This window comes from Carcharodon carcharias, chromosome 22 (assembly GCF_017639515.1).
Source record: "Carcharodon carcharias isolate sCarCar2 chromosome 22, sCarCar2.pri, whole genome shotgun sequence".
In the NCBI taxonomy this organism is placed as follows: Eukaryota; Metazoa; Chordata; class Chondrichthyes; order Lamniformes; family Lamnidae; genus Carcharodon; species Carcharodon carcharias.
In genome coordinates, this window is record NC_054488.1 from 66,353,518 (window position 1) to 66,641,875 (window position 288,358).

At 48.3% G+C, this 288,358-nt stretch overlaps 3 protein-coding genes across 7 annotated transcripts in view; 1 reads left to right on the forward strand and 2 right to left on the reverse strand.

The window, feature by feature from the left end:
* Positions 1–28,337: 28,337 nt before the first annotated feature.
* LOC121293693 (rab11 family-interacting protein 4-like) lies at positions 28,338–150,608 on the forward strand. The gene is made up of 6 exons (XM_041216863.1): positions 28,338–28,439; positions 138,353–138,490; positions 142,087–142,245; positions 143,167–143,310; positions 145,161–145,278; positions 150,380–150,608. Exons 1-5 carry the CDS (start codon positions 28,338–28,340, stop codon positions 145,275–145,277), a joined length of 660 nt encoding a protein of 219 aa, XP_041072797.1. The 3' UTR covers position 145,278; positions 150,380–150,608.
* Positions 150,609–159,446: 8,838 nt separating this feature from the next.
* Positions 159,447–193,235, reverse strand: utp6 (UTP6 small subunit processome component). 2 transcript variants are annotated; one of them, XM_041216582.1, is made up of 16 exons: positions 193,111–193,235; positions 191,366–191,450; positions 190,666–190,707; positions 190,482–190,574; positions 186,690–186,737; positions 186,444–186,516; positions 181,761–181,879; positions 180,573–180,650; positions 179,962–180,043; positions 179,405–179,489; positions 172,789–172,967; positions 172,337–172,416; positions 172,126–172,203; positions 163,655–163,834; positions 159,721–159,801; positions 159,447–159,638 (listed from the first exon to the last, which is right to left on the reverse strand). In XM_041216582.1, exons 1-16 carry the CDS (start codon positions 193,200–193,202, stop codon positions 159,525–159,527), a joined length of 1,509 nt encoding a protein of 502 aa, XP_041072516.1. In that variant the 5' UTR covers positions 193,203–193,235; the 3' UTR covers positions 159,447–159,524. The 2 variants fall into 2 exon arrangements, with proteins under 2 accessions (XP_041072516.1, XP_041072517.1); XM_041216583.1 differs by having other exon boundaries at positions 159,451–159,638; positions 186,453–186,516.
* Positions 193,236–214,634: 21,399 nt separating this feature from the next.
* rnf157 (ring finger protein 157) overlaps positions 214,635–288,358 on the reverse strand; it is a 789,927-nt gene continuing 716,203 nt past the window's right edge. For 2 of the 4 annotated variants that reach the window (XM_041217436.1, XM_041217435.1), the window contains exon 19: positions 214,635–215,033. In XM_041217436.1, coding sequence (XP_041073370.1) covers positions 214,924–215,033 — 110 coding nt within the window. In that variant the 3' untranslated portion in view covers positions 214,635–214,923. The remainder of the gene's footprint in view (positions 215,034–288,358) is intronic. The other 2 variants (XM_041217438.1, XM_041217437.1) reach the window with 2 other exon arrangements.

Consider the following 288,358-nt stretch of genomic DNA (forward strand, 5'->3'; position numbering starts at 1 on the left):
CTCTCTCTCCCCCTCCCCTGAAGGTGCTGACTCTCTCTCCCCCTCCCCTGAAGGTGCTGACTCTCTCTCTCTCCCCTGAAGGTGCTGACTCTCTCTCTCCAACTCCCCTGAAGGTGCTGACTCTCTCTCCCCCTCCCCTGAAGGTGCTGACTATCTCTCCCCCTCCCCTGAAGGTGCTGACTCTCTTCTCCCTCCCCTGAAGGTGCTGACTCTCTCTCCCCCTCCCCCTCCCCTGAAGGTGCTGACTCTCTCTCTCTCCCCTCCCCTGAAGGTGCTGACTCTCTCTCCCTCTCCCTGAAGGTGCTGACTCTCTCTCCCCTCCCCTGAAGGTGCTGACTCTCTCTCCCCCTCCCCTGAGGTGCTGACTCTCTCTCCCCCTCCCCTGAAGGTGCTGACTCTCTCTCTCTCCCCCTCCCCTGAAGTGCTGACTCTCTCTCTCTCCCCCTCCCCTGAAGGTCCTGACTCTCTCTCCCCCTCCCCTGAAGGTGCTGACTCTCTCTCCCCTCCCCTGAAGGTGCTGACTCTCTCTCTCTCCCCCTCCCCTGAAGGGCTGCTCTCTCTCTCTCCCCTCCCCTGAAGGTGCTGACTCTCTCTCTCCCCCTCCCCTGAAGGTGCTGACTCTCTCTCTCCCCTCCCCTGAAGGTGCTGACTCTCTCTCCCCCTCCCTGAAGGTGCTGACTCTCTCTCTCCCCCTCCCCTGAAGGTGCTGACTCTCTCTCCCCCTCCCTGAAGGTGCTGACTCTCTCTCTCCCCCTCCCCTGAAGGTGCTGACTCTCTCTCTCCCCCTCCCCTGAAGGTGCTGACTCTCTCTCTCTCCCTCCCCTGAAGGTGCTGACTCTCTCTCTCTCCCCCCCCCTGAAGGTGACTTCTCTCTCTCCCCCTCCCTGAAGGTGCTGACTCTCTCTCTCCCCCTCCCCTGAGGTGCTGACTCTCTCTCCCTCCTCTGAAGGTGCAGACTCTCTCTCCCCCTCCCCTGAAGGTGCTGACTCTCTCTCGCTCTCTCTCTACCCCTCCCCTGAAGGTGCTGACTCTCTCTCTCTCCCCCTCCCCTGAGGTGCTGACTCTCTCTCTCTCCCCCTCCCTCAATGTGCTGACTCTCTCTCTCTCCCCCTCCCCTGAAGGTGCTGACTCTCTCTCTCTCTCCCCCTCCCCTGAAGGTGCTGACTCTCTCTCTCCACCTCCCCTGAAGGTGCTGACTCTCTCTCTCTCTCTCCCCTTCCACTGAAGGTGCTGACTCTCTCTCTCCACCTCCGCTGAAGGTGTGACTCTCTCTCCCCTCCCCTGAAGGTGCTGACTCTCTCTCTCCCTCCCCTGAAGGTGCTGACTCTCTCTCCCCCTCCCCTGAAGGTGCTGACTCTCTCTCTCCCCCTCCCCTGAAGGTGCTGACTCTCTCTCCCCCTCCCTGAAGTGCTGACTCTCTCTCTCTCCCCCTCCCCTGAAGGTGCTGACTCTCTCTCCCCCTCCCCTGAAGGTGTGACTCTCTCTCCCCTCCCCTGAAGGTGCTGACTCTCTCTCTCTCCCTCCCCTGAAGGTGCTGACTCTCTCTCTCTCCCCTCCCCTGAAGGTGCTGACTCTTCTCCCCCTCCCCTGAAGGTGCTGACTCTCTCTCTCCCCCCTCCCCTGAAGGTGCTGACTCTCTCTCCCCCTCCCCTGAAGGTGCTGACTCTCTCTCTCCCCCTCCCTGAAGGTGCTGACTCTCTCTCCCCTCCCCTGAAGGTGCTGACTCTCTCTCCCCCTCCCCTGATGTGCTGACTCTCTCTCTCTCCCCCTCCCTGAAGGTGCTGACTCTCTTCCCCCTCCCCTGAAGGTGTGATCTCTCTCTCTCCCCCTCCCTGAAGGTGCTGACTCTCTCTCCCCCTCCCCTGAAGGTGCTGACTCTCTCTCTCCCCCTCCCCTGAAGGTGCTGACTCTCTCTCCCCCTCCCTGAAGGTGCTGACTCTCTCTCCCCTCCCCTGAAGGTGCTGACTCTCTCTCCCCTCCCTGAAGGTGCTGACTCTCTCTCCCCCTCCCTGAAGGTGCTGACTCTCTCTCCCCCTCCCCTGAAGGTGCTGACTCTCTCTCTCTCCCCCTCCCCTGAAGGTGCTGACTCTCTCTCCCCTCCCTGAAGGTGCTGACTCTCTCTCCCCCTCCCTGAAGGTGCTGACTCTCTCTCTCTCCCCCCTCCCCTGAAGGTGATGTCTCTCTCTCCCCCTCCCTGAAGGTGCTGACTCTCTCTCTCTCCCCCTCCCCTGAAGGTGCTGACTCTCTCTCCCCCTCCCCTGAAGGTGCTGACTCTCTCTCTCTCCCCTCCCCTGAAGGTGCTGACTCTCTCTCCCCCTCCCTGAAGGTGCTGACTCTCTCTCTCTCCCCCTCCTGAAGGTGCTGACTCTCTCTCTCTCCCCCTCCCTGAAGGTGCTGCTCTCTCTCTCTCCCCCTCCCTGAAGGTGCTGACTCTCTCTCTCTCCCCCTCCCCTGAAGGTGCTGACTCTCTCTCTCTCCCCCTCCCCTGAAGGTGCTGACTCTCTCTCCCCCTCCCCTGAAGGTGCTGTCTCTCTCTCTCTCCCCCCCCCTGAAGGTGCTGACTCTCTCTCCCCCTCCCCTGAAGGTGCTGACTCTCTCTCTCTCCCCTCCCCTGAAGGTGCTGACTCTCTCTCCCCCTCCCCTGAAGGTGTGCTGACTCTCTCTCCCCCTCCCCTGAAGGTGCTGACTCTCTCTCCCCTCCCTGAAGTGTGCTGACTCTCTCTCCCCCTCCCCTGAAGGTGCTGACTCTCTCTCTCTCCCCCTCCCCTGAAGGTGCTGACTCTCTCTCTCTCCCCCTCCCCTGAAGGTGCTGACTCTCTCTCTCTCCCCCTCCCCTGAAGGTGCTGACTCTCTCTCCCCCTCCCCTGAATGTGCTGACTCTCTCTCTCTCCCCCTCCCCTGAAGGTGCTGACTCTCTCTCCCCTCCCCTGAAGGTGCTGACTCTCTCTCCCCCTCCCTGAAGGTGCTGACTCTCTCTCCCCTCCCCTGAAGGTGCTGACTCTCTCTCCCCTCCCCTGAAGGTGCTGACTCTCTCTCTCCCCCTCCCCTGAAGGTGCTGACTCTCTCTCTCTCCCCCTCCCCTGAAGGTGCTGACTCTCTCTCCCCTCCCCTGAAGGTGCTGACTCTCTCTCTCCCCCTCCCTGAAGGTGCTGACTCTTCTCTCTCCCCTCCCCTGAAGGTGCTGACTCTCTCTCTCTCCCCTCCCCTGAAGGTGCTGACTCTCTCTCCCCTCCCCTGAAGGTGCTGACTCTCTCTCCCCCTCCCCTGAAGGTGCTGACTCTCTCTCCCCCTCCCCTGAGGTGCTGACTCTCTCTCCCCCCCCCTGAAGGTGCTGACTCTCTCTCCCCTCCCCTGAAGGTGGTGTGACTCTCTCTCCCCCTCCCCTGAAGGTGCTGACTCTCTTCCCCCTCCCCTGAAGGTGCTGACTCTCTCTCTCTCCCCCTCCCCTGAAGGTGCTGACTCTCTCTCTCTCCCCCTCCCTGAAGGTGCTGACTCTCTCTCCCCCTCCCCTGAAGGTGCTGACTCTCTCTCCCCCTCCCCTGAAGGTGCTGACTCTCTCTCTCTCCCCCTCCCCTGAAGGTGCTGACTCTCTCTCTCTCCCCCTCCCTGAAGGTGCTGACTCTCTCTCTCCCCTCCCCTGAAGGTGCTGACTCTCTCTCTCTCCCCTCCCTGAAGGTGCTGACTCTCTCTCTCCCCTCCCCTGAAGGTGCTGACTCTCTCTCTCTCCCCTGAAGGTGCTGACTCTCTCTCTCCCCCTCCCCGAAGGTGCTGACTCCTCTCCCCCTCCCCTGAAGGTGCTGACTCTCTCTCTCTCCCCCTCCCCTGAAAGTGCTGACTCTCTCTCTCTCCCCTCCCCTGAAGGTGCTGATTCTCTCTACCCCACCCTGAAGGTGCTGACTCGCTCTCCCCCTCCCCTGAAGGTGCCGACTTTCTCTCCCCCTCCCCTGAAGGTGCTGACTCTCTTCTCCCTCCCCTGAAGGTGCTGACTCTCTCTCCCCCTCCCCTGAAGGTGTGCTGACTCTCTCTCCCCCTCCCCTGAAGGTGCTGACTCTCTCTCTCTCCCCCTCCCCTGAAGGTGCTGACTCTCTCTCTCTCCCCCTCCCTGAAGGTGCTGACTCTCTCTCCCCTCCCCTGAAGGTGCTGACTCTCTCTCTCTCCCCTCCCCTGAAGGTGCTGACTCTCTCTCTCCCTCCCCTGAAGGTGCTGACTCTCTCTCCCCCTCCCCTGAAGGTGCTGACTCTCTCTCCCCCTCCCTGAAGGTGCTGACTCTTCTCTCTCCCCCTCCCCTGAAGGTGCTGACTCTCTCTCTCCCCCTCCCCTGAAGGTGCTGACTCTCTCTCCCCTCCCCTGAAGGTGCTGACTCTCTCTCCCCTCCCTGAAGGTGCTGACTCTCTCTCTCTCCCCCTCCCTGAAGGTGCTGACTCTCTCTCCCCCTACCCTGAAGGTGCTGACTCTCTCTCTTCCCCTCCCCTGAAGGTGCTGACTCTCTTCCCCCTCCCCTGAAGGTGCTGACTCTCTCTCTCTCCCCTCCCTGAAGGTGCTGACTCTCTCTCCCCCTCCCTGAAGGTGCTGACTCTCTCTCTCTCCCCCTCCCCTGAAGGAGCTGACTCTCTCTCTCTCCCCCCCCCTGAAGGTGCTGACTCTCTCTCTCTCCCCTCCCCTGAAGGTGCTGACTCTCTCTTCTCCCCCTCCCCTGAAGGTGCTGACTCTCTCTCCCCCTCCCCTGAAGGTGCTGACTCTCCCTCTCTCTCTCTCTGTCTCTCCCCCTCCCCTGAAAGTGCTGACTCTCTCTCTCTCCCCTCCCCTGAAGGTGCTGATTCTCTCTACCCCACCCTGAAGGTGCTGACTCGCTCTCTCTCCCCCTCCCCTGAAGGTGCTGACTCTCTCTCCCCCTCCCCTGAAGGTGCTGACTCTCTCTCCCCCTCCCCTGAAGGTGCTGACTCTCTCTCTCTCCCCTCCTGAAGGTGCTGACTCTCTCTCTCCCCCCTCCTGAAGGTGCTGACTCTCTCTCCCCCTCCCCTGAAGGTGCTGACTCTCTCTCTCCCCCTCCCCTGAAGGTGCTGACTCTCTCTCTCTCCCCCTCCCCTGAAGGTGCTGACTCTCTCTCTCTCCCCCTCCCCTGAAGGTGCTGACTCTCTCTCTCCCCCTCCTGAAGGTGCTGACTCTCTCTCCCCCTCCCTGAAGGTGCTGACTCTCTCTCCCCCTCCCCTGAAGGTGCTGACTCTCTCTCCCCCTCCCCTGAAGGTGCTGACTCTCTCTCCCTCCCCTGAAGGTGCTGACTCTCTCTCTCTCCCCCTCCCCTGAAGGTGCTGACTCTCTCTCTCTCCCCCTCCCTGAAGGTGCTGACTCTCTCTCCCCCTCCCCTGAAGGTGCTGACTCTCTCTCCCCCTCCCCTCCCTGAAGGTGCTGACTCTCTCTCTCCCCCCCCCTGAAGGTGCTGACTCTCTCTCCCCCTCCCCTGAAGGTGCTGACTCTCTCTCCCCCTCCCCTGAAGGTGCTGACTCTCTCTCTCTCCCCCTCCCCTGAAGGTGCTGACTCTCTCTCTCTCCCCCTCCCCTGAAGGTGCTGACTCTCTCTCCCCCTCCCCCTGAAGGTGCTGACTCTCTCTCCCTCCCCTGAAGGTGCTGACTCTCTCTCCCCCTCCCCTGAAGGTGCTGACTCTCTCTCTCTCCCCCTCCCCTGAAGGTGCTGACTCTCTCTCCCTCCCCTGAAGGTGCTGACTCTCTCTCCCTCCCCTGAAGGTGCTGACTCTCTCTCCCCCTCCCCTGAAGGTGCTGACTCTCTCTCTTCTCCCCCTCCCCTGAAGGTGCTGACTCTCTCTCCCTCCCCTGAAGGTGCTGACTCTCTCTCCCCCTCCCTGAAGGTGCTGACTCTCTCTCCCCCTCCCTGAAGGTGCTGACTCTCTCTCCCCCTCCCCTGAAGGTGCTGACTCTCTCTCTCTCCCCCTCCCCTGAAGGTGCTGACTCTCTCTCTCTCCCCCTCCCCTGAAGGTGCTGACTCTCTCTCCCCCTCCCCTGAAGGTGCTGACTCTCTCTCCCCCTCCCCTGAAGGTGCTGACTCTCTCTCCCCCTCCCCTGAAGGTGCTGACTCTCTCTCTCTCCCTCCCCTGAAGGTGCTGACTCTCTCTCCCCCTCCCCTGAAGGTGCTGACTCTCTCTCTCTCCCCCTCCCCTGAAGGTGCTGACTCTCTCTCTCTCTCCCCTGAAGGTGCTGACTCTCTCTCCCCTCCCTGAAGGTGCTGACTCTCTCTCCCCTCCCCTGAAGGTGCTGACTCTCTCTCCCCTCCCCTGAAGGTGCTGACTCTCTCTCCCCCTCCCCTGAAGGTGCTGACTCTCTCTCCCCCTCCCCTGAAGGTGCTGACTCTCTCTCTCCCCTCCCCTGAAGGTGCTGACTCTCTCTCCCCTTCCTCTGAAGTTGCTGACTCTCCCTCTCTCCCCTCCCCTGAAGGTGCTGACTCTCTCTCTCTCCCCCTCCCCTGAAGGTGCTGACTCTCTCTCCCCCTCCCCTGAAGGTGCTGACTCTCTCTCTCTCCCCTCCCTGAAGGTGCTGACTCTCTCTCCTCTCCCTGAAGGTGCTGACTCTCTCTCTCTCCCCTCCCCTGAAGGTGCTGACTCTCTCTCCCCCTCCCCTGAAGGTGCTGACTCTCTCTCCCCCTCCCCTGAAGGTGCTGACTCTCTCTCTCTCCCCTCCCCTGAAGGTGCTGACTCTCTCTCCCCCTCCCCTGAAGGTGCTGACTCTCTCTCTCCTCTCCCTGAAGGTGCTGACTCTCTCTCTCCCCCCTGAAGGTGCTGACTCTCTCTCTCTCCCCCTCCCCTGAAGGTGCTGACTCTCTCTCCTCCTCCCCTGAAGGTGCTGACTCTCTCTCCCCCTCCCCTGAAGGTGCTGACTCTCTCTCCCCCTCCCCTGAAGGTGCTGACTCTCTCTCCCCCTCCCCTGAAGGTGCTGAGTATCTCTCCCCACCCCCGAAGGTGCTGACTCTCTCTCCCCCTCCCCTGAAGGTGCTGACTCTCTCTCCCCCTCCCCTGAAGGTGCTGACTCTCTCTCTCTCCCCCTCCCTGAAGGTGCTGACTCTCTCTCCCCCTCCCCTGAAGGTGCTGACTCTCTCTCTCTCCCCCTCCCCTGAAGGTGCTGACTCTCTCTCCCCTTCCCCTGAAGGTGCTGACTCTCTCTCTCTCCCCCTCCCCTGAAGGTGCTGACTCTCTCTCTCTCTCCCCTGAAGGTGCTGACTCTCTCACCCCTCCCACTCCCCTGAAGGTGCTGACTCTCTCTCTCTCCCCCTCCCCTGAAGGTGCTGACTCTCTCTCTCTCCCCCTCCCCTGAAGGTGCTGACTCTCTCTCTCCCCTCCCCTGAAGGTGCTGACTCTCTCTCTCTCCCCTTCCCTGAAGGTGCTGACTCTCTCTCTCCCCCTCCCCTGAAGGTGCTGACTCTCTCTCTCCCCCTCCCCTGAAGGTGCTGACTCTCTCTCTCTCCTCCCTCCCCTGAAGGTGCTGACTCTCTCTCTCTCCCCCTCCCCTGAAGGTGCTGACTCTCTCTCTCTCCCCTGAAGGTGCTGACTCTCTCTCCCCCTCCCTGAAGGTGCTGACTCTCTCTCTCTCCCCCTCCCCTGAAGGTGCTGACTCTCTCTCCCCCTCCCCTGAAGGTGCTGACTCTCTCTCCCCCTCCCCTGAAGGTGCTGACTCTCTCTCTCTCTCCCCTGAAGGTGCTGACTCTCTCTCCCCCTCCCCTGAAGGTGCTGACTCTCTCTCCCCCTCCCCTGAAGGTGCTGACTCTCTCTCTCCCCCTCCCCTGAAGGTGCTGACTCTCTCTCCCCCTCCCCTGAAGGTGCTGACTCTCTCTCTCTCCTCCCCTGAAGGTGCTGACTCTCTCTCCCCCTCCCCTGAAGTGCTGCTGACTCTCTCTCCCCCTCCCCTGAAGGTGCTGACTCTCTCTCCCCCTCCCCTGAAGGTGCTGACTCTCTCTCTCTCCCCCTCCCCTGAAGGTGCTGACTCTCTCTCCCCTCCCCTGAAGGTGCTGACTCTCTCTCCCCCTCCCCTGAAGGTGCTGACTCTCTCTCTCTCCCCCTCCCCTGAAGGTGCTGACTCTCTCTCCCCCTCCCCTGAAGGTGCTGACTCTCTCTCCCCCTCCCCTGAAGGTGCTGACTCTCTCTCCCCCTCCCCTGAAGGTGCTGACTCTCTCTCCCCCTCCCCTGAAGGTGCTGACTCTCTCCCCCTCCCCTGAAGGTGCTGACTCTCTCTCCCCCTCCCCTGAAGGTGCTGACTCTCTCTCCCCCTCCCCTGAAGGTGCTGACTCTCTCTCCCCCTCCCCTGAAGGTGCTGACTCTCTCTCCCCCTCCCCTGAAGGTGCTGACTCTCTCTCTCTCCCCCCTCCCCTGAAGGTGCTGACTCTCTCTCTCTCCCCCCTCCCCTGAAGGTGCTGACTCTGTCTCTCGCCCTCTGCTGAAGGTGCTGACTCTCTCTCCCTCTCCCCCTCCCCTGAAGGTGCTGACTCTCTCTCCCCCTCCCCTGAAGGTGCTGACTCTCTCTCCCCCTCCCCTGAAGGTGCTGACTCTCTCTCTCTCCCCCTCCCCTGAAGGTGCTGACTCTCTCTCTCTCCCCCTCCCCTGAAGGTGCTGACTCTCTCTCTCTCCCCCTCCCCTGAAGGTGCTGACTCTCTCTCTCTCCCCCTCCCCTGAAGGTGCTGACTCTCTCTCCCCCTCCCCTGAAGGTGCTGAGTCTCTCTCTCTCCCCCTCCCCTGAAGGTGCTGTGTCTCTCTCCCCCTCCCCTGAAGGTGCTGACTCTCTCTCCCCCTCCCCTGAAGGTGCTGACTCTCTCTCCCCCTCCCCTGAAGGTGCTGACTCTCTCTCTCTCCCCCTCCCCTGAAGGTGCTGACTCTCTCTCTCCCCCTCCCCTGAAGGTGCTGACTCTCTCTCTCTCCCCCTCCCCTGAAGGTGCTGACTCTCTCTCTCTCCCCCTCCCCTGAAGGTGCTGACTCTCTCTCCCCCTCCGCTGAAGGTGCTGACTCTCTCTCTCTCCCCCTCCCCTGAAGGTGCTGACTCTCTCTCCCCCTCCCCTGAAGGTGCTGACTCTCTCTCCCCCTCCCCTGAAGGTGCTGACTCTCTCTCCCGCTCCCCTGAAAGTGCTGACTCTCTCTCCCCCTCCTCTAAAGGTGCTGACTCTCTCTCCCCCTCCCCTGAAGGTGCTGACTCTCTCTCTCTCCCCCTCCCTGAAGGTGCTGACTCTCTCTCTCTCCCCCTCCCCTGAAGGTGCTGACTCTCTCTCCCCCTCCCCTGAAGGTGCTGACTCTCTCTCCCCTCCCCTGAAGGTGGTGACTCTCTCTCTCTCCCCCTCCCCTGAAGGTGCTGACTCTCTCTCTCTCCCCCTCCCCTGAAGGTGCTGACTCTCTCTCCCCCTCCCCTGAAGGTGCTGACTCTCTCTCCCCCTCCCCTGAAGGTGCTGACTCTCTCTCCCCCTCCCCTGAAGGTGCTGACTCTCTCTCCCCCTCCCCTGAAGGTGCTGACTCTCTCTCCCCCTCCCCTGAAGGTGCTGACTCTCTCTCCCCCTCCCCTGAAGGTGCTGACTCTCTCCCTCCCCTGAAGGTGCTGACTCTCTCCCCCCTCCCCTGAAGGTGCTGACTCTCTCTCACCCTCCCCTGAAGGTGCTGACTCTCTCTCACCCTCCCCTGAATGTGCTGACTCTCCACCCCCACCACTGAAGGTGCTGACTCTCTCTCTCTCCCCCTCCCCTGAAGGTGCTGACTGTCTCTCCCCCTCCCCTGAAGGTGCTGACTCTCTCTCTCTCTCTCTCCCCCTCCCCTGAAGGTGCTGACTCTCTCTCTCTCCCCCTCCCCTGAAGGTGCTGACTCTCTCTCCCCCTCCCCTGAAGGTGCTGACTCTCTCTCCCCCTCCCCTGAAGGTGCTGACTCTCTCTCCCCCTCCCCTGAAGGTGCTGACTCTCTCTCCCCCTCCCCTGAAGGTGCTGACTCTCTCTCTCTCCCCTCCCCTGAAGGTGCTGACTCTCTCTCCCCCTCCCCTGAAGGTGCTGACTCTCTCTCCCCCTCCCCTGAAGGTGCTGACTCTCTCTCCCCCTCCCCTGAAGGTGCTGACTCTCTCTCCCCCTCCCCTGAAGGTGCTGACTCTCTCTCCCCCTCCCCTGAAGGTGCTGACTCTCTCTCCCCCTCCCCTGAAGGTGCTGACTCTCTCTCTCTCCCCCTCCCCTGAAGGTGCTGACTCTCTCTCCCCCTCCCCTGAAGGTGCTGACTCTCTCTCCCCCCTCCCCTGAAGGTGCTGACTCTCTCTCTCTCCCCCTCCCCTGAAGGTGCTGACTCTCTCTCCCCCCTCCCCTGAAGGTGCTGACTCTCTCTCCCCCTCCCCTGAAGGTGCTGACTCTCTCTCCCCCTCCCCTGAAGGTGCTGACTCTCTCTCCCCCTCCCCTGAAGGTGCTGACTCTCTCTCTCTCTCCCCCTCCCCTGAAGGTGCTGACTCTCTCTCCCCCTCCCCTGAAGGTGCTGACTCTCTCTCCCCCTCCCCTGAAGGTGCTGACTCTCTCTCTCTCCCCCTCCCCTGAAGGTGCTGACTCTCTCTCCCCCTCCCCTGAAGGTGCTGACTCTCTCTCCCCCTCCCCTGAAGGTGCTGACTCTCTCTCCCCCTCCCCTGAAGGTGCTGACTCTCTCTCTCTCCCCCTCCCCTGAAGGTGCTGACTCTCTCTCCCCCTCCCCTGAAGGTGCTGACTCTCTCTCCCCCTCCCCTGAAGGTGCTGACTCTCTCTCCCCCTCCCCTGAAGGTGCTGACTCTCTCTCCCCCTCCCCTGAAGGTTCTGACTCTCTCTCTCTCCCCCTCCCCTGAAGGTGCTGACTCTCTCTCTCCCTCCCCTGAAGGTGCTGACTCTCTCTCTCTCCCCCTCCCCTGAAGGTGCTGACTCTCTCTCTCCCCCTCCCCTGAAGGTGCTGACTCTCTCTCCCCCTCCCCTGAAGGTGCTGACTCTCTCTCGCCCTCCCCTGAAGGTGCTGACTCGCTCTCCCCCTCCCCTGAAGGTGCTGACTCTCTCTCCCCCTCCCCTGAAGGTGCTGACTCTCTCTCCCCCTCCCCCTCCCCTGAAGGTGCTGACTCTCTCTCTCTCCCCCTCCCCTGAAGGTGCTGACTCTCTCTCTCTCCCCCTCCCCTGAAGGTGCTGACTCTCTCTCCCCCTCCCCTGAAGGTGCTGACTCTCTCTCCCCCTCCCCTGAAGGTGCTGACTCTCTCTCCCCCTCCCCCTCCCCTGAAGGTGCTGACTCTCTCTCTCTCTCCCCTGAAGGTGCTGACTCTCTCTCCCCCTCCCCTGAAGGTGCTGACTCTCTCTCCCCCTCCCCTGAAGGTGCTGACTCTCTCTCCCCCTCCCCCTCCCCTGAAGGTGCTGACTCTCTCTCTCTCTCCCCTGAAGGTGCTGACTCTCTCTCCCCCTCCCCCTCCCCTGAAGGTGCTGACTCTCTCTCTCTCCCCCTCCCCTGAAGGTGCTGACTCTCTCTCTCTCCCCCTCCCCTGAAGGTGCTGACTCTCTCTCCCCCTCCCCTGAAGGTGCTGACTCTCTCTCCCCCTCCCCTGAAGGTGCTGACTCTCTCTCCCCCTCCCCTGAAGGTGCTGACTCTCTCTCCCCCTCCCCTGAAGGTGCTGACTCTCTCTCCCCCTCCCCTGAAGGTGCTGACTCTCTCTCCCCCTCCCCCTCCCCTGAAGGTGCTGACTCTCTCTCCCCCTCCCCTGAAGGTGCTGACTCTCTCTCCCCCTCCCCTGAAGGTGCTGACTCTCTCTCCCCCTCCCCTGAAGGTGCTGACTCTCTCTCTCTCCCCCTCCCCTGAAGGTGCTGACTCTCTCTCTCTCTCTCTCCCCTGAAGGTGCTGACTCTCTCTCACTCCCCCTCCCCTGAAGGTGCTGACTCTCTCTCCCCCTCCCCTGAAGGTGCTGAATCTCTCTCCCCCTCCCCTGAAGGTGCTGACTCTCTCTCCCCCTCCCCTGAAGGTGCTGACTCTCTCTCCCCCTCCCCTGAAGGTGCTGACTCTCTCTCTCTCCCCCTCCCCTGAAGGTGCTGACTCTCTCTCCCCCTCCCCTGAAGGTGCTGACTCTCTCTCTCTCCCCCTCCCCTGAAGGTGCTGACTCTCTCTCCCCCTCCCCCTCCCCTGAAGGTGCTGACTCTCTCTCCCCCTCCCCTGAAGGTGCTGACTCTCTCTCTCTCTCCCCCTCCCCTGAAGGTGCTGACTCTCTCTCCCCCTCCCCTGAAGGTGCTGACTCTCTCTCTCTCCCCCTCCCCTGAAGGTGCTGACTCTCTCTCCCCCTCCCCTGAAGGTGCTGACTCTCTCTCTCTCTCCCCTGAAGGTGCTGACTCTCTCGCCCCCTCCCCCGAAGGTGCTGACTCTCTCTCCCCCTCCCCTGAAGGTGCTGACTCTCTCTCCCCCTCCCCTGAAGGTGCTGACTCTCTCTCTCTCCCCCTCCCCTGAAGGTGCTGACTCTCTCTCCCCCCTCCCCTGAAGGTGCTGACTCTCTCTCCCCCTCCCCTGAAGGTGCTGACTCTCTCTCCCCCTCCCCTGAAGGTGCTGACTCTCTCTCCCCCTCCCCTGAAGGTGCTGACTCTCTCTCCCCCTCCCCTGAAGGTGCTGACTCTCTCTCCCCCTCCCCTGAAGGTGCTGACTCTCTCTCTCTCCCCTCCCCTGAAGGTGCTGACTCTCTCTCTCTCCCCCTCCCCTGAAGGTGCTGACTCTCTCTCTCTCCCCCTCCCCTGAAGGTGCTGACTCTCTCTCTCTCCCCTTCCCCTGAAGGTGCTGACTCTCTCTCTCCCTCCCCTGAAGGTGCTGACTCTCTCTCCCCCTCCCCTGAAGGTGCTGACTCTCTCTCCCCCTCCCCTGAAGGTGCTGACTCTCTCTCTCCCTCCCCTGAAGGTGCTGACTCTCTCTCTCTCCCCCTCCCCTGAAGGTGCTGACTCTCTCTCCCCCTCCCCTGAAGGTGCTGACTCTCTCTCTCTCCCCCTCCCCTGAAGGTGCTGACTCTCTCTCTCTCCCCCTCCCCTGAAGGTGCTGACTCTCTCTCTCTCCCCCTCCCCTGAAGGTGCTGACTCTCTCTCTCTCCCCCTCCCCTGAAGGTGCTGACTCTCTCTCCCCCTCCCCTGAAGGTGCTGACTCTCTCTCCCCCTCCCCTGAAGGTGCTGACTCTCTCTCCCCCTCCCCTGAAGGTGCTGACTCTCTCACCCCCTCCCCTGAAGGTGCTGACTCTCTCTCCCCCTCCCCTGAAGGTGCTGACTCTCTCTCCCCCTCCCCTGAAAGGCGGTGACTCTCTCTCCCCCTCCCCTGAAGGTGCTGACTCTCTCTCTCTCCCCCTCCCCTGAAGGTGCTGACTCTCTCTCCCCCTCCCCTGAAGGTGCTGACTCTCTCTCCCCCTCCCCTGAAGGTGCTGACTCTCTCTCCCCCTCCCCTGAAGGTGCTGACTCTGTCTCCCCCTCCCCTGAAGGTGCTGACTCTGTCTCCCCCTCCCCTGAAGGTGCTGACTCTCTCTCTCCCTCCCCTGAAGGTGCTGACTCTCTCTCCCCCTCCCCTGTAGGTGCTGACTCTCTCTCCCCCTCCCCTGAAGGTGCTGAATCTCTCTCCCCCTCCCCTGTAGGTGCTGACTCTCTCTCCCCCTCCCCTGAAGGTGCTGACTCTCTCTCCCCCTCCCCTGAAGGTGCTGACTCTCTCTCCCCCTCCCCTGAAGGTGCTGACTCTCTCTCTCTCCACTGAAGGTGCTGACTCTCTCTCCCCCTCCCCTGAAGGTGCTGACTCTCTCTCCCCCTCCCCTGAAGGTGCTGACTCTCTCTCCCCCTCCCTGAAGGTGCTGACTCTCTCTCCCCCTCCCCTGAAGGTGCTGACTCTCTCTCCCCCTCCCCTGAAGGTGCTGACTCTCTCTCTCTCCCCCTCCCCTGAAGGTGCTGACTCTCTCTCTCTCCCCCTCCCCTGAAGGTGCTGACTCTCTCTCTCTCCCCTCCCCTGAAGATGCTGACTCTCTCTCTCTCCCCCTCCCCTGAAGGTGCTGACTCTCTCTCTGTCCCCCTCCCCTGAAGGTGCTGACTCTCTCTCTCTCCCCCTCCCCTGAAGGTGCTGACTCTCTCTCTGTCCCCCTCCCCTGAAGGTGCTGACTCTCTCTCCCTCCCCTGAAGGTGCTGACTCTCTCTCTGTCCCCCTCCCCTGAAGGTGCTGACTCTCTCTCTCTCCCCCTCCCCTGAAGGTGCTGACTCTCTCTCTCCCTCCCCTGAAGGTGCTGACTCTCTCTCTCTCCCCCTCCCCTGAAGGTGCTGACTCTCTCTCCCCCTCCCCTGAAGGTGCTGACTCTCTCCCCCTCCCCTGAAGGTGCTGACTCTCTCTCCCCCTCCCCTGAAGGTGCTGACTCTCTCTCCCCCTCCCCTGAAGGTGCTGACTCTCTCTCTCTCCCCCTCCCCTGAAGGTGCTGACTCTCTCTCCCCCTCCCCTGAAGGTGCTGACTCTCTCTCGACCTCCCCTGAAGGTGCTGACTCTCTCTCTCTCCCCCTCCCCTGAAGGTGCTGACTCTCTCTCCCCCTCCCCTGAAGGTGCTGACTCTCTCTCGACCTCCCCTGAAGGTGCTGACTCGCTCTCCCCCTCCCCTGAAGGTGCTGACTCTCTCTCCCCCTCCCCTGAAGGTGCTGACTCTCTCTCCCCCTCCCCTGAAGGTGCTGACTCTCTCTCCCCCTCCCCTGAAGGTGCTGACTCTCTCTCTCTCTCCCCTGAAGGTGCTGACTCTCTCTCCCCCTCCCCCTCCCCTGAAGGTGCTGACTCTCTCTCCCCCTCCCCCTCCCCTGAAGGTGCTGACTCTCTCTCCCCCTCCACTGAAGGTGCTGACTCTCTCTCCCCCTCCCCTGAAGGTGGTGACTCTCTCTCTCTCCCCCTCCCCTGAAGGTGCTGACTCTCTCTCTCTCCCCCTCCCCTGAAGGTGCTGACTCTCTCTCCCCCTCCCCTGAAGGTGCTGACTCTCTCTCCCCCTCCCCTGAAGGTGCTGACTTGCTTTCCCCATCCACTGAAGGTGCTGAGTATCTCTCCCCACCCCCGAAGGTGCTGACTCTCTCTCCCCCTCCCCTGAACGTGCTGACTCTCTCTCCCCCTCCCCTGAAGGTGCTGACTCTCTCTCCCCCTCCCCTGAAGGTGCTGACTCTCTCTCTCTCCCCTCCCCTGAAGGTGCTGACTCTCTCTCCCCCTCCCCTGAAGGTGCTGACTCTCTCTCCCCCTCCCCTGAAGGTGCTGACTCTCTCTCCCCCTCCCCTGAAGGTGCTGACTCTCTCTCCCCCTCCCCTGAAGGTGCTGACTCTCTCTCCCCCTCCCCTGAAGGTGCTGACTCTCTCTCCCCCTCCCCTGAAAGTGGTGACTCTCTCTCCCCCTCCCCTGAAGGTGCTGACTCTCTCTCTCTCCCCCTCCCCTGAAGGTGCTGACTCTCTCTCCCCCCTCCCTGAAGGTGCTGACTCTCTCTCCCCCTCCCCTGAAGGTGCTGACTCTCTCTCCCCCTCCCCTGAAGGTGCTGACTCTGTCTCCCCTTCCCCTGAAGGTGCTGACTCTCTCTCCCCCTCCCCTGAAGGTGCTGACTCTCTCTCCCCCTCCCCTGAAGGTGCTGACTCTCTCTCTCTCCCCCCTCCCTGAAGGTGCTGACTCTCTCTCCCCCTCCCCTGAAGGTGCTGACTCTCTCTCTCTCCCCCTCCCCTGAAGGTGCTGACTCTCTCTCTCTCCACTGAAGGTGCTGACTCTCTCTCCCCCTCCCCTGAAGGTGCTGACTCTCTCTCCCCCTCCCCTGAAGGTGCTGACTCTCTCTCCCCCTCCCCTGAAGGTGCTGACTCTCTCTCCCCCTCCCCTGAAGGTGCTGACTCTCTCTCCCCCTCCCCTGAAGGTGCTGACTCTCTCTCCCCCTCCCCTGAAGGTGCTGACTCTCTCTCCCCCTCCCCTGAAGATGCTGACTCTCTCTCTCTCCCCCTCCCCTGAAGGTGCTGACTCTCTCTCTCTCCCCCTCCCCTGAAGGTGCTGACTCTCTCTCTCTCCCCCTCCCCTGAAGGTGCTGACTCTCTCTCTGTCCCCCTCCCTGAAGGTGCTGACTCTCTCTCCCCCTCCCCCTCCCCTGAAGGTGCTGACTCTCTCTCCCCCTCCCCTGAAGGTGCTGACTCTCTCTCCCCCTCCCCTGAAGGTGCTGACTCTCTCCCCCTCCCCTGAAGGTGCTGACTCTCTCTCCCCCTCCCCTGAAGGTGCTGACTCTCTCTCCCCCTCCCTGAAGGCGCTGACTCTCTCTCCCCCTCCCCTGAATGTGCTGACTCTCTCTCCCCCTCCCCTGAATGTGCTGACTCTCTCTCTCCCCCTCCCCTGAAGGTGCTGACTCTCTCTCTCTCCCCCTCCCCTGAAGGTGCTGACTCTCTCTCTCTCCCCCTCCCCTGAAGGTGCTGACTCTCTCTCCCCCTCCCCTGAAGGTGCTGACTCTCTCTCCCCCTCCCCTGAAGGTGCTGACTCTCTCTCTCTCCCCCTCCCCTGAAGGTGCTGACTCTCTCTCCCCCTCCCCTGAAGGTGCTGACTCTCTCTCTCTCCCCCTCCCCTGAAGGTGCTGACTCTCTCTCCCCCTCCCCTGAAGGTGCTGACTCTCTCTCTGTCCCCCTCCCCTGAAGGTGCTGACTCTCTCTCCCCCTCCCCCTCCCCTGAAGGTGCTGACTCTCTCTCCCCCTCCCCTGAAGGTGCTGACTCTCTCCCCCTCCCCTGAAGGTGCTGACTCTCTCTCCCCCTCCCCTGAAGGTGCTGACTCTCTCTCCCCCTCCCCTGAAGGTGCTGACTCTCTCTCTCTCCCCCTCCCCTGAAGGTGCTGACTCTCTCTCTCTCCCCCTCCCCTGAAGGTGCTGACTCTCTCTCTCTCCCCCTCCCCTGAAGGTGCTGACTCTCTCTCCCCCTCCCCTGAAGGTGCTGACTCTCTCTCCCCCTCCCCCTCCCCTGAAGGTGCTGACTCTCTCTCCCCCTCCCCTGAAGGTGCTGACTCTCTCTGCCCCTCCCCTGAAGGTGCTGACTCTCTCTCTCCCTCCCCTGAAGGTGCTGACTCTCTCTCTCTCTCCCCCTCCCCTGAAGGTGCTGACTCTCTCTCCCCCTCCCCTGAAGGTGCTGACTCTCTCTGCCCCTCCCCTGAAGGTGCTGACTCTCTCTCCCCCTCCCCTGAAGTTGCTGACTCTCTCTCTCTCCCCCTCCCCTGAAGGTGCTGACTCTCTCTCCCCCTCCCCTGAAGGTGCTGACTCTCTCTCCCCCTCCCCTGAAGGTGCTGACTCTCTCTCCCCCTCCCCTGAAGGTGCTGACTCTCTCTCGCCCTCCCCTGAAGGTGCTGACTCGCTCTCCCCCTCCCCTGAAGGTGCTGACTCTCTCTCCCCCTCCCCTGAAGGTGCTGACTCTCTCTCCCCCTCCCCTGAAGGTGCTGACTCTCTCTCCCCCTCCCCCTCCCCTGAAGGTGCTGACTCTCTCTCCCCCTCCCCTGAAGGTGCTGACTCTCTCTCTCTCTCCCCTGAAGGTGCTGACTCTCTCTCCCCCTCCCCCTCCCCTGAAGGTGCTGACTCTCTCTCTCTCCCCCTCCCCTGAAGGTGCTGACTCTCTCTCTCTCCCCCTCCCCTGAAGGTGCTGACTCTCTCTCCCCCTCCCCTGAAGGTGCTGACTCTCTCTCCCCTCCCCTGAAGGTGCTGATTCTCTCTACCCCACCCTGAAGGTGCTGACTCGCTCTCCCCCTCCCCTGAAGGTGCCGACTTTCTCTCCCCCTCCCCTGAAGGTGCTGACTCTCTCTCCCCCTCCCCTGAAGGTGCTGACTCTCTCTCCCCCTCCCCTGAAGGTGCTGACTCTCTCTCCCCCTCCCCTGAAGGTGCTGACTCTCTCTCCCCCTTCCCTGAAGGTGCTGACTCTCTCTCCCCCTTCCCTGAAGGTGCTGACTCTCTCTCCCCCTCCCCTGAAGGTGCTGACTCTCTCTCCCCCTTCCCTGAAGGTGCTGACTCTCTCTCTCTCCCCCTCCCCTGAAGGTGCTGACACTCTCCCCCTCCCCTGAAGGTGCTGACTCTCTCTCCCCCTCCCCTGAAGGTGCTGACTCTCTCTCCCCCTTCCCTGAAGGTGCTGACTCTCTCTCTCTCCCCCTCCCCTGAAGGTGCTGACACTCTCCCCCTCCCCTGAAGGTGCTGACACTCTCCCCCTCCCCTGAAGGTGCTGACTCTCTCTCCCCCTCCCCTGAAGGTGCTGACTCTCTCTCCCCCTCCCCTCCCCTGAAGGTGCTGACTCTCTCTCCCCCTCCCCTGAAGGTGCTGACTCTCTCTCCCCCTCCCCTGAAGGTGCTGACTCTCTCTCCCCCTCCCCTGAAGGTGCTGACTCTCTCTCTCTCCCCCTCCCCTGAAGGTGCTGACTCTCTCTCTCTCCCCCTCCCCTGAAGGTGCTGACTCTCTCTCCCCCTCCCCTGAAGGTGCTGACTCTCTCTCCCCCTCCCCTGAAGGTGCTGACTCTCTCTCTCTCCCCCTCCCCTGAAGGTGCTAACTCTCTCTCTCTCTCTCTCCCCTGAAGGTGCTGACTCTCTCTCTCTCCCCCTCCCCTGAAGGTGCTGACTCTCTCTCTCCCTCCCCTGAAGGTGCTGACTCTCTCTCCCCCTCCCCTGAAGGTGCTGACTCTCTCTCCCCCTCCCCTGAAGGTGCTGACTCTCTCTCTCTCTCCCCCTCCCCTGAAGGTGCTGACTCTCTCTCCCCCTCCCCTGAAGGTGCTGACTCTCTCTCTCTCCCCCTCCCCTGAAGGTGCTGACTCTCTCTCCCCCTCCCCTGAAGGTGCTGACTCTCTCTCTCTCTCCCCTGAAGGTGCTGACTCTCTCTCCCCCTCCCCTGAAGGTGCTGACTCTCTCTCTCTCCCCCTCCGGTGAAGGTGCTGACTCTCTCTCCCCCTCCCCTGAAGGTGCTGACTCTCTCTCCCCCTCCCCTGAAGGTGCTGACTCTCTCTCTCTCCCCCTCCCCTGAAGGTGCTGACTCTCTCTCCCCCTCCCCTGAATGTGCTGACTCTCTCTCCCCCTCCCCTGAAGGTGCTGACTCTCTCTCCCCCTCCCCTGAAGGTGCTGACTCTCTCTCCCCCTCCCCTGAAGGTGCTGACTCTCTCTCCCCCTCCCCTGAAGGTGTTGACTCTCTCTCCCCCTCCCCTGAAGGTGCTGACTCTCTCTCTCTCCCCCTCCCCTGAAGGTGCTGACTCTCTCTCTCTCCCCCTCCCCTGAAGGTGCTGACTCTCTCTCTCTCCCCCTCCCCTGAAGGTGCTGACTCTCTCTCTCCCTCCCCTGAAGGTGCTGACTCTCTCTCCCCCTCCCCTGAAGGTGCTGACTCTCTCTCCCCCTCCCCTGAAGGTGCTGACTCTCTCTCTCCCTCCCCTGAAGGTGCTGACTCTCTCTCTCTCCCCCTCCCCTGAAGGTGCTGACTCTCTCTCCCCCTCTCCTGAAGGTGCTGACTCTCTCTCTCTCCCCCTCCCCTGAAGGTGCTGACTCTCTCTCTCTCCCCCTCCCCTGAAGGTGCTGACTCTCTCTCCCCCTCCCCTGAAGGTGCTGACTCTCTCTCTCTCCCCCTCCCCTGAAGTTGCTGACTCTCTCTCTCTCCCCCTCCCCTGAAGGTGCTGACTCTCTCTCTCTCCCCCTCCCCTGAAGTTGCTGACTCTCTCTCTCTCCCCCTCCCCTGAAGGTGCTGACTCTCTCTCCCCCTCCGCTGAAGGTGCTGACTCTCTCTCCCCCTCCCCTGAAGGTGCTGACTGTCTCTCCCCCTCCCCTGAAGGTGCTGACTCTCTCTCCCCCTCCCCTGAAGGTGCTGACTCTCTCTCTCTCCCCCTCCCCTGAAGGTGCTGACTCTCTCTCTCTCTCTCAGCCCCTCCCCTGAAGGTGCTGACTCTCTCACTCTCTCCCCCTCCCTCAAGGTGCTGACTCTCTCTCTCCACCTCCGCTGAAGGTGCTGAGGCTCTCTCTCTCGCCCTCTGCTGAAGGTGCTGACTCTCTCTCACCATCCTCTGAAGGTGCAGACTCTCTCTCCCCCTCCCCTGAAGGTGCTGACTCTCTCTCCCCCTCCCCTGAAGGTGCTGACTCTCTCTCTCTCCCCCTCCCCTGAAGGTGCTGACTCTCTCTCCCCCTCCCCTGAAGGTGCTGACTCTCTCTCCCCCTCCCCTGAAAGTGGTGACTCTCTCTCCCCCTCCCCTGAAGGTGCTGACTCTCTCTCCCCCTCCCCTGAAGGTGCTGACTCTCTCTCTCTCCCCCTCCCCTGAAGGTGCTGACTCTCTCTCTCTCCCCTCCCCTGAAGGTGCTGACTCTCTCTCCCCCTCCCCTGAAGGTGCTGACTCTCTCTCCCCCTCCCCTGAAGGTGGTGACTCTCTCTCTCTCCCCCTCCCCTGAAGGTGCTGACTCTCTCTCTCTCCCCCTCCCCTGAAGGTGCTGACTCTCTCTCCGCACCCCTGAAGGTGCTGACTCTCTCTCCCCCTCCCCTGAAGGTGCTGACTCTCTCTCCCCCTCCCCTGAAGGTGCTGACTCTCTCTCCCCCTCCCCTGAAGGTGCTGACTCTCTCTCCCCCTCCCCTGAAGGTGCTGACTCTCTCTCCCCCTCCCCTGAAAGTGGTGACTCTCTCTCCCCCTCCCCTGAAGGTGCTGACTCTCTCTCTCTCCCCCTCCCCTGAAGGTGCTGACTCTCTCTCCCCCTCCCCTGAAGGTGCTGACTCTCTCTCCCCCTCCCCTGAAGGTGCTGACTCTCTCTCCCCCTCCCCTGAAGGTGCTGACTCTCTCTCCCCCTCCCCTGAAGGTGCTGACTCTCTCTCTCTCCACTGAAGGTGCTGACTCTCTCTCCCCCTCCCCTGAAGGTGCTGACTCTCTCTCTCTCCCCCTCCCCTGAAGGTGCTGACTCTCTCTCCCCCTCCCCTGAAGGTGCTGACTCTCTCTCCTCCTCCCCTGAAGGTGCTGACTCTCTCTCTCCCTCCCCTGAAGGTGCTGACTCTCTCTCCCCCTCCCCTGAAGGTGCTGACTCTCTCTCCCCCTCCCCTGAAGGTGCTGACTCTCTCTCCCCCTCCCCTGAAGGTGCTGACTCTCTCTCTCTCCCCCTCCCCTGAAGGTGCTGACTCTCTCTCTCTCCCCCTCCCCTGAAGGTGCTGACTCTCTCTCCCCCTCCCCTGAAGGTGCTGACTCTCTCTCCCCCTCCCCTGAAGGTGCTGACTCTCTCTCCCCCTCCCCTGAAGGTGCTGTCTCTCTCTCTCTCCCCCTCCCCTGAAGGTGCTGACTCTCTCTCCCCCTCCCCTGAAGGTGCTGACTCTGTCTCCCCCTCCCCTGAAGGTGCTGACTCTCTCTCCCCCTCCCCTGAAGGTGCTGACTCTCTCTCTCTCCACTGAAGGTGCTGACTCTCTCTCCCCCTCCCCTGAAGGTGCTGACTCTCTCTCCCCCTCCCCTGAAGGTGCTGACTCTCTCTCCTCCTCCCCTGAAGGTGCTGACTCTCTCTCCCCCTCCCCTGAAGGTGCTGACTCTCTCTCCCCCTCCCCTGAAGGTGCTGACTCTCTCTCCCCCTCCCCTGAAGGTGCTGACTCTCTCTCCCCCTCCCCTGAAGGTGCTGACTCTCTCTCTCTCCCCCTCCCCTGAAGGTGCTGACTCTCTCTCCCCCTCCCCTGAAGGTGCTGACTCTCTGTCCCCCTCCCCTGAAGGTGCTGACTCTCTCTCTCTCTCCCTCCACTGAAGGTGCTGACTCTCTCTCTCTCCCCCTCCCCTGAAGGTGCTGACTCTCTCTCTGTCCCCCTCCCCTGAAGGTGCTGACTCTCTCTCTCTCCCCCTCCCCTGAAGGTGCTGACTCTCTCTCTCTCCCCCTCCCCTGAAGGTGCTGACTCTCTCTCCCCCTCCCCTGAAGGTGCTGACTCTCTCTCTCTCCCCCTCCCCTGAAGGTGCTGACTCTCTCTCCCCCTCCCCTGAAGGTGCTGACTCTCTCTCCCTCCACTGAAGGTGCTGACTCTCTCTCTCTCCCCCTCCCCTGAAGGTGCTGACTCTCTCTCCCCCTCCCCTGAAGGTGCTGACTCTCTGTCCCCCTCCCCTGAAGGTGCTGACTCTCTCTCTCCCTCCCCTGAAGGTGCTGACTCTCTCTCCCCCTCCCCTGAAGGTGCTGACTCTCTCCCGCCCTCCCCTGAAGGTGCTGACTCGCTCTCCCCCTCCCCTGAAGGTGCTGACTCTCTCTCCCCCTCCCCTGAAGGTGCTGACTCTCTCTCCCCCTCCCCTGAAGGTGCTGACTCTCTCTCCCCCTCCCCCTCCCCTGAAGGTGCTGACTCTCTCTCTCTCTCCCCTGAAGGTGCTGACTCTCTCTCCCCCTCCCCCTCCCCTGAAGGTGCTGACTCTCTCTCCCCCTCCCCCTCCCCTGAAGGTGCTGACTCTCTCTCCCCCTCCCCTGAAGGTGCTGACTCTCTCTCCCCCTCCCCTGAAGGTGCTGATTCTCTCTCCCCCTCCCCTGAAGGTGCTGACTCTCTCTCCCCCTCCCCTGAAGGTGCTGACTCTCTCTCCCCCTCCCCTGAAGGTGCTGACTCTCTCTCCCCCTCCCCTGAAGGTGCTGACTCTCTCTCCCCCTCCCCTGAAGGTGCTGACTCTCTCTCTCTCCCCCTCCCCTGAAGCTGCTGACTCTCTCTCCCCCTCCCCTGAAGGTGCTGACTCTCTCTCCCCCTCCCCTGAAGGTGCTGACTCTCTCTCTCTCCCCTCCCCTGAAGGTGCTGACTGTCTCTCTCTCCCCTGAAGGTGCTGACTCTCTCTCCCCCTCCCCTGAAGGTGCTGACTCTCTCTCTCTCTCCCCTGAAGGTGCTGACTCTCTCTCCCCCTCCCCTGAAGGTGATGACTCTCTCTCCCCCTCCCCTGAAGGTGCTGACTCTCTCTCTCTCCCCCTCCCCTGAAGGTGCTGACTCTCTCTCTCTCTCTCTCCCCTGAAGGTGCTGACTCTCTCTCTCTCCCCCTCCCCTGAAGGTGCTGACTGTCTCCCTCTCCCCCTCCCCTGAAGGTGCTGACTATCTCTCTCCCCCTCCCCTGAAGGTGCTGACTCTCTCTCTCTCCCCCTCCCCTGAAGGTGCTGAATCTCTCTCCCCCTCCCCTGAAGGTGCTGACTCTCTCTCTCTCCCCCTCCCCTGAAGGTGCTGACTCTCTCTCCCCCTCCCCTGAAGGTGCTGACTCTCTCTCTCTCCCCCTCCCCTGAAGGTGCTGACTCTCTCTCCCCCTCCCCTGAAGGTGCTGACTCTCTCTCTCTCCCCCTCCCCTGAAGGTGCTGACTCTCTCTCTCTCCCCCTCCCCTGAAGGTGCTGACTCTCTCTCCCCCTCCCGTGAAGGTGCTGACTCTCTCTCTCTCCCCCTCCCCTGAAGGTGTTGACTCTCTCTCTCTCCCCTGAAGGTGCTGACTCTCTCTCCCCCTCCCCTGAAGGTGCTGACTCTCTCTCTCTCCCCCTCCCCTGAAGGTGCTGACTCTCTCTCTCTCCCCTTCCCCTGAAGGTGCTGACTCTCTCTCCCCCTCCCCCTCCCCTGAAGGTGCTGACTCTCTCTCTCCCTCCCCTGAAGGTGCTGACTCTCTCTCCCCCTCCCCTGAAGGTGCTGACTCTCTCTCCCCCTCCCCTGAAGGTGCTGACTCTCTCTCTCTCCCCCTCCCCTGAAGGTGCTGACTCTCTCTCCCCCTCCCCTGAAGGTGCTGACTCTCTCTCCCCCTCCCCTGAAGGTGCTGACTCTCTCTCTCTCCCCCTCCCCTGAAGGTGCTGACTCTCTCTCTCTCACCCCCTCCCCTGAAGGTGCTGACTCTCTCTCCCCCTCCCCTGAAGGTGCTGACTCTCTCTCTCTCCCCCTCCCCTGAAGGTGCTGACTATCTCTCTCTCCCCCTCCCCTGAAGTTGCTGACTCTCTCTCTCTCCCCCTCCCCTGAAGGTGCTGACTCTCTCTCCCCCTCCCCTGAAGGTGCTGACTCTCTCTCCCCCTCCCCTGAAGGTGCTGACTCTCTCCCCCTCCCCTGAAGGTGCTGACTCTCTCTCCCCCTCCCCTGAAGGTGCTGACTCTCTCTCCCCCTCCCCTGAAGGTGCTGACTCTCTCTCCCCCTCCCCTGAAGGTGCTGACTCTCTCTCCCCCTCCCCTGAAGGTGCTGACTCTCTCTCCCCTCCCCTGAAGGTGCTGACTCTCTCTCTCTCCCCCTCCCCTGAAGGTGCTGACTCTCTCTCCCCCTCCCCTGAAGGTGCTGACTCTCTCTCTCTCCCCCTCCCCTGAAGGTGCTGACTCTCTCTCCCCCTCCCCTGAAGGTGCTGACTCTCTCTCTCTCCCCCTCCCCTGAAGGTGCTGACTCTCTCTCTCTCCCCCTCCCCTGAAGGTGCTGACTCTCTCTCTCTCCCCCTCCCCTGAAGGTGCTGACTCTCTCTCCCCCTCCCCTGAAGGTGCTGACTCTCTCTCTCTCCCCATCCCCGAAGGTGCTGACTCTCTCTCCCCCCTCCCCTGAAGGTGCTGACTCTCTCTCCCCCTCCCCTGAAGGTGCTGACTCTCTCCCCCTCCCCTGAAGGTGCTGACTCTCTCTCCCCCTCCCCTGAAGGTGCTGACTCTCTCTCCCCCTCCCCCTCCCCTGAAGGTGCTGACTCTCTCTCTCCCTCCCCTGAAGGTGCTGACTCTCTCTCCCCCTCCCCTGAAGGTGCTGACTCTCTCTCTCTCCCACTCCCCTGAAGGTGCTGACTCTCTCTCCCCCTCCCCTGAAGGTGCTGACTCTCTCTCCCCCTCCCCTGAAGGTGCTGACTCTCTCTCTCCCTCCCCTGAAGATGCTGACTCTCTCTCTCTCCCCCTCCCCTGAAGGTGCTGACTCTCTCTCTCTCCCCTGAAGGTGCTGACTCTCTCTCCCCCTCCCCTGAAGGTGCTGACTCTCTCTCCCCCTCCCCTGAAGGTGCTGACTCTCTCTCCCCCTCCCCTGAAGGTGCTGACTCTCTCTCCCCCTCCCCTGAAGGTGCTGACTCTCTCTCTCTCCCCCTCCCCTGAAGGTGCTGACTCTCTCTCTCTCCCCTGAAGGTGCTGACTCTCTCTCCCCCTCCCCTGAAGGTGCTGACTCTCTCTCCCCCTCCCCTGAAGGTGCTGACTCTCTCTCTCCCCCTCCCCTGAAGGTGCTGACTCTCTCTCTCTCCCCCTCCCCTGAAGGTGCTGACTCTCTCTCTCTCCCCTGAAGGTGCTGACTCTCTCTCCCCCTCCCCTGAAGGTGCTGACTCTCTCTCTCTCCCCCTCCCCTGAAGGTGCTGACTCTCTCTCTCTCCCCCTCCCCTGAAGGTGCTGACTCTCTCTCCCCCTCCCCTGAAGGTGCTGACTCTCTCTCCCCCTCCCCTGAAGGTGCTGACTCTCTCTCTCTCCCCCTCCCCTGAAGGTGCTGACTCTCTCTCTCTCCCCCTCCCCTGAAGGTGCTGACTCTCTCTCCCCCTCCCCTGAAGGTGCTGACTCTCTCTCTCTCCCCCTCCCCTGAAGGTGCTGACTCTCTCTCCCCCTCCCCTGAAGGTGCTGACTCTCTCTCTCCCCCTCCCCTGAAGGTGCTGACTCTCTCTCCCCCTCCCCTGAAGGTGTTGACTCTCTCTCTCTCCCCCTCCCCTGAAGGTGCTGACTCTCTCTCTCTCCCCCTCCCCTGAAGGTGCTGACTCTCTCTCCCCCTCCCCTGAAGGTGCTGACTCTCTCTCCCCCTCCCCTGAAGGTGCTGACTCTCTCTCCCCTTCCCCTGAAGGTGCTGACTCTCTCTCTCTCCCCATCCCCTGAAGGTGCTGACTCTCTCTCCCCCTCCCCTGAAGGTGCTGACTCTCTCTCCCCCTCCCCTGAAGGTGCTGACTCTCTCTCTCTCCCCCTCCCCTGAAGGTGCTGACTCTCTCTCCCCCTCCCCTGAAGGTGCTGACTCTCTCTCTCTCCCCCTCCCCTGAAGGTGCTGACTCTCTCTCCCCCTCCCCTGAAGGTGCTGACTCTCTCTCCCTCCCCTGAAGGTGCTGACTCTCTCTCCCCATCCCCTGAAGGTGCTGACTCTCTCTCCCCCTCCCCTGAAGGTGCTGACTCTCTCTCCCCCTCCCCTGAAGGTGCTGACTCTCTCTCTCTCCCCCTCCCCTGAAGGTGCTGACTCTCTCTCCCCCTCCCCTGAAGGTGCTGACTCTCTCTCCCCCTCCCCTGAAGGTGCTGACTCTCTCTCTCTCCCCCTCCCCTGAAGGTGCTGACTCTCTCTCTCTCCCCCTCCCCTGAAGGTGCTGACTCTCTCTCCCCCTCCCCTGAAGGTGCTGACTCTCTCTCCCCCTCCCCTGAAGGTGCTGACTCTCTCTCCCCCTCCCCTGAAGTTGCTGACTCTCTCTCTCTCCCCCTCCCCTGAAGGTGCTGACTCTCTCTCTCTCCCCCTCCCCTGAAGTTGCTGACTCTCTCTCTCTCCCCCTCCCCTGAAGGTGCTGACTCTCTCTCTCTCCCCCTCCCCTGAAGGTGCTGACTCTCTCTCCCCCTCCCCTGAAGTTGCTGACTCTCTCTCTCTCCCCCTCCCCTGAAGGTGCTGACTCTCTCTCTCTCCCCCTCCCCTGAAGGTGCTGACTCTCTCTCCCCCTCCCCTGAAGGTGCTGACTCTCTCTCCCCCTCCCCTGAAGGTGCTGACTCTCTCTCTCTCCCCCTCCCCTGAAGGTGCTGACTCTCTCTCTCTCCCCCTCCCCTGAAGGTGCTGACTCTCTCTCCCCCTCCCCCTCCCCTGAAGGTGCTGACTCTCTCTCTCTCCCCCTCCCCTGAAGGTGCTGACTCTCTCTCCCCCTCCCCTGAAGGTGCTGACTCTCTCTCCCCCTCCCCTGAAGGTGCTGACTCTCTCTCCCCCTCCCCTGAAGGTGCTGACTCTCTCTCTCTCCCCCTCCCCTGAAGGTGCTGACTCTCTCTCTCTCCCCCTCCCCTGAAGGTGCTGACTCTCTCTCCCCCTCCCCTGAAGGTGCTGACTCTCTCTCTCTCCCCCTCCCCTGAAGGTGCTGACTCTCTCTCTCTCCCCCTCCCCGGAAGGTGCTGACTCTCTCTCCCCCTCCCCTGAAGGTGCTGACTCTCTCTCCCCCTCCCCTGAAGGTGCTGACTCTCTCTCTCTCCCCCTCCCCTGAAGGTGCTGACTCTCTCTCCCCCTCCCCTGAAGGTGCTGACTCTCTCTCTCTCCCCCTCCCCTGAAGGTGCAGACTCTCTCTCTCTCTCCCCTGAAGGTGCTGACTCTCTCTCTCTCCCCCTCCCCTGAAGGTGCTGACTCTCTCTCTCTCCCCCTCCCCTGAAGGTGCTGACTCTCTCTCTCTCCCCTGAAGGTGCTGACTCTCTCTCTCTCCCCCTCCCCTGAAGGTGCTGACTCTCTCTCTCTCCCCCTCCCCTGAAGGTGCTGACTCTCTCTCCCCCTCCCCTGAAGGTGCTGACTCTCTCTCCCCCTCCCCTGAAGGTGCTGACTCTCTCTCTCTCCCCTGAAGGTGCTGACTCTCTCCCCCTCCCCTGAAGGTGCTGACTCTCTCTCTCTCCCCCTCCCCTGAAGGTGCTGACTCTCTCTCCCCCTCCCCTGAAGGTGCTGACTCTCTCTCCCCCTCCCCTGAAGGTGCTGACTCTCTCTCTCTCCCCCTCCCCTGAAGGTGCTGACTCTCTCTCTCTCCCCCTCTCCTGAAGGTGCTAACTCTCTCTCTCTCCCCCTCCCCTGAAGGTGCTGACTCTCTCTCTCTCCCCCTCCCCTGAAGGTGCTGACTCTCTCTCCCCCTCCCCTGAAGGTGCTGACTCTCTCTCCCCCTCCCCTGAAGGTGCTGACTCTCTCTCCCCCTCCCCTGAAGGTGCTGACTCTCTCTCTCCCCCTCCCCTGAAGGTGCTGACTCTCTCTCCCCCTCCCCTGAAGGTGCTGACTCTCTCTCCCCCTCCCCTGAAGGTGCTGACTCTCTCTCCCCCTCCCCTGAAGGTGCTGACTCTCTCTCTCTCCCCCTCCCCTGAAGGTGCTGACTCTCTCTCCCCCTCCCCTGAAGGTGCTGACTCGCTCTCCCCCTCCCCTGAAGGTGCTGACTCTCTCTCCCCCTCCCCTGAAGGTGCTGACTCTCTCTCCCCCTCCCCTGAAGGTGCTGACTCTCTCTCTCTCCCCCTCCCCTGAAGGTGCTGACTCTCTCTCTCTCCCCCTCCCCTGAAGGTGCTGACTCTCTCTCTCTCCCCCTCCCCTGAAGGTGCTGACTCTCTCTCTCTCCCTCCCCTGAAGGTGCTGAATCTCCATCCCCCTCCCCTGAAGGTGCTGACTCTCTCTCTCTCTCTCCCTCCCCTGAAGGTGCTGAATCTCCCTCCCCCTCCCCTGAAGGTGCTGTCCCACATCCCCCGCTTCCTCCTCCCCCAGCCCAGGAGCGGGCTCTCTCTGTGTTGCTCTGAGCTGCAGTGTTATTATGGGATGTTTCCTCCACAGGGCCCAGCAGCTGGAAGAAGAATCGAACGATCTGAAAAACACAGCGAGTCAGTTAAAGAGCCAGACAGAGAAACTGGACGAGGTGAGAGTGAGGGTTTGTTCGAGGGGGAGGGGAGGGCATTGGCTGTAGGGGGAGAGGGAAGGTGGCGGCAAGGAGTGCATGTGGTGGTCCGGTTGGGGTGTAGTGTTGGGGGAGGGGGTCTTTAGCTGTGCTCATGATGTTAGGGTGGAGAGCAAAGCTATTTCAGGGGGTTATTGTTTGTTATTATAAAGAAAAGATTCACAAATCCCAATCTGTGTAGAATTACACAGCACAGGGGGATGACATTCACCCATCGGATCTGTGCTGGCAGACTGAGAGCGTTCTGCAGCTTTTCGGATATTTCTCCAATTCCCCATTTTCGAAGTTCCGGTTCAATCTGTTTCCAACGCCCTCTTTGGCAGCGCCTTCCAGATCACGACAACTCGCTGTATAAACATATTCTCAACTCCCCGGCTTTCCTTTGACCAGTCAGCAGCCTGGGTCCCTCTCTTACCAACACTCCTGACAGTGGAAACAGCTTCTCCCAATCTGCTCTGTCAGAAATACAGACAGATTGATCTGAGCCACAGAATCACCCTGCTCCCTACACACTGACTGTGATTCCACAGAATCTCACTGCTCCCTACACACTGACTGTGATTCCACAGAATCTCACTGCTCCCTACACACTGACTGTGATTCCACAGAATCTCACTGCTCCGTACACACTGACTGTGATTCCACAGAATCTCACTGCTCCGTACACACTGACTGTGATTCCACAGAATCTCACTGCTCCCTACACACTGACTGTGATTCCACAGAATCTCACTGCTCCGTACACACTGACTGTGATTCCACAGAATCTCACTGCTCCGTACACACTGACTGTGATTCCACAGAATCTCACTGCTCCGTACACACTGACTGTGATTCCACAGAATCTCACTGCTCCGTACACACTGACTGTGATTCCACAGAATCTCACTGCTCCGTACACACTGACTGTGATTCCACAGAATCTCACTGCTCCGTACACACTGACTGTGATTCCACAGAATCTCACTGCTCCCTACACACTGACTGTGATTCCACAGAATCTCACTGCTCCGTACACACTGACTGTGATTCCACAGAATCTCACTGCTCCGTACACACTGACTGTGATTCCACAGAATCTCACTGCTCCGTACACACTGACTGTGATTCCACAGAATCTCACTGCTCCGTACACACTGACTGTGATTCCACAGAATCTCACTGCTCCGTACACACTGACTGTGATTCCACAGAATCTCCCTGCTCCGTACACACTGACTGTGATTCCACAGAATCTCACTGCTCCGTACACACTGACTGTGATTCCACAGAATCTCACTGCTCCGTACACACTGACTGTGATTCCACAGAATCTCACTGCTCCGTACACACTGACTGTGATTCCACAGAATCTCACTGCTCCGTACACACTGACTGTGATTCCACAGAATCTCACTGCTCCGTACACACTGACTGTGATTCCACAGAATCTCACTGCTCCGTACACACTGACTGTGATTCCACAGAATCTCACTGCTCCGTACACACTGACTGTGATTCCACAGAATCTCACTGCTCCGTACACACTGACTGTGATTCCACAGAATCTCACTGCTCTGTACCCACTGACTGTGATTCCACAGAATCTCACTGAATTCTACACACTGACTGTGATTCCACAGAATCTCACTGATCCTACACACTGACTGTGATTCCACAGAATCTCACTGCTCCCTACACACTGACTGTGATTCCACAGAATCTCACTGCTCCCTACACACTGACTGTGATTCCACAGAATCTCACTGCTCCCTACACACTGACTGTGATTCCACAGAATCTCACTGCTCCGTACACACTGACTGTGATTCCACAGAATCTCACTGCTCCGTACACACTGACTGTGATTCCACAGAATCTCACTGCTCCGTACACACTGACTGTGATTCCACAGAATCTCACTGCTCCGTACACACTGACTGTGATTCCACAGAATCTCACTGCTCCGTACACACTGACTGTGATTCCACAGAATCTCACTGCTCCGTACACACTGACTGTGATTCCACAGAATCTCACTGCTCCGTACACACTGACTGTGATTCCACAGAATCTCACTGCTCCGTACACACTGACTGTGATTCCACAGAATCTCACTGCTCCGTACACACTGACTGTGATTCCACAGAATCTCACTGCTCCTTAAACAATGTCTGTGATTCCACAGAATCTCACTGCTCCGTACACACTGACTGTGATTCCACAGAATCTCACTGCTCCGTACACACTGACTGTGATTCCACAGAATCTCACTGCTCCGTACACACTGACTGTGATTCCACAGAATCTCACTGCTCCGTACACACTGACTGTGATTCCACAGAATCTCACTGCTCCGTACACACTGACTGTGATTCCACAGAATCTCACTGCTCCCTACACACTGACTGTGATTCCACAGAATCTCACTGCTCCCTACACACTGACTGTGATTCCACAGAATCTCACTGCTCCTTACACACTGACTGTGATTCCACAGAATCTCACTGCTCCGTACACACTGACTGTGATTCCACAGAATCTCACTGCTCCGTACACACTGACTGTGATTCCACAGAATCTCACTGCTCCGTACACACTGACTGTGATTCCACAGAATCTCACTGCTCCGTACACACTGACTGTGATTCCACAGAATCTCACTGCTCCGTACACACTGACTGTGATTCCACAGAATCTCACTGCTCCCTACACACTGACTGTGATTCCACAGAATCTCACTGCTCCGTACACACTGACTGTGATTCCACAGAATCTCACTGCTCCGTACACACTGACTGTGATTCCACAGAATCTCACTGCTCCGTACACACTGACTGTGATTCCACAGAATCTCACTGCTCCGTACACACTGACTGTGATTCCACAGAATCTCACTGCTCCGTACACACTGACTGTGATTCCACAGAATCTCACTGCTCCGTACACACTGACTGTGATTCCACAGAATCTCACTGCTCCGTACACACTGACTGTGATTCCACAGAATCTCACTGCTCCGTACACACTGACTGTGATTCCACAGAATCTCACTGCTCCGTACACACTGACTGTGATTCCACAGAATCTCACTGCTCCGTACACACTGACTGTGATTCCACAGAATCTCACTGCTCCGTACACACTGACTGTGATTCCACAGAATCTCACTGCTCCGTACACACTGACTGTGATTCCACAGAATCTCACTGCTCCGTACACACTGACTGTGATTCCACAGAATCTCACTGCTCCGTACACACTGACTGTGATTCCACAGAATCTCACTGCTCCGTACACACTGACTGTGATTCCACAGAATCTCACTGCTCCGTACACACTGACTGTGATTCCACAGAATCTCACTGCTCCGTACACACTGACTGTGATTCCACAGAATCTCACTGCTCCGTACACACTGACTGTGATTCCACAGAATCTCACTGCTCCGTACACACTGACTGTGATTCCACAGAATCTCACTGCTCCGTACACACTGACTGTGATTCCACAGAATCTCACTGCTCCGTACACACTGACTGTGATTCCACAGAATCTCACTGCTCCGTACACACTGACTGTGATTCCACAGAATCTCACTGCTCCGTACACACTGACTGTGATTCCACAGAATCTCACTGCTCCGTACACACTGACTGTGATTCCACAGAATCTCACTGCTCCGTACACACTGACTGTGATTCCACAGAATCTCACTGCTCCGTACACACTGACTGTGATTCCACAGAATCTCACTGCTCCGTACACACTGACTGTGATTCCACAGAATCTCACTGCTCCGTACACACTGACTGTGATTCCACAGAATCTCACTGCTCCGTACACACTGACTGTGATTCCACAGAATCTCACTGCTCCGTACACACTGACTGTGATTCCACAGAATCTCACTGCTCCGTACACACTGACTGTGATTCCACAGAATCTCACTGCTCCGTACACACTGACTGTGATTCCACAGAATCTCACTGCTCCGTACACACTGACTGTGATTCCACAGAATCTCACTGCTCCTACACACTGACTGTGATTCCACAGAATCTCACTGCTCCCTACACACTGACTGTGATTCCACAGAATCTCACTGCTCCGTACACACTGACTGTGATTCCACAGAATCTCACTGCTCCCTACACACTGACTGTGATTCCACAGAATCTCACTGCTCCCTACACACTGACTGTGATTCCACAGAATCTCACTGCTCCGTACACACTGACTGTGATTCCACAGAATCTCACTGCTCCGTACACACTGACTGTGATTCCACAGAATCTCACTGCTCCGTACACACTGACTGTGATTCCACAGAATCTCACTGCTCCGTACACACTGACTGTGATTCCACAGAATCTCACTGCTCCGTACACACTGACTGTGATTCCACAGAATCTCACTGCTCCGTACACACTGACTGTGATTCCACAGAATCTCACTGCTCCGTACACACTGACTGTGATTCCACAGAATCTCACTGCTCCGTACACACTGACTGTGATTCCACAGAATCTCACTGCTCCGTACACACTGACTGTGATTCCACAGAATCTCACTGCTCCGTACACACTGACTGTGATTCCACAGAATCTCACTGCTCCGTACACACTGACTGTGATTCCACAGAATCTCACTGCTCCGTACACACTGACTGTGATTCCACAGAATCTCACTGCTCCGTACACACTGACTGTGATTCCACAGAATCTCACTGCTCCGTACACACTGACTGTGATTCCACAGAATCTCACTGCTCCGTACACACTGACTGTGATTCCACAGAATCTCACTGCTCCGTACACACTGACTGTGATTCCACAGAATCTCACTGCTCCGTACACACTGACTGTGATTCCACAGAATCTCACTGCTCCGTACACACTGACTGTGATTCCACAGAATCTCACTGCTCCCTACACACTGACTGTGATTCCACAGAATCTCACTGCTCCCTACACACTGACTGTGATTCCACAGAATCTCACTGCTCCGTACACACTGACTGTGATTCCACAGAATCTCACTGCTCCCTACACACTGACTGTGATTCCACAGAATCTCACTGCTCCGTACACACTGACTGTGATTCCACAGAATCTCACTGCTCCGTACACACTGACTGTGATTCCACAGAATCTCACTGCTCCGTACACACTGACTGTGATTCCACAGAATCTCACTGCTCCGTACACACTGACTGTGATTCCACAGAATCTCACTGCTCCGTACACACTGACTGTGATTCCACAGAATCTCACTGCTCCGTACACACTGACTGTGATTCCACAGAATCTCACTGCTCCGTACACACTGACTGTGATTCCACAGAATCTCACTGCTCCGTACACACTGACTGTGATTCCACAGAATCTCACTGCTCCGTACACACTGACTGTGATTCCACAGAATCTCACTGCTCCGTACACACTGACTGTGATTCCACAGAATCTCACTGCTCCGTACACACTGACTGTGATTCCACAGAATCTCACTGCTCCGTACACACTGACTGTGATTCCACAGAATCTCACTGCTCCGTACACACTGACTGTGATTCCACAGAATCTTACTGCTCCGTACACACTGACTGTGATTCCACAGAATCTCACTGCTCCGTACACACTGACTGTGATTCCACAGAATCTCACTGCTCCATACACACTGACTGTGATTCCACAGAATCTCACTGCTCCGTACACACTGACTGTGATTCCACAGAATCTCACTGCTCCGTACACACTGACTGTGATTCCACAGAATCTCACTGCTCCGTACACACTGACTGTGATTCCACAGAATCTCACTGCTCCCTACACACTGACTGTGATTCCACAGAATCTCACTGCTCCGTACACACTGACTGTGATTCCACAGAATCTCACTGCTCCGTACACACTGACTGTGATTCCACAGAATCTCACTGCTCCGTACACACTGACTGTGATTCCACAGAATCTCACTGCTCCGTACACACTGACTGTGATTCCACAGAATCTCACTGCTCCGTACACACTGACTGTGATTCCACAGAATCTCACTGCTCCCTACACACTGACTGTGATTCCACAGAATCTCACTGCTCCGTACACACTGACTGTGATTCCACAGAATCTCACTGCTCTGTACACACTGACTGTGATTCTACAGAATCTCACTGCACCCTACACACTGACTGTGATTCCACAGAATCTCACTGCTCCCTACACACTGACTGTGACTCCACAGAATCTCACTGCTCCCTACACACTGACTGTGATTCCACAGAATCTCACTGCTCCCTACACACTGACAGTGATTCCACAGAATCTCACTGCTCCGTACACACTGACTGTGATTCCACAGAATCTCACTGCTCCGTACACACTGACTGTGATTCCACAGAATCTCACTGCTCCCTACACACTGACTGTGATTCCACAGAATCTCACTGCTCCGTACACACTGACTGTGATTCCACAGAATCTCCCTGCTCCGTACACACTGACTGTGATTCCACAGAATCTCCCTGCTCCGTACACACTGACTGTGATTCCACAGAATCTCACTGCTCCGTACACACTGACTGTGATTCCACAGAATCTCACTGCTCCGTACACACTGACTGTGATTCCACAGAATCTCACTGCTCCGTACACACTGACTGTGATTCCACAGAATCTCACTGCTCCGTACACACTGACTGTGATTCCACAGAATCTCACTGCTCCGTACACACTGACTGTGATTCCACAGAATCTCACTGCTCCGTACACACTGACTGTGATTCCACAGAATCTCACTGCTCTGTACACACTGACTGTGATTCCACAGAATCTCACTGACTCTACACACTGACTGTGATTCCACAGAATCTCACTGACTCCTACACACTGACTGTGATTCCACAGAATCTCACTGCAACCTACACACTGACTGTGATTCCACAGAATCTCACTGCTCCCTACACACTGACTGTGATTCCACAGAATCTCACTGCTCCCTACACACTGACTGTGATTCCACAGAATCTCACTGCTCCGTACACACTGACTGTGATTCCACAGAATCTCACTGCTCCGTACACACTGACTGTGATTCCACAGAATCTCACTGCTCCGTACACACTGACTGTGATTCCACAGAATCTCACTGCTCCGTACACACTGACTGTGATTCCACAGAATCTCACTGCTCCGTACACACTGACTGTGATTCCACAGAATCTCACTGCTCCGTACACACTGACTGTGATTCCACAGAATCTCACTGCTCCGTACACACTGACTGTGATTCCACAGAATCTCACTGCTCCGTACACACTGACTGTGATTCCACAGAATCTCACTGCTCCGTACACACTGACTGTGATTCCACAGAATCTCACTGCTCCGTACACACTGACTGTGATTCCACAGAATCTCACTGCTCCGTACACACTGACTGTGATTCCACAGAATCTCACTGCTCCGTACACACTGACTGTGATTCCACAGAATCTCACTGCTCCGTACACACTGACTGTGATTCCACAGAATCTCACTGCTCCCTACACACTGACTGTGATTCCACAGAATCTCACTGCTCCCTACACACTGACTGTGATTCCACAGAATCTCACTGCTCCGTACACACTGACTGTGATTCCACAGAATCTCACTGCTCCGTACACACTGACTGTGATTCCACAGAATCTCACTGCTCCGTACACACTGACTGTGATTCCACAGAATCTCACTGCTCCGTACACACTGACTGTGATTCCACAGAATCTCACTGCTCCCGTACACACTGACTGTGATTCCACAGAATCTCACTGCTCCGTACACACTGACTGTGATTCCACAGAATCTCACTGCTCCGTACACACTGACTGTGATTCCACAGAATCTCACTGCTCCGTACACACTGACTGTGATTCCACAGAATCTCACTGCTCCGTACACACTGACTGTGATTCCACAGAATCTCACTGCTCCGTACACACTGACTGTGATTCCACAGAATCTCACTGCTCCGTACACACTGACTGTGATTCCACAGAATCTCACTGCTCCGTACACACTGACTGTGATTCCACAGAATCTCACTGCTCCGTACACACTGACTGTGATTCCACAGAATCTCACTGCTCCGTACACACTGACTGTGATTCCACAGAATCTCACTGCTCCGTACACACTGACTGTGATTCCACAGAATCTCACTGCTCCGTACACACTGACTGTGATTCCACAGAATCTCACTGCTCCGTACACACTGACTGTGATTCCACAGAATCTCACTGCTCCGTACACACTGACTGTGATTCCACAGAATCTCACTGCTCCGTACACACTGACTGTGATTCCACAGAATCTCACTGCTCCGTACACACTGACTGTGATTCCACAGAATCTCACTGCTCCGTACACACTGACTGTGATTCCACAGAATCTCACTGCTCCGTACACACTGACTGTGATTCCACAGAATCTCACTGCTCCGTACACACTGACTGTGATTCCACAGAATCTCACTGCTCCGTACACACTGACTGTGATTCCACAGAATCTCACTGCTCCGTACACACTGACTGTGATTCCACAGAATCTCACTGCTCCGTACACACTGACTGTGATTCCACAGAATCTCACTGCTCCGTACACACTGACTGTGATTCCACAGAATCTCACTGCTCCGTACACACTGACTGTGATTCCACAGAATCTCACTGCTCCGTACACACTGACTGTGATTCCACAGAATCTCACTGCTCCGTACACACTGACTGTGATTCCACAGAATCTCACTGCTCCGTACACACTGACTGTGATTCCACAGAATCTCACTGCTCCGTACACACTGACTGTGATTCCACAGAATCTCACTGCTCCGTACACACTGACTGTGATTCCACAGAATCTCACTGCTCCGTACACACTGACTGTGATTCCACAGAATCTCACTGCTCCGTACACACTGACTGTGATTCCACAGAATCTCACTGCTCCGTACACACTGACTGTGATTCCACAGAATCTCACTGCTCCGTACACACTGACTGTGATTCCACAGAATCTCACTGCTCCGTACACACTGACTGTGATTCCACAGAATCTCACTGCTCCGTACACACTGACTGTGATTCCACAGAATCTCACTGCTCCGTACACACTGACTGTGATTCCACAGAATCTCACTGCTCCGTACACACTGACTGTGATTCCACAGAATCTCACTGCTCCGTACACACTGACTGTGATTCCACAGAATCTCACTGCTCCGTACACACTGACTGTGATTCCACAGAATCTCACTGCTCCGTACACACTGACTGTGATTCCACAGAATCTCACTGCTCCGTACACACTGACTGTGATTCCACAGAATCTCACTGCTCCGTACACACTGACTGTGATTCCACAGAATCTCACTGCTCCGTACACACTGACTGTGATTCCACAGAATCTCACTGCTCCGTACACACTGACTGTGATTCCACAGAATCTCACTGCTCCGTACACACTGACTGTGATTCCACAGAATCTCACTGCTCCGTACACACTGACTGTGATTCCACAGAATCTCACTGCTCCGTACACACTGACTGTGATTCCACAGAATCTCACTGCTCCCTACACACTGACTGTGATTCCACAGAATCTCACTGCTCCGTACACACTGACTGTGATTCCACAGAATCTCACTGCTCCGTACACACTGACTGTGATTCCACAGAATCTCACTGCTCCGTACACACTGACTGTGATTCCACAGAATCTCACTGCTCCGTACACACTGACTGTGATTCCACAGAATCTCACTGCTCCGTACACACTGACTGTGATTCCACAGAATCTCACTGCTCCGTACACACTGACTGTGATTCCACAGAATCTCACTGCTCCGTACACACTGACTGTGATTCCACAGAATCTCACTGCTCCGTACACACTGACTGTGATTCCACAGAATCTCACTGCTCCGTACACACTGACTGTGATTCCACAGAATCTCACTGCTCCGTACACACTGACTGTGATTCCACAGAATCTCACTGCTCCGTACACACTGACTGTGATTCCACAGAATCTCACTGCTCCGTACACACTGACTGTGATTCCACAGAATCTCACTGCTCCGTACACACTGACTGTGATTCCACAGAATCTCACTGCTCCGTACACACTGACTGTGATTCCACAGAATCTCACTGCTCCGTACACACTGACTGTGATTCCACAGAATCTCACTGCTCCGTACACACTGACTGTGATTCCACAGAATCTCACTGCTCCGTACACACTGACTGTGATTCCACAGAATCTCACTGCTCCGTACACACTGACTGTGATTCCACAGAATCTCACTGCTCCGTACACACTGACTGTGATTCCACAGAATCTCACTGCTCCGTACACACTGACTGTGATTCCACAGAATCTCACTGCTCCGTACACACTGACTGTGATTCCACAGAATCTCACTGCTCCGTACACACTGACTGTGATTCCACAGAATCTCACTGCTCCGTACACACTGACTGTGATTCCACAGAATCTCACTGCTCCGTACACACTGACTGTGATTCCACAGAATCTCACTGCTCCGTACACACTGACTGTGATTCCACAGAATCTCACTGCTCCGTACACACTGACTGTGATTCCACAGAATCTCACTGCTCCCTACACACTGACTGTGATTCCACAGAATCTCACTGCTCCGTACACACTGACTGTGATTCCACAGAATCTCACTGCTCCGTACACACTGACTGTGATTCCACAGAATCTCACTGCTCCGTACACACTGACTGTGATTCCACAGAATCTCACTGCTCCGTACACACTGACTGTGATTCCACAGAATCTCACTGCTCCGTACACACTGACTGTGATTCCACAGAATCTCACTGCTCCGTACACACTGACTGTGATTCCACAGAATCTCACTGCTCCGTACACACTGACTGTGATTCCACAGAATCTCACTGCTCCGTACACACTGACTGTGATTCCACAGAATCTCACTGCTCCGTACACACTGACTGTGATTCCACAGAATCTCACTGCTCCGTACACACTGACTGTGATTCCACAGAATCTCACTGCTCCGTACACACTGACTGTGATTCCACAGAATCTCACTGCTCCGTACACACTGACTGTGATTCCACAGAATCTCACTGCTCCGTACACACTGACTGTGATTCCACAGAATCTCACTGCTCCGTACACACTGACTGTGATTCCACAGAATCTCACTGCTCCGTACACACTGACTGTGATTCCACAGAATCTCACTGCTCCGTACACACTGACTGTGATTCCACAGAATCTCACTGCTCCGTACACACTGACTGTGATTCCACAGAATCTCACTGCTCCGTACACACTGACTGTGATTCCACAGAATCTCACTGCTCCGTACACACTGACTGTGATTCCACAGAATCTCACTGCTCCGTACACACTGACTGTGATTCCACAGAATCTCACTGCTCCGTACACACTGACTGTGATTCCACAGAATCTCACTGCTCCGTACACACTGACTGTGATTCCACAGAATCTCACTGCTCCGTACACACTGACTGTGATTCCACAGAATCTCACTGCTCCGTACACACTGACTGTGATTCCACAGAATCTCACTGCTCCGTACACACTGACTGTGATTCCACAGAATCTCACTGCTCCGTACACACTGACTGTGATTCCACAGAATCTCACTGCTCCGTACACACTGACTGTGATTCCACAGAATCTCACTGCTCCGTACACACTGACTGTGATTCCACAGAATCTCACTGCTCCGTACACACTGACTGTGATTCCACAGAATCTCACTGCTCCGTACACACTGACTGTGATTCCACAGAATCTCACTGCTCCGTACACACTGACTGTGATTCCACAGAATCTCACTGCTCCGTACACACTGACTGTGATTCCACAGAATCTCACTGCTCCGTACACACTGACTGTGATTCCACAGAATCTCACTGCTCCGTACACACTGACTGTGATTCCACAGAATCTCACTGCTCCGTACACACTGACTGTGATTCCACAGAATCTCACTGCTCCGTACACACTGACTGTGATTCCACAGAATCTCACTGCTCCGTACACACTGACTGTGATTCCACAGAATCTCACTGCTCCGTACACACTGACTGTGATTCCACAGAATCTCACTGCTCCGTACACACTGACTGTGATTCCACAGAATCTCACTGCTCCCTACACACTGACTGTGATTCCACAGAATCTCACTGCTCCGTACACACTGACTGTGATTCCACAGAATCTCACTGCTCCGTACACACTGACTGTGATTCCACAGAATCTCACTGCTCCGTACACACTGACTGTGATTCCACAGAATCTCACTGCTCCGTACACACTGACTGTGATTCCACAGAATCTCACTGCTCCGTACACACTGACTGTGATTCCACAGAATCTCACTGCTCCCTACACACTGACTGTGATTCCACAGAATCTCACTGCTCCGTACACACTGACTGTGATTCCACAGAATCTCACTGCTCCGTACACACTGACTGTGATTCCACAGAATCTCACTGCTCCGTACACACTGACTGTGATTCCACAGAATCTCACTGCTCCGTACACACTGACTGTGATTCCACAGAATCTCACTGCTCCGTACACACTGACTGTGATTCCACAGAATCTCACTGCTCCGTACACACTGACTGTGATTCCACAGAATCTCACTGCTCCGTACACACTGACTGTGATTCCACAGAATCTCACTGCTCCGTACACACTGACTGTGATTCCACAGAATCTCACTGCTCCGTACACACTGACTGTGATTCCACAGAATCTCACTGCTCCGTACACACTGACTGTGATTCCACAGAATCTCACTGCTCCGTACACACTGACTGTGATTCCACAGAATCTCACTGCTCCGTACACACTGACTGTGATTCCACAGAATCTCACTGCTCCCTACACACTGACTGTGATTCCACAGAATCTCACTGCTCCGTACACACTGACTGTGATTCCACAGAATCTCACTGCTCCGTACACACTGACTGTGATTCCACAGAATCTCACTGCTCCGTACACACTGACTGTGATTCCACAGAATCTCACTGCTCCGTACACACTGACTGTGATTCCACAGAATCTCACTGCTCCGTACACACTGACTGTGATTCCACAGAATCTCACTGCTCCGTACACACTGACTGTGATTCCACAGAATCTCACTGCTCCGTACACACTGACTGTGATTCCACAGAATCTCACTGCTCCGTACACACTGACTGTGATTCCACAGAATCTCACTGCTCCGTACACACTGACTGTGATTCCACAGAATCTCACTGCTCCGTACACACTGACTGTGATTCCACAGAATCTCACTGCTCCGTACACACTGACTGTGATTCCACAGAATCTCACTGCTCCGTACACACTGACTGTGATTCCACAGAATCTCACTGCTCCGTACACACTGACTGTGATTCCACAGAATCTCACTGCTCCGTACACACTGACTGTGATTCCACAGAATCTCACTGCTCCGTACACACTGACTGTGATTCCACAGAATCTCACTGCTCCGTACACACTGACTGTGATTCCACAGAATCTCACTGCTCCCTACACACTGACTGTGATTCCACAGAATCTCACTGCTCCGTACACACTGACTGTGATTCCACAGAATCTCACTGCTCCGTACACACTGACTGTGATTCCACAGAATCTCACTGCTCCGTACACACTGACTGTGATTCCACAGAATCTCACTGCTCCGTACACACTGACTGTGATTCCACAGAATCTCACTGCTCCGTACACACTGACTGTGATTCCACAGAATCTCACTGCTCCGTACACACTGACTGTGATTCCACAGAATCTCACTGCTCCGTACACACTGACTGTGATTCCACAGAATCTCACTGCTCCGTACACACTGACTGTGATTCCACAGAATCTCACTGCTCCGTACACACTGACTGTGATTCCACAGAATCTCACTGCTCCGTACACACTGACTGTGATTCCACAGAATCTCACTGCTCCGTACACACTGACTGTGATTCCACAGAATCTCACTGCTCCGTACACACTGACTGTGATTCCACAGAATCTCACTGCTCCGTACACACTGACTGTGATTCCACAGAATCTCACTGCTCCGTACACACTGACTGTGATTCCACAGAATCTCACTGCTCCGTACACACTGACTGTGATTCCACAGAATCTCACTGCTCCGTACACACTGACTGTGATTCCACAGAATCTCACTGCTCCGTACACACTGACTGTGATTCCACAGAATCTCACTGCTCCGTACACACTGACTGTGATTCCACAGAATCTCACTGCTCCGTACACACTGACTGTGATTCCACAGAATCTCACTGCTCCGTACACACTGACTGTGATTCCACAGAATCTCACTGCTCCGTACACACTGACTGTGATTCCACAGAATCTCACTGCTCCGTACACACTGACTGTGATTCCACAGAATCTCACTGCTCCGTACACACTGACTGTGATTCCACAGAATCTCACTGCTCCGTACACACTGACTGTGATTCCACAGAATCTCACTGCTCCGTACACACTGACTGTGATTCCACAGAATCTCACTGCTCCGTACACACTGACTGTGATTCCACAGAATCTCACTGCTCCGTACACACTGACTGTGATTCCACAGAATCTCACTGCTCCGTACACACTGACTGTGATTCCACAGAATCTCACTGCTCCGTACACACTGACTGTGATTCCACAGAATCTCACTGCTCCGTACACACTGACTGTGATTCCACAGAATCTCACTGCTCCGTACACACTGACTGTGATTCCACAGAATCTCACTGCTCCGTACACACTGACTGTGATTCCACAGAATCTCACTGCTCCGTACACACTGACTGTGATTCCACAGAATCTCACTGCTCCGTACACACTGACTGTGATTCCACAGAATCTCACTGCTCCGTACACACTGACTGTGATTCCACAGAATCTCACTGCTCCGTACACACTGACTGTGATTCCACAGAATCTCACTGCTCCGTACACACTGACTGTGATTCCACAGAATCTCACTGCTCCGTACACACTGACTGTGATTCCACAGAATCTCACTGCTCCGTACACACTGACTGTGATTCCACAGAATCTCACTGCTCCGTACACACTGACTGTGATTCCACAGAATCTCACTGCTCCGTACACACTGACTGTGATTCCACAGAATCTCACTGCTCCGTACACACTGACTGTGATTCCACAGAATCTCACTGCTCCGTACACACTGACTGTGATTCCACAGAATCTCACTGCTCCGTACACACTGACTGTGATTCCACAGAATCTCACTGCTCCGTACACACTGACTGTGATTCCACAGAATCTCACTGCTCCGTACACACTGACTGTGATTCCACAGAATCTCACTGCTCCCTACACACTGACTGTGATTCCACAGAATCTCACTGCTCCGTACACACTGACTGTGATTCCACAGAATCTCACTGCTCCGTACACACTGACTGTGATTCCACAGAATCTCACTGCTCCGTACACACTGACTGTGATTCCACAGAATCTCACTGCTCCGTACACACTGACTGTGATTCCACAGAATCTCACTGCTCCGTACACACTGACTGTGATTCCACAGAATCTCACTGCTCCGTACACACTGACTGTGATTCCACAGAATCTCACTGCTCCGTACACACTGACTGTGATTCCACAGAATCTCACTGCTCCGTACACACTGACTGTGATTCCACAGAATCTCACTGCTCCGTACACACTGACTGTGATTCCACAGAATCTCACTGCTCCGTACACACTGACTGTGATTCCACAGAATCTCACTGCTCCGTACACACTGACTGTGATTCCACAGAATCTCACTGCTCCGTACACACTGACTGTGATTCCACAGAATCTCACTGCTCCGTACACACTGACTGTGATTCCACAGAATCTCACTGCTCCGTACACACTGACTGTGATTCCACAGAATCTCACTGCTCCGTACACACTGACTGTGATTCCACAGAATCTCACTGCTCCGTACACACTGACTGTGATTCCACAGAATCTCACTGCTCCGTACACACTGACTGTGATTCCACAGAATCTCACTGCTCCGTACACACTGACTGTGATTCCACAGAATCTCACTGCTCCGTACACACTGACTGTGATTCCACAGAATCTCACTGCTCCGTACACACTGACTGTGATTCCACAGAATCTCACTGCTCCGTACACACTGACTGTGATTCCACAGAATCTCACTGCTCCGTACACACTGACTGTGATTCCACAGAATCTCACTGCTCCGTACACACTGACTGTGATTCCACAGAATCTCACTGCTCCGTACACACTGACTGTGATTCCACAGAATCTCACTGCTCCGTACACACTGACTGTGATTCCACAGAATCTCACTGCTCCGTACACACTGACTGTGATTCCACAGAATCTCACTGCTCCGTACACACTGACTGTGATTCCACAGAATCTCACTGCTCCGTACACACTGACTGTGATTCCACAGAATCTCACTGCTCCGTACACACTGACTGTGATTCCACAGAATCTCACTGCTCCGTACACACTGACTGTGATTCCACAGAATCTCACTGCTCCGTACACACTGACTGTGATTCCACAGAATCTCACTGCTCCGTACACACTGACTGTGATTCCACAGAATCTCACTGCTCCGTACACACTGACTGTGATTCCACAGAATCTCACTGCTCCGTACACACTGACTGTGATTCCACAGAATCTCACTGCTCCGTACACACTGACTGTGATTCCACAGAATCTCACTGCTCCGTACACACTGACTGTGATTCCACAGAATCTCACTGCTCCGTACACACTGACTGTGATTCCACAGAATCTCACTGCTCCGTACACACTGACTGTGATTCCACAGAATCTCACTGCTCCGTACACACTGACTGTGATTCCACAGAATCTCACTGCTCCGTACACACTGACTGTGATTCCACAGAATCTCACTGCTCCGTACACACTGACTGTGATTCCACAGAATCTCACTGCTCCGTACACACTGACTGTGATTCCACAGAATCTCACTGCTCCGTACACACTGACTGTGATTCCACAGAATCTCACTGCTCCGTACACACTGACTGTGATTCCACAGAATCTCACTGCTCCGTACACACTGACTGTGATTCCACAGAATCTCACTGCTCCGTACACACTGACTGTGATTCCACAGAATCTCACTGCTCCGTACACACTGACTGTGATTCCACAGAATCTCACTGCTCCGTACACACTGACTGTGATTCCACAGAATCTCACTGCTCCGTACACACTGACTGTGATTCCACAGAATCTCACTGCTCCGTACACACTGACTGTGATTCCACAGAATCTCACTGCTCCGTACACACTGACTGTGATTCCACAGAATCTCACTGCTCCGTACACACTGACTGTGATTCCACAGAATCTCACTGCTCCGTACACACTGACTGTGATTCCACAGAATCTCACTGCTCCGTACACACTGACTGTGATTCCACAGAATCTCACTGCTCCGTACACACTGACTGTGATTCCACAGAATCTCACTGCTCCGTACACACTGACTGTGATTCCACAGAATCTCACTGCTCCGTACACACTGACTGTGATTCCACAGAATCTCACTGCTCCGTACACACTGACTGTGATTCCACAGAATCTCACTGCTCCGTACACACTGACTGTGATTCCACAGAATCTCACTGCTCCGTACACACTGACTGTGATTCCACAGAATCTCACTGCTCCGTACACACTGACTGTGATTCCACAGAATCTCACTGCTCCGTACACACTGACTGTGATTCCACAGAATCTCACTGCTCCGTACACACTGACTGTGATTCCACAGAATCTCACTGCTCCGTACACACTGACTGTGATTCCACAGAATCTCACTGCTCCGTACACACTGACTGTGATTCCACAGAATCTCACTGCTCCGTACACACTGACTGTGATTCCACAGAATCTCACTGCTCCGTACACACTGACTGTGATTCCACAGAATCTCACTGCTCCGTACACACTGACTGTGATTCCACAGAATCTCACTGCTCCGTACACACTGACTGTGATTCCACAGAATCTCACTGCTCCGTACACACTGACTGTGATTCCACAGAATCTCACTGCTCCGTACACACTGACTGTGATTCCACAGAATCTCACTGCTCCGTACACACTGACTGTGATTCCACAGAATCTCACTGCTCCGTACACACTGACTGTGATTCCACAGAATCTCACTGCTCCGTACACACTGACTGTGATTCCACAGAATCTCACTGCTCCGTACACACTGACTGTGATTCCACAGAATCTCACTGCTCCGTACACACTGACTGTGATTCCACAGAATCTCACTGCTCCGTACACACTGACTGTGATTCCACAGAATCTCACTGCTCCGTACACACTGACTGTGATTCCACAGAATCTCACTGCTCCGTACACACTGACTGTGATTCCACAGAATCTCACTGCTCCGTACACACTGACTGTGATTCCACAGAATCTCACTGCTCCGTACACACTGACTGTGATTCCACAGAATCTCACTGCTCCGTACACACTGACTGTGATTCCACAGAATCTCACTGCTCCGTACACACTGACTGTGATTCCACAGAATCTCACTGCTCCGTACACACTGACTGTGATTCCACAGAATCTCACTGCTCCTACACACTGACTGTGATTCCACAGAATCTCACTGCTCCGTACACACTGACTGTGATTCCACAGAATCTCACTGCTCCGTACACACTGACTGTGATTCCACAGAATCTCACTGCTCCGTACACACTGACTGTGATTCCACAGAATCTCACTGCTCCGTACACACTGACTGTGATTCCACAGAATCTCACTGCTCCGTACACACTGACTGTGATTCCACAGAATCTCACTGCTCCGTACACACTGACTGTGATTCCACAGAATCTCACTGCTCCGTACACACTGACTGTGATTCCACAGAATCTCACTGCTCCGTACACACTGACTGTGATTCCACAGAATCTCACTGCTCCGTACACACTGACTGTGATTCCACAGAATCTCACTGCTCCGTACACACTGACTGTGATTCCACAGAATCTCACTGCTCCGTACACACTGACTGTGATTCCACAGAATCTCACTGCTCCGTACACACTGACTGTGATTCCACAGAATCTCACTGCTCCGTACACACTGACTGTGATTCCACAGAATCTCACTGCTCCGTACACACTGACTGTGATTCCACAGAATCTCACTGCTCCGTACACACTGACTGTGATTCCACAGAATCTCACTGCTCCGTACACACTGACTGTGATTCCACAGAATCTCACTGCTCCGTACACACTGACTGTGATTCCACAGAATCTCACTGCTCCGTACACACTGACTGTGATTCCACAGAATCTCACTGCTCCGTACACACTGACTGTGATTCCACAGAATCTCACTGCTCCTACACACTGACTGTGATTCCACAGAATCTCACTGCTCCTACACACTGACTGTGATTCCACAGAATCTCACTGCTCCGTACACACTGACTGTGATTCCACAGAATCTCACTGCTCCCGTACACACTGACTGTGATTCCACAGAATCTCACTGCTCCGTACACACTGACTGTGATTCCACAGAATCTCACTGCTCCGTACACACTGACTGTGATTCCACAGAATCTCACTGCTCCGTACACACTGACTGTGATTCCACAGAATCTCACTGCTCCGTACACACTGACTGTGATTCCACAGAATCTCACTGCTCCGTACACACTGACTGTGATTCCACAGAATCTCACTGCTCCGTACACACTGACTGTGATTCCACAGAATCTCACTGCTCCGTACACACTGACTGTGATTCCACAGAATCTCACTGCTCCGTACACACTGACTGTGATTCCACAGAATCTCACTGCTCCCTACACACTGACTGTGATTCCACAGAATCTCACTGCTCCGTACACACTGACTGTGATTCCACAGAATCTCACTGCTCCGTACACACTGACTGTGATTCCACAGAATCTCACTGCTCCGTACACACTGACTGTGATTCCACAGAATCTCACTGCTCCGTACACACTGACTGTGATTCCACAGAATCTCACTGCTCCGTACACACTGACTGTGATTCCACAGAATCTCACTGCTCCGTACACACTGACTGTGATTCCACAGAATCTCACTGCTCCGTACACACTGACTGTGATTCCACAGAATCTCACTGCTCCGTACACACTGACTGTGATTCCACAGAATCTCACTGCTCCCTACACACTGACTGTGATTCCACAGAATCTCACTGCTCCGTACACACTGACTGTGATTCCACAGAATCTCACTGCTCCGTACACACTGACTGTGATTCCACAGAATCTCACTGCTCCGTACACACTGACTGTGATTCCACAGAATCTCACTGCTCCGTACACACTGACTGTGATTCCACAGAATCTCACTGCTCCGTACACACTGACTGTGATTCCACAGAATCTCACTGCTCCGTACACACTGACTGTGATTCCACAGAATCTCACTGCTCCGTACACACTGACTGTGATTCCACAGAATCTCACTGCTCCGTACACACTGACTGTGATTCCACAGAATCTCACTGCTCCGTACACACTGACTGTGATTCCACAGAATCTCACTGCTCCGTACACACTGACTGTGATTCCACAGAATCTCACTGCTCCGTACACACTGACTGTGATTCCACAGAATCTCACTGCTCCGTACACACTGACTGTGATTCCACAGAATCTCACTGCTCCGTACACACTGACTGTGATTCCACAGAATCTCACTGCTCCGTACACACTGACTGTGATTCCACAGAATCTCACTGCTCCGTACACACTGACTGTGATTCCACAGAATCTCACTGCTCCGTACACACTGACTGTGATTCCACAGAATCTCACTGCTCCGTACACACTGACTGTGATTCCACAGAATCTCACTGCTCCGTACACACTGACTGTGATTCCACAGAATCTCACTGCTCCGTACACACTGACTGTGATTCCACAGAATCTCACTGCTCCGTACACACTGACTGTGATTCCACAGAATCTCACTGCTCCGTACACACTGACTGTGATTCCACAGAATCTCACTGCTCCGTACACACTGACTGTGATTCCACAGAATCTCACTGCTCTACACACTGACTGTGATTCCACAGAATCTCACTGCTCCGTACACACTGACTGTGATTCCACAGAATCTCACTGCTCCGTACACACTGACTGTGATTCCACAGAATCTCACTGCTCCGTACACACTGACTGTGATTCCACAGAATCTCACTGCTCCGTACACACTGACTGTGATTCCACAGAATCTCACTGCTCCGTACACACTGACTGTGATTCCACAGAATCTCACTGCTCCGTACACACTGACTGTGATTCCACAGAATCTCACTGCTCCGTACACACTGACTGTGATTCCACAGAATCTCACTGCTCCGTACACACTGACTGTGATTCCACAGAATCTCACTGCTCCGTACACACTGACTGTGATTCCACAGAATCTCACTGCTCCGTACACACTGACTGTGATTCCACAGAATCTCACTGCTCCGTACACACTGACTGTGATTCCACAGAATCTCACTGCTCCGTACACACTGACTGTGATTCCACAGAATCTCACTGCTCCGTACACACTGACTGTGATTCCACAGAATCTCACTGCTCCGTACACACTGACTGTGATTCCACAGAATCTCACTGCTCCGTACACACTGACTGTGATTCCACAGAATCTCACTGCTCCGTACACACTGACTGTGATTCCACAGAATCTCACTGCTCCGTACACACTGACTGTGATTCCACAGAATCTCACTGCTCCGTACACACTGACTGTGATTCCACAGAATCTCACTGCTCCGTACACACTGACTGTGATTCCACAGAATCTCACTGCTCCGTACACACTGACTGTGATTCCACAGAATCTCACTGCTCCGTACACACTGACTGTGATTCCACAGAATCTCACTGCTCCGTACACACTGACTGTGATTCCACAGAATCTCACTGCTCCGTACACACTGACTGTGATTCCACAGAATCTCACTGCTCCGTACACACTGACTGTGATTCCACAGAATCTCACTGCTCCGTACACACTGACTGTGATTCCACAGAATCTCACTGCTCCGTACACACTGACTGTGATTCCACAGAATCTCACTGCTCCGTACACACTGACTGTGATTCCACAGAATCTCACTGCTCCGTACACACTGACTGTGATTCCACAGAATCTCACTGCTCCGTACACACTGACTGTGATTCCACAGAATCTCACTGCTCCGTACACACTGACTGTGATTCCACAGAATCTCACTGCTCCGTACACACTGACTGTGATTCCACAGAATCTCACTGCTCCGTACACACTGACTGTGATTCCACAGAATCTCACTGCTCCGTACACACTGACTGTGATTCCACAGAATCTCACTGCTCCGTACACACTGACTGTGATTCCACAGAATCTCACTGCTCCGTACACACTGACTGTGATTCCACAGAATCTCACTGCTCCGTACACACTGACTGTGATTCCACAGAATCTCACTGCTCCGTACACACTGACTGTGATTCCACAGAATCTCACTGCTCCGTACACACTGACTGTGATTCCACAGAATCTCACTGCTCCGTACACACTGACTGTGATTCCACAGAATCTCACTGCTCCGTACACACTGACTGTGATTCCACAGAATCTCACTGCTCCGTACACACTGACTGTGATTCCACAGAATCTCACTGCTCCGTACACACTGACTGTGATTCCACAGAATCTCACTGCTCCGTACACACTGACTGTGATTCCACAGAATCTCACTGCTCCGTACACACTGACTGTGATTCCACAGAATCTCACTGCTCCGTACACACTGACTGTGATTCCACAGAATCTCACTGCTCCGTACACACTGACTGTGATTCCACAGAATCTCACTGCTCCGTACACACTGACTGTGATTCCACAGAATCTCACTGCTCCGTACACACTGACTGTGATTCCACAGAATCTCACTGCTCCGTACACACTGACTGTGATTCCACAGAATCTCACTGCTCCGTACACACTGACTGTGATTCCACAGAATCTCACTGCTCCGTACACACTGACTGTGATTCCACAGAATCTCACTGCTCCGTACACACTGACTGTGATTCCACAGAATCTCACTGCTCCGTACACACTGACTGTGATTCCACAGAATCTCACTGCTCCGTACACACTGACTGTGATTCCACAGAATCTCACTGCTCCGTACACACTGACTGTGATTCCACAGAATCTCACTGCTCCGTACACACTGACTGTGATTCCACAGAATCTCACTGCTCCCTACACACTGACTGTGATTCCACAGAATCTCACTGCTCCGTACACACTGACTGTGATTCCACAGAATCTCACTGCTCCGTACACACTGACTGTGATTCCACAGAATCTCACTGCTCCGTACACACTGACTGTGATTCCACAGAATCTCACTGCTCCGTACACACTGACTGTGATTCCACAGAATCTCACTGCTCCGTACACACTGACTGTGATTCCACAGAATCTCACTGCTCCGTACACACTGACTGTGATTCCACAGAATCTCACTGCTCCGTACACACTGACTGTGATTCCACAGAATCTCACTGCTCCGTACACACTGACTGTGATTCCACAGAATCTCACTGCTCCGTACACACTGACTGTGATTCCACAGAATCTCACTGCTCCGTACACACTGACTGTGATTCCACAGAATCTCACTGCTCCGTACACACTGACTGTGATTCCACAGAATCTCACTGCTCCGTACACACTGACTGTGATTCCACAGAATCTCACTGCTCCGTACACACTGACTGTGATTCCACAGAATCTCACTGCTCCGTACACACTGACTGTGATTCCACAGAATCTCACTGCTCCGTACACACTGACTGTGATTCCACAGAATCTCACTGCTCCGTACACACTGACTGTGATTCCACAGAATCTCACTGCTCCGTACACACTGACTGTGATTCCACAGAATCTCACTGCTCCGTACACACTGACTGTGATTCCACAGAATCTCACTGCTCCGTACACACTGACTGTGATTCCACAGAATCTCACTGCTCCGTACACACTGACTGTGATTCCACAGAATCTCACTGCTCCGTACACACTGACTGTGATTCCACAGAATCTCACTGCTCCGTACACACTGACTGTGATTCCACAGAATCTCACTGCTCCGTACACACTGACTGTGATTCCACAGAATCTCACTGCTCCGTACACACTGACTGTGATTCCACAGAATCTCACTGCTCCGTACACACTGACTGTGATTCCACAGAATCTCACTGCTCCGTACACACTGACTGTGATTCCACAGAATCTCACTGCTCCGTACACACTGACTGTGATTCCACAGAATCTCACTGCTCCGTACACACTGACTGTGATTCCACAGAATCTCACTGCTCCGTACACACTGACTGTGATTCCACAGAATCTCACTGCTCTACACACTGACTGTGATTCCACAGAATCTCACTGCTCCGTACACACTGACTGTGATTCCACAGAATCTCACTGCTCCGTACACACTGACTGTGATTCCACAGAATCTCACTGCTCCGTACACACTGACTGTGATTCCACAGAATCTCACTGCTCCGTACACACTGACTGTGATTCCACAGAATCTCACTGCTCCGTACACACTGACTGTGATTCCACAGAATCTCACTGCTCCGTACACACTGACTGTGATTCCACAGAATCTCACTGCTCCGTACACACTGACTGTGATTCCACAGAATCTCACTGCTCCGTACACACTGACTGTGATTCCACAGAATCTCACTGCTCCGTACACACTGACTGTGATTCCACAGAATCTCACTGCTCCGTACACACTGACTGTGATTCCACAGAATCTCACTGCTCCGTACACACTGACTGTGATTCCACAGAATCTCACTGCTCCGTACACACTGACTGTGATTCCACAGAATCTCACTGCTCCGTACACACTGACTGTGATTCCACAGAATCTCACTGCTCCGTACACACTGACTGTGATTCCACAGAATCTCACTGCTCCGTACACACTGACTGTGATTCCACAGAATCTCACTGCTCCGTACACACTGACTGTGATTCCACAGAATCTCACTGCTCCGTACACACTGACTGTGATTCCACAGAATCTCACTGCTCCGTACACACTGACTGTGATTCCACAGAATCTCACTGCTCCGTACACACTGACTGTGATTCCACAGAATCTCACTGCTCCGTACACACTGACTGTGATTCCACAGAATCTCACTGCTCCGTACACACTGACTGTGATTCCACAGAATCTCACTGCTCCGTACACACTGACTGTGATTCCACAGAATCTCACTGCTCCGTACACACTGACTGTGATTCCACAGAATCTCACTGCTCCGTACACACTGACTGTGATTCCACAGAATCTCACTGCTCCGTACACACTGACTGTGATTCCACAGAATCTCACTGCTCCGTACACACTGACTGTGATTCCACAGAATCTCACTGCTCCGTACACACTGACTGTGATTCCACAGAATCTCACTGCTCCGTACACACTGACTGTGATTCCACAGAATCTCACTGCTCCGTACACACTGACTGTGATTCCACAGAATCTCACTGCTCCGTACACACTGACTGTGATTCCACAGAATCTCACTGCTCCGTACACACTGACTGTGATTCCACAGAATCTCACTGCTCCGTACACACTGACTGTGATTCCACAGAATCTCACTGCTCCGTACACACTGACTGTGATTCCACAGAATCTCACTGCTCCGTACACACTGACTGTGATTCCACAGAATCTCACTGCTCCGTACACACTGACTGTGATTCCACAGAATCTCACTGCTCCGTACACACTGACTGTGATTCCACAGAATCTCACTGCTCCGTACACACTGACTGTGATTCCACAGAATCTCACTGCTCCGTACACACTGACTGTGATTCCACAGAATCTCACTGCTCCGTACACACTGACTGTGATTCCACAGAATCTCACTGCTCCGTACACACTGACTGTGATTCCACAGAATCTCACTGCTCCGTACACACTGACTGTGATTCCACAGAATCTCACTGCTCCGTACACACTGACTGTGATTCCACAGAATCTCACTGCTCCGTACACACTGACTGTGATTCCACAGAATCTCACTGCTCCGTACACACTGACTGTGATTCCACAGAATCTCACTGCTCCGTACACACTGACTGTGATTCCACAGAATCTCACTGCTCCGTACACACTGACTGTGATTCCACAGAATCTCACTGCTCCGTACACACTGACTGTGATTCCACAGAATCTCACTGCTCCGTACACACTGACTGTGATTCCACAGAATCTCACTGCTCCGTACACACTGACTGTGATTCCACAGAATCTCACTGCTCCGTACACACTGACTGTGATTCCACAGAATCTCACTGCTCCGTACACACTGACTGTGATTCCACAGAATCTCACTGCTCCGTACACACTGACTGTGATTCCACAGAATCTCACTGCTCCGTACACACTGACTGTGATTCCACAGAATCTCACTGCTCCGTACACACTGACTGTGATTCCACAGAATCTCACTGCTCCGTACACACTGACTGTGATTCCACAGAATCTCACTGCTCCGTACACACTGACTGTGATTCCACAGAATCTCACTGCTCCGTACACACTGACTGTGATTCCACAGAATCTCACTGCTCCGTACACACTGACTGTGATTCCACAGAATCTCACTGCTCCGTACACACTGACTGTGATTCCACAGAATCTCACTGCTCCGTACACACTGACTGTGATTCCACAGAATCTCACTGCTCCGTACACACTGACTGTGATTCCACAGAATCTCACTGCTCCGTACACACTGACTGTGATTCCACAGAATCTCACTGCTCCGTACACACTGACTGTGATTCCACAGAATCTCACTGCTCCGTACACACTGACTGTGATTCCACAGAATCTCACTGCTCCGTACACACTGACTGTGATTCCACAGAATCTCACTGCTCCGTACACACTGACTGTGATTCCACAGAATCTCACTGCTCCGTACACACTGACTGTGATTCCACAGAATCTCACTGCTCCGTACACACTGACTGTGATTCCACAGAATCTCACTGCTCCGTACACACTGACTGTGATTCCACAGAATCTCACTGCTCCGTACACACTGACTGTGATTCCACAGAATCTCACTGCTCCGTACACACTGACTGTGATTCCACAGAATCTCACTGCTCCGTACACACTGACTGTGATTCCACAGAATCTCACTGCTCCGTACACACTGACTGTGATTCCACAGAATCTCACTGCTCCGTACACACTGACTGTGATTCCACAGAATCTCACTGCTCCGTACACACTGACTGTGATTCCACAGAATCTCACTGCTCCGTACACACTGACTGTGATTCCACAGAATCTCACTGCTCCGTACACACTGACTGTGATTCCACAGAATCTCACTGCTCCGTACACACTGACTGTGATTCCACAGAATCTCACTGCTCCGTACACACTGACTGTGATTCCACAGAATCTCACTGCTCCGTACACACTGACTGTGATTCCACAGAATCTCACTGCTCCGTACACACTGACTGTGATTCCACAGAATCTCACTGCTCCGTACACACTGACTGTGATTCCACAGAATCTCACTGCTCCGTACACACTGACTGTGATTCCACAGAATCTCACTGCTCCGTACACACTGACTGTGATTCCACAGAATCTCACTGCTCCGTACACACTGACTGTGATTCCACAGAATCTCACTGCTCCGTACACACTGACTGTGATTCCACAGAATCTCACTGCTCCGTACACACTGACTGTGATTCCACAGAATCTCACTGCTCCGTACACACTGACTGTGATTCCACAGAATCTCACTGCTCCGTACACACTGACTGTGATTCCACAGAATCTCACTGCTCCGTACACACTGACTGTGATTCCACAGAATCTCACTGCTCCGTACACACTGACTGTGATTCCACAGAATCTCACTGCTCCGTACACACTGACTGTGATTCCACAGAATCTCACTGCTCCGTACACACTGACTGTGATTCCACAGAATCTCACTGCTCCGTACACACTGACTGTGATTCCACAGAATCTCACTGCTCCGTACACACTGACTGTGATTCCACAGAATCTCACTGCTCCGTACACACTGACTGTGATTCCACAGAATCTCACTGCTCCGTACACACTGACTGTGATTCCACAGAATCTCACTGCTCCGTACACACTGACTGTGATTCCACAGAATCTCACTGCTCCGTACACACTGACTGTGATTCCACAGAATCTCACTGCTCCGTACACACTGACTGTGATTCCACAGAATCTCACTGCTCCGTACACACTGACTGTGATTCCACAGAATCTCACTGCTCCGTACACACTGACTGTGATTCCACAGAATCTCACTGCTCCGTACACACTGACTGTGATTCCACAGAATCTCACTGCTCCGTACACACTGACTGTGATTCCACAGAATCTCACTGCTCCGTACACACTGACTGTGATTCCACAGAATCTCACTGCTCCGTACACACTGACTGTGATTCCACAGAATCTCACTGCTCCGTACACACTGACTGTGATTCCACAGAATCTCACTGCTCCGTACACACTGACTGTGATTCCACAGAATCTCACTGCTCCGTACACACTGACTGTGATTCCACAGAATCTCACTGCTCCGTACACACTGACTGTGATTCCACAGAATCTCACTGCTCCGTACACACTGACTGTGATTCCACAGAATCTCACTGCTCCGTACACACTGACTGTGATTCCACAGAATCTCACTGCTCCGTACACACTGACTGTGATTCCACAGAATCTCACTGCTCCGTACACACTGACTGTGATTCCACAGAATCTCACTGCTCCGTACACACTGACTGTGATTCCACAGAATCTCACTGCTCCGTACACACTGACTGTGATTCCACAGAATCTCACTGCTCCGTACACACTGACTGTGATTCCACAGAATCTCACTGCTCCGTACACACTGACTGTGATTCCACAGAATCTCACTGCTCCGTACACACTGACTGTGATTCCACAGAATCTCACTGCTCCGTACACACTGACTGTGATTCCACAGAATCTCACTGCTCCGTACACACTGACTGTGATTCCACAGAATCTCACTGCTCCGTACACACTGACTGTGATTCCACAGAATCTCACTGCTCCGTACACACTGACTGTGATTCCACAGAATCTCACTGCTCCGTACACACTGACTGTGATTCCACAGAATCTCACTGCTCCGTACACACTGACTGTGATTCCACAGAATCTCACTGCTCCGTACACACTGACTGTGATTCCACAGAATCTCACTGCTCCGTACACACTGACTGTGATTCCACAGAATCTCACTGCTCCGTACACACTGACTGTGATTCCACAGAATCTCACTGCTCCGTACACACTGACTGTGATTCCACAGAATCTCACTGCTCCGTACACACTGACTGTGATTCCACAGAATCTCACTGCTCCGTACACACTGACTGTGATTCCACAGAATCTCACTGCTCCGTACACACTGACTGTGATTCCACAGAATCTCACTGCTCCGTACACACTGACTGTGATTCCACAGAATCTCACTGCTCCGTACACACTGACTGTGATTCCACAGAATCTCACTGCTCCGTACACACTGACTGTGATTCCACAGAATCTCACTGCTCCGTACACACTGACTGTGATTCCACAGAATCTCACTGCTCCGTACACACTGACTGTGATTCCACAGAATCTCACTGCTCCGTACACACTGACTGTGATTCCACAGAATCTCACTGCTCCGTACACACTGACTGTGATTCCACAGAATCTCACTGCTCCGTACACACTGACTGTGATTCCACAGAATCTCACTGCTCCGTACACACTGACTGTGATTCCACAGAATCTCACTGCTCCGTACACACTGACTGTGATTCCACAGAATCTCACTGCTCCGTACACACTGACTGTGATTCCACAGAATCTCACTGCTCCGTACACACTGACTGTGATTCCACAGAATCTCACTGCTCCGTACACACTGACTGTGATTCCACAGAATCTCACTGCTCCGTACACACTGACTGTGATTCCACAGAATCTCACTGCTCCGTACACACTGACTGTGATTCCACAGAATCTCACTGCTCCGTACACACTGACTGTGATTCCACAGAATCTCACTGCTCCGTACACACTGACTGTGATTCCACAGAATCTCACTGCTCCGTACACACTGACTGTGATTCCACAGAATCTCACTGCTCCGTACACACTGACTGTGATTCCACAGAATCTCACTGCTCCGTACACACTGACTGTGATTCCACAGAATCTCACTGCTCCGTACACACTGACTGTGATTCCACAGAATCTCACTGCTCCGTACACACTGACTGTGATTCCACAGAATCTCACTGCTCCGTACACACTGACTGTGATTCCACAGAATCTCACTGCTCCGTACACACTGACTGTGATTCCACAGAATCTCACTGCTCCGTACACACTGACTGTGATTCCACAGAATCTCACTGCTCCGTACACACTGACTGTGATTCCACAGAATCTCACTGCTCCGTACACACTGACTGTGATTCCACAGAATCTCACTGCTCCGTACACACTGACTGTGATTCCACAGAATCTCACTGCTCCGTACACACTGACTGTGATTCCACAGAATCTCACTGCTCCGTACACACTGACTGTGATTCCACAGAATCTCACTGCTCCGTACACACTGACTGTGATTCCACAGAATCTCACTGCTCCGTACACACTGACTGTGATTCCACAGAATCTCACTGCTCCGTACACACTGACTGTGATTCCACAGAATCTCACTGCTCCGTACACACTGACTGTGATTCCACAGAATCTCACTGCTCCGTACACACTGACTGTGATTCCACAGAATCTCACTGCTCCGTACACACTGACTGTGATTCCACAGAATCTCACTGCTCCGTACACACTGACTGTGATTCCACAGAATCTCACTGCTCCGTACACACTGACTGTGATTCCACAGAATCTCACTGCTCCGTACACACTGACTGTGATTCCACAGAATCTCACTGCTCCGTACACACTGACTGTGATTCCACAGAATCTCACTGCTCCGTACACACTGACTGTGATTCCACAGAATCTCACTGCTCCGTACACACTGACTGTGATTCCACAGAATCTCACTGCTCCGTACACACTGACTGTGATTCCACAGAATCTCACTGCTCCGTACACACTGACTGTGATTCCACAGAATCTCACTGCTCCGTACACACTGACTGTGATTCCACAGAATCTCACTGCTCCGTACACACTGACTGTGATTCCACAGAATCTCACTGCTCCGTACACACTGACTGTGATTCCACAGAATCTCACTGCTCCGTACACACTGACTGTGATTCCACAGAATCTCACTGCTCCGTACACACTGACTGTGATTCCACAGAATCTCACTGCTCCGTACACACTGACTGTGATTCCACAGAATCTCACTGCTCCGTACACACTGACTGTGATTCCACAGAATCTCACTGCTCCGTACACACTGACTGTGATTCCACAGAATCTCACTGCTCCGTACACACTGACTGTGATTCCACAGAATCTCACTGCTCCGTACACACTGACTGTGATTCCACAGAATCTCACTGCTCCGTACACACTGACTGTGATTCCACAGAATCTCACTGCTCCGTACACACTGACTGTGATTCCACAGAATCTCACTGCTCCGTACACACTGACTGTGATTCCACAGAATCTCACTGCTCCGTACACACTGACTGTGATTCCACAGAATCTCACTGCTCCGTACACACTGACTGTGATTCCACAGAATCTCACTGCTCCGTACACACTGACTGTGATTCCACAGAATCTCACTGCTCCGTACACACTGACTGTGATTCCACAGAATCTCACTGCTCCGTACACACTGACTGTGATTCCACAGAATCTCACTGCTCCGTACACACTGACTGTGATTCCACAGAATCTCACTGCTCCGTACACACTGACTGTGATTCCACAGAATCTCACTGCTCCGTACACACTGACTGTGATTCCACAGAATCTCACTGCTCCGTACACACTGACTGTGATTCCACAGAATCTCACTGCTCCGTACACACTGACTGTGATTCCACAGAATCTCACTGCTCCGTACACACTGACTGTGATTCCACAGAATCTCACTGCTCCGTACACACTGACTGTGATTCCACAGAATCTCACTGCTCCGTACACACTGACTGTGATTCCACAGAATCTCACTGCTCCGTACACACTGACTGTGATTCCACAGAATCTCACTGCTCCGTACACACTGACTGTGATTCCACAGAATCTCACTGCTCCGTACACACTGACTGTGATTCCACAGAATCTCACTGCTCCGTACACACTGACTGTGATTCCACAGAATCTCACTGCTCCGTACACACTGACTGTGATTCCACAGAATCTCACTGCTCCGTACACACTGACTGTGATTCCACAGAATCTCACTGCTCCGTACACACTGACTGTGATTCCACAGAATCTCACTGCTCCGTACACACTGACTGTGATTCCACAGAATCTCACTGCTCCGTACACACTGACTGTGATTCCACAGAATCTCACTGCTCCGTACACACTGACTGTGATTCCACAGAATCTCACTGCTCCGTACACACTGACTGTGATTCCACAGAATCTCACTGCTCCGTACACACTGACTGTGATTCCACAGAATCTCACTGCTCCGTACACACTGACTGTGATTCCACAGAATCTCACTGCTCCGTACACACTGACTGTGATTCCACAGAATCTCACTGCTCCGTACACACTGACTGTGATTCCACAGAATCTCACTGCTCCGTACACACTGACTGTGATTCCACAGAATCTCACTGCTCCGTACACACTGACTGTGATTCCACAGAATCTCACTGCTCCGTACACACTGACTGTGATTCCACAGAATCTCACTGCTCCGTACACACTGACTGTGATTCCACAGAATCTCACTGCTCCGTACACACTGACTGTGATTCCACAGAATCTCACTGCTCCGTACACACTGACTGTGATTCCACAGAATCTCACTGCTCCGTACACACTGACTGTGATTCCACAGAATCTCACTGCTCCGTACACACTGACTGTGATTCCACAGAATCTCACTGCTCCGTACACACTGACTGTGATTCCACAGAATCTCACTGCTCCGTACACACTGACTGTGATTCCACAGAATCTCACTGCTCCGTACACACTGACTGTGATTCCACAGAATCTCACTGCTCCGTACACACTGACTGTGATTCCACAGAATCTCACTGCTCCGTACACACTGACTGTGATTCCACAGAATCTCACTGCTCCGTACACACTGACTGTGATTCCACAGAATCTCACTGCTCCGTACACACTGACTGTGATTCCACAGAATCTCACTGCTCCGTACACACTGACTGTGATTCCACAGAATCTCACTGCTCCGTACACACTGACTGTGATTCCACAGAATCTCACTGCTCCGTACACACTGACTGTGATTCCACAGAATCTCACTGCTCCGTACACACTGACTGTGATTCCACAGAATCTCACTGCTCCGTACACACTGACTGTGATTCCACAGAATCTCACTGCTCCGTACACACTGACTGTGATTCCACAGAATCTCACTGCTCCGTACACACTGACTGTGATTCCACAGAATCTCACTGCTCCGTACACACTGACTGTGATTCCACAGAATCTCACTGCTCCGTACACACTGACTGTGATTCCACAGAATCTCACTGCTCCGTACACACTGACTGTGATTCCACAGAATCTCACTGCTCCGTACACACTGACTGTGATTCCACAGAATCTCACTGCTCCGTACACACTGACTGTGATTCCACAGAATCTCACTGCTCCGTACACACTGACTGTGATTCCACAGAATCTCACTGCTCCGTACACACTGACTGTGATTCCACAGAATCTCACTGCTCCGTACACACTGACTGTGATTCCACAGAATCTCACTGCTCCGTACACACTGACTGTGATTCCACAGAATCTCACTGCTCCGTACACACTGACTGTGATTCCACAGAATCTCACTGCTCCGTACACACTGACTGTGATTCCACAGAATCTCACTGCTCCGTACACACTGACTGTGATTCCACAGAATCTCACTGCTCCGTACACACTGACTGTGATTCCACAGAATCTCACTGCTCCGTACACACTGACTGTGATTCCACAGAATCTCACTGCTCCGTACACACTGACTGTGATTCCACAGAATCTCACTGCTCCGTACACACTGACTGTGATTCCACAGAATCTCACTGCTCCGTACACACTGACTGTGATTCCACAGAATCTCACTGCTCCGTACACACTGACTGTGATTCCACAGAATCTCACTGCTCCGTACACACTGACTGTGATTCCACAGAATCTCACTGCTCCGTACACACTGACTGTGATTCCACAGAATCTCACTGCTCCGTACACACTGACTGTGATTCCACAGAATCTCACTGCTCCGTACACACTGACTGTGATTCCACAGAATCTCACTGCTCCGTACACACTGACTGTGATTCCACAGAATCTCACTGCTCCGTACACACTGACTGTGATTCCACAGAATCTCACTGCTCCGTACACACTGACTGTGATTCCACAGAATCTCACTGCTCCGTACACACTGACTGTGATTCCACAGAATCTCACTGCTCCGTACACACTGACTGTGATTCCACAGAATCTCACTGCTCCGTACACACTGACTGTGATTCCACAGAATCTCACTGCTCCGTACACACTGACTGTGATTCCACAGAATCTCACTGCTCCGTACACACTGACTGTGATTCCACAGAATCTCACTGCTCCGTACACACTGACTGTGATTCCACAGAATCTCACTGCTCCGTACACACTGACTGTGATTCCACAGAATCTCACTGCTCCGTACACACTGACTGTGATTCCACAGAATCTCACTGCTCCGTACACACTGACTGTGATTCCACAGAATCTCACTGCTCCGTACACACTGACTGTGATTCCACAGAATCTCACTGCTCCGTACACACTGACTGTGATTCCACAGAATCTCACTGCTCCGTACACACTGACTGTGATTCCACAGAATCTCACTGCTCCGTACACACTGACTGTGATTCCACAGAATCTCACTGCTCCGTACACACTGACTGTGATTCCACAGAATCTCACTGCTCCGTACACACTGACTGTGATTCCACAGAATCTCACTGCTCCGTACACACTGACTGTGATTCCACAGAATCTCACTGCTCCGTACACACTGACTGTGATTCCACAGAATCTCACTGCTCCGTACACACTGACTGTGATTCCACAGAATCTCACTGCTCCGTACACACTGACTGTGATTCCACAGAATCTCACTGCTCCGTACACACTGACTGTGATTCCACAGAATCTCACTGCTCCGTACACACTGACTGTGATTCCACAGAATCTCACTGCTCCGTACACACTGACTGTGATTCCACAGAATCTCACTGCTCCGTACACACTGACTGTGATTCCACAGAATCTCACTGCTCCGTACACACTGACTGTGATTCCACAGAATCTCACTGCTCCGTACACACTGACTGTGATTCCACAGAATCTCACTGCTCCGTACACACTGACTGTGATTCCACAGAATCTCACTGCTCCGTACACACTGACTGTGATTCCACAGAATCTCACTGCTCCGTACACACTGACTGTGATTCCACAGAATCTCACTGCTCCGTACACACTGACTGTGATTCCACAGAATCTCACTGCTCCGTACACACTGACTGTGATTCCACAGAATCTCACTGCTCCGTACACACTGACTGTGATTCCACAGAATCTCACTGCTCCGTACACACTGACTGTGATTCCACAGAATCTCACTGCTCCGTACACACTGACTGTGATTCCACAGAATCTCACTGCTCCGTACACACTGACTGTGATTCCACAGAATCTCACTGCTCCGTACACACTGACTGTGATTCCACAGAATCTCACTGCTCCGTACACACTGACTGTGATTCCACAGAATCTCACTGCTCCGTACACACTGACTGTGATTCCACAGAATCTCACTGCTCCGTACACACTGACTGTGATTCCACAGAATCTCACTGCTCCGTACACACTGACTGTGATTCCACAGAATCTCACTGCTCCGTACACACTGACTGTGATTCCACAGAATCTCACTGCTCCGTACACACTGACTGTGATTCCACAGAATCTCACTGCTCCGTACACACTGACTGTGATTCCACAGAATCTCACTGCTCCGTACACACTGACTGTGATTCCACAGAATCTCACTGCTCCGTACACACTGACTGTGATTCCACAGAATCTCACTGCTCCGTACACACTGACTGTGATTCCACAGAATCTCACTGCTCCGTACACACTGACTGTGATTCCACAGAATCTCACTGCTCCGTACACACTGACTGTGATTCCACAGAATCTCACTGCTCCGTACACACTGACTGTGATTCCACAGAATCTCACTGCTCCGTACACACTGACTGTGATTCCACAGAATCTCACTGCTCCGTACACACTGACTGTGATTCCACAGAATCTCACTGCTCCGTACACACTGACTGTGATTCCACAGAATCTCACTGCTCCGTACACACTGACTGTGATTCCACAGAATCTCACTGCTCCGTACACACTGACTGTGATTCCACAGAATCTCACTGCTCCGTACACACTGACTGTGATTCCACAGAATCTCACTGCTCCGTACACACTGACTGTGATTCCACAGAATCTCACTGCTCCGTACACACTGACTGTGATTCCACAGAATCTCACTGCTCCGTACACACTGACTGTGATTCCACAGAATCTCACTGCTCCGTACACACTGACTGTGATTCCACAGAATCTCACTGCTCCGTACACACTGACTGTGATTCCACAGAATCTCACTGCTCCGTACACACTGACTGTGATTCCACAGAATCTCACTGCTCCGTACACACTGACTGTGATTCCACAGAATCTCACTGCTCCGTACACACTGACTGTGATTCCACAGAATCTCACTGCTCCGTACACACTGACTGTGATTCCACAGAATCTCACTGCTCCGTACACACTGACTGTGATTCCACAGAATCTCACTGCTCCGTACACACTGACTGTGATTCCACAGAATCTCACTGCTCCGTACACACTGACTGTGATTCCACAGAATCTCACTGCTCCGTACACACTGACTGTGATTCCACAGAATCTCACTGCTCCGTACACACTGACTGTGATTCCACAGAATCTCACTGCTCCGTACACACTGACTGTGATTCCACAGAATCTCACTGCTCCGTACACACTGACTGTGATTCCACAGAATCTCACTGCTCCGTACACACTGACTGTGATTCCACAGAATCTCACTGCTCCGTACACACTGACTGTGATTCCACAGAATCTCACTGCTCCGTACACACTGACTGTGATTCCACAGAATCTCACTGCTCCGTACACACTGACTGTGATTCCACAGAATCTCACTGCTCCGTACACACTGACTGTGATTCCACAGAATCTCACTGCTCCGTACACACTGACTGTGATTCCACAGAATCTCACTGCTCCGTACACACTGACTGTGATTCCACAGAATCTCACTGCTCCGTACACACTGACTGTGATTCCACAGAATCTCACTGCTCCGTACACACTGACTGTGATTCCACAGAATCTCACTGCTCCGTACACACTGACTGTGATTCCACAGAATCTCACTGCTCCGTACACACTGACTGTGATTCCACAGAATCTCACTGCTCCGTACACACTGACTGTGATTCCACAGAATCTCACTGCTCCGTACACACTGACTGTGATTCCACAGAATCTCACTGCTCCGTACACACTGACTGTGATTCCACAGAATCTCACTGCTCCGTACACACTGACTGTGATTCCACAGAATCTCACTGCTCCGTACACACTGACTGTGATTCCACAGAATCTCACTGCTCCGTACACACTGACTGTGATTCCACAGAATCTCACTGCTCCGTACACACTGACTGTGATTCCACAGAATCTCACTGCTCCGTACACACTGACTGTGATTCCACAGAATCTCACTGCTCCGTACACACTGACTGTGATTCCACAGAATCTCACTGCTCCGTACACACTGACTGTGATTCCACAGAATCTCACTGCTCCGTACACACTGACTGTGATTCCACAGAATCTCACTGCTCCGTACACACTGACTGTGATTCCACAGAATCTCACTGCTCCGTACACACTGACTGTGATTCCACAGAATCTCACTGCTCCGTACACACTGACTGTGATTCCACAGAATCTCACTGCTCCGTACACACTGACTGTGATTCCACAGAATCTCACTGCTCCGTACACACTGACTGTGATTCCACAGAATCTCACTGCTCCGTACACACTGACTGTGATTCCACAGAATCTCACTGCTCCGTACACACTGACTGTGATTCCACAGAATCTCACTGCTCCGTACACACTGACTGTGATTCCACAGAATCTCACTGCTCCGTACACACTGACTGTGATTCCACAGAATCTCACTGCTCCGTACACACTGACTGTGATTCCACAGAATCTCACTGCTCCGTACACACTGACTGTGATTCCACAGAATCTCACTGCTCCGTACACACTGACTGTGATTCCACAGAATCTCACTGCTCCGTACACACTGACTGTGATTCCACAGAATCTCACTGCTCCGTACACACTGACTGTGATTCCACAGAATCTCACTGCTCCGTACACACTGACTGTGATTCCACAGAATCTCACTGCTCCGTACACACTGACTGTGATTCCACAGAATCTCACTGCTCCGTACACACTGACTGTGATTCCACAGAATCTCACTGCTCCGTACACACTGACTGTGATTCCACAGAATCTCACTGCTCCGTACACACTGACTGTGATTCCACAGAATCTCACTGCTCCGTACACACTGACTGTGATTCCACAGAATCTCACTGCTCCGTACACACTGACTGTGATTCCACAGAATCTCACTGCTCCGTACACACTGACTGTGATTCCACAGAATCTCACTGCTCCGTACACACTGACTGTGATTCCACAGAATCTCACTGCTCCGTACACACTGACTGTGATTCCACAGAATCTCACTGCTCCGTACACACTGACTGTGATTCCACAGAATCTCACTGCTCCGTACACACTGACTGTGATTCCACAGAATCTCACTGCTCCGTACACACTGACTGTGATTCCACAGAATCTCACTGCTCCGTACACACTGACTGTGATTCCACAGAATCTCACTGCTCCGTACACACTGACTGTGATTCCACAGAATCTCACTGCTCCGTACACACTGACTGTGATTCCACAGAATCTCACTGCTCCGTACACACTGACTGTGATTCCACAGAATCTCACTGCTCCGTACACACTGACTGTGATTCCACAGAATCTCACTGCTCCGTACACACTGACTGTGATTCCACAGAATCTCACTGCTCCGTACACACTGACTGTGATTCCACAGAATCTCACTGCTCCGTACACACTGACTGTGATTCCACAGAATCTCACTGCTCCGTACACACTGACTGTGATTCCACAGAATCTCACTGCTCCGTACACACTGACTGTGATTCCACAGAATCTCACTGCTCCGTACACACTGACTGTGATTCCACAGAATCTCACTGCTCCGTACACACTGACTGTGATTCCACAGAATCTCACTGCTCCGTACACACTGACTGTGATTCCACAGAATCTCACTGCTCCGTACACACTGACTGTGATTCCACAGAATCTCACTGCTCCGTACACACTGACTGTGATTCCACAGAATCTCACTGCTCCGTACACACTGACTGTGATTCCACAGAATCTCACTGCTCCGTACACACTGACTGTGATTCCACAGAATCTCACTGCTCCGTACACACTGACTGTGATTCCACAGAATCTCACTGCTCCGTACACACTGACTGTGATTCCACAGAATCTCACTGCTCCGTACACACTGACTGTGATTCCACAGAATCTCACTGCTCCGTACACACTGACTGTGATTCCACAGAATCTCACTGCTCCGTACACACTGACTGTGATTCCACAGAATCTCACTGCTCCGTACACACTGACTGTGATTCCACAGAATCTCACTGCTCCGTACACACTGACTGTGATTCCACAGAATCTCACTGCTCCGTACACACTGACTGTGATTCCACAGAATCTCACTGCTCCGTACACACTGACTGTGATTCCACAGAATCTCACTGCTCCGTACACACTGACTGTGATTCCACAGAATCTCACTGCTCCGTACACACTGACTGTGATTCCACAGAATCTCACTGCTCCGTACACACTGACTGTGATTCCACAGAATCTCACTGCTCCGTACACACTGACTGTGATTCCACAGAATCTCACTGCTCCGTACACACTGACTGTGATTCCACAGAATCTCACTGCTCCGTACACACTGACTGTGATTCCACAGAATCTCACTGCTCCGTACACACTGACTGTGATTCCACAGAATCTCACTGCTCCGTACACACTGACTGTGATTCCACAGAATCTCACTGCTCCGTACACACTGACTGTGATTCCACAGAATCTCACTGCTCCGTACACACTGACTGTGATTCCACAGAATCTCACTGCTCCGTACACACTGACTGTGATTCCACAGAATCTCACTGCTCCGTACACACTGACTGTGATTCCACAGAATCTCACTGCTCCGTACACACTGACTGTGATTCCACAGAATCTCACTGCTCCGTACACACTGACTGTGATTCCACAGAATCTCACTGCTCCGTACACACTGACTGTGATTCCACAGAATCTCACTGCTCCGTACACACTGACTGTGATTCCACAGAATCTCACTGCTCCGTACACACTGACTGTGATTCCACAGAATCTCACTGCTCCGTACACACTGACTGTGATTCCACAGAATCTCACTGCTCCGTACACACTGACTGTGATTCCACAGAATCTCACTGCTCCGTACACACTGACTGTGATTCCACAGAATCTCACTGCTCCGTACACACTGACTGTGATTCCACAGAATCTCACTGCTCCGTACACACTGACTGTGATTCCACAGAATCTCACTGCTCCGTACACACTGACTGTGATTCCACAGAATCTCACTGCTCCGTACACACTGACTGTGATTCCACAGAATCTCACTGCTCCGTACACACTGACTGTGATTCCACAGAATCTCACTGCTCCGTACACACTGACTGTGATTCCACAGAATCTCACTGCTCCGTACACACTGACTGTGATTCCACAGAATCTCACTGCTCCGTACACACTGACTGTGATTCCACAGAATCTCACTGCTCCGTACACACTGACTGTGATTCCACAGAATCTCACTGCTCCGTACACACTGACTGTGATTCCACAGAATCTCACTGCTCCGTACACACTGACTGTGATTCCACAGAATCTCACTGCTCCGTACACACTGACTGTGATTCCACAGAATCTCACTGCTCCGTACACACTGACTGTGATTCCACAGAATCTCACTGCTCCGTACACACTGACTGTGATTCCACAGAATCTCACTGCTCCGTACACACTGACTGTGATTCCACAGAATCTCACTGCTCCGTACACACTGACTGTGATTCCACAGAATCTCACTGCTCCGTACACACTGACTGTGATTCCACAGAATCTCACTGCTCCGTACACACTGACTGTGATTCCACAGAATCTCACTGCTCCGTACACACTGACTGTGATTCCACAGAATCTCACTGCTCCGTACACACTGACTGTGATTCCACAGAATCTCACTGCTCCGTACACACTGACTGTGATTCCACAGAATCTCACTGCTCCGTACACACTGACTGTGATTCCACAGAATCTCACTGCTCCGTACACACTGACTGTGATTCCACAGAATCTCACTGCTCCGTACACACTGACTGTGATTCCACAGAATCTCACTGCTCCGTACACACTGACTGTGATTCCACAGAATCTCACTGCTCCGTACACACTGACTGTGATTCCACAGAATCTCACTGCTCCGTACACACTGACTGTGATTCCACAGAATCTCACTGCTCCGTACACACTGACTGTGATTCCACAGAATCTCACTGCTCCGTACACACTGACTGTGATTCCACAGAATCTCACTGCTCCGTACACACTGACTGTGATTCCACAGAATCTCACTGCTCCGTACACACTGACTGTGATTCCACAGAATCTCACTGCTCCGTACACACTGACTGTGATTCCACAGAATCTCACTGCTCCGTACACACTGACTGTGATTCCACAGAATCTCACTGCTCCGTACACACTGACTGTGATTCCACAGAATCTCACTGCTCCGTACACACTGACTGTGATTCCACAGAATCTCACTGCTCCGTACACACTGACTGTGATTCCACAGAATCTCACTGCTCCGTACACACTGACTGTGATTCCACAGAATCTCACTGCTCCGTACACACTGACTGTGATTCCACAGAATCTCACTGCTCCGTACACACTGACTGTGATTCCACAGAATCTCACTGCTCCGTACACACTGACTGTGATTCCACAGAATCTCACTGCTCCGTACACACTGACTGTGATTCCACAGAATCTCACTGCTCCGTACACACTGACTGTGATTCCACAGAATCTCACTGCTCCGTACACACTGACTGTGATTCCACAGAATCTCACTGCTCCGTACACACTGACTGTGATTCCACAGAATCTCACTGCTCCGTACACACTGACTGTGATTCCACAGAATCTCACTGCTCCGTACACACTGACTGTGATTCCACAGAATCTCACTGCTCCGTACACACTGACTGTGATTCCACAGAATCTCACTGCTCCGTACACACTGACTGTGATTCCACAGAATCTCACTGCTCCGTACACACTGACTGTGATTCCACAGAATCTCACTGCTCCGTACACACTGACTGTGATTCCACAGAATCTCACTGCTCCGTACACACTGACTGTGATTCCACAGAATCTCACTGCTCCGTACACACTGACTGTGATTCCACAGAATCTCACTGCTCCGTACACACTGACTGTGATTCCACAGAATCTCACTGCTCCGTACACACTGACTGTGATTCCACAGAATCTCACTGCTCCGTACACACTGACTGTGATTCCACAGAATCTCACTGCTCCGTACACACTGACTGTGATTCCACAGAATCTCACTGCTCCGTACACACTGACTGTGATTCCACAGAATCTCACTGCTCCGTACACACTGACTGTGATTCCACAGAATCTCACTGCTCCGTACACACTGACTGTGATTCCACAGAATCTCACTGCTCCGTACACACTGACTGTGATTCCACAGAATCTCACTGCTCCGTACACACTGACTGTGATTCCACAGAATCTCACTGCTCCGTACACACTGACTGTGATTCCACAGAATCTCACTGCTCCGTACACACTGACTGTGATTCCACAGAATCTCACTGCTCCGTACACACTGACTGTGATTCCACAGAATCTCACTGCTCCGTACACACTGACTGTGATTCCACAGAATCTCACTGCTCCGTACACACTGACTGTGATTCCACAGAATCTCACTGCTCCGTACACACTGACTGTGATTCCACAGAATCTCACTGCTCCGTACACACTGACTGTGATTCCACAGAATCTCACTGCTCCGTACACACTGACTGTGATTCCACAGAATCTCACTGCTCCGTACACACTGACTGTGATTCCACAGAATCTCACTGCTCCGTACACACTGACTGTGATTCCACAGAATCTCACTGCTCCGTACACACTGACTGTGATTCCACAGAATCTCACTGCTCCGTACACACTGACTGTGATTCCACAGAATCTCACTGCTCCGTACACACTGACTGTGATTCCACAGAATCTCACTGCTCCGTACACACTGACTGTGATTCCACAGAATCTCACTGCTCCGTACACACTGACTGTGATTCCACAGAATCTCACTGCTCCGTACACACTGACTGTGATTCCACAGAATCTCACTGCTCCGTACACACTGACTGTGATTCCACAGAATCTCACTGCTCCGTACACACTGACTGTGATTCCACAGAATCTCACTGCTCCGTACACACTGACTGTGATTCCACAGAATCTCACTGCTCCGTACACACTGACTGTGATTCCACAGAATCTCACTGCTCCGTACACACTGACTGTGATTCCACAGAATCTCACTGCTCCGTACACACTGACTGTGATTCCACAGAATCTCACTGCTCCGTACACACTGACTGTGATTCCACAGAATCTCACTGCTCCGTACACACTGACTGTGATTCCACAGAATCTCACTGCTCCGTACACACTGACTGTGATTCCACAGAATCTCACTGCTCCGTACACACTGACTGTGATTCCACAGAATCTCACTGCTCCGTACACACTGACTGTGATTCCACAGAATCTCACTGCTCCGTACACACTGACTGTGATTCCACAGAATCTCACTGCTCCGTACACACTGACTGTGATTCCACAGAATCTCACTGCTCCGTACACACTGACTGTGATTCCACAGAATCTCACTGCTCCGTACACACTGACTGTGATTCCACAGAATCTCACTGCTCCGTACACACTGACTGTGATTCCACAGAATCTCACTGCTCCGTACACACTGACTGTGATTCCACAGAATCTCACTGCTCCGTACACACTGACTGTGATTCCACAGAATCTCACTGCTCCGTACACACTGACTGTGATTCCACAGAATCTCACTGCTCCGTACACACTGACTGTGATTCCACAGAATCTCACTGCTCCGTACACACTGACTGTGATTCCACAGAATCTCACTGCTCCGTACACACTGACTGTGATTCCACAGAATCTCACTGCTCCGTACACACTGACTGTGATTCCACAGAATCTCACTGCTCCGTACACACTGACTGTGATTCCACAGAATCTCACTGCTCCGTACACACTGACTGTGATTCCACAGAATCTCACTGCTCCGTACACACTGACTGTGATTCCACAGAATCTCACTGCTCCGTACACACTGACTGTGATTCCACAGAATCTCACTGCTCCGTACACACTGACTGTGATTCCACAGAATCTCACTGCTCCGTACACACTGACTGTGATTCCACAGAATCTCACTGCTCCGTACACACTGACTGTGATTCCACAGAATCTCACTGCTCCGTACACACTGACTGTGATTCCACAGAATCTCACTGCTCCGTACACACTGACTGTGATTCCACAGAATCTCACTGCTCCGTACACACTGACTGTGATTCCACAGAATCTCACTGCTCCGTACACACTGACTGTGATTCCACAGAATCTCACTGCTCCGTACACACTGACTGTGATTCCACAGAATCTCACTGCTCCGTACACACTGACTGTGATTCCACAGAATCTCACTGCTCCGTACACACTGACTGTGATTCCACAGAATCTCACTGCTCCGTACACACTGACTGTGATTCCACAGAATCTCACTGCTCCGTACACACTGACTGTGATTCCACAGAATCTCACTGCTCCGTACACACTGACTGTGATTCCACAGAATCTCACTGCTCCGTACACACTGACTGTGATTCCACAGAATCTCACTGCTCCGTACACACTGACTGTGATTCCACAGAATCTCACTGCTCCGTACACACTGACTGTGATTCCACAGAATCTCACTGCTCCGTACACACTGACTGTGATTCCACAGAATCTCACTGCTCCGTACACACTGACTGTGATTCCACAGAATCTCACTGCTCCGTACACACTGACTGTGATTCCACAGAATCTCACTGCTCCGTACACACTGACTGTGATTCCACAGAATCTCACTGCTCCGTACACACTGACTGTGATTCCACAGAATCTCACTGCTCCGTACACACTGACTGTGATTCCACAGAATCTCACTGCTCCGTACACACTGACTGTGATTCCACAGAATCTCACTGCTCCGTACACACTGACTGTGATTCCACAGAATCTCACTGCTCCGTACACACTGACTGTGATTCCACAGAATCTCACTGCTCCGTACACACTGACTGTGATTCCACAGAATCTCACTGCTCCGTACACACTGACTGTGATTCCACAGAATCTCACTGCTCCGTACACACTGACTGTGATTCCACAGAATCTCACTGCTCCGTACACACTGACTGTGATTCCACAGAATCTCACTGCTCCGTACACACTGACTGTGATTCCACAGAATCTCACTGCTCCGTACACACTGACTGTGATTCCACAGAATCTCACTGCTCCGTACACACTGACTGTGATTCCACAGAATCTCACTGCTCCGTACACACTGACTGTGATTCCACAGAATCTCACTGCTCCGTACACACTGACTGTGATTCCACAGAATCTCACTGCTCCGTACACACTGACTGTGATTCCACAGAATCTCACTGCTCCGTACACACTGACTGTGATTCCACAGAATCTCACTGCTCCGTACACACTGACTGTGATTCCACAGAATCTCACTGCTCCGTACACACTGACTGTGATTCCACAGAATCTCACTGCTCCGTACACACTGACTGTGATTCCACAGAATCTCACTGCTCCGTACACACTGACTGTGATTCCACAGAATCTCACTGCTCCGTACACACTGACTGTGATTCCACAGAATCTCACTGCTCCGTACACACTGACTGTGATTCCACAGAATCTCACTGCTCCGTACACACTGACTGTGATTCCACAGAATCTCACTGCTCCGTACACACTGACTGTGATTCCACAGAATCTCACTGCTCCGTACACACTGACTGTGATTCCACAGAATCTCACTGCTCCGTACACACTGACTGTGATTCCACAGAATCTCACTGCTCCGTACACACTGACTGTGATTCCACAGAATCTCACTGCTCCGTACACACTGACTGTGATTCCACAGAATCTCACTGCTCCGTACACACTGACTGTGATTCCACAGAATCTCACTGCTCCGTACACACTGACTGTGATTCCACAGAATCTCACTGCTCCGTACACACTGACTGTGATTCCACAGAATCTCACTGCTCCGTACACACTGACTGTGATTCCACAGAATCTCACTGCTCCGTACACACTGACTGTGATTCCACAGAATCTCACTGCTCCGTACACACTGACTGTGATTCCACAGAATCTCACTGCTCCGTACACACTGACTGTGATTCCACAGAATCTCACTGCTCCGTACACACTGACTGTGATTCCACAGAATCTCACTGCTCCGTACACACTGACTGTGATTCCACAGAATCTCACTGCTCCGTACACACTGACTGTGATTCCACAGAATCTCACTGCTCCGTACACACTGACTGTGATTCCACAGAATCTCACTGCTCCGTACACACTGACTGTGATTCCACAGAATCTCACTGCTCCGTACACACTGACTGTGATTCCACAGAATCTCACTGCTCCGTACACACTGACTGTGATTCCACAGAATCTCACTGCTCCGTACACACTGACTGTGATTCCACAGAATCTCACTGCTCCGTACACACTGACTGTGATTCCACAGAATCTCACTGCTCCGTACACACTGACTGTGATTCCACAGAATCTCACTGCTCCGTACACACTGACTGTGATTCCACAGAATCTCACTGCTCCGTACACACTGACTGTGATTCCACAGAATCTCACTGCTCCGTACACACTGACTGTGATTCCACAGAATCTCACTGCTCCGTACACACTGACTGTGATTCCACAGAATCTCACTGCTCCGTACACACTGACTGTGATTCCACAGAATCTCACTGCTCCGTACACACTGACTGTGATTCCACAGAATCTCACTGCTCCGTACACACTGACTGTGATTCCACAGAATCTCACTGCTCCGTACACACTGACTGTGATTCCACAGAATCTCACTGCTCCGTACACACTGACTGTGATTCCACAGAATCTCACTGCTCCGTACACACTGACTGTGATTCCACAGAATCTCACTGCTCCGTACACACTGACTGTGATTCCACAGAATCTCACTGCTCCGTACACACTGACTGTGATTCCACAGAATCTCACTGCTCCGTACACACTGACTGTGATTCCACAGAATCTCACTGCTCCGTACACACTGACTGTGATTCCACAGAATCTCACTGCTCCGTACACACTGACTGTGATTCCACAGAATCTCACTGCTCCGTACACACTGACTGTGATTCCACAGAATCTCACTGCTCCGTACACACTGACTGTGATTCCACAGAATCTCACTGCTCCGTACACACTGACTGTGATTCCACAGAATCTCACTGCTCCGTACACACTGACTGTGATTCCACAGAATCTCACTGCTCCGTACACACTGACTGTGATTCCACAGAATCTCACTGCTCCGTACACACTGACTGTGATTCCACAGAATCTCACTGCTCCGTACACACTGACTGTGATTCCACAGAATCTCACTGCTCCGTACACACTGACTGTGATTCCACAGAATCTCACTGCTCCGTACACACTGACTGTGATTCCACAGAATCTCACTGCTCCGTACACACTGACTGTGATTCCACAGAATCTCACTGCTCCGTACACACTGACTGTGATTCCACAGAATCTCACTGCTCCGTACACACTGACTGTGATTCCACAGAATCTCACTGCTCCGTACACACTGACTGTGATTCCACAGAATCTCACTGCTCCGTACACACTGACTGTGATTCCACAGAATCTCACTGCTCCGTACACACTGACTGTGATTCCACAGAATCTCACTGCTCCGTACACACTGACTGTGATTCCACAGAATCTCACTGCTCCGTACACACTGACTGTGATTCCACAGAATCTCACTGCTCCGTACACACTGACTGTGATTCCACAGAATCTCACTGCTCCGTACACACTGACTGTGATTCCACAGAATCTCACTGCTCCGTACACACTGACTGTGATTCCACAGAATCTCACTGCTCCGTACACACTGACTGTGATTCCACAGAATCTCACTGCTCCGTACACACTGACTGTGATTCCACAGAATCTCACTGCTCCGTACACACTGACTGTGATTCCACAGAATCTCACTGCTCCGTACACACTGACTGTGATTCCACAGAATCTCACTGCTCCGTACACACTGACTGTGATTCCACAGAATCTCACTGCTCCGTACACACTGACTGTGATTCCACAGAATCTCACTGCTCCGTACACACTGACTGTGATTCCACAGAATCTCACTGCTCCGTACACACTGACTGTGATTCCACAGAATCTCACTGCTCCGTACACACTGACTGTGATTCCACAGAATCTCACTGCTCCGTACACACTGACTGTGATTCCACAGAATCTCACTGCTCCGTACACACTGACTGTGATTCCACAGAATCTCACTGCTCCGTACACACTGACTGTGATTCCACAGAATCTCACTGCTCCGTACACACTGACTGTGATTCCACAGAATCTCACTGCTCCGTACACACTGACTGTGATTCCACAGAATCTCACTGCTCCGTACACACTGACTGTGATTCCACAGAATCTCACTGCTCCGTACACACTGACTGTGATTCCACAGAATCTCACTGCTCCGTACACACTGACTGTGATTCCACAGAATCTCACTGCTCCGTACACACTGACTGTGATTCCACAGAATCTCACTGCTCCGTACACACTGACTGTGATTCCACAGAATCTCACTGCTCCGTACACACTGACTGTGATTCCACAGAATCTCACTGCTCCGTACACACTGACTGTGATTCCACAGAATCTCACTGCTCCGTACACACTGACTGTGATTCCACAGAATCTCACTGCTCCGTACACACTGACTGTGATTCCACAGAATCTCACTGCTCCGTACACACTGACTGTGATTCCACAGAATCTCACTGCTCCGTACACACTGACTGTGATTCCACAGAATCTCACTGCTCCGTACACACTGACTGTGATTCCACAGAATCTCACTGCTCCGTACACACTGACTGTGATTCCACAGAATCTCACTGCTCCGTACACACTGACTGTGATTCCACAGAATCTCACTGCTCCGTACACACTGACTGTGATTCCACAGAATCTCACTGCTCCGTACACACTGACTGTGATTCCACAGAATCTCACTGCTCCGTACACACTGACTGTGATTCCACAGAATCTCACTGCTCCGTACACACTGACTGTGATTCCACAGAATCTCACTGCTCCGTACACACTGACTGTGATTCCACAGAATCTCACTGCTCCGTACACACTGACTGTGATTCCACAGAATCTCACTGCTCCGTACACACTGACTGTGATTCCACAGAATCTCACTGCTCCGTACACACTGACTGTGATTCCACAGAATCTCACTGCTCCGTACACACTGACTGTGATTCCACAGAATCTCACTGCTCCGTACACACTGACTGTGATTCCACAGAATCTCACTGCTCCGTACACACTGACTGTGATTCCACAGAATCTCACTGCTCCGTACACACTGACTGTGATTCCACAGAATCTCACTGCTCCGTACACACTGACTGTGATTCCACAGAATCTCACTGCTCCGTACACACTGACTGTGATTCCACAGAATCTCACTGCTCCGTACACACTGACTGTGATTCCACAGAATCTCACTGCTCCGTACACACTGACTGTGATTCCACAGAATCTCACTGCTCCGTACACACTGACTGTGATTCCACAGAATCTCACTGCTCCGTACACACTGACTGTGATTCCACAGAATCTCACTGCTCCGTACACACTGACTGTGATTCCACAGAATCTCACTGCTCCGTACACACTGACTGTGATTCCACAGAATCTCACTGCTCCGTACACACTGACTGTGATTCCACAGAATCTCACTGCTCCGTACACACTGACTGTGATTCCACAGAATCTCACTGCTCCGTACACACTGACTGTGATTCCACAGAATCTCACTGCTCCGTACACACTGACTGTGATTCCACAGAATCTCACTGCTCCGTACACACTGACTGTGATTCCACAGAATCTCACTGCTCCGTACACACTGACTGTGATTCCACAGAATCTCACTGCTCCGTACACACTGACTGTGATTCCACAGAATCTCACTGCTCCGTACACACTGACTGTGATTCCACAGAATCTCACTGCTCCGTACACACTGACTGTGATTCCACAGAATCTCACTGCTCCGTACACACTGACTGTGATTCCACAGAATCTCACTGCTCCGTACACACTGACTGTGATTCCACAGAATCTCACTGCTCCGTACACACTGACTGTGATTCCACAGAATCTCACTGCTCCGTACACACTGACTGTGATTCCACAGAATCTCACTGCTCCGTACACACTGACTGTGATTCCACAGAATCTCACTGCTCCGTACACACTGACTGTGATTCCACAGAATCTCACTGCTCCGTACACACTGACTGTGATTCCACAGAATCTCACTGCTCCGTACACACTGACTGTGATTCCACAGAATCTCACTGCTCCGTACACACTGACTGTGATTCCACAGAATCTCACTGCTCCGTACACACTGACTGTGATTCCACAGAATCTCACTGCTCCGTACACACTGACTGTGATTCCACAGAATCTCACTGCTCCGTACACACTGACTGTGATTCCACAGAATCTCACTGCTCCGTACACACTGACTGTGATTCCACAGAATCTCACTGCTCCGTACACACTGACTGTGATTCCACAGAATCTCACTGCTCCGTACACACTGACTGTGATTCCACAGAATCTCACTGCTCCGTACACACTGACTGTGATTCCACAGAATCTCACTGCTCCGTACACACTGACTGTGATTCCACAGAATCTCACTGCTCCGTACACACTGACTGTGATTCCACAGAATCTCACTGCTCCGTACACACTGACTGTGATTCCACAGAATCTCACTGCTCCGTACACACTGACTGTGATTCCACAGAATCTCACTGCTCCGTACACACTGACTGTGATTCCACAGAATCTCACTGCTCCGTACACACTGACTGTGATTCCACAGAATCTCACTGCTCCGTACACACTGACTGTGATTCCACAGAATCTCACTGCTCCGTACACACTGACTGTGATTCCACAGAATCTCACTGCTCCGTACACACTGACTGTGATTCCACAGAATCTCACTGCTCCGTACACACTGACTGTGATTCCACAGAATCTCACTGCTCCGTACACACTGACTGTGATTCCACAGAATCTCACTGCTCCGTACACACTGACTGTGATTCCACAGAATCTCACTGCTCCGTACACACTGACTGTGATTCCACAGAATCTCACTGCTCCGTACACACTGACTGTGATTCCACAGAATCTCACTGCTCCGTACACACTGACTGTGATTCCACAGAATCTCACTGCTCCGTACACACTGACTGTGATTCCACAGAATCTCACTGCTCCGTACACACTGACTGTGATTCCACAGAATCTCACTGCTCCGTACACACTGACTGTGATTCCACAGAATCTCACTGCTCCGTACACACTGACTGTGATTCCACAGAATCTCACTGCTCCGTACACACTGACTGTGATTCCACAGAATCTCACTGCTCCGTACACACTGACTGTGATTCCACAGAATCTCACTGCTCCGTACACACTGACTGTGATTCCACAGAATCTCACTGCTCCGTACACACTGACTGTGATTCCACAGAATCTCACTGCTCCGTACACACTGACTGTGATTCCACAGAATCTCACTGCTCCGTACACACTGACTGTGATTCCACAGAATCTCACTGCTCCGTACACACTGACTGTGATTCCACAGAATCTCACTGCTCCGTACACACTGACTGTGATTCCACAGAATCTCACTGCTCCGTACACACTGACTGTGATTCCACAGAATCTCACTGCTCCGTACACACTGACTGTGATTCCACAGAATCTCACTGCTCCGTACACACTGACTGTGATTCCACAGAATCTCACTGCTCCGTACACACTGACTGTGATTCCACAGAATCTCACTGCTCCGTACACACTGACTGTGATTCCACAGAATCTCACTGCTCCGTACACACTGACTGTGATTCCACAGAATCTCACTGCTCCGTACACACTGACTGTGATTCCACAGAATCTCACTGCTCCGTACACACTGACTGTGATTCCACAGAATCTCACTGCTCCGTACACACTGACTGTGATTCCACAGAATCTCACTGCTCCGTACACACTGACTGTGATTCCACAGAATCTCACTGCTCCGTACACACTGACTGTGATTCCACAGAATCTCACTGCTCCGTACACACTGACTGTGATTCCACAGAATCTCACTGCTCCGTACACACTGACTGTGATTCCACAGAATCTCACTGCTCCGTACACACTGACTGTGATTCCACAGAATCTCACTGCTCCGTACACACTGACTGTGATTCCACAGAATCTCACTGCTCCGTACACACTGACTGTGATTCCACAGAATCTCACTGCTCCGTACACACTGACTGTGATTCCACAGAATCTCACTGCTCCGTACACACTGACTGTGATTCCACAGAATCTCACTGCTCCGTACACACTGACTGTGATTCCACAGAATCTCACTGCTCCGTACACACTGACTGTGATTCCACAGAATCTCACTGCTCCGTACACACTGACTGTGATTCCACAGAATCTCACTGCTCCGTACACACTGACTGTGATTCCACAGAATCTCACTGCTCCGTACACACTGACTGTGATTCCACAGAATCTCACTGCTCCGTACACACTGACTGTGATTCCACAGAATCTCACTGCTCCGTACACACTGACTGTGATTCCACAGAATCTCACTGCTCCGTACACACTGACTGTGATTCCACAGAATCTCACTGCTCCGTACACACTGACTGTGATTCCACAGAATCTCACTGCTCCGTACACACTGACTGTGATTCCACAGAATCTCACTGCTCCGTACACACTGACTGTGATTCCACAGAATCTCACTGCTCCGTACACACTGACTGTGATTCCACAGAATCTCACTGCTCCGTACACACTGACTGTGATTCCACAGAATCTCACTGCTCCGTACACACTGACTGTGATTCCACAGAATCTCACTGCTCCGTACACACTGACTGTGATTCCACAGAATCTCACTGCTCCGTACACACTGACTGTGATTCCACAGAATCTCACTGCTCCGTACACACTGACTGTGATTCCACAGAATCTCACTGCTCCGTACACACTGACTGTGATTCCACAGAATCTCACTGCTCCGTACACACTGACTGTGATTCCACAGAATCTCACTGCTCCGTACACACTGACTGTGATTCCACAGAATCTCACTGCTCCGTACACACTGACTGTGATTCCACAGAATCTCACTGCTCCGTACACACTGACTGTGATTCCACAGAATCTCACTGCTCCGTACACACTGACTGTGATTCCACAGAATCTCACTGCTCCGTACACACTGACTGTGATTCCACAGAATCTCACTGCTCCGTACACACTGACTGTGATTCCACAGAATCTCACTGCTCCGTACACACTGACTGTGATTCCACAGAATCTCACTGCTCCGTACACACTGACTGTGATTCCACAGAATCTCACTGCTCCGTACACACTGACTGTGATTCCACAGAATCTCACTGCTCCGTACACACTGACTGTGATTCCACAGAATCTCACTGCTCCGTACACACTGACTGTGATTCCACAGAATCTCACTGCTCCGTACACACTGACTGTGATTCCACAGAATCTCACTGCTCCGTACACACTGACTGTGATTCCACAGAATCTCACTGCTCCGTACACACTGACTGTGATTCCACAGAATCTCACTGCTCCGTACACACTGACTGTGATTCCACAGAATCTCACTGCTCCGTACACACTGACTGTGATTCCACAGAATCTCACTGCTCCGTACACACTGACTGTGATTCCACAGAATCTCACTGCTCCGTACACACTGACTGTGATTCCACAGAATCTCACTGCTCCGTACACACTGACTGTGATTCCACAGAATCTCACTGCTCCGTACACACTGACTGTGATTCCACAGAATCTCACTGCTCCGTACACACTGACTGTGATTCCACAGAATCTCACTGCTCCGTACACACTGACTGTGATTCCACAGAATCTCACTGCTCCGTACACACTGACTGTGATTCCACAGAATCTCACTGCTCCGTACACACTGACTGTGATTCCACAGAATCTCACTGCTCCGTACACACTGACTGTGATTCCACAGAATCTCACTGCTCCGTACACACTGACTGTGATTCCACAGAATCTCACTGCTCCGTACACACTGACTGTGATTCCACAGAATCTCACTGCTCCGTACACACTGACTGTGATTCCACAGAATCTCACTGCTCCGTACACACTGACTGTGATTCCACAGAATCTCACTGCTCCGTACACACTGACTGTGATTCCACAGAATCTCACTGCTCCGTACACACTGACTGTGATTCCACAGAATCTCACTGCTCCGTACACACTGACTGTGATTCCACAGAATCTCACTGCTCCGTACACACTGACTGTGATTCCACAGAATCTCACTGCTCCGTACACACTGACTGTGATTCCACAGAATCTCACTGCTCCGTACACACTGACTGTGATTCCACAGAATCTCACTGCTCCGTACACACTGACTGTGATTCCACAGAATCTCACTGCTCCGTACACACTGACTGTGATTCCACAGAATCTCACTGCTCCGTACACACTGACTGTGATTCCACAGAATCTCACTGCTCCGTACACACTGACTGTGATTCCACAGAATCTCACTGCTCCGTACACACTGACTGTGATTCCACAGAATCTCACTGCTCCGTACACACTGACTGTGATTCCACAGAATCTCACTGCTCCGTACACACTGACTGTGATTCCACAGAATCTCACTGCTCCGTACACACTGACTGTGATTCCACAGAATCTCACTGCTCCGTACACACTGACTGTGATTCCACAGAATCTCACTGCTCCGTACACACTGACTGTGATTCCACAGAATCTCACTGCTCCGTACACACTGACTGTGATTCCACAGAATCTCACTGCTCCGTACACACTGACTGTGATTCCACAGAATCTCACTGCTCCGTACACACTGACTGTGATTCCACAGAATCTCACTGCTCCGTACACACTGACTGTGATTCCACAGAATCTCACTGCTCCGTACACACTGACTGTGATTCCACAGAATCTCACTGCTCCGTACACACTGACTGTGATTCCACAGAATCTCACTGCTCCGTACACACTGACTGTGATTCCACAGAATCTCACTGCTCCGTACACACTGACTGTGATTCCACAGAATCTCACTGCTCCGTACACACTGACTGTGATTCCACAGAATCTCACTGCTCCGTACACACTGACTGTGATTCCACAGAATCTCACTGCTCCGTACACACTGACTGTGATTCCACAGAATCTCACTGCTCCGTACACACTGACTGTGATTCCACAGAATCTCACTGCTCCGTACACACTGACTGTGATTCCACAGAATCTCACTGCTCCGTACACACTGACTGTGATTCCACAGAATCTCACTGCTCCGTACACACTGACTGTGATTCCACAGAATCTCACTGCTCCGTACACACTGACTGTGATTCCACAGAATCTCACTGCTCCGTACACACTGACTGTGATTCCACAGAATCTCACTGCTCCGTACACACTGACTGTGATTCCACAGAATCTCACTGCTCCGTACACACTGACTGTGATTCCACAGAATCTCACTGCTCCGTACACACTGACTGTGATTCCACAGAATCTCACTGCTCCGTACACACTGACTGTGATTCCACAGAATCTCACTGCTCCGTACACACTGACTGTGATTCCACAGAATCTCACTGCTCCGTACACACTGACTGTGATTCCACAGAATCTCACTGCTCCGTACACACTGACTGTGATTCCACAGAATCTCACTGCTCCGTACACACTGACTGTGATTCCACAGAATCTCACTGCTCCGTACACACTGACTGTGATTCCACAGAATCTCACTGCTCCGTACACACTGACTGTGATTCCACAGAATCTCACTGCTCCGTACACACTGACTGTGATTCCACAGAATCTCACTGCTCCGTACACACTGACTGTGATTCCACAGAATCTCACTGCTCCGTACACACTGACTGTGATTCCACAGAATCTCACTGCTCCGTACACACTGACTGTGATTCCACAGAATCTCACTGCTCCGTACACACTGACTGTGATTCCACAGAATCTCACTGCTCCGTACACACTGACTGTGATTCCACAGAATCTCACTGCTCCGTACACACTGACTGTGATTCCACAGAATCTCACTGCTCCGTACACACTGACTGTGATTCCACAGAATCTCACTGCTCCGTACACACTGACTGTGATTCCACAGAATCTCACTGCTCCGTACACACTGACTGTGATTCCACAGAATCTCACTGCTCCGTACACACTGACTGTGATTCCACAGAATCTCACTGCTCCGTACACACTGACTGTGATTCCACAGAATCTCACTGCTCCGTACACACTGACTGTGATTCCACAGAATCTCACTGCTCCGTACACACTGACTGTGATTCCACAGAATCTCACTGCTCCGTACACACTGACTGTGATTCCACAGAATCTCACTGCTCCGTACACACTGACTGTGATTCCACAGAATCTCACTGCTCCGTACACACTGACTGTGATTCCACAGAATCTCACTGCTCCGTACACACTGACTGTGATTCCACAGAATCTCACTGCTCCGTACACACTGACTGTGATTCCACAGAATCTCACTGCTCCGTACACACTGACTGTGATTCCACAGAATCTCACTGCTCCGTACACACTGACTGTGATTCCACAGAATCTCACTGCTCCGTACACACTGACTGTGATTCCACAGAATCTCACTGCTCCGTACACACTGACTGTGATTCCACAGAATCTCACTGCTCCGTACACACTGACTGTGATTCCACAGAATCTCACTGCTCCGTACACACTGACTGTGATTCCACAGAATCTCACTGCTCCGTACACACTGACTGTGATTCCACAGAATCTCACTGCTCCGTACACACTGACTGTGATTCCACAGAATCTCACTGCTCCGTACACACTGACTGTGATTCCACAGAATCTCACTGCTCCGTACACACTGACTGTGATTCCACAGAATCTCACTGCTCCGTACACACTGACTGTGATTCCACAGAATCTCACTGCTCCGTACACACTGACTGTGATTCCACAGAATCTCACTGCTCCGTACACACTGACTGTGATTCCACAGAATCTCACTGCTCCGTACACACTGACTGTGATTCCACAGAATCTCACTGCTCCGTACACACTGACTGTGATTCCACAGAATCTCACTGCTCCGTACACACTGACTGTGATTCCACAGAATCTCACTGCTCCGTACACACTGACTGTGATTCCACAGAATCTCACTGCTCCGTACACACTGACTGTGATTCCACAGAATCTCACTGCTCCGTACACACTGACTGTGATTCCACAGAATCTCACTGCTCCGTACACACTGACTGTGATTCCACAGAATCTCACTGCTCCGTACACACTGACTGTGATTCCACAGAATCTCACTGCTCCGTACACACTGACTGTGATTCCACAGAATCTCACTGCTCCGTACACACTGACTGTGATTCCACAGAATCTCACTGCTCCGTACACACTGACTGTGATTCCACAGAATCTCACTGCTCCGTACACACTGACTGTGATTCCACAGAATCTCACTGCTCCGTACACACTGACTGTGATTCCACAGAATCTCACTGCTCCGTACACACTGACTGTGATTCCACAGAATCTCACTGCTCCGTACACACTGACTGTGATTCCACAGAATCTCACTGCTCCGTACACACTGACTGTGATTCCACAGAATCTCACTGCTCCGTACACACTGACTGTGATTCCACAGAATCTCACTGCTCCGTACACACTGACTGTGATTCCACAGAATCTCACTGCTCCGTACACACTGACTGTGATTCCACAGAATCTCACTGCTCCGTACACACTGACTGTGATTCCACAGAATCTCACTGCTCCGTACACACTGACTGTGATTCCACAGAATCTCACTGCTCCGTACACACTGACTGTGATTCCACAGAATCTCACTGCTCCGTACACACTGACTGTGATTCCACAGAATCTCACTGCTCCGTACACACTGACTGTGATTCCACAGAATCTCACTGCTCCGTACACACTGACTGTGATTCCACAGAATCTCACTGCTCCGTACACACTGACTGTGATTCCACAGAATCTCACTGCTCCGTACACACTGACTGTGATTCCACAGAATCTCACTGCTCCGTACACACTGACTGTGATTCCACAGAATCTCACTGCTCCGTACACACTGACTGTGATTCCACAGAATCTCACTGCTCCGTACACACTGACTGTGATTCCACAGAATCTCACTGCTCCGTACACACTGACTGTGATTCCACAGAATCTCACTGCTCCGTACACACTGACTGTGATTCCACAGAATCTCACTGCTCCGTACACACTGACTGTGATTCCACAGAATCTCACTGCTCCGTACACACTGACTGTGATTCCACAGAATCTCACTGCTCCGTACACACTGACTGTGATTCCACAGAATCTCACTGCTCCGTACACACTGACTGTGATTCCACAGAATCTCACTGCTCCGTACACACTGACTGTGATTCCACAGAATCTCACTGCTCCGTACACACTGACTGTGATTCCACAGAATCTCACTGCTCCGTACACACTGACTGTGATTCCACAGAATCTCACTGCTCCGTACACACTGACTGTGATTCCACAGAATCTCACTGCTCCGTACACACTGACTGTGATTCCACAGAATCTCACTGCTCCGTACACACTGACTGTGATTCCACAGAATCTCACTGCTCCGTACACACTGACTGTGATTCCACAGAATCTCACTGCTCCGTACACACTGACTGTGATTCCACAGAATCTCACTGCTCCGTACACACTGACTGTGATTCCACAGAATCTCACTGCTCCGTACACACTGACTGTGATTCCACAGAATCTCACTGCTCCGTACACACTGACTGTGATTCCACAGAATCTCACTGCTCCGTACACACTGACTGTGATTCCACAGAATCTCACTGCTCCGTACACACTGACTGTGATTCCACAGAATCTCACTGCTCCGTACACACTGACTGTGATTCCACAGAATCTCACTGCTCCGTACACACTGACTGTGATTCCACAGAATCTCACTGCTCCGTACACACTGACTGTGATTCCACAGAATCTCACTGCTCCGTACACACTGACTGTGATTCCACAGAATCTCACTGCTCCGTACACACTGACTGTGATTCCACAGAATCTCACTGCTCCGTACACACTGACTGTGATTCCACAGAATCTCACTGCTCCGTACACACTGACTGTGATTCCACAGAATCTCACTGCTCCGTACACACTGACTGTGATTCCACAGAATCTCACTGCTCCGTACACACTGACTGTGATTCCACAGAATCTCACTGCTCCGTACACACTGACTGTGATTCCACAGAATCTCACTGCTCCGTACACACTGACTGTGATTCCACAGAATCTCACTGCTCCGTACACACTGACTGTGATTCCACAGAATCTCACTGCTCCGTACACACTGACTGTGATTCCACAGAATCTCACTGCTCCGTACACACTGACTGTGATTCCACAGAATCTCACTGCTCCGTACACACTGACTGTGATTCCACAGAATCTCACTGCTCCGTACACACTGACTGTGATTCCACAGAATCTCACTGCTCCGTACACACTGACTGTGATTCCACAGAATCTCACTGCTCCGTACACACTGACTGTGATTCCACAGAATCTCACTGCTCCGTACACACTGACTGTGATTCCACAGAATCTCACTGCTCCGTACACACTGACTGTGATTCCACAGAATCTCACTGCTCCGTACACACTGACTGTGATTCCACAGAATCTCACTGCTCCGTACACACTGACTGTGATTCCACAGAATCTCACTGCTCCGTACACACTGACTGTGATTCCACAGAATCTCACTGCTCCGTACACACTGACTGTGATTCCACAGAATCTCACTGCTCCGTACACACTGACTGTGATTCCACAGAATCTCACTGCTCCGTACACACTGACTGTGATTCCACAGAATCTCACTGCTCCGTACACACTGACTGTGATTCCACAGAATCTCACTGCTCCGTACACACTGACTGTGATTCCACAGAATCTCACTGCTCCGTACACACTGACTGTGATTCCACAGAATCTCACTGCTCCGTACACACTGACTGTGATTCCACAGAATCTCACTGCTCCGTACACACTGACTGTGATTCCACAGAATCTCACTGCTCCGTACACACTGACTGTGATTCCACAGAATCTCACTGCTCCGTACACACTGACTGTGATTCCACAGAATCTCACTGCTCCGTACACACTGACTGTGATTCCACAGAATCTCACTGCTCCGTACACACTGACTGTGATTCCACAGAATCTCACTGCTCCGTACACACTGACTGTGATTCCACAGAATCTCACTGCTCCGTACACACTGACTGTGATTCCACAGAATCTCACTGCTCCGTACACACTGACTGTGATTCCACAGAATCTCACTGCTCCGTACACACTGACTGTGATTCCACAGAATCTCACTGCTCCGTACACACTGACTGTGATTCCACAGAATCTCACTGCTCCGTACACACTGACTGTGATTCCACAGAATCTCACTGCTCCGTACACACTGACTGTGATTCCACAGAATCTCACTGCTCCGTACACACTGACTGTGATTCCACAGAATCTCACTGCTCCGTACACACTGACTGTGATTCCACAGAATCTCACTGCTCCGTACACACTGACTGTGATTCCACAGAATCTCACTGCTCCGTACACACTGACTGTGATTCCACAGAATCTCACTGCTCCGTACACACTGACTGTGATTCCACAGAATCTCACTGCTCCGTACACACTGACTGTGATTCCACAGAATCTCACTGCTCCGTACACACTGACTGTGATTCCACAGAATCTCACTGCTCCGTACACACTGACTGTGATTCCACAGAATCTCACTGCTCCGTACACACTGACTGTGATTCCACAGAATCTCACTGCTCCGTACACACTGACTGTGATTCCACAGAATCTCACTGCTCCGTACACACTGACTGTGATTCCACAGAATCTCACTGCTCCGTACACACTGACTGTGATTCCACAGAATCTCACTGCTCCGTACACACTGACTGTGATTCCACAGAATCTCACTGCTCCGTACACACTGACTGTGATTCCACAGAATCTCACTGCTCCGTACACACTGACTGTGATTCCACAGAATCTCACTGCTCCGTACACACTGACTGTGATTCCACAGAATCTCACTGCTCCGTACACACTGACTGTGATTCCACAGAATCTCACTGCTCCGTACACACTGACTGTGATTCCACAGAATCTCACTGCTCCGTACACACTGACTGTGATTCCACAGAATCTCACTGCTCCGTACACACTGACTGTGATTCCACAGAATCTCACTGCTCCGTACACACTGACTGTGATTCCACAGAATCTCACTGCTCCGTACACACTGACTGTGATTCCACAGAATCTCACTGCTCCGTACACACTGACTGTGATTCCACAGAATCTCACTGCTCCGTACACACTGACTGTGATTCCACAGAATCTCACTGCTCCGTACACACTGACTGTGATTCCACAGAATCTCACTGCTCCGTACACACTGACTGTGATTCCACAGAATCTCACTGCTCCGTACACACTGACTGTGATTCCACAGAATCTCACTGCTCCGTACACACTGACTGTGATTCCACAGAATCTCACTGCTCCGTACACACTGACTGTGATTCCACAGAATCTCACTGCTCCGTACACACTGACTGTGATTCCACAGAATCTCACTGCTCCGTACACACTGACTGTGATTCCACAGAATCTCACTGCTCCGTACACACTGACTGTGATTCCACAGAATCTCACTGCTCCGTACACACTGACTGTGATTCCACAGAATCTCACTGCTCCGTACACACTGACTGTGATTCCACAGAATCTCACTGCTCCGTACACACTGACTGTGATTCCACAGAATCTCACTGCTCCGTACACACTGACTGTGATTCCACAGAATCTCACTGCTCCGTACACACTGACTGTGATTCCACAGAATCTCACTGCTCCGTACACACTGACTGTGATTCCACAGAATCTCACTGCTCCGTACACACTGACTGTGATTCCACAGAATCTCACTGCTCCGTACACACTGACTGTGATTCCACAGAATCTCACTGCTCCGTACACACTGACTGTGATTCCACAGAATCTCACTGCTCCGTACACACTGACTGTGATTCCACAGAATCTCACTGCTCCGTACACACTGACTGTGATTCCACAGAATCTCACTGCTCCGTACACACTGACTGTGATTCCACAGAATCTCACTGCTCCGTACACACTGACTGTGATTCCACAGAATCTCACTGCTCCGTACACACTGACTGTGATTCCACAGAATCTCACTGCTCCGTACACACTGACTGTGATTCCACAGAATCTCACTGCTCCCTACACACTGACTGTGATTCCACAGAATCTCACTGCTCCGTACACACTGACTGTGATTCCACAGAATCTCACTGCTCCGTACACACTGACTGTGATTCCACAGAATCTCACTGCTCCGTACACACTGACTGTGATTCCACAGAATCTCACTGCTCCGTACACACTGACTGTGATTCCACAGAATCTCACTGCTCCGTACACACTGACTGTGATTCCACAGAATCTCACTGCTCCCTACACACTGACTGTGATTCCACAGAATCTCACTGCTCCGTACACACTGACTGTGATTCCACAGAATCTCACTGCTCCGTACACACTGACTGTGATTCCACAGAATCTCACTGCTCCGTACACACTGACTGTGATTCCACAGAATCTCACTGCTCCGTACACACTGACTGTGATTCCACAGAATCTCACTGCTCCGTACACACTGACTGTGATTCCACAGAATCTCACTGCTCCGTACACACTGACTGTGATTCCACAGAATCTCACTGCTCCGTACACACTGACTGTGATTCCACAGAATCTCACTGCTCCCTACACACTGACTGTGATTCCACAGAATCTCACTGCTCCGTACACACTGACTGTGATTCCACAGAATCTCACTGCTCCGTACACACTGACTGTGATTCCACAGAATCTCACTGCTCCGTACACACTGACTGTGATTCCACAGAATCTCACTGCTCCGTACACACTGACTGTGATTCCACAGAATCTCACTGCTCCGTACACACTGACTGTGATTCCACAGAATCTCACTGCTCCGTACACACTGACTGTGATTCCACAGAATCTCACTGCTCCGTACACACTGACTGTGATTCCACAGAATCTCACTGCTCCGTACACACTGACTGTGATTCCACAGAATCTCACTGCTCCTACACACTGACTGTGATTCCACAGAATCTCACTGCTCCGTACACACTGACTGTGATTCCACAGAATCTCACTGCTCCGTACACACTGACTGTGATTCCACAGAATCTCACTGCTCCGTACACACTGACTGTGATTCCACAGAATCTCACTGCTCCGTACACACTGACTGTGATTCCACAGAATCTCACTGCTCCGTACACACTGACTGTGATTCCACAGAATCTCACTGCTCCGTACACACTGACTGTGATTCCACAGAATCTCACTGCTCCGTACACACTGACTGTGATTCCACAGAATCTCACTGCTCCGTACACACTGACTGTGATTCCACAGAATCTCACTGCTCCGTACACACTGACTGTGATTCCACAGAATCTCACTGCTCCGTACACACTGACTGTGATTCCACAGAATCTCACTGCTCCGTACACACTGACTGTGATTCCACAGAATCTCACTGCTCCGTACACACTGACTGTGATTCCACAGAATCTCACTGCTCCGTACACACTGACTGTGATTCCACAGAATCTCACTGCTCCGTACACACTGACTGTGATTCCACAGAATCTCACTGCTCCCTACACACTGACTGTGATTCCACAGAATCTCACTGCTCCGTACACACTGACTGTGATTCCACAGAATCTCACTGCTCCGTACACACTGACTGTGATTCCACAGAATCTCACTGCTCCGTACACACTGACTGTGATTCCACAGAATCTCACTGCTCCGTACACACTGACTGTGATTCCACAGAATCTCACTGCTCCGTACACACTGACTGTGATTCCACAGAATCTCACTGCTCCGTACACACTGACTGTGATTCCACAGAATCTCACTGCTCCGTACACACTGACTGTGATTCCACAGAATCTCACTGCTCCGTACACACTGACTGTGATTCCACAGAATCTCACTGCTCCGTACACACTGACTGTGATTCCACAGAATCTCACTGCTCCGTACACACTGACTGTGATTCCACAGAATCTCACTGCTCCGTACACACTGACTGTGATTCCACAGAATCTCACTGCTCCGTACACACTGACTGTGATTCCACAGAATCTCACTGCTCCTACACACTGACTGTGATTCCACAGAATCTCACTGCTCCGTACACACTGACTGTGATTCCACAGAATCTCACTGCTCCGTACACACTGACTGTGATTCCACAGAATCTCACTGCTCCGTACACACTGACTGTGATTCCACAGAATCTCACTGCTCCTACACACTGACTGTGATTCCACAGAATCTCACTGCTCCTACACACTGACTGTGATTCCACAGAATCTCACTGCTCCGTACACACTGACTGTGATTCCACAGAATCTCACTGCTCCGTACACACTGACTGTGATTCCACAGAATCTCACTGCTCCGTACACACTGACTGTGATTCCACAGAATCTCACTGCTCCGTACACACTGACTGTGATTCCACAGAATCTCACTGCTCCGTACACACTGACTGTGATTCCACAGAATCTCACTGCTCCGTACACACTGACTGTGATTCCACAGAATCTCACTGCTCCGTACACACTGACTGTGATTCCACAGAATCTCACTGCTCCGTACACACTGACTGTGATTCCACAGAATCTCACTGCTCCGTACACACTGACTGTGATTCCACAGAATCTCACTGCTCCGTACACACTGACTGTGATTCCACAGAATCTCACTGCTCCGTACACACTGACTGTGATTCCACAGAATCTCACTGCTCCCTACACACTGACTGTGATTCCACAGAATCTCACTGCTCCGTACACACTGACTGTGATTCCACAGAATCTCACTGCTCCTACACACTGACTGTGATTCCACAGAATCTCACTGCTCCGTACACACTGACTGTGATTCCACAGAATCTCACTGCTCCGTACACACTGACTGTGATTCCACAGAATCTCACTGCTCCGTACACACTGACTGTGATTCCACAGAATCTCACTGCTCCCTACACACTGACTGTGATTCCACAGAATCTCACTGCTCCGTACACACTGACTGTGATTCCACAGAATCTCACTGCTCCGTACACACTGACTGTGATTCCACAGAATCTCACTGCTCCGTACACACTGACTGTGATTCCACAGAATCTCACTGCTCCGTACACACTGACTGTGATTCCACAGAATCTCACTGCTCCGTACACACTGACTGTGATTCCACAGAATCTCACTGCTCCGTACACACTGACTGTGATTCCACAGAATCTCACTGCTCCGTACACACTGACTGTGATTCCACAGAATCTCACTGCTCCCTACACACTGACTGTGATTCCACAGAATCTCACTGCTCCGTACACACTGACTGTGATTCCACAGAATCTCACTGCTCCCTACACACTGACTGTGATTCCACAGAATCTCACTGCTCCGTACACACTGACTGTGATTCCACAGAATCTCACTGCTCCGTACACACTGACTGTGATTCCACAGAATCTCCCTGCTCCGTACACACTGACTGTGATTCCACAGAATCTCACTGCTCCGTACACACTGACTGTGATTCCACAGAATCTCACTGCTCCGTACACACTGACTGTGATTCCACAGAATCTCACTGCTCCGTACACACTGACTGTGATTCCACAGAATCTCACTGCTCCGTACACACTGACTGTGATTCCACAGAATCTCACTGCTCCGTACACACTGACTGTGATTCCACAGAATCTCACTGCTCCGTACACACTGACTGTGATTCCACAGAATCTCACTGCTCCGTACACACTGACTGTGATTCCACAGAATCTCACTGCTCCGTACACACTGACTGTGATTCCACAGAATCTCACTGCTCCGTACACACTGACTGTGATTCCACAGAATCTCACTGCTCCGTACACACTGACTGTGATTCCACAGAATCTCACTGCTCCCTACACACTGACTGTGATTCCACAGAATCTCACTGCTCCGTACACACTGACTGTGATTCCACAGAATCTCACTGCTCCGTACACACTGACTGTGATTCCACAGAATCTCACTGCTCCGTACACACTGACTGTGATTCCACAGAATCTCACTGCTCCGTACACACTGACTGTGATTCCACAGAATCTCACTGCTCCGTACACACTGACTGTGATTCCACAGAATCTCACTGCTCCGTACACACTGACTGTGATTCCACAGAATCTCACTGCTCCGTACACACTGACTGTGATTCCACAGAATCTCACTGCTCCGTACACACTGACTGTGATTCCACAGAATCTCACTGCTCCGTACACACTGACTGTGATTCCACAGAATCTCACTGCTCCGTACACACTGACTGTGATTCCACAGAATCTCACTGCTCCGTACACACTGACTGTGATTCCACAGAATCTCACTGCTCCGTACACACTGACTGTGATTCCACAGAATCTCACTGCTCCGTACACACTGACTGTGATTCCACAGAATCTCACTGCTCCGTACACACTGACTGTGATTCCACAGAATCTCACTGCTCCGTACACACTGACTGTGATTCCACAGAATCTCACTGCTCCTACACACTGACTGTGATTCCACAGAATCTCACTGCTCCGTACACACTGACTGTGATTCCACAGAATCTCACTGCTCCGTACACACTGACTGTGATTCCACAGAATCTCACTGCTCCGTACACACTGACTGTGATTCCACAGAATCTCACTGCTCCGTACACACTGACTGTGATTCCACAGAATCTCACTGCTCCCTACACACTGACTGTGATTCCACAGAATCTCACTGCTCCGTACACACTGACTGTGATTCCACAGAATCTCACTGCTCCGTACACACTGACTGTGATTCCACAGAATCTCACTGCTCCGTACACACTGACTGTGATTCCACAGAATCTCACTGCTCCGTACACACTGACTGTGATTCCACAGAATCTCACTGCTCCGTACACACTGACTGTGATTCCACAGAATCTCACTGCTCCGTACACACTGACTGTGATTCCACAGAATCTCACTGCTCCGTACACACTGACTGTGATTCCACAGAATCTCACTGCTCCGTACACACTGACTGTGATTCCACAGAATCTCACTGCTCCCTACACACTGACTGTGATTCCACAGAATCTCACTGCTCCGTACACACTGACTGTGATTCCACAGAATCTCACTGCTCCTACACACTGACTGTGATTCCACAGAATCTCACTGCTCCGTACACACTGACTGTGATTCCACAGAATCTCACTGCTCCGTACACACTGACTGTGATTCCACAGAATCTCACTGCTCCGTACACACTGACTGTGATTCCACAGAATCTCACTGCTCCTACACACTGACTGTGATTCCACAGAATCTCACTGCTCCGTACACACTGACTGTGATTCCACAGAATCTCACTGCTCCTACACACTGACTGTGATTCCACAGAATCTCACTGCTCCGTACACACTGACTGTGATTCCACAGAATCTCACTGCTCCGTACACACTGACTGTGATTCCACAGAATCTCACTGCTCCGTACACACTGACTGTGATTCCACAGAATCTCACTGCTCCGTACACACTGACTGTGATTCCACAGAATCTCACTGCTCCGTACACACTGACTGTGATTCCACAGAATCTCACTGCTCCCTACACACTGACTGTGATTCCACAGAATCTCACTGCTCCGTACACACTGACTGTGATTCCACAGAATCTCACTGCTCCGTACACACTGACTGTGATTCCACAGAATCTCACTGCTCCGTACACACTGACTGTGATTCCACAGAATCTCACTGCTCCGTACACACTGACTGTGATTCCACAGAATCTCACTGCTCCGTACACACTGACTGTGATTCCACAGAATCTCACTGCTCCGTACACACTGACTGTGATTCCACAGAATCTCACTGCTCCGTACACACTGACTGTGATTCCACAGAATCTCACTGCTCCTACACACTGACTGTGATTCCACAGAATCTCACTGCTCCCGTACACACTGACTGTGATTCCACAGAATCTCACTGCTCCGTACACACTGACTGTGATTCCACAGAATCTCACTGCTCCGTACACACTGACTGTGATTCCACAGAATCTCACTGCTCCGTACACACTGACTGTGATTCCACAGAATCTCACTGCTCCGTACACACTGACTGTGATTCCACAGAATCTCACTGCTCCGTACACACTGACTGTGATTCCACAGAATCTCACTGCTCCGTACACACTGACTGTGATTCCACAGAATCTCACTGCTCCGTACACACTGACTGTGATTCCACAGAATCTCACTGCTCCGTACACACTGACTGTGATTCCACAGAATCTCACTGCTCCCTACACACTGACTGTGATTCCACAGAATCTCACTGCTCCGTACACACTGACTGTGATTCCACAGAATCTCACTGCTCCGTACACACTGACTGTGATTCCACAGAATCTCACTGCTCCGTACACACTGACTGTGATTCCACAGAATCTCACTGCTCCGTACACACTGACTGTGATTCCACAGAATCTCACTGCTCCGTACACACTGACTGTGATTCCACAGAATCTCACTGCTCCGTACACACTGACTGTGATTCCACAGAATCTCACTGCTCCGTACACACTGACTGTGATTCCACAGAATCTCACTGCTCCGTACACACTGACTGTGATTCCACAGAATCTCACTGCTCCCTACACACTGACTGTGATTCCACAGAATCTCACTGCTCCGTACACACTGACTGTGATTCCACAGAATCTCACTGCTCCGTACACACTGACTGTGATTCCACAGAATCTCACTGCTCCGTACACACTGACTGTGATTCCACAGAATCTCACTGCTCCGTACACACTGACTGTGATTCCACAGAATCTCACTGCTCCGTACACACTGACTGTGATTCCACAGAATCTCACTGCTCCGTACACACTGACTGTGATTCCACAGAATCTCACTGCTCCGTACACACTGACTGTGATTCCACAGAATCTCACTGCTCCGTACACACTGACTGTGATTCCACAGAATCTCACTGCTCCCTACACACTGACTGTGATTCCACAGAATCTCACTGCTCCGTACACACTGACTGTGATTCCACAGAATCTCACTGCTCCGTACACACTGACTGTGATTCCACAGAATCTCACTGCTCCGTACACACTGACTGTGATTCCACAGAATCTCACTGCTCCGTACACACTGACTGTGATTCCACAGAATCTCACTGCTCCGTACACACTGACTGTGATTCCACAGAATCTCACTGCTCCGTACACACTGACTGTGATTCCACAGAATCTCACTGCTCCGTACACACTGACTGTGATTCCACAGAATCTCACTGCTCCGTACACACTGACTGTGATTCCACAGAATCTCACTGCTCCGTACACACTGACTGTGATTCCACAGAATCTCACTGCTCCGTACACACTGACTGTGATTCCACAGAATCTCACTGCTCCGTACACACTGACTGTGATTCCACAGAATCTCACTGCTCCGTACACACTGACTGTGATTCCACAGAATCTCACTGCTCCGTACACACTGACTGTGATTCCACAGAATCTCACTGCTCCGTACACACTGACTGTGATTCCACAGAATCTCACTGCTCCGTACACACTGACTGTGATTCCACAGAATCTCACTGCTCCGTACACACTGACTGTGATTCCACAGAATCTCACTGCTCCGTACACACTGACTGTGATTCCACAGAATCTCACTGCTCCCGTACACACTGACTGTGATTCCACAGAATCTCACTGCTCCCTACACACTGACTGTGATTCCACAGAATCTCACTGCTCCGTACACACTGACTGTGATTCCACAGAATCTCACTGCTCCGTACACACTGACTGTGATTCCACAGAATCTCACTGCTCCGTACACACTGACTGTGATTCCACAGAATCTCACTGCTCCGTACACACTGACTGTGATTCCACAGAATCTCACTGCTCCGTACACACTGACTGTGATTCCACAGAATCTCACTGCTCCGTACACACTGACTGTGATTCCACAGAATCTCACTGCTCCGTACACACTGACTGTGATTCCACAGAATCTCACTGCTCCGTACACACTGACTGTGATTCCACAGAATCTCACTGCTCCGTACACACTGACTGTGATTCCACAGAATCTCACTGCTCCGTACACACTGACTGTGATTCCACAGAATCTCACTGCTCCGTACACACTGACTGTGATTCCACAGAATCTCACTGCTCCGTACACACTGACTGTGATTCCACAGAATCTCACTGCTCCGTACACACTGACTGTGATTCCACAGAATCTCACTGCTCCGTACACACTGACTGTGATTCCACAGAATCTCACTGCTCCGTACACACTGACTGTGATTCCACAGAATCTCACTGCTCCGTACACACTGACTGTGATTCCACAGAATCTCACTGCTCCCTACACACTGACGGTGATTCAACAAAATCTCACTGCTTCCTACACACTGACTGTGATTCCACAGAATCTCACTGCTTTGTACACACTGACTGTGCTTCTACATAATCTCACTGAACCCTATACACTGACTGTGACTCCACAGAATCTTACTGCTCCCTACACACTGACTGTGATTCCACAGAATCTCACTGCTCCGTACACACTGACTGTGATTCCACAGAATCTCACTGCTCCGTACACACTGACTGTGATTCCACAGAATCTCACTGCTCCGTACACACTGACTGTGATTCCACAGAATCTCACTGCTCCGTACACACTGACTGTGATTCCACAGAATCTCACTGCTCCCTACACACTGACTGTGATTCCACAGAATCTCACTGCTCCGTACACACTGACTGTGATTCCACAGAATCTCACTGCTCCGTACACACTGACTGTGATTCCACAGAATCTCACTGCTCCGTACACACTGACTGTGATTCCACAGAATCTCACTGCTCCGTACACACTGACTGTGATTCCACAGAATCTCACTGCTCCCTACACACTGACTGTGATTCCACAGAATCTCACTGCTCCGTACACACTGACTGTGATTCCACAGAATCTCACTGCTCCGTACACACTGACTGTGATTCCACAGAATCTCACTGCTCCGTACACACTGACTGTGATTCCACAGAATCTCACTGCTCCGTACACACTGACTGTGATTCCACAGAATCTCACTGCTCCGTACACACTGACTGTGATTCCACAGAATCTCACTGCTCCGTACACACTGACTGTGATTCCACAGAATCTCACTGCTCCGTACACACTGACTGTGATTCCACAGAATCTTACTGCTCCGTACACACTGACTGTGATTCCACAGAATCTCACTGCTCCGTACACACTGACTGTGATTCCACAGAATCTCACTGCTCCGTACACACTGACTGTGATTCCACAGAATCTCACTGCTCCCTACACACTGACTGTGATTCCACAGAATCTCACTGCTCCCTACACACTGACTGTGATTCCACAGAATCTCACTGCTCCGTACACACTGACTGTGATTCCACAGAATCTCACTGCTCCGTACACACTGACTGTGATTCCACAGAATCTCACTGCTCCGTACACACTGACTGTGATTCCACAGAATCTCACTGCTCCGTACACACTGACTGTGATTCCACAGAATCTCACTGCTCCGTACACACTGACTGTGATTCCACAGAATCTCACTGCTCCGTACACACTGACTGTGATTCCACAGAATCTCACTGCTCCCTACACACTGACTGTGATTCCACAGAATCTCACTGCTCCGTACACACTGACTGTGATTCCACAGAATCTCACTGCTCCGTACACACTGACTGTGATTCCACAGAATCTCACTGCTCCGTACACACTGACTGTGATTCCACAGAATCTCACTGCTCCGTACACACTGACTGTGATTCCACAGAATCTCACTGCTCCGTACACACTGACTGTGATTCCACAGAATCTCACTGCTCCGTACACACTGACTGTGATTCCACAGAATCTCACTGCTCCGTACACACTGACTGTGATTCCACAGAATCTCACTGCTCCGTACACACTGACTGTGATTCCACAGAATCTCACTGCTCCGTACACACTGACTGTGATTCCACAGAATCTCACTGCTCCGTACACACTGACTGTGATTCCACAGAATCTCACTGCTCCGTACACACTGACTGTGATTCCACAGAATCTCACTGCTCCGTACACACTGACTGTGATTCCACAGAATCTCACTGCTCCCGTACACACTGACTGTGATTCCACAGAATCTCACTGCTCCGTACACACTGACTGTGATTCCACAGAATCTCACTGCTCCCTACACACTGACTGTGATTCCACAGAATCTCACTGCTCCGTACACACTGACTGTGATTCCACAGAATCTCACTGCTCCGTACACACTGACTGTGATTCCACAGAATCTCACTGCTCCGTACACACTGACTGTGATTCCACAGAATCTCACTGCTCCCTACACACTGACTGTGATTCCACAGAATCTCACTGCTCCGTACACACTGACTGTGATTCCACAGAATCTCACTGCTCCGTACACACTGACTGTGATTCCACAGAATCTCACTGCTCCGTACACACTGACTGTGATTCCACAGAATCTCACTGCTCCGTACACACTGACTGTGATTCCACAGAATCTCACTGCTCCGTACACACTGACTGTGATTCCACAGAATCTCACTGCTCCGTACACACTGACTGTGATTCCACAGAATCTCACTGCTCCGTACACACTGACTGTGATTCCACAGAATCTCACTGCTCCGTACACACTGACTGTGATTCCACAGAATCTCACTGCTCCGTACACACTGACTGTGATTCCACAGAATCTCACTGCTCCGTACACACTGACTGTGATTCCACAGAATCTCACTGCTCCGTACACACTGACTGTGATTCCACAGAATCTCACTGCTCCGTACACACTGACTGTGATTCCACAGAATCTCACTGCTCCGTACACACTGACTGTGATTCCACAGAATCTCACTGCTCCGTACACACTGACTGTGATTCCACAGAATCTCACTGCTCCGTACACACTGACTGTGATTCCACAGAATCTCACTGCTCCGTACACACTGACTGTGATTCCACAGAATCTCACTGCTCCGTACACACTGACTGTGATTCCACAGAATCTCACTGCTCCCTACACACTGACTGTGATTCCACAGAATCTCACTGCTCCGTACACACTGACTGTGATTCCACAGAATCTCACTGCTCCGTACACACTGACTGTGATTCCACAGAATCTCACTGCTCCGTACACACTGACTGTGATTCCACAGAATCTCACTGCTCCGTACACACTGACTGTGATTCCACAGAATCTCACTGCTCCGTACACACTGACTGTGATTCCACAGAATCTCACTGCTCCGTACACACTGACTGTGATTCCACAGAATCTCACTGCTCCGTACACACTGACTGTGATTCCACAGAATCTCACTGCTCCGTACACACTGACTGTGATTCCACAGAATCTCACTGCTCCGTACACACTGACTGTGATTCCACAGAATCTCACTGCTCCGTACACACTGACTGTGATTCCACAGAATCTCACTGCTCCGTACACACTGACTGTGATTCCACAGAATCTCACTGCTCCGTACACACTGACTGTGATTCCACAGAATCTCACTGCTCCGTACACACTGACTGTGATTCCACAGAATCTCACTGCTCCGTACACACTGACTGTGATTCCACAGAATCTCACTGCTCCGTACACACTGACTGTGATTCCACAGAATCTCACTGCTCCGTACACACTGACTGTGATTCCACAGAATCTCACTGCTCCGTACACACTGACTGTGATTCCACAGAATCTCACTGCTCCGTACACACTGACTGTGATTCCACAGAATCTCACTGCTCCGTACACACTGACTGTGATTCCACAGAATCTCACTGCTCCTACACACTGACTGTGATTCCACAGAATCTCACTGCTCCCGTACACACTGACTGTGATTCCACAGAATCTCACTGCTCCGTACACACTGACTGTGATTCCACAGAATCTCACTGCTCCGTACACACTGACTGTGATTCCACAGAATCTCACTGCTCCGTACACACTGACTGTGATTCCACAGAATCTCACTGCTCCGTACACACTGACTGTGATTCCACAGAATCTCACTGCTCCGTACACACTGACTGTGATTCCACAGAATCTCACTGCTCCGTACACACTGACTGTGATTCCACAGAATCTCACTGCTCCGTACACACTGACTGTGATTCCACAGAATCTCACTGCTCCCTACACACTGACTGTGATTCCACAGAATCTCACTGCTCCGTACACACTGACTGTGATTCCACAGAATCTCACTGCTCCGTACACACTGACTGTGATTCCACAGAATCTCACTGCTCCGTACACACTGACTGTGATTCCACAGAATCTCACTGCTCCGTACACACTGACTGTGATTCCACAGAATCTCACTGCTCCGTACACACTGACTGTGATTCCACAGAATCTCACTGCTCCGTACACACTGACTGTGATTCCACAGAATCTCACTGCTCCGTACACACTGACTGTGATTCCACAGAATCTCACTGCTCCGTACACACTGACTGTGATTCCACAGAATCTCACTGCTCCGTACACACTGACTGTGATTCCACAGAATCTCACTGCTCCGTACACACTGACTGTGATTCCACAGAATCTCACTGCTCCGTACACACTGACTGTGATTCCACAGAATCTCACTGCTCCGTACACACTGACTGTGATTCCACAGAATCTCACTGCTCCGTACACACTGACTGTGATTCCACAGAATCTCACTGCTCCGTACACACTGACTGTGATTCCACAGAATCTCACTGCTCCGTACACACTGACTGTGATTCCACAGAATCTCACTGCTCCGTACACACTGACTGTGATTCCACAGAATCTCACTGCTCCGTACACACTGACTGTGATTCCACAGAATCTCACTGCTCCGTACACACTGACTGTGATTCCACAGAATCTCACTGCTCCGTACACACTGACTGTGATTCCACAGAATCTCACTGCTCCCTACACACTGACTGTGATTCCACAGAATCTCACTGCTCCGTACACACTGACTGTGATTCCACAGAATCTCACTGCTCCGTACACACTGACTGTGATTCCACAGAATCTCACTGCTCCGTACACACTGACTGTGATTCCACAGAATCTCACTGCTCCCGTACACACTGACTGTGATTCCACAGAATCTCACTGCTCCGTACACACTGACTGTGATTCCACAGAATCTCACTGCTCCCTACACACTGACTGTGATTCCACAGAATCTCACTGCTCCGTACACACTGACTGTGATTCCACAGAATCTCACTGCTCCGTACACACTGACTGTGATTCCACAGAATCTCACTGCTCCGTACACACTGACTGTGATTCCACAGAATCTCACTGCTCCGTACACACTGACTGTGATTCCACAGAATCTCACTGCTCCGTACACACTGACTGTGATTCCACAGAATCTCACTGCTCCGTACACACTGACTGTGATTCCACAGAATCTCACTGCTCCCTACACACTGACTGTGATTCCACAGAATCTCACTGCTCCGTACACACTGACTGTGATTCCACAGAATCTCACTGCTCCGTACACACTGACTGTGATTCCACAGAATCTCACTGCTCCGTACACACTGACTGTGATTCCACAGAATCTCACTGCTCCGTACACACTGACTGTGATTCCACAGAATCTCACTGCTCCGTACACACTGACTGTGATTCCACAGAATCTCACTGCTCCGTACACACTGACTGTGATTCCACAGAATCTCACTGCTCCGTACACACTGACTGTGATTCCACAGAATCTCACTGCTCCGTACACACTGACTGTGATTCCACAGAATCTCACTGCTCCGTACACACTGACTGTGATTCCACAGAATCTCACTGCTCCGTACACACTGACTGTGATTCCACAGAATCTCACTGCTCCGTACACACTGACTGTGATTCCACAGAATCTCACTGCTCCGTACACACTGACTGTGATTCCACAGAATCTCACTGCTCCGTACACACTGACTGTGATTCCACAGAATCTCACTGCTCCGTACACACTGACTGTGATTCCACAGAATCTCACTGCTCCGTACACACTGACTGTGATTCCACAGAATCTCACTGCTCCTACACACTGACTGTGATTCCACAGAATCTCACTGCTCCGTACACACTGACTGTGATTCCACAGAATCTCACTGCTCCTACACACTGACTGTGATTCCACAGAATCTCACTGCTCCGTACACACTGACTGTGATTCCACAGAATCTCACTGCTCCGTACACACTGACTGTGATTCCACAGAATCTCACTGCTCCGTACACACTGACTGTGATTCCACAGAATCTCACTGCTCCGTACACACTGACTGTGATTCCACAGAATCTCACTGCTCCGTACACACTGACTGTGATTCCACAGAATCTCACTGCTCCGTACACACTGACTGTGATTCCACAGAATCTCACTGCTCCGTACACACTGACTGTGATTCCACAGAATCTCACTGCTCCGTACACACTGACTGTGATTCCACAGAATCTCACTGCTCCGTACACACTGACTGTGATTCCACAGAATCTCACTGCTCCGTACACACTGACTGTGATTCCACAGAATCTCACTGCTCCGTACACACTGACTGTGATTCCACAGAATCTCACTGCTCCGTACACACTGACTGTGATTCCACAGAATCTCACTGCTCCGTACACACTGACTGTGATTCCACAGAATCTCACTGCTCCGTACACACTGACTGTGATTCCACAGAATCTCACTGCTCCGTACACACTGACTGTGATTCCACAGAATCTCACTGCTCCGTACACACTGACTGTGATTCCACAGAATCTCACTGCTCCGTACACACTGACTGTGATTCCACAGAATCTCACTGCTCCGTACACACTGACTGTGATTCCACAGAATCTCACTGCTCCGTACACACTGACTGTGATTCCACAGAATCTCACTGCTCCGTACACACTGACTGTGATTCCACAGAATCTCACTGCTCCGTACACACTGACTGTGATTCCACAGAATCTCACTGCTCCGTACACACTGACTGTGATTCCACAGAATCTCACTGCTCCGTACACACTGACTGTGATTCCACAGAATCTCACTGCTCCGTACACACTGACTGTGATTCCACAGAATCTCACTGCTCCGTACACACTGACTGTGATTCCACAGAATCTCACTGCTCCCTACACACTGACTGTGATTCCACAGAATCTCACTGCTCCGTACACACTGACTGTGATTCCACAGAATCTCACTGCTCCGTACACACTGACTGTGATTCCACAGAATCTCACTGCTCCGTACACACTGACTGTGATTCCACAGAATCTCACTGCTCCGTACACACTGACTGTGATTCCACAGAATCTCACTGCTCCGTACACACTGACTGTGATTCCACAGAATCTCACTGCTCCGTACACACTGACTGTGATTCCACAGAATCTCACTGCTCCGTACACACTGACTGTGATTCCACAGAATCTCACTGCTCCGTACACACTGACTGTGATTCCACAGAATCTCACTGCTCCGTACACACTGACTGTGATTCCACAGAATCTCACTGCTCCGTACACACTGACTGTGATTCCACAGAATCTCACTGCTCCTACACACTGACTGTGATTCCACAGAATCTCACTGCTCCGTACACACTGACTGTGATTCCACAGAATCTCACTGCTCCGTACACACTGACTGTGATTCCACAGAATCTCACTGCTCCGTACACACTGACTGTGATTCCACAGAATCTCACTGCTCCGTACACACTGACTGTGATTCCGCAGAATCTCACTGCTCCGTACACACTGACTGTGATTCCACAGAATCTCACTGCTCCGTACACACTGACTGTGATTCCACAGAATCTCACTGCTCCCTACACACTGACTGTGATTCCACAGAATCTCACTGCTCCGTACACACTGACTGTGATTCCACAGAATCTCACTGCTCCGTACACACTGACTGTGATTCCACAGAATCTCACTGCTCCCTACACACTGACTGTGATTCCACAGAATCTCACTACTTCCTACACACTGACTGTGATTCCACAGAATCTCACTGCTCTGTAAACACTGACTGTGACTCCACAGAATCTCACTGCTCCGTACACACTGACTGTGATTCCACAGAATCTCACTGCTCCGTACACACTGACTGTGATTCCACAGAATCTCACTGCTCCGTACACACTGACTGTGATTCCACAGAATCTCACTGCTCCGTACACACTGACTGTGATTCCACAGAATCTCACTGCTCCGTACACACTGACTGTGATTCCACAGAATCTCACTGCTCCGTACACACTGACTGTGATTCCACAGAATCTCACTGCTCCGTACACACTGACTGTGATTCCACAGAATCTCACTGCTCCGTACACACTGACTGTGATTCCACAGAATCTCACTGCACCCTACACACTGACTGTGATTCCACAGAATCTCACTGCTCCGTACACACTGACTGTGATTCCACAGAATCTCACTGCTCCGTACACACTGACTGTGATTCCACAGAATCTCACTGCTCCGTACACACTGACTGTGATTCCACAGAATCTCACTGCTCCGTACACACTGACTGTGATTCCACAGAATCTCACTGCTCCTACACACTGACTGTGATTCCACAGAATCTCACTGCTCCGTACACACTGACTGTGATTCCACAGAATCTCACTGCTCCGTACACACTGACTGTGATTCCACAGAATCTCACTGCTCCGTACACACTGACTGTGATTCCACAGAATCTCACTGCTCCGTACACACTGACTGTGATTCCACAGAATCTCACTGCTCCGTACACACTGACTGTGATTCCACAGAATCTCACTGCTCCGTACACACTGACTGTGATTCCACAGAATCTCACTGCTCCGTACACACTGACTGTGATTCCACAGAATCTCACTGCTCCTACACACTGACTGTGATTCCACAGAATCTCACTGCTCCGTACACACTGACTGTGATTCCACAGAATCTCACTGCTCCGTACACACTGACTGTGATTCCACAGAATCTCACTGCTCCGTACACACTGACTGTGATTCCACAGAATCTCACTGCTCCGTACACACTGACTGTGATTCCACAGAATCTCACTGCTCCTACACACTGACTGTGATTCCACAGAATCTCACTGCTCCGTACACACTGACTGTGATTCCACAGAATCTCACTGCTCCGTACACACTGACTGTGATTCCACAGAATCTCACTGCTCCGTACACACTGACTGTGATTCCACAGAATCTCACTGCTCCGTACACACTGACTGTGATTCCACAGAATCTCACTGCTCCGTACACACTGACTGTGATTCCACAGAATCTCACTGCTCCGTACACACTGACTGTGATTCCACAGAATCTCACTGCTCCGTACACACTGACTGTGATTCCACAGAATCTCACTGCTCCGTACACACTGACTGTGATTCCACAGAATCTCACTGCTCCGTACACACTGACTGTGATTCCACAGAATCTCACTGCTCCGTACACACTGACTGTGATTCCACAGAATCTCACTGCTCCGTACACACTGACTGTGATTCCACAGAATCTCACTGCTCCGTACACACTGACTGTGATTCCACAGAATCTCACTGCTCCGTACACACTGACTGTGATTCCACAGAATCTCACTGCTCCGTACACACTGACTGTGATTCCACAGAATCTCACTGCTCCGTACACACTGACTGTGATTCCACAGAATCTCACTGCTCCGTACACACTGACTGTGATTCCACAGAATCTCACTGCTCCGTACACACTGACTGTGATTCCACAGAATCTCACTGCTCCCTACACACTGACTGTGATTCCACAGAATCTCACTGCTCCGTACACACTGACTGTGATTCCACAGAATCTCACTGCTCCGTACACACTGACTGTGATTCCACAGAATCTCACTGCTCCCTACACACTGACTGTGATTCCACAGAATCTCACTGCTCCGTACACACTGACTGTGATTCCACAGAATCTCACTGCTCCGTACACACTGACTGTGATTCCACAGAATCTCACTGCTCCGTACACACTGACTGTGATTCCACAGAATCTCACTGCTCCGTACACACTGACTGTGATTCCACAGAATCTCACTGCTCCCGTACACACTGACTGTGATTCCACAGAATCTCACTGCTCCGTACACACTGACTGTGATTCCACAGAATCTCACTGCTCCGTACACACTGACTGTGATTCCACAGAATCTCACTGCTCCGTACACACTGACTGTGATTCCACAGAATCTCACTGCTCCGTACACACTGACTGTGATTCCACAGAATCTCACTGCTCCGTACACACTGACTGTGATTCCACAGAATCTCACTGCTCCGTACACACTGACTGTGATTCCACAGAATCTCACTGCTCCGTACACACTGACTGTGATTCCACAGAATCTCACTGCTCCGTACACACTGACTGTGATTCCACAGAATCTCACTGCTCCGTACACACTGACTGTGATTCCACAGAATCTCACTGCTCCGTACACACTGACTGTGATTCCACAGAATCTCACTGCTCCCTACACACTGACTGTGATTCCACAGAATCTCACTGCTCCGTACACACTGACTGTGATTCCACAGAATCTCACTGCTCCGTACACACTGACTGTGATTCCACAGAATCTCACTGCTCCGTACACACTGACTGTGATTCCACAGAATCTCACTGCTCCTACACACTGACTGTGATTCCACAGAATCTCACTGCTCCGTACACACTGACTGTGATTCCACAGAATCTCACTGCTCCGTACACACTGACTGTGATTCCACAGAATCTCACTGCTCCGTACACACTGACTGTGATTCCACAGAATCTCACTGCTCCGTACACACTGACTGTGATTCCACAGAATCTCACTGCTCCGTACACACTGACTGTGATTCCACAGAATCTCACTGCTCCGTACACACTGACTGTGATTCCACAGAATCTCACTGCTCCGTACACACTGACTGTGATTCCACAGAATCTCACTGCTCCGTACACACTGACTGTGATTCCACAGAATCTCACTGCTCCGTACACACTGACTGTGATTCCACAGAATCTCACTGCTCCGTACACACTGACTGTGATTCCACAGAATCTCACTGCTCCGTACACACTGACTGTGATTCCACAGAATCTCACTGCTCCGTACACACTGACTGTGATTCCACAGAATCTCACTGCTCCGTACACACTGACTGTGATTCCACAGAATCTCACTGCTCCGTACACACTGACTGTGATTCCACAGAATCTCACTGCTCCGTACACACTGACTGTGATTCCACAGAATCTCACTGCTCCGTACACACTGACTGTGATTCCACAGAATCTCACTGCTCCGTACACACTGACTGTGATTCCACAGAATCTCACTGCTCCGTACACACTGACTGTGATTCCACAGAATCTCACTGCTCCGTACACACTGACTGTGATTCCACAGAATCTCACTGCTCCGTACACACTGACTGTGATTCCACAGAATCTCACTGCTCCGTACACACTGACTGTGATTCCACAGAATCTCACTGCTCCGTACACACTGACTGTGATTCCACAGAATCTCACTGCTCCGTACACACTGACTGTGATTCCACAGAATCTCACTGCTCCGTACACACTGACTGTGATTCCACAGAATCTCACTGCTCCGTACACACTGACTGTGATTCCACAGAATCTCACTGCTCCGTACACACTGACTGTGATTCCACAGAATCTCACTGCTCCCTACACACTGACTGTGATTCCACAGAATCTCACTGCTCCGTACACACTGACTGTGATTCCACAGAATCTCACTGCTCCGTACACACTGACTGTGATTCCACAGAATCTCACTGCTCCGTACACACTGACTGTGATTCCACAGAATCTCACTGCTCCGTACACACTGACTGTGATTCCACAGAATCTCACTGCTCCGTACACACTGACTGTGATTCCACAGAATCTCACTGCTCCGTACACACTGACTGTGATTCCACAGAATCTCACTGCTCCGTACACACTGACTGTGATTCCACAGAATCTCACTGCTCCGTACACACTGACTGTGATTCCACAGAATCTCACTGCTCCGTACACACTGACTGTGATTCCACAGAATCTCACTGCTCCGTACACACTGACTGTGATTCCACAGAATCTCACTGCTCCGTACACACTGACTGTGATTCCACAGAATCTCACTGCTCCCTACACACTGACTGTGATTCCACAGAATCTCACTGCTCCGTACACACTGACTGTGATTCCACAGAATCTCACTGCTCCGTACACACTGACTGTGATTCCACAGAATCTCACTGCTCCGTACACACTGACTGTGATTCCACAGAATCTCACTGCTCCGTACACACTGACTGTGATTCCACAGAATCTCACTGCTCCGTACACACTGACTGTGATTCCACAGAATCTCACTGCTCCGTACACACTGACTGTGATTCCACAGAATCTCACTGCTCCGTACACACTGACTGTGATTCCACAGAATCTCACTGCTCCGTACACACTGACTGTGATTCCACAGAATCTCACTGCTCCGTACACACTGACTGTGATTCCACAGAATCTCACTGCTCCGTACACACTGACTGTGATATCACAGAATCTCACTGCTTCCTACACACTGACTGTGATTCCACAGAATCTCACTGCTCCGTACACACTGACTGTGATTCCACAGAATCTCACTGCTCCGTACACACTGACTGTGATTCCACAGAATCTCACTGCTCCCTACACACTGACTGTGATTCCACAGAATCTCACTGCTCCGTACACACTGACTGTGATTCCACAGAATCTCACTGCTCCGTACACACTGACTGTGATTCCACAGAATCTCACTGCTCCGTACACACTGACTGTGATTCCACAGAAGCTCCCTGCTCCGTACACACTGACTGTGATTCCACAGAATCTCACTGCTCCGTACACACTGACTGTGATTCCACAGAATCTCACTGCTCCGTACACACTGACTGTGATTCCACAGAATCTCACTGCTCCGTACACACTGACTGTGATTCCACAGAATCTCACTGCTCCGTACACACTGACTGTGATTCCACAGAATCTCACTGCTCCGTACACACTGACTGTGATTCCACAGAATCTCACTGCTCCGTACACACTGACTGTGATTCCACAGAATCTCACTGCTCCGTACACACTGACTGTGATTCCACAGAATCTCACTGCTCCGTACACACTGACTGTGATTCCACAGAATCTCACTGCTCCGTACACACTGACTGTGATTCCACAGAATCTCACTGCTCCGTACACACTGACTGTGATTCCACAGAATCTCACTGCTCCGTACACACTGACTGTGATTCCACAGAATCTCACTGCTCCGTACACACTGACTGTGATTCCACAGAATCTCACTGCTCCGTACACACTGACTGTGATTCCACAGAATCTCACTGCTCCGTACACACTGACTGTGATTCCACAGAATCTCACTGCTCCGTACACACTGACTGTGATTCCACAGAATCTCACTGCTCCGTACACACTGACTGTGATTCCACAGAATCTCACTGCTCCGTACACACTGACTGTGATTCCACAGAATCTCACTGCTCCGTACACACTGACTGTGATTCCACAGAATCTCACTGCTCCGTACACACTGACTGTGATTCCACAGAATCTCACTGCTCCGTACACACTGACTGTGATTCCACAGAATCTCACTGCTCCGTACACACTGACTGTGATTCCACAGAATCTCACTGCTCCGTACACACTGACTGTGATTCCACAGAATCTCACTGCTCCGTACACACTGACTGTGATTCCACAGAATCTCACTGCTCCGTACACACTGACTGTGATTCCACAGAATCTCACTGCTCCGTACACACTGACTGTGATTCCACAGAATCTCACTGCTCCCTACACACTGACTGTGATTCCACAGAATCTCACTGCTCCGTACACACTGACTGTGATTCCACAGAATCTCACTGCTCCGTACACACTGACTGTGATTCCACAGAATCTCACTGCTCCGTACACACTGACTGTGATTCCACAGAATCTCACTGCTCCGTACACACTGACTGTGATTCCACAGAATCTCACTGCTCCGTACACACTGACTGTGATTCCACAGAATCTCACTGCTCCGTACACACTGACTGTGATTCCACAGAATCTCACTGCTCCGTACACACTGACTGTGATTCCACAGAATCTCACTGCTCCGTACACACTGACTGTGATTCCACAGAATCTCACTGCTCCGTACACACTGACTGTGATTCCAAAGAATCTCACTGCTCCGTACACACTGACTGTGATTCCACAGAATCTCACTGCTCCGTACACACTGACTGTGATTCCACAGAATCTCACTGCTCCGTACACACTGACTGTGATTCCACAGAATCTCACTGCTCCCTACACACTGAATGTGATTCCACAGAATCTCACTGATCACTACACACTGACTGTGATTCCAAAGAATCTCACTGCTCCGTACACACTGACTGTGATTCCACAGAATCTCACTGCTCCGTACACACTGACTGTGATTCCACAGAATCTCACTGCTCCGTACACACTGACTGTGATTCCACAGAATCTCACTGCTCCGTACACACTGACTGTGATTCCACAGAATCTCACTGCTCCGTACACACTGACTGTGATTCCACAGAATCTCACTGCTCCCTACACACTGACTGTGATTCCACAGAATCTCACTGCTCCGTACACACTGACTGTGATTCCACAGAATCTCACTGCTCCGTACACACTGACTGTGATTCCACAGAATCTCACTGCTCCGTACACACTGACTGTGATTCCACAGAATCTCACTGCTCCGTACACACTGACTGTGATTCCACAGAATCTCACTGCTCCGTACACACTGACTGTGATTCCACAGAATCTCACTGCTCCGTACACACTGACTGTGATTCCACAGAATCTCACTGCTCCGTACACACTGACTGTGATTCCACAGAATCTCACTGCTCCGTACACACTGACTGTGATTCCACAGAATCTCACTGCTCCGTACACACTGACTGTGATTCCACAGAATCTCACTGCTCCCTACACACTGACTGTGATTCCACAGAATCTCACTGCTCCCTACACACTGACTGTGATTCCACAGAATCTCACTGCTCCGTACACACTGACTGTGATTCCACAGAATCTCACTGCTCCGTACACACTGACTGTGATTCCACAGAATCTCACTGCTCCGTACACACTGACTGTGATTCCACAGAATCTCACTGCTCCGTACACACTGACTGTGATTCCACAGAATCTCACTGCTCCGTACACACTGACTGTGATTCCACAGAATCTCACTGCTCCGTACACACTGACTGTGATTCCACAGAATCTCACTGCTCCGTACACACTGACTGTGATTCCACAGAATCTCACTGCTCCGTACACACTGACTGTGATTCCACAGAATCTCACTGCTCCGTACACACTGACTGTGATTCCACAGAATCTCACTGCTCCGTACACACTGACTGTGATTCCACAGAATCTCACTGCTCCGTACACACTGACTGTGATTCCACAGAATCTCACTGCTCCCTACACACTGACTGTGATTCCACAGAATCTCACTGCTCCGTACACACTGACTGTGATTCCACAGAATCTCACTGCTCCGTACACACTGACTGTGATTCCACAGAATCTCACTGCTCCGTACACACTGACTGTGATTCCACAGAATCTCACTGCTCCGTACACACTGACTGTGATTCCACAGAATCTCACTGCTCCGTACACACTGACTGTGATTCCACAGAATCTCACTGCTCCGTACACACTGACTGTGATTCCACAGAATCTCACTGCTCCGTACACACTGACTGTGATTCCACAGAATCTCACTGCTCCGTACACACTGACTGTGATTCCACAGAATCTCACTGCTCCGTACACACTGACTGTGATTCCACAGAATCTCACTGCTCCGTACACACTGACTGTGATTCCACAGAATCTCACTGCTCCGTACACACTGACTGTGATTCCACAGAATCTCACTGCTCCGTACACACTGACTGTGATTCCACAGAATCTCACTGCTCCGTACACACTGACTGTGATTCCACAGAATCTCACTGCTCCCTACACACTGACTGTGATTCCACAGAATCTCACTGCTCCGTACACACTGACTGTGATTCCACAGAATCTCACTGCTCCGTACACACTGACTGTGATTCCACAGAATCTCACTGCTCCGTACACACTGACTGTGATTCCACAGAATCTCACTGCTCCGTACACACTGACTGTGATTCCACAGAATCTCACTGCTCCGTACACACTGACTGTGATTCCACAGAATCTCACTGCTCCGTACACACTGACTGTGATTCCACAGAATCTCACTGCTCCGTACACACTGACTGTGATTCCACAGAATCTCACTGCTCCGTACACACTGACTGTGATTCCACAGAATCTCACTGCTCCGTACACACTGACTGTGATTCCACAGAATCTCACTGCTCCGTACACACTGACTGTGATTCCACAGAATCTCACTGCTCCGTACACACTGACTGTGATTCCACAGAATCTCACTGCTCCGTACACACTGACTGTGATTCCACAGAATCTCACTGCTCCGTACACACTGACTGTGATTCCACAGAATCTCACTGCTCCGTACACACTGACTGTGATTCCACAGAATCTCACTGCTCCCTACACACTGACTGTGATTCCACAGAATCTCACTGCTCCGTACACACTGACTGTGATTCCACAGAATCTCACTGCTCCCTACACACTGACTGTGATTCCACAGAATCTCACTGCTCCGTACACACTGACTGTGATTCCACAGAATCTCAATGCTCCGTACACACTGACTGTGATTCCACAGAATCTCACTGCTCCGTACACACTGACTGTGATTCCACAGAATCTCACTGCTCCCGTACACACTGACTGTGATTCCACAGAATCTCACTGCTCCGTACACACTGACTGTGATTCCACAGAATCTCACTGCTCCCTACACACTGACTGTGATTCCACAGAATCTCACTGCTCCGTACACACTGACTGTGATTCCACAGAATCTCACTGCTCCGTACACACTGACTGTGATTCCACAGAATCTCACTGCTCCGTACACACTGACTGTGATTCCACAGAATCTCACTGCTCCGTACACACTGACTGTGATTCCACAGAATCTCACTGCTCCGTACACACTGACTGTGATTCCACAGAATCTCACTGCTCCGTACACACTGACTGTGATTCCACAGAATCTCACTGCTCCGTACACACTGACTGTGATTCCACAGAATCTCACTGCTCCGTACACACTGACTGTGATTCCACAGAATCTCACTGCTCCGTACACACTGACTGTGATTCCACAGAATCTCACTGCTCCGTACACACTGACTGTGATTCCACAGAATCTCACTGCTCCGTACACACTGACTGTGATTCCACAGAATCTCACTGCTCCGTACACACTGACTGTGATTCCACAGAATCTCACTGCTCCGTACACACTGACTGTGATTCCACAGAATCTCACTGCTCCGTACACACTGACTGTGATTCCACAGAATCTCACTGCTCCGTACACACTGACTGTGATTCCACAGAATCTCACTGCTCCGTACACACTGACTGTGATTCCACAGAATCTCACTGCTCCGTACACACTGACTGTGATTCCACAGAATCTCACTGCTCCGTACACACTGACTGTGATTCCACAGAATCTCACTGCTCCGTACACACTGACTGTGATTCCACAGAATCTCACTGCTCCGTACACACTGACTGTGATTCCACAGAATCTCACTGCTCCGTACACACTGACTGTGATTCCACAGAATCTCACTGCTCCGTACACACTGACTGTGATTCCACAGAATCTCACTGCTCCGTACACACTGACTGTGATTCCACAGAATCTCACTGCTCCGTACACACTGACTGTGATTCCACAGAATCTCACTGCTCCGTACACACTGACTGTGATTCCACAGAATCTCACTGCTCCGTACACACTGACTGTGATTCCACAGAATCTCACTGCTCCGTACACACTGACTGTGATTCCACAGAATCTCACTGCTCCGTACACACTGACTGTGATTCCACAGAATCTCACTGCTCCGTACACACTGACTGTGATTCCACAGAATCTCACTGCTCCCTACACACTGACTGTGATTCCACAGAATCTCACTGCTCCGTACACACTGACTGTGATTCCACAGAATCTCACTGCTCCGTACACACTGACTGTGATTCCACAGAATCTCACTGCTCCGTACACACTGACTGTGATTCCACAGAATCTCACTGCTCCGTACACACTGACTGTGATTCCACAGAATCTCACTGCTCCCTACACACTGACTGTGATTCCACAGAATCTCACTGCTCCGTACACACTGACTGTGATTCCACAGAATCTCACTGCTCCGTACACACTGACTGTGATTCCACAGAATCTCACTGCTCCGTACACACTGACTGTGATTCCACAGAATCTCACTGCTCCGTACACACTGACTGTGATTCCACAGAATCTCACTGCTCCGTACACACTGACTGTGATTCCACAGAATCTCACTGCTCCGTACACACTGACTGTGATTCCACAGAATCTCACTGCTCCGTACACACTGACTGTGATTCCACAGAATCTCACTGCTCCGTACACACTGACTGTGATTCCACAGAATCTCACTGCTCCGTACACACTGACTGTGATTCCACAGAATCTCACTGCTCCGTACACACTGACTGTGATTCCACAGAATCTCACTGCTCCGTACACACTGACTGTGATTCCACAGAATCTCACTGCTCCGTACACACTGACTGTGATTCCACAGAATCTCACTGCTCCGTACACACTGACTGTGATTCCACAGAATCTCACTGCTCCGTACACACTGACTGTGATTCCACAGAATCTCACTGCTCCGTACACACTGACTGTGATTCCACAGAATCTCACTGCTCCGTACACACTGACTGTGATTCCACAGAATCTCACTGCTCCGTACACACTGACTGTGATTCCACAGAATCTCACTGCTCCGTACACACTGACTGTGATTCCACAGAATCTCACTGCTCCGTACACACTGACTGTGATTCCACAGAATCTCACTGCTCCGTACACACTGACTGTGATTCCACAGAATCTCACTGCTCCGTACACACTGACTGTGATTCCACAGAATCTCACTGCTCCCTACACACTGACTGTGATTCCACAGAATCTCACTGCTCCCTACACACTGACTGTGATTCCACAGAATCTCACTGCTCACTACACACTGACTGTGATTCCACAGAATCTCACTGCTCCGTACACACTGACTGTGATTCCACAGAATCTCACTGCTCCGTACACACTGACTGTGATTCCACAGAATCTCACTGCTCCGTACACACTGACTGTGATTCCACAGAATCTCACTGCTCCGTACACACTGACTGTGATTCCACAGAATCTCACTGCTCCGTACACACTGACTGTGATTCCACAGAATCTCACTGCTCCGTACACACTGACTGTGATTCCACAGAATCTCACTGCTCCGTACACACTGACTGTGATTCCACAGAATCTCACTGCTCCGTACACACTGACTGTGATTCCACAGAATCTCACTGCTCCGTACACACTGACTGTGATTCCACAGAATCTCACTGCTCCCTACACACTGACTGTGATTCCACAGAATCTCACTGCTCCGTACACACTGACTTTGATTCCACAGAATCTCACTGCTCCGTACACACTGACTGTGATTCCACAGAATCTCACTGCTCCGTACACACTGACTGTGATTCCACAGAATCTCACTGCTCCCGTACACACTGACTGTGATTCCACAGAATCTCACTGCTCCGTACACACTGACTGTGATTCCACAGAATCTCACTGCTCCGTACACACTGACTGTGATTCCACAGAATCTCACTGCTCCGTACACACTGACTGTGATTCCACAGAATCTCACTGCTCCCTACACACTGACTGTGATTCCACAGAATCTCACTGCTCCGTACACACTGACTGTGATTCCACAGAATCTCACTGCTCCGTACACACTGACTGTGATTCCACAGAATCTCACTGCTCCGTACACACTGACTGTGATTCCACAGAATCTCACTGCTCCGTACACACTGACTGTGATTCCACAGAATCTCACTGCTCCGTACACACTGACTGTGATTCCACAGAATCTCACTGCTCCGTACACACTGACTGTGATTCCACAGAATCTCACTGCTCCGTACACACTGACTGTGATTCCACAGAATCTCACTGCTCCGTACACACTGACTGTGATTCCACAGAATCTCACTGCTCCGTACACACTGACTGTGATTCCACAGAATCTCACTGCTCCGTACACACTGACTGTGATTCCACAGAATCTCACTGCTCCGTACACACTGACTGTGATTCCACAGAATCTCACTGCTCCGTACACACTGACTGTGATTCCACAGAATCTCACTGCTCCGTACACACTGACTGTGATTCCACAGAATCTCACTGCTCCGTACACACTGACTGTGATTCCACAGAATCTCACTGCTCCGTACACACTGACTGTGATTCCACAGAATCTCACTGCTCCGTACACACTGACTGTGATTCCACAGAATCTCACTGCTCCGTACACACTGACTGTGATTCCACAGAATCTCACTGCTCCGTACACACTGACTGTGATTCCACAGAATCTCACTGCTCCGTACACACTGACTGTGATTCCACAGAATCTCACTGCTCCGTACACACTGACTGTGATTCCACAGAATCTCACTGCTCCGTACACACTGACTGTGATTCCACAGAATCTCACTGCTCCGTACACACTGACTGTGATTCCACAGAATCTCACTGCTCCGTACACACTGACTGTGATTCCACAGAATCACCCTGCTCCCTACACACTGACTGTGATTCCACAGAATCTCACTGCTCCGTACACACTGACTGTGATTCCACAGAATCTCACTGCTCCGTACACACTGACTGTGATTCCACAGAATCTCACTGCTCCCTACACACTGACTGTGATTCAACAGAATCTCACTGCTCCGTACACAATGACTGTGATTCCACAGAATCTCACTGCTCCGTACACACTGACTGTGATTCCACAGAATCTCACTGAACTCTACACACTGACTGTGATTCCACAGAATCTCACTGCTCCGTACACACTGACTGTGATTCCACAGAATCTCACTGCTCCGTACACACTGACTGTGATTCCACAGAATCTCACTGCTCCCTACACACTGACTGTGATTCCACAGAATCTCACTGCTCCGTACACACTGACTGTGATTCCACAGAATCTCACTGCTCCGTACACACTGACTGTGATTCCACAGAATCTCACTGCTCCGTACACACTGACTGTGATTCCACAGAATCTCACTGCTCCGTACACACTGACTGTGATTCCACAGAATCTCACTGCTCCGTACACACTGACTGTGATTCCACAGAATCTCACTGCTCCGTACACACTGACTGTGATTCCACAGAATCTCACTGCTCCGTACACACTGACTGTGATTCCACAGAATCTCACTGCTCCGTACACACTGACTGTGATTCCACAGAATCTCACTGCTCCCTACACACTGACTGTGATTCCACAGAATCTCACTGCTCCGTACACACTGACTGTGATTCCACAGAATCTCACTGCTCCGTACACACTGACTGTGATTCCACAGAATCTCACTGCTCCGTACACACTGACTGTGATTCCACAGAATCTCACTGCTCCGTACACACTGACTGTGATTCCACAGAATCTCACTGCTCCTACACACTGACTGTGATTCCACAGAATCTCACTGCTCCGTACACACTGACTGTGATTCCACAGAATCTCACTGCTCCGTACACACTGACTGTGATTCCACAGAATCTCACTGCTCCGTACACACTGACTGTGATTCCACAGAATCTCACTGCTCCGTACACACTGACTGTGATTCCACAGAATCTCACTGCTCCGTACACACTGACTGTGATTCCACAGAATCTCACTGCTCCGTACACACTGACTGTGATTCCACAGAATCTCACTGCTCCGTACACACTGACTGTGATTCCACAGAATCTCACTGCTCCGTACACACTGACTGTGATTCCACAGAATCTCACTGCTCCGTACACACTGACTGTGATTCCACAGAATCTCACTGCTCCGTACACACTGACTGTGATTCCACAGAATCTCACTGCTCCGTACACACTGACTGTGATTCCACAGAATCTCACTCCTCTGTACACACTGACTGTGATTTCACAGAATCTCACTGCTCCCTACACACTGACTGTGATTCCACAGAATCTCACTGCTCCGTACACACTGACTGTGATTCCACAGAATCTCACTCTCCGTACACACTGACTGTGATTCCACAGAATCTCACTGCTCCGTACACACTGACTGTGATTCCACAGAATCTCACTGCTCCCTACACACTGACTGTGAATCCACAGAATCTCACTGCTCCCTACACACTGACTGTGATTCCACAGAATCTCACTGCTCCGTACACACTGTGATTCCACAGAATCTCACTGCTCCCTACACACTGACTGTGATTCCACAGAATCTCACTGCTCCGTACACACTGACTGTGATTCCACAGAATCTCACTGCTCTTTACCCACTGACTGTGATTCCACAGAATCTCACTGCTCCGTACACACTGACTGTGATTCCACAGAATCTCACTGCTCCGTACACACTGACTGTGATTCCACAGAATCTCACTGCTCCGTACACACTGACTGTGATTCCACAGAATCTCACTGCTCCCTACAAACTGACTGTGATTCCACTGAATCTCACTGCTCCGTACACACTGACTGTGATTCCACAGAATCTCACTGCTCCGTACACACTGACTGTGATTCCACAGAATCTCACTGCTCCCTACACACTGACTGTGATTCCACAGAATCTCACTGCTCCGTACACACTGACTGTGATTCCACAGAATCTCACTGCTCCGTACACACTGACTGTGATTCCACAGAATCTCACTGCTCCGTACACACTGACTGTGATTCCACAGAATCTCACTGCTCCGTACACACTGACTGTGATTCCACAGAATCTCACTGCTCCGTACACACTGACTGTGATTCCACAGAATCTCACTGCTCCGTACACACTGACTGTGATTCCACAGAATCTCACTGCTCCGTACACACTGACTGTGATTCCACAGAATCTCACTGCTCCGTACACACTGACTGTGATTCCACAGAATCTCACTGCTCCGTACACACTGACTGTGATTCCACAGAATCTCACTGCTCCGTACACACTGACTGTGATTCCACAGAATCTCACTGCTCCGTACACACTGACTGTGATTCCACAGAATCTCACTGCTCCGTACACACTGACTGTGATTCCACAGAATCTCACTGCTCCGTACACACTGACTGTGATTCCACAGAATCTCACTGCTCCGTACACACTGACTGTGATTCCACAGAATCTCACTGCTCCGTACACACTGACTGTGATTCCACAGAATCTCACTGCTCCGTACACACTGACTGTGATTCCACAGAATCTCACTGCTCCGTACACACTGACTGTGATTCCACAGAATCTCACTGCTCCGTACACACTGACTGTGATTCCACAGAATCTCACTGCTCCGTACACACTGACTGTGATTCCACAGAATCTCACTGCTCCGTACACACTGACTGTGATTCCACAGAATCTCACTGCTCCGTACACACTGACTGTGATTCCACAGAATCTCACTGCTCCGTACACACTGACTGTGATTCCACAGAATCTCACTGCTCCGTACACACTGACTGTGATTCCACAGAATCTCACTGCTCCGTACACACTGACTGTGATTCCACAGAATCTCACTGCTCCCTACACACTGACTGTGATTCCACAGAATCTCACTGCTCCGTACACACTGACTGTGATTCCACAGAATCTCACTGCTCCGTACACACTGACTGTGATTCCACAGAATCTCACTGCTCCGTACACACTGACTGTGATTCCACAGAATCTCACTGCTCCGTACACACTGACTGTGATTCCACAGAATCTCACTGCTCCGTACACACTGACTGTGATTCCACAGAATCTCACTGCTCCGTACACACTGACTGTGATTCCACAGAATCTCACTGCTCCGTACACACTGACTGTGATTCCACAGAATCTCACTGCTCCGTACACACTGACTGTGATTCCACAGAATCTCACTGCTCCGTACACACTGACTGTGATTCCACAGAATCTCACTGCTCCGTACACACTGACTGTGATTCCACAGAATCTCACTGCTCCGTACACACTGACTGTGATTCCACAGAATCTCACTGCTCCGTACACACTGACTGTGATTCCACAGAATCTCACTGCTCCGTACACACTGACTGTGATTCCACAGAATCTCACTGCTCCGTACACACTGACTGTGATTCCACAGAATCTCACGGCTCCCTACACACTGACTTTGATTCCACAGAATCTCACTGCTCCGTACACACTGACTGTGATTCCACAGAATCACCCTGCTCCCTACACACTGACTGTGATTCCACAGAATCTCACTGCTCCGTACACACTGACTGTGATTCCACAGAATCTCACTGCTCCGTACACACTGACTGTGATTCCACAGAATCTCACTGCTCCGTACACACTGAATGTGATTCCACAGAATCTCACTGCTCCGTACACACTGACTGTGATTCCACAGAATCTCACTGCTCCGTACACACTGACTGTGATTCCACAGAATCTCACTGCTCCGTACACACTGACTGTGATTCCACAGAATCTCACTGCTCCGTACACACTGACTGTGATTCCACAGAATCTCACTGCTCCGTACACACTGACTGTGATTCCACAGAATCTCACTGCTCCGTACACACTGACTGTGATTCCACAGAATCTCACTGCTCCCGTACACACTGACTGTGATTCCACAGAATCTCACTGCTCCGTACACACTGACTGTGATTCCACAGAATCTCACTGCTCCGTACACACTGACTGTGATTCCACAGAATCTCACTGCTCCGTACACACTGACTGTGATTCCACAGAATCTCACTGCTCCGTACACACTGACTGTGATTCCACAGAATCTCACTGCTCCGTACACACTGACTGTGATTCCACAGAATCTCACTGCTCCGTACACACTGACTGTGATTCCACAGAATCTCACTGCTCCGTACACACTGACTGTGATTCCACAGAATCTCACTGCTCCGTACACACTGACTGTGATTCCACAGAATCTCACTGCTCCGTACACACTGACTGTGATTCCACAGAATCTCACTGCTCCGTACACACTGACTGTGATTCCACAGAATCTCACTGCTCCGTACACACTGACTGTGATTCCACAGAATCTCACTGCTCCGTACACACTGACTGTGATTCCACAGAATCTCACTGCTCCGTACACACTGACTGTGATTCCACAGAATCTCACTGCTCCGTACACACTGACTGTGATTCCACAGAATCTCACTGCTCCCTACACACTGACTTTGATTCCACAGAATCTCACTGCTCCGTACACACTGACTGTGATTCCACAGAATCTCACTGCTCCCTACACACTGACTGTGATTCCACAGAATCTCACTGTTCCCTACACACTGACTGTGATTCCACAGAAGCTCCCTGCTCCGTACACACTGACTGTGATTCCACAGAATCTCACTGCTCCGTACACACTGACTGTGATTCCACAGAATCTCACTGCTCCGTACACACTGACTGTGATTCCACAGAATCTCACTGCTCCGTACACACTGACTGTGATTCCACAGAATCTCACTGCTCCGTACACACTGACTGTGATTCCACAGAATCTCACTGCTCCGTACACACTGACTGTGATTCCACAGAATCTCACTGCTCCGTACACACTGACTGTGATTCCACAGAATCTCACTGCTCCGTACACACTGACTGTGATTCCACAGAATCTCACTGCTCCGTACACACTGACTGTGATTCCACAGAATCTCACTGCTCCGTACACACTGACTGTGATTCCACAGAATCTCACTGCTCCGTACACACTGACTGTGATTCCACAGAATCTCACTGCTCCGTACACACTGACTGTGATTCCACAGAATCTCACTGCTCCGTACACACTGACTGTGATTCCACAGAATCTCACTGCTCCGTACACACTGACTGTGATTCCACAGAATCTCACTGCTCCGTACACACTGACTGTGATTCCACAGAATCTCACTGCTCCGTACACACTGACTGTGATTCCACAGAATCTCACTGCTCCGTACACACTGACTGTGATTCCACAGAATCTCACTGCTCCGTACACACTGACTGTGATTCCACAGAATCTCACTGCTCCGTACACACTGACTGTGATTCCACAGAATCTCACTGCTCCGTACACACTGACTGTGATTCCACAGAATCTCACTGCTCCGTACACACTGACTGTGATTCCACAGAATCTCACTGCTCCGTACACACTGACTGTGATTCCACAGAATCTCACTGCTCCGTACACACTGACTGTGATTCCACAGAATCTCACTGCTCCGTACACACTGACTGTGATTCCACAGAATCTCACTGCTCCGTACACACTGACTGTGATTCCACAGAATCTCACTGCTCCGTACACACTGACTGTGATTCCACAGAATCTCACTGCTCCGTACACACTGACTGTGATTCCACAGAATCTCACTGCTCCGTACACACTGACTGTGATTCCACAGAATCTCACTGCTCCGTACACACTGACTGTGATTCCACAGAATCTCACTGCTCCGTACACACTGACTGTGATTCCACAGAATCTCACTGCTCCGTACACACTGACTGTGATTCCACAGAATCTCACTGCTCCGTACACACTGACTGTGATTCCACAGAATCTCACTGCTCCGTACACACTGACTGTGATTCCACAGAATCTCACTGCTCCGTACACACTGACTGTGATTCCACAGAATCTCACTGCTCCGTACACACTGACTGTGATTCCACAGAATCTCACTGCTCCGTACACACTGACTGTGATTCCACAGAATCTCACTGCTCCGTACACACTGACTGTGATTCCACAGAATCTCACTGCTCCGTACACACTGACTGTGATTCCACAGAATCTCACTGCTCCGTACACACTGACTGTGATTCCACAGAATCTCACTGCTCCGTACACACTGACTGTGATTCCACAGAATCTCACTGCTCCGTACACACTGACTGTGATTCCACAGAATCTCACTGCTCCGTACACACTGACTGTGATTCCACAGAATCTCACTGCTCCGTACACACTGACTGTGATTCCACAGAATCTCACTGCTCCGTACACACTGACTGTGATTCCACAGAATCTCACTGCTCCGTACACACTGACTGTGATTCCACAGAATCTCACTGCTCCGTACACACTGACTGTGATTCCACAGAATCTCACTGCTCCGTACACACTGACTGTGATTCCACAGAATCTCACTGCTCCGTACACACTGACTGTGATTCCACAGAATCTCACTGCTCCGTACACACTGACTGTGATTCCACAGAATCTCACTGCTCCGTACACACTGACTGTGATTCCACAGAATCTCACTGCTCCGTACACACTGACTGTGATTCCACAGAATCTCACTGCTCCCTACACACTGACTGTGATTCCACAGAATCTCACTGCTCCGTACACACTGACTGTGATTCCACAGAATCTCACTGCTCCGTACACACTGACTGTGATTCCACAGAATCTCACTGCCCCGTACACACTGACTGTGATTCCACAGAATCTCACTGCTCCGTACACACTGACTGTGATTCCACAGCATCTCACTGCTCCGTACACACTGCCTGTGAATCCACAGAATCACCCTGCTCCCTACACACTGACTGTGATTCCACAGAATCTCACTGCTCCGTACACACTGACTGTGATTCCACAGAATCTCACTGAACTCTACACACTGACTGTGATTCCACAGAATCTCACTGAACCCTACACACTGACTGTGATTCCACAGAATCTCACTGCTCCGTACACACTGACTGTGATTCCACAGAATCTCACTGCTCCGTTCACACTGACTGTGATTCCACAGAATCTCACTGCTCCCGTACACACTGACTGTGATTCCACAGAATCTCACTGCTCCGTACACACTGACTGTGATTCCACAGAATCTCACTGCTCCGTACACACTGACTGTGATTCCACAGAATCTCACTGCTCCGTACACACTGACTGTGATTCCACAGAATCTCACTGCTCCGTACACACTGACTGTGATTCCACAGAATCTCACTGCTCCCTACGCATTGACTGTGATTCCACAGAATCTCACTGCTCCCTACACACTGACTGTGATTCCACAGAATCTCACTGCTCCGTACACACTGACTGTGATTCCACAGAATCTCACTGCTCCGTACACACTGACTGTGATTCCACAGAATCTCACTGCTCCGTACACACTGACTGTGATTCCACAGAATCTCACTGCTCCCGTACACACTGACTGTGATTCCACAGAATCTCACTGCTCCGTACACACTGACTGTGATTCCACAGAATCTCACTGCTCCGTACACACTGACTGTGATTCCACAGAATCTCACTGCTCCCGTACACACTGACTGTGATTCCACAGAATCTCACTGCTCCGTACACACTGACTGTGATTCCACAGAATCTCACTGCTCCGTACACACTGACTGTGATTCCACAGAATCTCACTGCTCCGTACACACTGACTGTGATTCCACAGAATCTCACTGCTCCGTACACACTGACTGTGATTCCACAGAATCTCACTGCTCCGTACACACTGACTGTGATTCCACAGAATCTCACTGCTCCCTACACACTGACTGTGATTCCACAGAATCTCACTGCTCCGTACACACTGACTGTGATTCCACAGAATCTCACTGCTCCGTACACACTGACTGTGATTCCACAGAATCTCACTGCTCCGTACACACTGACTGTGATTCCACAGAATCTCACTGCTCCGTACACACTGACTGTGATTCCACAGAATCTCACTGCTCCGTACACACTGACTGTGATTCCACAGAATCTCACTGCTCCGTACACACTGACTGTGATTCCACAGAATCTCACTGCTCCGTACACACTGACTGTGATTCCACAGAATCTCACTGCTCCGTACACACTGACTGTGATTCCACAGAATCTCACTGCTCCGTACACACTGACTGTGATTCCACAGAATCTCACTGCTCCGTACACACTGACTGTGATTCCACAGAATCTCACTGCTCCGTACACACTGACTGTGATTCCACAGAATCTCACTGCTCCGTACACACTGACTGTGATTCCACAGAATCTCACTGCTCCGTACACACTGACTGTGATTCCACAGAATCTCACTGCTCCTACACACTGACTGTGATTCCACAGAATCTCACTGCTCCGTACACACTGACTGTGATTCCACAGAATCTCACTGCTCCGTACACACTGACTGTGATTCCACAGAATCTCACTGCTCCGTACACACTGACTGTGATTCCACAGAATCTCACTGCTCCGTACACACTGACTGTGATTCCACAGAATCTCACTGCTCCGTACACACTGACTGTGATTCCACAGAATCTCACTGCTCCTACACACTGACTGTGATTCCACAGAATCTCACTGCTCCGTACACACTGACTGTGATTCCACAGAATCTCACTGCTCCGTACACACTGACTGTGATTCCACAGAATCTCACTGCTCCGTACACACTGACTGTGATTCCACAGAATCTCACTGCTCCGTACACACTGACTGTGATTCCACAGAATCTCACTGCTCCGTACACACTGACTGTGATTCCACAGAATCTCACTGCTCCGTACACACTGACTGTGATTCCACAGAATCTCACTGCTCCGTACACACTGACTGTGATTCCACAGAATCTCACTGCTCCGTACACACTGACTGTGATTCCACAGAATCTCACTGCTCCGTACACACTGACTGTGATTCCACAGAATCTCACTGCTCCGTACACACTGACTGTGATTCCACAGAATCTCACTGCTCCGTACACACTGACTGTGATTCCACAGAATCTCACTGCTCCGTACACACTGACTGTGATTCCACAGAATCTCACTGCTCCGTACACACTGACTGTGATTCCACAGAATCTCACTGCTCCGTACACACTGACTGTGATTCCACAGAATCTCACTGCTCCGTACACACTGACTGTGATTCCACAGAATCTCACTGCTCCGTACACACTGACTGTGATTCCACAGAATCTCACTGCTACGTACACACTGACTGTGATTCCACAGAATCTCACTGCTCCCTACACACTGACTGTGATTCCACAGAATCTCACTGCTCCGTACACACTGACTGTGATTCCACAGAATCTCACTGCTCCCTACACACTGACTGTGATTCCACAGAATCTCACTGCTCCGTACACACTGACTGTGATTCCACAGAATCTCACTGCTCCCTACACACTGACTGTGATTCCACAGAATCTCACTGCTCCGTACACACTGACTGTGATTCCACAGAATCTCACTGCTCCGTACACACTGACTGTGATTCCACAGAATCTCACTGCTCCATACACACTGACTGTGATTCCACAGAATCTCACTGCTCCGTACACACTGACTGTGATTCCACAGAATCTCACTGCTCCGTACACACTGACTGTGATTCCACAGAATCTCACTGCTCCCTACACACTGACTGTGATTCCACAGAATCTCACTGCTCCGTACACACTGACTGTGATTCCACAGAATCTCACTGCTCCGTACACACTGACTGTGATTCCACAGAATCTCACTGCTCCCTGTACACTGACTGTGATTCCACAGAATCTCACTGCTCCGTACACACTGACTGTGATTCCACAGAATCTCACTGCTCCGTACACACTGACTGTGATTCCACAGAATCTCACTGCTCCCTACACACTGACTGTGATTCCACAGAATCTCACTGCTCCGTACACACTGACTGTGATTCCACAGAATCTCACTGCTCCGTACACACTGACTGTGATTCCACAGAATCTCACTGCTCCCTACACACTGACTGTGATTCCACAGAATCTCACTGCTCCCTACACACTGACTGTGATTCCACAGAATCTCACTGCTCCGTACGCACTGACTGTGATTCCACAGAATCTCACTGCTCCCTACACACTGACTGTGATTCCACAGAATCTCACTGCTCCGTACACACTGACTGTGATTCCACAGAATCTCACTGCTCCCTGTACACTGACTGTGATTCCACAGAATCTCACTGCTCCGTACACACTGACTGTGATTCCACAGAATCTCACTGCTCCCTACACACTGACTGTGATTCCACAGAATCTCACTGCTCCCTACACACTGACTGTGATTCCACAGAATCTCACTGCTCCCTGTAAACTGACTGTGATTCCACAGAATCTCACTGCTCCGTACACACTGACTGTGATTCCACAGAATCTCACTGCTCCCTGTACACTGACTGTGATTCCACAGAATCTCACTGCTCCGTACACACTGACTGTGATTCCACAGAATCTCACTGCTCCCTACACACTGACTGTGATTCCACAGAATCTCACTGCTCCGTACACACTGACTGTGATTCCACAGAATCTCACTGCTCCCTACACACTGACTGTGATTCCACAGAATCTCACTGCTCCGTACACACTGACTGTGATTCCACAGAATCTCACTGCTCCGTACACACTGACTGTGATTCCACAGAATCTCACTGCTCCTTACACACTGACTGTGATTCCACAGAATCTCACTGCTCCGTACACACTGACTGTGATTCCACAGAATCTCACTGCTCCGTACACACTGACTGTGATTCCACAGAATCTCACTGCTCCCTACACACTGACTGTGATTCCACAGAATCTCACTGCTCCGTACACACTGACTGTGATTCCACAGAATCTCACTGCTCCGTACACACTGACTGTGATTCCACAGAATCTCACTGCTCCGTACACACTGACTGTGATTCCACAGAATCTCACTGCTCCGTACACACTGACTGTGATTCCACAGAATCTCACTGCTCCGTACACACTGACTGTGATTCCACAGAATCTCACTGCTCCGTACACACTGACTGTGATTCCACAGAATCTCACTGCTCCGTACACACTGACTGTGATTCCACAGAATATCACTGCTCCGTACACACTGACTGTGATTCCACAGAATCTCACTGCTCCGTACACACTGACTGTGATTCCACAGAATCTCACTGCTCCGTACACACTGACTGTGATTCCACAGAATCTCACTGCTCCGTACAAACTGACTGTGATTCCACAGAATCTCACTGCTCCCTACACACTGACTGTGATTCCACAGAATCTCACTGCTCCATGCACACTGACTGTGATTCCGCAGAATCTCACTGCTCCCTACACACTGACTGTGATTCCACAGAATCTCACTGCTCCCTACACACTGACTGTGATTCCACAGAATCTCACTGCTCCGTACACACTGACTGTGATACCACTGAATCTCACTGCTCCCTACACACTGACTGTGATTCCACAGAATCTCACTGCTCCGTACACACTGACTGTGATTCCACAGAATCTCACTGCTCCGTACACACTGACTGTGATTCCACAGAATCTCACTGCTCCATACACACTGACTGTGATTCCACAGAATCTCACTGCTCCGTACACACTGACTGTGATTCCACAGAATCTCACTGCTCCCGACACACTGACTGTGATTCCACAGAATCTCACTGCTCCCTACACACTGACTGTGATTACACAGAATCTCACTGCTCCCTGTACACTGACTGTGATTCCACAGAATCTCACTGCTCCGTTCACACTGACTGTGATTCCACAGAATCTCACAGCTCCCTGTACACTGACTGTGATTCCACAGAATCTCACTGCTCCGTACACACTGACTGTGATTCCACAGAATCTCACTGCTCCGTACACACTGACTGTGATTCCACAGAATCTCACTGCTCCGTACACACTGACTGTAATTCCACAGAATCTCACTGCTCCCTACACACTGACTGTGATTCCACAGAATCTCACTGCTCCCTTCACACTGACTGTGATTACACAGAATCTCACTGCTCCCTGTACCCTGACTGTGATTCCACAGAATCTCACTGCTCCGTACGCACTGACTGTGGTTCCACAGAATCTCACTGCTCCCTACAAACTGACTGTGATTCCACAGAATCTCACTCCTCCGTACACACTGACTGTGATTCCACAGAATCTCACTGCTCCCTACACACTGACTGTGATTCCACAGAATCTCACTGCTCCGTACACACTGACTGTGATTCCACAGAATCTCACTGCTCCGTACATACTGCCTGTGATTCCACAGAATCTCACTGCTCCGTACACACTGACTGTGATTCCACACAATCTCACTGCTCCGTACAAACTTACTGTGATTCCACAGAATCTCACTGCTCCCTACAAACAGACTGTGATTCCACAGAATCTCACTGCTCCGTAGACACTGACTGTGATTCCACAGAATCTCACTGCTCCGTACACACTGACTGTGATTCCACAGAATCTCACTGCTCCCTACACACTGACTGTGATTCCACTGAATCTCACTGCTCCGTACACACTGACTGTTATTCCACCGAATCTCACTGCTCCCTACACACTGACTGTGATTCCTGAGAATCTCACTGCTCCATACACACTGCCTGTGATTCCACAGAATCTCACTGCTCCGTACACACTGACTGTGATTCCACAGAATCTCTCTGCTCCCTACACACTGACTGTGATTCCACAGAATCTCACTGCTCCCTACACACTGACTGTGATTACACAGAATCTCACTGCTCCCTGTACACTGACTTTGATTCCAAAGAATCTCACTGCTCCGTACACACTGACTGTGATTCCACAGAATCTCACTGCTCCCTGTACACTGACTGTGATTCCACAGAATCTCACTGCTCCGTACACACTGACTGTCATTCCACAGAATCTCACTGCTCCGTACACACTGACTGTGATTCCACTGAATCTCACTGCTCCCTACACACTGACTGTGATTCCACAGAATCTCACTGCTCCGTACACTCTGACTGTGATTCCACAGAATCTCACTGCTCCGTACACACTGACTGTGATTCCACAGAATCTCACTGCTCCGTACACACTGACTGTGATTCCACAGAATCTCACTGCTCTTTACACACTGACTGTGATTCCACAGAATCTCACTGCTCCGTACACACTGACTGTGATTCCACAGAATCTCACTGCTCTTTACACACTGACTGTGATTCCACAGAATCTCACTGCTCCCTACACACTGACTGTGATTCCACAGAATCTCACTGCTCCCTACACACTGACTGTGATTACACAGAATCTCACTGCTCCCTGTACACTGACTTTGATTCTAAAGAATCTCACTGCTCCGTACACACTGACTGTGATTCCACAGAATCTCACTGCTCCCTGTGCACTGACTGTGATTCCACAGAATCTCACTGCTCCGTACGCACTGACTGTCATTCCACAGAATCTCACTGCTCCGTACACACTGACTGTGATTCCACTGAATCTCACTGCTCCCTACACACTGACTGTGATTCCACAGAATCTCACTGCTCCGTACACACTGACGGTGATTCCACAGATTCTCACTGCTCCCTACGCACTGACTGTGATTCCACAGAATCTCACTGCTCCGTACACACTGACTGTGATTCCACAGAATCTCACTGCTCCGTACACACTGACTGTGATTCCACAGAATCTCACTGCTCTTTACACTGACTGTGATTCCACAGAATCTCACTGCTCCGTACACACTGACTGTGATTCCACAGAATCTCACTGCTCCGTACACACTGAATGTGATTCCACAGAATCTCACTGCTCCCTACACACTGACTGTGATTCCACAGAATCTCACTGCTCCGTACACACTGACTGTGATTCCACAGAATCTCACTGCTCCGTACACACTGACTGTTATTCCACAGAATCTCACTGCTCCCTACAAACTGACTGTGATTCCACAGAATACACTCCTCCGTACACACTGTCTGTTATTCCATAGAATCTCACTGCTCGCTACACACTGACTGTGATTCCACAGAATCTCACTGCTCCGTACACACTGACTGTGATTCCACAGACTCTCACTGCTCCGTACATACTGACTGTGATTCCACAGAATCTCACTGCTCCGTACACACTGACTGTGATTCCACAGAATCTCACTGCTCCGTACACACTGACTGTGATTCCACAGAATCTCACTGCTCCCTACAAACAGACTGTGATTCCACAGAATCTCACTGCTCCGTACACACTGACTGTGATTCCACAGAATCTCACTGCTCCGTACACACTGACTGTGATTCCACAGAATATCACTGCTCCGTACACACTGTCTGTGATTCCACATAATCTCACTGCTCCGTACTCACTGACTGTGATTCCACAGAATCTGACTGCTCCGTACACACTGACTGTGATTCCACAGAATCTCACTGCTCCGTACACACTGACTGTGATTCCACAGAATCTCACTGCTCCCTACACACTGACTCTGATTCCACAGAAGCTCACTGCTCCGTGCACACTGACTGTGATTCCGCAGAATCTCACTGCTCCCTACACACTGACTGTGATTCCACAGAATCTCACTGCTCCCTACACACTGGCTGTGATTCCACAGAATCTCACTGCTCCGTACACACTGACTGTGATTTTGCAGAATCTCACTGCTCCCTACACACTGAATGTGATTCCACAGAATCTCACTGCTCCGTGCACACTGACTGTGATTCCACAGAATCTCACTGTTCCCTACACACTGACTGTGATTCCACAGAATCTCACTGCTCCGTACACACTGACTGTGATTCCACAGAATCTCACTGCTCCGTACACACTGACTGTGATTCCACAGAATCTCACTGCTCCATACACACTGACTGTGATTCCACAGAATCTCACTGCTCCGTACACACTGATTGTGATTCCACAGAATCTCACTGCTCCGTACACGCTGACTGTGATTCCACAGACTCTCACTGCTCCCTACACACTGACTGTGATTACACAGAATCTCACTGCTCCCTGTACACTGACTGTGATTCCACAGAATCTCACTGCTCCGTACATACTGACTGTGATTCCACAGAATCTCACTGCTCCCTGTACACTGACTGTGATTCCACAGAATCTCACTGCTCCGTACACACTGACTGTGATTCCACAGAATCTCACTGCTCCGTACACACTGACTGTGATTCCACTGAATCTCACTGCTCCCTACACACTGACTGTGATTCCACAGAATCTCACTGCTCCGTACACACTGACTGTGATTCCACAGAATCTCACTGCTCCGTACACACTGACTGTAATTCCACAGAATCTCACTGCTCCCTACATACTGACTGTGATTCCACAGAATCTCACTGCTCCCTTCACACTGACTGTGATTCCACAGAATCTCACTTCTCCGTACACACTGACTGTGATTCCACAGAATCTCACTGCTCCCTACACACTGACTGTGATTCCACAGAATCTCACTGCTCCGTACACACTGACTGTGATTCCACAGAATCTCACTGCTCCCTACACACTAACTGTGATTCCACAGAATCTCACTGCTCCGTACACACTGACTGTGATTCCACAGAATCTCACTGCTCCGTACAAACTGACTGTGATTCCACAGAATCTCACTGCTCCCTACAAACAGACTGTGATTCCACAGAATCTCACTGCTCCGTACACACTGACTATGATTCCACAGAATCTCACTGCTCCGTACACAGTGACTGTGATTCCACAGAATATCACTGCTCCGTACACACTGTCTGTGATTCCACAGAATCTCACTGCTCCGTACGCACTGATTGTGATTCCACAGAATCTCACTGCTCCGTACACACTGACTGTGATTCCACAGAATCTCACTGCTCCCTACACACTGACTGTGATTCCACAGAATCTCACTGCTCCGTACACACTGACTGTGATTCCACAGAATCTCACTGCTCCGTACACACTGACTGTGATTCCACAGAATCTCACTGCTCTGTACCCACTGACTGTGATTCTACAGAATCTCACTGAACCCTACACACTGACTGTAATTCCACAGAATCTCACTGAACCCTACACACTGACTCTGACTCCACAGAATCTCACTGCTCCCTACACACTGACTGTGATTCCACAGAATCACACTGCTCCCTACACACCGACAGTGATTCCACTGAATCTCACTGCTCCCTACACACTGACTGTGATTCCACAGAATCACACTGCTCCCTACACACCGACAGTGATTCCACAGAATCTCACTGCTCCGTACACACTGACTGTGATTCCACTGAATCTCACTGCTCCGTACACACTGACTGTGATTCCACAGAATCTCACTGCTCCCTACACACTGACTGTGATTCCACAGAATCTCACTGTTCTCTACATACTAACTGTGATTTCACTTTTCTATATTTCAGGAACACCAGCGAATCACATACAAACTGGAGGACACAAGCCTGCGTTTGAAGGATGAGATGGACCTTTATAAGAAGATGATGGACAAGATGAGGTGGAACAGACACGAGTTTCAGGAGGAGCGGGATGCGATGCAAGAGGTGTGTATCGGAACAGAGGACAGAACAGAGTGCAGGGGGTGGGGGTGGGTTCGGGACACTGTTGCTAGGCGACTGTGGGGACACTGCAGTGTAATGGGTGGCCTCAGATATGGAGAGTCCTAATACACAAGAAAAAGGAGTAGACCATTTGGCCCATTGAGCCTGCTGCACCTTTCAGTCTGATCATGGCTGATCTAAGACTTCAACTCCATTTTCCCACCAGCTCCCCAAATCCCTTGATCCCCTGAGACACCAAAAATCTCTCTATATCAGCCTTAAACATTCCACAGCCCCCGGGGGTAAAGAATTCCAAGGTTCACAACCCATTGAGTGAAGGAATTTGCCTCATCTCAGTCCTAAATGATTGGCCCCTTATCCTGAGACTGTGCCCCCTTATTTTTGATTCCCCAGTCAGGGGAAGCTCCTCAATATTGACCCTGTCAAGCCCCTTCACCACCTCTCATTCTTCTAAGCTCCAGGGAATATAGACCCAATGTACTCAGTCTCTCATCATAGGATAACCCTGTTATCTGAGGGACCAATCTAGTGAATCTTCACTCTACTGCCTCCAATGCAAGTATATCTTTTCTTAAATATACAGCCTGTTCTGTTGAGGGGTCATGAGGACTCGAAACATCGGCTGTGCTCCCCTCTGCCGGTGCAGCTGGACCTGCTGAGTTTTTCCAGGTATTTCTGTTTTTGTTATCCTTTCTTAAATGTGGAGACTAAAAATGCACATAGTACTCCAGATTCGGTCTCACCAAAACATCTGGAAAACTCTGCAGTCCTGCCACATCCAGTTGTGAATGGTGGTGGACAATTAAACAACTCACTGGAGGAGGAGGCTCCACAAATATCCCCATCCTCAATGTTGGAGGAGCCCAGGACATCAGTGCAAAAGATAAGACTGAAGCATTCGCAAAAATCTTCAGCCAGAAGTGCCGAGTGGTTGATCCATCTCGGCCTCCTCCAGAGGTCCCCAGCATCACAGATGCCAGTCTTCAGCCAATTCAATTCACTCCACGTGATATCAAGAAACGACTGAAGGCACTGGATACTGCAAAGGCTATGGGCCCTGACAACATTGTGGCAATAGTATTGAAGACTTGTGCTCCAGAACTTGCCGGACCCCTAGCCAAGCTGTTCCAGTACAGCTACAGCACTGGCATCTATTCAGCTATGTGGAAAATTGCCCAGGTATGTCCTGTACATAAAAAGCAGGACAAATCCAACCCAGCCAATTACCGCCCCATTAGTCTACTCTCGATCATCAGTAAAGTAACGGAAAGGGTCATGGACAGTGCTATCAAGCAGCATTTGCTTAGCAATAACCTGCTCACTGATGCCCAGTTTGGGTTCCGCCAGGACCACTCAGCTCCTGACCTCATTACAGCCTTGGTTCAAACATGGACAAAAGAGCTGAACTCCTGAGGTGAGGTGAGAGTGACTGCCCTTGACATCAAGGCAGCATTTGACCGAGTGTGGCATCAAGGAGCCCCAGCAAAACTGGAGTCAATGGGAATCAGGGGGAAAACTCTCCGCTGGTTGCAGTCATACCTAGCACAAAGGAAGATAGTTGTGGTTGTTGGAGGTCAGTCATCTCAGCTCCAGGACATCACTGCAGGAGTTCCTCAGGGTAGTGTCCTCGGCCCAACCATCTTCAGCTGCTTCATCAATGACCTTCCTTCCATCATAAGGTCAGAAGTGGGGATGTTCACTGATGATTGCACAATGTTCAGCACTATTCGTTACTCCTCAGATACTGAAGCAGTCCATGTCCAAATGCAGCAAGACCTGGACAATATCCAGGCTTGGGCTGACAAGTGGCAAGTAACATTCACACCACACAAGTGTCAGGCAATGACCATCTCCAGGAAGAAAGAATCCAACCCTCACCCCTTGACTTTCAATAGCATTACCATCGCTGAATCCCCCACTATCAACATCCTGGGGTTACCATTGACTAGAAGCTGAACTGGACTAGCCATATAAATACTGTGGCTACAAGAGCAGGTCAGAGGTCAGAGAAATCCTGCAGCAAGTAACTCACCTCCTGACTCCCCAAAGCCTGTCCACCATATACAAGGTACAAGTCAGGAGTGTGATGGAATACTCTCCACTTGCCTGAATGAGTGCAGCTCCCACAACACTCAAGAAGCTTGACACCATCCAGGACAAAGCAGCCCCACTTGATTGGCACCCCATCCACAAACATTCACTCCTTCCACTATCAGCACACAGTAGCAGCAGTGTGTACCATCTACAAGATGCACTGCAGGAACTCACCAAACCTCCTTAGACAGCACCTTCCAAACCCATGACCACGACCATCTAGAAGGACAAGGGCAGCAGACACATGGGAACACCGCCGCCTGGAAGTTCCCTTCCAAGTCAGTCACCATCCTGACTGGGAAATATATCGCCGTTCCTTCACTGTCGCTGGGTCAAAATCCTGGAACTCCCTCCCTAACAGCACTGTGGGTGTACCTACACCACATGGACTGCAGTGGTTCAAGAAGGCAGCTCAGCACCACTTTCTCAAGGGCAATTAGGGATGGGTAATAAATGCCGGCCCAGCCAGCGAAGCCCACATTCTGTGAATGAATTTTTAAAAAGTGTATTTTTACCTTGTTGGCTTTTCTTGTGGAACAGTCCTAGGGGAGGTTATGTTCCTGACTGTGATATGGAAATGGAGGCTCTGTCTCTGGCTCTGATTTGTTCCATGTTTCAGTGACAGGTTTTGAGTTGGTAAAGTCACGCCCATGTTTCAGAGTTTGCCTGAGATTCTCACTCAGCGTTATGGGCGTGGTTTTTCCGGAGATTCTCCTTGGTTTTTCTGGAGATTCTCCTTGGTTTTTCTGGAGATTCTCCTTGGTTTTTCCGGACATTCTCACTCAGTGTTATGGGCTTGGTTTTCCTGAGCCAGGTACCCAAGACTAACACAAACTTCAATTTTGAAGAACACATTTTGATAAAACAGGAAAACATTTTGCTGCAGGTCAGTTTGTCTGTGTCCACAGCCTGTGGCTAGCAGCTGACCTGCTGACACTGTAAATACCAAGTGCCTGTCAGATTCTGATGTGTGTAGCTGTGAGTCACACAGGCAGCTTTACAAAGCACGTTTAGCCTGTACTGGCTGGAAATCCCTGGATCCTGGCCCTGTTGGGATTCCCAAGGCCCTGTCTTGATCAGGGGCTTTGCCGGAATTCCCAGGGCTCATTTGGGAGATCTGATAGTCTGGTAACTGCTACCCTGAAGGTAATGATGAATATGTAGAGTTGGATGATTGTTGCTGATGGTGAACTCTGGGTGCCAAGACATTCACCTAACCAACACCACCCCCCCTCCGCCCCCAAAATCCAGGTTTGTACTGAGTTAGATCAACACTGCCACTGGTCACACAATCTTTGAGGAATCAATGAGTTTCTCCAAGGCAGTGCAGAGCTGGGAGCCGGGAGCCGTGTTTAGGCTGCTGTTCCTTTGAGGGAATAGTTTTGGAAGGAGGTGAGCAGTAGTGAGAGTGTATTTCCACAGTTCTTTTCACTGTGACTGTCATATCGAGCAGATTGCCAGCTCTCACTGTGTCTGTCCTTCAGTTAATTGAAGATCTTCGGAAAGAGCTGGAATATTTACAGTTGTTTAAGTTGGAGTCGGAGACACCGGGCTGGAGTCGAAGCCCAACATGCAGTGCGATCGAACTGAGCTTTCGCAGCAAGGAGATGGAACTGGAATATGAAGCCAAGCGACTGAGACAGGTAACTCCGGCCCCTTCTGATTGGCTGCACTCTGTTAACATTGCATCAGGTGATACGATACTGATTTGCCATTAGACCTGCCCAACATCAAGCTGATCCCTCCAGATCCTACAGGATTCCTCAGGACACAACTGAGTGTGTTAGTGCCGGGAGAGATTTCCCACCTTGTGACATACACATTTCCCAGTGAATGTGACTGTCAGGTAGAACTGGGTTGGGCATGCCTGTGACACCCCTATAGTTCAATATCTGCTGCTCCTGCCTAGACGTACAATTCAGGGGAAGCTAGGAGAATTCACAGGTCAGGGAAAGATTCTTGGGTTTATACTGAAATAAAACTTACTGCTCTGGATTCTCAGATCAGTTTTGGCTTCTCTGTCCATTTTACTCAATTTGAATCCTATCCTTCTCTGCACAAGCTGCTGATGTCTGATTGGTGGCCCAACCCAGTTCTACCTGACAGTCACATACACATTTCCCAGTGAATGTCACAAGGTGGGAAATCTCTCCCGGCACTAACACACTCAGTTGTGTCCTGAGGAATCCTGTAGGATCTGGAGGGATCAGCTTGATGTTGGGCAGGTCTAATGGCAAATCAGTATCGTATCACCTGATGCAATGTTAACAGAGTGGCACTGGGAGATTTGAAGAGGTGTGATATTTCATGGGGCAGTATCCTTGGGAGAAAGAGTTTGCCAGAGAGCACTGGGGGACCCAGACCTTGCTCCTGTACAATCAACATGCTGGCACGGGGCGTAGGGGCACCTGCAATAAACTGGGAGCCAGTGCTTTCACGGAAATGATAGTCTGGAGGCTGGGATACCATCTATTTATTGTCAGTAACACCCCACAGTGCGTTGTTGTCGTGGTGATTGTCGGAAACTCTCCACACTGTCTGAACAAGCTCTCATTTTTTAACAGGAGAATTTGAGGTTAAAAGAACAAAACGATGATTTAAATGGGCAGATCCTCAGCCTCAGCTTATATGAAGCAAAAAATCTATTTGCAGCTCAAACAAAGGCCCAATCCCTGGCAGCAGAAATCGACACAGCCACACGTGACCAGGTAAGGTGATCACATACAGTACCACCCAAAGCCTGCTGACAGAATGAATACTGGGCACCACGGGGTTAAACCAGGCCCCACAGGTTAATCCCACAAATTGTGGGGTTAAATACTGTTAATGCAGGAAGGAGATGAAATCCATTACTCCCTGAGTTATCAGCAGCCACTGAGGTCATTACACTCGGTGCCCAACTGCTCAGCCCTCTCATACTGGAGCATTTATAAAGGGTAGGTCATGCCTTACCAACCTGATTAAATTTTTTGAAGAGGTGATGAAAGGGGAATGTTAATGGATGTTATTTATGAGGGCTTTACCATGGCAAATATTCAGTTGCTCATGTTTATTCAGTTCATTGCAGAATGTTAAAAACGCTTGGTAACTTACCCTTATCAATACTGCCTCAGCATTTAATCTGCATAGAACCTGTTCTCTTCAAGCAATAGCTTTGAAGAACTTGAAAACTTAGGCCACTGATATGATTATAATTATGCAACACTTTACACATGTTAAAATTGCATTATTTAGAGTTGATCAGGATATTGGTGCCTATAGTCACTTGTTATATTACTGAACTGTTAAGAAGTTCCAGCATTTCTCTAAAGGAGATATTCAAATGCTAGAAAATTATCCTGTTTTCTATAACAGGATAAAAAGCCACATACCCCAAATTTACCGATGACACAAAGATAGGCAGCATTGCGGTGTAGACGGAAGCATAAAATTATAGAGATATTGATAGATTAAGTGAATGGGAAAAAGTGGGACAAATGAATTTCAATGTTGAAAAATGTGAGGTCATCCACTTTGGACCTGAAAAGTATAGAACAGGATACTTTCAAAATGGTGACAAACAAGAAACAGGGATGGTTCAAAAAAATTAGAGGTTCAGGTAAACAGATCATTAAAAAGTCATAAACAGGTACAGAAAATAATGAAAAAGACTAATGGAATGCTGGCCTTTATAGCTGGAGACTAGAATACAAGGAGGTTGAATCATACTTCAGCAATACAAAGACCTGGTTAGATCACATCTGGAGTTACTGTGAGCAGTTCTGGGCATCTTAGCAAGGATATATTGGCCTTAGAGGGAGCACAGAGTAGATTTACCAGAATGAAACCTGGACTTCGAAGGTTAAATCACGAGGAGAGATTACACAAACTAGAAGGTTATGTGGAGAACTGATGGAAATTTTCAGGATTTTAATGGGAATAGATAGGGTCGATAGAGAGAAACTATTTCCACTGCTTGGGGAGACCAGAGCTAGGGGGCAGAGTCTAAAAATTAGAACCAGACCTTTGAGGAGTGAGATTAGGAAACACTTCTACACACAAAGGGTGGGGGGAGTTTGGAACTCTCTTCCACAAATGAGAATTGACTCTGGATCAACGTTCATTTTAAATCTGAGATTGGTAGATTTTTGTTAAGCAAAGGTATTGAGGGATATGGGCAAAGGCAGAGATATGGAGTTAGGCTGCAGATCAGCCCTGATTTCACTGAATGGCAGAGCAGGTTCTAGGGGTTACTCCTGTTTGTTAAATTTCTCATTTCTCTCAGCACTGGAATTATTACATAATCTCAGCTCTGACCCTACCCCTCACATTAACTCTTTGTGTACCACATGGATCAGAATGGTACCAGTTCCCCAGATATGGCCAGATCAATGGTTCATACAGACTGATAATGGGAATCTTGGGCCGATGTTTTGTCCCTGCCACTGCCGATCCCAAGATTCACTTCCCAATCCTCATTGTTGCTCACTGTCCCACAGTGGGCTCAGGTAGAATATCCCCATTCCAGCAGAATACAGGGAGATTTGTATTGTTTCTAACCCAGTGCTTTCTCTTGCAGCTGATGGAAGCTCTTCAGGAGCAGGAGGAGATTAACTTGCGATTGAGACAATATATGGACAAGATCATCCTGGCCATCCTGGATCACAACCCCTCCATCTTGGAAATCAAAAAATAAAGTGAGGGACACAAACTCTGGAACGGAGGGAGTGAGTGTGGATTATTGGGCCTCGCCTGGTAGTTTGGTGAGAATGATGATGGACAATCTCTCGTTGTCTTCATATTAATGTTCATTACCTGGTTACATGTGAATTTAAACTAATATCCGCTGTGATTTGGGATTTATTTCTGCACTTCTGATCCTGTGAAAAAATGAGTTTGAGCGGAAGGGGACTTGACATTTTTTACATGTGACCATCTGTACCAGACCCTTGATTCCCATGAAACACTGAAAGCAGCAGGTACACTGCTGGAAGAGGAGGAATCAGCAGCTGTTCAGGTCCCCATTCCCCTAATACGGACTGTTACTGATGGAACCAGTGTTTCTCTCAATAAAATTTCAAGCAAAGAGTACATAAGTTCAACAATCTGAGTGAGTGGGGCTGTGTGGGATGTGCCGGAGTCTGACTGTTGCTGATGTGGAATAAATGAGTAGGTTTTAGTCAAACAGAAGCAAAGACTGGTGCCAATATTATTCCAAAGTTTTTAGGAAAACAATTTAAAAACCTTTAAAACGTTTTTGTTCTGTATGAAATTTAAGTCTCAGGAAGGAAAGATTTTTTTTTTAATGAACCTGTTTACCAATGCAGATCACCAAACTCTGAAAACTGGCAAAGTTACTCTGTTTTCTATCTGACTAGAAGCCGGAATGAAGACTGGTCAGTGGGGGAACACCTCAGACACAAGCTGCTGATTCCAGTGCTAGGTTTCTGCACGAAACTCCTCAAGATAGACCATAGACACTCTCTGAAAGAGTGAAGTAATTATAGACAGCAACAGTCATTGAAAGACCCTAGTCTCAACCAAGACTGCCAACAGGTCTCACTGCCATCCCAGACAGTCCCCATTCAGGACATTGTCCATGGGAGGTCCCAGACAGCTCCAGGTAACCACAGTCATTTAGTATAAAACTTGGAGACTCCCAAACACCAACTAGCCCCTCCATAGAACATCAAAAAACTGCAAGCAGCTGTGTGGGGGAGGGGTGGGGGGCCAGATTTATCAGAATGGGCAAAGAGCGATCTTATTAGAATGAGGGAGAGGGAAACGATTGAAATGGAGAGAGGGATGTAATTGGAAAGGAGAGAGGGATGTAATTGGAATGGAGAGAGGGACGTGATTGGAAAGGAGAGAGGGACGTGATTGGAATGGAGAGAGGGACGTGATTGGAAAGGAGAGAGGGATGTAATTGGAATGGAGAGAGGGACGTGATTGGAATGGAGAGAGGGATGTGATTGGAAAGGAGAGAGGGATGTAATTGGAATGGAGAGAGGGACGTGATTGGAATGGAGAGAGGGATGTAATTGGAAAGGAGAGAGAGACGTAATGGGAATGGAGAGAGGGACGTGATTGGAATGGAGAGAGGGACGTGATTGGAAAGGAGAGAGGGACGTGATTGGAAAGGAGAGAGGGACGTGATTGGAATGGAGAGAGGGATGTAATTGGAATGGAGAGAGGGACGTGATTGGAAAGGAGAGAGGGACGTGATTGGAATGGAGAGAGGGACGTGATTGGAATGGAGAGAGGGATGTGATTGGAATGGAGAGAGGGACGTGATTGGAATGGAGAGAGGGATGTGATTGGAATGGAGAGAGGGACGTGATTGGAATGGAGAGAGGGATGTGATTGGATTGGAGAGAGGGACGTGATTGGAATGGAGAGAGGGATGTGATTGGAATGGAGAGAGGGACGTGATTGGAATGGAGAGAGGGATGTGATTGGAAAGGAGAGAGGGACGTGATTGGAATGGAGAGAGGGATGTGATTGGAATGGAGAGAGGGACGTGATTGGAAAGGAGAGAGGGATGTAATTGGAAAGGAGAGAGGGATGTAATTGGAAAGGAGAGAGGGATGTAATTGGAATGGAGAGAGGGACGTGATTGGAATGGAGAGAGGGATGTGATTGGAATGGAGAGAGGGATGTGATTGGAATGGAGAGAGGGATGTGATTGGAATGGAGAGAGGGATGTAATTGGAATGGAGAGAGGGATGTAATTGGAATGGAGAGAGGGACGTGATTGGAATGGAGAGAGGGATGTGATTGGAATGGAGAGAGGGACGTGATTGGAATGGAGAGAGGGATGTGATTGGAATGGAGAGAGGGATGTAATTGGAATGGAGAGAGGGATGTAATTGGAATGGAGAGAGGGATGTGATTGGAATGGAGAGAGGGACGTGATTGGAAAGGAGAGAGGGACGTGATTGGAATGGAGAGAGGGACGTGATTGGAATGGAGAGAGGGATGTGATTGGAATGGAGAGAGGGACGTGATTGGAATGGAGAGAGGGATGTGATTGGAATGGAGAGAGGGATGTGATTGGAATGGAGAGAGGGACGTGATTGGAATGGAGAGAGGGACGTGATTGGAATGGAGAGAGGGACGTGATTGGAAAGGAGAGAGGGATGTAATTGGAATGGAGAGAGGGACGTGATTGGAATGGAGAGAGGGATGTGATTGGAATGGAGAGAGGGACGTGATTGGAAAGGAGAGAGGGACGTGATTGGAAAGGAGAGAGGGACGTGATTGGAAAGGAGAGAGGGATGTGATTGGATTGGAGAGAGGGACGTGATTGGAATGGAGAGAGGGATGTGATTGGAATGGAGAGAGGGACGTGATTGGAATGGAGAGAGGGATGTGATTGGAATGGAGAGAGGGACGTGATTGGAAAGGAGAGAGGGATGTGATTGGAATGGAGAGAGGGACGTGATTGGAATGGAGAGAGGGACGTGATTGGAATGGAGAGAGGGACGTGATTGGAAAGGAGAGAGAGACGTAATGGGAATGGAGAGAGGGACGTGATTGGAATGGAGAGAGGGATGTGATTGGATTGGAGAGAGGGACGTGATTGGATTGGAGAGAGGGACGTGATTGGAATGGAGAGAGGGACGTGATTGGAATGGAGAGAGGGATGTGATTGGAATGGAGAGAGGGATGTGATTGGAATGGAGAGAGAGACGTAATGGGAATGGAGAGAGGGACGTGATTGGATTGGAGAGAGGGACGTGATTGGAATGGAGAGAGGGACGTGATTGGAATGGAGAGAGGGATGTGATTGGAATGGAGAGAGGGACGTGATTGGAATGGAGAGAGGGATGTGATTGGAATGGAGAGAGAGACGTAATGGGAATGGAGAGAGGGATGTGATTGGAATGGAGAGAGGGACGTGATTGGAAAGGAGAGAGAGACGTAATGGGAATGGAGAGAGGGATGTGATTGGAATGGAGAGAGGGACGTGATTGGAATGGAGAGAGGGATGTGATTGGAATGGAGAGAGGGACGTGATTGGATTGGAGAGAGGGACGTGATTGGAATGGAGAGAGGGATGTGATTGGAAAGGAGAGAGGGACGTGATTGGAAAGGAGAGAGGGATGTGATTGGAATGGAGAGAGGGACGTGATTGGAATGGAGAGAGGGACGTGATTGGAAAGGAGAGAGGGATGTAATTGGAATGGAGAGAGGGACGTGATTGGAAAGGAGAGAGGGATGTAATTGGAAAGGAGAGAGGGATGTGATTGGAATGGAGAGAGGGATGTGATTGGAATGGAGAGAGGGATGTGATTGGAATGGAGAGAGGGACGTGATTGGAATGGAGAGAGGGACGTGATTGGAATGGAGAGAGGGACGTGATTGGAATGGAGAGAGGGACGTGATTGGAATGGAGAGAGGGACGTGATTGGAAAGGAGAGAGGGATGTGATTGGAATGGAGAGAGGGATGTGATTGGAATGGAGAGAGGGACGTGATTGGAATGGAGAGAGGGACGTGATTGGAATGGAGAGAGGGACGTGATTGGAATGGAGAGAGGGACGTGATTGGAAAGGAGAGAGGGACGTGATTGGAATGGAGAGAGGGATGTGATTGGAATGGAGAGAGGGACGTGATTGGAAAGGAGAGAGGGACGTGATTGGAATGGAGAGAGGGACGTGATTGGAAAGGAGAGAGGGATGTAATTGGAAAGGAGAGAGAGACGTAATGGGAATGGAGAGAGGGACGTGATTGGAATGGAGAGAGGGACGTGATTGGAAAGGAGAGAGGGATGTGATTGGAAAGGAGAGAGAGACGTAATGGGAAAGGAGAGAGAGACGTGATTGGAAAGGAGAGAGGGACGTGATTGGAATGGAGAGAGGGACGTGATTGGAATGGAGAGAGGGACGTGATTGGAAAGGAGAGAGAGACGTAATGGGAAAGGAGAGAGAGACGTGATTGGAAAGGAGAGAGGGACGTGATTGGAAAGGAGAGAGGGACGTGATTGGAATGGAGAGAGGGACGTGATTGGAAAGGAGAGAGGGACGTGATTGGAATGGAGAGAGGGACGTGATTGGAATGGAGAAAGAGGAATATGATTGGAATGTGATATTACTATAAGATACAGAATGTGATATTTTTGTGTTTTAATATCCAGGTTTTACCATTCCTTCAGTCTGGAATATTCAACAGTAAAGCAATGTTGCACTTTTAATTTTATTAATGCTTTCTAGATTTTAAGGGGAAGGAGAATCTCAAAGCCATCTACTTAAAAATAATGTGAATTGCTCCTGGCTTTGCGACAGTTTCAGTTATGTGCATGAGTCAGTGTGTGCGTCTGGATATTTGTGAGAGTGTGTGTGAGTTGAGTGTGTGTATGACTGATTGTTTGTTTGTTTGTTTGTTTGTGTGTGTGTGTGTGTGTGAGCGGAGTGTGAGCGAGCGAGTTAGTTAGTTAGTCAGTGTGTGTCCAGCCAGGTCTGTCCCTATGCACAGGGACCTGGCCCCAATAATGCTTCCAAATCCACTCACTCTCCCACTGCAATCAATGTAGAGAGCTTTGACATGGTGTAAATTGTGTATATAATAGTTTTGAGATTTCTATTCACGTGCCACATATTCATTGTCAAAAGCTGCAGCAATTTTTATAGTTGGGACACACTTTTGTCAGTGGCATTAGATTGGGGTTTGATACATTGATCGCAGGAGTGGAGAGTTTGAAAGTATACTCTTGCAGCACACTAACTTGTCGATAAACTGCTGCTGTGTTGATATCCTCACCATTCTGTGACTAAAATTAGACATATTCTTCACACAGATCGTGATATACGAAGAATGAGATTTCTCATTTCTACAACAGGTTAAAGAATCAAATTGTATAAAGCTACATCAGCAAGCTCTGATTTCTGTATCTTGTACCGTGTTTTATCCAATATTCCTGTGTCACAACCTGATTGTTATGGGGTTTTATTGGCACACTGTCTGTTACCTGCTGTAGTTTATGACCCCAATCTGTAAATAAATCCTTTCCTCCCAGCATGTTCAAAGAATCTCACACTGAATAGTGGAGTTTTACTGACTGTGTGTCTGAACTTATTTCCTTACTGAACTCTCACCATTCACACAGCGACGGCTCAGTGAAACAATGCAGTAACTGCTCTGTGTCCCAGGCTAGAGTCCAGACACACCTCTGCAACTCCCACTCATCCTCCGGGGCACTGAGGAGAAAAAGACTTTTCAGGGACAGATACCTGTCCTTCCCAGCAGCAACTGCTAAAACCAAGAGATGGTCTACTGAAGAAATTAAACACATGAATTAAAAACTGCACAAAGGACTAAAAACAATGAAACCCTAGTGACCAGACACGATCAAAGCTCCAAGTTCACACAGAGTGCACTATCAGCAAAAAAATCACCCCAAAAACCACATTTACCCCACACCCCTCACCGTAACACCCTGATATACCCCGCAGCCCTCACCGTAACACCCTGATATACCCCGCAGCCCTCACCGCAACACCCCGACATACCCCGCAGCCCTCACCGTAACACCCTGACATACCCCACACCCCTCACCGTAACACCCTGATATACCCCGCACCCCTCATCATAACACCCTGATATACCCCGCACCCCACACCGCAACACCCTGACATACCCCACACCCCTCACTCTAACACTCTGATATACCCCACACCCCTCACTGTAACACCCTGATATACCCCACACCCCTCACTGTAACACTGATATACCCCACACCCCTCACTGTAACACTCTGATATACCCCACACCCCTCACTGTAACACCCTGACATACCCCACACCCCTCACTCTAACACTCTGATATACCCCACACCCCTCACTGTAACACTCTGATATACCCCACACCCCTCACTGTAACACTGATATACCCCACACCCCTCACTGTCACACTCTGATATACCCCACACCCCTCACTGTAACACTCTGATATACCCCACACCCCTCACTGTAACACTCTGATATACCCCACACCCCTCACTGTAACACTCTGATATACCCTACACCCCTCACTGTAACACTCTGATATACCCCGCAGCCCTCACCGTAACACCCTGATATACCCTGCACCCCTCACCGTAACACCCTGATATACCCCTCACCGTAACACCCTGACATACCCCACACCCCTCACCGTAACACCCTGATATACCCCACACCCCTCACCGTAACACCCTGATATACCCCGCAGCCCTCACCGTAACACCCTGATATACCCCGCAGCCCTCACCGTAACACCCTGATATACCCCGCAGCCCTCACTGTAACACCCTGATATACCCCGCACCCCTCATCATAACACCCTGATATACCCCGCACCCCTCACCGTAACACCCTGATATACCCCGCACCCCTCACCGTAACACCCTGATATACCCCGCACCCCTCATCATAACACCCTGATATACCCCGCACCCCTCACTGTAACACCCTGATATACCCCGCAGCCCTCACCGTAACACCCCGACATACCCCACACCGCAACACCCCGACATACCCCACACCCCAACACCCCGACATACCCCGCAGCCCTCACCGTAACACCCTGATATACCCCGCACCCCTCACCGTAACACCCTGATATACCCCGCACCCCTCATCATAACACCCTGATATACCCCGCACCCCTCACCGTAACACCCTGATATACCCCTCACCGTAACACCCTGACATACCCCACACCCCAAAACCCCGACATACCCCGCACCCCTCACCGTAACACCCTGACATACCCCACACCCCAAAACCCCGACATACCCCGCACCCCTCACCGTAACACCCTGACATACCCCACACCCCAAAACCCCGACATACCCCGCACCCCTCACCGTAACACCCTGATATACCCCGCACCCCTCACCGTAACACCCCGACATACCCCACACCCCTCACCGTAACACCCTGACATACCCCACACCCCAACACCCCGACATACCCCGCAGCCCTCACCGTAACACCCTGATATACCCCGCACCCCTCATCATAACACCCTGATATACCCCACACCCCTCACCGTAACACTCTGATATACCCCGCACCCCTCACTGTAACACTCTGATATACCCCACACCCCTCACCGTAACACTCTGATATACCCCACACCCCTCACCGTAACACCTTGACATACCCCACACCCCAAAACCCCGACATACCCCGCACCCCTCACCGTAACACCCTGATATACCCCGCACCCCTCACTGTAACACTCTGATATACCCCACACCCCTCACCGTAACACTCTGATATACCCCACACCCCTCACCGTAACACTCTGATATACCCCACACCCCTCACTGTAACACCCTGATATACCCCACACCCCTCACCGTAACACCCTGATATACCCCACACCCCTCACCGTAACACCCTGATATACCCCACACCCCTCACCGTAACACCCTGATATATCCCACACCCCTCACCGTAACACTCTGATATACCCCACACCCCTCACCGTAACACCCTGATATACCCCACACCCCTCACCGTAACACTCTGATATACCCCACACCCCTCACCGTAACACCCTGATATACCCCACACCCCTCACCGTAACACCCTGATATACCCTACACCCCTCACCGTAACACCCTGATATACCCCACACCCCTCACCGTAACACCCTGATATACCCTACACCCCTCACCGTAACACCCTGATATACCCCACACCCCTCACCGTAACACTCTGATATATCCCACACCCCTCACTGTAACACTCTGATATACCCTACACCCCTCACTGTAACACTCTGATATACCCCACACCCCTCACTGTAACACTCTGATATACCCCACACCCCTCACTGTAACACTCTGATATACCCCACACCCCTCACTGTAACACTCTGATATACCCCACACCCCTCACTGTAACACTCTGATATACCCCACACCCCTCACTGTAACACTCTGATATACCTCACACCCATCACTGTAACACTCTGATATACCCCACACCCCTCACTGTAACACTCTGATATACCCCACACCCCTCACTGTAACATTTGAACATGTGCCACGTGCCTTTTAAAACAAAATAGTTTCGGGGATTTGACCAAGTGGACCATTTATTGTACATCCCTAATTGCCATTGACAATGTGGTGGTGAGTTATCTTCATGTGATGTAGGTACACCCACAGTGCTGTTAGGGAGGGAGTTCCAGGATTGTGTCCAGCGACAGTGAAGGAACGGCCGATATATTTCCCAGTCAGGATGGTGGGTGCCTTGGAGGGGAACTTCCAGGTGGTGGTGTTCCCATGTGTCTGCTGCACTTGTCCTTCTAGATGGTAGCGGTCGTGGGTTTGGAAGGTACTGTTGAAGGAGCCTTGGTGAGTTGCTGCAGTGCATCTTGTAGATGGTACGTACACACACTGCTGCTACTGTGCGTCGGTGGTGGAGGGTGTGAATATTGTGGATGTGGTGTCAATCCAGTGGGCTGCTTTGTCCTGGATGGTGTCAAGCTTCTTGAGTGTTGTGGGGGCTGCAAGTGGGGAGTATTCCATCACACTCCTGACTTGTGGCTTGTAGATTGTGGATAGGCTTTGGGGAGTCGGGAGGTGAGTTACTTGCTGCAGGATTCCCAGCCTCTGACCTGCTCTTGTAGCCACAGTATTTATATGGCTAGTCCAGTTGAGTTTCTGGTCAACAGTAACATCCAGGATGTTGATAGTCAGGGATTCAGTGATGGTAATGCCATTGAATGTCAAGGGGAGATGGTTGGATTCTCTCTTGTTGGAGATGGTCATTGCCTGACACTTGTGTGGCGTGAATGTTACTTGCCACGTGTCAGCCCAAGCCTGGATATTGTCCAGTCTAATAAAATCTGCTGTTCTGTCTCCCTGCTTGATTTCAGTGCCTCGTTTAGAGGTGGGGTTTTTTTTGTTTAGAGAATGTGTTTTTTTGTTTAGAGTGGGTGTTTTTTGTTTAGAGAGGGTGTTTTTTGTTTAGAGAGGGTGATTTTTGTTTAGAGAGAGTGTTTTTTTGTTTAGAGAGGGTGTTTTTTTGTTTAGAGTGTTTTTTTGTTTAGAGAGGGTGTTTTTTTGTTTAGAGAGGGTGTGTTTTTGTTTAGAGAGGGTGTTTTTTTGTTTAGAGAGAGTGTTTTTTTGTTTAGAGGGTGTTTTTTTTTGTTTAGAGAGGGTGTTTTTTTGTTTAGAGAGGGTGTTTTTTTGTTTAGAGAGGGTGTTTTTTTGTTTAGAGAGAGTGTTTTTTTGTTTAGAGAGGGTGTTTTTTTGTTTAGAGAGGGTGTTTTTTTGTTTAGAGAGAGTGTTTTTTTGTTTAGAGAGGGTGTTTTTTTGTTTAGAGAGAGTTTTTTTTTGTTTAGAGGGTGTTTTTTTGTTTAGAGAGGGTGTTTTTTTGTTTAGAGAGGGTGTTTTTTTGTTTAGAGAGGGTGTTTTTTTGTTTAGAGAGTGTTTTTTTGTTTAGAGAGGGTGTTTTTTTGTTTAGAGAGGGTGTTTTTTTGTTTAGAGAATGTGTTTTTTTGTTTAGAGAATGTGTTTTTTTGTTTAGAGTGGGTGTTTTTTGTTTAGAGAGGGTGTTTTTTGTTTAGAGAGGGTGATTTTTGTTTAGAGAGAGTGTTTTTTTGTTTAGAGAGGGTGTTTTTTTGTTTAGAGAGGGTGTTTTTTTGTTTAGAGAGGGTGTTTTTTTGTTTAGAGAGAGTGTTTTTTTGTTTAGAGAGGGTGTTTTTTTGTTTAGAGAGGGTGTTTTTTTGTTTAGAGAGAGTGTTTTTTTGTTTAGAGAGGGTGTTTTTTTGTTTAGAGAGGGTGTTTTTTGTTTAGAGGGTGTTTTTTTGTTTAGAGAGGGTGTTTTTTGTTTAGAGAGGGTGTTTTTTGTTTAGAGAGTGTGTTTTTTTTGTTTAGAGAGGGTGTTTTTTTTGTTTAGAGAGGGTGTTGTTTTGTTTACAGAGGGCGTTATTTTGTTTAGATAGGGCGTTTTTTTTGTTTAGAGAGAGTTTTTTTGTTTAGAGAGAGTGTTTTTTGTTTAGAGAGGGTGTTTTTTGTTTAGAGAGGGTGATTTTTGTTTAGAGAGAGTGTTTTTTTGTTTAGAGAGGGTGTTTTTTTGTTTAGAGAGGGTGTTTTTTTGTTTAGAGAGGGTGTTTTTTTGTTTAGAGAGGGTGTTTTTTTGTTTAGAGAGAGTGTTTTTTTGTTTAGAGGGTGTTTTTTTTTGTTTAGAGAGGGTGTTTTTTTGTTTAGAGAGGGTGTTTTTTTGTTTAGAGAGTGTGTTTTTTTTGTTTAGAGAGGGTGTTTTTTTTGTTTAGAGGGTGTTTTTTTTGTTTAGAGAGGGTGTTTTTTTGTTTAGAGAGGGTGTTTTTTGTTTAGAGGGTGTTTTTTTGTTTAGAGAGGGTGTTTTTTTGTTTAGAGAGGGTGTTTTTTTGTTTAGAGTGTTTTTTTGTTTAGAGAGAGTGTTTTTTTTGTTTAGAGAGAGTGTTTTTTTGTTTAGAGGGCGTGTTTTTGTTTAGAAAGAGTGTTTTTTTGTTTAGAGGGTGTTTTTTTTGTTTAGAGAGGGTGTTTTTTTGTTTAGAGGGTGTTTTTTTTGTTTAGAGAGGGTGTTTTTTTGTTTAGAGAGGGTGTTTTTTTGTTTAGAGAGGGTGTTTTTTTGTTTAGGGTGTTTTTTTGTTTAGAGAGGGTGTTTTTTTGTTTAGAGGGTGGTTTTTTTTGTTTAGAGAGGGTGTTTTTTTGTTTAGAGTGGTTTTTTTGTTTAGAGAGGGTGTTTTTTTGTTTAGAGAGGGTGTTTTTTTGTTTAGAGAGGGTGTTTTTTTGTTTAGAGAGGGTGTTTTTTTGTTTAGAGGGTGTTTTTTTGTGTTTAGAAGGTGTTTTTTTGTTTAGAGAGGGTGTTTTTTTGTTTAGAGAGAGTGTTTTTTTTGTTTAGAGGGTGTTTTTTTGTTTAGAGAGTGTTTTTTTGTTTAGAGAGGGTGTTTTTTTTGTTTAGGGAGGGTGTTTTTTTGTTTAGAGAGTGTGTTTTTTAGTTTAGAGAGGGTGTTTTTTGTTTACAGAGGGCTTTTACTTGTATCTAACCCCGTGTTTTTTGTCCTGGGAGTGTTTGATGGGGACAGAGGGCGTTTTTTCTGTATAGAAAGAGTGTTTTTGTTGATTGTAGAGGGTGTTTTACTCTGTATTAACCCCGTGCTGTACCTGTCCTGGGAGTGTTTTTTTGTGTAGAGGGAGTTTTACTTTGTTTACCCGTTGTTGTTTTGTTTAGAGGGAGTTTTTTTTGTTTAAGAGGGTGCTTTTTCTGTCCTAGGGGTGTTTTTTTGTTTAGGAGGGGTTGTTTTTTGTTTAGAGAGTGCTTTACCTGTTCTGGGGTGTTTTTTTGTTTAGAGGAGTGTTTTTTGTTTAGAGAGTTTTACTTGTTCTAGGAGTGTTTTTTTGTTTAGGAGTGTTTTTTTGTTTACAGAGGGTGTTTTCTGTTTAAGACCCCGTGCTTTTGTTTAAGAGTGTGTTTTTGTTGTTTTTAGGTGGGTGATTTACTCTGTATCTAACCCGTGCTGTACCTGTCCTGGGAGTGTTTGATGGGGACAGTGTAGAGGGCTTTACTCTGTATCTAAGAGGTGGTGTTTTTGTTTAGAGGGTTGTTTTTTTGTTTAGAGGGTGTTTTTTTTTGTGTTTAGAGGGCGGTGTAGATGTTTAGGAGTGTTTTTTTTTTTGGTTGTAGAGGGAGTTTTTTCTGTATCTAACCCTGTGTTGTACCTGTCCTGGGAGTGTTTGATGGGGACGTGTAGAGGGAGTTTTTTCTGTATCTAACCCCGTGTGCTGTTGTTTGGAGAGTGTTTTTTGTTTAAGAGAGTGTTTTACCTGTTTAGAAAGGTTTTTTTGTTTAGAGAGGGTTGTTTTTTTGGTGTAGAGGGTTGTTTTTTTTGTTTAGGGAGGGTGTTTTACTTGTTTAGAGGGGCGTTTTTTGTTTTAGAAAGAGTGTTTGATTTGTTTAGAGGGTGTTTTTTGTTTTTAGACGAGTGGAAGAGTTGGGAACAGTGTCCCATCCCCACCTTAGAGGGAGCATTTTTGTATAGAAGTGTTTTTTTTGTTTAAAGTCTGTTACTTGCTCAGTTGTTAACAATGCCACAATCTTTTGTCTTTGATAAACCAGTTTAGAGATTCCTACCGGCACTTGTAGATCCAAATTCCCGGAGAGCTTGCTCGTAATATTCCCTCAGATGCTGCATTTTACCGCATTCCTTGTGGGGAAAAGACACACGCAGTCACACATTGCACCCCTCCAACCAGCAACAAAGTCCTGATTCCATGTTGTACACAGGAGTGTTTTTTGAGGTAAAGAGTTATTTTTTGTTTAGAGTGGGCTGTTTTTCCCTTGGAGAGGGTTTTTTTGGTTTAGAGAGCAGTTTTTTTGTTTCCAGCAGCTCAGTGTTTTTCATGTTTACACCCAGTCTCTTTGCCTAGAGCCCCCCCCCATCTTTTTGTTACCCCGAGGCTCCCTTTTTTTTAGAGTGTTTTTTTTGCTTTACTGAGGTGGTTTTTTGTTTAAGAGTGCTCTTTTTCAATTTTTTTTTCTTGTTTAGAGAGAGTGTTTTTTGTTTAGAGAGGGTGGGTTTTTTGTTTAGAGAGGCTGTTTTTATTGTTTAGAGAGAGTGTTTTTTTTTGTTTAGAGAGTGTTTTTTTTTTGTTTACAGAGGGAGCAGCTCCTCCAGGTACTAACTGACAGCAGGAGCCCATTCAGCCCATTGCTGCTGTCATGTGTCTCCTTTACTGGAATTTTCCTATCCATTCCCACTATTCGGCCCTGCCTATATTCTTTTGCCATTCCAATTCCTCACCCAATTCCCTTTTAATAGATGTTAGTCTCTCCTTCAGTAACTCCCACGTTGAAAAGCTATCTCCTGTCCTAATATCACCATGTGGAAACATTTCTTCTAAGCTTGTGTGTCAGTTCAGGGCCCTCAGTAAGAATGTAGGAAGTTGGAGGAGTAGGCCATTCTGCCCCTCAAGCCTGCTATGCCATTCCAGAAGGTAATAGTTCAACTCCACTCTTGCATCTGGTCCCCATATTCCTTATTTTGGCTTTGGAGGGGAGTGCAGCACAGATTCATCACAACGATACTGAGGCTGAAAGGATTAAATTACGAGGACAGGTTGAACAGACTAGGCTTGTATTCCCTCATGTACAGAAGATTAATGGGTGAGCTAAGCGAGGTTTAAGATGATTAAAGGATTTGATAGGGTCAATAGAAAGAAACTATTTCCTCTATGTCATCAGCAGCTGCAGCTCAATGGGTAGCACACTGGCCACTGAACCACAAGGTTCCAGGTTCAAGTCCCACTCCAGGGCTTCAGCACAAAAATCAAGGTTGACACTCCAGTGCCTTGCTGAGGGAGCGCTGCACTGTCGGAAGGCCAGTGCCGAGGGAGTGCCACAGTGCCGGAGGGTGGGCGCCGAGGGAGCGCTGCATGGTCGGAGCCGAGGGAGTGCCACAGTGCGGGCGCTGAGGGAGCGCCGCATGGTCGGAGGGTGGGCGTTGTGGGAGCACCGCACTGTCGAAGGTGCCTTCTCTCAGATGTGACCTTAAATCTAGGCTCCAGAGCTGCCCGCTTGGGTGGATTAAAAAGATTTGATAGCACTATTTTGAAGAAGAGCAAGCATCTTGGATAGTTTTTACCCTTCAATCAACATCAGAAAAACAGATTAACTGGTCCTTATCACATTGTTTGTGGGATCCTGCTGTGCACAAATTGGTTGCCACGTTTCCTACATCACAGCAGTGACTGCCCCTCCTTGGCTGTAAAACACTTTGCGATGTCCGGTGATTGTGAAAAGCACTATGTAAATACGAGGCACTCTCTCTCTCTGTGCTGGGAGTGTTCAGAACAAGGGAGCAGAACCTTAAAATTCAAGTCAGACCGTTGAGGGGTGATGTCAGGAAGCACTTCCTCACACAAAAGGGAGCAGAAATCACATACTACAAACACTCAGCTGTTACCCAGTGAACACTTTCCGTGCTTTCTTATAGCTCCCTGTCTTAAAGGCCCAGTCCAGGTATTTCTCCTTCACAGTTATAGAGACGGCTGGGATCGGTGTCCGCAGCGCACGCTGTGGGTATAAAGAGAAAGTCAGTCAGAGTCACTCCGGCACACAGGTCCATGTAGAGAGATAAGGTCAGAGAGGAACTTACCTGATAGAGAGTTTCCGTCTCGTTAACACTACTTGTACTTTCGCTCCACTCCAAGCAGAGAAGCCACAGAGGCAAACAGTCCTGTAACAGGAGGGAGACAGAGATCAGAGGGAGTGTGAAGCTGGCAAAGATTAAAACCCAAAGCCAGGTACTTCCAGTAAAGCAGCAATCAGAGGCAAGACAAGAACATACACAAAAAAGTTGGGACCAGGTATGAGCACAATCACAGAGGAGAGGGAGAGAGAGAGAGAGAGAGAGGGAGAGAGATGAGAAATACAAGTGTAACTCTGTAAAAAAGAACGAGACAGAAACGAACAATCCTAGGAAAATGGAACCATGGAGGCAGCCAGCACGGGCTGAGGCAAATATCCTGCCGCACTTCTGTGAAGAAATGACATCCCAGGTCAACCACGGAAAGTGGGTAGAGCTGGGGGAGGGGGGGGTTGAGTCAATAATAGATGGGCTGAACGGCCTTCCTAATTAGTGTTAGGAAATCCATTGATCTGTGTGTTCCCGTGGACATTGTAATATTTAAGGGGCAGGATGTGCCAGTGCTGTTATGGCAGTTTCTGCCTAGTAACAAGGGTGCAACTTGCTGAGAGTATGTTGGTACCCCAGATCAGTTCAAGGGTCAGTCAGGGAAGAGGTTCCAGGCAGCAGCAGTGTGCTGCGAGCTTGCTGTGTGCTGGGGCTCAGGGGAAGGCCCAAGAGCAGTTTGGTGGCTCCATGCTGTGGAACAGGTATGAGCTAAAGAAGCTCCTGTAAGCCACTGATAGTTCAGTGCAGCTGAGAGTGGGGTCAAGGAAGCCCACAAGTAATATTCACTTGGGACAACTGAGAAAGATTGGGGCTCAAGAGAAATTCAGGGGCAGTGCCAGCTCGGTAAAAAGCTGACATTGGCCCTTGCAAGCAATCTCCAGAATCCTGGGGAATGTGGTGTCGGGAAAAGACATTAAACGACCAGGAGGTGAGCAGTCGTTGAGGCAGGCCCAGTAAGTACAGCTCTGAGCGAGCTCGAGGCTAGATCTTCAAAAGTGCAGAACTGGAATCCCTTGTGCAGGAGGCAGCATTTTAATGAGTTTTGATACTCAGTGTCCCCCACGTCTGGTGAGGGGTGAGGGTTGGGGGGGCGCGGGGGCGGGGGGGGGGGGGCTGCTGAGAAATCTGTGGAATCTGTCTTGACCACATCTGCCATTTGATGCACACCATGGGCTATTCGACCACAGTTAATTCACATGTACCTCATGTTAATTCTGACTATTAGCGTATGAATTGTATTTTATATATAATATATATACACACACGCACAATATAATGTATGTTGTTTTACTTTTCTAACTTTGCATAGTAAAGTTTATTGTGTTTGTTCAATAGCTGTGGAATCTTGTATCTTTATTCCAAAAGTGGGTTTCCTTGATCTCAGACTTTAACAACTTTAAACAAAATGTTACTGGACCTCCCCCCACATCCTGGGATCTGGCCAAAGGTCAGGAAGTATCTTGTCATTTCACAATGAAGACACATGCAATGCTGTAGGTGGTTAGTTCATGTGGACAGGATGGCGAAAGCTCTCGTTTGATTTTATCAGCAAGTCCCAGTGAACCCCAATTTCAGTTCACAGCTTGAGATTGTGGCCAGCCTCCCAGAGCACTCGGACAGGGAACGGATGCTCCTAACCACTGGGCTGGGTACAGAGCTCAAACCCAAAAAGGGCTGTCTAGGCAAGGGCTGTCAGCAGAGGCTGACTCTAATCTCAGTCAGCTTCAGAGAAGGTCCCCCAATGCCTTTAGTTGAAGTCAGCAGAAATCAGGAGCAAGAACGTGATGTGTGTGTTCTGTGTGTCTCAATGTCACATTAAGGGATTGTGTTGACTCAGGAGTTCCATGGGTGCCTATGGCACTTGTATTAAAATGGTTTCTAGTAAACACAGAAACATAGAAAATAGGAGGAGGTCATTCGGACCTTCGAGCCTGCTCTGCCATTCAATATGATCATGGCTGATCCTCCATCTCAACACCGTACTCCCACTCTCTCCCCACACCCCTTGACACTTTTAAAGTCCAAAAATCTGTTTCCTTCTTAAATATATTCAGTGACTTGGCCTCCACAGCCTCCGTGGTAGAGAATTCCACAGGCTCACCACCCCAAGTGAAGAAGTTTCTCCTCAACTCAGTCCTAAATGGTCTACCCCGTATCCTAAGGCTGTGACCCCTATTTCCCCCCAGCCACAGGAAACATCATCCCCGCATCCAGTCTGTCCAGCCCTGTCAGAATTTTATGTTTCAATCAGATCCCCTCTCATTCTTCTAAACCCCAGTGAATACAGGCCTAGTCAGCCCAATCTCTCCTCATACAACAATCCTGCCATCCCAGGAATCAGTCTGGTGAACCTTCGCTGCACTCCCTCTATGGCAAGTATATCCTTTCTTAGGTAAGGAGACCAAAACTGCACACAACACTCCAGGTGTGGTCTCACCAAGGCCCTGTACAGCTGCAGTGAGACATCCTTGCTCCTGTACTCAACTCCTCTCGCAATGAAGGCCAACATACCATTTGGCTCCTTAACTGCTTGCTGCACCTGCATGTTTGCTTTCAGTGATTGATGTACAAGGACACCCAGGTCCCTTTGTACATCAACATTTCTCAATCTATCACCATTTAAATTCTTTGCCATTGTTTTTCCTATTTGAAGTGGATAACTTCACATTTATCCATGTTATACTACATGTCATGTATTTTCCTACTCACTCAACCTGTCTAAATTGCCTTGAAGCCTCTTTACACCCTCCTCACCACTCATTCCCACCAGGTTTTGTACCATCAGCAAACTTGGAAATATTACATTTGGTTCCCTCTTTGAAATCACTGATATATATTGCGAACAACTGGGGCCCAAGCACTGATCCCTGCAGTACCCCACTTGTCACACCTTCCACTCTGAAAAAGACCCATTTATTTCTACTCTGCTTCCTGTCTGCCAACCAACTCTCAATTCATATATTACCCCCAATGCCATGTGCTTTAATTTTACACACTAACCTCTTATGTCAGACTTTATTAAAAGCTTTATGAAAATCCAAATACACCACATCCACTGGCTCTCCCTTATCTATTCTGCTAGTTATGTCCTCAAAAAACTCCAGCAGGTTTGTCAAAGATGATTCCCTTTCATAAATCCTTGTTGACTTTGTCTAATCTTGTTGATATTTTGCGTGTCCTTTTATCATATCCTTTATAATACTACTTTATAATAGACTCTAGCATTTCCCTAACCAGCTGTTTTTTCTCCCCCCTTTTTTAAATAGTGGGTTACATTTGTCACCCTCCAATCTGCCGGATCTATTCCAGAATCTACAAAATTTTGGAAGATGACAATCAACACATCCACTATTTCCATGGCACCTCCTTTAGTACCCTGGGATGTAGATTATCAGACCCTGGGGATTTATGGGCTTTCAGTCCCATTAATTTCTCCAGTTTTTTTAGTAATACTAATTTCCTTCAATTCCTCCTCCTCACTAAACCCTTGGTTCCCTAGTATTTCTGGGAAGTTATTTGTGTCTTCCTCTGTGAAGACAGAACTAAAATAGTTGTTTAATTGCTCTGCCATTTCCTTGTTCTCTACTATAATTTTTCCCACTTTGGACTCTAAAGGACCTACATTTGTCTTCACTAATCTGTTTAATCAATCTCTTGAAGAACTGACAGTTCTAGAACATCCTTGCACTTCCGCCAGTGTACCCCTGATCACAAGGGCAAGGCAAGGGGTGACTCACTGGCTACAACGGTGCTCTGAACTGGTCAGTACAAGGCGTGTCTCCCACTGTCCACTGCACCGAGATTCACCCTCACACAGCCGCTGTTATTCTGCAACACTGACCATTCTCAAGCACGTGATTACACCACACCGTGTGCTCCGAGGTAGGCAGCTCACCTTGGGTGGAACCTTTTGAAAAGCCTCCTGGAAGAGCAGGCTGACATCCGTGCTCTGCAGCTCCATCAGTAGCTCCAAGCTGCTTTGCCACATATCCACTGAGTGGCCAAAGCTGCTGCTGGCAGACTTCACCACTTGGACAGCTTTCTCAGCGTCACCAAGATCAACCAACAAGCGAAGCTACAACAAGAAAGAAACAGTTAAATCCCTGTACAAACAAGCCACGAGTTCCAGGCACTTTAATACTGCATTCTCTATACATACGTCTGGGTCATTTAACCAAAACAAGAAAAGCTACGGCCCCAATACTGACCCTTGGGGAGCTCCATGTCATACACTGCTCCAGCCAGAAAAATATCCATTCACCAGGACACTCTGCATCCCATTCCTCAGACAACTTCATGCCCGTTACCACCTCCTTCCCTTCTTTATCTTATCCTAATAGTAAAGAAGTTTCTCCTAAATTCCCTAATGGACTTTTTAGTGACTATCTTATATTTACGGCCCCTAGTCTGGTCTCATCCATTAGTAGAAATATCTTTCTTATGTCTACCCTACCAAACCTTTTCATAATTGTAACAATCTATATCAGACAGTAAGAATATACAAGGAGTAGGCCATTCGGCCCCTCAAGCCTGTTCTGCCATTCAATAAGACCATGGCTGATCAGATTGTGGCCTCAATTCTACATTCTGCCTACCCTCAATAACCTTTCAACCCCTTGTTAATCAAAAATCTGTCCTACTTGGCCAAAAATTCATGACCCTCAGAGAAAATATTTCTTCTCAACTCTGCCTTAAATGGCAGACCCTGTATTATTAAACTGTGTGCCCTAGTTCCAGTCTCTCCCACAAAGGGAAACAGAGGAGAGTGGGAGAGGAGGGCCCTGGGACAGTCAGCAGCACCTAGAGGAGAGTGAGAGAGGAGAGCCCTGGGACAGACAGTCAGCAGCACCTAGAGGAGAGTGTGAGAGGAGGGCCCTGGGACAGTCAGCAGCACCTAGAGGAGAGTGTGAGAGGAGGACCCTGGGACAGTCAGCAGCACCTAGAGGAGAGTGTGAGAGGAGGACCCTGGGACAGTCAGCAGCACCTAGAGGAGAGTGTGAGAGGAGGACCCTGGGACAGTCAGCAGCACCTAGAGGAGAGTGTGAGAGGAGGACCCTGGGACAGTCAGCAGCACCTAGAGGAGAGAGTGAGAGGAGGACCCTGGGACAGTCAGCAGCACCTAGAGGAGAGAGTGAGAGGGGGACCCTGGGACAAGCAGTCAGCCGCACCTAGAGGAGAGTGTGAGAGGAGGACCCTGGGACAGGCAGTCAGCAGCACCTAGAGGAGAGTGTGAGAGGAGGACCCTGGGACAGTCAGCAGCACCTAGAGGAGAGTGTGAGAGGAGGACCCTGGGACAGACAGTCAGCAGCACCTAGAGGAGAGTGTGAGAGGAGGACCCTGGGACAGTCAGCAGCACCTAGAGGAGAGTATGAGAGGAGGGCCCTGGGACAGACAGTCAGCAGCACCTAGAGGAGAGTGTGAGAGGAGGTCCCTGGGACAGACAGTCAGCAGCACCTAGAGGAGAGTGTGAGAGGAGGACCCTGGGACAGTCAGCAGCACCTAGAGGAGAGTGTGAGAGGAGGACCCTGGGACAGACAGTCAGCAGCACCTAGAGGAGAGTGTGAGAGGAGGACCCTGGGACAGTCAGCAGCACCTAGAGGAGAGTGTGAGAGGAGGACCCTGGGACAGGCAGTCAGCAGCACCTAGAGGAGAGTGTGAGAGGAGGACCCTGGGACAGACAGTCAGCAGCACCTAGAGGAGAGTGTGAGAGGAGGACCCTGGGACAGTCAGCAGCACCTAGAGGAGAGTGTGAGAGGAGGACCCTGGGACAGTCAGCAGCACCTAGAGGAGAGTGTGAGAGGAGGACCCTGGGACAGTCAGCAGCACCTAGAGGAGAGTGTGAGAGGAGGACCCTGGGACAGTCAGCAGCACCTAGAGGAGAGTGTGAGAGGAGGACCCTGGGACAGTCAGCAGCACCTAGAGGAGAGTGTGAGAGGAGGACCCTGGGACAGACAGTCAGCAGCACCTAGAGGAGAGTGTGAGAGGAGGTCCCTGGGACAGACAGTCAGCAGCACCTAGAGGAGAGTGTGAGAGGAGGACCCTGGGACAGACAGTCAGCAGCACCTAGAGGAGAGTGTGAGAGGAGGACCCTGGGACAGTCAGCAGCACCTAGAGGAGAGTGTGAGAGGAGGACCCTAGGACAGACAGTCAGCAGCACCTAGAGGAGAGTGTGAGAGGAGGACCCTGGGACAGTCAGCAGCACCTAGAGGAGAGTGTGAGAGGAGGACCCTGGGACAGACAGTCAGCAGCACCTAGAGGAGAGTGTGAGAGGAGGACCCTGGGACAGTCAGCAGCACCTAGAGGAGAGTGTGAGAGGAGGACCCTGGGACAGTCAGCAGCACCTAGAGGAGAGTGTGAGAGGAGGACCCTGGGACAGACAGTCAGCAGCACCTAGAGGAGAGTGTGAGAGGAGGACCCTGGGACAGTCAGCAGCACCTAGAGGAGAGTGTGAGAGGAGGACCCTGGGACAGGCAGTCAGCAGCACCTAGAGGAGAGAGTGAGAGGAGGACCCTGGGACAGACAGCAGCACCTAGAGGAGAGTGTGAGAGGAGGACCCTGGGACAGTCAGTCAGCAGCACCTAGAGGAGAGTGTGAGAGGAGGACCCTGGGACAGGCAGTCAGCAGCACCTAGAGGAGAGTGTGAGAGGAGGACCCTGGGACAGACAGTCAGCAGCACCTAGAGGAGAGTGTGAGAGGAGGACCCTGGGACAGTCAGCAGCACCTAGAGGAGAGTGTGAGAGGAGGACCCTGGGACAGTCAGCAGCACCTAGAGGAGAGTGTGAGAGGAGGACCCTGGGACAGTCAGCAGCACCTAGAGGAGAGTGTGAGAGGAGGGCCCTGGGACAGACAGCAGCACCTAGAGGAGAGTGTGAGAGGAGGGCCCTGGGACAGACAGCAGCACCTAGAGGAGAGTGTGAGAGGAGGGCCCTGGGACAGTCAGCAGCACCTAGAGGAGAGTGTGAGAGAAGGACCCTGGGACAGACAGTCAGCAGCACCGAGAGGAGAGTGTGAGAGGAGGACCCCGGGACAGTCAGCAGCACCTAGAGGAGAGTGTGAGAGGAGGGCCCTGGGACAGACAGCAGCACCTAGAGGAGAGTGTGAGAGGAGGGCCCTGGGACAGTCAGCAGCACCTAGAGGAGAGTGTGAGAGGAGGACCCTGGGACAGACAGTCAGCAGCACCTAGAGGAGAGTGAGAGAGGAGGGCCCTGGCACAGGCAGTCAGCAGCACCTAGAGGTTCTAGTCTATTGAGAGGATCTAGCATGTTGTCTATACTCAAGTAGGAGTAAGTGTGAAATAAAAGCAAGGGTCCATATTCTATTTAGTTAAGATATGTCTGGGGAGCTCAGTCCCGTGATTTGCACATCCTGCACTATGTGGGAAATCCTAGACGCTCCTGGCGGTCTGGACGGCCGTGTGTGCAGGAGGTGCCTCTGACTGGAGTAACTCGAGCTCCGGGTTTTGAAGGTTGAGCAGCAGCTGGGGGCACTAAGGTGCATTCACGAGGCTGAGAGGTTCGTGGACAGCATGTTTCAGGACGTGGTCACCCCGCAGCTTAAGGAAGTGCAAGCAGAGAGGGAATGGGTGACCACCAGACAGAAGGAGGACCAGGCAGGTAGTGAGGGAATCCCTCCCGAGTGCATCTCGCTCACAAACCATTTTTGAGCCTTGGAAAACAGTGAGAGTGATGGTTCCTCTGTGGAGGCCAATCAGAGCCCAGACCATGGCACGGTGGGTGGTCCAGCTGCTCGGGGGAGGGGGGGGTGGGGAAGAAGTGTGGAAAGGAAATAGTGATAGGGGATTCATTAGTGAAGGGAGCAGACAGGTGCTTCTGCTGTAAATGTGACTCCAAGGATGTTATGTTGTCTCCCAAGTGCCAGGGTCAAGGATGTCAGAGTGGCTGCAGGACATTCTGAAGAGGAAGGGGAAACAGCCAGAGGTTGTGGCCCATGTTGGGACAAATGACATAGGAAGATAGAGAAATGAGGTCCTGGAAGCAGATTTTAGGGAGTTAGGTAGAAAATTGAAAAGCAGGACTTCAAAGTTAGTAATTTCCGGATTACTCCCAGTGCCACGCAGTAGTGAGTATAGGAACAGAAGGATAGAGCAGATGAATGTGTGGCTGGAGAGATGGTGCAGGAGGGAGGGCTTAAGATTCCTGGGCATTGGGACTGTTTCTCGGGAGGTGGGACCTGTATAAGTTGGACAGGTTACATCTGAACAGGAATGGGACCAACATCCTCATGGGGAGGTTTGCTAATGGTGATGGGGACGGGATCCTGAAAAGTAGTTCAGAGGGGAGAGAAACTGAGATGGAATTAGAAGTTAAAACGTGACTGAGTGAGTCTGGAAGGCAGAGGAAACATAGGCTGGATAAGAAAGAAGTGGGTTTAACAAGGCTAAATGGAATATATTTTAATGTAAGGAGCCTGAGGAATAAGAGAGATGAGCTGAGGGCACAGATAGGCACGTGGGAGTATGATATCAGAGCTATGACCGAGACTTGGCTAAAAGGGCAGGATTGGCAGCTCCACATTCCTGGTTACAGGGTACTCAGAAGAGATAGAGAGAGGGATAGTCGGGGGGTGGGGGGATTCAATATTGATCAAGGGATCAATTAAAGCAGTGAGGAAGTATGATATCTTGGAATGATCATCAAATGAGGCCATATGGGTAGAAGTGAAAAAACACAAAAGGGACAACCACACTGTTGGGTGTGTACTATAGACCCCCAAACACTTAGGGAGACATAGAGAATCAAATATGTCATCAAATTTCAGAGAAGTGTAAGAATAATAAGGTAATAATAGTTGGAGATTTTAACTACCCAAATATTAACTGGGATAGTTTTAGTGTGCAAGGTAGGGAGGGAGCAAAATTCTTAAGTTGCATCCAGGAGAACTTGTTTAGTCAGTATGTAGAAAGCCCAACAAGGGAGGGGGCAGTTCTGGACCTAATATTCAAAATGAGCCCGGGCAGGTGGAAGGTGTATCAGTTGGGGAGCATTTTGGAGATAGTGACCATAACTCAGTTAGATTTAGGATAGCTATGGAAAAGGATAAGGTTGGGCCAGGAATAAAAGTTCTAAACTGGGGAAAGGCTAATTTTACTAAGATGAGATACGATTTGGCCCAAGTGGACTGGGAGCAGCTACTTGTAGATAAAACTGTCAGAGCAGTGGGAGGCATTCAAGGAGGTAATTGTGAGAGTACGGGGCAAATATGTTCCCATAAAGACAAAGGAGAGGACCAAGTCCGGAAAACCCTGGATGTTAAGGGACATAAAGGTTAGGATTAAGAAAAAAAGCTTATGGCAGATACCGAGGGCTCAATATGACAGAGTCCCTAGAGGACTATAAAAAGCGCAGGGGGGTACTTAAAAAGGTAACTAGGAAAGCTAAGAGAAAGCGTTGGTGGGTAGAATAAAGTAAAACCCAAAGAGTTTAAAAAAATATATATAATATATATATATATATGTGTATGTGAAAAAAGAGAATAACTAGGGAAAGAGTGGGGTAATTAGGGACCATAGGGGTAATCTGTGCACGGACCCAGAAGACGTGGGTACAGTCCTCAATGAATACTTTGCGTTGATCTTCACAATGGAAAAGGACAATGCAGGTATAGACATCAGGATGGAGGACTGAAATATTAGAGGAAATTAACAGAGAGGAGGTACTAGCAGGTTTAGCGGCCTTAAAAGTGGATAAATCCTCAGGCCTGGATGAGATGTATCCCAGGCTGTTGAGGGAGGCAAGGGAAGAGATATCAAGGGCCCTGGCAGTAATTTTCAAATCCTCTCTGGCCACAGGTGAGGCGTGAGAGAACTGGAGGACTGCTAACATTGTCCCATTATTAAAAAAGGGAGGAAGGGACAGACCAGGAAATTACAGGCCAGTCAGTCTAATCTCGGTGGTGGAGAAGTTACTAGAAAGAATTCTGAGGGACAGAATATATCTGCACTTGGAGACACAGATTAATCAGGGATAGTCAGTCTGGATTTGTTAAGGGAAGGTCATGTTTGACAAATTTAATCAAATTTTTTGAGGAGGTAACCAGGAGTGTTGATGAGGGTAATGCATTTGATGTGGTCTACATGGACTTTAGCAAGGTTTTTGATAAGGTCCCTCATGGCAGGCTGGTCGAGAAAGTAAGAGCCCATGGGATCCAAGGCAAAGTGGCACGTTGGATCCAAAATTGGCTGAGAGAAAGCAGAGGGTGTTGGTACAGGGATGTTTCTGTGACTGGAAGTCTGATTCCAGTGGGGTTCTGCAGGGCTTGGGGCTGGGTCCCTTGCTGCTTGTGGTGTACATAAATGATTTGGACTTAAATGCAGGGGGTATGATAATGAAGGTTACGGATGACACGGAAATTGGTAGGGTGATAAATGGAGGATTGCCATAAATTGCAGGAGGATATCAATGGACTGGTCAGGTGGGCAGAGCAGTGGCAAATGGGAAAGCGTGAGGTAATGCACTTGGGAAGGGCTAACAAGGCAAGGAATTACACTATGAATGACAGGACCCTGGAAAGCACTGAAGATCAGAGGGTCCCTGAAGGTAGCAGGGCAGGTAAATAAGGTGGTTAAGAAGGCTTATGGGATACTTGCCTTTATTAGCGAAGGCATAGAATACAAGAGCAGGGAGGTTATGCTGGAAATGTATAAAACGCTGGTTAGGCCACAGCTGGAGTACTGTGTGCAGTTCTGGTCACCACATTATAGGAAGGATGTGATTACACTGGAGAGTGTGCAGAGGAAATTTACCAGGATGCTGCCTGGGCTGGAGGGTCTCAGCTGTGAGGAAATATTGGATAGGCTGGGGTTGTTTTCCTTAGTTGAGAGGGGACCTGATAGAGGTGTATAAGATCATGAGGAGCATAGATAGAGTGGATAGGGAGGCACTTTTTCCATTAGTAGAGGGGTCAATAACCAGGGGGCATAGATTTAAGGTAAGACGTAGAAGGTGAAGAGGTGAGTTGACGAGAAATTTTTTCACCCAGAGGGCAGTGGGAGGCTGGAACTGACTGAAAGGTTGGTTGAATCAGAATCTCTTGTATCATTTAAGAAGTATTTAGATATTCACTTGCATTGCAATAGCCTCCAGGTCTATGGGCCAAGCGCTGGAAAATGGGATTTTAGTCAGATCTTTGTTGACCGGTGGGGACATGATGGGCTGAATGGCCTCCTGTGCTGTAAACGTCTATAAGTCTATCCTGTCAACTCCCCTCAGGATTATATATGTTTCATTAAGAGCACCTCTCATTCTTCGAAACTCCAATAGATACAGGCCCAACCTGCCCAACCCTTCCTCATCCCAGGTATTAGTCTAGTAAACCTTCTCTGAATTGCTTCTAACACATGCATATCCTTTCTTAAATAAAGAGACCAAAACTGTACACAGTGCTCCAGATGTGGTCTCACCAACACCCTGTACAATTACAGCAAAACATCCCTACTTTTATATTCAATTCCCCTTGCAATAGACAACATTCCATTTGCCTTCCTAATCATTTGCTGTACCTGCATACTAACCTTTCCTGATTCATGTACTAGGACACCCAGGTCCCTCTGTACCTCAGAGTTCTACAATCTCTATTTAAATAATTTGCTGCTTTTCTATTCTTCCTGCCAAAGTGGACAAGTTCACATTTTTCTATCTGCCAAATTTTTGCCCAATCACTTAAGCTATGTCCCTTTCCAGACTCCTTATGTCCTCTTTACAACTTGCTTTCCTACCTATCTTAGTGTCATCAGCAAACTTAGCAACCATACATTCGGTCCCTTCATCCAACTCATTGATGTATACTGTAAATAGTTGAGGCCCCAGTACTGATCTTTGCAGCTCCTCTCTCCCTCAAACTGAATGTAAAATTCAATCATACTATGATCACTACAACCTCGGGGTGCCTTCACTATGAGGTCATTACTTAATGCTGTCTCATTGCACGCTCCCAGATCTAGTATAGCCTGCTGTCTGGTTTAAGAAACTGTCCCGAAAATACTCTATGAGCTCATCATCAAAGCTATCTTTGCCAATCTGATTTGTCTAATCTAAATGGAGATTAAAATCACCCATGATCATCGCTGTACCTCCCTCACAAGCCCCCATTATTTCTTCCAGTATATCCTGCCCTACAGTGTGGTTACTGTTAGCAGCCAATAAACCATCCCCACAAGTGACTTCTTACCTTCACCGTTTCTCAGCTCTACCCAAACTGAACATCTTGATCTCCAGAACAAAGGTCATCTGTCTCAATTATACCAATGTCACCCCCAATTAAAAGAGCTACCCCTCCACTCTTGAATATTCAGGCCCCAGTTTTTGTCATCCGGCAGTCATGTCTCTGTCGGGACATAGTGAATCTTACCCATTGTTTGTAAAGAGCCTGAGGTAAGAGTGAAGATTCACTGGCCCTATCAAAGATAGATAGCACCTTGTCGAGTCTCTGAAAGACAGGAAAACAAGGAAACAGAGAATTAAGCGAGCCCACGCAGAATCAGCCACATGAGATCAGGTCAGCACAAGGCATGATGGAGCTCTAGTTGGATGGAGGGGGGATCTCAGCCCCTCAACCTCACCTTCTTTCGAAGAACCTCATTGTTGGTTTTCCGTTTAAACCTCTCTAGACAGAAAGTGATGTAACATTTCCAAACTGCCTCTGCAATCAGAAAACAACCAATCAGTAGAGGTCAGCCCTGTGGGCCAGAAACAAACAGTGACAAAACGACTGTAAAACAGCCTCTCTCAAAGCACCAGCATTGCTCTGTTAATGAACAAAGCAATGGGTTGGGGGGGGGGGGGGGGGGGGGTGGATTCACAGCTGCTGTTACAGCAGGTGGAAAAATCCAATTCAGGTTGGCATGCCTCACTCTTCCCTTCGCAAAACCCAGGTCCCATTGCTCCTCCCAACTCCTCGCTCTCCTCCCTCCCTCCCCTTTGCTCTCGCCCCGCGCCCTCCTCCCTCCTGCCCCCCCTCTCCACACCCTCTCCTCCCTCTCCACACCCAGGCTGAAGTAGAATCTGCACAGACCTGTTGGCACAGTGACGACAGCTTCTTCATACACGGCCCAGCACCGCTCCTCCCTGCGAATGATATCAGAAGCTTTTGTCTGTTTGGAGCACTCTGTTATTGGCTGTGACTCTGTGTCTAACTCCCGCCTGGCCATGAAGTCCCAGGTTAGCGCGTGGTTTGTATGCAGTGCCTGTAGGCTATAGAGACAAAGTCAAACAGAGCATGACACACCGGCACCGGCTCCTTCCCCACCCACCCGACAGGGCCTTACCCTCATCCCGCCGGTGGGGACACACCCCTCCCACTGTCACGTCTCACTCGCTGCAATATCAGCCCCACTGTCACGTCTCACTCGCTGCAATATCAGCCCCACTGTCACGTCTCACTCGCTGCAATATCAGCCCCACTGTCACGTCTCACTCGCTGCAATATCAGTCCCACTGTCACGTCTCACTCGCTGCAATATCAGCCCCACTGTCACGTCTCACTCGCTGCAATATCAGTCCCACTGTCACGTCTCACTCGCTGCAATATCAGCCCCACTGTCACGTCTCACTCGCTCCAATATCAGCCCCACTGTCACGTCTCACTCGCTCCAATATCAGCCCCACTGTCACGTCTCACTCGCTGCAATATCAGCCCCACTGCTCCCCGAGCCACAACAAATGTGAAAAGTTTAATCAAACCACTTCATTGTTTAATTCAGGTTACCAGAACATGAGAATACCAGGTCTGTAAACTTAATAAGTAAATAACTGTTTATTAAATAAACTGTCTTTAACTAGTGGCAAAAGAAACATGAACTGCTAATTTCTAACTCTATAACCCAAACTCTAGCCCTTCTTAAATCCCTATACACACACATACAAGACACACGGAAACATGGATTCTAAGGCTGGAATAAAACAGTTCAATAGCACCAATTCCAGAGCACAGAACTCAATGGGTTGATTTTGATCGACGTCTTCAGAATCCCTTTCAGTTCGTTGTTGATGATGAGGTGGTCTTCCAGCACTTTCAATATTTAGTTCACTGGTTGAGCACTTGCCTTTCAATGTCTCTAACAGTGATTTTCCCCTTTTCCTCTTGACAGGTGTTTTCAGAGAGAGAACAGGTTTTTGAGATATGAGGAGAAAAAGCCAGATAGCTATTATTGTAGAATTACTGGAATCTTACACACACAGGAGCAAGAGGTTTTAGGACTTTTCTCTCTTCAGGCTAGGAGCTGTTCTGCAGCACTGCTCTCAAACAAGCCCTGGTCACCTGGTCAGGAACCAATTAAAACATTGTTGCCAGACAGTTCTCCATTAGACCGGACTCCTCCTCGGCACTATCCCATTTTTCATGGCACACACTGTTCCAGGACAGCAACGTTGTATACATCCCTCACACTGTTCCAGTAGACATATCTTTTAAACTGCAGCCAATATAATTTTAATCCACAGTCCAACCGAAATAAAAAGATAGGTTCTTTACATGCCTCTGCCCTTAAAAGAGATGAAACGCCATTTCAAAAATGCATTTCATCACAAGGTATGTGACACATGGACAACAAAACACGAGACCTACTTCCATTCATCTTTCCTTCCCCCTTATAGAATCTTCAGCATTTCTTACCCCTTTGACTTATTTCAGTATTTTACACCTGGGACAATGCGTCTGCGATCACATTATCTTTGCCGGCAATGTGAACAATCTTTACATTGAATGGTTGAAACAATAGACTCCATCTGAACAGTCTTGCACTTCAAATTTTAAACTTTTCAACGAATGGTAGTGGATATGGTCAGTGTAAATCAGTGTTCCTTTGTCATTGTGCTGGACATAAACTTCAAAGTGTTGAAGAGACAACAATAATGCTGGAGTTTCTTTTTCTACTGTAAAAGTACTTACTCTGATATTGATTTAGTTTCTTGGAAAAAAGTGCCCCACCAGCTTCTCTACCCCTAATTGATCATCTTGTAATAGGACTGCACCTACACCCAAGTCGCCCTGTCTCTTGATCAGAAGGCGTTCGACAGGGTGGATCACGGATACTTACACGGAAATCTGCGAGCGTTCGGGTTCGGGACGCATTTTGTCGCCCGGATCCGACTTCTGTACACCGCTGTGGAGTGTCTAGTGAAGGTTAACAGGTCCCTGACGGCGCCCCTTCGCTTTGGGAGAGGGGTACGTCAGGGCTGCCCCGTCTGGCCAGTTGTATTCTATTTGTGTGGAGCCTTTCCTGCGCCTCTTGCGGAGGAGGTTGTCGGGATTGGTTCTGCGCGGGCCGGGCATCGGGGTGGTCCTTTCGGCTTACGCCGATGACGTGCTCCTTATGTTTGGTGACCCGGCTGACCTGCGGAGGATGCGCGAGTGCCAGAAGGTCTACTCTGCCGCTTCTTCTGCCAGGATCAACTGGGGTAAATGTTCTGGACTCCTGGTCGGTCTGTGGCAGATGGATCCCCTACCCGAGGAGCTCAGGCCTTTCACCTGGAGCAGGACCAGCCTCCTCTACCTGGGGGTCCATCTCTGCCCCGCTGAGGAATCCTGGCCGGCAAACTGGCAGGAACTGGAGACGAAAGTCACCGCTCGCCTGCGGCGCTGGACAGGACCGCTCCGAGTGCTGTCTTACCGGGGTCGAGTTCTGGTCATAAACCAGCTGATCGCCGCCATGTTGTGGTATCGGCTGGTCACTTTGACCCCTCCCCCGGACTTTGTCACAAGAATCCAGAAATTGTTAGTCGACTTCTTCTGGGACAAAAGATTGCACTGGGTCGCTGCTGAGGTTCTGAGTCTCCCGCTTAGGGAGGGCGGTCAGGCGCTAGTGTGCCTACACACACAGGTGGTGACTTTCCGCCTTCAGACCCTGCAGCGATACCTCTACGTCGAGCCTCCTCCTAGATGGTGTGCCCTGACGACGTATTTCTTCCGTCAGGTGCACGGCCTGAATTATGACGTGCAGCTCCTGTTTATAGAGCAGAGGGGCCTCGGTGGCTCCTTGCAGGAGTTGCCCGTCTTTTACCAGGACCTGATCAAAGTCTGGAACATGGTCGCCTCGCGACGCAGCTCTCCCCCGTCAGGAGTAGCGGCTATCGTCAGAGCCGCTGCTCAGGAATCCGCCCCTCCGTCCTTTTCAGTGGTTGGCGGAGAGGAGGGCTGTGGCCGCAGGGGTGACCAGGATCGGGGACGTGCTGGGTGGCGGAGGACAGGGCTGGATGCTCCCGCAGGAGTTGGCACGTCGCGCGTCTGTGAGTGTCCAGGTCGCAGCCGATGCCATCCAAGACCTGAGAACGGTCGTGCTCGGACCCGACGTTATTTTGGGTCTTGAGGTGGCCCAGGTGCGTGGTGGTCTTCCGTCTGAACGTTCCCCTGTTCGGACGGAATTCCACATTGGCCCCAAGCCCCGAACCCTCCCTCGGGTGCTGGTGCCCCGCAATATGAGCTGCCTCGGGGACATGCCCTCTGTGCCATTTGGCACGGCAAAGAGGGGCTTTTTGTACGGACTGCTGCTGCACACCTTCCATTTTCTCGCCCTTGTCCGCCGCCCGGACACACCCTGGCGTGCCTTGTTGCTGTCCGGCGGCGGACCCCGATGGGAGGCCCTCTACGGAGGTGTCCTCCCCCTTTCTATCGGGGACCTGGGTTGGAGGGTGTTGCATGCAGCAGTCCCCTATAATAGGAGAATGCATAGGTTCACGGACTCCCGGGACACATGCCCTTTTTGCGGTCTTGTGGAGTCCGTGAACCATGCATATATAGGGTGTTGTAGGCTGCACTCCCTTTTTAGTTATTTGAAAAACCTTTTATTGATGTTTTGTTTGCACTTCAGCCCCACGCTCCTGATCTATGGCCACCCGGTGCGGAAGGGGGTCGGGTCGGAGGAGGACCTCCTCGTGAACCTGCTCCTGGCCAAGTTGGCCATTAACAGGTCCAGGCAGCGGGCGATCGATGGGGGAGTCCCGGCCGATTGTTTATCCCTCTTCCGCGGCTACGTTCGCGGCCGGATGTCCCTGGAGAGGAAGCATGCGGTGTCTGCTGGCACTCTCGAGGCCTTCCGTGCCCGGTGGGCACCGCAGGGACTGGGGTGTTTTGTTGACCCCTTTAATCACATTTTGATTTAAAGTTTGTAAGTTTCCTTTAAACTTTGTTCTTGGTTTTACAGCTGACCTGAATTAGGGGCTGTGCCTGATTTATCCCAATTTTGTTAATTTGGTTTTATTGGTTTTAACTCAAAAGAGTTACACCCAAGTCGCTAGCATTAATTGCCATTTTAAAAGGTTTGGTAAAATCAGGGGCAGCCAACACGGGTTCATTTATTAAGTTTGCTTTCAGCTTTTCAAAGGCTGCTTGGCATTCTGCTGACCAAACCACTTTTGCCTGTTTGCTTAATAAATTGGTGAGAAGTACAGTTATTGTGCTGAAGTTAGGCACAACTTTCTCTAAAACCCACACATTCCCAAAAACCTCATGGCTTCTTGTTTAGTTTTAGGAAAGGGAAATTCTATTAGAGCGTTAACTTTTGCTGTTCTTGGCAACACCTGCCCTTGTCCGACAACATGACCCAGGTAAGTTACTCTTGGTTTTGCAAATTCACTTTTGGCCAGATTTATGACTAAGCCAGCCAACTGCAATTGCTTAAACAGGTCCTCTAATTGCTTTACATGTTCTTCCCATGTGTTACTATATATTACGACATCATCCAAATAAACCACATTTATGTACTTCAGCTACGACTTGATTCATAAGACTCTGGAATGTAGCTGGGGTTTTTTAAACCCAAACGGTATGACTCAACATTGATACAACCCACTTAGTGTAACAAAGGTGAATATTTCTTTAGCCCTTGATGTTAATGGCACTTTCCAGTACCCCTTCAATAGACCAATTTTAGAAAGAAATGAGGCACTGCCAACTCCATTGATGCAATCTTCTAACTGAAGAATTAGGTACGAATCTGTCCTCGATACTGCACTCACTTTCCGGTAGTCTATCCAAAATCTAGTGGATTATGAACCAGTACTACTGGTGAACTCCAGCTGCTTCAGCTGAGCTCAATCAATGATTTTCCAGCATATATTGGATCTCTCTTCCTACCTGAGCTTGTTTCTCTAGGCTCAGATGGTAAGAATGTTGTTTTATCAGCACTGAGTCTCCTACGTTCACATCATGTCTAGCCAACGTAGTACATCCAAGTGTACCCCTACAAACTCCCTTATACTTCCTAAGTAACCTTATTAGATCTTCCCTTGGTCCTTCCTATAAATAGGAGAACACTGTGTCTAACTGTCCCAGTATTGTCATATTGGCTAGTCAAATTGTAGGAGGCTCGCTCTGTGCACTGCCTACTTCTCCTTCTACCTTACTCTTACTGTCTATGTTATCCTCCACTATTCCTGCCACCTACCACACTTGTTCTTTCCCATCTTCCCTGCAGTGATATTGTTTCAACGTGTTTATGTGACATAACCATTTCTTCTTCCTACGCTCAGGAGTATCTATCAGATAAGTCACTTCACTAACTCTCCCAACTACCTTGTAGGGGCCACTGAGTTTTGCTTTCAAGGGTTCACCCTGCCAAGGTAATAATACCAATACTTCATCTCCTGCTAGGAATGTTCTAGTTGTGGTATGCTTGTCTGCTCATTCTTTCATTTTTGCTTGGGAAATTTTGAAGTGTTCTCGTGCTACTTTACAATAGCACGACTCCAGTGAGTCTTTCTAAAAACATGGACACATAATCCAACATGGAGGAATCGTCTTTCCTTTTTAGGAACTTTTCCTTAATCAGTTTTAACAGATCCTCTTATTTCATGACCATAGATCAATTCGAACGGACTAAATCCAGTTGATTCATTCGGAGAATCTCTGGTAGCAAATAGTCAGAAGTCTAATCCTTTAGGTACTCATGGCGGTAGGTTTTAATCATGGTTTTGAAAGTCTGATGGTACCTCTCTAAAGGTCCCTGTGTCTGCAGGTGATTGCCAGTAGACTTTAGTTGTATGATACCCAAATGGCTGATTATGTCCTGGAAAATTTTAGACATGAAGTTAAACCTTGGTCAAGTGGTATTTTAATTGATGGCCATAACAAGTGAAAAACTGAGTTAACTTTTCCGCTACCATCTTAGCTGTAATTGTCCTTAAAGGAATAGCTTCTGGAAATCGGGTTGTCATATCCATGATTGTAAGGATATACTGATGCCCTGCTTTCGTTTTGGGTAATGGTCCTACACAATCTACTAATACCCGACTGAAAGCTTCTTCAAAAACTGGTATGGGTGTTAAAGGTGCTGGTTTGATTACATGTTGAGGTTTATTTGCTACCTGAAATGTTTTATAAAATTTCACTATGTCCTTATGAAGTCTTGGCCCAGGTAAAATGCCTGTTTATTGATGCTTGGGTTTTCCCTATTCCTACATGTTCTGCCATAGGGGTTTCATGTGCTAATCACAATGTCTCCTTATGATATTTGGACGGTACTGCTACCCTCCACATACCCCACCCACAACAGGGCCCCACCCCTCCCCGCCCCAACAGGGCCCCACCCCTCCCCGCCCCAACAGGGCCCCACTCCTCCACGCCCCAACAGGACCCCACCCCAACAGGGCTACACCCATCCGCACACCCGGACACGGCTGTGCCCCATACTCACTCCTCCACAATCTCTTTCTGAAGGTCCTGTGTGAAGTCGAACAGTGCTGCAATAGTCCAGAATGACAGGTGAAACTCCGCATTCCCTGAGCACAAACACAAGAGTGAGAGAGAGGTGATCTCTGTATACCTGACTGTGAGCAAATGCCCATATACCCGAGAGTGAGTGTGCGCGGATCTCCGTATACCCAACTGAGTGTGAACAGATCCCCACATACCCGAGTGAGATCTCCATATACCCGAGCATGAGTGTGAGCAGGTCTCCGTTATACCCGAGCCAGCATGCACAGATCTCCGTATACCCTACCTTGAGTATGTGCTGATCCCTGTATACCGGAATGTGAGTGAGCAGATCCCCATATACCTGAGAACAAGAGAGAGCAGATCCCCGAATACCCGAGCATGAGCAGATTCCCATAAACCTGAGCGTGAGTGTGAACAGATCCCCATATACACGACAGTGAGTGTACGTTGATCCCCATATACCCGACCGAGAAAGAGAGCAGATCCCCAAATACCCAATGGTGTGAGCAGAGCCAGTTTGGAGCACTCATTTACCAAAGACTTTCTGGATGGCGTTCTTATACACAACACGAGCTAATTCTCCACGGACAATCTCCATGGGATACTCTGCTTCAACCTAGAGACAGATCAGACAGCACCATCAGTATCAATGCCAGTTACATAATCTGTATGACAGGAGTGAACCAAACACAATGATGCAGACACACTCCCGAAGCCCCACACAGTCATTCAGCATTATTCAGTCTCTTGGTTTCAAGACAGTGTGGGATATTCACTGGGCTACCACTGAAAACACATTCCCATCAGAGCTCAGCCACATTGCTCCGCCCACAACCATCAAGCTCACCCACACCGATCTCCTACCCTCACCTGCCCCCTCAACCCAAATCCCCATCACCAATACCTGTGCACCCATCACTCCCTACTCCAACCAAATTCCCGAAACCACAACTAAAATTTCCCTTTCACGCTCCTCGTTCCCACCATGCCTGACTCCCACCCCATCTCCAACATCCACTCCCTTACCCTCCCTACACTCCTCAAACCCCTTCCCCTGTAATCTCTCTATGCCCTTAGTTTCTCTATTTTGAGTTTTGTGCACCCCCCCCACCACCCCAGACTCAGTTTGCGCTGTAACTCCATACCGGCTCCACATTTGCCGCCTCCAGCAGCTGCTTTTCCTTCCGGATCTTCTCCGCATGCATCAGCTCCATCCGGAAATACTGCAAAAAAGAAAAGCAGCATCAGCCGCTGACTGCCCAGAGCAACACCTCCCTGCGCCCACCACCCCCTCTCCCCACCTTCTCCTCTCCCCCCACCCCCAGTGACCAGCAGCCCCTCCCCTGCCCTCTGCCAATCCTTCCCCCCGGGGGCCAGGGCTCAGGAGAGGGGGGTGCACACGGTGCTTTCAAGAGGGAGGGCCAGACTCATACAGCACCTCCCTCCTCCCTCTGGGGTGACTGCCTCATGTCTCAGTGTGCTGGCACTGGCAGGCACTCCTCTCTCCTGTGGGAACAGTGCTTATTGGGAGTGTGAGGCCGAGTCCATGTGGCCAGTTTTTCTGACAGCTGGGATGCATTCTGGGAGATGTAGTGTGTCCTGGGCTGCGCTCTCACCCCCTGCTCAGGCCACAGGGACTGCAGGAGTCAGGATGGTGGAGGAAGGCCTAGTGAGAGCCCAAACAGGGGCCACTTACAACAACTGCCAAGAGTACAAAAGCAAAGAAGTTTTTGCAAAGCTTATGCCAAATAGTTTGACCACATTGTTACTACGGTTTCCAAATGGCGGGTGGGGGGTGGGGTGCTGGGGGTGTGTGGACAAAGGTTCCAAAAACAGACAAAGCACCGGGGTCCACGTTCTCGCTACCTGGCTCTGCTGGTGGCCCCTCCCTTACCAACAAGACCCCATCCAGAGAACTTGCTGCTCTCAAATTAAGGCAAATAAAAGGTTTAGAAAACAGGTGCTGTTTCCTCGAGAGTAGCTGAGACGTGGGTGAGACTTTCAAAGGGAAGGTGTCAAGTTGCAGTGAGATGGGCACAGATCCAGTTACTGGGCATTAACGGCCTGGGTGAGCCTCGTGAGGCATGAGTTGTTGCTGTTTCCTGACATGATGTTCGTGGGAATCAGAGAGGAACTCAACACATCTTAACTTTCAATTTGCCATAGCAGCCCGTGTTGGGGGGGGGGGGGGTTGCACGGACAGGCAGGGTGGACACACCCAGTGTTTGGGGGGTGGGGCACGGCAGGGTGGACACACTTGCCAAGCTCCTGTTTCTGCCCCACCCTCAGATGAAAAGACAAGTAAGAAGTGGCATTGGTAAACCAGCCCTTACCTCCTGATAAAGCTTCTGAGAGTCTGGGTGGAAACGCAAAGCGCGGAGGAATAAATGCCGGGCGTTCTCAGAGGACAGGCGATCCTCCATTTCCCACTTTGCTGCCATGATCCAGAAAGCTGAGAATGAGGGGAATAAATAACGGTGTTGAAAAGCACTGAACACCAAGTCTGGCAAAGAGAATTCACTGCACCTCCACGGGACATTCACTGCTCCCCCCACACACCCCGGGCATTCACTGCTCCTACACACACACACACACCCTGGGGAATCACTGCTCCTACACACACACACGCTGGGGAATCACTGCTCCCACACACACACACGCTGGAGAATCACTGCTCCCACACACACACGCTGGGGAATCACTGCTCCCACACACACACTGGGGAATCACTGCTCCCACACACACACACACGCTGGGGAATCACTGCTCCCACACACACACGCTGGGGAATCACTGCTCCCACACACACACGCTGGGGAATCACTGCTCCCACACACACACGCTGGGGAATCACTGCTCCTACACACACACGCTGGGGAATCACTGCTCCCACACACACACGCTGGAGAATCACTGCTCCCACACACACACGCTGGGGAATCACTGCTCCCACACACACACACACACGCTGGGGAATCACTGCTCCCACACACACACGCTGGGGAATCACTGCTCCCACACACACACGCTGGGGAATCACTGCTCCCACACACACACGCTGGGGAATCACTGCTCCCACACACACACGCTGGGGAATCACTGCTCCCACACACACACGCTGGGGAATCACTGCTCCCACACACACACGCTGGGGAATCACTGCTCCCACACACACACACACGCTGGGGAATCACTGCTCTCACACACACACGCTTGGGAATCACTGCTCCCACACACACACACACACACGCTGGGGAATCACTGCTCCCACACACACACACACGCTGGGGTATCACTGCTCCCACACACACACGCTGGGGAATCACTGCTCCCACACACACACGCTGGGGAATCACTGCTCCCACACACACACGCTGGGGAATCACTGCTCCCACACACACACGCTGGGGAATCACTGCTCCCACACACACACACACGCTGGGGAATCACTGCTCTCACACACACACGCTTGGGAATCACTGCTCCCACACACACACACACACACACACGCTGGGGAATCACTGCTCCCACACACACACACACGCTGGGGAATCACTGCTCTCACACACACACGCTGGGGAATCACTGCTCCCACACACACACACGCTGGAGAATCACTGCTCCCCCCACACACGCTGGGGAATCACTGCTCCCACACACACACGCTGGGGAATCACTGCTCCCCCCACACACGCTGGGGAACCACGCTCCTACACACACACATACGCTGAGAAATCACTGCTCCTACACACACACATACGCTGAGAAATCATTGCTCCTACACACACACATACGCTGAGAAATCATTGCTCCTACACACACACACCCTGGGGAACCACGCTCCTACACACACACATACGCTGAGAAATCATTGCTCCTACACACACACACACACACACACACACACACACACACACACACACACACACACACACACACACACACACACACACACACACGCTGGGGAATCACTGCTCCCACACACACACGCTGGGGAATCACTGCTCCTACACACACACGCTGGGGAATCACTGCTCCCACACACACACGCTGGGGAATCACTGCTCCCACACACACACGCTGGGGAATCACTGCTCCCACACACACACGCTGGGGAATCACTGCTCCCCCCACACACGCTGGGGAATCACTGCTCCCACACACACACGCTGGGGAATCACTGCTCCCACACACACACGCTGGAGAATCACTGCTCCCCCCACACACGCTGGGGAACCACGCTCCTACACACACACATACGCTGAGAAATCACTGCTCCTACACACACACATACGCTGAGAAATCATTGCTCCTACACACACACACCCTGGGGAACCACGCTCCTACACACACACATACGCTGAGAAATCATTGCTCCTACACACACACACACTGGGGAATCACTGCACACACACACACACACACACACACACACACACACACACACACACACACACACACGCTGAGGAATCACTGCTCCCACACACACAGGCTGGGGAATCACTGCTCCCACACACACACACACTGGGGAATCACTGCTCACACACACACACACACACACACACACACACACACACACACACACACATACGCGGGGGAATCAATGCTCTCACACACATACGCTGGGGATTCACTATTCCCACACACACACGCGGGGGAATCAATGCTCTCACACACATACGCTGGGGATTCACTATTCCCACACACACACGCGGGGGAATCAATGCTCTCACACACATACGCTGGGGATTCACTGCTCCCACACACACACGCTGGGGAATCACTGCTCCCACACACACACGCTGGAGAATCACTGCTCCCCCCACACACGCTGGGGAACCACGCTCCTACACACACACATACGCTGAGAAATCACTGCTCCTACACACACACATACGCTGAGAAATCATTGCTCCTACACACACACATACGCTGAGAAATCATTGCTCCTACACACACACACCCTGGGGAACCACGCTCCTACACACACACATACGCTGAGAAATCATTGCTCCTACACACACACACACGCTGGGGAATCACTGCTCCCACACACACACGCTGGGGAATCACTGCTCCCACACACACACGCTGGGGAATCACTGCTCCCACACACACACGCTGGGGAATCACTGCTCCCACACACACACGCTGGGGAATCACTGCTCCCACACACACACGCTGGGGAATCACTGCTCCCACACACACACGCTGGGGAATCACTGCTCACACACACACACACACACACACACACACACACACACACACACACACACATACGCGGGGGAATCAATGCTCTCACACACACACACACACACACACACACACACACACACACACATACGCGGGGGAATCAATGCTCTCACACACATACGCTGGGGATTCACTATTCCCACACACACACGCGGGGGAATCAATGCTCTCACACACATACGCTGGGGATTCACTGCTCCCACACACACACGCTGGGGATTCACTGCTCCCACACACACACACACACACGCTGGGGATTCACTGCTCCCACACACACACGCTGGGGATTCACTGCTCCCACACACACACGCTGGGGATTCACTGCTCCCACACACACACGCTGGGGATTCACTGCTCCCACACACACACGCTGGGGATTCACTGCTCCCACACACACACGCTGGGGATTCACTGCTCCCACACACACACGCTGGGGATTCACTGCTCCCACACACACACACACACACACACACACACGCTGGGGATTCACTGCTCCCACACACACACGCTGGGGATTCACTGCTCCCACACACACACGCTGGGGATTCACTGCTCCCACACACACACGCTGGGGATTCACTGCTCCCACACACACACGCTGGGGATTCACTGCTCCCACACACACACGCTGGGGATTCACTGCTCCCACACACACACGCTGGGGATTCACTGCTCCCACACACACACACGCTGGGGAATCACTGCTCCCACACACACACACGCTGGGGAATCACTGCTCACACACACACACACACGCTGGGGAATCACTGCTCCCACACACACACACACACACACACACACACACACACACGCTGGGGAATCACTGCTCCCACACACACACGCTGGGGAATCACTGCTCCCACACACACACACGCGGGGGAATCACTGCTCCCACACACACACGCTGGGGAATCACTGCTCCCACACACACACGCTGGGGAATCACTGCTCCCACACACACACGCTGGGGAATCACTGCTCCCACACACACACGCTGGGGAATCACTGCTCCCACACACACACGCTGGGGAATCACTGCTCCCACACACACACACACACGCTGGGGAATCACTGCTCCCACACACACACACACACGCTGGGGAATCACTGCTCCCACACACACACACGCTGGGGAATCACTGCTCCCACACACACACACACACACGCTGGGGAATCACTGCTCCCACACACACACACACACACACACACGCTGGGGAATCACTGCTCCCACACACACGCTGGGGAATCACTGCTCCCACACACACACACGCTGGGGAATCACTGCTCCCACACACACACACACACACACACACACACACACACACACACACGCTGGGGAATCACTGCTCCCACACACACACACACACGCTGGGGAATCACTGCTCCCACACACACACACACACACACACACACACACGCTGGGGAATCACTGCTCCCACACACACACACACACGCTGGGGAATCACTGCTCCCACACACACACACACACGCTGGGGAATCACTGCTCCCACACACACACACACACGCTGGGGAATCACTGCTCCCACACACACACACGCTGGGGAATCACTGCTCCCACACACACACACGCTGGGGAATCACTGCTCCCACACACACACAGCTATGCTGGGGAATCACTGCTCCCACACACACACAGCTATGCTGGGGAATCATTGCTCCCACACAAATATATGCTGGGGATTCACTGCTCCCACACATACTGGACTTCCACACGCTGAGAATGGAGGGCACAATACAGGTACCTATCTCACCTGGCTTGTCTGGGTGAATGGCCAACATTGCAGAGAAGATCTTGCTTAGCTTCACCTTTGCATTCTAGGGAAGAAACAACTGTGGTAATATAAGCATCAAACCCAGTGAGGGAGCTGGACTAACATCAGTACGCCTACAGTCAGGGCACTGCAGGGAGAGAGGTTACTGAGTGACCGTGTGATTAACATCAATAAAGATGGATACTAACCCTGGAGAGGGAAAAGAGAAATGCTCACCCATTTCTTGCAAAAAGCGATGTGTGAGAGCCATAACTGGATGTCACCCTGTGAAGCAGAAAGTTAACATCTTCAGACAATATTCAGAAAACATTTCAATTCTACCTTTAACACAAGGAACTGTCACTGACTCAGAGCCTGGTTTGGCCCATATCTTCTCCCACCTGACCCAATATCCCCTTCTAGACAGCCTGGAACCACCCACTCCCCCCAAAATTACCTCCCACACAGCCCAGGCCCACCCCCTCTCTACAGCACAGAAACAGGCCCTTCGGCCCATCGAGTCTACACCGGTCAAACAAGTACCTAACTATTCTAATCCTATTTTCCAGCACTAGGCCCATAGTCTTGTATGCCATGGCATCGCAAGTGCACAACCAAATACTTCTGAAATGTTATGAGGGTTTCTGCCTCTATCATCCTTTCAGGCAGTGAGTTCCAGATTCCCACCACTCTCTGGGTGAAAAAATTCTTCCTCACATTCCCTCTAACCCTCCTGCCCCTTACCTTAAATCTTTGCCCTCTGGTTATTGATCCCTCCACCAAGGGGAAAAGTTCCTTCCTGTCTACCCTATCTACGCCCATCATAATTTTATACACCTCAATCATGTCCCCATTCAATCTCCTCTGCTCCAGGGAAAATAACCCCAGTCTATCCAATCTCTCCTCATAACTAAAATTCTCCAGCCCAGGCAACATCCTGGTAAATCTCCTCTACACTCTCTCTAGTGCAATCACATCCTTTCTATAATGTGGATTCCAGAACTACACGCAATACTCTATGCAACGCTGGTTAGACCACAGCTACAGTTCCAGCATAACCTCCTTGCTCTTATATTCTATGCTTCGGCTAATAAAGGCAAGTTATCCCATATGCCTTCTTAACCACCTTATCTACCTGTCCCGCTACCTTAAGGGACCGGTGGACATGCACTCCAAGGTCCCTCTGATCCTCGGTACTTCCCAGGGTCCTACCATTCATCGTGTATTCCTGTGCCTTGTTTGTCCTGCCCAAGTCCATCACCTCACACTTATCCAGATTAAATTCCATTTGCCACTGATCAGTCCATCTGACCAGCCCATCTATATTCTCCTGTAATCTAAGACTATCCTCCTCACTATTTACCACCCCACCAATTTTCGTGTCACCCATGATCTTACTGATCAACCCTCCTACATTCAAGTCTAAATCATTTATATGTACTACAAACAGCAAGGGACCCAACACCGATCCCTGTGGAACCCCACTGGACAAAGGCATCCAGTCTCAAAAACACCCCTCGACCATCACCCTCTGCTTCCTGCCACTCAGCCAATTCTGGATCCAATTTGCCTTGGATCCCATGGGCTCTTACCTTTGTTATCAGTCTCCCATTCAGGAACTTATCAAAAGCCTTGCTGAAGTCCAGGTAGACCACGTCAAATACATTGCCCTCATCTACACATCTGGTCACCTCTTTGAAAAATTCAATCAAATTGGTCAGACATGACCTCCCTTTAATAAAACCATGCTGACAGTCCTTGATTAACCCCTGTCTCTCCAAGTGTAGATTAATTCTGTCCCTCAGAATTGCTTCCAATAGTTTCCCCATCACTGAGGTTAGACTGACTGGCCTGTAGTTCCCTGGTTTATCCCTTCCTCCCTTCTCGAATAATGGTACCACATTGGCTGTCTTCCAGTCCTCTGGCACCTCTCTTGTGGCCAGAGAGGTATTGAAAATTGTTGCCAGCATCCCTGCTATCTCCTCCCTTGCCTCACTCAACAGCCTGGGATACATTTCATCTGGGCCTGGAGATTTATCTACTTTTAGGCCTGCCTAAAACTCTTAGAACCTCCTCCCTTTCTATGCTAATTTCTTTAATTATATCACAGTCCTGCCTGATTTCCATACCCACGTCGCCCCTCTCACTTGTGAACACTGACACAGTATTCATTTAGAACCCTACCTATGTCCTCTGGCTCCACACACAAATTACCATGATGGTCCTTAATGGGCCCTGCTCTTTCCCTAGTTATCCTTTTACTCTTAATGTACTTGTAAAATAACTTTCGATTTTCCTATATTTTACCGGCCAATGTTTTTTCATGCCCCCTTTTTAATTTCCCCCCTACACATTCTATACTTCTCCAGGACTTCAGCTGTTTTGAACCCTCGGTATCTGCCATAAGCCTCCCTTTTTCTCTTTATCCAATCCTGTATATCCCTCGACAGCCAGGGTTCCCTGGGTTTGTTGGTCCCACCCTTTGTCTTTACTGGAATATGTTGGCCCTGTACTCTCCCTATTTCCTTCTTGAATGAGTCCCACTGCTCTGACACAGATTTATCTAAAAGTAGCTGCTCCCAGTCTACTCTGGCCAAATCATATCTGATCTTATTAAAATTGGCCTTCCCCCAATTTAGAACTTTGATTTCTGGCCCATCCTTGTCCTTTTCTATAACAACCTTGAATCTAATGGAGTTATGATCACTATCTGCAAAATGCTTCCCCACTGATACTTCTACCACTTGCTTGGCTTCATTTCCTAAAATTAAGTCCAGGAGCGCCCCCTCTCTTGAGGGACCTTCTACATACTGGTTTAAAAAGCTCTCCTGGATGCATTTTAAGAATTTTGCTCCCTCTCAACTTATCACACTATGACTAACCCAGTTAATGTTGGGGAAGTTGAAATCCCCCACTATTACTACCCTGCCGTTTTTACCCTTCTCTGAAATTTGTCTACATATCTGCTCTTCTATTTCTCTCTGTTTGGGGGCCTGTAGTACACTCCCAGCATTGTGATTGCTCCTTCTTTTAAAAATTCTACCCATATGGCTTCATTTGAGGAGCCTTCTAAGATGTTATCCCTACTTACTACTATAATTGATTCCTTGATCAATATTGCGATACACCCCCTCTCTCAACCATGTCTCTGTGACAGCAATGACATCATACTTCCATGTGTTAATCTGTGCCCTCAACTCATCTTTCTTATTCATCAGACTCCTTGCATTAAAATACCATCCAAACTTGCCAAACTCCCTTGTGCCTTAACTGGCCTATAATTTCTATGCCTTCCAGATTCAATTGCTCTGACTTCTAATTTTGGCTGTGCATCTCCCCCTGCTGAACCTCCTCTCAGGATCCCACTCCCCTGTCAGTCAGTTTAAACCCTCCCCAACAGCACAAGCAAACCTCCCCACAAGGATGTTGGTCCCATTCCAGTTCAGATGCAACCTGTCCGCCTTGTACAGGTCCCACCGCCCCCAGAAATGGTCCCAATGTCCAGAAATGTAAAGCCCTCCCTCCTACACCATCTCTCCAGCCACGCATTCATCTGGACTAACCTCCTATTTCTATACTCACTAGCACGTGGCACTGGAGGTAATCCAGCAATTAGTATCTTTGAGGTCCTGTTTTTTAATCTGCTTCCTAGCTCCCTAAATTCTGCTTGCAGGACCTCACCCCTCTTTCTACCTATGTGCCAATATGTACCACGATCTCTGTCTGTTTGCCCTCCCCCTGTAGGATGCCCTGCAGCCGTTCAGTGACATCCTTGACCCTGGCACCAGGGAGGCAACATACCATCCTGGAGTCACATCTACGGCCGCAGAAACGCCCTGTCTGTTCCCCTTCCTATCGAGTCTCCTACCACTATTGCTCTTCCCCGCTTTTTCCCAGCCCCTGCCCTCACACTATCTATGCCACCTCCAATCCTCCCCACTTAGCTAAGCACAACCTGGTCCTCGGCCCCAGCCTTCCATGGCCCACACTGGCAGCCCCCCCACCCTTCTCCACCAAGCTCTGCCTTACCTTCCACTTGGTCAGAGCTCGTCTGAACAATCTGTCAATCCGGTTAACAATGCCATATTCTATTTCCTCTTTCTTAAAGGTGTAGCCAAGTCTCTGGGAGAGAATGAAGAGAATATGTTTCCAACATGCTGCATCACACTCTGAAATAAATTCATCTGTTCAGAGAAACTTTGTTCTCACTCACCACTCGCCTCCTCTTGATCAATTCCAGAAAATTAATTTCATACTGAAAAATAAAATAAATAAATCAGAACAGCAGACAGTCCACAAGAAGCTCAGCTGTAAGTGAGGAGTGCAAGAGTGGGGGCATAGGACCAGGGTGTTGGGGGTAGGATCAAGCTTTGGGGGTTGGGTGGGAGGAGTATGGGAGAGCAAGGAAGGGGAGAGCAGGGTGTGTGGGGGCTGGGTGTTCAGACTGGGGGAATGCTGCGTCTATCAATGCAACCCCATTTTAACACTAGCAGGCTTTTACTTTCTTTCATGGGATGTGGGTGTTGCCAACAAGGTCAGGGCCATGTTGCCCAACCCTAATTGCCCTTGAACTGAGTGGCTTACTCGACCATTTCAGAGGGCAGTTATATTGGGGCTGTCAGCCACATTGTAGGCCAGACCAGGTAAGGATGGCAGATTTCCTTCCCCAAAGGGCATTAGTGAACCAGATGGGTTTTTACACCAATGCTAGTTTCATGGTCACTATTACTGAGACTAGCAATTATTAATTGAATTCCACCAGCTGCTGTGGTGGGATTTGAACCCATGTGCTACAGCATTAGTCTGGGCCTCTGGATTACTAGTCCAGTCACATTAGCGCTACACAAACATCCCCCTCTCTCCTGGCACCTGATCCAGATTCATTACTCTGTGTGCTATGAAGTTACACATACTTGAATGTAGCTGATGAAACTCTCCTTATTGAGTGCTCGTCTGTGGACTTTATGTTCCAGGGCAGTGACCTTCCTCATTAATGCTCTTCAAGATTAAACAACAAAAAAAAAGGCAGAGTTAGACAACAACTTGCATTTCTTCATTAATGGAGTTTAATATCGCAACATGAGCTTTACAACAAGTGAGTATCAAACAAAACCTGTCACTGAGCCATTGGGGGAGGCGTTAGGATAGATGACCAAAAGCTTGGTCAAAGAGGTGGGTTTTAAGGAGGATCTTGAAAGAAGAGAGTTCAAAATAGAAAATTTACAGCTCATGAGGCCATTCTGCTCATCATAACTGCACCAGCTGAAAAATATCCATTCATAGTAATCCCATTTCCCAATGCTTGATCCATAGCCCATACTACACCTCAAGTGCACATCCAAGATTTTTTAAAAATGTGCTGAGGGTTTCCGCATCTCCTGCCCTCTCAGACAGAGAGTTCCAGATCTCCAGCACCCGAGTGAAAAAAAATCCTCTCAACTCCCCCTAATTTTACTCACAATTACTTCATAACTATGCACTTTCGTTATTGCTAATGAAAACAGATCCATCCGATCCACTCTGTTTTGTGGCCTCAACTAAATCTTCCCACAGTTTCCTCTTTCAAAAAACAATCCCAGTCTATCCAATCTTTCCTCATGGATAAAATTCCACATTCCGGGCACCATTCTCCTCTCCATAGCGGGATCACATCCTCCCCTTACTGCGCTGACCAGAACTATACCTGATATATCCAGTGTTTTATACAGTTCCAGCTCAACCTTCCCGCTCTGATATCCTACAGTAGGGGGGAGTTAGAGCCCAGGCAGCTCACAGCATCAGCGGCCTCCCCCCCGCTCTCCCCACCCCGGGCCTTCCCCCCCGTGCCCCCCAGCTCCCCCAATCCCAGAACCTCCCCCCCCATCCCGGCACCCCCCCCTCCCCCAGCTCCCCCCATCCCGGCCCCCGCCCAGCTACCCCCCCAGCTCCCCCAATCCCAGCTCCCCCCTCCCCCTCATCCCGGCCCATTCCCCTCCCCTCCCCTCCCCATCCCCATCCCCCCCTCATCCCGGGCCTCCCCAGCTCCCCCTCATCCCGGCCCCCCAGCTCCCCCTCATCCCGGCCCCCCAGCTCCCCCTCATCCCGGCCCCCGCCCAGCTCCCCCTATCCCGGCCCCCGCCCAGCTTCCCCCTCATCCCGGGCCCCGCCCAGCTTCCCCCCCACCCCCCCAGCTCCCCCAATCCCAGCAACACCCTCCCCCCCCATCCCGGCACCTCGCCAGCTCCCCCCATCCCGGCACCCCCCCCTCCCCCAGCTTCCCCCTCTCCCAGCTCCCCCCTCCCCCTCATCCCGGCCCATTCCCCTCCCCTCCCCTCCCCATCCCCATCCCCCCCTCATCCCGGGCCTCCCCCCCTCATCCCGGGCCTCCCCCCCCCCCATCCCCCCCTCATCCCGGGCCCCCATCCCCCCCTCATCCCGGGCCCCCCATCCCCCCCTCATCCCGGGCCTCCCATCCCCCCCCTCATCCCGGGCCTCCCATCCCCCCCTCATCCCGGGCCTCCCATCCCCCCCTCATCCCGGGCCTCCCATCCCCCCCTCATCCCGGGCCTCCCCCCCCCCCATCCCCCCCCCCCCATCCCCCCCTCATCCCGGGCCTCCCCCCCCCCCCAGCTCCCCCCATCCCGGGCCTCCTCCCCGCACCGCCCCCGGGCCTCCTCACCGGGTTTCCTCCCCGCTCAGCAGTCCCACTCTCTCCAGCTGTTCCAGCTCCGGGAGTCGCTCCTCCAGCCGCCGCTGCACAAACTCGGCCATCGCCACGTGCCGCTCGCTTCCGGTCCGGCTTCGAACAGGCTCCGCCCGCTCCTTCCGCTTCCCGGTCCGGCTTCGAACAGGCTCCGCCCGCTCCTTCCGCTTCCCGGCTTCGAACAGGCTCCGCCCGCTCCTTCCGCTTCCGGTCTTCGGCCCTGGATTATTGTTCCTCAGGAATCCGGAGGGTGGGGGGGGGGGGCGCGGGGTGGTGTGGAGAACGGGGCATGAGCAGGGGCGGGGCCTGAGCAGGGGGCGGACCGGGGGCGGGGCCTGGGAGGGGCGGACCGGGGGCATGGCCTTGGGCAGGGGCGGACCGGGGGCGGGGCCTGGGCAGGGGCGGACCGGGGGCATGGCCTTGGGCAGGGGCGGACCGGGGGCGGGGCCTGGGCAGGGGCGGACCGGGGGCGGGGCCTGGGCAGAGGCGGACCGGGGGCGGGGCCTGGGCAGGGGCGGACCGGGGGCGGGGCCTGGGCAGGGGCGGACCGGGGGCGGGGCCTGGGCAGGGGCGGACCGGGGGCGGGGCCTGGGCAGGGGCGGACCGGGGGCGGGGCCTGGGCAGGGGCGGACCGGGGGCATGGCCTTGGGCAGGGGCGGACCGGGGGCGGGGCCTGGGCAGGGGCGGACCGGGGGCGGGGCCTGGGCAGGGGCGGACCGGGGGCGGGGCCTGGGCAGAGGCGGACCGGGGGCGGGGCCTGGGCAGAGGCGGACCGGGGGCGGGGCCTGGGCAGGGGGCGGGGCCTGGGCAGGGGCCTGGGCAGAGGCGGACCGGGGGCGGGGCCTGGGCAGGGGCCTGGGCAGAGGCGGACCGGGGGCGGGGCCTGGGCAGAGGCGGACCGGGGGCGGGGGCCTGGGCAGGGGGCGGGGCCTGGGCAGGGGGCGGACCGGGGGCGGGGCCTGGGCAGGGGCGGACCGGGGGCGGGGCCTGGGCAGGGGCGGACCGGGGGCGGGGCCTGGGCAGGGGGCGGGGCCTGGGCAGGGGGCGGACCGGGGGCGGGGCGTGGGCAGGGGCGGACCGGGGGCGGGGCCTGGGCAGGGGGCGGGGCCTGGGCAGGGGGCGGACCGGGGGCGGGGCCAGGGCAGGGGCGGACCGGGGGCGGGGCCTGGGCAGGGGGCGGACCGGGGGCGGGGCCTGGGCAGGGGGCGGGGCCTGGGCAGGGGCCTGGGCAGGGGCGGACCGGGGGCGGGGCCTGGGCAGGGGGCGGGGCCTGGGCAGAGGCGGACCGGGGGCGGGGCCTGGGCAGAGGCGGACCGGGGGCGGGGCCTGGGCAGGGGGCGGGGCCTGGGCAGGGGGCGGACCGGGGGCGGGGCCTGGGCAGGGGCGGACCGGGGGCGGGGCCTGGGCAGGGGGCGGGGCGAGGTTGCAGTGCTATGAGACGCGGAGGGATCCGGGTGTCCGAGCGCATGCAGCGCAGGGTTAGTTTGCAGGTACAGCGGGTAATTCGGAAAACTAATAGAAAGTTATCATTGATTGTGAGGGGAATTGGTTACAAAAATAGGGAGGTTGTACAGGGCACGGGTGGGAGCACACCTGGAACATTCTGTACGATATTGGTCTCCTTATTGAAGGAGAGGTGTAAACGTGCTGGAATCAGTTCAGAGACGAACACCGGGAACGGTCGGCTTGTCTTGTGAGGAAAGGCTGGACAGGTTAGGCCTGTGTCCGCCGGAATTGAGACGAGTGAGAGGCGACTTGATTGAAACATCAGATCCTGAGGGGGCCTGACAGGGAGGGTGTGGGGGAGGGTGTTTCCTCATGAGGGACAATCTAGGACTCGGCCTCACTGTTTATAAATAAGGGGTCGCTCAGTTAAGGCAGAGTATCGTGAGCCTTTGGAACTCTCTTCCTCAAAAGGCGGTGCAAGCAAACTCTTTGAATATTTTAAAGACAGAGCTAAATAGATTCGTGATTAACGAGGGGGTGAAAGGTTATCGGGGGTTAGGCAGGAATGGGGAGTTGAGGTTACATTCCGATCAACCGTGATCTTATTGAATGAAGAGGCTCGAGGGGCCGAGTAGACTACTCCTGCTCATATCTTCATACCTTCATGTCGATAAAGGTGACAGAATAATTAATACATATCAAAAAGCTTCCTGTCCTGAAAATACTGCCAGTAAACTGGAGTACAGGTCCCACACACACTGACTCTCACTGGGGTACAGTCCCACACACACTGACTCTCACTGGGGTACGGGTCCCACACACACTGATTCTCACTGGGGTAAAGTTCCCACACACACTGACTCTCACTGGGGTACGGGTCCCACACACACTGACTCTCACTGGGGTACAGGTCCCACACACACTGACTCTCACTGGGGTACGGGTCTCACACACACTGACTCTCACTGGGGTACAGGTCCCACACACACTGACTGTCACTGGGGTACAGGTCCCACACACACTGACTCTCACTGGGGTACGGGTCCCACACACACTGACTCTCACTGGGGTACGGGTCCCACACACACTGACTCTCACTGGGGTACAGGTCCACACACACTGACTCTCACTGGGTTACAGGTTCCACACACACTGACTCTCACTGGGGTACAGGTCCACACACACTGACTCTCACTGGGGTACGGGTCCCACACACACTGACTCTCACTGGGGTACAGGTCCCACACACACTGACTCTCACTGGGGTACGGGTCTCACACACACTGACTCTCACTGGGGTACAGTCCCACACACACTGACTGTCACTGGGGTACAGCTCCACACACACTGACTCTCACTGGGTACAGTCCCACACACACTGACTCTCACTGGGGTACAGCTCCACACACACTGACTCTCACCGGGGTACAGCTCCACACACACTGACTCTCGCTGGGGTAAAGTTCCACACACACTGACTCTCACTGGGGTACAGTCCCACACACACTGACTCTCACTGGGGTAAAGTTCCACACACACTGACTCTCACTGGGGTAAAGTTCCACACACACTTACTCTCACTGGGGTACGGGTCCCACACACACTGACTCTCACTGGGGTACAGTCCCACACACACTGACTCTCACTGGGGTACAGTCCCACACACACTGACTCTCACCGAGGTACAGTCCCACACACACTGACTCTCACTGGGGTACAGTCCCACACACACTGACTCTCACCGAGGTACAGTCCCACACACACTGACTCTCACTGGGGTAAAGTCCCACACACTGACTCTCACTGGGGTACGGGTCCCACACACACTGACTCTCACTGGGGTACAGTCCCACACACACTGACTCTCACTGGGGTACAGCTCCACACACACTGACTCTCACTGGGGTACAGTGCCACACACACTTACTCTCACTGGGGTACAGCTCCACACACACTGACTCACTGGGGTACAGTCCCACACACACTGACTCTCACCGAGGTACAGTCCCACACACACTGACTCTCACTGGGGTACAGTCCCACACACACTGACTCTCACCGAGGTACAGTCCCACACACACTGACTCTCACTGGGGTACAGTCCCACACACACTGACTCTCACTGGGGTACAGTCCCACACACACTGACTCTCACTGGGGTACGGGTCCCACACACACTGACTCTCACTGGGGTACAGCTCCACACACACTGACTCTCACTGGGGTACAGCTCCACGCACACTGACTCTCACTGGGGTACAGTCCCACACACACTGACTCTCACTGGGGTACAGCTCCACACACACTGACTCACTGGGGTACAGTCCCACACACACTGACTCTCACCGAGGTACAGTCCCACACACACTGACTCTCACTGGGGTACAGTCCCACACACACTGACTCTCACTGGGGTACAGTCCCACACACACTGACTCTCACTGGGGTACGGGTCCCACACACACTGACTCTCACTGGGGTACAGTCCCACACACACTGACTCTCACTGGGGTACAGCTCCACACACACTGACTCTCACTGGGGTACAGTCCCACACACACTGACTCTCACTGGGGTACAGCTCCACACACACTGACTCACTGGGGTACAGTCCCACACACACTGACTCGCACCGAGGTACAGTCCCACACACACTGACTCTCACTGGGGTACAGTCCCACACACACTGACTCTCACCGAGGTACAGTCCCACACACACTGACTCTCACTGGGGTACAGTCACACACACACTGACTCTCACTGGGGTAAAGTCCCACACACACTGACTCTCACTGGGGTACAGCTCCACACACACTGACTCTCACTGGGTACAGTCCCACACACACTGACTCTCACTGGGGTACAGCTCCACACACACTGACTCTCACCAGGGTACAGCTCCACACACACTGACTCTCACTGGGGTACAGTTCCACACACACTGATGCTCACTGGGGTACAGTCCCACACATACTGACTCTCACTGGGGTATAGTCCCACACACACTGACTCTCACTGGGGTACAGCTCCACACACACTGACTCACTGGGGTACAGTCCCACACACACTGACTCGCACCGAGGTACAGTCCCACACACACTGACTCTCACTGGGGTACAGTCCCACACACACTGACTCTCACCGAGGTACAGTCCCACACACACTGACTCTCACTGGGGTACAGTCACACACACACTGACTCTCACTGGGGTAAAGTCCCACACACACTGACTCTCACTGGGGTACAGCTCCACACACACTGACTCTCACTGGGTACAGTCCCACACACACTGACTCTCACTGGGGTACAGCTCCACACACACTGACTCTCACCAGGGTACAGCTCCACACACACTGACTCTCACTGGGGTACAGTTCCACACACACTGATGCTCACTGGGGTACAGTCCCACACACACTGACTCTCACTGGGGTAAAGTTCCACACACACTGACTCTCACTGGGGTAAAGTTCCACACACACTGACTCTCACTGGGGTAAAGTTCCACACACACTGACTCTCACTGGGGTAAAGTTCCACACACATTGACTCTCACTGGGGTACGGGTCCCACACACACTGACTCTCACTGGGGTACAGTCCCACACACACTGACTGTCACTGGGGTACAGCTCCACACACACTGACTCTCACTGGGTACAGTCCCACACACACTGACTCTCACTGGGGTACAGCTCCACACACACTGACTCTCACCGGGGTACAGCTCCACACACACTGACTCTCGCTGGGGTAAAGTTCCACACACACTGACTCTCACTGGGGTACAGTCCCACACACACTGACTCTCACTGGGGTAAAGTTCCACACACACTGACTCTCACTGGGGTAAAGTTCCACACACACTTACTCTCACTGGGGTACGGGTCCCACACACACTGACTCTCACTGGGGTACAGTCCCACACACACTGACTCTCACTGGGGTACAGCTCCACACACACTGACTCTCACTGGGGTACAGTCCCACACACACTGACTCTCACTGGGGTACAGCTCCACACACACTGACTCACTGGGGTACAGTCCCACACACACTGACTCTCACCGAGGTACAGTCCCACACACACTGACTCTCACTGGGGTACAGTCCCACACACACTGACTCTCACCGAGGTACAGTCCCACACACACTGACTCTCACTGGGGTACAGTCCCACACACACTGACTCTCACTGGGGTAAAGTTCCACACACATTGACTCTCACTGGGGTACGGGTCCCACACACACTGACTCTCACTGGGGTACAGCTCCACACACACTGACTCTTACTGGGGTACAGTCCCACACACACTGACTCTCATTGGGGTACAATCCCACACACACTGACTCTTACTGGGGTACAGCTCCCCACACACTGACTCTCACTGGGGTACGCGTCCCACACACACTGACTGTCACTGGGTACAGTCCCACCCACACTGAGTCTCACTGGGGTACAGCTCCACACACACTGACTCTCTTTGGGGTACAGTCCCACACACACTGACTCTCACTGGGGTACAATCCCACACACACTGACTCTCACTGGGGTACAGCTCCACACACACTGACTCTCACTGGGGTACGTGTCCCACACACACTGACTCTCACTGGGTACAGTCCCACACACACTGACTCTCACTGGGTATTGTCCCACACACACTGACTCTCACTGGGGTACAGCTCCACACACACTGACTCTCACTGGGGTACGTGTCCCACACACACTGACTCTCACTGGGTACAGTCCCACACACACTGACTCTCACTGGGTATTGTCCCACACACACTGACTCTCACTGGGGTACAGCTCCACACACACTGACTCTCACCGGGGTACAGTTCCACACACCCTGTAGACCATACAGTTTGATGGGGAGGCTGGTGAACTTGGAAGTGGGGTCCTCTTAAATGTTGGGTTTGATTTGTAAATTGGGGATGTGATGAATTTTCATAAAGAGCAAAGGTAGCTTTTGAAGCAGAGGGAGCTGATAACTGATGAGAAATAAGTTAGAGGGAGGGTGTGAGGGGCACCTTCTGATAAGCTGTACATCGATGATGATTGACTGTCTTCTGCATAGCCAGCATCTGTTTATTCATTCATATGGTCTGGGTTTTAGGTCATTTCAGAGGGCAGTTAAGAGTCAACCACCCTGCTGTGGGTCTGGAGTCACATGTGGGTAGAGACGTAAGGAAGGAAGGTTTCCTTCCCTAAAGGATATTAGTGAACCAGGTGGTTTTTAGGAGAATCTGGTAGTTACGTGGTCACTGTTACAGCTACTTGCTTTTTATAAAATTCAAATTTATTGAACTATAATATCCCACCCCCCCTCCTCCTGAGCTGTCTTTGTGAATTTGCTCATGTCTCTGGTGTATCAGCCAAGTTTCTGGTTTATAAGGGCAGTAACAATGTACAGAACATGTAATATAAGGTCATATTATCGGATAATGATTGAGATTGAAAATGTTTTTATATCTAATTGTATTTGTCTCAATAATAACCTCACTGCTGACCTATTAACAGTTGTCTATAATCCACACACTGTAATATTGTACCTGTGTCCATCACAGTGTTAATCCACACACTGTAATATTGTACCTGTGTCCATCACAGTGTTAATCCACACACTGTAATATTGTACCTGTGTCCATCACAGTGTCACCTACCTTCCAGCTGGACTCCACGTGTCTGTAGAAGCAGAAGTTGTGCCTGATCCAGGAGTAGATGGTGGACAAGGTCACATTGCTCTGGTTACTGGACTTCATAGCCAGGCATATCAGAGTGGCATAGGAATATGGTGGCTTGGCTATGGGCTCGGTGGTATAGTTGGTGTTCTCAGGGGGTTTGTCTGCTGAAGATGTGACCCTCAGGGTGGGTTTACCAGGAATGTGAGACATTCCCAGCAAGGTGGCTTTTGCTGCCAAGACTGTGCTGTTGTGTGACATGTCTGGGTGTTGACACTGCGTTTCCTGACTGGCGAATGGGTGCAGCCCGTGTAGGTTTGTCAGGCTGTCATCCAGTGCTGGTGAACTATCATCCTGGCCTGGCTCCTCATGGTCCAGGCATGGCCGCATTCAGCTAGAAATGCTGGTGTTAGCGCTGATTACTGGAGCGGTGGATGGAGGCATCTCCTCTGAGCTGGAAAAGTTCCTCACTTTAAATCAAAACATTAGAAACACAAAAACTGGGATCAATAAATATCCGCTGACTGCCTGAGACTGTGCTCAGAGTCAGTGAGACAGGGAGAGAGACAGAGAGAGAGACATTCAGACAGATAGCAGATAGAGTGTGTGTGAGAAAGAGGGAGAGAAAGAGAGGGAGAGACAGAGAGCAGATAGAGTGAGAGAGAGAGAGAGAGAGAGAGAGAAAGGGAGAGAGATAGCAGATAGAGTGAGAGAGAGAGATGGAGAGAGACAGACACAGATAGAGTGTGAGATAAAGAGAGAAAGGGAGAGAGAGAGACAGACAGCAGATAGAGTGAAAGAGAGATGGAGAGAGAGAGAGAGAGACAGACAGCAGATAGAGAGAGAGAGACAGACAACAGATAGAGTGAGAGAGAGATGGAGAGAGAGAGACAGACAGCAGATAGAGTGAGAGAGAGATGGAGAGAGAGAGACAGACAGCAGATAGAGTGAGAGAGAGATGGAGAGAGAGAGACAGACAGCAGATAGAGTGAGAGAGAGAGATGGAGAGAGAGAGACAGACAGCAGATAGAGTGAGAGAGAGATGGAGAGAGAGAGACAGACAGCAGATAGAGTGAGAGAGAGATGGAGAGAGACAGACAGCAGATAGAGTGAGAGAGAGATGGAGAGAGAGAGAGACAGACAGCAGATAGAGTGAGAGAGAGATGGAGAGAGAGAGAGAGAGACAGACAGCAGATAGAGTGAGAGAGAGATGGAGAGAGACAGACAGCAGATAGAGTGAGAGAGAGATGGAGAGAGAGAGACAGACAGCAGATAGAGTGAGAGAGAGATGGAGAGAGAGAGACAGACAGCAGATAGAGTGAGAGAGAGATGGAGAGAGAGAGACAGACAGACAGCAGATAGAGTGAGAGAGAGATGGAGAGAGAGAGACAGCAGATAGAGTGAGAGAGAGATGGAGAGAGAGAGACAGCAGATAGAGTGAGAAAGAGATGGGGAGAGAGAGAGAGAGAGACAGCAGATAGAGTGAGAGAGAGATGGGGAGAGAGAGAGAGAGACAGCAGATAGAGTGAGAGAGAGAGAGAGGGAAAGAGGAACTGAGAGAGAGAGACTAGAAACAGATTAGAGAGAAAGGTAGCTAGATCGAAGAGAGATAGAAGAACAGAGCAGGGGACAGAGAAACGAGGTGGGGGGTGGGGGGCAGGTGGATAGGAAAGATATATCAAAGGATCCCAAAGGGGATCTTGCTCAGCAGTTGGAGAGCCAATGGGAAGTCCCCGTCAGTTCCATGGGGAAGGCCCATTAGACACTTCATTGGACACCATCAGACTTTCCCGCAGTCAAGGTCCCCAGCAGCAGAAGTCCCGCCCGGCGAGAGCGGCCAGCCAATCTGAGGCTGGCAGCTCCTCATTGTCACCAGTGCCAATGGGAGCGGTGACTGTTGGGAATGTTGCACTTACCGGTGCCAAAGTGCTGGGTCTCCTATGCCCTTAGAAAGCTACCCAGAAAAACTTGTCAGACCAGAATCATTGTGGGACTCCAGGCCAAAGGTGAATGGGGTCACGGGCGGGTGCTCAGGGTGGGGGCTCAGGGTGGGTGTGCTGACTGTCAGGTCACCAGATCAGATATATCAGGGGGCAGAAAGGTCTGACAAGTTTTTCTGGGTAGCTTTCTGAGAGCATTGGTAATAAATGTTGGCCAAGAGAGTGAAACAGAGAGGGGGAGACAGAGACAGAGAGAGAATGTGAGAAAGAGAGAGAATAAAACAGAGACAGGTGGAGAGACAGAGAGAGGGAATGAGAGAGAGTGAAATAGAGACAGAAAGGGAATAAGAAAGAGAGAGAAGGAGAGACAGAGAGAGGGGATGAAAGAGAGAGAATAAAACAGAGACAGAGGGAAGGAGAGAGAGAATGTGAAACAGAAACAGAGAAGGAGAGACAGAGGGAAGGAGACAGAAAGTGTGAAACAGAGACAGAGAAGGAGAGACAGAGGGAAGGAGAGAGAGAGTGAAACATAGACAGAGAAGGAGAGTGAGAGAGAGAATGAAAGAGAGACAGAGGGAATGAGAGAGAGTGTGAAACAACCAGAGAATGAGAGAGAGAGAGTGTGAAATAGAGACAGAGAAGGAGAGAGAGTGTGTGAAACAGAAGGAAAGAGAGTGTGAAATAGAGACAGAAGGAGAGAGAGAGAGTGTGAAACAGAGACAAAGAAGGAGAGAGAGTGTGAAACAGAGACAAAGAAGGAGAGAGAGTGTGAAACAGAGACAGAGAAGGAGAGAGTGTAAAACAGAGACAGAGAAGGAGAGAGTGTGAAACAGAGACAGAGAAGGAGAGAGAGAGAGTGTGAAACAGAGACAGAGAATGAGAGAGAGTGGGAAACAGAGACAGAGGAGAGTGTGTGAAACAGAGACAGAGAAGGAGAGAGAGAGAGAGTGTGAAACAGAGACAGAGAATGAGAGAAAGTGTGAAACAGAGACAGAGAAGGAGAGAGTGTGAAACAGAGACAGAGAAGGAGAGAGAGAGTGTGAAACAGAGACAGAGGAGAGTGTGTGAAACAGACACAGAGAAGGAGAGAGAGAGAGAGTGTGAAACAGAGACAGAGAATGAGAGAAAGTGTGAAACAGAGACAGAGAAGGAGAGAGTGTGAAACAGAGACAGAGAAGGAGAGGGAGAGTGTGAAACAGAGACAGAGAAAGAGAGAGTGTGAAACAGACAGAGAAGGAGAGAGAGAGAGAGTGTGAAACAGAGACAGAGAATGAGAGAGTGTGAAACAGACAGAGAAGGAGAGAGAGAGAGAGTGTGAAACAGAGACAGAGAATGAGAGAGAGGGAAAGTGTGAAACACAGACACAGAAGGAGAGAGAGAGAGTGTGTCAAACGGAGACAGCGAAGGAGAGAGAGAGTGTGAAACAGAGACAGAGAAGGAGAGAGAGATAGTGTGAAACAGAGACAGAGAAGGAGAGAGAGAGTGTGAAACAGAGACAGAGAATGAGAGAGTGTGAAACAGACAGGAGAGAGAGAGAGAGTGTGTGAAACAGAGACAGAGATTGAGAGAGAGTGTGAAACAGAGACAAAGAAGGAGAGAGTGTGAAACAGATGGAGGAGAGAGAGTGTGAAACAGATGGAGGAGAGAGAGTGTGAAACAGAGACAGAGAATGAGAGAGAGAGTGTGAAACAGAGACAAAGAAGGAGAGAGTGTGAAACAGACAGGAGAGAGAGAGTGTGTGAAACAGACAGAGACTGAGAGAGAGAGTTTGAAACAGAGACAGAGAATGAGAGAGAGAGTGTGTGAAACAGAGACAGAGAATGAGAGAGAGAGAGAGTGAAACAGAGACAGAGGAGAGAGAGTGTGAAACAGAGGTAGAGAATGAGAGAGAGAGTGTGAAACAGAGACAGAGAAGGCGAGAGAGAGAGTGTGAAACAGAAACAGAGAATGAGAGTGTCAAACAGAGACAGAGAATGAGAGAGATAGAGTGTGAAACAGGGACAGAGAAGGAGAGAGAGTGTGTGAAACAGAGACAGAGAATGAGAGAGAGTGTGAAACAGAGACAGGGAATGAGAGAGTGTAAAACAGAGACAGAGAATGAGAGAGAGAGAGAGGGAAACAGAGACAGAGAAGGAGAGAGAGAGTATGAAACAGAGAGAGGAGAGAGAGTGTGAAACAGACAGAGAAGGAGAGAGTGTGAAACAGAGACAGAGGAGGAAGAGAGAGAGAGAGAAACAGAGACAGAGGAGAGAGACAGTGTGTGAAACAGACAGAGAATGAGAGAGAGAGAGAGTGAAACAGAGACAGAGAAGGAGAGAGAGTGTGAAACAGAGGAGAAAGTGTGTGAAACAGACAGAGAATGAGAGAGAGTGTGAAACAAAGAGAGAATGAGAGAGAGTGTGAAACAGAGAGAGAATGAGAGAGTGTGAAACAGAGAGATTGGGAGAGAGAGAGTGTGAAACATAGACAGAGAAAGAGAGAGAGATAGTGTGAAACAGAGACAGAGAATGAGAGAGAGAGAGTTTGAAACAGAGAGAGAGAATGAGAGAGAGTGTGAAGCAGAGACAGAGAATGAGAAAGAGACAGTGTGAAACAGAGACAGAGAATGAGAGAGAGAGAGTGTGAAACAGAGACAGAAAATGAGAGTGAGTGTGAAACAGAGGAGAGAGAAAGTGTGTGAAACAGACAGAGAATGAGAGAGAGTGTGAAACAAAGAGAGAATGGGAGAGAGTGTGAAACAGAGAGAGAATGAGAGAGAGAGTGTGAAACTGAGACAGAGAAGGAGAGAGACAGTGTGTGAAACAGACAGAGAATGAGAGTGTGAAACAGAGAGAGAATGAGGGAGAGTGTGTGAAACAGAGACAGAGAATGAGAGAGAGAGAGAGTGAAACAGAGACAGAGGAGAGAGAGTGTGAAACAGAGGTAGAGAATGAGAGAGAGAGTGTGAAACAGAGACAGGGAAGGCGAGAGAGAGAGAGTGTGAAACAGAAACAGAGAATGAGAGTGTCAAATAGAGACAGAGAATGAGAGAGATAGAGTGTGAAACAGAGACAGAGAAGGAGAGAGAGAGTGTGAAACAGAGACAGAGAATGAGAGAGAGTATGAAACAGAGACAGGGAATGAGAGAGTGTAAAACAGAGACAGAGAATGAGAGAGAGTGAGAGTAAAACAGAGACAGAGAAGGAGAGAGAGAGTATGAAACAGAGAGAGGAGAGAGAGTGTGAAACAGACAGAGAAGGAGAGAGTGTGAAACAGAGACAGAGGAGGGAGAGAGAGAGAGAGAAAAACAGACAGAGAAGGAGAGAGACAGTGTGTGAAACAGACAGAGAATGAGAGAGAGAGTGTGAAACAGAGACAGAGAATGAGAGAGAGAGAGAGTGAAACAGAGACAGAGAAGGAGAGAGAGTGTGAATCAGAGGAGAAAGTGTGTGAAACAGACAGAGAATGAGAGAGAGTGTGAAACAAAGAGAGAATGAGAGAGAGTGTGAAACAGAGAGAGAATGAGAGAGAGAGTGTGAAACAGAGAGATTGGCAGAGAGAGAGTGTGAAACAGAGACAGAGAATGAGAGAGAGATAGTGTGAAACAGAGACAGAGAATGAGAGAGAGAGAGATTGTGAAACAGAGACAGAGAATGAGAGAGAGTGTGAAACAGAGACGGAGAATGAGAAAGAGACAGTGTGAAACAGTGACAGAGAATGAGAGAGAGAGAGAGTGTGTGAAACAGAGACAGAGAATGAGAGTGAGTGTGAAACAGAGACAGAGAATGAGTGAGTGTGAAACAGACAGAGAACGAGAGAGAGATTGTGAAACAGAGACAGAGAAGGAGAGTGTGAAACAGAGACAGAGAAGGATAGAGAGTGTGAAACAGAGACAGAGAATGAGAAAGAGAGTGTGAAACAGAGATAGAGAATGAGAGAGAGTGTGAAACAGAGACAGAGAATGCGAGAGATAGAGTGTGAAACAGAGTCAGAGAAGGAGAGAGAGAGTGAAACAGAGACAGAGAATGTGAGAGAGAGTGTGTGAAACTGGGACAGAGAAGGAGAGTGAGAGAGAGTGTGAAACAGAGGTAGAGAATGAGAGAGAGAGTCTGAAACAGAGACAGAGAAGGCGAGAGAGAGAGAGTGTGAAACAGAAACAGAGAATGAGAGTGTCAAACAGAGACAGAGAATGAGAGAGATAGAGTGTGAAACAGTGGCAGAGAAGGAGAGAGAGTGTGAAACAGAGACAGGGAATGAGAGAGTGTAAAACAGAGACAGAGAAGGAGCGAGAGACTGTGAAACAGAGACAGAGGAGAGAGAGTGTGAAACAGACAGAGAAGGAGAGAGAGAGTGTGAAACAGAGACAGAGGAGAGAGAGAGAGAGTGTGAAACAGAGACAGAGAAGGAGAGAGAGTGTGAAACAGAGGAGAGAGAAAGTGTGTGAAACAGACAGAGAATGAGAGAAAGTGTGAAACAGACAGAGAATGAGAGAGTTTGAAACAGAGAGAGAATGAGAGAGAGAGTGTGTGAAACAGAGACAGAGGAGAGAGAGAGAGTGTGTGAAACAGAGACAGAGAATGAGAGAGAGAGTGTGAAACAGAGAGAGGGAATGAGAGAGAGAGTGTGTGAAACAGAGACAGAGGAGAGAGAGAGAGAATGTGTGAAACAGAGACAGAGAAGGAGAGAGAGAGTGTGAAACAGAGACAGAGGAGAGAGAGAGAGTGTGAAACTGAGACAGAGAAGGAGAGAGACAGTGTGTGAAACAGACAGAGAATGAGAGTGTGAAACAGACAATGAGAGAGAGAGTGTGAAACAGAGACAGAGAATGAGTGAGAGAGTGAAACAGAGACAGAGAAGGAGAGAGAGTGTGAAACAGAGGAGAGAGAAAGTGTGTGAAACAGACAGAGAATGAGAGAGAGAGTGAAACAAAGAGAGAATGAGAGAGAGAGTGTGAAACTGAGACAGAGAAGGAGAGATACAGTGTGTGAAACAGACAGAGAATGAGTGTGAAACAGACAGAGAATGAGAGAGAGAGAGTGTGAAACAGAGACAGAGAATGAGAGAGAGAGAGAGAGAGTGAAACAGAGGAGAGAGAAAGTGTGTGAAACGGACAGAGAATGAGAGAGAGTGTGAAACAAAGAGAGAATGAGAGAGTGTGTGAAATAGAGAGAGAATGAGAGAAAGTGTGAAACAGAGACAGAGAATGAGAGAGAGTGTGAAACAGAGACAGAGAATGAGAGAGATAGTGTGAAACAGAGACAGAGAAGGAGAGAGAGAGTGAAACAGAGACAGAGAATGAGAGAGAGAATGTGAAACAGAGACAGAGGAGAGTGAGAGAGAGTGTGAAACAGAGGTAGAGAATGAGAGAGTGTGAAACAGAGACAGAGAAGGCGAGAGAGAGAGAGAGTGTGAAACAGAAACAGAGAATGGGTGTGTCAAACAGAGACAGAGAATGAGAGAGATAGAGTGTGAAACAGAGACAGAGAAGGAGAGAGAGAGTGTGAAACAGAGACAGAGAATGAGAGAGAGTGTGAAACAGAGACGGATTGAGACAGTGTAAAACAGAGACAGAGAATGAGAGAGAGAGAGAGTGAAACAGAGACAGAGAAGGAGAGAGAGTGTGAAACAGAGGAGAGAGAAAGTGTGTGAAACAGACAGAGAATGAGAGAGAGTGTGAAACAAAGAGAGAATGAGAGTGTGAAACGGAGAATGGGAGAGAGTGTGTGAAACAGAGACAGAGAATGAGAGACAGAGAGTGTGAGACAGAGACAGAGAATGAGAGAGAGAGGGAGTGTGAAACAGAGACAGAGAATGAGAGAGAGAGACAGTGTGAAACAGAGACAGAGAAAGAGAGAGAGAGTGTGAAACAGACAGAGAATGAGAGTGAGTGTGAAACAGAGACAGAGAATGAGAGAGAGTGTGAAACAGAGACAGAGAATGAGAGAGAGAGACTGTGAAACAGAGACAGAGAAGGAGAGAGTGTGAAACAGAGACAGAGAATGAGAAAGAGAGTGTGAAACAGAGATAGAGAATGAGAGAGAGTGTGAAACAGACAGAGAATGAGAGAGATAGAGTGTGAAACAGAGACATAGAAGGAGAGAGAGAGTGAAACAGAGACACAGAATGAGAGAGAGAGAGTATGAAACAGAGACAGAGAAGGAGAGCGAGAGAGAGTGTGAAACAGAGGTAGAGAATGAGAGAGAGAGAGTGTGAAACAGAGACAGAGAAGGCGAGAGAGAGAAAGAGTGTGAAACAGAAACAGAGAATGAGAGTGTCAAACAGAGACAGAGAATGAGAGAGATAGAGTGTGAAACAGACAGAGAAGGAGAGAAAGAGTGTGAAACAGAGACAGAGAATGAGAGAGAGTGTGAAACAGAGACAGGGAATGAGAGAGTGTAAAACAGAGACAGAGAAGGAGAGAGAGAGTGTGAAACAGAGACAGAGGAGAGAGAGTGTGAAACAGACAGAGAAGGAGAGAGATAGTGTGAAATAGAGACCAAGAAGGAGAGAGACAGTGTGTGAACCAGACAGAGAATGAGAGTGTGAAACAGACAATGAGAGAGAGAGTGTGAAACAGAGACAGAGAATGAGAGAGAGAGAGAGAGAGTGAAACAGAGAGAGAGTGTGAAACAGACAGAGAATGAGAGAGAGTATGAAACAGACAGAGAATGAGAGAGAGAGTTTGAAACAGAGACAGAGAATGAGAGAGAGAGTGGGTGAAACAGAGACAGAGGAGAGAGAGAGAGTGTGTGAAACAGAGACAGAGAATGAGAGAGAGAGAGAGAGTGTGAAACAGAGACAAAGGAGAGAGAGTGTAAAACAGACAGAGAAGGAGAGAGAGAGTGTGAAACAGAGACAGAGGAGAGAGAGTGTGTGAAAATGAGACAGAGAAGGAGACAGACAGTGTGTGAAACAGAGAATGAGAGCATGAAACAGACAGAGAATGAGAGAGAGAGTGTGAAACAGAGACAGAGAATGAGAGAGAGAGAGTGAAACAGAGACAGAGAAGGAGAGAGAGAGTGTGAAACAGAGGAGACAGAAAGTGTGTGAAACAGACAGAGAATGAGAGAGAGTGTGAAACAAAGAGAGAATGAGAGAGTGTGTGAAACAGAGAGAGAATGAGAGAGAGAGTGTGAAACAGAGAGAATGGGAGAGAGAGAGTGTGAAACAGAGACAGAGAATGAGAGAGAGAGAGTGTGAGACAGAGACAGAGAATGAGAGAGAGTGTGTGAAACAGAGACAGAGAATGAGAGAGAGAGAGAGAGAGTGTGAAACAGAGACAGAGAATGAGAGAGAGACAGTGTGAAACAGAGACAGAGAATAAGAGAGAGAGAGAGTGTGAAACTGAGACAGAGAAGAAGAGTGTGTGTGAAACAGAAACAGAGAATGAGAAAGTGTGAAACAGAGACAGAGAATGAGAGAGAGAGAGAGAGTGTGAAACAGACAGAGAATGAGAGAGTGTGTGAAACAGAGACTGAGAATGAGAGAGAGAGAATGTGAAACAGAAACAGAGAATGAGAGGGTGTGAGACAGAGACAGAGAATGAGAGAGACAGAGCTTGAAACAGAGACAGAGAAGAAGAGAGAGTGAAACAGAGACAATGAGAGAGAGAGTGTGTGAAACAGAGACAGAGGAGAGGGAGAGAGAGTGTGAAACAGAAACAGAGAATGAGAGAGATTGTGTGAAACAGAGACAGAGAAGGTGAGAGAGAGTGTGAAACAGAGACAGGGAATGAGAGAGTGTAAAACAGAGACAGAGAATGAGAGAGAGAGAGAGTGAAACAGAGACAGAGGAGAGAGATTGTGAAACAGAGACAGAGAAGTAGAGAGAGAGTGTGAAACAGAGACAGAGAAGGAGAGAGTGTGAAACAGAGACAGAAGGAGAGAGAGAGAAAGTGTGAAACAGAGACAGAGATTGAGAGAGAGAGTGTGAAACAGACACAAAGAAGGAGAGAGTATGAAACAGACAGAGGAGAGAGAGAGTGTGAAACAGAGACAGAGAATGAGAGAGTGTGAAACAGAGACATAAGGAGAGAGGCAGAGAGTGAAACAGAGACAGAGAATGAGAGAGAGAGTATGAAACAGAGACAAAGGAGGTGAGAGTGTGAAACAGACAGAGAATGAGAGAGTTTGAAACAGAGACAGAGAATGAGAGAGAGAGTGTGTGAAACAGAGACAGAGGAGAGAGAGAGTGTGTGAAACAGAGACAGAGAATGAGAGAGAGAGAGAGTGTGAAACAGAGACAAAGGAGAGAGAGAGTGTGAAACAGAGACAGAGGAGAGAGAGTGTGAAACAGACAGAGAATGAGCGAGAGAGTGTGAAACAAACAGAGAAGGAGAGAGAGAGTGTGAAACAGAGACAGAGGAGAGAGAGAGAGTGTGTGAAACAGAGACAGAGAAGGAGAGAGACAGTGTGTGAAACAGACAGAGAATGAGAGTGTGAAACAGAGACAGAGAAGGAGAGAAATTGTGAAACAGATACAGAGAATGAGTGAGAGAGTGTGAAACAGAGATAGAGAATGAGAGAGAGTGTGAAACAGAGACAGAGAATGAGAGAGATAGAGTGTGAAACAGAGACAGAGAAGGAGAGAGAGAGTGAAACAGAGACAGAGAATGAGAGAGAGTGTGTGAAACAGAGACAGAGAAGGAGAGTGAGAGAGAGTGTGAAACAGAGGTAGAGAATGAGAGAGAGAGTGTGAAACAGAGACAGAGAAGGCGAGAGAGAGAGTGTGTGAAACAGAAACAGAGAATGAGAGTGTCAAACAGAGACAGAGAATGAGAGAGATAGAGTGTGAAACAGAGACAGAGAAGGAGAGAGAGAGTGTGAAACAGAGACAGAGAAGGAGAGAGTGTGAAACAGAGACAGAGGAGAGAGAGTATGAAACAGACAGAGAAGGAGAGAGAGAGTGTGAAACGGACAGAGAAGGAGAGAGAGAGTGTGAAACGGACAGAGAAGGAGAGAGAGAGTGTGAAACAGAGACAGAGAAGGAGAGAGTGTGAAACAGAGGCAGAAGGAGAGAGAGAGTGTGAAACAGACACAAAGAAGGAGAGAGTGTGAAACAGACAGAGGAGAGAGTGTGAAACAGAGACAGAGAATGAGAGAGTGTGAAAGAGACATAAGGAGAGAGAGAGAGAGAGAGTGTGAAACAGAGACAGAGAATGAGAGAGAGAGTATGAAACAGAGACAAAGGAGGAGAGAGTGTGAAACAGACAGAGGAGAGAGAGAGAGAGTGAAACAGACAATGAGAGAGAAAGTTTGAAACAGAGACAGAATGAGAGAGAGAGTGTGTGAAACAGAGACAGAGAATGAGAGAGAGTGTGTGAAACAGAGACAGAGAATGAGAGAGAGTGTGAAACAGAGACAGAGAATGAGAGAGAGAGAATGTGAAACAGAGACAAAGGAGAGAGAGAGTGTGAAACAGAGACAAAGGAGAGAGAGAGTGTGAAACAGAGGAGAGAGAGTGTGAAACAGACAGAGAAGGAGAGAGAGAGTGTGAAACAGAGACAGAGGAGAGAGAGAGAGTGTGTGAAATAGAGACAGAGAAGGAGAGAGACAGTGTGTGAAACAGACAGAGAATGAGAGTGTGAAACAGACAGAATGAGACATTGTGAAACAGAGACAGAGAATGAGAGAGAGACAGAGTGAAACAGAGACAGAGAAGGAGAGAGAGTGTGAAACAGAGGAGAAAGTGTGTGAAACAGAGAATGAGAGAGAGTGTGAAACAGACAGAGAATGAGAGAGTGTGAAACAGACAGAGAAGGAGAGAAATTGTGAAACAGAGACAGAGAATGAGAGAGATAGAGTGTGAAAGAGAGACAGAGAAGGAGAGAGAAAGTTAAACAGAGACAGAGAATGAGAGAGTGTGAAACAGAGACAGGGAATGAGAGAGAGAGTGTAAAATAGAGACAGAGAATGAGAGAGAGAGAGTGAAACAGAGACAGAGAAGGAGAGAGAGTGTGAAACAGAGACAGAGAAGGAGAGAGAAAGTGTGTGAAACAGACAGAGAATGAGAGAGTGTGAAACAGACAGAGAATGACAGAGAGAGAGTGTGAAACAAGACAGAGAATGAGAGAGAGAGAGTGTGAAACAGAGACAGAGAAGGAGAGAGAGTGTGAAACAGAGAAGGAGAGAGAGTGTGAAACAGATACAGAGAATGAGAGGAAGTGTGAAACAGAGATAGAGAATGAGAGAGAGTGTGAAACAGAGACAAAGGAGGAGAGAGTGTGAAACAGACAGAGGAGAGAGAGAGTGTGTGAAACAGAGAGAAGGAGAGAGAGAGTGTGAAACAGAGACAGAGAATGATAGAGAGTGTGAAACGGAGAAAGAGAATGAGAGTGTGAAACAGAGACACAGAAGGAGAGAGTGTGAAACAGAGACAGAGAATGATAGAGTGTGTGAAACGGAGACAGAGAATGAGAGAGAGAGTGTGAAACAGACAGAGAATGAGAGAGAGAGTCTGAAACAGAGACAGAGAATGAGAGAGAGTGTGAAACAGAGACAGAGAATGAGAGAGAGAGAGTGTGAAACAGAGACAGAGAAGGAGAGAGTGTGAAACAGAGACAGAGAATGAGTGTGAAACAGAGACAGAGAATGAGAGAGAGAGTGTGAAACAGAGACAGAGAATGAGTGTGAAACAGAGACAGAGAATGAGAGAGAGAGAGAGTGTGAAACAGAGAATGAGAGAAAGAGTTTGAAACAGAGAGGGGGAGAGATGACTCCAGCCTTTACCACTCGATGTGATGCAATTGCTGCTCCAGCCCAGTGTCCGCACTGAGTGAGCGGTTCCCAGTGAGTGTCCGAGGATCAGCCGCTGTCTCTCCCCTACCCTGGGACTGATCCTAACAACAACCCGGGATCCGCCCCATTGGCCGCCCGTTTCCAGGCTGCGCCCTTTCTGGGCCGCATTAAATCAGAGAGATTTCGTTTCAAATTCAGTTCGAACCCATACTCAAAATAACCCAGTTTAACCCGAATAGAGGGTATTTGCCCAGTTTAATCCCAGTCCAGGGTATTTACCCAGTTTAATCCCAGTCCAGGGGTATTTACCCAGTTTAATCCCAGTCCAGGGTATTTACCCAGTTTAATCCAACTCCAGGGGTATTTACCCAGTTTAATCCCAGTCCAGGGTATTTACCCAGTTTAATCCCAGTCCAGGGGTATTTACCCAGTTTAATCCCAGTCCAGGGTATTTACCCAGTTTAATCCCAGTCCAGGGGTATTTACCCAGTTTAATCCCAGTCCAGGGGTATTTACCCAGTTTAATCCCAGTCCAGGGGTATTTACCCAGTTTAATCCCAGTCCAGGGTATTTACCCAGTTTAATCCAAGTCCAGGGGTATTTACCCAGTTTAATCCCAGTCCAGGGGTATTTACCCAGTTTAATCCCAATCCAGGGGTATTTACCCAGTTTAATCCCAGTCCAGGGTATTTACCCAGTTTAATCCCAGTCCAGGGTATTTACCCAGTCCAGGGGTATTTACCCAGTTTAATCCCAGTCCAGGGTATTTACCCAGTTTAATCCCAGTCCAGGGGTAATTACCTGGTACAGTCCAATGTGTCAGTGATTTACCCTCAGTCCTCCCATTAACACAGCCCGTGAGGTTGAACTCAGTGAGCAGACTGACAGTGAAGCCAGTTTTATTGTGTTTTTGATTTTAATTGTTATCTTTCTATTTAAGAGATTACAGGTATTCAGTGCTTTACAGTATTAATGGCTAGAAACAACTTGCCAGGAGATATCTGGAATACTATAATTATCATACAGACTCTAAAATATTGTCCAGTAAATATCCATCGAAAGGTGGAGTGTGCATGCATGGTTTCGAACACAGTAAATTACTGACGACACATACATGTGTTGCACAGGATGATCCCAGGGCATCAACATACCGACAAACAAATGCAAAAGCAACATCACATGACAATCAGTAACAGTGAGAGTGAGCACTGGACTCATCGATGGCATCTCTGGGATACAGAGAAAGGGACTGAGGGAGAGAGTGTAGGAGAGGGGGTCTGAGAGAGAGCAAGGGACTGAGGGAGGGAGTGTAGGATAGGGGGTCTGAGAGAGAGCGAGGGACTGAGGGAGAGAGTGTAGGAGAGGGGGTCTGAGAGAGAGTGAGGGACTGAGGGAGAGAGTGATGGAGAGGGGGTCTGAGAGAGAGTGAAGGACTGAGGGAGAGAGTGTAGGAAAGGGGGTCTGAGAGTGAGGGACTGAGGGAGAGAGTGTAGGAGAGGGGGTCTGAGAGAGAGTGAGGGACTGAGGGAGAGAGTGTAGGAGAGGGGGTCTGAGAGAGAGTGAGGGACTGAGGGAGAGAGTGTAGGAAAGGGGGTCTGAGAGCGAGGGACTGAGGGAGAGAGTGATGGAAAGGGGGTCTGAGAGAGAGTGAGGGACTGAGGGAGTGAGGGAGAGGGTCTGAGAGAGAGTGAGGGACTGAGGGAGAGAGTGATGGAGAGGGACTGAGAGAGGGAGCCACTGGAAGGGGGAGTAATGAACAGGAAAGGGGCTCTGAGAGAGGAAGTGAAGATTTGATACAAGGAACATCAGACAGTGACCGGTGAGAAGGATTTGGGCATGGAGAGATAAAGGGAGAATGAGGGGTGATATCTCAAAGCTACACTGTGCTATATTTGAGGTATTGCTCTGCTACTGCTACAAAGTGCCTTGGCCCCAATACTGGCCGACTTCAGGAGGCATCACACTTTAGGTTGGAGTCGGATTAATTGCTGGTGCTTCCTTCACACAATCAGGGGTCTGTAGATGTGACTGGGGTCTCCGCTGTCCTTCAGATCAGTGTTACTAGGAATGGAGAGTGGGTGTTCAATCGTGTCTTCAGTCAGAGGTGTACCTGAGATAGAGGAGATGGTTAGCGCCAAGTGTCAGCACCTCCAACAGCAGGTGACCCAGTTCCTGTGTCTCACTGTCTTGTCTACACTGCTTACTACTTAACCAATCTTTGTGTCACTGGCAAACATGGACATATGGCTATTGTTTAATCTAGATCATTAATAAATGTAGTGAATAGTTGAGGATCCACATGGGAGACCACTAGTCACATCCTTTCAAGTACCTATCCATTATCTCTGGTCATCCACTGCTTAACCAATCTCTTGACCAGATCCATCATTTTCTTCTAATTCAATGAGCATTAACTTTTGGCTATCAGTCTATGTGGAACCTTCTAGAAGAGTGCATATGAACTACATCCATAGCCTGTCCACTACAGCTACTTCCTCAAAAAACGTCAGTTAGCACTATAAGACATGTCCTACCCTTTACAAATAGATGTAGGTTCCCTCTAATCAGCTTATAAATTTCTAAATGCTGAATGACTCAGTACTTAAATTATAGATTCCATTAACTCTGATACAATGGCTGTTAGACTAATAGCTTGATAATTTCCTGGTCTCTCTCTCCCTCTCCTCTTAAATAATAGTTACATTTGCAATTTTCCAATCTTAAAGGGACACTTACTGAACCAAGAGAAGTTATAACTGCAAATTCCTCAAATACTTTCTTTAAAAGCCTGTGCAGGAACATCAGGTCCTGAGGATTTGTCAATATTTTGCACCTGATTTTTTTCTAATACAGTTTTCTTGCTTACGTTTAACTTTATTGAGTTCCAATCTTTCATTCATTATTCATTTCTTTCCCACTGTGAAGACCGACAAAGTAATTGTTCAATAAATTTGCCATTTCCTTATTTACACTCAAAAGAACCAATATTTGCCTTGAATATCCATTTTTTTCTAATATAAAATTGTAAAAACATTAATATCACTCACAAGATTATTTTAACACCCAGCCTGATCTATACCTGATTTACTCCTGGTCCAATTTACACCCAATTTACCCCTGGCCTGATTTACACCCAATTTACCCCTGGCCTGATTTACACCCAATTTACCCCTAGCCTGATTTACACCCAATTTACCCCTGGCCTGATTTACACCAGACTTACATCTGGCCCGATTTACACACAGCCCAGGGCAGTGTGTATAAACATTCTTCACACATGTCCAAATTAGAATCTCCATTTCCCTTTGGCAGTTGGGATTAAGCCAGAGATATGGTGCTTATTGCCTAAATAGTAACAAACTGCAAGAGAATTGGGTGTAGGGTGACCAACAGGAAGGAGCCATGTTGGTTGGTGTAATGGAGTGAATCCGCACTGCCCAGGACCCAGTCACACACTTGTTCAGTGCTGGCAAACCGAGAACATCACAGACAAGGACCACATGGGACAGGAGTAGACAGTGAAAGGAAAAGGGAGATCCAAACAGGAGAAAGGAAGGTCTCACTGTAAACTTATTAGCCCCAACAAGCACACAACGGCTGAGGCACAGACAGTGCACAGATGACACAGACAATGCAGATGCATGCACAGGTGGAGACAACACAGACACAGACACAGACAGCTCAGACAGCATGGGCACAGACACAGACAAAGTTATACAGCACAGAAACAGACCCTTCGGCCCATAATGTCCATGCCGACCATCAAGCACCTATCTATTCTAATCCCATTTTCCAGCACTTGGCCCATAGCCCTGTATGCTATGGCGTTTCAAGTGCTCATCCAAATACTTATTAAATGTTGTGAAGGTTCCTGCCTCTACCGCCCCCTCATGCAGTGTGTTCCAGATTCCAACCACCCTCTGGGTGAAAAACGCATTTCCTCAAATCCCCTCTAAACCTCCTGCCTCTTACCTTAAATCTACACCCTCTGGTTATTGACACCTCCACTAAGGAGAAAAGTTTCTTCCTATCTACTCTATCTATGCCTCTCATAATTTTGTACACCTCTATCAGGTCCCCCCTCAGCCTTCTCTGCTCTAAGGAAAACAACCCCAGCCTGTCCAGTCTCTCTTCATAGCTGGAACTCTCCAGCCCAGGCAACATCCTGGTGAATCTCCTCTGCACCTTCTCCAGTGCAATCACATCCTTCCTATAGTGTGGCGACCAGAACTGCACACAGTGGCCAGGATTTTCCCCTTGGCGATTTCGGGTGGGACCCGCTCACCGATGGGAAAATGATGCAGGATGACATCGGGAGGAACCCCCAACGTCGTCCCGGTCCCTTTAAATTTTTAGGAAGGCGGGTGGACAGCGAAATCAGCTGTGCTGGTGCCGACCTGTCAATGGCCAATTGAGGCCATTGACAGAGTAATTAAGATAATTAAAGACCTGCCCATCCAACCTTAAGGCTGGCGGGCAGGCCAGGAGCCCCAGCGGCTTCTGATAATACATGAAACTTCAGCCACTGTTTTGAACAAAAATAATAAACTTTATGTGTTCTTTATTAACATGTCCCATCTCATGTGACATTGTCACCTGAGGGGGACATGTTAATAATTTTTTAATGTTTCTATTTATAAAGTTTTTACCGCTGTCAGTAATCTCCCTGAGACAGGACTTGGACTCAGAGAGAAGTGCACTCTTTGACAGATGAGGAATCCCTCCCACCCCACACAGGAAGTGGATAGCGCTTCCCGTCGGGGATGCTGCCCACTTACAGTGGTGGGGGGTCAGCTGCCCTCCTGCCACTGAGCTGGTGGGGCCTGCCCGCCTTCCAGGGGCAAGATTCTGCCCCCAGTACTCCAGCTGTGGCCTAACCAGCATTATATACAGCCCCAACATAACCAGCATTATATACAGCCCCAACATAACCAGCATTACATACAGCCCCAACATAACCAGCATTTTATACAGCCCCAACATAACCTCCAACATAACCAGCATTTTATACAGCCCCAAAATAACGAGCATTTTATACAGCTCCAACATAACCAGCATTTTATACAGCCCCAACATAACCAGCATTTTATACAGCCCCAACATAACCTCCAACATAACCAGCATTTTATACAGCCCCAACATAACCAGCATTTTATACAGCCCCAACATAACCAGCATTTTATACAGCCCCAACATAACCTCCAACATAACCAGCATTTTATACAGCCCCAACATAACCTCCAACATAACCAGCATTTTATACAGCCCCAACATAACCAGCAATTTATACAGCCCCAACATAACCTCCAACATAACCAGCATTTTATACAGCCCCAACATAACCTCCAACATAACCAGCATTATATACAGCCCCAACATAACCTCCAACATAACCAGCATTATATACAGCTCCAACATAACCAGCATTATATACAGCCCCAACATAACCTCCAACATAACCAGCATTTTATACAGCCCCAACATAACCAGCATTTTATACAGCCCCAACATAACCAGCATTTTATACAGCACCAACATAACCAGCATTTTATACAGCCCCAACATAACCTCCAACATAACCAGCATTTTATACAGCCCCAACATAACCTCCAACATAACCAGCTTTATATACAGCCCCAACATAAACAGCATTTTATACAGCCCCAACATAACCAGCATTTTATACAGCCCCAACATAACCAGCATTATATACAGCCCCAACATAACCTCCAACATAACCAGCATTTTATACAGATCGAACATAACCAGCATTATATACAGCCCCAACATAACCAGCATTTTATACAGCCCCAACATAACCTCCAACATAACCAGCATTTTATACAGCCCCAACATAACCTCCAACATAACCAGCATTTTATACAGCCCCAACATAACCTCCAACATAACCAGCATTTTATACAGCCCCAACATAACCTCCAACAAAACCAGCATTATATACAGCCCCAACATAACCAGCATTTTATACATCTCCAACAAAACCAGCATTATATACAGCCCCAACATAACCAGCATTATATACAGCTCCAACATAACCAGCATTTTATATAGCCCCAACATAACCTCCAACATAACCAGCATTTTATACAGCCCCAACATAACCAGCATTATATACAGCCCCAACATAACCAGCATTATATACAGCTCCAACATAACCAGCATTTTATACAGCCCCAACATAACCTCCAACATAACCATTTTATACAGCCCCAACATAACCTCCAACATAACCAGCATTTTATACAGCCCCAACATAACCTCCAACATAACCAGCATTTTATACAGCACCAAAATAACCAGCATTTTATACAGCTCCAACATAACCAGCATTTTATACAGCCCCAACATAACCTCCAACATAACCAGCATTTTATACAGCCCCAACATAGCCAGCATTTTATACAGCCCCAACATAACCTCCAACATAACCAGCATTTTATACAGCCCCAAAATAGCCAGCATTTTATACAGCCCCAACATAACCTGCATTTTATACAGCCCCAACATAACCTGCATTTTATACAGCCCCAACATAACCTGCATTTTATACAGCCCCAACATAACCTCCAACATAACCAGCATTTTATACAGCCCCAACATAACCAGCATTTTATACAGCCCCAACATAACCTCCAACATAACCAGCATTTTATACAGCCCCAACATAACCAGCATTTTATACAGCCCCAACATAACCTCCAACATAACCAGCATATTATACAGCCCCACCATAACCTCCAACATAACCAGCAATTTATACAGCTCCAACATAACCTCCAACATAACCAGCATTTTATACAGCCCCAACATAACCTCCAACATAACCAGCATTATATACAGCCCCAACATAACCTGCATTTTATACAGCTCCAACATAACCAGCATTTTATACAGCCCCAACATAACCAGCATTATATACAGCCCCAACATAACCAGCATTATATACAGCCCCAACATAAGCTGCATTTTATACAGCTCCAACATAACCAGCATTTTATACAGCCCCAACATAACCAGCATTATATACAGCCTCAACATAACCTCCAACATAACGGCATTTTATACAGCCGCACCATAACCTCCAACGTAACCAGCATTTTATACAGCCCCAACATAACCTCCAACATAACCAGCATTTTATACAGCCCCAACATAACCTCCAACATAACGAGCATTTTATACAGCCCCAACATAACCTCCAACATAACCAGCATTATATACAGCCCCAGCATAACCAGCATTATATACAGCCCCAACATAACCAGCATTTTATACAGCCGCAACATAACCTCCAACATAACCATTTTATACAGCCCCAACATAACCTCCAACATAACCAGCATTTTATACAGCACCAAAATAACCAGAAGTTTATACAGCCCCAACATAACCAGCATTTTATACAGCCGCAACATAACCTCCAACATAACCATTTTATACAGCCCCAACATAACCTCCAACATAACCAGCATTTTATACAGCACCAAAATAACCAGAAGTTTATACAGCTCCAACATAACCAGCATTTTATACAGCCCCAACATAACCAGCATATTATACAGCCCCAACATAACCTCCAACATAACCAGCATTTTATACAGCCCCAATATAACCAGAAGTTTATACAGCCCCAACATAACCAGCATTTTATACAGCCCCAACATAACCTCCAACATAACCAGCATTATATACAGCCCCAACATAACCAGCATTATATACAGACCCAACATAACCTCCAACATAACCAGCATTTTATACAGCCCCAACATAACCTCCAACATAACCAGCATTTTATATAGCTCCAACATAACCTCCAACATAACCAGCATTTTATACAGCCCCAACATAACCTCCAACATAACCAGCATTATATACAGCCCCAACATAACCAGCATTATATACAGCCCCAACATAACCAGCATTATATACAGCCCCAACATAACCAGCATTTTATACAGCTCCAACATAACCAGCATTATATACAGCCCCAACATAACCAGCATTTTATACAGCCCCAACATAACCAGCATTTTATACAGCCCCAACATAACCTCCAACATAACCAGCATTTTATACAGCCCCAACATAACCTCCAACATAACCAGCATTAGATACAGCCCCAACATAACTAGCATTTTATACAGCCCCAACATAACCTCCAACATAACCAGCATTATATACAGCCCCAACATAACCAGCATTTTATACAGCCCCAACATAACCAGCATTTTATACAGCCCCAACATAACCTCCAACATAACCAGCATTATATACAGCCCCAACATAACCAGCATTTTATACTGCCCCAACATAAACAGCATTATATACAGCTCCAACATAACCAGCATTTTATACAGCCCCAACATAACCAGCATTTTATACAGCCCCAACATAACCTCCAACATAACCAGCATTTTATACAGCCCCAACATAACCAGCATTATATACAGCCCCAACATAACCAGCATTTTATACAGCCCCAACATAACCTCCAACATAACCAGCATTTTATACAGCCCCAACATAACCTCCAACATAACCAGCATTTTATACAGCCCCAACATAACCAGCATTATATACAGCTCCAACATAACCAGCATTTTATACGGCCCCAACATAACCAGCCTTTTATACAGCCCCAACATAGCCAGCATTTTATACAGCCCCAACATAACCTCCAACATAACCAGCATTTTATACAGCCCCAAAATAGCCAGCATTTTATACAGCCCCAACATAACCAGCATTTTATACAGCCCCAACATAACCTGCATTTTATACAGCCCCAACATAACCTCCAACATAACCAGCATTTTATACAGCCCCAACATAACCAGCATTTTATACAGCCCCAACATAACCTCCAACATAACCAGCATTTTATACAGCCCCAACATAACCAGCATTTTATACAGCCCCAACATAACCTCCAACATAACCAGCATATTATACAGCCCCACCATAACCTCCAACATAACCAGCATATTATACAGCCCCACCAGAACCTCCAACATAACCAGCATTTTATACAGCCCCAACATAACCAGCATTTTATACAGCACCAACATAACCAGCATTTTATACAGCCCCAACATAACCTCCAACATAACCAGCATTTTATACAGCCGCAACATAACCTCCAACGTAACCAGCATTTTATACAGCCCCAACATAACCTCCAACATAACCAGCATTTTATACAGCCCCAACATAACCTCCAACATAATGAGCATTTTATACAGCCCCAACATAACCTCCAACATAACCAGCATTATATACAGCCCCAGCATAACCAGCATTATATACAGCCCCAACATAACCAGCATTTTATACAGCCGCAACATAACCTCCAACATAACCATTTTATACAGCCCCAACATAACCTCCAACATAACCAGCATTTTATACAGCCCCAACATAACCTCCAACATAACCAGCATTTTATACAGCACCAAAATAACCAGCATTTTATACAGCTCCAACATAACCAGCATTTTATACAGCCCCAACATAACCAGCATTTTATACAGCCCCAACATAACCTCCAACATAACCAGCATTTTATACAGACCCAATATAACCAGAAGTTTATACAGCCCCAACATAACCAGCATTTTATACAGCCCCAACATAACCTCCAACATAACCAGCATTATATACAGCCCCAACATAACCAGCATTATATACAGACCCAACATAACCTCCAACATAACCAGCATTTTATACAGCCCCAACATAACCTCCAACATAACCAGCATTTTATATAGCTCCAACATAACCTCCAACATAACCAGCATTTTATACAGCCCCAACATAACCTCCAACATAACCAGCATTATATACAGCCCCAACATAACCAGCATTATATACAGCCCCAACATAACCAGCATTATATACAGCCCCAACATAACCAGCATTTTATACAGCCCCAACATAACCAGCATTATATACAGCCCCAACATAACCAGCATTATATACAGCCCCAACATAGCCTCCAACATAACCAGCATTTTATACAGCCCCAACATAACCTCCAACATAACCAGCATTTTATACAGCCCCAACATAACCTCCAACATAACCAGCATTATATACAGCCCCAACATAACCTCCAACATAACCAGCATTTTATACAGCCCCAACATAACCTCCAACATAACCAGCATTTTATACAGCCCCAACATAACCTCCAACATAACCAGCATTTTATACAGCCCCAACATAACCAGCATTTTATACAGCCCCAACATAACCTCCAACATAACCAGCATTTTATACAGCCCCAACATAACCAGCATTATATACAGACCCAACATAACCTCCAACATAACCAGCATTTTATACAGCCCCAACATAACCTCCAACATAACCAGCATTTTATACAGCCCCAACATAACCAGCATTTTATACAGCCCCAACATAACCTCCAACATAACCAGCATTTTATACAGCCCCAACATAACCAGCATTTTATACAGCCCCAACATAACCAGCATTTTATACAGCCCCAACATAACCTCCAACATAACCAGCGTTTTATACAGCCCCAATATAACCAGCATTTTATACAGCCCCAACATAACCAGCATTTTATACAGCCCCAACCTAACCTCCAACATAACCAGCATTAGATACAGCTCCAACATAACCAGCATTTTATAAAGCCCCAACATAACCTCCAACATAACCAGCATTATATACAGCCCCAACATAACTAGCATTTTATACAGCCCCAACATAACCTCCAACATAACCAGCATTATATACAGCCCCAACATAACCAGCATTATATACAGCCCCAACATAACCAGCATTTTATACAGCCCCAACATAACCTCCAACATAACCAGCCTTTTATACAGCCCCAACCTAACCTCCAACATAACCAGCATTATATACAGCCCCAACATAACCAGCATTTCATACAGCTCCAACATAACCAGCATTATATACAGCCCCAACATAACCAGCATTTTATTCAGCCCCAACATAACCTCCAACATAACCAGCATTTTATACAGCCCCAACATAACCAGCATTTTATACAGCACCAACATAACCAGCATTATATACAGCCCCAACATAACCAGCATTTTATTCAGCCCCAACATAACCTCCAACATAACCAGCATTTTATACAGCCCCAACATAACCAGCATTTTATACAGCACCAACATAACCAGCATTTTATACAGCACCAACATAACCAGCATTTTATACAGCCCCAACATAACCAGCATTTTATACAGCACCAACATAACCAGCATTATATACAGCCCCAACATAACCAGCATTTTATTCAGCCCCAACATAACCTCCAACATAACCAGCATTTTATACAGCCCCAACATAACCAGTATTTTATACAGCTCCAACATAACCAGCATTTTATACAGCCCCAACATAACCAGCATTTTATACAGCCCCAACATAACCAGCATTTTATACAGCCCCAACATAACCTCCAACATAACCAGCATTTTATACAGCTCGAACATAACCAGCATTTTATACAGCCCCAACATAACCTCCAACATAACCAGCATTATATACAGCCCCAACATAACCAGCATTATATACAGCCCCAACATAGCCTCCAACATAACCATCATTTTATACAGCCCCAACATAACCTCCAACATAACCAGCATTTTATACAGCCCCAACATAACCAGCATTTTATACAGCCCCAACATAACCTCCAACATAAACAGCATTTTATACAGCCCCAACATAACCAGCATTTTATACAGCCCCAACATAACCATCATTTTATACAGCTCCAACATAACCTCCAACATAACCAGCATTTTATACAGCCCCAACATAACCAGCATTTTATACAGCCCCAACATAACCAGCATTTTATACAGCCCCAACATAACCTCCAACATAACCAGCATTTTATACAGCCCCACCATAACCTCCAACATAACCAGCAATTTATACAGCCCCAACATAACCAGCATTTTATACAGCCCCAACATAACCTCCAGCATAACCAGCATTTTATACAGCCCCAACATAACCAGCATTATATACAGCTCCAACATAACCTCCAACATAACCAGCATTTTATACAGCCCCAACATAACCTCCAACATAACGAGCATTTTATACAGCCGCAACATAACCTCCAACGTAACCAGCATTTTATACAGCCCCAACATAACCTCCAACATAACCAGCATTTTATACAGCCCCAACATAACCTCCAACATAACGAGCATTTTATACAGCCCCAACATAACCTCCAACATAACCAGCATTATATACAGCCCCAGCATAACCAGCATTATATACAGCCCCAACATAACCAGCATTTTATACAGCCGCAACATAACCTCCAACATAACCATTTTATACAGCCCCAACATAACCTCCAACATAACCAGCATTTTATACAGCCCCAACATAACCTCCAACATAACCAGCATTTTATACAGCACCAAAATAACCAGCATTTTATACAGCTCCAACATAACCAGCATTTTATACAGCCCCAACATAACCTCCAACATAACCAGCATTATATACAGCCCCAACATAACCTCCAACATAACCAGCATTTTATACAGCCCCAACATAACCAGCATTATATACAGCCCCAACATAACCAGCATTTTATACAGCTCCAACATAACCAGCATTTTATACAGCCCCAACATAACCTCCAACATAACCAGCATTTTATACAGCCCCAACATAACCAGCATTATATACAGCCCCAACATAACCTCCAACATAACCAGCATTTTATACAGCCCCAATATAACCAGAAGTTTATACAGCACCAACATAACCAGCATTTTATACAGCCCCAACATAACCTCCAACATAACCAGCATTATATACAGCCCCAACATAACCAGCATTATATACAGACCCAACATAACCTCCGACATAACCAGCATTTTATACAGCCCCAACATAACCTCCAACATAACCAGCATTTTATATAGCTCCAACATAACCTCCAACATAACCAGCATTTTATACAGCCCCAACATAACCTCCAACATAACCAGCATTATATACAGCCCCAACATAACCAGCATTATATACAGCCCCAACATAACCAGCATTATATACAGCCCCAACATAACCAGCATTTTATACAGCTCCAACATAACCAGCATTATATACAGCCCCAACATAACCAGCATTTTATACAGCCCCAACATAACCAGCATTTTATAGAGCCCCAACATAACCTCCAACATAACCAGCATTTTATACAGCCCCAACCTAACCTCCAACATAACCAGCATTAGATACAGCCCCAACATAACCAGCATTTTATACAGCCCCAACATAACCTCCAACATAACCAGCATTATATACAGCCCCAACATAGCTAGCATTTTATACAGCCCCAACATAACCTCCAACATAACCAGCATTATAAACAGCCCCAACATAACCAGCATTATATACAGCCCCAACATAACCAGCATTTTATACAGCCCCAACATAACCTCCAACATAACCAGCATTTTATACAGCCCCAACCTAACCTCCAACATAACCAGCATTATATACAGCCCCAACATAACCAGCATTTCATACAGCTCCAACATAACCAGCATTATATACAGCCCCAACATATCCTCCAACATAACCAGCATTATATACAGCCCCAACATAACCAGCATTTTATTCAGCCCCAACATAACCTCCAACATAACCAGCATTTTATACAGCCCCAACATAACCAGCATTTTATACAGCACCAACATAACCAGCATTATATACAGCCCCAACATAACCAGTATTTTATACAGCCCCAACATAACCTCCAACATAACCAGCATTTTATACAGCTCGAACATAACCAGCATTTTATACAGCCCCAACATAACCAGCATTTTATACAGCCCCAACATAACCTCCAACATAACCAGCATTTTATACAGCTCGAACATAACCAGCATTTTATACAGCCCCAACATAACCTCCAACATAACCAGCATTATATACAGCCCCAACATAACCAGCATTATATACAGCCCCAACATAGCCTCCAACATAACCAGCATTTTATACAGCCCCAACATAACCTCCAACATAACCAGCATTTTATACAGCCCCAACATAACCTCCAACATAACCAGCATTTTATACAGCCCCAACATAACCAGCATTTTATACAGCCCCAACATAACCATCATTTTATACAGCTCCAACATAACCTCCAACATAACCAGCATTTTATACAGCCCCAACATAACCAGCATTTTATACAGCTCCGACATAACCAGCATTATATACAGCCCCAACATAACCTCCAACATAACCAGCATTATATACAGCCCCAACATAACCTCCAACATAAACAGCATTATATACAGCCCCAACAAAACCAGCATTACATACAGCCCCAACATAACCAGCATTCTATACAGCCCCAACATAACCAGCATTTTATACAGCCCCAACATAACCTCCAACATTACCAGCATTTTATACAGCTCCAACATAACCTCCAACATAACCAGCATTTTATACAGCCCCAACATAACCAGCATTTTGTACAGCCCCAACATAACCTCCAACATTACCAGCGTTTTATACAGCCCTAACATAACCTCCAACATAACCAGCATTTTATACAGCCCCAACATAACCTCCAACATAACCAGCATTTTATACAGCCGCAACATAACCTCCAACATAACCAGCATTTTATACAGCCCCAACATAACCTCCAACATAACCAGCATTTTATACAGCCCCAACAAAACCTCCAACATAACCAGCATTTTATACAGCCCCAACATAACCAGCATTTTATACAGCCCCAACATAACCTCCAACATAACCAGCATTATATACAGCCCCAACATAACCTGCATTTTATACAGCTCCAACATAACCAGCATTATATACAGCCCCAACATAACCAGCATTTTATACAGCCCCAACATAACCAGCATTATATACAGCTCCAACATAACCTCCAACATAACCAGCATTTTATACAGCCCCAACATAACCTCCAACATAACGAGCATTTTATACAGCCGCAACATAACCTCCAACGTAACCAGCATTTTATACAGCCCCAACATAACCTCCAACATAACCAGAATTTTATACAGCCCCAACATAACCTCCAACATAACGAGCATTTTATACAGCCGCAACATAACCTCCAACATAACCAGCATTTTATACAGCCCCAACATAACCTCCAACATAACCAGCATTTTATACAGCCCCAACATAACCTCCAACATAACCAGCATTTTATACAGCCCCAACATAACCAGCATTATATACAGCCCCAACATAACCAGCATTATATACAGCTCCAACATAACCAGCATTATATACAGCCCCAACATAACCAGCATTTTATACAGCCGCAACATAACCTCCAACATAACCATTTTATACAGCCCCAACATAACCTCCAACATAACCAGCATTTTATACAGCCCCAACATAACCTCCAACATAACCAGCATTTTATACAGCCCCAACATAACCAGCATTATATACAGCCCCAACATAACCTCCAACATAACCAGCATTTTATACAGCCCCAACATAACCTCCAACATAACCAGCATTTTATACAGCCCCAACATAACCTCCAACATAACCAGCATTTTATACAGCCCCAACATAACCAGCATTTTATACAGCCCCAACATAACCAGCATTTTATACAGCCCCAACATAACCTCCAACATAACCAGCATTTTATACAGCCCCAATATAACCAGAAGTTTATACAGCCCCAACATAACCAGCATTTTATACAGCCCCAACATAACCTCCAACATAACCAGCATTATATACAGCCCCAACATAACCAGCATTATATACAGACCCAACATAACCTCCAACATAACCAGCATTTTATACAGCCCCAACATAACCAGCATTATATACAGACCCAACATAACCTCCAACATAACCAGCATTTTATACAGCCCCAACATAACCTCCAACATAACCAGCATTTTATATAGCTCCAACATAACCTCCAACATAACCAGCATTTTATACAGCCCCAACATAACCTCCAACATAACCAGCATTATATACAGCCCCAACATAACCAGCATTATATACAGCCCCAACATAACCAGCATTATATACAGCCCCAACATAACCAGCATTTTATACAGCCCCAACATAACCAGCATTATATACAGCCCCAACATAACCAGCATTTTATACAGCCCCAACATAACCTCCAACATAACCAGCATTTTATACAGCCCCAACCTAACCTCCAACATAACCAGCATTAGATACAGCCCCAACATAACCAGCATTTTATACAGCCCCAACATAACCTCCAACATAACCAGCATTATATACAGCCCCAACATAACTAGCATTTTATACAGCCCCAACATAACCTCCAACATAACCAGCATTATATACAGCCCCAACATAACCAGCATTATATACAGCCCCAACATAACCAGCATTTTATAAAGCCCCAACATAACCTCCAACATAACCAGCATTTTATACAGCCCCAACCTAACCTCCAACATAACCAGCATTATATACAGCCCCAACATAACCAGCATTTCATACAGCTCCAACATAACCAGCATTATATACAGCCCCAACATAACCAGCATTTTATTCAGCCCCAACATAACCTCCAACATAACCAGCATTTTATACAGCTCGAACATAACCAGCATTTTATACAGCCCCAACATAACCTCCAACATAACCAGCATTATATACAGCCCCAACATAACCAGCATTATATACAGCCCCAACATAGCCTCCAACATAACCATCATTTTATACAGCCCCAACATAACCTCCAACATAACCAGCATTTTATACAGCCCGAACATAACCAGCATTTTATACAGCCCCAACATAACCAGCATTTTATACAGCCCCAACATAACCTCCAACATAACCAGCATTTTATACAGCCCCAACATAACCAGCATTTTATACAGCTCCAACATAACCAGCATTATATACAGCCCCAACATAACCTCCAACATAACCAGCATTATATACAGCCCCAACGTAACCAGCATTTTATACAGCCCCAACATAACCTCCAACATAACCATTTTATACAGCCCCAACATAACCTCCAACATAACCAGCATTTTATACAGCACCAACATAACCTCCAACATAACCAGCATTTTATACAGCCCCAACATAACCTCCAACATAACCAGCATTTTATACAGCACCAAAATAACCAGCATTTTATACAGCACCAAAATAACCAGCATTTTATACAGCCCCAACATAACCTCCAACATAACCAGCATTTTATACAGCACCAACATAACCTCCAACATAACCAGCATTTTATACAGCACCAAAATAACCAGCATTTTATACAGCCCCAACATAACCTCCAACATAACCAGCATTTTATACAGCCCCAACATAACCAGCATTTTATACAGCCCCAACATAACCTCCAACATAACCAGCATTTTATACAGCCCCAACATAACCAGCATTTTATACAGCTCCGACATAACCAGCATTATATACAGCCCCAACATAACCTCCAACATAACCAGCATTTTATACAGCCCCAACATAACCTCCAACATAACCAGCATTATATACAGCCCCAACATAACCAGCATTATATACAGCCCCAACATAACCTCCAACATAACCAGCATTATATACAGCCCCAACATAACCAGCATTTTATACAGCCCCAACATAACCAGCATTTTATACAGCCCCAACATAACCTCCAACATTACCAGCATTTTATACAGCTCCAACATAACCTCCAACATAACCAGCATTTTATACAGCCCCAACATAACCAGCATTTTGTACAGCCCCAACATAACCTCCAACATTACCAGCGTTTTATACACCCTAACATAACCTCCAACATAACCAGCATTTTATACAGCCCCAACATAACCAGCATTTTGTACAGCCCCAACATAACCTCCAACATTACCAGCGTTTTATACAGCCCTAACATAACCTCCAACATAACCAGCATTTTATACAGCCCCAACATAACCAGCATTTTATACAGCCCCAACATAACCTCCAGCATAACCAGCATTTTATACAGCCGCAACACAACCTCCAACATAACCAGCATTTTATACAGCCCCAACAAAACCTCCAACATAACCAGCATTTTATACAGCCCCAACATAACCAGCATTTTATACAGCCCCAACATAACCTCCAACATAACCAGCATTATATACAGCCCCAATATAATCAGCATTTTATACAGCTCCAACATAACCAGCATTATATACAGCCCCAACATATCCTCCAACATAACCAGCATTATATACAGCCCCAACCTAACCTCCAACATAACCAGCATTATATACAGCCCCAACATAACCAGCATTTTATACAGCTCCAACATAACCAGCATTATATACAGCCCCAACATAACCAGCATTATATACAGCCCCAACATAACCTCCAACATAACCAGCATTTTATACAGATCGAACATAACCAGCATTATATACAGCCCCAACATAACCAGCATTTTATACAGCCCCAACATAATCTCCAACATAACCAGCATTTTATTCAGCCCCAACATAGCCTCCAACATAACCATCATTTTATACAGCCCCAACATAACCTCCAACATAACCAGCATTTTATACAGCCCCAACATAACCTCCAACATAACCAGCATTTTATACAGCCCCAACATAACCAGCATTTTATACAGCCCCAACATAACCAGCATTTTATACAGCCCCAACATAACCTCCAACATAACCAGCATTTTATACAGCCCCAACATAACCAGCATTTTATACAGCTCCAACATAACCTCCAACATAACCAGCATTTTATTCAGCCCCAACATAGCCTCCAACATAACCATCATTTTATACAGCCCCAACATAACCTCCAACATAACCAGCATTTTATACAGCCCCAACATAACCTCCAACATAACCAGCATTTTATACAGCCCCAACATAACCAGCATTTTATACAGCCCCAACATAACCATCATTTTATACAGCCCCAACATAACCATCATTTTATACAGCCCCAACATAACCTCCAACATAACCAGCATTTTATACAGCCCCAACATAACCATCATTTTATACAGCTCCAACATAACCTCCAACATAAGCAGCATTTTATACAGCCCCAACATAACCTCCAACATAACCAGCATTTTATACAGCCCCAACATAACCAGCATTTTATACAGCTCCAACATAACCAGAATTATATACAGCCGCAAAATAACCAGCATTATATACAGCCCCAACATAACCAGCATTTTATACAGCCCCAACATAACCTCCAACATAACCATTTTATACAGCCCCAACATAACCTCCAACATAACCAGCATTTTATACAGCACCAACATAACCTCGAACATAACCAGCATTTTATACAGCCCCAACATAATCTCCAACATAACCAGCATTTTATACAGCACCAAAATAACCAGCATTTTATACAGCACCAAAATAACCAGCATTTTATACAGCCCCAACATAACCTCCAACATAACTAGCATTTTATACAGCACCAACATAACTTCCAACATAACCAGCATTTTATACAGCACCAAAATAACCAGCATTTTATACAGCCCCAACATAACCTCCAACATAACCAGCATTATATACAGCCCCAACATAACCAGCATTTTATACAGCCTCAACATAACCTCCAACATAACCAGCATTTTATACAGCCCCAACATAACCTCCAACATAACCAGCATTATATACAGCCCCAACATAACCAGCATTTCATACAGCTCCAGCATAACCATCATTTTATACAGCCCCAACATAACAAGCATTTAAACAGCCCCAACATAACCTCCAACATAACCAGAATTTTATACAGCCACAACATAACCAGCATTTTATGCAGCCCCAACATAACCTCCAACATAACCAGCATTTTATACAGCCCCAACATAACCAGCATTTTATACAGCACCAACATAACCAGCATTATATACAGCCCCAACATAACCAGTATTTTATACAGCTCCAACATAACCAGCATTTTATACAGCCCCGTCATAACCAGCATTTTATACAGCCCCAACATAACCTCCAACATAACCAGCATTTTATACAGCTCGAACATAACCAGCATTTTATACAGCCCCAACATAACCTCCAACATAACCAGCATTATATACAGCCCCAACATAACCTCCAACATAACCAGCATTTTATACAGCCCCAACATAACCTCCAACATAACCAGCATATTATACAGCCCCACCATAACCTCCAACATAACCAGCAATTTATACAGCCCCAACATAACCAGCATTATATACAGGTCCAACATAACCTCCAACATAACCAGCATTTTATACAGCCCCAACATAACCTCCAACATAACGAGCATTTTATACAGCCCCAACATAACCTCCAACATAACCAGCATTTTATACAGCCCCAACATAACCTCCAACATAACCAGCATTATATACAGCCCCAACATAACCAGCATTATATACAGCCCCAACATAACCAGCATTATATACAGCCCCAACATAACCAGCATTTTATACAGCCCCAACATAACCTCCAACATAACCAGCATTATATACAGCCCCAGCATAACCAGCATTATATACAGCCCCAACATAACCAGCATTTTATACAGCCCCAACATAACCTCCAACATAACCATTTTATACAGCCCCAACATAACGTCCAACATAACCAGCATTTTATACAGCCCCAACATAACCTCCAACATAACCAGCATTTTATACAGCACCAAAATAACCTGCATTTTATACAGCTCCAACATAACCTCCAACATAACCAGCATTTTATACAGCCCCAACATAACCAGCATTTTATACAGCTCCGACATAACCTGCATTATATACAGCCCCAACATAACCTCCAACATAACCAGCATTTTATACAGCTCCAACATAACCTCCAACATAACCAGCATTTTATACAGCCCCTACATAACCTCCAACATAACCAGCATTTTATACAGCCCCAACATAACCAGCATTTTATACAGCCCCAACAAAACCAGCATTACATACAGCCCCAACATAACCAGCATTTTATACAGCCCCAACATAACCAGCATTTTATACAGCCCCAACATAACCTCCAACATTACCAGCATTTTATACAGCCCCAACATAACCTCCAACATAACCAGCATTTTATACAGCCCCAACATAACCTCCAACATAACCAGCATTTTATACAGCTCCAACATAACCTCCATCATAACCAGCATTTTATACAGCCCCAACATAACCAGCATTTTGTACAGCCCCAACACAACCTCCAACATTACCAGCGTTTTATACAGCCCTAACATAACCTCCAACATAACCAGCATTTTATACAGCCCCAACATAACCTCCAACATAACCAGCATTTTATACAGCCGCAACATAACCTCCAACATAACCAGCATTTTATACAGCCCCAACACAACCTCCAACATAACCAGCATTTTATACAGCCCCAACAAAACCTCCAACATAACCAGCATTTTATACAGCCCCAACATAACCAGCATTTTATACAGCCCCAACATAACCTCGAACATAACCAGCATTATATACAGCCCCAACATAATCAGCATTTTATACAGCTCCAACATAACCAGCATTATATACAGCCCCAACATAACCTCCAACATAACCAGCATTTCATACAGCCCCAACATAACCAGCATTTTATACAGCCCCAACATAACCTCCAACATAACCAGCATTTCATACAGCTCCAACATAACCAGCATTATATACAGCCCCAACATAACCTCCAACATAACCAGCATTTTATACAGATCGAACATAACCAGCATTATATACAGCCCCAACATAACCAGCATTTTATACAGCCCCAACATAACCTCCAACATAACCAGCATTTTATTCAGCCCCAACATAGCCTCCAACATAACCATCATTTTATACAGCCCCAACATAACCTCCAACATAACCAGCATTTTATACAGCCCCAACATAACCTCCAACATAACCAGCATTTTATACAGCCCCAACATAACCAGCATTTTATACAGCTCCAACATAACCTCCAACATAACCAGCATTTTATACAGCCCCAACATAACCATCATTTTATACAGCCCCAACATAACCATCATTTTATACAGCCCCAACATAACCTCCAACATAACCAGCATTTTATACAGCCCCAACATAACGAGCATTTTATACAGCCCCAACATAACCTCCAACATAACCAGCATTTTATACAGCCCCAACATAACCTCCAACATAACCAGCATTTTATATAGCCCCAACATAACCTCCAACATAACCAGCATTTTATACAGCCCCAACATAACCAGCATTTTATACAGCTCCAACATAACCTCCAACATAACCAGCATTTTATACAGCCCCAACATAACCAGCATTTTATACAGCCCCAACATAACCTCCAACATAACCAGCATTATATAGAGCCCCAACATAACCAGCATTTTATACAGCCCCAACATAACGAGCATTTTATACAGCCCCAACATAACCTCCAACATAACCAGCATTTTATACAGCCCCAACATAACCTCCAACATAACCAGCATTTTATACAGCCCCAACATAACCTCCAACATAACCAGCATTTTATACAGCCCCAACATAACCTCCAACATAACCAGCATTTTATACAGCCCCAACATAACCTCCAACATAACCAGCATTTTATACAGCCCCAACATAACCTCCAACATAACCAGCATTTTATACAGCCCCAACATAACCAGCATTTTATACAGCTCCAACATAACCTCCAACATAACCAGCATTTTATACAGCCCCAACATAACCTCCAACATAACCAGCATTTTATACAGCCCCAACATAACCTCCAACATAACCAGCATTTTATACAGCCCCAACATAACCAGCATTTTATACAGCCCCAACATAACCAGCATTTTATACAGCCCCAACATAACCAGCATTTTATACAGCCCCAACATAACCAGCATTTTATACAGCCCCAACATAACCAGCATTTTATACAGCCCCAACAAAACCAGCATTACATACAGCCCCAACATAACCAGCATTTTATACAGCCCCAACATAACCAGCATTTTATACAGCCCCAACATAACCTCCAACATTACCAGCATTTTATACAGCCCCAACATAACCAGCATTTTGTACAGCCCCAACATAACCTCCAACATTACCAGCGTTTTATACAGCCCTAACATAACCTCCAACATAACCAGCATTTTATACAGCCCCAACATAACCTCCAACATAACCAGCATTTTACACAGCTCCAACACAACCTCCAACATAACCAGCATTTTATACAGCCCCAACAAAACCTCCAACATAATCAGCATTATATACAGCCCCAACATAACCAGCATTTTATACAGCCCCAACATAACCAGCATTATATACAGCCCCAACATAACCAGCATTTTATACAGCCCCAACATAACCAGCATTATATACAGCCCCAACATAACCAGTATGTTATACAGCCCCAACATAACCTCCAACATAACCAGCATTTTATACAGCTCCAACATAACCAGCATTATATACAGCCCCAACCTAACCTCCAACATAACCAGCATTTTATACAGCCCCAACATAACCAGCATTTCATACAGCTCCAACATAACCAGCATTATATACAGCCCCAACATAACCAGCATTATATACAGCCCCAACATAACCTCCAACATAACCAGCATTTTATACAGATCGAACATAACCAGCATTTCATACAGCTCCAACATAACCAGCATTATATACAGCCCCAACATAACCAGCATTATATACAGCCCCAACATAACCTCCAACATAACCAGCATTTTATACAGATCGAACATAACCAGCATTATATACAGCTCCAACATAACCTCCAACATAACCAGCATTATATACAGCCCCAACATAACCTCCAACATAACCAGCATTTTATTCAGCCCCAACATAACCTCCAACATAACCAGCATTTAATACAGCCCCAACATAACCTCCAACATAACCAGCATTTTATACAGCCCCAACATAACCTCCAACATAACCAGCATTTTATACAGCCCCAACATAACCTCCAACATAACCAGCATTATATATAGCCCCAACATAACCAGCATTTTATACATCTCCAACATAACCAGCATTATATACAGCCCCAACATAACCAGCATTTTATACATCTCCAACATAACCAGCATTATATACAGCCCCAACATAACCAGCATTTTATACAGCTCCAACATAACCAGCATTTTATACAGCCCCAACATAACCTCCAACATAACCAGCATTATATACAGCCCCAACATAACCAGCATTTTATACAGCCCCAACATAACCAGCATTTTATACAGCCCCAACATAACCTCCAACATAACCATTTTATACAGCCCCAACATAACCTCCAACATAACCAGCATTTTATACAGCACCAACATAACCTCCAACATAACCAGCATTTTATACAGCACCAAAATAACCAGCATTTTATACAGCCCCAACATAACCTCCAACATAACCAGCATTTTATACAGCACCAACATAACCTCCAACATAACCAGCATTTTATACAGCCCCAACATAACCTCCAACATAACCAGCATTTTATACAGCACCAACATAACCTCCAACATAACCAGCATTTTATACAGCACCAAAATAACCAGCATTTTATACAGCTCCAACAGAACCAGCATTTTATACAGCCCCAACATAACCTCCAACATAACCAGCATTTTATACAGCCCCAACATAACCAGCATTTTATACAGCCCCAACATAACCAGCATTATATACAGCCCCAACATAACCAGCATTTTATACAGCCCCAACATAACCAGCATTTTATACAGCCCCAACATAACCTCCAACATAACCAGCATTTTATACAGCCCCAACATAACCTCCAACATAACCAGCATTATATACAGCCCCAACATAACCAGCATTTCATACAGCTCCATCATAACCAGCATTATATACAGCCCCAACATAACCAGCATTTAAACAGCCCCAACATAACCTCCAACATAACCAGAATTTTATACAGCCACAACATAACCAGCATTTTATACAGCCCCAACATAACCAGCATTTTATACAGCCCCAACATAACCTCCAACATAACCAGCATTTTATACAGCCCCAACATAACCAGCATTTTATACAGCACCAACATAACCAGCATTTTATACAGCCCCATCATAACCAGCATTTTATACAGCCCCAACATAACCTCCAACATAACCAGCATTTTATACAGCTCCAACATAACCAGCATTATATACAGCCCCAACATAACCAGCATTTTATACAGCCCCAACATAACCTCCAACATAACCATTTTATACAGCCCCAACATAACCTCCAACATAACCAGCATTTTATACAGCACCAACATAACCTCCAACATAACCAGCATTTTATACAGCACCAAAATAACCAGCATTTTATACAGCCCCAACATAACCTCCAACATAACCAGCATTTTATACAGCACCAACATAACCTCCAACATAACCAGCATTTTATACAGCCCCAACATAACCTCCAACATAACCAGCATTTTATACAGCACCAACATAACCTCCAACATAACCAGCATTTTATACAGCACCAAAATAACCAGCATTTTATACAGCTCCAACAGAACCAGCATTTTATACAGCCCCAACATAACCTCCAACATAACCAGCATTTTATACAGCCCCAACATAACCAGCATTTTATACAGCCCCAACATAACCTCCAACATAACCAGAATTTTATACAGCTCCAACATAACCAGCATTATATACAGCCCCAACATAACCTCCAACATAACCAGCATTATATACAGCCCCAACATAACTAGCATTTTATACAGCTCCAACATAACCAGCATTATATACAGCCCCAACATAACCAGCATTTTATACAGCCCCAACATAACCAGCATTTTATACAGCCCCAACATAACCTCCAACATAACCAGCATTTTATACAGCCCCAACATAACCTCCAACATAACCAGCATTATATACAGCCCCAACATAACCAGCATTTCATACAGCTCCATCATAACCAGCATTATATACAGCCCCAACATAACCAGCATTTAAACAGCCCCAACATAACCTCGAACATAACCAGAATTTTATACAGCCACAACATAACCAGCATTTTATACAGCCCCAACATAACCTCCAACATAACCAGCATTTTATACAGCCCCAACATAACCAGCATTTTATACAGCACCAACATAACCAGCATTTTATACAGCCCCATCATAACCAGCATTTTATACAGCCCCAACATAACCTCCAACATAACCAGCATTTTATACAGCTCGAACATAACCAGCATTTTATACAGCCCCAACATAACCTCCAACATAACCAGCATTATATACAGCCCCAGCATAACCAGCATTTTATACAGCCCCAACATAACCTCCAACATAACCAGCATTTTATACAGCCCCAACATAACCTCCAACATAACCAGCATATTATACAGCCCCACCATAACCTCCAACATAACCAGCAATTTATACAGCCCCAACATAACCAGCATTATATACAGGTCCAACATAACCTCCAACATAACCAGCATTTTATACAGCCCCAACATAACCTCCAACATAACGAGCATTTTATACAACCCCAACATAACCTCCAACATAACCAGCATTTTATACAGCCCCAACATAACCTCCAACATAACCAGCATTATATACAGCCCCAACATAACCAGCATTATATACAGCTCCAACATAACCAGCATTATATACAGCCCCAGCATAACCAGCATTATATACAGCCCCAACATAAGCAGCATTTTATACAGCCCCAACATAACCGCCAACATAACCATTTTATACAGCCCCAACATAACCTCCAACATAACCAGCATTTTATACAGCCCCAACATAACCTCCAACATAACCAGCATTTTATACAGCACCAAAATAACCAGCATTTTAGACAGCTCCAACATAACCAGCATTTTATACAGCCCCAACATAACCAGCATTTTATACAGCCCCAACATAACCGCCAACATAACCAGCATTTTATACAGCCCCAATATAACCAGAAGTTTATACAGCCCCAACATAACCAGCATTTTATACAGCCCCAACATAACCTCCAACATAACCAGCATTTTATACAACCCCAACATAACCTCCAACATAACCAGCATTTTATACAGCCCCAACATAACCAGCATTTTATACAGCCCCAATATAACCAGAAGTTTATACAGCCCCAACATAACCTCCAACATAACCAGCATTTTATACAGCCCCAACATAACCAGCATTTTATACAGCCCCAACATAACGAGCATTTTATACAGCCCCAACATAACCTCCAACATTACCAGCATTTTATACAGCCCCAACATAACCAGCATTTTGTACAGCCCCAACATAACCAGCATTACATACAGCCCCAACATAACCAGCATTTTATACAGCCCCAACATAACCAGCATTTTGTACAGCCCCAACATAACCAGCATTACATACAGCCCCAACATAACCAGCATTTTATACAGCTCCAATATAACCTCCAACATAACCAGCATTATATACAGCCCCAACATAACCAGCATTTTATACAGCCCCAACAAAACCAGCATTACATACAGCCCCAACATAACCAGCATTTTATACAGCCCCAACATAACCAGCATTTTATACAGCCCCAACATAACCTCCAACATTACCAGCATTTTATACAGCCCCAACATAACCAGCATTTTGTACAGCCCCAACATAACCTCCAACATTACCAGCGTTTTATACAGCCCTAACATAACCTCCAACATAACCAGCATTTTATACAGCCCCAACATAACCTCCAACATAACCAGCATTTTATACAGCCGCAACATAACCTCCAACATAACCAGCATTTTATACAGCCCCAACACAACCTCCAACATAACCAGCATTTTATACAGCCCCAACATAACCAGCATTTTATACTGCCCCAACATAACCAGCATTTTATACAGCCCCAACATAACCAGCATTATATACAGCCCCAACACAACCTCCAACATAACCAGCATTTTATACAGCCCCAACAAAACCTCCAACATAACGAGCATTTTATACAGCCCCAACATAACCTCCAACATAACCAGCATTTTATACAGCCCCAACAAAACCTCCAACATAACCAGCATTTTATACAGCTCCAACATAACCTCCAACATAACCAGCATTTTATACAGCCCCAACATAACCAGCATTTTATACAGCTCCAACATAACCAGCATTATATACAGCCCCAACATAACCTCCAACATAACCAGCATTTTATACAGCCCCAACATAACCTCCAACATAACCAGCATTTTATACAGCCCCAACATAACCTCCAACATAACCAGCATTTTATACAGCCCCAACCTAACCTCCAACATAACCAGCATTATATACAGCCCCAACATAACCTCCAACATAACCAGCATTTTATACAGCCCCAACATAACCAGCATTTCATACAGCCCCAACATAACCTCCAACATAACCAGCATTATATACAGCCCCAACATAACCTCCAACATAACCAGCATTTTATACAGATCGAACATAACCAGCATTTTATACAGCCCCAACATAACCAGCATTTTATACAGCCCCAACATAACCTCCAACATAACCAGCATTTTATTCAGCCCCAACATAACCTCCAACATAACCAGCATTTAATACAGCCCCAACATAACCTCCAACATAACCAGCATTTTATACAGCCCCAACATAACCTCCAACATAACCAGCATTTTATACAGCCCCAACATAACCTCCAACATAACCAGCATTATATACAGCCCCAACATAACCAGCATTTTATACATCTCCAACATAACCAGCATTACATACAGCCCCAACATAACCAGCATTTTATACAGCTCAAACATAACCAGCATTATATACAGCCCCAACATAACCTCCAACATAACCAGCATTATATACAGCCCCAACATAACCAGCATTTTATACAGCCCCAACATAACCAGCATTTTATACAGCTCCAACATAACCAGCATTATATACAGCCCCAACATAACCAGCATTTTATACAGGCCCAACATAACCTCCAACATAACCATTTTATACAGCCCCAACATAACCTCCAACATAACCAGCATTTTATACAGCACCAACATAACCTCCAACATAACCAGCATTTTATACAGCACCAAAATAACCAGCATTTTATACAGCCCCAACATAACCTCCAACATAACCAGCATTTTATACAGCACCAACATAACCTCCAACATAACCAGCATTTTATACAGCCCCAACATAACCTCCAACATAACCAGCATTTTATACAGCACCAACATAACCTCCAACATAACCAGCATTTTATACAGCACCAAAATAACCAGCATTTTATACAGCTCCAACAGAACCAGCATTTTATACAGCCCCAACATAACCTCCAACATAACCAGCATTTTATACAGCCCCAACATAACCAGCATTTTATACAGCCCCAACATAACCTCCAACATAACCAGAATTTTATACTGCTCCAACATAACCAGCATTTTATACAGCCCCAACATAACCTCCAACATAACCAGCATTTTATACAGCCCCAACATAACCTCCAACATAACCAGCATTATATACAGCCCCAACATAACTAGCATTTTATACAGCTCCAACATAACCAGCATTATATACAGCCCCAACATATCCTCCAACATAACCAGCATTATATACAGCCCCAACATAACCAGCATTTTATACAGCCCCAACATAACCTCCAACATAACCAGCATTTTATACAGCCCCAACATAACCTCCAACATAACCAGCATTATATACAGCCCCAACATAACCAGCATTTCATACAGCTCCATCATAACCAGCATTATATACAGCCCCAACATAACCAGCATTTAAATAGCCCCAACATAACCTCCAACATAACCAGAATTTTATACAGCCACAACATAACCAGCATTTTATACAGCCCCAACATAACCTCCAACATAACCAGCATTTTATACAGCCCCAACATAACCAGCATTTTATACAGCACCAAAATAACCAGCATTATATACAGCCCCAACATAACCAGCATTTTATACAGCCCCATCATAACCAGCATTTTATACAGCCCCAACATAACCTCCAACATAACCAGCATTTTATACAGCTCGAACATAACCAGCATTTTATACAGCCCCAACATAACCTCCAACATAACCAGCATTATATACAGCCCCAACATAACCAGCATTTTATACAGCCCCAACATAACCTCCAACATAACCAGCATTTTATACAGCCCCAACATAACCTCCAACATAACCAGCATATTATACAGCCCCACCATAACCTCCAACATAACCAGCAATTTATACAGCCCCAACATAACCAGCATTATATACAGGTCCAACATAACCTGCAACATAACCAGCATTTTATACAGCCCCAACATAACCTCCAACATAACGAGCATTTTATACAACCCCAACATAACCTCCAACATAACCAGCATTTTATACAGCCCCAACATAACCTCCAACATAACCAGCATTATATACAGCCCCAACATAACCAGCATTATATACAGCCCCAACATAACCAGCATTATATACAGCCCCAGCATAACCAGCATTATATACAGCCCCAACATAACCAGCATTTTATACAGCCCCAACATAGCCTCCAACATAACCATTTTATACAGCCCCAACATAACCTCCAACATAACCAGCATTTTATACAGCCCCAACATAACCTCCAACATAACCAGCATTTTATACAGCACCAAAATAACCAGCATTTTATACAGCCCCAACATAACCTCCAACATAACCAGCATTTTATACAGCCCCAACATAACCAGCATTTTATACAGCACCAACATAACCAGCATTTTATACAGCCCCAACATAACCTCCAACATAACCAGCATTTTATACAGCCCCAACATAACCAGCATTTTATACAGCACCAACATAACCAGCATTTTATACAGCTCCAACATAACCAGCATTTTATACAGCCCCAACATAACCAGCATTTTATACAGCCCCAACATAACCAGCATTTTATACAGCCCCAACATAACCTCCAACATAACCAGCATTTTATACAGCCCCAATATAACCAGAAGTTTATACAGCCCCAACATAACCAGCATTTTATACAGCCCCAACATAACCTCCAACATAACCAGCATTTTATACAGCCCCAACATAACCTCCAACATAACCAGCATTTTATACAGCCCCAACATAACCAGCATTTTATACAGCCCCAATATAACCAGAAGTTTATACAGCCCCAACATAACCTCCAACATAACCAGCATTTTATACAGCCCCAATATAACCAGAAGTTTATACAGCCCCAACATAACCAGAAGTTTATACAGCCCCAACATAACCAGCATTTTATACAGCCCCAACATAACCTCCAACATAACCAGCATTTTATACAGCCCCAACATAACCTCCAACATAACCAGCATTTTATACAGCCCCAACATAACCTCCAACATAACCAGCATTATATACAGCTCCAACATAACCAGCATTATATACAGCCCCAACATAACCAGCATTATATACAGCCCCAACATAACCAGCATTTTATACAGCCCCAACATAACCTCCAACATAACCAGCATTTTATACAGCCCCAACATAACCTCCAACATAACCAGCATTATATACAGCCCCAACATAACCAGCATTTTATACAGCCCCAACATAACCTCCAACATAACCAGCATTTTATACAGCCCCAACATAACCTCCAACATAACCAGCATTTTATACAGCCCCAACATAACCTCCAACATAACCAGCATTTTATACAGCTCCAACATAACCAGCATTTTATACAGCCCCAACATAACCTCCAACATAACCAGCATTTTATACAGCCCCAACATAACCAGCATTTTATACAGCTCCAACATAACCAGCATTATATACAGCCCCAACATAACCAGCATTATATACAGCCCCAACATAACCAGCATTTTATACAGCCCCAACATAACCTCCAACATAACCAGCATTTTATACAGCCCCAACATAACCTCCAACATAACCAGCATTATATACAGCCCCAACATAACCTCCAACATAACCAGCATTTTATACAGCCCCAACATAACCAGCATTTTATACAGCACCAACATAACCAGCATTTTATACAGCCCTAACATAACCTCCAACATAACCAGCATTTTATACAGCCCCAACATAACCTCCAACATAACCAGCATTTTATACAGCCCCAACATAACCTCCAACATAACCAGCATTTTATACAGCCCCAACATAACCAGCATTTTATACAGCCCCAACATATCCTCCAACATAACCAGCATTATATACAGCCCCAACATAACCTCCAACATACCCAGCATTATATACAGCCCCAACATAACTAGCATTTTATACAGCTCCAACATAACCAGCATTATATACAGCCCCAACATAACCAGCATTTTATACAGCCCCAACATAACCAGCATTTTATACAGCCCCAACACAACCAGCATTTTATACAGCCCCAACATAACCTCCAACATAACCAGCATTTTATACAGCCCCAACATAACCTCCAACATAACCAGCAATTTATACAGCCCCAACATAACCTCCAACATAACCAGCATTTTATACAGCCCCAATATAACCAGAAGTTTATACAGCCCCAACATAACCAGCATTTTATACAGCCCCAACATAACCTCCAACATAACCAGCATTATATACAGCCCCAACATAACCAGCATTTTATACAGCCCCAACATAACCTCCAACATAACCAGCATTTTATACAGCCCCAACATAACCAGCATTTTATACAGCACCAACATAACCAGCATTTTATACAGCACCAACATAACCAGCATTATATACAGCCCCAACATAACCAGCATTTTATACAGCCCCAACATAACCAGTATTTTATACAGCTCCAACATAACCAGCATTTTATACAGCCCCAACATAACCTCCAACATAACCAGCATTATATACAGCCCCAACATAACCAGCATTATATACAGCCCCAACATAACCAGCATTATATACAGCCCCAACATAACCTCCAACATAACCAGCATTTTATACAGCCCCAACATAACCAGCATTTTATACAGCCCCAACATAACCTCCAACATAACCAGCATTTTATACAGCCCCAACATAACCTCCAACATAACCAGCATTTTATACAGCCCCAACATAACCAGCATTTTATACAGCCCCAACATAACCAGCATTTTATATAGCCCCAACATAACCAGCATTTTATACAGCCCCAACATAACAAGCATTTTATACAGCCCCAACATAACCTCCAAAATAACCAGCATTTTATACAGCTCCAACATAACCACCAACATAACCAGCATTTTATACAGCCCCAACATAACCAGCATTATATACAGCCCCAGCATAACCAGCATTATATACAGCCCCAACATAACCAGCATTTTATACAGCCCCAACATAACCTCCAACATAACCAGCATTTTATACAGCCCCAACATAACCTCCAACATAACCATTTTATACAGCCCCAACATAACCTCCAACATAACCAGCATCTTATACAGCCCCAACATAACCTCCAACATAACCAGCATTTTATACAGCACCAAAATAACCAGCATTTTATACAGCTCCAACATAACCAGCATTTTATACAGCCCCAACATAACCAGCATTTTATACAGCCCCAACATAACCTCCAACATAACCAGCATTTTATACAGCCCCAATATAACCAGAAGTTTATACAGCCCCAACATAACCAGCATTTTATACAGCCCCAACATAACCAGCATTTTATACAGCCCCAACATAACCTCCAACATAACCAGCATTATATACAGCCCCAACATTACCAGCATTATATACAGCCCCAACATAACCAGCATTATATACAGACCCAACATAACCTCCAACATAACCAGCATTTTATACAGCCCCAACATAACCTCCAACATAACCAGCATTTTATACAGCCCCAACACAACCTCCAACATAACCAGCATTTTATAGAGCCCCAACATAACCTCCAACATAACCAGCATTATATACATCCCCAACATAACCAGCATTTTATACAGCCCCAACATAACCAGCATTTTATACAGCCCCAACATAACCAGCATTTTATACAGCCCCAACATAACCTCCAACATAACCAGCATTTTATACAGCCCCAACATAACCTCCAACATAACCAGCATTTTATACAGCTCCAACATAACCAGCATTATATACAGCCCCAACATAACCAGCATTTTATACAGCCCCAACATAACCTCCAACATAACCAGCATTTTATACAGCCCCAACCTAACCTCCAACATAACCAGCATTATATACAGCCCCAACATAACCTCCAACATAACCAGCATTTTATACAGCCCCAACATAACCTCCAACATAACCAGCATTTTATACAGCCCCAACATAACCTCCAACATAACCAGCATTTTATACAGCCCCAACCTAACCTCCAACATAACCAGCATTATATACAGCCCCAACAAAACCAGCAGTTTATACAGCCCCAACATAACCTCCAACATAACCAGCATTTTATACAGCCCCAACATAACCAGCATTTTATACAGCACCAACATAACCAGCATTATATACAGCCCCAACATAACCAGTATTTTATACAGCTCCAACATAACCAGCATTTTATACAGCCCCAACATAACCTCCAACATAACCAGCATTTTATACAGCTCCAACATAACCAGCATTTTATACAGCCCCAACATAACCAGCATTTTATACAGCCCCAACATAACCTCCAACATAACCAGCATTTTATACAGCTCGAACATAACCAGCATTTTATACAGCCCCAACATAACCTCCAACATAACCAGCATTATATACAGCCCCAACATAACCAGCATTATATACAGACCCAACATAACCAGCATTTTATACAGCCCCAACTTAGCCTCCAACATAACCATCATTTTATACAGCCCCAACATAACCTCCAACATAACCAGCATTTTATACAGCCCCAACATAACCAGCATTTTATACAGCCCCAACATAACCAGCATTATATACAGCCCCAACATAACCAGCATTTTATACAGCCCCAACATAACCTCCAACATAACCAGCATTTTATACAGCTTCAACATAACAAGCATTTTATACAGCCCCAACATAACGAGCATTTTATACAGCCCCAACATAACCTCCAACATAACCAGCATTTTATACAGCCCCAACATAACCAGCATTTTATACAGCCCCAACATAACCTCCAACATAACCAGCATTTTATACAGCTCCAACATAACCTCCAACATAACCAGCATTTTATACAGCCCCAACATAACCAGCATTTTATACAGCCCCAACATAACCTCCAACATAACCAGCATTTTATACAGCCCCAACATAACCTCCAACATAACCAGCATTTTATACAGCCCCAACATAACCTCCAACATAACCAGCATTTTATACAGCCCCAACATAACCTCCAACATAACCAGCATTTTATACAGCCCCAACATAACCATCATTTTATACAGCTCCAACATAACCTCCAACATAACCAGCATTTTATACAGCCCCAACATAACCAGCATTTTATACAGCCCCAACAAAACCAGCTTTATATACAGCCCTAACATAACCTCCAACATTACCAGCATGTTATACAGCCCTAACATAACCAGCATTTTATACAGCCCCAACATAACCAGCATTTTGTACAGCCCCAACATAACCTCCAACATTACCAGCGTTTTATACAGCCCTAACATAACCTCCAACATAACCAGCATTATATACAGCCCCAACATAACCTCCAACATAACCAGCATTTTATACAGCCCCAACATAACCAGCATTTTATACAGCTCCAACATAACCAGCATTATATACAGCCCCAACATAACCTCCAACATAACCAGCATTATATACAGCCCCAACATAACCAGCATTTTATACAGCCCCAACATAACGAGCATTTTATACAGCCCCAACATAACCTCCAACATAACCAGCATTATATACAGCCCCAACATAACCTCCAACATAACCAGCATTTTATACAGCCCCAACATAACCAGCATTTTATACAGCCCCAACATAACCAGCATTTTATACAGCCCCAACATAACCTCCAACATAACCAGCATTATATACAGACCCAACATAACCTCCAACATAACCAGCATTATATACAGCCCCAACATAACCTCCAACATAACCAGCATTTTATACAGCCCCAACATAACCAGCATTTTATACAGCCCCAACATAACCTCCAACATAACCAGCATTATATACAGCCCCAACATAACCTCCAACGTAACCAGCATTATATACAGCCCCAACATATCCTCCAACATAACCAGCATTATATACAGCCCCAACATAACCTCCAAAATAAACAGCATTATATACAGCCCCAACATAACCTCCAACATAACCAGCATTAAATACAGCCCCAACATAACCAGCATTTTATACAGCCCCAACATAACCTCCAACATAACCAGCATTTTATACAGCCCCAACATAACCTCCAACATAACCAGCATTATATACACCCCCAACATAACCAGCATTTCATACAGCTCCAACATAACCAGCATTATATACAGCCCCAACATAACCAGCATTATATACAGCCCCAACATAACCAGCATTTAAACAGCCCCAACATAACCTCCAACATAACCAGAATTTTATACAGCCACAACATAACCAGCATTTTATACAGCCCCAACATAACCTCCAACATAACCAGCATTTTATACAGCCCCAACATAACCAGCATTTTATACAGCACCAACATAACCAGCATTTTATACAGCCCCAACATAACCTCCAACATAACCAGCATTTTATACAGCTCGAACATAACCAGCATTTTATACAGCCCCAACATAACCTCCAACATAACCAGCATTATATACAGCCCCAACATAACCAGCATTATATACAGCCCCAACATAACCTCCAACATAACCAGCATTTTATACAGCCCCACCATAACCTCCAACATAACCAGCAATTTATACAGCCCCAACATAACCAGCATTATATACAGCTCCAACATAACCTCCAACATAACCAGCATTTTATACAGCCCCAACATAACCTCCAACATAACGAGCATTTTATACAGCCCCAACATAACCTCCAACATAACCAGCATTTTATAGAGCCCCAACATAACCTCCAACATAACCAGCATTTTATACAGCCCCAACATAACCAGCATTTTATACAGCACCAACATAACCAGCATTATGTACAGCCCCAACATAACCAGTATTTTATACAGCCCCAACATAACCAGCATTTTATACAGCCCCATCATAACCAGCATTTTATACAGCCCCAACATAACCTCCAACATAACCAGCATTTTATACAGCTCGAACATAACCAGCATTTTATACAGCCCCAACATAACCTCCAACATAACCAGCATTATATACAGCCCCAACATAACCAGCATTATATACAGCCCCAACATAACCTCCAACATAACCAGCATTTTATACAGCCCCAACATAACCTCCAACATAACCAGCATATTATACAGCCCCACCATAACCTCCAACATAACCAGCAATTTATACAGCCCCAACATAACCAGCATTATATACAGCCCCAACATAACCTCCAACATAACCAGCATTTTATACAGCCCCAACATAACCTCCAACATAACGAGCATTTTAGACAGCCCCAACATAACCTCCAACATAACCAGCATTTTATACAGCCCCAACATAACCTCCAACATAACCAGCATTTTATACAGCCGCAACATAACCTCCAACATAACCAGCATTTTATACAGCCCCAACATAACCAGCATTATATACAGCCCCAACATAACCAGCATTTTATACAGCCCCAACATAACCTCCAACATAACCAGCATTTTATACAGCCCCAACATAACCAGCATTTTATACAGCCCCAACATAACCAGCATTTTATACAGCCCCAACAAAACCAGCATTTTATACAGCCCCAACATAACCTCCAACATAACCAGCATTTTATACAGCCCCAACATAACCTCCAACATAAACAGCATTTTATACAGCCCCAACATAACCAGCATTTTATACAGCCCCAACATAACCTCCAACATAAACAGCATTTTATACAGCCCCAACATAACCAGCATTTTATACAGCTCCAACATAACCTCCAACATAACCAGCATTTTATACAGCCCCAACATAACCAGCATTTTATACAGCCCCAACATAACCTCCAACATAAACAGCATTTTATACAGCCCCAACATAACCAGCATTTTATACAGCCCCAACATAACCTCCAACATAAACAGCATTTTATACAGCCCCAACATAACCAGCATTTTATACAGCTCCAACATAACCTCCAACATAACCAGCATTTTATACAGCCCCAACATAACCAGCATTTTATACAGCCCCAACATAACAAGCATTTTATACAGCCCCAACATAACCTCCAACATAACCAGCATTTTATACAGCCCCAACATAACCAGCATTTTATACAGCTCCGACATAACCTCCAACATAACCAGCATTTTATACCGCCCCAACATAACCAGCATTTTATACAGCCCCAACATAACCAGCATTTTATACAGCCCCAACATAACCAGCATTTTATACAGCCCCAACATAACCAGCATTTTATACAGCACCAACATAACCTCCAACATAACCAGCATTTTATACAGCCCCAACATAACCTCCAACATAACCAGCATTTTATACAGCCCCAACATAACCTCCAACATAACCAGCATTTTATACAGCCCCAACATAACCTCCAACATAACCAGCATTTTATACAGCCCCAACATAACCTCCAACATAACCAGCATTATATACAGCCCCAACATAACCAGCATTTTATACAGCCCCAACATAACCAGCATTTTATACAGCCCCAACATAACCTCCAACATAACCAGCATTTTATACAGCCCCAACACAACCAGCATTTTATACAGCTCCAACATAACCAGCATTTTATACAGCCCTAACATAACCTCCAACATAACCAAAATTTTATACAGCCGCAACATAACCTCCAACATAACCAGAATTTTATACAGCCGCAACATAACCTCCAACATAACCAGCATTTTATACAGCTCCAACATAACCTCCAACATAACCAGCATTATATACAGCACCAACATAACCAGCATTACATACAGCCCCAACATAACCTGCATTTTATACAGCCCCAACATAACCAGCATTATATACAGCCCCAACAAAACCAGCATTACATACAGCCCCAACATAACCTGCATTTTATACAGCCCCAACATAACCAGCATTTTATACAGCCCCAACATAACCTCCAACATAACCAGCATTTTATACAGCCCCAACATAACCAGCATTTTGTACAGCCCCAACATAACCTCCAACATTACCAGCGTTTTATACAGCTCCAACATAACCTCCAACATAACCAGCATTTTATACAGCCCCAACATAACCAGCACTTTGTACAGCCCCAACATAACCTCCAACATTACCAGCGTTTTATACAGCCCTAACATAACCTCCAACGTAACCAGCATTTTATACAGCCCCAACATAACCTCCAACATAACCAGAATTTTATACAGCCGCAACATAACCTCCAACATAACAAGAATTTTATACAGCCGCAACATAACCTCCAACATAACCAGCATTTTATACAGCCCCAACACAACCTCCAACATAACCGGCATTTTATACAGCCCCAACAAAACCTCCAACATAACCAGCAACTTATACAGCCCCAACATAACCTCCAACATAACCAGCATTATATACAGCCGCAACATAACCTCCAACATAACCAGCATTATATACGGCCCCAACATAATCAGCATTTTATACAGCCCCAACATAACCTCCAACATAACCAGCATTATATACAGCCGCAACATAACCTCCAACATAACCAGCATTATATACAGCCCCAACATAACCAGCATTTTATACAGCCCCAACATATCCTCCAACATAACCAGCATTTTATACAGCCCCAACCTAACCTCCAACATAACCAGCATTATATACAGCCCCAACATAACCAGCATTTCATACAGCTCCAACATAACCAGCATTATATACAGCCCCAACATAAGCAGCATTTTATACAGCCCCAACATAACCTCCAACATAACCAGAATTTTATACAGCCCCAACATAAGCAGCATTTTATACAGCCCCAACATAACCTCCAACATAACCAGAATTTTATACAGCCCCAACATAAACAGCATTTTATACAGCCCCAACATAACCTCCAACATAACCAGCATTTTATACAGCTCCAACATAACCAGCATTATATACAGCCCCAACATAACCAGCATTTTATAAAGCCCCAACATAACCTCCAACATAACCAGCATTTTATACAGCCCCAGCCTAACCTCCAACATAACCAGCATTATATACAGCCCCAACATAACCAGCATTTCATACAGCTCCAGCATAACCAGCATTATATACAGCCCCAACATAACCAGCATTTTATACAGCCCCAAAATAACCTCCAACATAACCAGAATTTTATACAGCACCAACATAAGCAGCATTTTATACAGCCCCAACATAACCTCCAACATAACCAGCATTTTATACAGCCCCAACATAACCAGCATTTTATACAGCACCAACATAACCAGCATTATATACAGCCCCAACATAACCAGTATTTTATACAGCCCCAACATAACCAGCATTATATACAGCCCCAACAAAACCAGCATTACATACAGCCCCAACATAACCTGCATTTTATACAGCCCCAACATAACCAGCATTTTATACAGCCCCAACATAACCTCCAACATAACCAGCATTTTATACAGCCCCAACATAACCAGCATTTTGTACAGCCCCAACATAACCTCCAACATTACCAGCGTTTTATACAGCTCCAACATAACCTCCAACATAACCAGCATTTTATACAACCCCAACATAACCAGCATTTTGTACAGCCCCAACATAACCTCCAACATTACCAGCGTTTTATACAGCCCTAACATAACCTCCAACATAACCAGCATTTTATACAGCCCCAACATAACCTCCAACATAACCAGAATTTTATACAGCCGCAACATAACCTCCAACATAACCAGAATTTTATACAGCCGCAACATAACCTCCAACATAACCAGCATTTTATACAGCCCCAACATAACCTCCAACATAACCAGCATTTTATACAGCTCCAACATAACCTCCAACATAACCAGCATTTTATACAGCTCAAACATAACCTCCAACATAACCAGCATTTTATACAGCCCCAACATAACGAGCAGTTTATACAGCTCCAGCATAACCTCCAACATAACCAGCATTTTATACAGCCCCAACATAACCAGCATTTTATACAGCTCCAGCATAACCTCCAACATAACCAGCATTTTATACAGCCCCAACATAACCAGCATTTTATACAGCCCCAACATAACCAGCATTTTATACAGCCCCAACATAACCAGCATTTTATACAGCCCCAACATAACAAGCATTTTATACAGCCCCAACATAACCTCCAACATAACCAGCATTTTATACAGCCCCAACATAACCAGCATTTTATACAGCCCCAACATAACCAGCATTTTATACAGCCGCAACATAACCTCCAACATAACCAGCATTTTATACAGCCCCAACATAATCAGCATTATATACAGCTCCAACATAACCTCCAACATAACCAGCATTTTATACAGCCCCAACATAACGAGCAGTTTATACAGCTCCAGCATAACCTCCAACATAACCAGCATTTTATACAGCCCCAACATAACCAGCATTTTATACAGCCCCAACATAACCAGCATTTTATACAGCCCCAACATAACCAGCATTTTATACAGCCCCAACATAACAAGCATTTTATACAGCCCCAACATAACCTCCAAAATAACCAGCATTTTATACAGCCCCAACATTACCAGCATTTTATACAGCCCCAACATAACCTCCAACATAACCAGCATTTTATACAGCTCCAACATAACCTCCAACATAACCAGCATTTTATACAGCCCCAACATAACCAGCATTTTATACAGCCCCAACATAACCAGCATTATATACAGCCCCAACATAACCAGCATTTTATACAGTCCCAACATAACCAGCATTTTATACAGCCCCAACATAACCTCCAACATAACCAGCATTTTATAGAGCCCCAACATAACCTCCAACATAACCAGCATTATATACAGCCCCAACATAACCTCCAACATAACCAGCATTATATACAGCTCCAACATAACCAGCATTTTATACAGCCCCAACATAACCTCCAACATAACCAGCATTTTATACAGCTCCAACATAACCTCCAACATAACCAGCATTTTATACAGCCCCAACATAACCAGCATTTTATACAGCCCCAACATAACCAGCATTTTATACAGCCCCAACATAACCTCCAACATAACCAGCATTATATACAGCCCCAACATAACCAGCATTTTATACAGCCCCAACATAACCAGCATTTTATACAGCCCCAACATAACCTCCAACATAACCAGCATTATATACAGCCCCAACATAACCAGCATTTTATACAGCCCCAACATAACCTCCAACATAACCAGCATTATATACAGCCCCAACATAACCAGCATTATATACAGCCCCAACATAACCAGCATTATATACAGCCCCAACATAACCAGCATTTTATACAGCCCCAACATAACCAGCATTTTATACAGCCCCAACATAACCAGCATTTTATACAGCCCCAACATAACCTCCAACATAACCAGCATTTTATACAGCCCCAACATAACCAGCATTACATACAGCCCCAACATAACCAGCATTTTATACAGCCCCAACATAACCAGCATTTTATACAGCCCCAACATAACCTCCAACATAACCAGCATTTTATACAGCCCCAACATAACCAGCATTTTGTACAGCCCTAACATAACCAGCATTTTATACAGCCCTAATATAACCTCCAACATAACCAGCATTTTATACAGCCCCAACATAACCTCCAGCATAACCAGCATTTTATACAGCCGCAACATAACCTCCAACATAACCAGCATTTTATACAGCCCCAACATAACCAGTATTTTATACAGCCCCAACATAACCTCCAACATTACCAGCATTTTATACAGCCCCAACATAACCTCCAACATAACCAGCATTTTATACAGCCCCAACATAACCTCCAACATAACCAGCATTTTATACAGCCCCAACATAACCTCCAACATAACCAGCATTTTATACAGCCCCAACATAACCTCCAACATAACCATCATTTTATACAGCTCCAACATAACCAGCATTTTATACAGCCCCAACATAACCAGCATTTTATACAGCCCCAACATAACCGCCAACATAACCAGCATTTTATACAGCCCCAACATAACCTCCAACATAACCAGCATTTTATACAGCCCCAACAAATCCAGCATTTTATACAGCCCCAACATAACCAGCATTTTATACAGCCCCAACATAACCAGCATTATATACAGCCCCAACATAACCAGCATTATATACAGCCCCAACATAACCAGCATTTTATACAGCTCCAACATAACCAGCATTTTATACAGCCCCGACATAACCAGCATTTTATACAGCTCCAACATAACCAGCATTTTATACAGCCCCAACATAACCAGCATTTTATACAGCCCCAACATAACCTCCAACATAACCAGCATTATATACAGCCCCAACATAACCAGCATTATATACAGCCCCAACATAACCTCCAACATAACCAGCATTAGATACAGCCCCAACATAACCAGCATTTTATACAGCCCCAACATAACCAGCATTATATACAGCCCCAACATAACCAGCATTTTATACAGCCCCAACATAACCAGCATTTTATACAGCCCCAACATAACCAGCATTTTATACAGCCCCAACATAACCTCCAACATAACCAGCATTTTATACAGCTCCAACATAACCAGCATTATATACAGCCCCAACATAACCAGCATTTTATACAGCCCCAACATAACCAGCATTTTATACAGCCCCAACATAACCAGCATTTTATACAGCCCCAACATAACCGCCAACATAACCAGCATTTTATACAGCCCCAACATAACCTCCAACATAACCAGCATTATATACAGCCCCAACATAACCAGCATTTTATACAGCTCCAACATAACCAGCATTATATACAGCCCCAACATAACCAGCATTTTATACAGCCCCAACATAACCAGCATTTTATACAGCCCCAACATAACCAGCATTTTATACAGCCCCAACATAACCTCCAACATTACCAGCATTTTATACAGCACCAACATAACCTCCAACATTACCAGCATTTTATACAGCTCCAACATAACCTCCAACATAACCAGCATTTTATACAGCCCCAACATAACCAGCATTTTATACAGCTCCAACATAACCAGCATTATATACAGCCCCAACATAACCAGCATTTTATACAGCCCCAACATAACCAGCATTTTATACAGCCCCAACATAACCAGCATTTTATACAGCCCCAACATAACCTCCAACATAACCAGCATTTTATACAGCCCCAACATAACCTCCAACATAACCAGCATTATATACAGCCCCAACATAACCTCCAACATTACCAGCATTTTATACAGCACCAACATAACCTCCAACATAACCAGCATTATATACAGCCCCTACATAACCAGCCTTTTATACAGCCCCAACATAACCAGCATTTTATACAGCCCCAACATAACCTCCAACATTACCAGCATTATATACAGCCCCAACATAACCAGCATTTTATACAGCCCTAACATTACCAGCATTTTATACAGCTCCAACATAACCTCCAACATAACCAGCATTTTATACAGCCCCAACATAACCAGCATTTTGTACAGCCCTAACATAACCAGCATTTTATACAGCCCTAACATAACCTCCAAAATAACCAGCATTTTATACAGCCCCAACATAACCTCCAGCATAACCAGCATTTTATACAGCCGCAACATAACCTCCAACATAACCAGCATTTTATACAGCCCCAACACAACCTCCAACATAACCAGCATTTTATACAGCCCCAACATTACCAGCATTATATACAGCCCCAACATAACCAGCATTTTATACAGCCCCAACATAACCTCCAACATAACCAGCATTTTATACAGCCCCAACATAACCAGCATTTTATACAGCTCCGACATAACCAGCATTATATACAGCCCCAACATAACCAGCATTTTATACAGCCCCAACATAACCTCCAACATAACCAGCATTTTATACAGCCCAACATAACCAGCATTATATACAGCCCCAACATAACCAGCATTTTATACAGCCCCAACAGAACCTCCAACATAACCAGCATTATATACAGCCCCAACAAAACCAGCATTACATACAGCCCCAACATAACCAGCATTTTATGCAGCCCCAACATAACCAGCATTTTATGCAGCCCCAACATAACCAGCATTTTATACAGCTCCAACATAACTTCCAACATAACCAGCATTTTATACAGCCCCAACATAACCAGCATTTTGTACAGCCCTAACATAACCAGCATTTTATACAGCCCTAATATAACCTCCAACATAACCAGCATTTTATACAGCCCCAACATAACCTCCAACATAACCAGCATTACATACAGCCCCAACATAACCTCCAACATAACCAGCATTTTCTACAGCCCCAACACAACCTCCAACATAACCAGCATTTTATACAGCCCCAACAAAACCTCCAACATAACCAGCACTTTATACAGCCCCAACATAACCAGCATTATATACAGCCCCAACATAACCAGCATTTTATACAGCCCCAACATAACCTCCAACATAACCAGCATTATATACAGCCCCAACATAACCAGCATTTTATACAGCCCCAACATAACCTCCAACATAACCAGCATTTTATACAGCCCCAACATAACCTCCAACATAACCAGCATTTTATACAGCCCCAACATAACGAGCATTTTATACAGCCCCAACATAACCAGCATTTTATACAGCCCCAACATAACAAGCATTTTATACAGCCCCAACATAACCAGCATTTTATACAGCCCCAACATAACCTCCAACATAACCAGCATTTTATACAGCCCCAACATAACCAGCATTTTATACAGCCCCAACATAACAAGCATTTTATACAGCCCCAACATAACCAGCATTTTATACAGCCCCAACATAACCTCCAACATAACCAGCATTATATACAGCCCCAACATAACCAGCATTTTATACAGCTCCAACATAACCAGCATTTAATACAGCCCCAACATAACCTCCAACATAACCAGCATTTTATACAGCCCCAACATAACAAGCATTTTATACAGCCCCAACATAACCAGCATTTTATACAGCCCCAACATAACCTCCAACATAACCAGCATTATATACAGCCCCAACATAACCAGCATTTTATACAGCTCCAACATAACCAGCATTTAATACAGCCCCAACATAACCTCCAACATTACCAGCATTTTATACAGCTCCAACATAACCTCCAACATAACCAGCATTTTATACAGCCCCAACATAACCTCCAGCATAACCAGCATTTTATACAGCCGCAACATAACCTCCAACATAACCAGCATTTTATACAGCCCCAACACAACCTCCAACATAACCAGCATTTTATACAGCCCCAACATTACCAGCATTATATACAGCCCCAACATAACCAGCATTTTATACAGCCCCAACATAACCTCCAACATAACCAGCATTTTATACAGCCCCAACATAACCAGCATTTTATACAGCTCCGTCATAACCAGCATTATATACAGCCCCAACATAACGAGCATTTTATACAGCCCCAACATAACCTCCAACATAACCAGCATTTTATACAGCCCCAACATAACCAGCATTATATACAGCCCCAACATAACCAGCATTTTATACAGCCCCAACAGAACCTCCAACATAACCAGCATTATATACAGCCCCAACAAAACCAGCATTACATACAGCCCCAACATAACCAGCATTTTATGCAGCCCCAACATAACCAGCATTTTATGCAGTACCAACATAACCAGCATTTTATACAGCTCCAACATAACTTCCAACATAACCAGCATTTTATACAGCCCCAACATAACCAGCATTTTGTACAGCCCTAACATAACCAGCATTTTATACAGCCCTAATATAACCTCCAACATAACCAGCATTTTATACAGCCCCAACATAACCTCCAACATAACCAGCATTACATACAGCCCCAACATAACCTCCAACGTAACCAGCATTTTATACAGCCCCAACACAACCTCCAACATACCCAGCATTTTATACAGCCCCAACAAAACCTCCAACATAACCAGCACTTTATACAGCCCCAACATAACCAGCATTATATACAGCCCCAACATAACCAGCATTTTATACAGCCCCAACATAACCTCCAACATAACCAGCATTTTATACAGCCCCAACATAACCGGCATTTTATACAGCTCCAACATAACCAGCATTATATACAGCCCCAACATAACCACCATTTTATACAGCCCCAACATAACCTCCAACATAACCAGCATTTTATACAGCCCCAACATAACCAGCATTTTATACAGCTCCGACATAACCAGCATTATATACATCCCCAACATAACCAGCATTTTATACAGCCCCAACATAACCTCCAACATAACCAGAGTTTAATACAGCCCCAACATAACCAGCATTTTATACAGCCCCAACATAACCTCCAACATAACCAGCATTTTATACAGCCCCAACATAACCTCCAACGTAACCAGCATTTTATACAGCCCCAACATAACCAGCATTTTATACAGCCCCAACATAACCTCCAACATAACCAGCATTTTATACAGCCCCAACATAACCTCCAACGTAACCAGCATTATATACAGCCCCAACATAACCAGCATTTTATACAGCCCCAACATAACCTCCAACATAACCAGCATTTTATACAGCCCCAACATTAGCAGCATTTTATACAGCCCCAACATAATCTGCATTTTATACAGCTCCAACATAACCTGCATTTTATACAGCCCCAACATAACGTCCAACATAACCAGCATTTTATACGGCCCCAACATAACCAGCCTTTTATACAGCCCCAACATAACCAGCATTTTATGCAGCCCCAACATAACCTCCAACATAACCAGCATTTTATACAGCCCCAACATAACCAGCATTTTATACATCTCCAACATAACCTCCAACATAACCAGCATTTTATACAGCCCCAACATAACCTCCAACATAACCAGCATTTTATACAGCCCCAACATAACCTCCAACATAACCAGCATTTTATACAGCACCAAAATAACCAGCATTTTATACAGCTCCAACATAACCAGCATTTTATACAGCCCCAACATAACCAGCATTTTATACAGCCCCAATATAACCTCCAACATAACCAGCATTTTATACAGCCCCAATATAACCAGAAGTTTATACAGCCCCAACATAACCAGCATTTTATACAGCCCCAACATAACCTCCAACATAACCAGCATTATATACAGCCCCAACATAACCAGCATTATATACAGACCCAACATAACCTCCAACATAACCAGCATTTTATACAGCCCCAACATAACCTCCAACATAACCAGCATTATATACAGCCCCAACATAACCAACATTTTATACAGCCCCCATCATAACCAGCATTTTATACAGCCCCAACATAACCTCCAACATAACCAGCATTTTATACAGCCCCAACATAACCTCCAACATAACCAGCATTATATACAGCCCCAACATAACCTCCAACATAACCAGCATTTTATACAGCCCCAACATAACCTCGAACATAACCAGCATTTTATACAGCCCCAACATAGCCTCCAACATAACCAGCATTATATACAGCCCCAACATAACCTCCAACATAACCAGCATTTTATACAGCCCCAACATAACCAGCATTTTATACAGCCCCAACATAACCAGCATTTTATACAGCTCCAATATAACCTCCAACATAACCAGCATTTTATACAGCCCCAACATAACCAGCATTTTATACAGCCCCAACATAACCAGCATTTTATACAGCCCCAACATAACCAGCATTTTATACAGCTCCAACATAACCTCCAACATAACCAGCATTTTATACAGCCCCAACATAACCTCCAACATAACCAGCATTTTATACAGCCCCAACATAACCAGCATTTTATACAGCCCCAACATAACCTCCAACATAACCAGCATTTTATACAGCTCGAACATAACCAGCATTTTATACAGCCCCAACATAACCTCCAACATAACCAGCATTATATACAACCCCAAAATAGCCTCCAACATAACCATCATTTTATACAGCCCCAACATAACCTCCAACGTAACCAGCATTTTATACAGCCCCAAAATAACCTCCAACATAACCAGCATTTTATACAGCCCCAACATAACCAGCATTTTGTACAGCCCCAACATAACCTCCAACATAACCAGCATTTTATACAGCCCTAACATAACCTCCAACATAACCAGCATTTTATACAGCCCCAACATAACCAGCATTTTATACAGCTCCAACATAACCTCCAACATAACCAGCATTTTATACAGCCCCAACATAACCTCCAACATAACCAGCATTTTATACAGCCCCAACATAACCTCCAACATAACCAGCATTTTATACAGCTCCAACATAACCAGCATTTTATACAGCCCCAACATAACCAGCATTACATACAGCCCCAACATAACCAGCATTTTATACAGCCCCAACATAAGCAGCATTTTATACAGCCCCAACATAACCTCCAACATTACCAGCATTTTATACAGCTCCAACATAACCTCCAACATAACCAGCATTTTATACAGCCCCAACATAACCAGCATTTTGTACAGCCCTAACATAACCAGCATTTTATACAGCCCTAACATAACCTCCAACATAACCAGCATTTTATACAGCCCCAACATAACCTCCAGCATAACCAGCATTTTATACAGCCGCAACATAACCTCCAACATAACCAGCATTTTATACAGCCCCAACACAACCTCCAACATAACCAGCATTTTATACAGCCCCAACATTACCAGCATTATATACAGCCCCAACATAACCAGCATTTTATACAGCCCCAACATAACCTCCAACATAACCAGCATTTTATACAGCCCCAACATAACCAGCATTTTATACAGCTCCGACATAACCAGCATTATATACAGCCCCAACATAACCTCCAACATAACCAGCATTTTATACAGCCCCAACATAACCAGCATTATATACAGCACCAACATAACCAGCATTTTATACAGCCCCAACAGAACCTCCAACATAACCAGCATTATATACAGCCCCAACATAACCTCCAACATAACCAGCATTTTATACTGCCCCAACATAACCAGCATTATATACAGCCCCAACATAACCAGCATTTTATACAGCCCCAACATAACCAGCATTTTATACAGCCCCAACATAACCTCCAACATAACCAGCATTTTATACAGCCCCAACATAACCTCCAACATAACCAGCATTTTATACAGCCCCAACATAACCTCCAACATAACGAGCATTTTATACAGCCCCAACATAACCAGCATTTTATACAGCCCCAACATAACCTCCAACATAACCAGCATTTTATACAGCCCCAACATAACCTCCAACATAACCAGCATTTTATACAGCCCCAACATAACCTCCAACATAACCAGCATTTTATACAGCCCCAACATAACCTCCAACATAACCAGCATTTTATACAGCCCCAACATAACCTCCAACATAACCAGCATTTTATACAGCCCCAACATAACCTCCAACATAACCAGCATTATATACAGCCCCAACATAACCAGCATTTTATACAGCTCCAACATAACCTCCAACATAACCAGCATTTTATACAGCACCAAAATAACCTCCAACATAACCAGCATTATATACAGCCCCAACATAACCAGCATTTTATACAGCCCCAACATAACCTCCAACATAACCAGCATTTTATACAGCCCCAACATAACCTCCAACATAACCAGCATTTTATACAGCCCCAACATAACCTCCAACATAACCAGCATTTTATACAGCCCCAACATAACCTCCAACATAACGAGCATTTTATACAGCACCAAAATAACCTCCAACATAACCAGCATTATATACAGCTCCAACATAACCTCCAACATAACCAGCATTTTATACAGCCCCAACATAACCTCCAACATAACGAGCATTTTATACAGCACCAAAATAACCTCCAACATAACCAGCATTTTATACAGCCCGAACATAACCTCCAACATAACCAGCATTTTATACAGCCCCAACATAACCTCCAACATAACCAGCATTTTATACAGCACCAAAATAACCAGCATTTTATACAGCCCCAACATAACCTCCAACATAACCAGCATTTTATACAGCCCCAACATAACCAGCATTTTATACAGCCCCAACATATCCTCCAACATAACCAGCATTTTATACAGCTCCAACATAACCTCCAACATAACCAGCATTTTATACAGCCCCAACATAACCAGCATTATATACAGCTCCAACATAACCAGCATTTTATACAGCTCCAACATAACCTCCAACATAACCAGCATTTTATACAGCTCCAACATAACCTCCAACATAACCAGCATTATATACAGCCCCAACATAACCTCCAACATAACCAGCATTTTATACAGCCCCAACATAACCTCCAACATAACCAGCATTTTATACAGCCCCAACATAACCTCCAACATAACCAGCATTATATACAGCCCCAACATAACCAGCATTTTATACAGCCCCAACAAAACCAGCATTACATACAGCCCCAACATAACCAGCATTTTATACAGCCCCAACAAAACCAGCATTTTATACAGCCCCAACATAACCTCCAACATAACCAGCATTTTATACAGCCCCAACATAACCTCCAACATAACCAGCATTTTATACAGCCCCAACATAACCAGCATTTTATACAGCCCCAACATAACCTCCAACATTACCAGCATTTTATACAGCTCCAACATAACCTCCAACATAACCAGCATTTTATACAGCCCCAACATAACCAGCATTTTATACAGCCCCAACATAACCTCCAACATAACCAGCATTTTATACAGCCCCAACATAACCAGCATTTTATACAGCCCCAACATAACCAGCATTTTATACAGCCCCAACATAACAAGCATTTTATACAGCCCCAACATAACCAGCATTTTATACAGCCCCAACATAACCTCCAACATTACCAGCATTTTATACAGCTCCAACATAACCTCCAACATAACCAGCATTTTATACAGCCCCAACATAACCTCCAGCATAACCAGCATTTTATACAGCCGCAACATAACCTCCAACATAACCAGCATTTTATACAGCCCCAACACAACCTCCAACATAACCAGCATTTTATACAGCCCCAACATTACCAGCATTATATACAGCCCCAACATAACCAGCATTTTATACAGCCCCAACATAACCTCCAACATAACCAGCATTTTATACAGCCCCAACATAACCAGCATTTTATACAGCTCCGACATAACCAGCATTATATACAGCCCCAACATAACGAGCATTTTATACAGCCCCAAAATAACCTCCAACATAACCAGCATTTTATACAGCCCCAACATAACCAGCATTATATACAGCCCCAACATAACCAGCATTTTATACAGCCCCAACAGAACCTCCAACATAACCAGCATTATATACAGCCCCAACAAAACCAGCATTACATACAGCCCCAACATAACCAGCATTTTATGCAGCCCCAACATAACCAGCATTTTATGCAGCCCCAACATAACCAGCATTTTATACAGCTCCAACATAACTTCCAACATAACCAGCATTTTATACAGCCCCAACATAACCAGCATTTTGTACAGCCCTAACATAACCAGCATTTTATACAGCCCTAATATAACCTCCAACATAACCAGCATTTTATACAGCCCCAACATAACCTCCAACATAACCAGCATTACATACAGCCCCAACATAACCTCCAACGTAACCAGCATTTTATACAGCCCCAACACAACCTCCAACATACCCAGCATTTTATACAGCCCCAACAAAACCTCCAACATAACCAGCACTTTATACAGCCCCAACATAACCAGCATTATATACAGCCCCAACATAACCAGCATTTTATACAGCCCCAACATAACCTCCAACATAACCAGCATTTTATACAGCCCCAACATAACCAGCATTTTATACAGCTCCAACATAACCAGCATTATATACAGCCCCAACATAACCACCATTTTATACAGCCCCAACATAACCTCCAACATAACCAGCATTTTATACAGCCCCAACATAACCAGCATTTTATACAGCTCCGACATAACCAGCATTATATACATCCCCAACATAACCAGCATTTTATACAGCCCCAACATAACCTCCAACATAACCAGCATTTTATACAGCCCCAACATAACCAGCATTTTATACAGCCCCAACATAACCTCCAACGTAACCAGCATTTTATACAGCCCCAACATAACCAGCATTTTATACAGCCCCAACATAACCTCCAACATAACCAGCATTTTATACAGCCCCAACATTAGCAGCATTTTATACAGCCCCAACATAACCTGCATTTTATACAGCTCCAACATAACCTGCATTTTATACAGCCCCAACATAACGTCCAACATAACCAGCATTTTATACGGCCCCAACATAACCAGCCTTTTATACAGCCCCAACATAACCAGCATTTTATGCAGCCCCAACATAACCTCCAACATAACCAGCATTTTATACAGCCCCAACATAACCAGCATTTTATACATCTCCAACATAACCTCCAACATAACCAGCATTTTATACAGCCCCAACATAACCTCCAACATAACCAGCATTTTATACAGCCCCAACATAACCTCCAACATAACCATCATTTTATACAGCACCAAAATAACCAGCATTTTATACAGCTCCAACATAACCAGCATTTTATACAGCCCCAACATAACCAGCATTTTATACAGCTCCGACATAACCAGCATTATATACAGCCCCAACATAATCAGCATTTTATATAGCCCCAACATAACCTCCAACATAACCAGCATTTTATACAGCCCCAACATAACCAGCATTATATACAGCCCCAACATAACCAGCATTTTATACAGCCCCAACAGAACCTCCAACATAACCAGCATTATATACAGCCCCAACAAAACCAGCATTACATACAGCCCCAACATAACCTCCAACATTACCAGCATTTTGTACAGCCCCAACATAACCAGCATTTCATACAGCCCCAACATAACCAGCATTTTATACAGCACCAACATAACCTCCAACATAACCAGCATTTTATACAGCCCCAACATAACCAGCATTTTATACAGCCCCAACAAAACCAGCATTTTATACAGCCCCAACATAACCAGCATTTTATACAGCCCCAACAAAACCAGCATTTTATACAGCCCCAACATAACCTCCAACATAACCAGCATTTTATACAGCCCCAACATAACCTCCAACATAACCAGCATTTTATACAGCCCCAACATAACCAGCATTTTATACAGCCCCAACATAACCAGCATTTCATACAGCCCCAACATAACCAGCATTTTATACAGCCCCAACATAACCTCCAACATAACCAGCATTATATACAGCCCCAACATAACCAGCATTTTATACAGCTCCAACATAACCTCCAACATAACCAGCATTTTATACAGCCCCAACCTAACCTCCAACATAACCAGCATTTTATACAGCCCCAACCTAACCTCCAACATAACCAGCATTTTATACAGCTCCAACATAACCAGCATTTTATACAGCCCCAACATAACCAGCATTATATACAGCCCCAACATAACCTCCAACATAACCAGCATTTTATACAGCCCCAACATAAACAGCATTTTGTACAGCCCTAACATAACCAGCATTTTATACAGCCCTAACATAACCTCCAACATAACCAGCATTTTATACAGCCCCAACATAACCTCCAGCATAACCAGCATTTTATACAGCCGCAACATAACCTCCAACATAACCAGCATTTTATACAGCCCCAACACAACCTCCAACATAACCAGCATTTTATACAGCCCCAACATTACCAGCATTATATACAGCCCCAACATAACCAGCATTTTATACAGCCCCAACACAACCTCCAACATAACCAGCATTTTATACAGCCCCAACATTACCAGCATTATATACAGCCCCAACATAACCAGCATTTTATACAGCCCCAACATAACCTCCAACATAACCAGCATTTTATACAGCCCCAACATAACCAGCATTTTATACAGCTCCGACATAACCAGCATTATATACAGCCCCAACATAACCAGCATTTTATACAGCCCCAACATAACCTCCAACATAACCAGCATTTTATACAGCCCCAACATAACCAGCATTATATACAGCCCCAACATAACCAGCATTTTATACAGCCCCAACAGAACCTCCAACATAACCAGCATTATATACAGCCCCAACAAAACCAGCATTACATACAGCCCCAACATAACCAGCATTTTATGCAGCCCCAACATAACCAGCATTTTATGCAGCCCCAACATAACCAGCATTTTATACAGCTCCAACATAACTTCCAACATAACCAGCATTTTATACAGCCCCAACATAACCAGCATTTTGTACAGCCCTAACATAACCAGCATTTTATACAGCCCTAATATAACCTCCAACATAACCAGCATTTTATACAGCCCCAACATAACCAGCATTACATACAGCCCCAACATAACCTCCAACATAACCAGCATTTTATACAGCCCCAACACAACCTCCAACATAACCAGCATTTTATACAGCCCCAACAAAACCTCCAACATAACCAGCACTTTATACAGCCCCAACATAACCAGCATTATATACAGCCCCAACATAACCAGCATTTTATACAGCCCCAACATAACCTCCAACATAACCAGCATTATATACAGCCCCAACATAACCTCCAACATAACCAGCATTTTATACAGCCCCAACATAACCTCCAACATAACCAGCATTTTATACAGCCCCAACATAACGAGCATTTTATACAGCTCCAACATAACCTCCAACATAACCAGCATTTTATACAGCCCCAACATAACCAGCATTTTATACAGCCCCAACATAACCAGCATTTTATACAGCCCCAACATAACCTCCAACATAACCAGCATTTTATACAGCCCCAACATAACCAGCATTTTATACAGCCCCAACATAACAAGCATTTTATACAGCCGCAACATAACCAGCATTTTATACAGCCCCAACATAACCTCCAACATAACCAGCATTATATACAGCGCCAACAAAACCAGCATTACATACAGCCCCAACATAACCAGCATTTTATACAGCCCCAACATAACCAGCATTTTATACAGCCCCAACATAACCTCCAACATTACCAGCATTTTATACAGCCCCAACATAACCTCCAACATAACCAGCATTTTATACAGCCCCAACATAACCAGCATTTTATACAGCCCCAACATAACCTCCAACATTACCAGCATTTTATACAGCCCCAACATAACCTCCAACATAACCAGCATTTTATACAGCCCCAACATAACCAGCATTTTATACAGCCCCAACATAACCTCCAACATTACCAGCATTTTATACAGCCCCAACATAACCTCCAACATAACCAGCATTTTATACAGCCCCAACATAACCAGCATTTTGTACAGCCCTAACATAACCAGCATTTTATACAGCCCTAACATAACCTCCAACATAACCAGCATTTTATACAGCCCCAACATAACCTCCAGCATAACCAGCATTTTATACAGCCGCAACATAACCTCCAACATAACCAGCATTTTATACAGCCCCAACACAACCTCCAACATAACCAGCATTTTATACAGCCCCAACATTACCAGCATTATATACAGCCCCAACATAACCAGCATTTTATACAGCCCCAACATAACCTCCAACATAACCAGCATTTTATACAGCCCCAACATAACCAGCATTTTATACAGCTCCGACATAACCAGCATTATATACAGCCCCAACATAACGAGCATTTTATACAGCCCCAACATAACCTCCAACATAACCAGCATTTTATACAGCCCCAACATAACCAGCCTTATATACAGCCCCAACATAACCAGCATTTTATACAGCCCCAACAGAACCTCCAACATAACCAGCATTATATACAGCCCCAACAAAACCAGCATTACATACAGCCCCAACATAACCAGCATTTTATGCAGCCCCAACATAACCAGCATTTTATGCAGCCCCAACATAACCAGCATTTTATACAGCCCCAACATAACCAGCATTATATACAGCCCCAACATAACCAGCATTTTATACAGCTCCAACATAACCTCCAACATAACCAGCATTATATACAGCCCCAACATAACCAGCATTTTATACAGCTCCAACATAACCTCCAACATAACCAGCATTTTATACAGCCCCAACCTAACCTCCAACATAACCAGCATTTTATACAGCCCCAACATAACCTCCAACATAACCAGCATTTTATACAGCCCCAACATAACCAGCATTATATACAGCCCCAACATAACCTCCAACATAACCAGCATTTTATACAGCTCCAACATAACCTCCAACATAACCAGCATTTTATACAGCCCCAACATAACCAGCATTATATACAGCCCCAACATAACCTCCAACATAACCAGCATTTTATACAACTCCAACATAACCTCCAACATAACCAGCATTTTATACAGCCCCAACATAACCAGCATTTTGTACAGCCCTAACATAACCAGCATTTTATACAGCCCTAACATAACCTCCAACATAACCAGCATTTTATACAGCCCCAACATAACCTCCAGCATAACCAGCATTTTATACAGCCGCAACATAACCTCCAACATAACCAGCATTTTATACAGCCCCAACACAACCTCCAACATAACCAGCATTTTATACAGCCCCAACATTACCAGCATTATATACAGCCCCAACATAACCAGCATTTTATACAGCCCCAACACAACCTCCAACATAACCAGCATTTTATACAGCCCCAACATTACCAGCATTATATACAGCCCCAACATAACCAGCATTTTATACAGCCCCAACATAACCTCCAACATAACCAGCATTTTATACAGCCCCAACATAACCAGCATTTTATACAGCTCCGACATAACCAGCATTATATACAGCCCCAACATAACCAGCATTTTATACAGCCCCAACATAACCTCCAACATAACCAGCATTTTATACAGCCCCAACATAACCAGCATTATATACAGCCCCAACATAACCAGCATTTTATACAGCCCCAACAGAACCTCCAACATAACCAGCATTATATACAGCCCCAACAAAACCAGCATTACATACAGCCCCAACATAACCAGCATTTTATGCAGCCCCAACATAACCAGCATTTTATGCAGCCCCAACATAACCAGCATTTTGTACAGCCCTAACATAACCAGCATTTTATACAGCCCTAATATAACCTCCAACATAACCAGCATTTTATACAGCCCCAACATAACCTCCAACATAACCAGCATTACATACAGCCCCAACATAACCTCCAACGTAACCAGCATTTTATACAGCCCCAACACAACCTCCAACATAACCAGCATTTTATACAGCCCCAACAAAACCTCCAACATAACCAGCACTTTATACAGCCCCAACATAACCAGCATTATATACAGCCCCAACATAACCAGCATTTTATACAGCCCCAACATAACCTCCAACATAACCAGCATTTTATACAGCCCCAACATAACCAGCATTTTATACAGCTCCGACATAACCAGCATTATATACAGCCCCAACATAACCACCATTTTATACACCCCCAACATAACCTCCAACATAACGAGCATTTTATACAGCCCCATCATAACCAGCATTTTATACAGCTCCGACATAACCAGCATTTTATACATCCCCAACATAACCAGTATTTTATACAGCCCCAACATAACCTCCAACATAACCAGCATTTTATACAGCCCCAACATAACCAGCATTTTATACAGCCCCAACATAACCTCCAACATAACCAGCATTTTATACAGCCCCAACATAACCTCCAACGTAACCAGCATTTTATACAGCCCCAACATAACCAGCATTTTATACAGCCCCAACATAACCTCCAACATAACCAGCATTTTATACAGCCCCAACATTAGCAGCATTTTATACAGCCCCAACATAACCTCCAACATAACCAGCATTTTATACAGCCCCAAAATAACCAGCATTTTATACAGCCCCAACATAACCAGCATTTTATACAGCCCCAACATAACGTCCAACATAACCAGCATTTTATACGGCCCCAACATAACCAGCCTTTTATACAGCCCCAACATAACCAGCATTTTATACAGCCCCAACATAACCAGCATTTTATACATCTCCAACATAACCTCCAACATAACCAGCATTTTATACAGCCCCAACATAACCTCCAACATAACCATTATTTTATACAGCCCCAACATAACCAGCATTTTATACAGCTCCAACATAACCTCCAACATAAGCAGCATTTTATACAGCCCCAACAAAACCTCCAACATAACCAGCATTTTATACAGCCCCAACATAACCTCCAACATAACCAGCATTTTATACAGCCCCAACATAACTAGCATATTATACAGCCCCAACATAACCAGCATTTTATACAGCCCCAACAAAACCTCCAACATAACCAGCATTTTATACAGCCCCAACATAACCTCCAACATAACCAGCATTTTATACAGCCCCAACATAACCTCCAACATAACCAGCATTTTATACAGCCCCAACATAACTAGCATATTATACAGCCCCAACATAACCAGCATTTTATACAGCCCCAACAAAACCTCCAACATAACCAGCATTTTATACAGCCCCAACATAACCTCCAACATAACCAGCATTTTATACAGCCCCAACATAACCTCCAACATAACCAGCATTTTATACAGCCCCAACATAACTAGCATATTATACAGCCCCAACATAACCAGCATTTTATACAGCCCCAACAAAACCTCCAACATATCCAGCATTTTATACAGCCCCAACATAACCTCCAACATAACCAGCATTTTATACAGCCCCAACATAACTTCCAACATAACCAGCATTTTATACAGCCCCAACATAACCAGCATTTTATACAGCCCCAACATAACCAGCATTTTATACATCTCCAACATAACCTCCAACATAACCAGCATTTTATACAGCCCCAACATAACCAGCATTTTATACAGCCCCAACATAACCTCCAACATAACCAGCATTTTATACAGCCCCAACATAACCAGCATTTTATACAGCCCCAACATAACCAGCATTTTATACAGCTCCAACATAACCTCCAACATAACCAGCATTTTATACAGCCCCAACATAACCAGCATTTTATACAGCCCTAACATAACCTCCAACATAACCAGCATTTTATACAGCTCCAACATAACCAGCATTTTATACAGCCCCAACATAACCAGCATTTTATACAGCCCCAACATAACCAGCATTTTATACAGCCCCAACATAACCTCCAACATAACCAGCATTTTATACAGCCCCAACATAACCAGCATTTTATACAGCACCAACATAACCTCCAACATTACCAGCATTTTATACAGCCGCAACATAACCAGCATTTTATACAGCCCCAACATAACCAGCATTTTATACAGCCCCAACATAACCAGCATTATATACAGCCCCAACATAACCAGCATTTTATACAGCCCCAACATAACCTCCAACATAACCAGCATTTTATACAGCCCCAACATAACCTCCAACATAACCAGCATTTTATACAGCCCCAACATAACCTCCAACATAACCAGCATTTTATACAGCCCCAACATTACCAGCATTATATACAGCCCCAACATAACCAGCATTTTATACAGCTCCAACATAACCAGCATTATATACAGCCCTAACATAACCAGCATTTTATACAGCCCCAACATAACCAGCATTTTATACAGCCCCAACATAACCTCCAACATAACCAGCATTTTATACAGCCCCAACATAACCTCCAACATAACCAGCATTTTATACAGCCCCAACATAACCTCCAACATAACCAGCATTTTATACAGCCCCAACATAACCAGCATTTTATACAGCCCCAACATAACCAGCATTATATACAGCCCCAACATAACCTCCAACATAACCAGCATTATATACAGCCCCAACATAACCTCCAACATAACCAGCCTTTTATACAGCCCCAACATAACCTCCAACATAACCAGCATTTTATACAGCCCCAACATAACCTCCAACATAACCAGCATTTTATACAGCCCCAACATAACCAGCATTATATACAGCCCCAACATAACCTCCAACATAATCAGCATTATATACAGCCCCAACATAACCAGCATTTTATACAGCTCCAACATAACCAGCATTTTATACAGCCCCAACATAACCTCCAACATTACCAGCATTTTATACAGCCCCAACATAACCAGCATTTTATACAGCCCCAACATAACCAGCATTTTATACAGCCCCAACATAACCAGCATTTTATACAGCCCCAACATAACCTCCAACATTACCAGCATTTTATACAGCCCTAACATAACCTCCAACATAACCAGCATTATATACAGCCCCAACATAACCAGCATTATATACAGCACCAACATAACCTCCAACATAACCAGCATTTTATACAGCACCAACATAACCTCCAACATAACCAGCATTTTATACAGCACCAAAATAACCAGCATTTTATACAGCTCCAACAGAACCAGCATTTTATACAGCCCCAATATAACCTCCAACATAACCAGCATTATATACAGCCCCAACATAACCAGCATTTTATACAGCCCCAACATAACCTCCAACATAACCAGCATTTTATACAGCTCCAACATAACCAGCATTTTATACAGCCCCAACATAACCAGCATTTTGTACAGCCCTAACATAACCAGCATTTTATACAGCCCTAACATAACCTCCAACATAACCAGCATTTTATACAGCCCCAACATAACCTCCAGCATAACCAGCATTTTATACAGCCGCAACATAACCTCCAACATAACCAGCATTTTATACAGCCCCAACACAACCTCCAACATAACCAGCATTTTATACAGCCCCAACATTACCAGCATTATATACAGCCCCAACATAACCAGCATTTTATACAGCCCCAACATAACCTCCAACATAACCAGCATTTTATACAGCCCCAACATAACCAGCATTTTATACAGCTCCGACATAACCAGCATTTTATGCAGCCCCAACAGAACCTCCAACATAACCAGCATTATATACAGCCCCAACAAAACCAGCATTACATACAGCCCCAACATAACCAGCATTTTATACAGCCCCAACATAACCAGCATTTTATGCAGCCCCAACATAACCAGCATTTTATACAGCTCCAACATAACCAGCATTTTATACAGCCCCAACATAACCTCCAACATAACCAGCATTACATACAGCCCCAACATAACCTCCAACATAACCAGCATTTTATACAGCCCCAACATAACCTCCAACATAACCAGCATTACATACAGCCCCAACATAACCTCCAACATAACCAGCATTTTATACAGCCCCAACATAACCTCCAACATAACCAGCATTACATACAGCCCCAACATAACCTCCAACATAACCAGCATTTTATACAGCCCCAACATAACCTCCAACATAACCAGCATTTTATACAGCCCCAACATAACCTCCAACATAACCAGCATTACATACAGCCCCAACATAACCTCCAACATAACCAGCATTTTATACAGCCCCAACATAACCTCCAACATAACCAGCATTACATACAGCCCCAACATAACCTCCAACATAACCAGCATTTTATACAGCCCCAACAAAACCTCCAACATAACCAGCATTTTATACAGCCCCAACATAACCAGCATTATATACAGCCCCAACATAACCAGCATTTTATACAGCCCCAACATAACCAGCATTTTATACAGCCCCAACATAACCTCCAACATAACCAGCATTTTATACAGCCCCAACATAACCAGCATTTTATACAGCTCCGACATAACCAGCATTATATACAGCCCCAACATAACCAGCATTTTATACAGCCCCAACATAACCTCCAACACAACCAGCATTTTATACAGCCCCAACATAACCAGCATTTTATACAGCTCCGACATAACCAGCATTATATACATCCCCAACATAACCAGCATTTTATACAGCCCCAACATAACCTCCCACATAACCAGCATTTTATACAGCCCCAACATAACCAGCATTTTATACAGCCCCAACATAACCTCCAACATAACCAGCATTTTATACAGCCCTAACGTAACCTCCAACGTAACCAGCATTTTATACAGCCCCAACATAACCAGCATTTTATACAGCCCCAACATAACCTCCAACATAACCAGCATTTTATACAGCCCCAACATAACCAGCATTTTATACAGCCCCAACATAACCTCCAACATAACCAGCATTTTATACAGCCCCAAAATAACCAGCATTTTATACAGCTCCAACATAACCTGCATTTTATACAGCCCCAACATAACGTCCAACATAACCAGCATTTTATACGGCCCCAACATAACCAGCCTTTTATACAGCCCCAACATAACCAGCATTTTATACAGCCCCAACATAACCTCCAACATAACCAGCATTTTATACAGCCCCAACATAACCAGCATTTTATACATCTCCAACATAACCTCCAACATAACCAGCATTTTATACAGCCCCAACATAACCTCCAACATAACCAGCATTTTATACAGCCCCAACATAACCTCCAACATAACCAGCATTTTATACAGCCCCAACATAACCTCCAACATAACCAGCATTTTATACAGCCCCAACATAACCAGCATTTTATACAGCCCCAACATAACCTCCAACATAACCAGCATTTTATACAGCCCCAACATAACCAGCATTTTATTCAGCCCCAACATAACCTCCAACATAACCAGCATTTTATACAGCCCCAACATAACCTCCAACATAACCAGCATTTTATACAGCCCCAACATAACCTCCAACAGAACCAGCATTTTATACAGCACCAACATAACCAGCATTTTATACAGCTCCAACATAACCTCCAACATAACCAGCATTTTATACAGCACCAACATAACCAGCATTTTATACAGCCCCAACATAACCTCCAACATAACCAGCATTTTATACAGCCCCAACATAACCTCCAACATAACCAGCATTATATACAGCCCCAACATAACCAGCATTTTATACAGCCCCAACATAACCTCCAACATAACCAGCATTTTATACAGCCCCAACATAACCTCCAACATAACCAGCATTACATACAGCCCCAACATAACCTCCAACATAACCAGCATTTTATACAGCCCCAACAAAACCTCCAACATAACCAGCATTTTATACAGCCCCAACATAACCAGCATTTTATACAGCCCCAACATAACCAGCATTTTATACAGCCCCAACATAACCAGCATTTTATACAGCCCCAACATAACCTCCAACATAACCAGCATTTTATACAGCCCCAACATAACCAGCATTTTATACAGCCCCAACATAACCAGCATTTTATACAGCTCCAACATAACCTCCAACATAAGCAGCATTTTATACAGCCCCAACATAACCAGCATTTTATACAGCCCCAACATAACCTCCAACATAACCAGCATTATATACAGCCCCAACATAACCAGCATTTTATACAGCTCCAACATAACCTCCCTGTTCTTACAGTCAATGCCTCGGCTAATAAAGGCAAGTATCCCATATGCCTTCTTAACCATCTTATCGACCTGTGCTGCTTCTTTCAGGGATCTATGGACATGTGCACCAATGTCCCTCTGATCCTCTGTGCTTCCTCAATTCATTGTGTACTTCCTTGCCATGTTAGTCCTCCCAAAATGCATTACCTCACACTTCTCAGGATTAAATTCCATTTGCCATTGCTTAGTCCATCTGACCAGCCAGTCTATATTGTCCTGTAATCTAAGGTTTTCCTCCTCACTATTTACAACACCACCAATTTTTGTGTCATCTATGAACTTACTGATCATACCTCCTATATTCATGTCTAAATCATTAATGTACATTACAAACAGTAAGGGTCCCAGCATCGATCCCTGCGGGACACCACTCATCACAGGCTTCCAATCGCAAACACAACCTTCAACCATCACCCTCTGCCTCCTGCCACTAAGCCAATTTTGGATCCAATTTGCCAAAATGCCCTGGATCCCAAGGCATTTTATAAATATACTAAGGGCAAGAGGATAATAAGCAGGGAAAGAGTAGGGCCCATTTGGGACCAAAGTGACAATCTGTGTGTGGAGCCAGAGCATGTAGTTGAAGTTTAAATGATTACTTTTCATCGATGGTCACTCTGGAGAATGACGATGACCATTCTCCCATGTGGGACCTTCACAAAAGCCTTATTGAAGTCCGTGTAGATAACATCAACTGCACTATCCTCATCTACACAACTAGTCACCGCCTCGAAAAATTCAATCAAATTTGTTAGACATGATCTCTCCCTGACAAAGCCATGCTGACTATCCCTGATTAATCCCTGTCCCTCCAAGTGGAGATTAATCCTGTCCCTCAGAAATTTTTCCAATAGTTTCCCTACCACTGATGTTAGACTCACTGGTCTGTAATTACATGGTTTACCTCTCCTACCATTCTTGAATAATGGTACCACATTCACTATCCTCCAGTCCCCTGGCACCTCTCTTGTAGCTAGAGAGGATTTGAAAATTAGTATCAGAGCCCCTGCAATCTCCTTCCTTGCCTCACATAACAGCCTGGAAGAAACCTCATCTGGGCCTAGGAATTTATCCATTTTCAAGCCCGCTAAAACCTCTATTACCTCCTCCCTTTCAATGCTAATTTGTTCAAGTATATCACAGTCCCCCTCCCTGAGTTCTACACCTACATTGTCCTTCTCCAGAGTGACCATCGATGAAAAGTAATCATTTAAACCTCACCTACATGCTCTGGCTCCACGCACAGATTGTCACTTTGGTCCCTAATGGGCCCTACTCTTTCCCTGCTTATCCTTTTGCCCTCAGTCTATTTATAAAATGCCTTGGGATTTTCTTTTATCTTGCCCATCAGTGTTTTTCATGCCCCCTCTTTGCTCTCCTAAAAGTATCCCCTACACTTTCTGTACCCCTTTGGGGCTTCTGCTGTTTTCAGCCCTTTGTATTTGCCATAAGCCTCCTTCTTTTTCCTTATCCAATCCTCAATATCTCTTGACATCCAGGGTTCCCTGGACTTGTTGGTCCCACCCTTCACCTTTACAGGAACACGTTGGCCCTGAACTCTCACTATTTCCTTTTTGAATGACGTCCACTGGTCTGATGTAGACCTTCCTACAAGTAGCTGCTGCCAGTCCACTATGGCCAGATCCTGTCTTATCATATTCAAATCGGTCTTGCCCCAATTCAGGACCTTTTCCATAACTGCCTTAAATCTTACATAGTTATGGTCACTTTCCCCAAAATGCTCCCCCGCTGACACTTCTACCACTTGCCTGGCTTCATTCCCTAAGATTAGGTCCAGTATCACCCCTTCTCTAGGACTTTCTACGTGCTGGCTCAAAAAGCTCTCCTGGATGCACTTTAAGAATTCCGCCCCCTCTCAGCCTATCACACTAAGACCATCCCAGTTAATATTGGGGAAGTTGAAAACCCTGACTATTATTCCCCTATTATTTTCACACTTCTCTGCGATTTGCCTACATATCTGCTCCTCTGTCTCCCCCTGACTGTTTGGGAGTCTATAGTACACTCCCAGCAAAGTGATTGCCCCTTTTTTGTTTTTAAGTTCTACCCATATGATCTCATTTGAGGAACCTCCTAAGATACCTTCCTTACTTCAGTAAATGACTCCTTGATCAATAGTGTAATGCCACCTCCTCTTTTACACCAGCCCAACCCCTTCACACCTAAAGATTCTATAACCTGGAATATTGAGCTGCCAGTCCTGCCCTTCCCTCAACATGTCTCTGTGAATATCATATTCCCATGTGTTAATCAATGCCCTCAATTCATCTGCCTCACTTGTAAGACTCCTTGCATTAAAATAGATGCTGTCCAGCCTTGAATTATTCCCTTGTGCCTTAACAAGTCTATATTTGCTCTGCCTGCCAGACTGACTTAGTTTCTCTTCTATATTTGGCTGTGCATCACCCCCTGCTGTACCTCCACTCTGTATCCCATCCCCCTGCCAAATTAGTTTAAATCCCCCACCCCCACAACAGTACTAGCAAACCTCCCCACAAGGATGTTGGTCCCGTTCTGGTTCGAGTGCAACCTGTCCAACTAGTACAGGCCCCACCTTTGCCAGAAACAGACCCAGTGATCCAGGAAACTAAAGCCCTCCCTCCTGCACCGTCTCTTCAGCCACGCAGTCATCCTCTCTATCCTCCTATTCCTATACTCACAGGGAGTATTCCAGAGATTACAACCTTTTGAGGTCCTGTTTTTTAATCTGCCACCTACCTCCCTAAATTCTTGTGACAGGACCTCATCCCTCTTTCTACCTATGTTGTTGGTATCAATGAGAACCACGACCCCCCTGATAGCGTCGGCACAGACAACGTGGGCACAGATGGCACAGCCACAGACACCGACAGTGGGGCACTGGTGGCACAGGTGTGAGCACAGACGGCAGGGGCACAGACAGCGTGGGCTTGAGCACAGACAGCGTGGGCTTGAGCACAGACAGCGTGGGCTTGAGCACAGACGACGTGATCACAGACGACATGGGCACAGACGGCGTGGGCACAGACGGCGTGGGCACAGATGGCGTGGACACAGACGGCGTGGGTGCAGACGGTGTGGACGTGAGCACAGATGGCGTGGGCATGGGCACAGACAGCACAGACATGGGCACAGACATGGGCACAGACGACACAGACATGGGCACAGACGACACAGGCATGGGCACAGACAGCACAGGCATGGGCACAGACAGCACAGGCATGGGCACAGACGACACAGACATGGGCACAGATGACACAGGCATGGGCACAGACAGCACAGGCATGGGCACAGACAGCATAGGCATGGGCACAGATGGCACAGGCATGGGCACATACGGCACAGGCATAGACGGCATGGGCACAGACAGCACAGGCATGGGCACAGACGACACAGGCATAGACGGCATGGGCACAGACAGCACAGGCATCAGCACAGACAGCACAGGCATCGGCACAGACAGCACGGGCATGGGCACAGACAGCACGGGCATCAGCACAGACATGGGCACAGACAGCACAGGCATCGGCACAGACAGCACGGGCATGGGCACAAACAGCACAGGCATCAGCACAGACAACACAGGCATCAGCACAGACGGCACAGGCATGGGCACAGACAATACAGGCATGGGCACAGATAGCACAGGCATGGGCACAGACAATACAGGCATGGGCATAGACAGCACGGGCATCGGCACAGACAGCACGGGCATGGGCACAGACAGCATGGGCATCAGCACAGACGTGGGCACAGACAGCACGGGCATGGGCACAAACAGCACAGGCATCAGCACAGACAACACAGGCATCAGCATAGACGGCACAGGCATGGGCACAGACAGCACAGGCATCAGCACAGACAGCACAGGCATGGGCACAGACAATACAGGCATGGGCACAGACAGCACAGGCATGGGCACAGACAGCACAGGCATGGGCACAGACAATACAGGCATGGGCACAGACAGCACGGGCATGGGCACAGACAGCACAGGCTTGGGCACAGACAACACAGGCATGGGCACAGACAGCACAGGCATGGGCACAGACAGCATGGCATGGGCACAGACAGCACAGGCATGGGCACAGACAGCACAGGCATGGGCACAGACAACACAGGCAGGGGCACAGACAGCACAGGCATGGGCACAGACAGCACGGGCATGAGCACAGACAGCGTGGGCATGAGCACAGACGGCGTGAGCACAGACGGCGTGGGCGCAGACAGCGTGGACGCAGACGGCGTGAGCGCAGACGGCGTGGGTGCAGACGGTGTGGACGTGAGCACAGATGGCGTGGGCATGGGCACAGACAGCACAGACATGGGCACAGACAGCACAGACATGGGCACAGATGACACAGGCATAGGCACAGACAGCACAGGCATAGGCACAGACAGCACAGGCATGGGCACAGACAGCACAGGCATGGGCACAGACAGCACAGGCATAGATGGCATGGGCACAGACAGCACAGGCATCAGCACAGGCATCGGCACAGACAGCACGGACATGGGCACAGACAGCACGGGCATGGGCACAGACAGCACGGGCATGGGCACAGACAGCACAGGCATCGGCACAGACAGCACAGGCATGGACACAAACAGCACAGGCATCAGCACAGACAACACAGGCATCAGCACAGATGGCACGGGCATGGGCACAGACAATACAGGCATGGGCACAGACAGCACAGGCATGGGCACAGACAGCACAGGCATGGGCACAGACAGCACAGGCATGGGCACAGACAATACAGGCATGGGCACAGACAGCACAGGCATCGGCACAGACAGCACAGGCATGGGCACAAACAGCACAGGCATCAGCACAGACAACACAGGCATCAGCACAGACAACACGGGCACGGGCACAGACAGCACAGGCATGGGCACAGACAGCACATGCATGGGCACAGACAATACAGGCACGGGCACAGACAGCACGGGCATGGGCACAGACAGCACAGGCATGGGCACAGACAGCACAGGCATGGGCACAGACAATACAGGCATGGGCACAGACGACACAGACATGGGCACAGACAGCACAGTCATGGGTACAGGCAGCACAGGCATCAGCACAGATGGCACAGGCATGGGCACAGATGTTGTGGGCACAGGCACAGATGGCGCAGGCTGTGCAACAATTACCCACAGGATGACACAAGGTCTCAGGTTCAGTAAAGGACATACAAACATCAATAACTAAAAGACACAACAGCAAAGAAATTGGAGAAAACTAATCATTGTCAGTAAATTATTTTAGCATTTGCATTTAAAGCAATTTTACTGAGAGAAACTGGATCCATAGAGGATTGGGTCAGATTCGCAGATCTGGAGCCACAGCATTCACAACACTCAGCGGAGAAAACAGGGTCACAGAAAATGCAACAGATGGTTGGAGCTGAGTTACTGAGATTAGGTGTTGTGGGAGGGAGTTAACACAAAAGGCAGAATTTTTCGCTTGGCTTGCAGGCGCATACTCGACGCACTAGTGTAAAATAGTGCGTGACCCGCTCAAGTGTAAAATAGTGCATGACCCCGAGTGTAAAATAGTGTGTGACCCCGAGTGTAAAATAGCGCGGGACCCCGAGTGTAAAATAGCGCGCGACCTGCTCGAGTGTAAAATAGTGCGTGACCCCGAGTGTAAAATAGTGCGTGACCCCGAGTGTAAAATAGCGCGTGACCTGCTCGAGTGTAAAATAGTGCGTGACCTGCTCGAGTGTAAAATAGTGCGAGACCCGCTCGAGTGTAAAATAGTGCGTGACCCCGAGTGTAAAATAGTGCCTGACCCCGAGTGTAAAATAGCGCTTGACCCGCTCGAGTGTAAAATAGTGCGAGACCCGCTTCAGTGTAAAATAGTGCATGACCCCGAGTGCAAAATAGTGCGTGACCCCGAGTGTAAAATAGCGCAAGACCCGCTCGAGTGTAAAATAGTGCGAGACCCGCTTCAGTGTAAAATAGTGCATGACCCCGAGTGCAAAATAGTGCGTGACCCCGAGTGTAAAATAGCGCAAGACCCGCTCGAGTGTAAAATAGTGCGAGACCCCCTCGAGTGTAAAATAGCGCGAGACCCGCTCGAGTGTAAAATAGCGCGTGACCTGCTCGAGTGTAAAATATTGCGAGACCCGCTTGAGTGTAAAATAGTGCATGACCCCGAGTGCAAAATAGTGCGTGATCCGCTTGAGTGTAAAATAGTGCATGACCCCGAGTGCAAAATAGTGCGTGACCACAAGTGTAAAATAGCACGTGACCCGCTCGAGTGTAAAATAGTGCGAGACCCCTTCGAGTGTAAAATAGCGTGAGACCCACTCGAGTGTAAAATAGCGCGAGACCCCCTCGAGTGTAAAATAGCGCGAGACCCCCTCGAGTGTAAAATAGCGCGAGACCCGCTCAAGTGTAAAATAGTCTGAGACCCCCTCGAGTGTAAAATAGCATAAGACCCGCTCGAGTGTAAAATAGTGCAAGACCCCCTCGAGTGTAAAGTAGCGCGAGACCCGCTCGAGTGTAAAATAGCGCGAGACCCGCTCGAGTGTAAAATAGCGCGAGACCCGCTCGAGTGTAAAATAGCGCGTGACTCCCTCTAGTGTAAAATAGCACGAGACCCGCAAGTGTAAAATAGTGCGTGACCCCGAGTGTAAAATAGTGCGTGACCCGTTCGAGTGTAAAATAGTGCGTGAACCCGAGTGTAAAATAGTGCGTGACCCCGAGTGTAAAATAGTGCGTGACCCACTCGAGTGTAAAATAGTGCGTGACCCCGAGTGTAAAATAGCGCGTGACCCGCTCGAGTGTAAAATAGTGCGTGACCCCAAGTGTAAAATAGTGCGTGACCCGCTCGAGTGTAAAATAGTGCGTGACCCGCTCGAGTGTAAAATAGTGCGTGACCCCAAGTGTAAAATAGTGCGAGACCCCGAGTGTAAAATAGTGCGTGACCCGCTCGAGTGTAAAATAGTGCGTGGTGATGTTGGGCGAATGTCCCGACATCATCAGGTAATAATTTGATTGGGCGGGTGCGCTAAACTCGGAAGTGCGCCTACTGACAATTAAGAGGTTTATTAAGCACTTTTACGGCACAATTAACTGGGAATTTTCGCTGTCGATCCGTCGGTCTGGTTGATGGTCAGGTGAATCGGCCTGGCAGCATTTGCATTATTCAAGAAACCTCCTTCATGGGTGAGATTTGGTTTCAGTCGTTACATTAAAAAAATAAAAATGTTTGTACAGAATTCTCATGTTGTATATGTTTCTGACGCATGGGCAATTTTTCAGGATTTTAAAATCTGTTTTTATTGGATTTGAAGTCTCCAGCTGCCTGAGACAGCTATCCCCCTTAAGGGATCTTTCTGTCAGTGCTCTACCGGGCCCACGCTGACTTCAGTGCCCACCCTTTTCCCACCCACAGCCCAGCAGCGCCGAGCATTTCAGCACACACTTCACGCTGGCTAATTGGCTGATCGAGGGCAGTGGGCCATTTCCTGGCCGTTTCCACGCCTGTTGACCGCATCACTCGTCAAACTCAAAGTTCTGGCCAAACAGTTCCTTCTTCACTGAGGTCAGCATGTGTGTGTTACAGAGGTCAGCGTGTGTGTGTTACAGAGGTCAGCGTGTGTGTGTTACAGAGGTCAGCGTGTGTGTGTTACTGAGGTCAGCGTGTGTGTGTTACTGAGGTCAGCGTGTGTGTGTTACTGAGGTCAGCGTGTGTGTGTTACTGAGGTCAGCGTGTGCGTCTGTGTGTGTCTGTTACAGAGGTCAGCGTGTGTGTGTGTGTGTTACAGAGGTCAGCGTGTGTGTGTGTGTTACCAAGGTCAGCTTGTGTGTGTTACTGAGGTCAGCGTGTGTGTGTTACTGAGGTCAGCGTGTGTGTGTTACTGAGGTCAGCGTGTGTGTGTTACTGAGGTCAGCGTGTGTGTGTTACTGAGGTCAGCGTGTGCGTCTGTGTGTGTCTGTTACAGAGGTCAGCGTGTGTGTGTGTGTGTGTTACAGAGGTCAGTGTGTGTGTGTGTGTGTTACCAAGGTCAGCTTGTGTGTGTGTGTGTAACAGATGTCAGTGTGTGTGTGTGTGTGTTAAAGAGGTCAGCGTGTGTGTGTGTTACAGAGGTCAGCCTGTGTGTGTGTTACTGAGGTCAGCATCTGTGTGTGTGTTACTGAGGTCAGCATCTGTGTGTGTGTTACTGAGGTCAGCATGTTTGTGATTGAGTGTGTTCCTGAGGTCAGCTGTGTGTGTGTTACAGAGGACAGCATGTGTGTGTGTTACAGAGGTCAGCGTGTGTGTGTTACTGTCAGCGTGTGTGTGTTACAGAGGTCAGCATGTGTGTGTGTTACAGAGGACAGCATGTGTGTGTGTTACAGAGGTCAGCGTGTGTGTGTGTTACAGAGGTCAGCGTGTGTGTGTTACAGAGGTCAGCGTGTGTGTGTTACTGTCAGCGTGTGTGTGTTACAGAGGTCAGCATGTGTGTGTGTTACAGAGGTCAGCTTGTGTTTGTTACTGAGGTCAGCTTGTGTGGGTGTTACTGAGGTCAGCGTGTGTGTGTTACTGAGGTCAGTGTGTATGGGTTACTGAGGTCAGCTTGTGTGTGTTACTGAGGTCAGCATGTGTGTGCGTTACTGAGATCAGCGTGTGTGTTTGTTACTGAGTTCAGCGTGTGTGTGTGTGTGTGTGTGTGTGTTATAGACGTCAGCGTGTGTGTGTGTCTGTCACAGAGGTCAGCGTGTGTTTGTGTGTGTATTACAGAGGTCAGCGTGTGTGTGTGTGTTACCGAGGTCAGCTTGTGTGTGTGTGTTACCGTGGTCAGCTTGTGTGTGTGTGTGTTACCATGGTCAGCTTGTGTGTGTGTGTTACAGAGGTCAGCTTGTGTGTGTGTGTTACAAAGATCAGCTTGTGTGTGTGTGTTACAGAGGTCAGTGTGTTTGTGTGTGTTACAGAGGTCAGCCTGTGTGTGCTACTGAGGTCAGCGTGTGTGTTACTAAGGTCAGCCTGTGTGTGCTACTGAGTTCAGCATGTGTGTTACTGAGGTCAGCCTGTGTGTGCTACTGAGGTCAGCGTGTGTGTGCTACTGAGGTCAGCATGTGCGTTATAGAGGTCAGCGTGTGTGTGTGTGTTACAGAGATCAGTGTGTGTGTGTATTACAGTGGTCAGCGTGTGTGTGTGTATTACAGAGGTCAGCGTGTGTGTTATAGAGGATAGCATGTGTGTGTGTTACAGAGGTCAGCATGTGTGTGTGTCTGTGTGCGTATGTGTGTTACTGAGGTCAGCGTGTGTGTGTGTGTTACTGAGGTCAGCATGTGTGTGTGTCTGTGTGTGTGTGTGTGTTACTGAGGTCAGCCTGTGTGTGCTACTGAGGTCAGCGTGTGTGTTACTGAGGTCAGCCTGTGTGTGCTACTGAGGTCAGCGTGTGTGTTATAGAGGTCAGCGTGTGTGTGTGTTTTACAGAGATCAGTGTGTGTGTATTACAGTGGTCAGCGTGTGTGTGTGTGTGTATTACAGAGGTTATCGTGTGTGTGTTACAGAGGTCACCGTGTGTGTTACAGAGGTCAGCATGTGTGTGTGTTACAGAGGTCAGCATGTGGGTGTGTCTGTGTGTGTGTGTGTGTGTGTGTTACTGAGGTCAGCGTGTGTGTGTGTGTTACTGAGGTCAGCGAGTGTGTCTCTGTGTGTGTTACTGAGGTCAGCGTGTGTGTGTGTTACTGAGGTCAGTGTGTGTGTGTGTTACAGAGGTCAGCGTGTGTGTGTGTGTGTGTGTGTTACAGAGGTCAGCGTGTGTGTGTGTGTTACCGAGGTCAGCTTGTGTGTGTGTGTGTTACAGAGGTCAGCTTGTTTGTGTTACAGAGGTCAGTGTGTTTATGTGTGTTACAGAGGTCAGCGTGTGTGTGTTACTGAGGTCAGCCTGTGTGTGCTATTGAGGTCAACGTGTGTGTGCTACTGAGGTCAGCGTGTGTGTGCTACTGAGGTCAGCGTGTGTGTGTTACTGAGGTCAGCGTGTGTGTGTTACTGAGGTCAGCGTGTGCGTCTGTGTGTGTCTGTTACAGAGGTCAGCGTGTGTGTGTGTGTGTGTTACAGAGGTCAGCGTGTGTGTGTGTTACCGAGGTCAGCTTGTGTGTGTGTGTGTGTGTGTGTGTGTGTGTGTGCGTGTGTGTGTGTGTTAAAGAGGTCAGCGTGTGTGTGTGTTACAGAGGTCAGCCTGTGTGTGTGTTACTGAGGTCAGCTTGTGCGTGTTACAGAGGTCAGCATGTGTGTGTGTTACAGAGGTCAGCGTGTGTGTGTCTGTTACATAGGTCAGCGCGTGTGTGTGTGTGTGTGTCTTACCGAGGTCAGCATGTGTGTGTGTGTTACTGAGGTCAGCATGTGTGTGTCTTACTGAGGTCAGTGTGTGTG

Coding starts and splice junctions, on each gene's coding strand:
- LOC121293693 (XM_041216863.1), top strand. CDS start 28,338: ATGGGATGTTTCCTCCACAGGGCCCAGCAGCTGGAAGAAGAATCGAAC. Junction 28,440..138,352: donor AGACAGAGAAACTGGACGAG/GTGAGAGTGAGG, acceptor TCTATATTTCAG/GAACACCAGCGAATCACATA. Junction 138,491..142,086: donor AGCGGGATGCGATGCAAGAG/GTGTGTATCGGA, acceptor TCTGTCCTTCAG/TTAATTGAAGATCTTCGGAA.
- utp6 (XM_041216582.1), bottom strand. CDS start 193,202: ATGGCCGAGTTTGTGCAGCGGCGGCTGGAGGAGCGACTCCCGGAGCTG. Junction 190,708..191,365: donor GTTTCATCAGCTACATTCAA/GTATGTGTAACT, acceptor TTTATTTTTCAG/TATGAAATTAATTTTCTGGA. Junction 190,575..190,665: donor TGATCAAGAGGAGGCGAGTG/GTGAGTGAGAAC, acceptor ATTCTCTCCCAG/AGACTTGGCTACACCTTTAA.